We start from the raw sequence: 240,989 nt of genomic DNA, 5'->3' as shown, positions 1-240,989 counted from the left end.
CGGGGGGAGCCATTATGATCAGGGTACGACCAGCTTTCTACTGGTGGATGGTCTGGCAGTCAGGGTTCTTAGCAGCATACTAGAGACCTGGAGCAGTTCGCGTGGAAAAGGAATTTTGGAAAGGACATGGGAGAACTCCCAGAATTGGAGGGAGAGTTGGGGAAATATGGTTGGAGACAGTATGGCCAGGGACAGAACCCCAAGTATACTGCTGGCTCGCCGCTGACTACAGGCATGGTGGGAACATATAGGGCTGGGGACAGGGCTGCTCCTGCCGGGACCCTGCCCCTGGTACCTAACGGCAGGGTTTCTGAAGACCCCACCTGCTTCTCACCACTTACCTCTGAATCTGTTCTGTGCAGTGATACTTAACTGATGGTGTCTTGGTCACATGCCTGGGCCCTTGCTACAAAGGAGGCAGGGAAAGGGAGTTTCCAGTTTCTTTCTTAGGGATGTGTGGGCTTTGAAGGTGAGGAAGTTCTCCAGATATAGGAAGGATATTCACAAAATGCTGGGCAGGCAAATACCAGGACAAATGTCCACTCCAGGCAGCAAGCCTGACTTTTATTGGGAAGTACTGAAACATCAGTGTCTGCAAGTCATTTTCCCCAGCAGAAGTTCCTCTAGTCTCCCATCTGCAGGTAGATGCCTGGCTGCAGGAATTCTGGGAGCTGGATGGGGGAGAGGCTTGGGATACAGATTAGAGACTTCCATGTAGTCCAGTGCCCTGTCCTCGGGCTGCCACCATGAGCATCTCCAAGCAGAAACCTCAGGTCTCCTGAGTAAAGGGCAAGGAGTGGGAGTGGGCACCTGGGAGTTCTGCTATGGAATCACTGAAGCTGGGGGTGGTCCTGGGCACACTACCCATGCAAAGTCCCTTCTAGCTATGGAAGGATGGCTATTATAAAGCTGAGAATTGTCAAAATATACTTTTTCAGGGGCACCTGAGTGGCTCAGATGGTGGAGCACATGACTCGTGATCTCAGGGGTGTGAGTTCAAGCTGCACTTTGGGTGTTGAGCTTACTTAAAATCTTAGCGGCCCCTGGGTGGCTCAGTCGGTTGGGCTTCGACTCTTAATTTTGGCTCGAGTCACAATCTCAGGGTGGTGAGATCTGCGCTCAGCACAGATTCTGCTTGTCCCTCTCCCTCTGCTCCTCCCCCTGCTCGCTCTCTCTTTCTCAAATAAATAAAATCTTTTAAAAAATGTATATACTTAAGATGGCGGAGGAGTAGGAGACCTAGATTTCGTCTGGTCTCAGGAATTCAGCTGAATAGGGATCAAACCATTCTGAACACCTACGAACTCAACAGGAGACCGAAGAGGAGAGTAGCAACAACTATCTGAACAGAGGAGCGACCACTTTCTGGAAGGTAGGACGTGCGGAGAAGTGAATCCAAGGCGATATTCGGGAGGATAGACGGCGGGGGAGGGGCCTCCGCCGGCCGCTTCTGGCAAGTGCTAGAGCCGCGGAGCACAAAATCGGAACTGTTAGAAGTCGGCTCCGCTGAGGGACGTCGCTCCAGTGGCTAAGCAGGGGGTGGAATCCTCCCCGGACAGTGTGGTCTCAGGACCCTCGGGGTCACAGAAAGACTGGGGGAGGCTGAGTGCGGCAGAGCTCCCAGGTATCGGAGCGGGGAAGCCGGCTGCAGAGACAGAGCTGAGGCGCGGGCTCTCAGCTTGGGGTGGCCATAAACTGTGATCCGTGGCCCAGTCGGGCCACTGCTCCTCCAGCAGGGACCCAACAGGCGGCAGATCCGGAGAGACTCCCCTTCCTTCCCTGGGAGGAGTGGTGCGGGAGCGCACCGCAGGGATCTGCTGGGTTTGGAGACTCCACACGGGGTCGTGTGCCAGAGATAGCAACGCTCGGTCACAGGCCGGGGGAGCACGGAGAGCGGCCGGAGACCGGGGACAAGGGAGTGACTGCTTTTCTCTGTGGGCGCACTGAGGAGCGGGGCCCCGAGTTCTCAGCTCCTCCGGGTGGAGATTGGGAGGCCACCATTTTTGCCCTGGTCCTCCAAGGCTGTAGGGAGAGCTTGCAGGGAACAAAAAGCTCCTGAGATCAAACCCGAGCAGCTTGCTTAGCCCCGACCAACAAGGGCGGGGCAATTCAGCCTCCGGCAAAGACATTTGGAAACCACAGCAACAGTCCCCTCCCCCAGAAGATCAGCACGAACAGCCAGCAAGCCAAGACCAAGTTTACCGATCAAGGAGAACGGGAGAACTCCAGCGCTAGGGGAATACTGCACATAGAATTCATGGCTTTTTTTTTTTTTTACCATGATTCATTAGTTCATCAAAGTTAATTTTTGTTAACTGTTTTTTTTTTCTTTTTCCCTTTTTCAACCAACATCTTATCAATCTCTTTTTAAAAAAAAAAACATTTTTTATTTTTCATTTTTAGAGTCATATTTTATCCCTTCATAGTAGTTACCCTTATTTTTGGCATATATATATAAGTTGTTCTCTCTTTAAAATTTTGAGATACAGTTTCTTCTAACAGATCAAAATATACCCTAAATCACTAGTGTATGGCTCTGTTCTAGTCTCCTGCCTGATCACATTCTCTCCCTTTTTCCTTTTTTTTTAATCTTCTTTCTTTTTTCAAACAACTTCTTATCTTATCAAGTCCTTTTATAAAATCTTTTATAATTTTCATCTTTACAGTCATCTTCTATCCCTTCATTGTATCAACCCTTATTTTGTACATATATGTCTTTCTTCCTTTAAAATTTTAGGAGGCACTTTTTTCTAACAGACCAAAATACGCCCAAAATCTAGTGTGTGGCACTGATCTATGCACTAGCCTGATCATATTTGATCACATTCTGCTTTTTTTGTATTGTTCTGTTTTTTCTATCTTTTTTTTTTTTCTCTTTCTTTTTTCTTTCCCTTTCTTTTCCCCTGGTTTCAGGTCTTTTCGGATTTGTATACAGTATATTTGCTGGGGACGTTGTAAACCTGTTAGCATTTTGTTCTCTCATTCATCTATTCTCCTCTGGACAAAATGACAAGATGAAAAAAATCACCTCAGCAAAAAGAACAAGAGGTAGTACCGTCAGCCAGGGACCTACTCAATACGGACATTAGTACGATGTCGGTCATAGAGTTCAGAATCATGACTTTAAAGATACTAGCTGGGCTTGAAAAAAGCGTGGAAGTTATTAGAGAAACGCTTTCTGGAGAAATAAAAGAACTAAAATCTAACCAAGTCGAAATCAAAAAGGCTATTGATGAGGTGCAGTGATATAGAAGACCAAATGATGGAAAATAAAGAGGCTGAGAAAAAGAGGGAGAAACAACTACAGGATCACGAGGGCAGAATTCGAGAGATAAGTGATACGATAAGACGAAACAACATTAGAATAATTGGGATCCCAGAAGAAGAAGAAAGAGAGAGAGGGGCAGAAGGTATATTGGAGCAAATAATAGCAGAGAACTTCCCTAATGTGAGGAAGGAAACAGGCATCAAAATCCAGGAGGCACAGAGAACCCCTCTCAAAATCAATAATAATAGGTCAACACCCCGACATCTAATAGTAAAACTTACGAGTCTCAGAGACAAAGAGAAAATCCTGAAAGCAGCTCGGGAGAAGAGATATGTAACCTACAATGGTAAAAATATTAGATTGGCAACAGACCTATCCACAGAGACCTGGCAGGCCAGAAAGGACTGGCAAGATATCTTCAGAGCACTAAACGAGAAAAATATGCAGCCAAGAATACTATATCCAGCTAAGCTGTCATTGAAAATAGAAGGAGAGATAAAAAGCTTCCAGAACAAACAAAAAATAAAGGAATTTGCAAACTCGAAACCAGCCCTCCAAGAAATATTGAAAGGGGTCCTCTAAGCAAAGAGAGAGCCTAAAAGCAGCAAAGATCAGAAGGAACACAGACAACATACAGTAACAGTCACCTTACAGGCAATACAATGGCACTAAATTCATACCTTTCAATAGTTACCCTGAATGTAAATGGGCTCAATGCCCCAATCAAAAGACACAGGCTATCAGATTGGATTAAAAAACAAGACCCATCAATATGCTGTCTGCAAGAGACTCATTTTAGACCCAAAGACACCCCCAGATTGAAAGTGAGGGGGTGGAAAACCATTTACCATGCTAATGGACACCAAAAGAAAGCTGGGGTGGCAATCCTTATATCAGACAAACTAGATTTTAAAACAAAGACTGTAATAAGAGATGAGGAAGGACACTATATCCTACTTAAAGGGTCTATCCAACAAGAAGATCTAACAATTGTAAATATCTATGCCCCGAACATGGGAGCAGCCAATTATATAAGGCAATTAATAACAAAAGCAAAGAAACACATTGACAACAATACAATAATAGTGGGGGACTTTAACACCCCCCTGACTGAAATGGACAGATCATCTAAGAAAAGATCAACAAGGAAATAAAGACTTTAAATGACACACTGGACCAAATGGACTTCACAGACATATTCAGAACATTCCATCCCAAAGCAATGGAATACACCTTCTTCTCTAGTGCCCATGGAACATTCTCCAGAATTGATCACATCCTAGGTCACAAATCAGGTCTCAACCGGTACCAAAAGATTGGGATCATTCCCTGCATATTTTCAGACCACAGTGCTTTGAAACTACAACTCAATCACAAGAGGAAAGTTGGAAAGAACTCAAGTACATGGAGGCTAAAGAGCATCCTACTAAAGAATGAATGGGTCAACCAGGAAATTAAAGAAGAATTAAAAAAATTCATGGAAACCAATGAAAATGAAAACACAACTGTCCAAAATCTTTGGGATACAGCAAAGGCAGTCCTGAGAGGAAAGTATATAGCAATACCAGCCTTTCTCAAGAAACAAGAAAGGTCTCAAATACACAACCTAACCCTACACCTAAAGGAGCTGGAGAAAGAACAGCAAATAAAGCCTAAACCCAGCAGGAGAAGAGAAATAATAAAGATCAAAGCAGAAATCAATGAAATAGAAACCAAAAGAACAGTAGAACAGATCAACGAAACTAGGAGCTGGTTCTTTGAAAGAATTAACAAGATTGATAAACCCCTGGCCAGACTGATCAAAAAGAAAAGAGAAATGACCCAAATCAACAAAATCATGAATGAAAGAGGAGAGATCACAACGAACACCAAAGAAATACAAACAATTATAAGAACATATTATGAGCAACTCTATGCCAGCAAATTAGATAACCTGGAAGAAATGGGTGCATTCCTAGAGATGTATCAACTACCAAAATTGAACCAGGAAGAAATAGAAAACCTGAACAGACCTATAACCACTAAGGAAATTGAAACAGTCATCAAAAATCTCCCAAGAAACAAAAACCCAGGGCCAGATGGCTTCCCAGGGGAATTCTATCAGACATTTCAAGAAGAATTAATACCTATTCTCCTGAAACTGTTCCAAAAAATAGAAATGGAAGGAAAACTTCCAAATTCATTTTACGAGGCCACCATTACCTTGATCCCAAAACCAGACAAAGACCCCATCAAAAAGGAGAATTACAGACCAATATCTTTGATGAACATGGATGCAAAGATTCTCACCAAAATACTAGCCAATAGGATCCAACAGTACATTAAAAGGATTATTCACCACGACCAAGTGGGATTGATCCCTGGGCTGCAAGGTTGGTTCAACATCCGCAGATCAATCAACGTGATACAATACATTAACAAAAAAAAGAACAAGAATCATATGATCCTCTCAATATATGCAGAAAAAGCATTTGACAAAGTACAGCATCCTTTCTTGATCAAAACTCTTCAGAGTATAGGGATAGAGGGTACATACCTCAACATCATAAAAGCCATCTACAAAAAACCTACAGCGAATATCATTCTCAATGGGGAAAAGCTGAGAGCTTTTCCCCTAAGGTCAGGAACGCGGCAGGGATGTCCACTCTCACCACTGCTATTCAACATAGTATTAGAAGTCCTAGCCACAGCAATCAGACAACAAAAAGAAATCAAAGGCATCCAAATCGGCAAAGAGGAAGTCAAACTCTCACTCTTCGCAGATGATATGATATTTATGTGGAAAACCCAAAAGACTCCACCCCAAAACTGCTAGAACTCATACAGGAATTCAGTCAAGTAGCAGGCTATAAAATCAATGCACAGAAATCAGTGGCATTCCTATACACCAACAACAAGACAGAAGAGAGACAAATCAAGGAGTCGATCCCATTCACAATTGCACCCAAAACCATAAAATACCTAGGAATAAATTTAACCAAAGAGGCAAAGGATCTGTACTCAGAAAACTATAAAATACTCAGGAAAGAATTTGAAGAAGACACAAAGAAATGGAAAAACGTTCCATGCTCATGGATTGGGAGAACCAACATTGTGAATATGTCAGTGCTACCTAGAGCAATCTACACATTCAATGCAATCCCCATCAAAATACCATCCATTTTTTTCAAAGAAATGGAACAAATAATCCCAAAATTTGTATGGAACCAGAAGAGACCCAGAATAGCCAGAGGAATCTTGAAAAAGAAAAGCAAAGCTGGCGGCATCACAATTCCGGACTTCCAGCTCTATTACAAAGCTGTCATCATCAAGACAGTATGGTACTGGCACAAAAACAGACACATAGATCAATGGAACAGAATCGAGAGCCCAGAAATGGACCCTCAACTCTATGGTCAACTTATCTTTGACAAAGCAGGAAAGAATGTCCAATGGAAAAAAGACAGTCTCTTCAACAAATGGTGTTGGGAAAATTGGACAGCCACATGTAGAAGAATGAAACTGGACCATTTCCTTACACCACACACAAAAATAGACTCCAAATGGTTGAAAGACCTAAACGTGAGACAGGAGTCCATCAACATCCTAAAGGAGAACACAGGTAGAACCTCTTCGACCTCAGCCGCAGCAACTTCTTCCTAGAAACATCACCAAAGGCACGGGAAGCCAGGGCAAAAATGAACTATTGGGATTTCATCAAGATAAAAAGCTTTTGCACAGCAAAAGAAACAGTCCACAAAACCAAAAGACAACCAACAGAATGGGAGAAAATATTTGCAAATGACATATAAGATAAAGGGCTAGTATCCAAAATCTATAAAGAACTTATCAAACTCAACACCCAAAGAACAAATAATCCAATCAAGAAATGGGCAGAAAACATGAACAGACATTTTTCCAAAGAAGACATTCAAATGGCCAACAGGCACATGAAAAAGTGCTCAACATCGCTCGGCATCAGGGAAATCCAAATCAAAACCTCAATGAGATACCACCTCACACCCGTCAGAATGGCTAAAATTAACAAGTCAGGGAACGACAGATGTTGGTGGGGATGTGGAGAAAGGGGAACCCTCCTACACTGTTGGTGGGAATGCAAGCTGGTGCAACCCCTCTGGAAAACAGTATGGAGGTTCCTCAAACAGTTGAAATTAGAGCTACTATTCGATCCAGCAATTGCACTACTGGGCATTTACCCCAAAGATACAAATGTAGGGACCCGAAGGGGTACGTGCACCCCAATGTTTATAGCAGCAATGTCCACAATAGCCAAACTGTGGAAAGAGCCAAGATGTCCATCGACAGATGAATGGATAAAGAAGAAGTGGTATATATACACAATGGAATATTATGCAGCCATCAAAAGGAATGAGATCTTGCCATTTGCAATGACGTGGATGGAACTGTAGGGTGTTATGCTTAGTGAAATAAGTCAATCAGAGAAAGACACGTATCATATGACCTCACAGATATGAGGAATTCTTAATCTCAGGAACAAACTGAGGGTTGCTGGAGTGGTCGGGGGTGGGAGGGATGGGGTGGCTGGGTGATAGACATTGGGGAGTGTATGTGCTATGGTGAGCGCTGTGAATTGTGCAAGATTGTTGAATCACACATCTGTACTTCTGAAACAAATAACGCAACATATTTTAAGAAAAAAGAAAAAGAAGAAGATAGCAGGAGGGGAAGAATGAAGGGGAGTAAGTCAGAGGGGGAGACGAACCAGGAGAGATGATGGACTCTGAAAAACAAACTGAGGGTTCTAGAGGGGAGGAGGGTAGGGTTAACCTGGTGATGGGTATTAAAGAGGGCACGTTCTGCATGGAGCACTGGGTGTTATGAACAAACAATGAATCATGGAACACTACACCAAAACAAATGATGTAATATATGGTGATTAACATAACAATAAAAAATTAAAAAAAAACAAACAAAGAAATGTATATACTTTTCAAAAAGTTAAAAACATGAATCTAATACAAAATCAGATGAGCCAATATCAAAGACTTGTTCAACTCATCAGTGAAAACACCAGTAGGATGATAAAGCTGGTTCAAGGAAAATGAAGCAACAAGGATAATTTGGGCACCAGAGAAAGAATTGTTAGAATAGGATTTCTGGTTAATGTTTTACAGGAGGTAAATACTTACACTTTGGGGTTTTGTTTATTTGTTTACCAGACAGGAATCACTTTTATCCTTATTGGCCAAAAATCTACAAGTTGATGTGTAACTTCACAAAACCCAGGCTTTTAATCATAGGTAAATTATGGGTCAAACAGAGGTACCTTCCCCCAGATAATTAAGGAATCTTTGAGCGGGCCTGTAAAAAAATTCTTGGACCCAATTCCAATTGTGTGTGTGTGTGTGTGTGTGTGTGTGTGTGTGGTCGGGGGTCCAGACACCAAAGCAATTCTTGGGAACCAACTGGGGGTCCTATGATTCAACTCCATGGTGACACTATTTACCCAGAGATGGTATCAGATCCCACAGGTCAAGGGCTCAGTCCTGCAAGACTGTCACCTCCCCCCAGATGCCAGTCGCAGCCCAGGTCCTCCTCACCTGTGCTTCTGTCTATGGCAATCGGCTTTTCCAACAACACCCTACTTGGACTTCAGACACCAGGCTCAAGCCCAGATTGTTACCTGTTCTTTTGACCCACCAACTATAGATCAGAGGTTCCCATGACCCCCTCCTTGGATTCAGTTAATGAGCTAGAGCGGCTCCTGGAACTCAGAGGAACATTTACTGACTAGATGACAGTATGTAACTCAGGAGCAGACAGATGGAAGAGATGCACAGGGCGACGTGTGGGGGGAAAGGGCGCAGACCTTCCCTGTTCTCTCCCAGCACACCTTTCTCCGATCTCCATGTGTTTACCAACCAGGAAGCTTTCAGAACCCCGTCCTTTTGGGTTTTTAAGGAGGCTTCGTTACACAGGCATGACTGATTAAATCCTGGGCCACTGGCAATGGGACTCAATCTCCACTGCCTCTCCCTTCCCCGGAGGTTGGGGGTGGGATTGAAAGTTCCGACCCTCTAATCACATGTTTGTTTCTCCTGACAACTAGTCCTCATCCTTAAGTGGGGTCCAAAAGTCACCTCATTAATGTGACAAAAGACATATTTATCACTCTCATCACTTAGGTAATTTCAAGAATTTTAGGAACTCTGTACCAGGAATAAAGGAAGACCAAATACGTATTTCTTATTTCAAATCACAATATCACAGCTTGTTAAACACAGTGCTCCAAATGACATTAAAAGCACTTGCTATCTTTCTTTCGCCTGATACTGCAAGTTTTGGATAATTTTCCTTTACAGCATCCTGGCAGAACTCCGTCATTGGCGGTGCCAAGATTCAGTGACTCCGTCGCCAGGCCTGCCCAGTCACGGCTGCCTCACCAAACACCGTAGGTGAGTTGAGGGTCACGTCCAAGGTAAGGAGGTAATTTGAGTGGATTTCGTGGAAGGGATCAGTCATGCTTGGCTTGGGGGCGGGAGGGGTGTCTTTCTGCTGATTTATCAGAGGACTATCTTGCCATGTTTTTCTATTTTTTCCATCACAGATTCAGCATACATTAAAATGAACATGAGATCCTCCTGGACTTAATCTATTTTTTGAGAAGAAAATTATACAATTGTGTACTGATGGAACCGGAAATATGCCCAAGTGGCAGAAGTCAAAGAAGCAACAGAGTTAAGGTTCTCCTAACATTAGCAATCCACCTGTTGGAGCTGAAAAACATGCTTTTTGGGGGGCACTGTGCTCCCACGTGCTCTAGCAGGCAGAGTGTTGGGCTTTAAACATTCAGGGGAGCTCTGCTTTACCTGCCTGAATTAGACTTTTAAGATGAATTATAGGATCTATCATTTCCAAAATGGCAGATATGGCCCAGACAGAAATGATGGATATGTCATTGTAAAGACATGCTTATTTGCAGATTCGCCTCAAGATCAGTTTCTGAGAGCTATATTACTTTTACTCCTTGCCACAATCCGAAGAAGATATTTTCCCCTACTTTACAGATAAAAAGACGGAGGCTAAATGAAGTTAAACCATGTTTCCTAAGGTCACACAGAGAGTGGCAGAGCTGGGACAGAAAGCAAGATTTTTCTGGTGTCAAAGCTTAAGCTGTTGGCATTATGTCAACCTCCTCTCATAAAACAGAGAGGGAGCTATTGATGATAAGCTTTGGAAAGAAACACTAAAAACTTTTTGTTTTCCTAGAATCCAAATGCCAGAAATCTCAAGTTACCAGAATGTTTTATGCTTTTGTGAGAGCCAGATAACAAGTGAAAAACTACCATCAGGGACCTATTAAAAATAAAAGTCCAGTGAATTTAGGAGTCCAGTTGAATTTAGTCCAGTGAATGTAGCAGTTTGGCTACATATTCTATCCATTGGCTGTATCCATTTGCTGTCTAGTAGGATGGTGGTTGATGATTTGAGACACAGCAGCATCCCGTGTCATCATAGAAACGTTGCATATGCAAAAGGAATTTTTAGTATTAAATTTATTTTATTTATTTATTAATTTATGAGTGTGAGCAGGGGGAGGGGCAGAGGGAGAGGGGAGAGAGAATCCCAAACAGACTCCACATGGAACACGATCTTACGACCCTGAGATCAGGACCTGAGCCAAAACCAAGAGTTGGACGTGCAACCAACTGAGCTACCCAGGGGCCCCAGTATTAAATGTATTTCAAGTGCTAAAAGATGTCATATCCAGATATTACTATTACGCAGAATACGTCTCCCATACCACAGCTAACTCAGAAGCAGAAGCTCGCCAGTTCATTTTTCACTCATTCTTCCTTTATTCATCCACCTATTCATGTCACGTCTATAGAGAACCTACTATAGTCACCGTGCTGGAGGGAATGTGAAAGTGATTACTCAATGCACAGCTCACAGGTGCGGAGGTGAGCAGTTATTTCTTTGTCTGAGATTTATGTCAGGTCAATAATATCTTCTATTTAAAATGGCTGGAAATGAACAGTTCATTAATACAATATCTTTGGAAAAGTACTCCTATTTGGAATTTGTGGCAGAGACTGTTGACTTTTTCTTCCACAGGACTATCTGCCAAAGTCTATGGCCTCTTTGAAAGGAAAGTGGGCCACATCTGTCGTGGGGTGTGAGTGAGTGATGAGCCATCTCCTGGGCAGGCGGTCCCCTTCCCAAGGCCCCTCCTACTGGAGGAGCAGTGAGGTGGCCGTGAGACACCTCGACCTTTCCACCATTTGGATGAAGACGACTCCCAAAGAATGGTAGAACAAAAAAAGAAGGGGTGCTTGGCTGGCTTAATCAGTAGGGTGTGCAATTCTCGATCTCAGGGTTGTGAGTTGGAGCTCCATGTTGGGTGTAGAGATTACTTAAAAATAAAATCTTTAAAAAAAACAGCAACAAAAAGAAAGGAATTGACTTCTCTGGGCCTGTGGAGGACCATATCAGTGCAGAGTTTTATGAGAAAAAGAATCAATTTCTGAGACTTTCAAGCCACTGTTACTTGGGTCTCTGTTACAGCTGATGTAACTCTAAGCAAATCCCATCTCCCTATTAATTTATTAAAAAAAAGAATCTAACTTTCCGTGATAGAATAATTTCCTCTACTTTTCTGAGCCTCAGTTCCTTTTGATGAAGAGGCATCATATCTACCCGGTCCGCTGGCAGGGTTATGACTTTCCACTGAGAAAGTGCTCTGTGTCTATGCTACAGTTACCAGGAGTAAAATATGTCTGAGGTAGTCCTGAGAATCAGGTGTGTACACCTTCCTGCTTTAAGTCCAGTCCCCTCCTGTAGTCCTCTGCTGCTTCACTCTTGGTACCCCAGGAAGTCGTTTGTCGCATGGAACTTGCCTGTGCCCTGAAAGAGGTTTTACCCTGGTGTTCATATACTTCTTCAGCAGCGCAGTTTAGCAATGTGTATCAAAATGGAAAATGGCGTATCCTTTGATCCAGCAATCCTGCTTTCAGGAATTTACAGAGATAACTGAAAAGATTCGGGCAGAAGCCTCTTCAATAAAACTTGCTCAACATGCCATTGAGCTGAAAACGACCTTTTGGTAGACACTGCTGATTGCCTTCCAGACATCCACTACTTCTATTCCTGCTTTATTACAGACCAGTGAGTCTACCCCATCCTGTGCTTTAGGGGGACTGGCTCTATCCGTAGGGCAGGTCCTGGTTGGTCCAAGTCAGTGTTTCTCAAAGGGGGCACTCCTGGCACTGTGATGGGTCAATCCCGTTTGTGGGCTGCCCCAGGTGTTGCAAGAGCCTCAACATTTCAAAATCTCTGGTCATTAAATGCCAGTAACAACCTCCAGACACTGTGACAGCTCCAGACCTCCTTCACACACACCTCCTGTAACTCTCTGGAGGGCTGTGTGCCCGGAGGCGAGAACCTTTTGTCTCAGCGAATCATGTGGGTGGGTGGGGGGGGAAATCAAGTCCCATCTCCCTTCCAGTGATTGGGTTAAGCATGGTCATGTGATCTCATTCTGGCTAGCCAAGTGTGAAGGGCTTCCGGCCAAGGTGTCCTAGCTTCAGAGGAAGGATCAGGAAGAGATGGTCTCCTGTACCTCTGGACACTGGGTCTGGATAGAATTCCTAGAACAGCCACAGCCATACTATAAGTCTAGGATACAAGCAAGAAGCCACGTTCACACATTTATTCATTGAACAATGTTATCGGAGCTATGGGTACTGTGTTAGATATTTCAGATACAAGGGTAAGCATGAGAGACATGAATAGAACACAGCCTAGCAGGCACTAGAGTAATTGAAAGTTGCCGGAGGAGGGGGGCACCTGGGTGGCTCAGTCCATTAAGCGTCTGCCTTTGGCTCAGGTCTCCATCCCAGGACTCTGCTTCTCCCTCTGCCCCTCCCCCTGCTCGTGCTCTCTCTATCTCTCAAGTAAATAAATAACGTTAAAAAAAAAAAGTTGCCAGAATATGAGGGAAGAACCATGGGATGGTGACGGGAAATAACGGGGAACAGGGATGCTTTTGTCTGTGTGGTCAGAGAAGGTCTGTCTGAGGAGGAAGCGTTTGAGTTGAAAACTTAAAGGAAGGAGAGGAGCAAGATGTACAAAGAATGAGGGGAGACTATTCCAGATGGAGGACCAGCAGATGCTGAGGTCCTGAGGTAGGAACAAATGGATTTATTTGAGAAATGTGAAGAAGACCAGAGTCTGGAAAGTGAAGAATTTATACTTTAGGAACATCACTTTGATTTCTCCATGGAGAATGGGTTGGAGGGGGACCAATATGGCAGTAGGGAGATAAGTGAGAGAGCCGTGGTAGAAATCCCAGTGAGAGATGATGGGGGAGCATGTGACAGGATGACATGGGGATGGAGAGAAGAGGGCACTTGGGGGTATGTTTTGGAGAGTGAGAAGATTTGTGATGGACTAGATACTTGGGGAGAGGGGAAGGGGGCAACTACAAGTCACTTAGGACTCTGGGAAACATTGGAGCCATTTTTAGATAGTGATGGCCCAGGTGGTGGAGTATGGAGGGATTAGGGAGTTCTTCTAACACCAACCAGTGTATTGCACTTCTGTCCTGGCACTAACCATCCAGACAGCCCTGACCCTGCAAGTTTAAGGGCACATCCCCAACAAGGCTGCTCTTCCTTCAGATGCCAGGTTCATTTCAGGAGTCCAGGCCACTGCATTTCTGACCAATGGGCTACAGATTTGGGAGTTTCTGTGACTCCCTCAGGTTTGTCACAACGACTCACATGATGGGGCTTTCCAGTGACTAGCTCCCCTCTTGAACTGGCTTAATGGCATAAAGTCAGGTGTGATCAAGGGGTGCAAAGAACAAACACACTCCTATCTCTTGGGGGATTCTGAGGATTTTAGAAGCTCTGTGCCAGAAACCCAGAACAAAGAGCAGACAAATTATTACACAACAGGGGTGGATATCCTGAATTCCATTTAAAATCTATTCGCTTTGTGACATCTCTGATTCATGGAAATGGGGATGTGAAGAAGGTATTTGGAAGCACAAACTCACAGGAGATGTCTGGAGCAGAAATGAAAATGTGAGTTGGGGGCATGAAGGCAGAATTTAAAAGAGATGAGAATGGAGAGGAAAGCCAGGGTGCAAGTGGAGTGAGGAAGATGGGAAGGAGGGAACCCCGGGGAGAGTAGTACTTGAGAAGCCAAAGGAGATCTCTTGCAGAGGGGAGGAGGCCCCTGGAAGAGGGACCTGCTTTTGCCTCTGGTGTTGACCTTTTTTAGGTCAATAAATGTAAAAAACGAACTTGGGTGTTTTGGTATCTTTTTAAAACCTTCAATTAATTAACTACGTTTTTTATTTTTAATTAATCCCTACACCCAACGTGGGGCTCGAACTCACAACCCTGAGATCAAGAGTTGCATGCTCCTCTCAATGAGGCAGCCAGGGGCCCTTAAAGCGTTTTATTTTGAAATAATTTCCAACTTACAGAAAAGTAAGCGTCCTTCCCTTCCAAACTGTCAACATTTTACTCCATTTGCTCTATCACTCTCTTTATTTTCTCTGTACGTATTATTTTTCTCCAAAGCACTTGAGAGTAAATTGCAGATATGATGTGCCTTTACTTCTAAATACCTCAGTGTGTATTTTCTATAAACGAGGATGTTCTCTTACATACAAATCAGGAAATTAATATTGATTTAATGCCATTATCAAATCCACCAGTTCTCAAAGTGTCCCTTTAGAGGATGTGTGATTGCCAACTCTTTCTATAATGATATAGAGACAATATTTGCCTTTTCCACTCTTACTCCTTCAGGAGTGTACAATGGGGGTTTCCAGAGGTTCCATGGTGTGTAATGACTTCATTGCTCTAATGTTAACATATAATGAATTTATTATTGTTGTTTTTAAATGCATTATAAATCAATGCTTAATGATTTTTCTTTGTTGTAATTTTTAATACAGTAAATCTCTTTAGATATAACCTAGATAAACCAAAGCTATTTGGGGTGTTAAATAATTTTTGAGAATGTAAAGGGATCTTGACATTGAAATGTTTGAGCTATGCTGATTTAATGTGAAAAATTTTCAAATTTTAAGTTTTTCTCACTCTTCGGGTCTCTGGTTGGGTCTGACAATTAAGCTGACAAAGAAAATAACAGGAAAAAAGTTCACAGATTTATTTAAGTTTTGCAGGACAGGGGAGCCTTCACAAGAAAATGAAAACTCAAAGAAACAGACTTGTATATTCTTATGTTATTTTTTTGTTTAAAGATTTTATTTATTTATTTGACAGAGAGAGGGAACACAAGCAGGGGGAGTGGGAGAGGGAAAAGTGGGCCGCCCACGGAGCAGGGAGCCCGATGGGATGTGGGGCTCGAATCCAGGACCCTGGGATCCCAACCTGAGCCGAAGGCAGACGCTTAACGACTGAGCCACCCAGGCGCCCCTTCTTATGCTATTTTTGATGAAGAGTGGACATCGTGGAGGAACGTAATAGGTCAAGGAGTATGAGGTAAGCATAGTAAACCAGGAGAAACTTAGCAAGGCCTGTTTGTTCTTGCCATCCCTTTGTCTTTGCGGATCAGGGTGGAGGAAGGCACCTCTCACACAAGGATTTTTGACTGGTTTCAGGGGAGAAGGGTGGAGGGAAGTTCAGAGTGACTTTCCTGATCCTGCTGCTTTCTCAAGCTCCGTTAGTTTACAGTATTCAATATGCCAAGGTGCCATATTTTGGAGTAGCCTGTTCTGAATGTCATCACACCGCACCCACTAATACTATTAGAGGGCTTGGAGAAGAAGGCACACTGAAAGGGGCTTCTTTTTTATTTTATTTATTTTTATTCAATTTATTTATTTATTTAAAGATTTATTTGAGACAGAGAGCAAGACAGCAAGAGAGAGCCTGAGCAGAGGCGAGGGGAGGGGGGGGCAGAGGGAGAGGAGTAGCAGACTCCCCACTAGGCAGGGAGCCTGATTTGGGGCTAGATCCCAAGACCTTGAGGTCATGACTGTAGCAGAAGACAGACACTTAACCGACTGAACCACCCAGGCGCTCCTGCAAGAGGCTTATTTTTAATCAGTGGTAATAATTTGTTAGGGTAATACTTGTACAGTCCTTTGCAGCTTTCGAATGATTTTTACAGTCTGTTTTATTTAAATCTCCTAACAACCCTGGGTGAGTGGAGCTGCTAAGTGTTAGTATTAGAGGAATTAGAATTATAGGCTCATAGATCTCTGCACTGCCATGGCATGGCTAAGTCATATGAATATGACTTACGGTATGTAAGAATACTTACATACCGTAGTTAAAGGGCTATTTTAGGCAGCAGATTCTGTTCTGTCTGGTTTATGAGAAGCCACTGAAGCAGGAAAACAAGGGAAAAGGAATTTGGGAGCGTCAGGACAGAGGGGTGGAAGGGTGAAAGTCGGAGCACAAGATTAGGGTTCAGGACAAAGCTGGGATTTAGAGATGATTGGCTTTCAGGTCGGGGATGTGAGAAACATCCGGTGCAGAAACTGCGCAGGGGCAGGGGCCGGGCAGGGCTTTCTGTATCTGGTGGGGGCGAGACCGAGGAAGGGGCGGGACCTATACCAGGTGGGCGTGACCGACGCGGGCGTGGCCGACCAGTGGGTGGGCGTGGCCGACGTGGGCGTGTCGCCGCCAACCGGGGCCGACCGGGCGGTTCGGCGCGCTTCCTGGTGTCACCCGCAGAGGGCGCCGGCCGCCGAGCCGCCCGCAGAGTCGCGAGGCCGGAAGGAGCGCGGCGCCGCCCCACTCGTCCCAGCCGCCGCCATGAAAGCCGTGGTGCAGCGCGTCACCCGGGCCAGCGTCACAGGTCAGTCGGGCGGGGCCGGGGCCGGGCCCGGGAGGAGCCACCCCTGACCCCGCGCCCGGCAGTTACTGGCCGCCCCCGCGAGGGTTCCGCCGGGCCGTCCCCAGGGCCGCTACGGCCGCTGCGGGCCCTGGCCAGCTCTGCCCCCGCAGCCCGGAGTCCCCGGGTTGGCTCCGGGCGCCGCCGCGGCCGCGGAGCAGTCCACGTGCCCCGCGCACTCACGCGCGGCCCCGGCTGCAGGGTTCTGCTTTGGGTTCACGATAAAGGCGCCTTATTATCGTTTTTTTTTTTTTTTTTTGGTCCCAAGTATCGGGTGGCAGAACCTCCGAGCATCCCCATGGCCCGTTCTTCTGTGGAATGTTGCACAAACAACACGTAGGCAGCATTTCCGGAGCAAGGACCCCGATTCCCCTCTTACAACGTTCTGTTTTAAATTTCCCATTCTTGCCCATTGTCTACGTGTCCCAATTTTTATGGAGCTTGACTGCCAATAAAATGCACAGATATGAAGAGTTGTTCACATGGATGAGTTCTGACAGTTGTGCACACCCACGTGACCAGCACCCAGGCTAGATACAGAATGATCCCCGCCCCCCAGGACACCTCTCTTTCTCATTTCTCTAACCCTGTAGGGATGGGGTCAGAATCTAAAGAATTCTGGATGAAATATTTCTCTTTGCCACCAGTTTCTTGTGGACCAAGCCACCCAGCCATTCGTCATTGCTGGATCACTGTAGTCTAGTTCGAACATCAGAGATCCAGATGATTAATGTATATAAGGTAGTCGTTTTAGAAAGTCAAACCAAGATAAAAAGATGTTCAAATTTTTTTAATGACTACTTTTAAGATTGTCTTCTAAGTCTTCTGGTTTTTTTCTTCAGACTTACAGTATTGTTTCAGTCCAGGTAATTCCAGATATCCTTTTCTTTAACCAGTCTACACCAAATGTGTGTTCTTTTGTCCACAAAAACCTAAATTTAAAAACAAAGCAACAAAATCCCCTAAAGAAACAACGCACCCAGCAAAACCATATATTTAGATCTGAGAGTCTACTTTTCAATGCTACCTAATGATGTCTAAGCTGTTCTGTTAACTGATTTTGGATATGGTCCTGGAGTAATAGGGAACACAATAGCTTTGGGATTTACCTGGCTTTTAAAACAAAGGTTTTTTTGGCCTTTCAGTTAATATTTAAATGAACTAAAACTGGGGAAATACATAGATGAAAAGAGGTTTTGCTTTTTTGAGCAAAATCTTGCATTCTGCTCTGTGTGGTCATCACGAACAATGAGTGAACTTTGAGGAATTTAAGTTCTAATTTTCTCTTGCACTCTTCATTCTGCTGATCTGGAATATTGAGAATATGTATTTTGTGAGATTTGCTGAATAGTTTGAGTGATTTTAGTTTACTATTTAAATTGGTGCTTTTGGTTAAAAAACAAAGCTGCATATTAAAAAAGGTAAGGGTATTTAAAAAAAGAGAAGGGTGTTAATTGTGGGAAGTTTTAAATAAAATGGAATTCTCTCTCAGTGCTGGAGGGACCTTCAGGTTAGCCAGGCCTTCTAGTTGAACTGTAATGGAAAGATTTTCTGATTCCTTTAGAATGTGACTGGCTTCACTGAAACGTGGCTGTACACAAATGGCATTTTATCATGGGGGTTCTAAAATGTCACTTCTGATTTTATGGTTGGGACAGAGTACAATATTAGGAGTCATATCTAATTATGTGGCAGGCTCACTTAATGAGGTTGGTCAAGCACATTTTGTTGCCTTAGCATGGTTATTGTGATAATCTAATTTTAAAAGCTTTATTATGGAACATTTCAAACATATTCTTTTGGTTACACAGGTGGCAAAGTGTGGTAACTCCCATGTCCCATCACTTAGCTTCAGCAGCGAAAATCTGAATAGAATCATAGAATGTTGGGAAGAGGATCTAAAATGGGCTTGAATGAGTTAATTTGAGAGGTTGTGAATTCTTCTTGAAGAAGAGGTCAGTGGTGATGCCAGTGTACATGGTAAATTGACCAAATATCTCAGGTCTTTTCTAGCCCTGTGATCTGTTGTCTAAATTAGTGACTCAAGTTTTTTCCCTTGGAAATCCATTTGTCTATAATAAAAGAACGCTTTCGATCTCTTAGTTCTTCTACTTCTCCCTGGAGCGGCGGGGGGAGCAAAACTACTCCAAAATAAGAGAGCAAACTATGTTATATATAGGCTTTGGGGCATAATATGTTTCTTATTAAGGCAGTAATACATTATAAAAATGTTGAAACCCTTCAAAAAAATTTTTTAAAGATTTTATTTATTTAAGAAAGAAAGAGGGAGCATGAAAGAGTGGCAGAGCTCGGAGAGGGAGAAGCAGGCTCCCCACTGAGCAAGGAGCCCCTCTGGGACTATGACCTGAGCTGAAGGGAAACACTTAACTGACTGAGCCACCCAGGAGCCCCCCCCCCCCCTTTTTTAAAGATTTTATTTGACAGAGAGAGAGAGAGCAAGAGCAGGAACACAAGCAGGGGGAGTGGGAGAGGGAGAAGCAGGCTTCCCGCAGAGCCGATCCCAGGACCCTGGGATCATGACCTGAGCCGAAGGCAGACGCTTAATGACTGAGCCACCAAGGTGCCCCAAGGCGCCCCCCCTTTTAAAAAAAAACTTTTTTTTTAAAGATTTTATTTATTTGAGAGAGAGAGAGAGCACGAGAGAGTGGCTGAGGAAGAGGGAGAAGCATGAAACTCTTCAGGTAGTGATTTGAATCACTTTGAATAGTGATTCTACTTTTCAGAATCTGTTCTAAGAAGAGAATACTAATTGTAGGAAAAGATTTAGAGGGATGAATAGGCAGAGCAGGGAGGATTCTTAGAGCAGTGAAACTACTCTGTATGATACTGTAATGGTGGATACATGTTACTGTATATTTGTCCAAACCTATAGAATGTACACCACCAAGAGTGAACCCTAATGTCAACTATGGACTTTGAGTGATAATAATGTGTCAGTGCAGGTTCATCAGTTGTAACAAATGTACCCCTCTGGTGGGGGATGTTGACAATGGGGAAGCTATGCATGTATGGGGACAGTGAGTATAGTACCTTTTTCTTTTATTTTTGAGAGGGGATGTGGGGCAGAGGGAGAAGGAGAGAGAGAATCTTAAGCAGGCTCCATGCCCAGTGCAGAGCCTGATGTAGGGCTCGATCTCACGACCCTGAGATCATGACCTGAGCCCAAATCAAGAGTCGGACACTTAACCGACTGAGCCACCCAGACACCTGAATCTCTGTATCTTTGCTCAGTTTTGCTGTGAATTTAAAACTGCTCTAAAATGTAAAGTCTAAAGTCTAGTATACAAAGATTTTCCCCACAGTGTTATTTATTGAAGTGAGAATTTTGAAACAAACAATATATCCAGCCAAATGGGATGGTTAGTCGGTCCATTGGATGGACTGCAACAATTCCACTTGATGGGATGTAACTATTAAAAGATGTTTAGGAAAAGCTTATAACATGAAAAAGTCCTTCGGCACTGTTAAGAGAAAAGATGGGACACAAAAATTTATATACAATATTATTACAGTAGTTGAAAACAAATATGAAGTAAATCCATGGATAGAGAAAATATCAAAAGGAAATCATTGAAATATTAAAGTGCTTATCTTTGGGTGTTCTTTTTTTCCTTCCTGTTTCTTTTTTTTTTTTTAAAGACTTTATTTATTTATTAGAGAGAGAATGAGAGATAGAGAGCACGAGAGGGAAGAGGGTCAGAGGGAGAAGCAGACTCCCTGCTGAGCAGGGAGCCCGATGTGGGACTCGATCCTGGGACTCCAGGATCATGACCTGAGCCGAAGGCAGTCACTTAACCAACTGAGCCACCCAGGCACCCTTCCTTCCTGTTTCTTATATTTTCCAAATTTTCTATAATGCTTATGCATTAATTTAATAGTGGTTATAACTCAATAACCATTATATTTAAGCTTTTAAAACATACTATGGGGAAAATTTTTTATTGTTATGTTAATCACCATACATTACATCATTAACTATGGGGAAAATTTAAAAAAATACATTGATATTATAAGAAAATAATAGTGACTTCTTTAAAGAACAAATAAAGCCGGAAGCTTTTTCTAAAGCACCACAAACAAGTGAACCACCCCAAACAAGTGAACCACCCCAATTGTTTACTGCTTATTTCAGGATAGATTATTTCTGTTTCAGCTTCTGAGTCATTGGCTCAAAGGACAGTAAATCACTCATAGTCCATTATAAGCAAAGCAACACAGAAGAAAATACTTCTTAGGATAAAAAGAAGAGAAATTAAGCTTTACTGATATTTGGGTTGGAATGTGTTGATGCTGATACTCCCCTGGGGTCTGCATGTCAGGTGGTCCCTTGTCAGCTAGGTGGAGGAAGATGGGGGGTTTCTCATTCTTTCCTTAGCTTGCAGGATATGGCAACACGTTCCAGTCTATGATGCCTTGTCAGGTATATTTATAGATACTATTATCCAGCAGAAGCAAACAGGAAAATGGCAGAGTCTACCCTTCTCCTGATTGGAACATTAGGTTAATAGATGGTAAAATAACAAGACATCAGTAATCTAATGAGATTTGGCAAAAAGTTGGCCAAAAATTTTGAAAGTTACAAAGATTTAACATTTGAAATATGATTTAGATTTTTAAAAAATTTTTTATTGTTATGTTAATCACCATACATTACATCATTAGTTTTTGATGTAGTGTTCCATGATTCATTGTTTGTGCATAACACCCAGTGCTCCACGCAGAACGTGCCCTCTTTAATACCCATCACCAGGCTAACCCATCCCCCCACCCTCCTCCCCTCTAGAACCCTCAGTTTGTTTTTCAGAGTCCATCGTCTCTCATGGTTCGTCTCCCCCTCTGACTTACTCCCTTTCATTCTTCCCCTCCTGCTATCTTCTTCTTTTTCTTTTTTCTTAACATATGTTGCATTATTTGTTTCAGAGGTACAGATCTGTGATTCAACAGTCTTGCACAATTCACAGCGCTCACCATAGCACATACCCTCCCCAATGTCTATAGCCCAGCCACCCCATCCCTCCCACCCCCCACCACTCCAGCAATACTCAGTTTGTTTCCTGAGATTAAGAATTCCTCATATCTGTGAGGTCATATGATACGTGTCTTTCTCTGATTGACTTATGAAATATGATTTAGATTTACCGTAATAATGATGGATCTTGGCCTAAGAACTGTGCCAGCACTGAGATACTGCCTCATGTTAGTAAAGCGTACATTTGATTATAAATACATACACAGATGTTTGGAATATCTACTAAGAGATTTGTTTTTTTGTGGATGAGGTGCATGAATGAAAGGGCTTTGGAGGTCATTGGTTTAGAATACAAAGTTTAGTACCAAACTGGGAAATAATGGAAGTTTGCTGACTTGAAGCTTAACATGTATTTATTTAATTATTTTTTTTTTAAATTTAAAAAGATTTATTTATGTATTTTAGAGAAGGGGGGAGGAGCGGAGGAAGAGGGAGAGAGAGTCTTGAGCTCTGGAGCTCGACGCCGGGTTTGATCCCACGACCCGGAGATCGTGACCTGAGCCGAAACCAAAAGTTGGATGTCAACTGACTGCACCACTTAGGCACCTTGAAGCTTACCTTTTAAACTGTGGTTTTTATATATAATATATTTATCTTTTTGTAGTAAGTAGAAAAATTATTTCTTTATTTTTCTGACATTAATGTCTATTATTTTGTGCTATCTCTATTTTGTGTTACCATATTTGCTGATTCCCAAGAAAAACAGGTGTCTCTTTTCAGAGAATTAATACAGCTGAGGTTTATTCTCTGGAGAGGAAAACTGTTCTGTTTTTACAGGTAGGCAAATTCTGTCATGGAAAGTTTGAGGTGTCTTACCCAAGATAACACAGATGAAAATGTGGCCCTAAAATTTGGCTTAATGGTTATTCATTTAAGAACTCATTCATTCTAGATAAAAAAGAAGTTATAAGAAGTATGTGTGATGTTTAAACATTCCTTTGGTTACTTAAAAGTGCATCATGCCACCTGTTTGGTTCTGAATCTTTTTTCCTTTTTGTTTCCTTTCTAGTTGGAGGAGAGCAAATAAGTGCTATTGGACGGGGTATCTGTGTGTTGCTGGGTATTTCTCTGGAAGATACACAGAAGGACCTGGAGCACATGTAAGAGGCAGATTTCTGAGTCATTGCTGTTTGAATGGGCTATGTAGTGGTTATATCTCTGTCTACCTACCTACCTACCTACCTACCTATCTACCTATCCAAGTTATATATATACATACACTGGGAACTTTGATAGTATTTTGTTCCTATGAAGTGAGCCCCTGTTACTTTTATCTGTGTCCCATTGATGTAATATGGTTATCTCCATGTTGCAGGTGAGGAGACCAAGGAAGAGTAGTTTGTTTGTCAGGTGACACCCACTAAGTCAGGAGCAGAGCTGGAACCCAGTGGCCTCGGTCCCTATTTGCTCCTTTATCCATGAACCATTTTCTTATTAAAAAACTTAACTTCTTTTCTTATGAATGATTTCTCTTTCCAATTTAAGTAGTATGATCTGGGCACCATTTATGCACTTAAAAAATGCTCAGTTGTTCATTGTGTGCATAGGATCTGGAGCTCAGACGGTTAAATTACTTGCCTGAGATCATGAACATGTATGTAGCAAAAAGCCTGAATTCAAGTTAGAATCTAGGCTCGCTGACTTGGAAGCTGGTGCTCTTTTTACTAAGATGGGGGAGTTTGTCATTGCTGTTCCCTGACTGGCTCTCTAAGTACAGGCCGCCTCCCCTGTCCCCATGTTTGCCTTCCTCCCACCCCCAGCACCACATGGCACATTTGTTTCAGGTGTATGTGGATCTGTTTATTCTGCCTGTTGGTGCCCATACCTGGTGTAATTCCACCCAAATGTCCCTTTGTATTAGGTTGAACTCAGACTTGGAACTTAATTCCCGCTAAGGAATAAACGTTCCCTGGTTCTCTTCCTTGCCAAAGTGGCTGCTCTTTCTATTTATTTGACAGAGAGAGATGCAGCGAGAGAGGGAACACAAGCAGGGGGAGTGGGAGAGGGAGAAGCAGGCTTCCTGCGGAGCAGGGAGCCCAATGCGGGGCCCGATGCGGGGCTCGATCCCAGGACCCTGGGATTATGACCTGAGCCGAAGGCAGATGCTTAACAACTGAGCCACCCAGGCTCCCCAAAGTGGCTGCTCTTTATCATCCACATTTATAAGAAAGTTCCTCCTGGGGCTCAAGAGGCATGTGACACAGTTGTCAGGGAGGCTTTCGCCAGGCCTTTTTGTATATTTGCAGTAACCTTGAGTTTTCTCCATGGTGTTTGCCCGGTGGTTCATTTTGAGTAGCTCCAAGAAAGGATGTAGAAAGGGGGTATCATTTATTCCAGTGTAAAGATTGAATTCTTCTATAAAAAAATTAGAATTGGACCCATGTCTTGACATATCCACTAACTTGAAGGAGCAGGTAGTGAGTGGTTGTTCTTAGCTCCAGTTCCTGTGGGTAGCTGCTGGAGGGACTGACCAAAAAAAAAAAAGGAATCCCAAAACAGCCCTGTGACTACCTCATATAACTTGCCCAAGGCCCAACTAACTTGCTTCTTTTGTCCTTATATATATGTAATACATATAATATTACGTCAATATTATGTCCTTATTTGACAGGATGCTGGTGACATTTTGGTGGTATGGAGTGTGTTGGGGGGCTTATGATTCTTTAGGTAGCTCTCACCACTGTTTTTCTCTTAGGGTCAGAAAGATTTTAAACCTGCGCGTGTTTGAGGATGAGAGCGGGAAACACTGGTCGAAGAGTGTGATGGACAAACAGTACGAGGTGCTGTGCATCAGCCAGTTTACCCTCCAGTGTGTCCTCAAGGGCAATAAGCCTGACTTCCACCTGGCAATGCCCACGGAGCAGGCAGAGAGCTTCTACAACAGCTTCCTGGAGCAGCTGCGGAAGACATACAGGCCGGAGCTCATCAAAGGTAGGCAGGGGGGTGAGCCCGCCCAAGAGGAGAGTCTCTGGGACACCTCCAGAAGGGGGAAAAGAGAATCTGCAATTACAGCATCTCCTTTTCCAGGAAGTTTGTTGTTTGAGCTTATCATTTCCTTAAAACAACGTAGTGGCTGCTTCTCTGCCATGGTAAGAGTCCTCTGAAGGCCCCTGATACTGTTTACCCGTCTTCATTCTTTTGTTCACCTGTGAAATGTTTAGCAACTGAGACGTGTGTTTGATACAGTGGTGCTTGCTTATCATGTCCGACAGAGAAAACAATGCAAGCCACAAATCCTTTTCAATTTCTAGTAGCCATGTTAAAAAAAAGTAAAAAGAAACAAGTGAAATTAATTTTAAAAGTATATTTTATTTAACCCAAATATATCCAAAATAGTATGATTTCACTTCACCATCAGTATAAAAAGGTGATTGAGATAATTTTCATTCTTTTTTGGTGCTAAAGTCTTCTAAATCTTCGTGTGTAGTTTATACATATAGCCCATCTCAATTTGGACCAGGCACGCTTCAAATACCCAATACCCATGTGTGCTTAATGGATGTCATATTGGACAGTGAAGGCATAGGTCTTTGCCTAACTGCTTATTGGCGGGAATGCCAACCTAGTTTGACGGAGGTTTAGTCTAGAAAATGCCTTGGAATAGTGGTCCTGGTTTATGGGAGAATTATGAATCTGAAATTATGAGTCTGTTTAAGGGGACATTCATTTATATTCTGTTTTCATGTTTCTGAGGAGGGGGCAGATTGCATTTAAAACCATCATGTTTTGCCTTTTTCTTCAAAGCTATTAGAATGTTTAGCCTCCTTTGGTAATACATCTCAGTGTTAGGCTGTTCTTAGTAGAATGTCTCAGTATCTGGCTGCAATTTCTTTTTTTTTTTAAAGGTTTATTTATTTATTTGGGAGAGCGAGAATGAGAGAGAGAGAGTGTACATGGGGGGGGAAGGTTAGAGGGAGAAGCAGACTCCCCACTGAGCAGAGAGCCCGATGCGGGACTCGATCCTGGGACTCCAGGATCATGACCTGAGCTGAAGGCAGTCGCTTAACCAACTGAGCCACCCAGGTGCCCCTGGCTGCAATTTCTTTTCCTGCCATCATACCCTTTTGTCGACCTCTAAGACTTGTTAATAGTTAACTCTGTAGTATCTCCTATACTTTGACTTTCTCTGGAAGAAACAAAGCTTGATCCCTTATTTATTGGACCTATTTTCAACCTGAAGGGTTAGAAGTTACTGCCTCATTTTGAAGCTCTGTAGCAAAGCCCCACATTGAGGATTGTCAGCTCATCAGATTCACTTACGTTTGGAAGAGTGATATTCCTATCCCTCTTCAGCATTTCTTTCCTCTTACCCATGTGAAGCGTCCCTTTGCCATGATTAGGATACCCCTGCCTTAAATCGAATCCCACTCTCTACTTGGGTCCCGATAGAGTAGAATGTATTTGCCTCTTCTGGAAATAATCCAAGTTTAGAGCTCCATTCATAATTCTGGTCATGGACGTCTCCAGTATTTTTTCTCACCCTGTGTCCATTGGGATCCTTTGGCATGGCTTTGCTGCAAACATGTTTCTTCCCAAAATTAGTAATTAAGTCAGGTCCTCTGAATAATTATTTCTCTTTGCTGAGCTGAGGATTAAATGCTGTCATCATTGTCTTCTGTGCTTGATATTTGAGAATCATCACATTTCTGAGTAATCTCAGACGTATTTTAGAATGTACTGAAGCCCTGTATAAAAGCGTAAATGAAGGCACTTTAAATGGGAGAACACTAGTGGTTGTTAAAGAATGCTCAAGTGAAAACAAAACAGCTTTCATCTGAGTCCTTGAAGAGGAGTGTTTTGTGTATTATTAGGTGTTTTGTATTCCTTTTACTTTTTGAAATGATATGTATTTTATCCAGATAATTCTCTGAAGTGCCTGAAGCAATGTACTATAAACACTATAATTTTATAATGGGCCACAATTTAAGTATGTGGGGATATCATACATCTGATCGTTTTGATAAAAATTGACGTGATTTATGCGAAGAGTTTTAATCAATTTATTTCCAAATCCTTCGGCCTTTCAGAAGCACTTCAGTGAAACAACAGTGCCTCTCTTGCTCTTTCAGCTTTTTATCTCTTTTATGGTCTTTGGTAGAACAGGATGCAGACAGCATGTTTTACACACTTGTAATGTTTTGCTTAATTTTGAGTTTTTGGTTTCCAGCTCCAGTATGAAAAGCCCTCTGAGAGCTAAAAGGATGATGGAACACAAACCAACTGCTAATAAATACATTTTCTTTATTTTAGGATTCTCGGGGCTGCTTTGACAATTTTAAGACTTAAATGAAGTAGTTTAATTTCCTTTTTGAAAAAAATTGAAAATGTTTTTTCTAGTTTTATAATACAATTGACATGTAACACCCTGTTAGCTTTAGTTGTACAACATGATGATTTGATATCTGGGTATATTGTGAAATGATTGCCAGTATTACATTCGGTTAGTTCATCACCTCACGTAGTTACAGTTTTACTTTACTTGTGATGAGAACTTTTAAGATCTACTCTCCTAGCAACTTTCAAATATGTGATACAGTATTGTTAGCTTTGGTCACTACGGCATACCTTATATACCAGAATTTATTTATCTTACAACTGGAGGTTTGAACCTTTTGCCCACTTTTACCCATTTCACCCACCTTCCACCTTCTGCCTCTGGCAACCACCAATCTGTGCTGTGAATCTATGAGATGGGTTTTTAGATTCTACATGTATGTGAGATTGTATAGTATTTGTCATTCTGTGTCTGACTGAAAGCCCTTACGGTCCATCCATGTTCTTGCAAATGGCAGGATTTCCTCCTCCTCCCCCCTCCTCCCCCTCCCCCTCCTCCTCCCCCTCCCCCTACTCCTCCCCCTCCTCCCCTCCTCCTCCTCCTCCTTCCCTCCTCCTCCTCCCCTCCTCCCCCCTCCTCCAACTCCTCCCCTCCTCCTCCAACTCCTCCCCCTCCTCCCCCCTCCTCCCCCTCCTCCCCCCTCCTCCCCCTCCTCCCCTCCTCCTCCCCCTCCTCCCCCCTCCTCCCCCTCCTCCCCCTCCTCCCCCTCCTCCCCCTCCTCCCCCTCCTCCCCCTCCTCCCCCTCCCCCTCCTCCTCCCCCTCCTCCTCCCCCTCCCCCTCCTCCTCCTCCCCTCCTCCTCTTCCTCCCCCTCCCCTCCTCCTCCTCCTCCCCCTCCCCTCCTCCTCTTCCTCCCCCTCCTCCTCCTCCTCCCCCTCCTCCCCTCCCCCTCCTTCTCCTCCCCCTCCCCCTCCCCCTCCTCCCCCCTCCTCCTCCCCCTCCCCCTCCTCCTCCTCCCCTCCCCCTCCTCCTCCTCCCCCCCTCCTCCCACTCCTCCCCCTCCTCCCCCTCCTCCCCCTCCTCCTCCCCGTCCTCCTCCCCCTCCCCCTCCTCCTCCTCCCCCCTCCTCCCACTCCTCCCCCTACTCCCCCTCCTCCCCCTCCTCCCCCCCTCCTCCCCCTCCTCCCCCTCCCCCTCCTCATCCTCCTCCCCCTCTCCCTCCTCGTCCTCCTCCCCCCTCCTCCTCCTCCTCTCTCCCTCCCTCTCCTTCTCCTTCTCCTTCCTGAATAGTATTCTCTTGTGTCTATATACCACCTCTTCTTTATGTATTCATCTATCAGTGGACACTTAGGTTGTTTCCATGTCTTGGCTATTGACTTAATTAGATTTAGTGTTTATTTTTACTCCTTTGCTCTTTAATGACTAGAACTTTATTTTAAATTTACATTTAGTTTATGTCTCTTAACTTGTTGTTAAGGATTGAATAGTGGGAAGATTGTTCCCTTTATTTCCTGTTCTGTTCCCTACCCGCCCCACCTTTCAGACTTTTCCTCACTACCTGCAGCTCTTCCCTTTATGCCCCACCCACCTCAACTGTCTTCATTGAAATAGAGCTTATTGCTTTATGACTGAAGCATGTGGAGGTATGATGAGTTCAGGTTCAGCTTGGGCTAGATGCCCTCTGTCATCACCACTGTGACTGTTCTCTGGGATTGTCTGAGCCCTGCTTTCCCCCCGTGCATGTCAGCCTTGTCCTCAGGCAGGCCTTCTGCAGGATGGTCATGATGGTTGCAGTCTTCACAGTTCACCATCCCAAGAAGGAGAGCAAGTTTTTGTTTCTGCATTTCAAGCAGAAGTCCTGAAGGTCACTTTGATTGGGCCAGCTTAGGTCACATGGCCACCCTTGAACCAATATGGGATGGACTGTGTGACTCAGTTTAGGTCATGTGTTTTGTAGAATATGGAGTTGACCTCCTGGGGGCCACCTGGAGCCACAGTGGAAGTCTGGGGCTGTTGGGAAGGGGGATAGGAGAAATGCTTTCTGGAAGGGCTACCTGAAAGTGCCACTTGTGTGTCCTTGACTTGCTTTGTTGGTGGCTCCTGGGAGGTGGGATTAATAAAAGGGGTGTGGTCAAGGGGAGTAGGTGGTCCTAGCAGAACTGCCTTTCTGGCAGTGGGGATGGAGAGGGGTCTGTCATAGATGTGTGTGCAGTTAATAAGGGGTATCTGGGAGGGAGGAGCAAGTAGCGTAATTCCCCCAAATGGCTCTTTGAGGTGTGTTCTGCCCTGGTTGGTCTTGAGTTGGTACTTGAAACCAAGCTGACCCACCACACCAGCAGGACCAGAATTCTCAACACCCTTGACCTGTTTGGGTGTAATCTGTTTGGAACTCTCAGGCTTTGCTTCTGCCATGGCACCCCTCCCCACTCTGGTCCAGTTAAGGTGGCCCCTTGACCCTTTGGCTTTGTGGGAGCATCTCCTCTTCTCAAGAACTTGCCTACCTTGCCTTATGCTCCTATTCACTATTGCTGCATAACATACTACCCCAAAATGCAGTGGCTTAAAAATAACCCTTCTGTCTTCCTCACAGTTTTTTGGGTCAGGAATCTAAGAGGGGCTTAGCTGGGTGCTTGTCTCTGATCCATATGGTGTTGGCTGGGGCTGGAGGATCTACTTCTAAGATGGCCCGTGTGCATCTTGCTTCCCCCATCTTTCCCACCTCATCTTATTCTCCAGGGTCTCTCCCCATCACTTGGGCTTCTCGCAGCCTGGCGGTCTGTGGGTTGCGTGATTTCATTTATTTATTTATTTATTATTTATTATTTATTATTTTTTATTTATTTGTTTATTCACTGAGAATGAGATAGAGCGAGCATGAGAGGGGGGAGTGTCAGAGGGAGAAGCAGACTCCCTGCTGAGCAGGGAGCCCGATGCGGGACTCGATCCCGGGACTCCAGGATCATGACCTGAGCCGAAGGCAGTCACTTAACGAACTGAGCCACCCAGGCGCCCGGGTAGCTTGATTTCTAACATTGTGGCTGGCTTCTCCCACAGTGAGCACTCCAAGACCAGGCGTTTCAAGAGACAGGAAATGAGAGTGCCAGCCCCTTGAGGCCAGGCCTGGAAAGGGTTACAGCATCACTTCTGCCATATGCTATTAGACAAAGCAATCTCACAGCCCACCCAGCCTCCAGGGGACGGATGTAGACCCACCTTGCAATGGAAGGGATGTCAGAGTTTGTGGCCATCTTTAATCCTGCATAGCTCATAACTCTGGTGCTTTCAAAAGGTTTTTCCTGTTCTCTGGCTCTTCCTCTGATAATTGATTTAGGGGGAAAAACCCAGTGCATACATTCATCAGCTTTTGCCCTCTGCTGCTGAATGAGCCAGAGGTTAAGGGTGCTTTATTGGACACCCAGAGTGACTGAGTGGGCCCAGGAAACTGGGTCCAGATGTGGCCCTCGGCAGCCCTTTGGGAATCTTCATCCTTCAGAAAGAGCACTCAAAGTAGTGTTCAGTGGGAGGCATTACATGCTGTCAAAGTTGAGTATTAAACATGCATTGCTTCTATAGTTAGGAAAAAAAATAAATGTTACACCAAAACAGAGTAGTTGAAAGAGAGCTCTCTGCTCACAAGCTTCTTGTTCCAATACTGAGCCATTTGTAATGGGCCCAGGTAAGCAATCACCTGTTGGCTTTGTTGAGCAAATCAGAAGCTGCCATGGTATTAAAAAGAGCTACCTGTGTATTCTCTGTGGGGTCTGATCTCTCGTGGGTGGCAAAGAGCTAGACCAGCGTGGAAAGACATCTGAGGAGAGTAGCAGCTCTCTGACTGCCTCAGCTCTGTTCACTCCGTGATACGGCCATTACGTCAGTCTCTCCTACAGGTTCGTTCACAAAGAGAAGGCACCAGGAGGCGGAAGCCCACATCTAGTGTTTGCTTCGTGGTTAGTGTTTAATTTTTATGGATTTGTTTAATTTCCTACTCTTTTTACTACAATAAAGCATGTTAGAAGCCTGAGTGAGCTTTCAGTGGAAGCCTTTTATATGCTTCGGCAAGGACTTGGATGCCAGAGGCATTATTATTAATGTAAATTTAGGAAATCACAATGTGAGATCACATCTTCAGTGTTAATAAATGGCAAGGCTGGTGGACTGTGGTACAGGCCGATGGCTCTCGTGAAATCTGATGCAGATGTGTGACTGATGTTGGCCAAATTAGTTAGTTGTCTTTTAAATTTTGTTTATTTATTTGACAGAGGGAGAGAGAATGAGAGAGGGAACGGAAGCATGGAGGAGCTGGAGAGGGAGAAGAAGCAGGCTCCCCGCTGAGCTGGAGCCCGATGTGGGGCTTGATGGATCCTAGGATGCTGGGATCATGATCTGAGCTGAAGGCAGACTCTTAATGGCTGAGCCACCCAGGCGCACCAAGTTTTCTGTCACTCCTTCCTTTTCATTCATTCTCTTCAGTGATTTGCTTACCAGCTTCCTCTATTTATTTCTGCCTCTTTTAGGTCTTAGACTTATACTGTGTCATCTCTGTGACTAGTTTACCTCCCTTTTGCCCAAATGGCAAACTATATCCATTTTTGTTTTTGTTTTTGTTTCTTTTAAAAGATTTTATTTTTAAGTAATCTCTGCACCTAAGGTGGGGCTCGAACCTACATCTCCAAAATCAAGAGTTGCATGCCCCACCGACTGAGCCAGCCAGCCTCCTCAATCCATTTTTGTTTTTAGATCCTAGCTTTTCATGATTCCTTGATTTGCTTAGTTGATTTTCCAAGGTGAACAGCAGCCTCCTTTCCCCACCTGTCTGGGGCCACATTATAAACTGTGTCATAGATGTGGTGGTGGTTCAGTATCCTGTGGTAATGGCAGAGCACTTGCCTTATATATCACACCGTAGGTGTTCAGTTATTTTGTGTGATGAGTGCTCCTGGACCCAGGGAGATGAGGACAGGCTCATTTTGGTGGCTCTACTGTTCCATCCATTTGCTTCCTCCTTGGACTCCTTCTCCCTCGCCCTGTCTTTATTCTCCTTCACCCCTTTTATCTCATTTCCTGAGTCCCTCCATACTTCTGGTTGTGAATTGTGGGGTTAGCCTCTTTTTCTTGCCCAGTAGAGTCTGCTATTGCAGCTCAGTTTGAAGACATAAAGGCCATTTTTAAAAAAGAAGATATAGGCATAGGTGTAAAGAAACTCACTATCGTTGTAATCTGAGGACATGAAATAACCCAGGATGAAAGGAAGAGTCTGAATCTCTCAGCAGAAATAGAACAAATTTAAAACCATATTGTTTTGGGGTCCACAAATCCAGAAATGTTGATAAATTCGTTGGCTCTCTATATTTTCTTCAAACAAAGGGTGTATTAAATGATAGCATACATGGTATCGTGTCTCAATTGCTTTCTCTTTCTTTGCTGTGCCCTGAGGGGATCCTCCAGTTTACTAATTTTTTCTTTGACCATGTCCAGTATGGAGTTTGTTTGTTTGTTTGTTTGTTTATTTATTTATTTATTTTTTATAAGGAAAGTTCTTTTTTTTTTAAAGATTTTATTTATTTATTTGACAGAGAAACAGATAGCAAGAGAGGGAACACAAGCAGCAGGAGTGGGAGAGGGAGAGCAGGCTTGCCGCCGAGCAGGGAGCCCGATGTGGGACTCTATCCCAGGACCCTGGGATCATGACCTGAGCCGAAGGCAGACGCTTAACGACTGACCCACCCAGGTGCCCCAGTCTGGAGTTTAGCCTGTCATTTGAGTTTTAAGTCAGTCACTAAATTTTTATTCTCAGTATTTATTCTTTCTAAAATTAACTTCTTTTTTATTGTGGTAAAATACATGTAACGTAAAATAAACCATTTTAAAGTGTAGAGTTAAGTGATCATGTACTCACAGTGTTGTGTAACCATCACCACTGTCTAGTTTCAAAACATTTTCATTACCCCGTAAAGAAACCCTATGCACATTAAGCAGACACTTCCCATTCTCCCCCACCCCTAGCGCTGGCAACCAGAAATCTGCTTTTGGTCTCTATGGATTTGCCTCATCTGGATATTTCATGTAAATGGAACCATACAATCAATATGCAGCCTTTTGTGTCTGGCTTCTTTGACTTAGCATAATGTATTCAGGGTTCATCTTTTGAACATGCATTGTGCATACATACATACATACATACATACATTGTAGCATATTATCAGTACTTCATTCCATTATATGAAGAATATTCCACTGCATGAATATATCACATTTTGTTTATCCATGCATTCATTGATGGACACTTGGTTTATTCCCAACCTTTTAGCTGTTGTGAATAGGGCTGCTATACACATGTGTGGACAAGTTTTTGTTTGAGCACCTGTTTTCAGTTCTTTTGGTTATATACTCAGGAGTGGAATTGCTGGATCATATGATCATTCTGTTTAACTTATTGAGGCACCACCAAATTCTTTTCCACAGTGACTTTTTACATTCCCACCAATGAGGGTTCTGATTTCTCTGCATCCTTGCCAATACTTATTATTTTCTTTTTTATTTTTACTTAGTTTTTGATTATAGCCATCCTACTGGGTGTGAAGTGGTACAGCATGATGGTTTTAATTTGCATTTTTCTAATGGCTAAGGATATTGAGCATCTTTTCATGTGCTTGTTGGCCATTTGTATATCTTCTTTGGAGAAATGGTTATTCAAATTCTTCACTCATTTTTATTTTTAATTTTTTAAAAAAGATTTTATTTATTTATTTGTCAAAGAGACAGAGAGAGAGTGCACAAGCAGGGGGAGCTGCAGGCAGAAGGAGAAGCAGGCTCCCTGCTGAGCAAAGAGCCCAATGTGGGACTCAATCCCAGGACCCTGGGGTCATGACCTGAGCCAAAGGCAGACACTTAACCGACTGAGCCACCAAAGCGTCCCATCTTCACTCATTTTAAGATTGAATTGTTTGAGGTATGCGTGGGTGGCTCAGTTAAGCACCCAGCTGTTGATCTCAGCTCAGGTCTTGATCTCAGGGTTGTGAGTTCAAACCTCGAGTTGGGGCTCACAATTAAGATTGAATTGTTTGTCTTTTTTTTTTTTTACTGAATTGTAAGTAATTTATAAATTCCAGATACCAGACCCTTATTAGTTACATGATTTGCAAATATTTTCTCCCATTCTGTGGGTTGTCCTTTCACTTTCTTGATAGTGTCCTTTGATGGACAAAAGTTTAAAAATTCTTTTTTTCTTCCTTCCTTCCTTCCTTCCTTCCTTCCTTCCTTCCTTCCTTCCTTCCTTCCTTCCCTCCTTCCCTCCTTCCCTCCTTCCCTCCTTCCCTCCTTCCCTCCCTCCCTCCCTCCCTTTTTTTGGCTCAATGTGGGGCTTGAAATCATGACCTGGAGATCAAGAGTCTCATCTCCACTAACTGAGCTGCCAGGCACCCCTAACATATTTTTTTTTATTGAAGTGTAGTTGACATACAATATTATATTAGTTTCAGGTGTGCAACATAGTGATTTGACATTTATATACATTAAAAATGCTCACCTTGATATGTGTTGTTACCATCTGTCAGCGTACAAAGTTATAACAGTATTATACACTGTAGTCCCTGTGCTTTACTTTATATCCCTGTGACTTATTCATTTTATAACTGACAGTTTGTATCTCCTAATCCCCTTCACCTATCTCACCCATCCCCCACCCCTAACAGTTTTTAATTTTGATGAAGTCCAGTTTTATTTTTTTTTTCTTTTGTGTTTTTGGTTTTATATCTAAGAAACCATTACCAAAGTCCATTGTCATGAAGGATAACCTTATGGTTTCTTCTCAGAGTTTTACAGTTTTAGTCCATACAGGTAGGTCTTTGATCCATTTTGAGTTAATTTTTGTGTATGGTGTGAGGTAAGGATCTAACCTCATTCTTTTGCATGTGAATATCCAGCCTTCCCATCATCATTTGTTGAAAAGACTATTCTTCCCCATTGAATGGTCTTTGTACTCTTGTTGACTATATATGTATGGGTTTATTTATGAACTTTCAGTTCTGTTTCATCGTTATGTATGCCTATTCTTATGCCAGTGCTTACAATGTTCTGATTACTATAGCTTTGTGTAGTAGGTTTTGAAATTGAAAATTGTAAGTCTTCCAATTTTGTTGTAATTGATTTTTGAATAGGTAATATGATCAGATAGTTCCTACATCAAAATGATATGGAAAGGTCTGCCTTGGGAAGCCATGCTCTCACTCATGTGTCATCCACTCTGTTTCCCTTACTCTCTGTAGGCAAGCACTTTTAATTTTTTCTGTCTTTCTAGTGTTTCTTCATGCACATGTGAGCAAATATGAATATATGTCTTTTTATACAAAGGTAGCATCTTTAACAAATTATTTTAAAAAGGATTTCACAGTGTGTTCTAGAGATTCTTTCCTTATTAGTTCATAGAGAACTTCCTCACACCTTTCGTAACAGCTGTGCAGTGTTCTGTAGTGGGAACAGAGCCTAGCTTATTTCAAATCTTATTTAATCTGTATTGTTGGACTCCTTGGGTTGTTTCTGATTTTTGGCTCTTGAAAACAACAGAACAATGGTGATGCAATGAATAAATTTGTACATAGGCCATTTCATGTTCAGGCAGGCATACCTGGGGATAAATTCTCAGAAGTGGGATTGCTAGATAGTGCTCGATGGTCCTCTGTAGGCGTTGACCTTTTTTCAGTGTGTGAGACTGACATCTTCTTCACTGTTTTGTTAACAGAGTGTATTTTATCTAGAATGTTGTCTTTCTTACGGGTGAAAATGGCATCTCCTTTTTGTTTTAATGTGCAGGATATGGTTGAACATTTTTCAGATCTTTGCATGATATGTATTTCCTTTCCTATGAACTGTTCATGTGCTTTGATCAGGTTCTTTATTTCTGTGAGCTTTTAATATGTGCTGTGAGTTACAGATATTTTTCATCCATTTTGTCATTTGTCCTTTGTCCTTGCTTTAAGGGTTGATTGCTGGATAGACCTTTCTTTTTTTTTAATTTAATTTATTTATTTTAAAAGATTTAATTTATTTATTTGAGAGAGAGAAAGAGTGAGAGAGAGCATGAGCAGGGGGAAGGGGAAGGGGGAAAGGGACAAGCAGACTCCCCGCTGAGCAGGGAACCCAATGTGGGGCTTGATCCCAGGACCCTGAGATCATCCTGAGCTGCAGGCAGACACTTAACCGGCTGGACCACCCAGGCGCCTGCCTGCCTGCCTGCCTCCCTCCCTCCTGCCCTCTCTTCCTCTTAAAAATTTTATTTATTTATTTTAGAGAGAGAGAGAGAGAGAGAGAGAATGATCAGGGACGGGGGGGGAGGGGAGAGAGAGAATCCCAAGCAGATTCCATGTGAAGCTCGGAGCCATGACCCTGAGATCATGACCTGAACCAGAACTAAGAGTTGGATGCTCAACCAATGAGTCACCCAGGTGCCCCTGTGTTTTTGTTTTTTTTTTTTAAGTAGGCTCCATGCCTAGTGTGGAGCCCAACATGAGGCTTGAACGCACGACCCTAAGATCAAGACCTGAGCTGAGATCAAGAGTCAGACGCTTAACTGACTGAGCCACTCAGGTGCCCCAAGGACAGACATTTCTGATATTAATTTTTTGAAATGTCTGTTGGATTTTGAATCATAGCTTCTTAGGATTTCTATGACATTTCCTACTCCAAAGTTACAAAGAAATCTGGCTATTTTCCCCCCTAGTGCTTTTATGCTTTCATTTTTTATTTTGAAATCCTAGATCCCTTTGGAGTTTATCTTGTATACAATGTAAAACATAGATCCAAAGTTTATTTTTCTCAGGTGGTTATGAAATGGTTTCCCAAAACATTTATTTGAAAAACCATCTTTACCTCCACTAATCTGAGATTCTGACTTTATCCCATATGAATTCCTGTATGTGTTTATGAGCTATTAAGTTTTGTTTCTAGTCTTTTTTTTTTGGTCTATTTATATGATGAAGACACACTTTCAGTTATTGAGGATTTTGGTGTGCTTTCATATTGGGTAAGGTGAGTCTCACCCACATTGCTCTTTGGAGTTTTCCTGCCTATTCTTAATTGTTTTTCTGTATGAATTTTTAAATCAGCTTGTCTAGCTCCAGAAAATAATCTGTATTATGTTTATTTGGATCACACTCATTGTATAAATTCATGAATCCTGTGGTGCATGATGATAATCACCCTCTAGCATATTCCCTTACCTCCTTTGACTGTTTTGTGGCCATGGGGGCTCCCCGCTCAGGGGAGGGTTAGAGTTTACAGGCTTAGTCCTTCCAGTCTGCCTTTGAGCCTCTCTGAGGCTACTTCTGCCATATATATGTTTTTTCTTCCTAGAGACTCTGAACTGGGTTAGAACCCTGCTGTGAAGCCACTCCAAGGCCATTCTCTTCCAAAAGTGAAGACTTATTCCCTAGCCTGTGTCCCAAACCATGTCCAGTCACATCACCCAACCCAGCACACCAGAGGTTCTACAGTGAGGCTAAGTGATGATATTAATACACTCCTTTAATATAATACATAGGAAACTCATAATAAAATGCCAACAACATGGAGATGCACTGAACTTGAATGTAAACCTTCTTCCATTATTACAGTCCCAGGGAAAACTTTTAGGTCAAGTTTAAATTCTGTATCATATTCAGGTATAAAGGAATTAAAGTCTAAATTCAAACCCCATGGTCTGATGAGCTCAGAAGCCGTTCTTCCTGGTTTCTTATTTTGCTGCTCTCGATGGAAGGGTGTCCTTGCCTGGTGGGGTCCAGGCTCTTCCAGCACATCTGCACCAGCCCTGCACAAGGCTCCATGTAGGTCCTCTGGGACCTCAAACACTGCATGTCCCTACACAGGCTCCCTGGTGCCTCAATGAGGAGACCAGGGAGGCTTCCATGCAGTTATCCCGAGCAGAATGATGCCATGCCTGGGACCCCAGCAAAGACCAGAGATGTCCAAGCAAAGCCTGACGGCCAGAGAAAACCTCGCCTTCAGCCTCCCTGTTAGGCGAGGAGGGCTATGCCAGTTGCCTTGAATCTGTCTTCAGAACTTCAGCTCAGATGAGAATTTAACCCAGAGAGAGGTTAATTTTGGGCTATTTCCCCTGGCAGCTCCTGTTTCCAGCTCTTTGGTTTGGAATTGGGGTGGTCACTTGGTGGCAGATGCCCTCACCTGGGAGTAGGCACTTTCATTTCCATCCTGGGCCACAGGGCCTGTTCCCCAGTTCCTCTGGCCATGGAGTCCCAGGCCTGAGACATCTGCTGCCTGGAGGAGGTGTTTCTCTTGAGTGGATTGAACAATGGCAGAAACAAGCAGAGACCCCTGATAAGGGGGACTTGAGCCTGAGGAGGAGCCATGGGATTCCAGGAATTGCCTTTCCAGTTCCCTCCATGGCCCTGGATGTGGAATGGAACCTGCCAGTGTTTCTAATGCTGCTGACTGAGGTCTAATGTGGCTGACAGGGCCTGTCATGTGCCCCTTTTCCTGCAACTGAATCCTTTCCCCAGCCAAGTCATTTAGGAAATGCCATTGCTGGAGCTGCTGGTCTTTGCTGATAGCTCCCAGAGCCCTGGCCTCTGCTTCATAGGCTCCCTTGAGCCAGATCAGCCCACTGGGGAATCTGTGCCCTCCTGGTGGTGCCCCAAATCAGCTGAGCCCTCTGGGGAGGTGGGGCCGGGGGCACACTACCCTCAGAGGAGCAGTTCCATGCTGGCGGACAGAGCTACCCTAGTGCCTGTGGCCCACCAGGGTCCACTCCCCCAGGCTCCAGGCGTGATGCAAGCTTGTGGGTCTAGACCAAACTCCATTAGCTGCAGTGGCCCTTGCCTGGCCAATGCTTATTTTGAGTCTCCCGGTTCCACACATTTGCTTGATTTCTTGGTTCCCAGCCGGTGCACCTAATGTTGGAGCCTCCATCAGTAACCTTCTTCCCTGCCTGCCCAGGCTCTGAACAGCTTTAAATAGAACGAAGAGGAAGCCTGGGTGGTGAGGACTTTGCCTTAGTGACAGGGGGAGCTGCCTTTGGGGATGTGCTCAGGTGGGCTGGCCCAAGGCTCAGGACCTGTCCCCAGAGGTAGGCCAACTCTCAGCCTGGTCATGGCTGTGCAGGCTGGCTGTGGAAAGTGTATGGGCTTGCTCCCAGCCCGTCCAAGAAACCATCAGGCCCTTTGTTCTCCATTTTTCTTCAGTAGCGTGTTCTTTCAGTGTGGTTTTCTTGTCCCCTGCCCCCACCCCCATTTGCCCATATTCTACCATGGACAGCGGTGGGAGTGACAGCAGTAACAGGGACCCAGATTTCCTGCACCCTGACTGCCAGACTGTGGGCCCAGGGCCATGCCTGTACTAACATGCATCCTCCTTGTGGTGACTGTCCTGCTGTCATCCTTGAACCAGCCAGGGCATGGAGAGGTGGGGCAGGGCTTCTTGGGGAGTGGTGACCATCATCAAGTATTGTTCAAAGGGGTGGGATGTCAGCCTTCGCAGGTGAATGGGGTGCACTGGTGTAGAGCCGGTAGAGGCCTTGGACAGTGGCTGCTGGAAACCAGGTCACAGCAGGTTTGGGGCTCCAGCTGGAAACGCGTGGCACAGACGTGCCTGACGTGCCTCTCTGGCTCTGGACAGAACCCTGGGACTTTGAGTTAAGGACGACTTGATTATATCACCACTGGAGCCCAGCGGTAGTTCTGCAGATATGTTTCTGTTTTTTAAGATTATTTTTAAAAATGTTTTTATTTCCTCTGGCCAGTATAATTTTTCATGGGGCTTTACTGTTTGATTTGAACTGGAAAAAATGTTCCCATTTTAAGACCTCTTAAAACATGTCTTTGGATTTATTGTCTGTACAAATGGAAATTCAGATAATAGTTCTGTTCATAACTGAAGAAAAACTGGAAAAGAAAATAAATTTCTTGCTACTTGGAGTGATAAACATGGTGAAGCGTATGCTGTATATCCTGGCAACAGAAATTCAAGGTCGGAAATAATTCCTTTCCTCCTGAATCTGCCTTCAGCTTCCCTGAGGAGAGCAGCGGCTGAAATTTGCTACTAATTGTAGCCATAATTTTAGCATGCAATTAAACACATGATTTCCTTCCCAGCTGATGTCTTTTTAGCTAGTCTGACATGGATAGAACAAAAGCCCTGTAGATTTAAATGGCCGCTTCAATTTGATAGGAGTTGAAGAAAAGTCACCATTGTTTGAGCACGTTTGGCTGCGCGATAGGACTGTGGTTAATCTTGCCTGTAAAAATGGCAAACAGCTTGGGTGCTTCTAATGTAGTTTCTAATGCTGCTGCCTGAGCATTGAAGAGAACCGGCCGTTGGTATGCCCATTTTGCTAAGACCCTCCATGAGGTAAGGATCAGTGGAGGGAGTGATACTGGGGAGAGGAGTCCGAGATGGAAATTGTGTGCTTGTGGTGGCAGGAGCAGAGGTGCATGGAGGTCACCTCATGCGGTAGTGGTCTGGTGTCTGAGGGAGCCCAGGACCTGAGAGCAGAGCTGCTCTCCAGGGAGGGAGCCAGGGAGGCCCCAGGCTGGCCTGCCCTGGCCTAGTGTGTCTATTTGGTGCTTTTCTTTTCCTTGGTCTCTCTCAGAGGGTCATCTGCTCTGTAAAGGATGTTTTGTGTGAAATTGGGGCTCCTTGCCCAGGGGAGTTTGGGAACTACCAGGGTAAAGAAACTAAATAGGTTTCTCTACTCAAGGACATCTTTTTTTTTTTTTTTAATATTTTATTTATTTGACAGAGAGAGATACAGTGAGAGAGGGAACACAAGCAGGGGGAGTGGGAGAGGGAGAAGCAGGCTTCCCGCCGAGCAGGGAGCCTGACGCGGGGCTCAATCCCAGGGCCCTGGGATCATGGCCTGAGCCGAAGGCAGACACTTAACAACTGAGCCACCCAGGCGCCCCTACCCAAGGACATCTTGAGAGTCTGTTACATGCTGCTGTGCTTTGTGATTCTCTGAAGGAGAGTTCAAACAAATGTGGTTTTCCAAAAGTATGTGACTGTAGCATTCTTTGTTCAAGGAATACGTGGCACGGCACAGTTTGGGAAGCATGGTTATGGTTGTATGGAACCTCTTGAACAGGACTTTTTATAACAATGAACATGAACAAGCCTTGAACATGACTTTTTATAACAATAAGAGCAAATGCTGATTTTACACACACCGTGTGTGAGCCGTCGTCCCAAGCACTTGCATGCACGGTCTCATTAAATTTTCCCCATGTTTTAGGTCCTCTTGTTAGCATCCCTGTGATACAGGCAAGAAACTGAGCCATTGGGAGGTTAAGAAAGTTGTCCAAAGCCTCAGAGTTTGTGAGGGCTGGGCCTGTCCCTCTCTTCCAGCCTGTGTGCTGGTTGTCCTTCAAGTCCTGCACCCTGTGTAGCCTCATCCAAGAAGCCTTTCTGATTCCTTCCCTCCCCAAGGAGGACTCGGACCCTTCTCTGGTCTCCAGAGCCAGAATCCCTCAAGGTCTCTGCCATACTGCATTGTCACCACGATGTGCCCAGCTGTGCCCCATCCTGGACCACAGGGTTCATGAGTGCCAGGGCTGTCTGTGCCTGGGAGCTGAGTCTGTGGTCTCTAGCACCATGCCTGGCACATGGTTGCTGTGAGTGAAAAGCAGTGAGTGGTTTTCACATGTGGACTGGGTCTCATATGCTCTCTTTGTTCCTTAATGGTAGGTGGCAGCAGAAGAGTTCCTGATAGTTCTGTTTCTGAGGACTCATACTATTTTAATTCTGGACCCAACTCTTTTCTTACTTTGGATTTAAATTGATAAATTTAATATGAGTAAACTTAATTGATAAATTGTCAAGACCAGTGTGTCCCCTGGAGTAAGTGTCTGTATGTGTCATCGGCAGTGTTTAAGCCCAAGGCTTACCAGCGGTACTTGGATGGATGGAGTCAACATTCTCGTACTCCACGGCGTCATCTCTAAAGGCGTATTCTTGGCTTTCTTTATAAATGTAATTCAGCATTTGGGGATTGGTCAGACATGATTGAGTGGGTTTGGGTGTTAGCAGGTTTGGACCAGGATGCAGAGAGGAGCTCTTTCCGGGGCAGCCCGTGGCCATTTTGAAAGGAATCCTAGGGAGCCTGGGATGGTTCGCACCGTGAGGGAGCAGGCCCTCCCTCCCTTCCCACCTCACCCTTTTCCTTTTATAGTTAACTTGTTTGAAAATTTTAATTATGAAACATACAGAAAATAGATGCTAGTGTACTCACTACCCAGCTAGTCATGTTGGTCTGAGGTCTGTCTCTCTCAAATCCCACCACCCCCTGCCTTCTCTTCGGTGTGAATGTGGTTCTTGTCCCGTGTTTGGCTTTTCTCTTTCCTGCTCATGTTTTTTTCATTTATATATATATCTCTCCATAAATAATATAACTTGTTTTGGATATTTGAAAGTGTCATATAAATGAATAAATGGTATAAAATGATATGTCCTTGTTGCAAGTTACTTTTTTTTTTAAAGATTATTTTATTTAGAGAGAGCATGCACATGTGCACACATGCAAGTGGGGGGAGGGACAAAGGGGGGGAGAGAGACAGAGATCTGCAGTGGACTCCCTGCTGAGCGTGGACCCCCCCCCCAACATGGGGCGTGATCCCTCGACCCTAAGGTCATGACTTGAGCTGAAATCAAGGGTCAAACCCTTAACCAACTGAGCCACCCAGGCGGCCCAGCAAGTGACTTTTTAAATATCACATCATGTGTTTGAGATTTGCCTTGTTGACCCATGTGGCTGCCACATAGTATTCCACTGAGGAATTAGAGTTTATGCATTCATCCCCCCAGTGAGGGACAGATTCTGTCCATTTTTTCTGTTATAAACACTGCCAGACTGAACACCCTCGAATATCCTTTTTTTTTTTTTATGTTATGTTAGTCACCATATAGTACATCATTAGTTTTTGATGTGGTGATCCATGATTCATTGTTTGCTCCATGCAGTACGTACCCTCCTTAATACCCATCACCGGGCTAACCCATACCCCCACCCCCTCCCCTCTAGAACCCTCAGTTTGTTTCTCCGAGTCCATAGTCTCTCATGGTTCATCTCTCCCTCCGATTCCCCCCCTTCATTTTTCCCTTCCTTCTCCTGATGTCCTCCCTGCTATTTCTTATGTTCCACAAATAAGTGAAACCATATAATAATTGACTTTCTCTGCTTGACTTATTTCACTTAGCAGAATCTCCTCCAGTCCCATCCATGTTCATGCGAAAGTTGGGTATTCACCCTTTCTGATGGCTGAGTAATATTCCATTGTGTATATGGACCACATCTTCTTTATCCATTCATCTGTTGAAGGGCGTCTTGGCTCTTTCCACAGTTTGGCTATTGCGGACATTGCTGCTATGAACATTGGGGTGCATATGGCTCTTCTTTTCACTACATCTGTGTCTTTGGGGTAAATACCCAGGAGTGCAATTGCTGGGTCATAGGGTGGCTCTATTTTTAACTTTTTGAGGCACCTCCACACTGTTTTCCAAAGTGGCTGTACCAACAGTGTAAGAGGGTTCCCCTTTCTCCACAGCCTCTCCAACATTTATTGTTTCTTGCCTTGTCAGTTTTTGCCATTCTAATGGTATCTTGTGTAAGGTGTACCTTACACCTTGTAAGGTGTAAGGTGTAAGGTGGTACCTCAGTGTGGTTTTGATTTTGTGTAAGAATTTCTGAGTAGACTCACCAAGGTGGAATTCCAGAGTTGTAGTTTGTTCAAGCATCACAATGCCCCCCAAAGTGGGGGCATTCTATAGTCCTGTAAGCCCACATTTCTCGACCCTGGTGTTCCCAGATCTTTTCATTCTTGCCAAGTATGTAGGGCTTACAGTGGCACCTCTGCTGTTTAATTTTGCATTTCTCTCCCTACTTACGGTGTTGACCACCTTTTCCTGTGTTTACTGGCTAGTCCTACTCTTCATGTTTCTGATTACATTGATCTAGGTGACTTTTTAGAAAGAGAAACCTCTCATAACTGTTTGTGTTGCTCTTTCAGATGGCAAGTTTGGTGCCTACATGCAAGTCCACATTCAGAATGATGGGCCTGTGACCATAGAATTGGAGTCCCCGGCTCCTGGTGCTGCTACCTCTGACCCAAAGCAGGTAAGCCTGGACTCTGTTGGGGTCTGTCTCCTGGCTTTTAGCTTTGATTGAGTCCCTCAAGCAGTTCTCAGTCTGGGGTGGAGGAAAGACTTCATTGTAGCAAACTAATATCTCTTTTAATACATCCCTTCCCAAGAATGCATCTGTTTACACTGCATCTCCTTGGTGCTGTGGTAGGCTGGACAGCACTTCTCCCTTACCTCTTCCTGACTTTGGATTCCAGAGAAAATGTCCTTTCCAAGAGCCCAGCTCTTCCCCGCTGCGAGGTGCCTTAGTCCCCACATGCCACTGGGTGGCAGCAGAGTAGTGGCACAGCTCCGCTGAGGCCTGACCTGGCCTCTGCACGGGTTTGGAACAGTTACCAAGAGTGGGTTTTGTCCCAGGTGTGGGTACCTGTGCCTCCCGAGGTTCTTTGTAAATCCTTATTTTTCTAAAGTACTGTCTGACCTGGATTTGCTGCCAGCTCTCTAAGCTTGGAGGAAGAATTTTAATTAAAATAGAGAAAGGACATCTGTGATAGTTTTTGCAACCTGTATGGTTCTTATAGATGCTTAACACTTCTTGAGGCTTTAATTAATGTGTCCACTTAATAGCCTTCGAGACACTTGGGAGCAGGCAGAGGAGTGAGAACCGAAGGGACATTTCTGTTCTTCCTTCTCCCCTTACCCTCCCTCCCTTCCTAGGATGCTGTGAAGTGAAATGATGCAGTAAGTGGGGGAAGTATTAGATAAATATAAAGCTGTATGACCTGTTCAAAGTTATAACGTTTCTTTCATTGATATTTATTGAATAAAATACTTTTGAGATACTCTTTTCACAAGAATAGAGTAGGAGAAGATAGCAGCCCATAGTCTGAATCCTTTTGGACAATGTCTGATATCAAAATAGTCCCCTGTCCAGCACGGGTCTGAGGACTGGTTGCCTCATGCATCTGCCACTGCAGAACTTCTTACGAAGATGTTATTGTGACAGCCAGTGGGACAGAGTACTAACTCTGTCAGCCTTACAAAATAGCTGATGTGAATTATTTTGTGCCTACTTGCTTATAAATTCACATTTTAAATATGGAGGTCTGTGTGTATGGCCGAAGTTGATCTAAGACTTGCCATCAGTATAACCTGATACCGTCCAGAGTAGGATAGCAGACTCTCCTCCTCTTTGGGTGCTTACTCTTATCAACCGAGAAAAACCTAATAGATATGCAAAATCAGACTGGTTTAAGTCAATTCACAGCCTGCAGTTGATGGTCCTCTCCAATGCAGAAAGCTAAAAGGAAACTCCTGCCACCCCACCTCCACACATTCCCTCTGTTTTCTTTTTTCCTAAATTCATGGGATTACCATTTACCTTGTCAGCCAGGCCCCAAATCTCGTGTCATCCTAATTTCATCCCTGCCTCTCCCAATACAGTTTCCTATGTGCTGATGCTGCTCTAATGTTTCTTTTTTTTTTAAATGTAGTAAGTAATTTAATCTTTATCATAGGGTATGATGAGGAAATAGGGGCACCATGCTTAAGCAGTAACTTAAGGTCACATAGCTGCTAAGAGGCAGAACCAAGAGGCAAACCCAGTTTTCAAAATCAGGAAGCAAAAAATTATTGCCTAAAATCTGAGGTCACTGACATTGTTTTTTGAAGAGAAATCTAATAGTCTCTGAATGCTTGCCACCTCCCAGCCGTTTTTGGAGAAAAATGCCTGTGGTTCCTGTGCTTTGGGGGCCATGGTTTATTTTTATTTTTAAAATTTTTATTCCATTTATTGAAACTAAAAAAATAAGCAATTTACCCGTGGGTGATTTTTTTGTTTCTTTGTTTGACTGTTTTGTTTTGTTTTTTTCTTAGTTCCAAGTTATTATTTTTAAGGGGAACATAACCTTTCTTACTTGTTGCTGATACTTTGGGTTGATAGAGAAGCAGGAACATGTCTTATATAGTAGTGCTGGACTTCAAAGGTGGTAATTGAAGTTCCTGGAATAACTGTAACATTAAAGAAAATCACAAGTGAAAAATCCACATGAAAATTTAAATGTTTTATTTTTATTTATTTATTTTTTTAAAAGATTTTATTTATTTATTTGACAGAGAGAGACAGTGAGAGCAGGAACACAAGCAGGGGGAGTGGGAGAGGGAGAAGCAGGCTTCCCGCTGAGCAGGGACCCCGATGTGGGACTCGATCCCAGGACACTGGGATCATGATCCTGGGATCATGACCTGAGCCGAAGGCAGACGCTTAACGACTGAGCCACCCAGGCACCCTAAATGTTTTATTTTGAAATAATTGGAGACATGAGGAGAAGTTGGAGTCACAGTTCCGCTGGACGCTTTACCCAGCTCCCACTAACTTTATTGCCTTACATAATCATAGTACACTGATGGAACGCTGAGATTAATACTGATGTAATATCGTTAATTGATGGAGGAATGTTGGGGTTCGGAGCCAATGGCCAAGAAAGAATTCTTGAGACGTCTTCAGTGCAAAAGGGGAGTTTAATTAAAGCATGGGGACAGGACCCGCGGGCAGAAGGAGCTGCACTGGAGTTGTGAAGAGCAACTGATGATATACGTTCAAGTTGGGAGGGCGCTGGTAAATCTCTAAGGAATTTTGGAAGCAAGGATTCCAGGAACCAGAGGGGGCTAGCTATTGTTAGTAAAAGGTCATTTATTACCAGTAAAACCCTAGTCATGAGACCCTGTAGATGGATATCAGTGGGCCATATGCTTGGAGGATGGTTGCTAACATGTATCTTGGGGGTAGAGATAAAGGAAATTTCGAAACGAATTTTTATATGTTAAAGGATCTGGGAGGTTGGGATAAAGTTAAGCTGAGATTGTCTTTTGCCCTTAGCAAAGTATTAACATCGAGGCAGCTGAGTTCCTACAGGAATGTCACTCTGCCTGTTTCAAGGACGTGTCAGGGGGCTGTGAATAGTGAGGAAATTTTAACTTTTCTTTTGCCTTTGTTTCCCACATCATTAACTACACTACAAACCTTACTTAAATTTCACTAGTTTTTTTTTTTTTTCTTCTAATGTCCTTTTTCTATTTCAGGGTAATCAACATTGCATTTAATTGTTATTTCTCTTCTCTAATCTGTGACAGCTCCTCAGTCTTTCCTTGTCTTTCATGACCTTAACGATTTTCAAGAGTACTGGCGTTTTGTTGAAGATTCCTCAGTTTGGGCTCTCTGATTACACTGAGGTTATGTGTTTTGACAGGAATATCAAATAGCACAATAGTGATGTGCCTTTCTCAGTGCATCATAGAGAAGTACATGAGACTGATCTGTCTTATTACAGGTGGTGTTAACCTCGATCCCTTGGTTAAGATGAAGTCGGCCAAATTTCTCCACCCTACGTGGAGTATTATTAACCTTTCCCCCTCATCTGCTCTATTGCTTGTTCATAACAGATGGCTGTCTTTCTGCTTCACAAAGAAGCCATCGGATGCCATTGACCTTGCTTCTCCACCCGCCTCTTCCTGTGTATGTAGCAGAGCTGCCCTTCTTTGTGCTGAGGCCAGTGCCTCCCCTGGGCCAGGATTGCCTCTATAATTTGTGGGGCCCAGTGCCAAATGAAAATGAGGGGCCCCTTGTTAAAAAATTATAATGAATTTCAGGACAGTCACAGCGGATCATGAAGCCAAGGGTGAGCCCTTCTACAAGCAAGGCCCTGTGAGCCTGTATCTGGTGGAGCCAGACCAGCCTGGGGTGTGGCGCCCCTCCCGGCCTCCCCTTTACCTTCTTGGCAGCCTCCATTAAGCCCTTTGTCCTCTTGTCGGGTCAGTCTGTCTCTCTCACTCATCCAGCTAATTCCTGTGGCTTTTAAATATTCCCGAGCATTCCAGTTGAGAAATGCCTCCATTTCCTTTCTGCTTGCCGCCTGCTCAGTGTACTGTAATCTGCAGAGGCTCCTGCCGAGGCCCCCTGAGCTCCATGTTGCCTGATTCTGTGCCTGGTAGGCACTGATCTGGCCGCTCAGCAGCTCCTACCACTGTTGCCGCTTGCATGGTCTTGAATCTTGTTTTCTGGGACACCGGTGGTTCTCTCCCAGGTTTCCTCTTGCCTCTGCTCACTCTCTCTAGTTTGGTGTGATTGCTGTCTTGTAGTTCTGATCTATTAGTCTGCTTTAACTCTATTTGGAGAAAAATTTTAGTCCAATTTGTGTTTTCATTCTAAATCAGTGCCTCCTCTTTATAACATAAAGATATATAAGCATGATTTCTTTTTAACATCTAATGAGGCATGCTAGCTTATTAGAGTAAGAAAGTCTTTTTTTTTTTTTTTTTTACTGTTTTATTTTTAAGTAATCTCTACACATGTGGGGCTTGTACACCTGTGGGGCTTGAACTCACAAACCTGAGATCAAGAGTCACGTGCTCCACTGACTGAGCCAGCCAGGCGCCCCAAGAAAGCCTTTTATTTGTTATTTCTGAGTCTTTCTTTTAGGAACGGTCTCTTCAAATGCATGTATCATGCTGTATTAATTTCATTTGTTTTACTTGTTAACTGGCCCCGGAGTCTCAGACCCTGTGACCGCGCGCAGATCTGTGTCCTCTCGCTCTCCAGTAGGTGGCGACAAGTAGACATGCAAGGGCCCTGGTGATGGTGGGGGCCGGCCTCTTTGCCTGTGGTCTGTCTCTGCCTTTCCATTCTCAGGAAGACTGGGTGTTACATGCAACTAATGAATCGTTGAACCCTACGTCAAAAACTAATGATGTAGTATATGCTGGCTAAGTGAACATAATAAAAAAAATAAGGGGGTTCCTCTTTGGGCAAATAGCTAATTTGCTTGCTTTTGTGTTGGTAGGAAGACTGCAGCCAAATTGTTTTCACTGATAGATAAGCATGCCTTTTTGTCAGTTGAGCTTTTAATTCCAAATGTTTTATTTTCTCAATATAATCCAATTAGTAGTGAAAACTATGTACATTATAGAGAAATAGTTCTTTTGGCAAGTTTTAAAATACAGGTTCTTTAGGGGCTGCCTTCAGCTCAGGTCATGATCCCGGAGTCCTGGGATCGAGCCCCATGTCAGGCTCTCTGCTCAGCAGGGAGTCTGCTTCTCCCTCTTCGCTTCTGCTCCCCCCCCCCGCCAATAAATAACTAATACAAATCTTAAAAAAAATACAGGTTCTTTAAACCATCTGGACAAATGCGTGCTCTGTGTGTGTGTGTGTGTGTGTGTGTGTGTGTATTTATGCATCAAGTGTCTTTTTAGTACATGACAGTATACTGGGCACCTGATGGAGGGAAAGAAGTCCTGCAACCCAGTCCCTGCTCCCAGGGGTAGATCTGGGGCAATGTAAACCTGGAAGGTTAATAACAGCAAGGGGGGTAAAGAGTAGTATATGACAGCGTAGGATGGGTCACAAGACCATCATGTCCTGTTCTTCCTTAAGGCCCTTCAGCGCCTTCCAGATGCTTTTAGATTATCTAAGTTCCCTCCTGTCACTTAGCATGCCTGAGTGCCCAGGCTTCTGTGGCTCCGTCCACCCTGCTCCTCAGCCATCTGCCCCTTGGTCCCTACACCTTACCTGCTCTGAGAACAGACTGAGCTCTTTCCTACCTCTGGCTCCTGTCTCAGTGTCCGTGTTTCCTCCTCAGAAGGGATCCTCTGATCCCATCAGGTCCCGAGCAAGCCCCTGCCAGCTACTCTGTCACCATACCCTGATGATTAATTTCATAGCACTTGGCCTTCTGTTATTATCTGCTTGTTTCCTTGTTCTTCCTCTGTCCATTGCACTCCTAGAACTCAAGCTCCCTTGGTCTTGTTCACTGCCATGTCCCAGGAGGTGAGCCTGGGTTGCGTAGTTTGTTTTGGACTTCTGTGTCATGGGCCGGTGAGCTGTGCTGTCTGTGAATGTCCCAGGTTCCGAGAAGGCCGATGCCACTGCTGGGGCGGTCAAGCCAGGCCGGCCTCCCAGGGGATCAGAGGTTTTCACTGACCTTTAAGGATGCGGAGGGGAGGAGGCATTCTCGGTTGTTGTTCCCAAACTTCCACTTCAGTGAGGGGTAGATTCTTATTTTCACGAGTCCCAGAGCTCTGTTTGGGTGATGCAGTTACTTGTTGTTCGTGAAGCCTGAGCTGGTAAAGGTGACTGGTGGTCTGCCTGCCTTAACCAGGTCTCTGCTTGTTCTTGGAACTGGCAGTGCAGCCTCCGCATGCTTTTCTGTGGCTGCATCGGCAGCATGCCCCATACATTTATAGGCTGCTCTGTGGGTCCCATGATGTATTCTGACAGAAGAAGTTGCAACAAGAGCATAATGTGTTTGCTCTGAAAGATATTTCCAAAGGGAACAGGGCATGGAAGCAGTAGCAGAACCACCAGCTAGAAGCTCTCTTCCCTGTTGCATTCTTGCAGAAGAACACGATTCTGGGAGGAACATGCTGATGATTACCTAGAAAAGATTGCTAGTGCATGAGTTCTTCTGTGGATGGCTAGATATTGGGAGATTTCAACACCCTCCTTAGCCATTCCTGATGGGAGAAGCTTCTTCCTGCTCTTGCTTTAATTTAAATGCCCTTCCTTTTTAAGTAGGGGGTGTTTGCCAGGGTCTCACAAAGAGGGGGTTGCATGTATGTGTGAGCAGATGGGGAGGGGCATTTTGTAATTGAGGGGCTATTCCCTCAGGCCCAGAGTCCACCTAGTCCATAGCATTGCCATTAATTATTTATATTTTCATTTATTTAGTGTGATTGAAACCCTCACTTAATTGAAATGCTGGAAGGAGTTGAAAAAATGAACTTTCAAATACAGATCTTTGAACTAGCTCACGTGTTTAATTGACACATTGCTGGGCTAAGTTGACCAGTGAAAAATGGTGCCAGAGCTTTTAATTTTATGCTTCTCTGAATATCATCATCACTTCACCTATAACTTTCTCCATAGACTTGTCTTATCATCAAGGATCCATCCCTATGCCTGGAAACTTTGGAATGCCTGGATTGAGACATTTATGGCTTCTGTAGGATCAGAAAGAAATATGTAGGGTAGAGAGGTGGGTGGGGAAAGAGCTCCGTTTGGTTTTATTTATTTGTACTTCCAGTGACAGGGTAGCCTTTTTAGTAATCCGTGCTATGGAATCCTGAAGGTGAAATGGAGGATAGGCAGCCTACTGCAGGTGCACCAAGGTGGGCTTTTCATTCCTGCATGTTCCAGTTTGAGGTTCAAATTTAATGAGAATTATTCTCAATATAAGGAAGAATTATGTTGATGCCCGTAAGTTTGCATTTTTTCATAGAACTACATTTATTTAGTGTAGGTCTTTACTTTTTTATTCTTTTTTTTAAGGCTCGAACTCCACGTGTGAGTTCCCTATCTCTATTAGTTTCATCTCGGTTTTTACATGAACTGAGCCAGGCTTGCGTTGTTGACTTGCCACAAGGATGTGCTTCCAAGTCTGGTTGCCAAAATGGTACCCAGATCCTCTCCTTTATTCCAGTCATTAGTTCATTTTGTCACATTGATATATCAAACAAATGTTGACTTAGAGTCCTGTTTTGTTAATACTGAAATGTTACTAAAACAGAAGCAGAAACTTAGTAAGAGCTTCTTCATTATGTTGTTTTTGTCGTTGCTGTTCATCTTTGTCAGGGTATCATGGTGGGAGTGCTGGTGACCCTGCATCCTGGGACTTCGCCTGCCACACAGGCTTTCCAACAGGACAGGGCTGGTACCTGGCCAGACCTCTTGGGCTACAGAAATCACCCTTATTTTTCTTCCAATGTGAACACTCACTTTCCTGAACTAGGAAGGCAGCATAACCCTCTGGAGGGTGGGTTGGGTATGGAGGCTGGGTGGGCTCTTGACCTCCCACAGCCCTGCCCTCTGCTCACCAGCAACCACAATCTCTGCTGAGTCCCATCAATGCGTGTGAGGGGGCACCGAGCCTGGGGCATGCAGACCTGGCTGGTCAGAAAGGTTGGAAACCTTGAAGATGTTTCCAAGCAGGCTGGCTTCTTCCTAGTTGGGGGAGCTGCGAGGGATTGCTTTTGTTTTATCATTTAAATTTCTTTCCATATAGACGATTGTCCTAAGTTGGCATACTGTAGAATTAAAAAAAGGACTTTCCGAGAGGTACATGATTGTATCTCTGCTTGGGGACACATTGATTGATTGATCGACTGACCTTCATCTTACCTTCTTGAATCTGTAACATGTGTTACTGAAATTGCAAAAATTGAAAAGAGTTTGGGTCCCTCCTATTGAAATATGGCTGGTAAATTAAAAACTGATGCTCTCGACCTTTGACACATGAAACATTTGTAATCAACTAGATTAAACAACTCTCTCAGGGCACTAATGGGTTAGTGCATTTAAAGTTTAAGGGCTTTGCTTCTTTGTATGTATTTTGGGCAGATTCTTAGTTATTTTAACCTTCTAATCTTATCTGTGGTTGTGTTAAAAACACAAAATCCTAGGGGTGCCTAGGGTGGCTCAGTTGGTTAAGTGTCTGCATTCGGCTCATGTCATGATCTTGGAGTCCTGGGATCCAGCCCCACATCAGGCTCTCTGCTCTGCAGGGAGTCTGCTTGTCCCTCTCCCTCTGCCCCTCCCCCCTGCACATGTGCACCTGCATGAGCACGTGTGTTTTCTCTCAAATAAATAAAATCTTAAAAAAAAAAACCCATAAACTCCTTACGTTACTATTTGACCTGCCAAGGATTAACCAGCAGCTTTTGGGGGGGGAGGGGCAGAGGAAAAGGGGGAGAGAGAGAATTTTAAGCAGGCTCCACCCTCAGCGTGGAGCCCAGCATGGGGCTTGATCTCAGGACCCTGAGATCATGACCTGAGCCAAAGTCAAAAGTTGGAAGCTTAACCCACTGAGCCACCCAGGCCCCCCTAATCATCTTTTTTTTTTATTCCCAAGGGAGGGAGGTGAATTTTATCCTTCCATGGATTTATATTTTGAGCATAGCGTACTTTAATTATACAGACTTAAGATTTTAATTGGGAATTTTTAGCTTTTTAGCTAATTTATTAGGAGCTTCATAGTTCCAGATAATTGTAGAAAGATGTTTGGCACATCAGTGGTGTTTTATAGAAAGCCTTGTTCAAACATTTGCATTACTAATGGAGAGAAAAGAATGGTGTGGAAGTGATAGAAATAAAAAATGGGCTTTCATCAGATTCTCAGAAGGCCCCAAAGAAATGAAGATACTGGTGGGCTGGGGGCTGTTGTGTGCAGGGATTCCATACTCTCTTTCCCCCAAAGTCACTCTGAGAGCTGAGACCACAGGCTTCAAGCCACGGAGGGTGCATATTAAAATGCAGAGTCTTGGCGCTTTTCCCCCCACCGCTGGTTTTCTGAACCAGAGTTCCTGGCATGTCTAGATGTGGAAGGCAGAGGAGTAGCAGATTTACGTTTTTAACTAGTTCTTTTTGTGTGCTTTGTACACTGACATTTGAGAACTACTGGACCAGAGAAAATTGAACATTGCCATTTTTATCTGCTCCAGGCATTGGTCTCTCTGGACCACCTTCCCCCGCCCCCCCCCCCCCCGGCCCCCACAGATGCGACGTCTACAAATACTTTACAACCTGTGTTACTGCAGCTGCCAGGAAGCAAGATGGCTGGGCTTGTTATTGAGGTCACATATGAGGCTGTTCTTATTCATCAGTGCCCCCTCAGTTCCTCCCCCCTACCCCCATACACTCCACAGTGATGAAAATATTCCCAGAGCATGGTGCCTTCTTGACACAATTACAGATGTGTCAGGGAAAAGCCGATAGAACAACAGCTCAGTACATGAGTGACTGATGATGGGCCCCTCTGCTGAGTGACATTGAGGCATGTGCCAGTGGAGTAACTTGTTTCCCTTTTTTTTTTTTAAGATTTTATTTTTTTAATTTATTTTAGAGAGAGAGAGGGAGAGAGAGCATATGTGTGTTGGGGGAGGGGCAGAGGGAGAGAGAGAATCTTAAGCAGACTCTGCACCGAGTGCGGAGCCTAACTCGGGGCTCGATCTCAGGACCCTGAGATCATGACCTGAGCTGAAATCAAGAGCTGGATGCTCAACTGACTGAGCCACCCAGGTGTTCTGGAAAACTTGTTTCTTAAGAGAGATGAACCCAATGTGTGGATTGCCCAGTGGCTGGGTGAGATTGCAGTGGCATACGCTCTTGAGATTTTTGGTTTGAAAAGCAATGCATAGTTCTCTTGGTTTTTTGGGACCAGACATGCCTTATTCATTGGTTGACTTATTCATGGGACTTGAATAAAAACCCAGGGTGATCATCACCCAAGCCTTGGCTGGGAGAATTGCAATTTAACGGAATGCATGAATGTTGAGGCTTTGTGGGCAGTTGGCTAATCATTTACTTTTAAACACAGGGGACATTGTTAGGGGTTCATATTTTATGATGTATTACTTAAGTTCATGGTAAAAGCTTTTCACATTAAATTGTAGGACTAGTTTCCTGCAGATTGTTTACTGGTTTTTGATTGTTGTTTTTGTTTTTCTCCTTGTTTCCTGGTCATCCACTTGAAATGAACTCCTTCCCTGTCCCCTCTCTCCCCTCCGCCCCCATCTTTTAAGGTCCATTTCAGGTAGTACCTCATTCGTGATGCTTACCTTAGGGCCCATCCGGGTGGGCTCTTCCTGCCTTTGCATCCTCATTGCATGGTGTGGCACTGGTTGCATAGTGGTTGATACTTTTATTAATGGCCCATCCTCATTTTTTGTTCATTTGTTTGCTTGTTCATTTATCCACCTCTACATCCGCCATGTATCCATCCATCCGTCTGCCCATCCAACCATCCACTCACCCACCCACCACCCTCTCATCTCTGTGTGTAACAGATACTGATAGGGTGCCTGTTTTGTGCTGGCTTTGCATGTACTACAGCACTGAGCCAATGTTGCGCCCTTATGGAGCTTGCACTGTAGTGAGACATGTACAAAAACAAGCATAATTTAAAGTTGTGATTGTATAAAGAAATCAAAACAGGGTGAGGTGTAGAGAATGCTGGTGGAGTGGGGACTACCTTAGTTATGAGGGCTAGGGAAGGAGGTGGAGCTGAGAGGGAGCCAGGCCCATGAAGCCTGGGGGAAGAATGTGCTTGAAGGAGGAATCAGTGAGTGCAGAGCCCTGGGTTGATCAGTGGAAGAAAGGCCAGTGTGGCTGGAGCTTAGAGGGTATCAGGGAGAGGGTAGGACAATGAGGGCAGAACTGTGACCCAGGCCTAATGATGTGAGGCCTTGTGGCTAGGGTAGAAAGCCGGATGGTTGTTGGAACTTGAGAGCATTTGTGTGTATTTGCAGAGGTGGCTAAGCTGGACTGTAATGCAGGCTGGGGAGGGGGCAGCAGGGATAGCAGTTAGGAGCTCTTGCAACAGGTAGATGAGAGACATGGAGAGAGTCTGGAGGCCCTCGGCCACTCTGGTGTTCTGCCTCCCACGGTAAGGCTTTTTATAAATGATTCATGTTTGAGTTCTTTTATACCAGGGTTTGAGCAGTGGGATGTACTGTAAAGTCTCACCTCCTACAGTTCACTACTAGGAAGATCCCATTCCTGCCTCCAATTCAGGATAGTGAGGGGATTCCATGGCATGAGTTTCTTTGAGTTTCTAGGATGAGATCAGACATTTAGACATCAAGGGGTGTGATGCTCACCCCTGGTTCTGCGAGGTCCTTGGGCACAGTTTGGACATAAAGCCAGAACCTCTGTTTGATGATGTCAAACAACAAAGAAGCAAGTTTCAGGGATTTAGGTCCCCTTCTTCAAGTCAGCATGAAGCCACGTATTTCATTATCAGCCAGCTTTCCTCCCAATGCAAAAAACTTTATAAAAAGAAATCATAAAGAGCCCAAGAAACATTTATGTTGAATTTGATTTATATATGCCATTTTAACTTGTATCTCTAGGGCAGTTTCTAAATCTAAGTGTTCGGAACTTGTCAGAGGAAGAAAAAGATTTATTTTTGGAAAAGTATGTTTCCTGGTGTTCATTGATCTTGGAAATTGTGGGTGGTAATTGTCAGAAGGGCAGCAGCAGCTCCAGAGGCGTAGTGGAAATCCGGGGCTAGAGGAGGCTGTCATGCCTGACCAAAGCCAGTGGACCGCTTGCTGGTATCAGGTCAAGAGTTTCATAATCGTCACTTTCTACCTGCTTTGTTCCACCATCTTAGTTATTTTTGTCAATACAAAACAAAAAAGAACAGCACTTCTATGAAGATTCTTCACATTAAATGTATTCCTTTGACTACTCTCCATAAAATGTGAAGTCAATTTCTTTTTCTATTTTTAAGCATGAAAGTGGAGCCCGGAAGCCTCAATTTCTGTGTAGTGGAAAGATCTAAGTTTGTGGCCTTGTTTCCATTCTCCACTCCTCCTGCTCAGGCAGGAACACAATGCCCACAGAATCCCCCCAAGCAGTGGCTCTGTTCAGGAATCACAGTGCGGTTTGACTGCAGGGAGGGCAAAGGCTGTTATTAACTGTTGGTGGTGTCATTGTTGGGTCATGAAACCTTCAGGGGATAAGTACAAGTCCTGTAAAATTTCATTTCAAAATCCAGACTAGATCTGGCCTTACGCTTTGTGGATTCTCCCTCCCCCCGCCCCCATCCGGGTTTCATGTTGTCCCTGTGCCCCCTTCATTTTCTCCTGGGAAGAATCTCCCATTATTGTTTTTTAAATTTCATGCAAGCAGTGTATTAACTGGAAAGTACCAGTTTGGAAATGTTATTTTTTTTTTATTAGTGAGTTTTTATAGTATTCCTGGGCAGAAAGGTATTTTTATAGAAGCAGTTCTTTTCCTGTCTTTTATTTTTCTCGTGTGCCCATAATATACCGTTTTTATATCAGTTTTTGTTACATATAATATGTAAAATCAGTATCCTTTTAAAAAATTAAAAGTTTAAGATAGCCTAAGGGTGGTTTTGACTATAATCTCTCATTTCTGGAGGTAACACCATTAGTAAGTTCTATGCCTTTTCTTCCAGACTTAATAAGAATTTATTTACACATTTACCACATACCCATAGAAAGTACGTCGTATCTCTGAGAGTGTGTATATCATAGGACTTTTTAAAAATTGTGCTAAAATATAAAGCATACCATTTTAGCCATTTTACCATTTTTGAGTGTACAATTCAGTGCCATTAAGGACATTCATGTTGGTTGTGCAGCCACTACCACCATCCATCCCCAGAACTCTTTCATCTTCCTAAACTGTTACTCTACCTCTTAAACTCTAATTCCCCATTCCCCTCCATGCGTCCCAGCCCCTGGTAACCAGTATTCTACTCTCTGTCTCTGAATTTGTTTATTCTAAGTCCCTCACACGAATAGAATCATACAGTGTTTGTCCTTCTGTGTCTGGGTTATTTTACTTAATGTCTGGGTTATTTTACTTAATGTCTTCAGAGTTCATCCATGTTGTAGCATGTGTCAGAATTTCATTCTTTTTAAGGCTGAATAACATTCCATTTTAGGTATATACCACATTTTGTTTAGCTGTTCATCAGTTGGTGGATGTTTAGGTTGTTTCCACTTTTTGGCTCTGGAGAGTAATGCTGCTGTGAACATGGGTGGACAGATATCTGGTCAATTTCCTGCTTTCAGTTCTTTTGAGTGTATACATAGAAGTGGAATTGCTGGATCATATTCATAATTCTTTGTTTCATTTTTTTGAAGAAGTGCCCTATCATTCTCCTCAGTGGCCCCACCATTTATATTCCCACTTGCAATGCGCAAGGTTCCAATTTCTTCATATCCTTGCCAGCACTTCTTTTCTGTTTTTTTGATAATAGCCATCTCCGATAGGTGTAAGGTGAGATCTTGTTCTCATTTGCATTTCCCTTTTGCTTTGTGATGTTGAGCATCTGTTTATGTGCTGATTGGCCATTTGTGTAGTCTTCTTTGGGGAAATATCTATTCAAGTGCTTTGTTCATTTTTGAATCATTTCGTTGTTGAGTTGTAGGAGTTCTTTATTCTGGATATTAACCCTTTATCAGATGCATGATTTGCAAATATTTTCTCCCATTCTGTAGATTGCCTTTTCACTCTGTTGATAGTGTCCTTTGATGCATAAAAGTTTTACTTTTTTTTTTTGTTTGTTTTTAAGTAGGCTCAATGCCCAGTGTGGAGTCCAATGCAGGGCTTAGATTCACAACCCTGAGATCAAGACCTGAGCTGAGATTAAGAGACAGACACTTAACTGACTGAGGCACCCAGGTGCCCCTAAAAGTTTTATATTTGATGAATTCCATTTTCTCTGTTTTTTCTTTTGTTGCCTGTCCTGTTGGTGTCATATCCAAAACATAAGAAGGTTTCGAAGGCTTTCCCCTGTGTTTTCTTCTAAGAGTTTTATAATTTTAGCTCTTAATGTTTATTTTGACTTAATTTTTGTATATGATGTGAAGTAAATGTTGTAAGGTTTTACTTGTAGATGAGTTGGAAGAATGGATATTTTTCCTAAACCATTTGGGAATCAGTTGCTGACTTGATGTCCTATCACTCCCGAAAACATGAGTGTATATTTCCTGCAGACAAAGACATCTCTTACAGAACCCCAAAATCGGGCGCCTGGGTGGCTCAGTTGGTTAAGCGACTGCCTTCGGCTCAGGTCATGATCCTGGAGTCCCTGGATCGAGTCCCCGCATTGGGCTCCCTGCTTGGCAGGGAGTCTGCTTCTCCCTCTGACCCTCCCCCCTCTCGTGTGCTCTCTCTCTCATTCTCTCTCTCTCAAATAAATAAATAAAATCTTTAAAAAAAAACCCCAAAATCCATTAAAAGCAGAAAATTGCCACTGCTATTTCAGTACTGTCTAATCCTCAGACTCTGTTCACCTTTGAGCAGTTATCCCAATAACTGGTCTTTTATAGTGGTTCAGAACCATGTGTTGCATTTAATTGTCATATGTCTTTAGTTTCCTTCATTCTGGAGCGGTTGCTCAGTCTTTCCCGACCTTGGCTCTTTGGAAGAGTGCAAGCCAATTATTTTGAAAAATGTCCCTCAGTTTAGGTTTCTTTAGGACTAGATTCAGCGTGTGTGTGTGTATACATGTATGTATGTATGTGCATGCGTGTTTGCACATGCTCTTGACCTAAATGGTACTGTAGTACATACACTGTTCTGAGACATGCTTCTTCTCCTGCCCAGCAGTATCATTTGTTTTGTTACATTTACAACTAGTTCATTCATTTTAACTGCAAGATAGGATTCTGTCATATGAAAATGCTGTATTTTGTTTAGCTGTTCTTTTGATGGACTTACGGGGTTATTGACAATTTTCTGCTGTTACTAACAAGGATGCAAAAGTCATCCTTATTTACATTTCTTTTTGTGGATGTAGATTTCCTAGGCAATAGATTTTTATTATTTTTAAAATTTGAAATATTTCAAACATGCCAAAAGCATGGAGAATAATACAGCAATACCCAACTTTAGTAAATGTTAATACTGGCTCTGAATCTTTACGCTGGTAAAGTTGTCATCCCATTCAGTGTGGGAGTTTTACTGGGATTTGTGCAAAGTTAGCATCTCACTGAGTGAGAATTATTATTAATGACAAATTGCCTCAAAAGTATGTAGCTTTATTCAGGAGAGAGATATTTTGGGAGAGCCTGTCAGATTTAAGAAGCTGAAAATGTAGGCCTTCCACCCAGATGTGAACTGTGAATAAAATCCCAGGTAGGCTCAGCCAACTTTTCTTTTAGGCTTCTTTCATGTCTGTCTTAATAGAATTTAATGAAATGAAACAGGAGGAGGAATCATGAAAGGTTAAGAATAATAGACCAGAAAGACTTGCTCATTTCTCCTTTTGGATCCCTTCCTTGGCTGGCATTGGGTGAGGTGAGAAGCGCGTCCGGGAATTCATTCCAAGCCTATTTCAGTACCCAGGACAGATTGGCGATAAATCAGTTCTATATGCATGCATGACATTAGACCAGTCAAGGGGAGAAGGAAAGGAATTAGGTCAGAGCCCAGCTTACTTTATGAAGTCACAGGATATGGAATTCTCTAAAGATAAGTAAATACATAAATTCAGGACTCTTGGATCTCTTGCAAGCCTTCGACTGACCAGAGTCTAAGGCACATGGCCAGTGTGTCTTCCTAATAGTCCTGGAAAAATGCAGTCCACTTAAACACCAGCTCCTGTGAGCTTTGGCAATGTGGCCTCAATACCTAGAAACGAAGTCTCCATGTTACTGTCAGTGGGTGTTTCAAGGTTTTTTTTTTTTTTTTTTTTAAAGATGTTATTTATTTGACAGAGAGAGACACAGCGAGAGAGGGAACACAAGCAGGGGGAGTGGGAGAGGGAGAAAAGCAGGCTTCCCGCGGGGCAGGGAGCCCAATGCGGGGCTCGATCCCAGGACCCTAGTCAAAGGCAGACGCCCAACGACTGAGCCACCCAGGCGCCCCTCAAGGGTTTTGTTTTTAATGCTAAATAACATCCTTGGGAAAATTCCTCCTGGCTTGTTGATTAACAGTGGAATACGAAGGAACCACAGAGATATCTTAACATCTACACTGCATTGGGATCTCATCCCTGGCTGAAACAGTGTTTGGTGGGAATGTGGCTTTCACTTTTTATGTTGCGATTCCGGGAGAAAAGGCCTGTGGCCTCCAGCCTGAAAGACAACAGTGACAACAGTAACCACAGGCGGGAGCTGGTTTGGAGCTTTTGTGGATTTCTTGTCCACAGTATTTGAAGTATTATATATGTTAAGGCTGTAAAAGTGAAATATCAGTATTTCAGCATTCAGCGGAGTGGGCATAACTTGTTTCAGTCCTTGGTTTAGGATTGTGGTGTAGATGGTAATACTGAGGGTTTTTTTCTGCCTCCTTTCTAGGGATACAGGTTGGGTGTCTTTGTGTTTCAGGTTAGAGGGTTGGACCAGGTGGATCCTTGGGGACCTTTTTAGCCCCAGAATCTGAGATTACTGTAATGTTGATAGTTGGCCATTTATACAACATCCTTCCTCATCTGCCCTCATCGTCTCTCTCTGTTGACATGTTTTTCCTAAGGCCTTTATTCTCCGCAAGAAACCCACAACCCCAAATGGTTTTGCAAACTCCACTGGAGACTGTTAGGCACCATGCAGGCTTTGGTGTCTGTGTACCCTGATGGAGATCAGATGCCGCAGAGGAGGGTGCACGTGTTAGTAAAGCAGTAGGCGCAGATAGCATTTCGGGTTCCTCAGCTCTGACCTGAGAGAACCACTTACATTTGGGTTTAATTTCAGCTCAGCAGAACAAAGTAAAGCCCTGACAGTGGGGGAAAGGATTTCCAGCTTTCTCTGCTCCTCTAATCAACCAATCTGAAAGTCTCAAAGGCCACGTATTGCAGAAATAACAAATGCAAATAACATTTGCATTATGGGTATATATATCTTCCAAAGTGTAGTGGTGTTTCCATTTGCTTTGAGTAGGAGGCTGATTTCTATACCTGATCCATACCTGTATATGTAGAAATTGGGCCAGTTACGTCTTTTTTTTTTTTTCCTTCTCACAAGTATTTGTTGAGTACTCTTCATGTGCCTAATTTCTGGGTTAGTCATGGGTACAAGAAAGAGAAATCAGGCAAGGTTTCTTTCTTTGAGAAGTTTGTCCTTCAGTGAGATGGAAATCACACTGGGACAGTTCTGAGAGGACATAATTTTCCTGGTGCTGAGAGAGGGAGTAGAATGCACAGAGCTCTGGGTTGGGGGTGGGGGTCATCGGAACAGGTGTCTGTGAGCAGATACCCCGTATCTGGGTCAAGTCTCAAAGGGCGGAAGAGGAGCAGCTGGGTCTGGAAGGTGGGGTGGGGGCTGGTACATTGCTGGAAGAGCAACAAGGGGAGGGAGGCTTGAACTGGCCCGACAGGTAACAAGCGGTTTGAGTCTCGTGGCAACAAGGCTGCCCATGGGGAGGAGGGTGATGAGCCTGGAGAGACAGGCAGATGGGATGGAAAGATGACGATGGTATTCAGGGTCCCAGTAAGGAGCTTGGGGCTTGGTCGTTTGGCAGTGCGCAGCTACTGTGGATAGTTCAGCAGGTTGGGAGGGTCACGTTTGCTCTCTGGCTGTGACCCTCTTAGATTGGACTGGGCAAGACAGGAAAGGTGGGGACCTGAGAGGCGAGCACTGCATTGGGCCAGGCTAGACAGGATCCGAGTGCAATTCAGAAGGGCGGGGGGATAATGAGCCAGAAAGGAGGGGACTGCTTGATCATGGAGGATGTGTGGTTTTGGTTTCTGGTGGAATTGACTAAGGGATGGTGGCATCATCAACTTGGAGGGGGCCCACATCAGGAGAATTGTTTTTAAAAGGTCTCCTGTATTCCTTAAATGGCTGTGGCCTCCTGTCCTCGCCATCCTTCTTCATAACAAAGCCTGCTCTCCCTCTCTCTACTCCTGCCCCCCTTACCCTGATCACCTTACTTCAGATTGCAGCCTGTTCCTGCCCCCCCTTCCCCTTCCCCTTCTTGCTGTGTACTCAGTGCCCCCTACCCTCTCCACCTCCTATTTCTTTGCGAGGTTTGTCCCTTCTAAAGTGTTATAACTGTGTCTTTTGGTTATTTATTTTGAAAAGCTTATTGTCTGTTTTCCCTGCTAGAATACAAGTTCCCCAGGGGCAGGGGTCTTAGACCAGGTAAAGGAAGGCAATAGGCAGTTGAAAATTGAATATGCGCTGTTCACTGTGTAAGAATATACTATGTTATTGGGGCGCCTGGGTGGCTCAGTCGTTGGGCGTCTGCCTTCGGCTCAGGTCATGATCCCGGGGTCCTGGGATCGAGCCCCGCATTGGGCTCCCTGCTCAGTGGGGAGCCTGCTTCTCCCTCTCCCACTCGCCTGCTTGTGTTCCCTCTCTCGCTGTGTCTCTCCCTGTCAAATGAATGAATAAAATCTTTAAAAAAAATATACTATGTTATTAAGTAGGCATTATAAATTAATAGATGGAAGGATTTCTCAGTAAGCAGTAATTGGGCAACTAGTTGGCAATAATGGAAAATTAATCATTTTGGATCCTTACTTTACACTATACCTTAAAATAAACTCCGATGGAATTAAAGAGATAAATGTAATTTAAAAAAATCTCACAGAACATTCTGGCCTTCCTAGATATCCGAATGTATTACGACACGACAGTAATGAAAACAGATGGTGCTGGCAGAGCAAGAGAGACACTATTAGCAAACTAGATGAGAGACCTGAAAGAATTATTTAGAAGTTTGGTATATAGTAAAGGCAGCGTTTCAGATCATTGGGCAAGAGGTGGATTTTCAACAAAGGTGTTACAGCTGGCTAGTGAGTTTTAAAAAAATTGAATGCAATAGAGGTATATGGACTTGTGTGGGAAAACATAGTGGCTCTCTTATTGTATGAAATAGGCATTTCTCCAAAGAATACTTGTAGTGTGATTCCGGTTATAGAAAAGCAAAGACTGTTGGTACATAATCCATTTATCTGCCGCCCACGTTCATGGATCCTTTGTCTCCAGTTGTCTTAAACTCTCAGTACTGGGCCCCTTGAGAATGGCCTCACTGTGTCTTTTGGCCCTCTCTGCAGGCTAAGCTGACTACACTCCTGGCCTGTGTTGGAACTCATGGGTCCTGGTATAAGGGTGAGCCCTGGGCAGCCTGCCCCACCCTGAGACAATTCAGTGTTATTTTTCTGGAAAGTGGTCTGAATATCAAGACTTTACAAAGGTCCCCAGGGGATTCCAACATGCAGTTAATGCTAAGAACCACTGTTCTAATTGGATCTGGTAAGAATTCCTTCTTTTGGGGTGTAACACAAGATGTAGGCCAGGAATGCTGCTCCAAAGGATTAGGGCGTAGGGCTCACTAGATTCTTCTAGTTATGTAGGGATGGGGGTGTAACTGCTGTATTTTTAACCAGCCCACGTGTTAAAGCGTGCAGAATGTCTTTCCAGAGGATGGGAGGTGGGGCCTTTAGCTACTGGGTCCTGTCCCACTGGCTGTCCGAACAGGTGAGCAGGATTGCATGGCTCCCAAGAAGGCGCTGAGGCACAAAGACCCTCAGTGCTTGCTTGAGGAGTCCTGCTGTCAGCTGAGCTGGAGCGTGCATGGAAGTGTCTGCAGCAACCAGGGCTGACATCAGAGGTGGGTCGAGGGGACAGCACTCCAAAGGGCCTGCATTTAAGTTTTTGTATATCCTCATGCACCCCATCCTTAAAGTTAAGTGCACTTCTAGGCACTTTGTGGGATTGTCAATAAATATTCCCAGGAACATAATAGTTGTTAGAGTAAAGTATTCTCTAAAGCAGTGAGAGAAAAGTCCCATTTCTGTTTTATATGTTTAGTCTGGTAGAGTAGCTCCTGGGAAGATTAGAAGTCAGTGGGGTCCTTGGCAACGCTTTCCTTTCTGGTTCCTGCTTGGTTTCTTTTTGCGAACTGGCAGGCTGAGCCTGGATGGGCCCATCCAGATTTTGGACCAAGTCAGGTGTAGCCTGGAGGCCTCAGGAGGTGGTGAGGGGTGAGGGGCAGGGGCAAACACCCTTCCAGGGATGTGTGAAGCGACCCTTCTGCTTCCAGTTTTGTGAAGTGTGTCCCTGGTCAGGGTGTCAGGGACGCCCATGACAAGGGCCTTGCCAGGTTCAGTATTTCCAGCCCCTTGGGCACTTGGGTCTCACTTCTGAAAAGAGCACTCCCACCATCGGTGCGGCGTGCCTCAGATGTGAGGGATAAGATGGTGCTGGGGATCGGGGTAGGGGTGTGGGAGGTGCTTGGGAGCAGGCTGGCTGATTTGCCTTAGAAATCTAATTTTTTAAAGAAGTTTTATTTATTTAAGTCATCTCTACACCCAACATGGGGCTTGAACTCATGACTGCGAGATCGAGAGTCCCGTGCTCTTCCAATTGAGCCAGCCAGGTGCCCCAGAAATTTAATTTTTGCCAGTGTGGCTGAAACTTCCTGAAGCAAAAAGGGCTCATTCAGCTGTGGATGTGGCTTGTAATGAGTGTGTTGTGGCCCAATACTGTGTTACCAGATATTAATTAAGAGGAATGGCCAGATTCCATAAATTTTCTTTGTTTGAATTTAAATATTGATCTAAAGTGTACAAATATATGAAAGTAGTAGCTCAGTTTCATTTTTGAGTATGAAATAAAATTATTCAAAAAATTAAAGAAGCTTGTAAAATTGAATAATTTTACTTCTCAGTGGCTTATTATTAATGTGAGAGGCAAATCAGACAAGATAGCCTGCTTGTTTGAAAATTAGATGCTAGTTCATAAACTTCTCATCTGCCTTCTAACTTTGGGTAGTAGCTCTGGTGTTCTTTTTTATTTTATTCTATTTTATTTCATTTTTTAGAAAGATTTATTTTAGAGAGAGAGAGCATGTGAGCGTGGGGTGAAGGGGCAGAGGGAGAGGGAGAGAAGCCTTTTTTTTTTTTTTAAGACTCTACTTACCCATTCATGAGAGACAGGGGGAGAGAGAGAGAGAGAGAGAAAGAGAGAAGCAGAGGGAGAAGCAGGCTCCCAAGGAGCAGGGAGCCCGATGCGGGACTCGATCCCAGGACCCCGGGGTCATGATCTGAGCCAAAGGCAGACGCCTAACCATCTGAGCCACCCAGGCGCCCGGGAGAGAAGTCTTAAACAGACTCCACACTGAGCACGGAGCCTGACATGGGGCTCCATCTCATGACCCTGAGATCACGACCAGAGCCGAAACCAGGAAAGCTTAACCACTTACCACCCAAGCACTCCTATTTTGTTTAAAAAATTTGGGGGTGCCGGGGTGGCTCAGTCATTGGCCTGAGCCTTTGGCTCAGGTCATGATCCCAGGGTCCTGAGATCGAGCCCCGCGTCGGGCTCCCTGCTCAGCGGGAAGCCTGCTTCTCCCTCTCCCACTCTTCCTGCTTGTATTCCCTCTCTCGCTGTGTCTCTCTCTGTCAAATAAATAAATAAAATCTTTAAAAAAATTTTTTTAAAGTAATCTCTACACCTAACGTGGGGCTTGAACTCAAAACCCCGAGATCAAGAGTCACGCCCTATGGAGCACTGGGTGTTATACGCAAACAATGAATCATGGAACATTCCATCAAAAACTAATGATGTAATGTATGGTGATTAACATAACATAATAAAAAAAAAGAGAGAAAAAAAAAGAGTCACGCCCTATATTGACTGAGCCAGCCAGGTGACCCTGGTAGCTCTGGTGTTCTTTCCAAAAGTTTTTCTTTTTTCTTTTTTTCTTTTTCTTTTTCTTTTCTTTTCTTTTTTTAAAGATTTTTTATTTATGTATTTTTGAGAGAGAGAGAATGAGAGAGAGAGAAAGCACATGGTGGGGGGAAGTGTCAAGGGAGAAGCAGACTCCCTGCCAAGCAGGGAGCCCGATGCGGGACTCGATCCAGGGACTCCAGGATCATGACCTGAGCCAAAGGCAGTCGCTTATCAACTGAGCCATCCAGGCGCCCTCTTTTCTTTTTCAAATGAAATATTGTGAAACGTTTTCTTTTTTGAAATATATAACTCTAAAAGTAAACTTTGCTTTCCAAAAATGAAATTGTTATATATGAAGGAGGATTGTAATAAATAGCAGACTATCATTATTAATAAAAACAGATTTGAGAACTGACAGTTTCTAAGTTCCACATCTACTCATGTGGCCCTCACAAGCACCAAGGGAGGGGAGCAGCTCAGTCCTCACCTTAAGTGACTGATTCAAGATCAAGAGACATGGCCGCTAGATGGGAGAGCTGGGTTCCAACAGAAGACAGTTTTTCAGACCGCACTGCTTCCGATTTCTGACTGAATTTCCTTAACTACCGTCTTTCTGATTTATTATGTGGTCTCTTTAAACAAATAAAGCCTCAGGATTTCTCAGACCAGTAGGTGCCGCTTGGTCCTCCAGGAGTCAGCTGTTCTAGAAATGCGTCCACGTCCTTGCCATTTGACCTTGGAAGTGCACCTTCAGTTCACTGTGTAGTTGTCCCAAGGTTTACAGGTCTGTGTGTTCCTTTTCTCCCCAAAGGTTGGATGGTATTGACCAGAGTCCCTCAGCCCCTGCTTGCAAAGCTGTTCTTCAGAACTTCCTCATTCTGTGGTATCTCTCCAGGTCAAAGCTCTGAGAGTCCCTGGCTTGTCTCTAGAACCGGCGTGTCTCACACTCTGAGGCATTGTCTGAGTTTGACAGGATGGAAAAAAATTTTGTTGAGTAAAAGGTTAGCTTAATAAGGGAAGCTTCAGTTTTATTAGTATGCAAATCAAAGTATCTTAGACTGTTAAAAGGACCTCCTTTTTTGCACGTTACTCAGTATTAACAGTGTTCTTTGGTTAAGATTGTATTATTATTATCATCATTTTTATTTTAAAAAATAATCATGGCTGGGAAAATGAATACATGTGTATGGATCATGAGTGTATATTTTATTTTAATCTGTAATTTAAATTATAAAATTATTTCAAAGAGTGTTTGGTTATTAGGATGTTTAGCTATGTTATGATAATCACATTTAAATTTAATTTTGGTAATACCAAGACAAGAACCCTGAATTTTAGGATTTACAATGCAGTGTAGGAAATGAGGGTCCATTGGGGGGTTACTTCCTATTCAGTATCTTTGTTTTCCACACAAGCTCAGGAACTGTCTTAAGTTAATCTAGATACAAATAGCTTCGATTACCACTGAATCTATGTGAATGATTATAGTAGACTAATGAGTTAATCAGCTAACAGCCCATTCTAACCACTGATGTACTAGACTAATTGCTTTATTTGCCTGGGTTAGTTTTTTCTGCCCCTTTAGTGAGCATCATAATTTCTGTTTATTACAAGGGTTAGTCAGTTTTAATTATGGCGATTTTTCTGAAATACACATTTTTAAAACTTTGTATTATAGTAAACTTCAAACTCACATAGAGAGGATAGTGTAACAAATTGCCATGTCCACATCATCCGGTATCAGTGACTATCATCCATCACAGAATGGTGTGTTCCCGTGTGCATGGCAAGGCTGTGGGCCCTGCTAGTTGAGCTCCGCTGGAGGGAAGTGTGGACAGAGCCCAGCACACATCAGGGGACCTGTTGTGGGGGCCATAGAGAATTTTTCACTGAATGACTGTCTTCTTTCCCTATTTGCTGTGTTCTTCCCTATTTGATTTAGTTTGTTTTCATTTTTTTTCTAATACAGGCAGTGTGGCGGTAAACCTGCTTGTGTGTACATCTTGCCTGTGTGAGTATTTCTATAGGATAATGGAAGGAACATCTAGATACAGAGGAGGCTTAGCTATTTCATTTTCCCCTCTGAAGATATTATAACTTGATCAATTTTAGCAGTTGTGCTTTTTTTCTTAGAAGTCCTGGGTTATTTTCTGAATGGAAATATCTTTATTGGGATTATCTTAAATGCTAGCTGCTGCAGCACACAAACTCAGAATCTCTATGGCTTAACACAAAGTTAATCTCACCAAAGTATGATGTGGGTTGGAGCGGATCTAATCCTTTTGCTGACTCGGGGGTCCAGGCTCCCTCCAGCTTATAACACTGGCCTCCCGGGCAGGGGAAGAGAGGGATAGAGTTACCTTATCAACTCTTATGCATCATCTCTGCTCATATTCTCATCTGAATCACTCACTTCATGGGAGGCTGAGAACCTAAGGTGTAATGCATTCCCAAACACTTGAAGTCTGCCCACCAGGGAATAGGAGGTTTGAAATCAAGCTAGACTCCTCTAATCACCATGTTGGAACAGCCTTTCCAAGTACATTCTGGAAAACTGGCACCAGAGCCTTTCCAGGAATGGGTTTGGTGTCATTTACATTTTAGTGGCAATACTCTTTTTTTGTTGTTGCTTTAAATGTATTTTATTTTTAAACTTTTTTATTTTGAAATAGTTTGTAACATCCATGGGTGATGCATTCCAAAAACCCCAGCAGATGCCTGAAACCTATATATACTATGTTTTATAGTATTGAACCCTGTATATACTATGTTTTGTCCTGTACATACATATCTATGAAAGTTTAATTTATAAGCTAGGCACAGTAAGAAATTAACAGCCATAACTAATGATAGAACATTTATAACAATGTACTGTAATAAAAGTTATGTGAATGTGGTCTCTCAAAATACCTTATCATACTATACTCACCCTTCTTGCAAAGTTGGGAGATGATAAAATGCCTACGTGATGAGATGAAACCAAGCTGAACGACGCAGGCATTGTGACGTAGCGTTAGGCTACTACTGACCTTCTGATGATAGGTCAGAAGGAGGATCATTTGCTTCGTGACCACATTTGACCATGGGTAACTGAAACCATGGAAAACAAAACCTCGGATGAGGGGGGACTACTGTATAAAAAGTTGTGAAAATAGCACATAGGGTACTTGTATGCCTTTACCCAGCTTCCCCTAATATTAACATCTTTCATAACCATAGTACAATGGTCGAAACCAGGAGATTAACATGGATATGATACTAATCTGCAGATCTTATTTGAATTTCGTCAAAGGGAGTGGTCTTATAACTAATGCCGGAGTTGTTCTCAGGTTCCTGTTGGCACATCCCCATCGCCCATAGGTGGGCTCTCTTTGCCCACAGGTGTCTCTTACTTTACAAACAAGCACGATGAACTGAGAATCCCCCAAGTACCCCAGGCTAGGCCCCACACTGCTGAGTGTAACCCAGCACTGGTCCTTTTGTAGTTCATGCACTATGCCAGAACAAACCAGGGGAAGGAAAGACTTTCTTATTTATCAGACAGTAGACAAAGAACCTCCAGTAGTCTTGGGGACTCTTAAGATAAATAAGACCTAAAACTGCTTTAATCCTCACTTTTCCATAATCTCCTCTGTGGCCACAGATAGCACCTCTAATCTTAATTAATAGGGTTATCCTAATATGGGCTTAGACACAGAAGGTGAGATTGAGGGAGTCTGGATCAATCAACAGAAAATCATTTTCACTGCTGCCTTAATTCAAGCCTACTGATTGCCTGGAATCTTGTAAAGAGATATGGGTGTATTAGTCCTCTATTGCTGTGGAACAAATTACCCAAAATGTAGTGGCTTAAACTGTCAATACATATGTATTATCTCTTACACTTTTGTGAGTCAGGAATTCAGGAATAGCTTAGCTGGGTGGTTCTGGCTCAGGGTCTCTTGTGGGGTTGTAGTTATCGGCTGGCCCTGCAGTCATCTGAAGGCTTGGCTGGGGCTGGAGGATGGTGTGGGGCTTTCAGGACGGTCCATGGGACTGGCTATTTGGGCTTGGCTACTGGCAGGAGGCCTCCGTTCCTCTCCACATGGGCCTCCTCTAGGCCTATTTGACATGACTTGTAACATGGCAGCTGGCTTCCTCTAGGGTGAGCAGTTCAAGAGGGAGCAAGGTGGATTACCACTCACACACCATCATTTCCACAATATCCTGTTGGTTACACAGGTCAGCCCTATTCACTGTGGGAAGGGAGTACATAAAGCCTGAAAACCAGGAAGTGAGGATCCTTGGGGGCCATGTTGTAGGCTGGCTACCACAGTGGGAGATAAAGTGACAAGGCTCTGTGACACTCATTTTGTCATTTATTGAAAAAATAGTATTAATTACAATTACATAATACTGGAGATTTGGTTCTCATGGCTATTGTGGTGTTTTGGATTTTAATGAAAAACAAATCAAAACCAAGAACCATCAAAAGAAAATGGGCCTCATCAATGTCAAAGTTTGGTGGGCAGAAGTAGAGATTTTGAGTCAGAAGGCTTGAATTCCAGTATTGATCTCTGTTGCCTACAAGGTTGTCTTGGGGAACAAAGAGGATGATGAACCCTGCCCTGTGGAACTCATGGGCTGTTTTGAAGAATGAACTCGAGTGTGAGGGGATGCATGAATTATGCAGTGTGTTATGGGAATATTAGTTATGATAAGGAGGGAGATTTTAAAGATGCAGTGAGATTTGTTCAATACTTAAACCTGGAAACTACGGAGTATATTTTTCAGACGAAATGTTTTAAGATTGAGCTTATTGATTTTATTTTATTTTATTTTTTTGTGCTAAGATAAAAATACCAGTGACTGCGAGTACCTTTATTATGAGGAGCTGTAAGGTCAAAGCCATGGGCTGGGTCGTGGGGGAACCTTCATAGTTCTGTAAGGAAGTTTAAATCCAGGGGACTGGTCCATTTGGAGTTTTCTTCAGAGCCTTTCCATCTAGGATTGGGCATTTGCCCTGTTTGCCATTGCCATTTGGCCTGTCCTGAATGTTTGCCTCTGACTTCTTTTCATAGATTAGTGTTTCAAATCTAGGGATTTTCTTCTGGCTCTTTCATCATGGGGAGGCAAGAATTCACTCAGGCTGGTGGTTTATGAGGTCTGTGACTGAATGTATGGGCTATAATCCCTGAGATATGAGGGACAGATCTTGGAGAAATGGCTAGAAAGTGAACTTAAGGTCAGGCAAAGATTCCTGAAAATCCATGTTATAGGTGGGAAAAGATTGAATTGTCATAAATATTTGGTGCCCAGTGTTTTGCTATAAGGTTTGCTTATTAGTGTTAGCCTATCCACACAAAGTTATTATTTATTCAGCCCCTTTCCATGGATATCTGGGGGAAGAGCATTCCAGGGTGAGAGCCTAAAGGCCTGGGATGTGTGTGTATTAAAGATTTAACTGTAGGTCTAAATATCAAACTGTCACCAGTCTGTCTTCTACTTATACTTAATTTCTAATAATTAAATGCTTGTAATGCTTTATGTCTTTGCAGTAGGTATTAATATATGCAAGTGTTGATGAAATTTAACTTTCTTTTCTGAAATGAAGGAATTGTGCCATCTAGTTTCATTTCTCAATGGCCACTAATGATTTGTAGTTTGGGCTCAACCCCAGATAAACCCACAGATAACCAAATTATCTGGGTAGTAGGAGTGTTAGAAGAGGAGGGTGACTTTGTTTGTTTTTCTTTTTTTCTGCCAGCTTTATTGAGATGTAATTGATATATAACCTTGTGTAACCTTAAGGTGCACAGTGAGATGATTTAATACACGTATATATTGTGAAATGATTATCACATTGAGGTTAACACCTCCATCACCTCATAGAATTACAAGTTTTCTTTTGTGGCAGGAACATTTAAGATTATTCTCTTAGCAACTTTCAAGTCTATAAAACAGGATTTTTTTGTTTTGTTTTGTTTTATTGTTTTTTAGCACAGTGATGGGTATTAAGGAGGGCACATATTGCATGGAGCGCTGGGTGTTATACGCAAACAATGAATCATGGATCACCACATCAAAAACTAATGGTGTACATAGTATTAGAAGTCCTAGCCACAGCAATCAGACAACAAAAAGAAATCAAAGGCATCCAAATCAGCAAAGAGGAAGTCAAACTCTCACTCTTTGCAGATGATATGATACTGTATGTGGAAAACCCAAAAGACTCCACCCCAGAACTGCTAGAACTCATACAGGAATTCAGTAAAGTGGCAGGATATAAAATCAATGCACAGAAATCAGTGGCATTCCTATACACCAACAAGAAGACAGAAGAGAGACAAATCAAGGAGTCGATCCCATTTACAATTGCACCCAAAACCATAAGATACCTAGGAATAAATTTAACCAAAGAGGCAAAGGATCTGTACTCAGAAAACTATAAAATACTCATGAAAGAAATTGAAGAAGACACAAAGAAATGGAAAAATGTTCCATGCTGAACCAACATTGTGAAGATGTCAATGCTACCTAGAGCAATCTACACATTCAGTGCAATCCCCATCAAAATACCATCACTTTTTTCAAAGAAATGGAACAAATAATCCTAAAATTTGTATGGAACCAGAAGAGACCCCGAATAGCCAGAGGAATGTTGAAAAAGAAAAGCAAAGCTGGCGGCATCACAATTCCGGACTTCCAGCTCTATTACAAAGCTGTCATCATCAAGACAGTATGGTACAGGCACAAAAACAGACACATAGATCAATGGAACAGAATCGAGAGCCCAGAAATGGACCCTCAACTCTATGGGCAACTCATCTTTGACAAAGCAGGAAAGAATGTCCAATGGAGAAAAGACAGTCTCTTCAACAAATGGTGTTGGGAAAATTGGACAGCCACATGCAGAAGAATGAAACTGGACCATTTCCTTACACCACACACAAAAATAGACTCCAAATGGTTGAAAGACCTAAACGTGAGACAGGAGTCCATCAACATCCTAAAGGAGAACACAGGTAGCAACCTCTTTGACCTCAGCCGCAGCAACTTCTTCCTAGAAACATCGCCAAAGGCAAGGGAAGCCAGGGCAAAAATGAACTATTGGGATTTCATCAAGATAAAAAGCTTTTGCACAGCAAAAGAAACAGTCCACAAAACCAAAAGACAACTGACAGAATGGGAGAAAAAATATTTGCAAATGACATATCAGATAAAGGGCTAGTATCCAAAATCTATAAAGAACTCATCAAACTCAACACCCAAAGAACAAATAATCCAATGAAGAAATGGGCAGAAAACATGAACAGACATTTTTCCAAAGAAGACATCCAAATGGCCAACAGACACATGAAAAAGTGCTCAACATCGCTCGGCATCAGGGAAATCCAAATCAAAACCTCAATGAGATACCCCCTCACACCAGTCAGAATGGCTAAAATTAACAAGTCAGGAAACGACAGATGTTGGCGGGGATGCGGAGAAAGGGGAACCCTCCTACACTGTTGGTGGGAATGCAAGCTGGTGCAACCCCTCTGGAAAACAGTATGAAGGTTCCTCAAACAATTGAAAATAGAGCTACCATATGATCCAGCAATTGCACTACTAGGTACTTACCCCAAAGATACAAATGTAGGGATCCGAAGGGGTATGTGCACCCCGATGTTTATAGCAGCAATGTCCGCAATAGCCAAACTGTGGAAAGAGCCAAGATGTCCATCGACAGATGAGTGGATAAAGAAGAAGTGGTATATATATACAATGGAATATTATGCAGCCATCAAAAGGAATGAGATCTTGCCATTTGCAACGACGTGGATGGAACTGGAGGGTGTTATGCTGAGTGAAATAAGTCAATCAGAGAAAGACAGGTATCATATGACCTCACTGATATGAGGAATTCTTAATCTCAGAAAACAAACTGAGGGTTGCTGGAGTGGTGGGGGGTGGGAGGGATGGCGTGGCTGGGTGATAGACATTGGGGAGGTGCTATGGTGAGTGCTATGGTGAGTGCTGTGAATTGTGCAAGACTGTTGAATCACAGATCTGTACTTCTGAAACAAATAATGCAATATATGTTAAGAAAAAAGAAGAAGAAGAAGAAGATAGCAGGAGGGGAAGAATGAAGGGGAGTAAGTCGGAGGGGGAGACGAACCATGAGAGACAATGGACTCTGAAAAACAAACTGAGGGTTCTAGAGGGAAGGGGGGTGGGGGGATGGGTTAGCCTGGTGATGGGTATTAAAAAGGGCACATTCTGCGAGGAGCACTGGGTGTTATGCACAAACAGTGAATCATGGAATGCTACATCAAAAACTAATGATGTAATGTATGGTGATTAACATAACAATAAAAATTAAAAAAAACTAATGATGTAATGTATGGTGACTAACATAACATAATAAAATAAAATTAAAAATAAATAAAACAGTATTGTTAATATAGTCATCATGCTGTACATTACATCCTCAGAACTTACTTACCTTATAATGGAGATTTTATACTCTTTGACCAACATCTCCCCATTTCTTCCACTCCCCAGCCCCTGGCAACCACCATTCTACCTTCTTTATATGAGTTTGATTTTTTTAGATTCCGCATATAAGTACGATCATGCAGTATTTATCTTTCTCTAACTTATTTCACTTAGCATTAATGCCCTCAGGGTCCATCCATGTTGTTGCAAATGGCAGGATCTCTTTCCTTTTTATGACTGAATAATATTCCATTATATAGATAGATAGGTAGGTAGTTATCTGTCGATGGACACTTGGGTTATTTCTGTGTTTTGGCTACTATAAATAATGCTGTAATGAACATAGGGGTGCAGATATTTCTCGGAGATAGTGATTTCATTTCTTTTGGATATATATATGGAAGTAGAATTATGGGATCATGTGGTAGTTATATTTTTAACTTTTTGAAAAACCTCCATACTGTTTTTTATCATGGCTGTACCAATTTCCAATGCTACCACCAAGGGTTCCCTTTTCTCCAGATCCTCACCAGCATTTGTTATCTCTTACCTCTTTGATGATAGCCATTCTGACAGATGTGAGGTCATATCTTACTGCAGTTTTCATTTGCATTTCCCTGCTGATTAGTCATGTCGAACATCTTGTCATATACCTCTTGGCCATTTGTATGTCTTCTTTGGAAAAATGTCTGTTCAAGGTCTTCTGCCCATTTAAAAAAATGGGATTATTGGAGGTTTCTTGCTGTTGAGTTGTATGAGTTTCTTATGTATTTTGGATATTAACCCCTTATCTTATATATGGCTTGCAAATATTTTCTCCCATTCCTTTGATTGTCTTTTCATTTTGTTGATATTTTTGTTTTTCTTATCCCACTGGTTAAACATGATTGACTTAAAATACTTATGCTTCTGTTTCTCTGAACACAGCCCATGTTAGCATCAAAGGAAGAATTTTTGGTAGAACCAGCTGCTAACCCGCTTATTTAAGGCTGGGACACTGGTTAGCAGTTGAAGATGTGACTGTGTGGTGCAACATGAGCCTGCACTTTGAGAAGTAGCACTCTGAGACATGGGATCTGGTTCAACACTGGCTTGCTCTGTGGCTTTGGACAGGTTACTCACCTTTCTGTGTAGCAAGTAGGTAAAGTGTCTGGACTGGCATCTCTGGCCCATTTTAGGCACTAAACATAGAACTTTATAATTCTGTTTAAGACGTCTGGGATGTCTGGATGAATACTTTCTTTAAAAAAAGAAAATTGATGGGGCACCTATGTGGCTCAGTGGGTTAAGTGCCTGCCTTTGGCTCAGGTCGTGATCTCATGGTCCTGGGATTGAGCCCTGCTTCAGGCTTCCTGCTCAGTGGGGAATCGGCTTCTTCCTCTCCCTCTGCCCGCCCCCACTTGTGTATGCGTGTGCTCTCTCTCTCTCAAATAAATAAATAAAATCTTAAAAGAAAAAAAGAAAATTGGGGCATCTGGGTGGCTCAGTTGGTTAAGTGTCCGACTCTTGATTGCGGCTCAGGTCATGATCTCAGGGTCATGAGATCGAGCCCGGCATTGGGCTCCACAGTGCACGTGGAGCCTGCTTAAGATTCTCTGCCCCTCTCCCTCTGCTCCTCTCCTCCCCAGCTCTCTCTCTCTCTCTAAAAAAAAAAAAAAAAAAAAAAAAACTCTAGGTACAGATAACTCAAATGTGCATGGCAGCTTTCTTAAGAAGAATTTAAAATTTCAAGGCATGTGTTGTGATGAGCACTGGGTGTTACACACAACTAATGAATCGTTGAACATTGCATCAAAAACTAATGATGTACTATATGTTGGCTAACTGAACATAAAAAAAACAAAAACAGTCAAAAAACAGCAACAAAATAAGGTCTTTTTGTGTATCCCACAAAAAAAAGTGGAACAGACATCTTTCTGGGATATAGTCAAATGTGTCAGATCCTGAGTCAGGTGCTGAATAACTTGACCGAAAGCAGCACCTGGTGTTGGTTTGCACTTTTGGCCCTGTTGCCCCCACTGTGACTGCTTGGGCTGACATGGTCTGGGAGAAAGGTGGGGGTGCTCTAAGATTTACCTGGCTTTATAGAATCTTTCCTCCCTCCTTCAGGAGCAACTACGTATACATGTGCTTTTGCCATTTTATTCATGACGTTTAATTTCTCTGTTCTTGTCATATCAACTAAGCCTGAAATTGAGATCACTTAAACATCATTCTTTAAGGTCATTCCTAGGTTTCTTTAATTTTCTTATGTTCCACAGGGTTTCTTATGACTAAAACAGTACTTTTAAATACTTATTTAGCATAAAATATTTTTTATTTATTTATTTTTTATTTTAAAGGATTTATTTATTTATTTGAAAGAGGCAGGCAGAGAGAGAATGAGTATGTGTGAGTGGGGGGAGGGGCAGAGAGAGAGGGAGAGGGAGAATCTCAAGCAGACTCCCTGCTGAGCACAGAGCCCGATGTAGGGCTCGATCTCATGACCCTGAGATCATAACCTGAGCAGAAGCCAAGAGTTGGACACTCAACCAACTGAGCCACCCAGATAGCCCTAGCATAAAAGACTTTTTAAAATCGATGCTCTTTTAACAACTTCAAGAAAATTGCCAAGCATTAAAAAATTAGATAAATTCAGGAGACATAAAAAGAGAAGTAAATTTGATTAGATAAAAATTAACCCTTCTTCTACCATAAGGAAAGTTAGAAGATAAAAGTTAGACAAGGAGAGTCTTTTGGCTTTCAACTTGGAAGAGCCCGAGGTGCGCCTTTCTTTGGTAGTCCCAAATCCTGGTTCATCTGACATCAGCTGCCTAAGTTCAGCCCCAGTGTGATCAAAGTCATGTACCTGAGGTGCACTGGTTGGGGAGTTAGTGCCACATCTGCCCTGGACCCCAAGATTGGCCCCCTGGATCTGTCTCCAAAAATGGTTGGTGATGACATCACCAAGGCAGCCAGTGATTGGAAGGGTCTGAGGATTACAGTGAAACTGACCATTCAGAACAGACAGGCCCTGACTGAAGTGGTACCTTCTGCCTCTGCCCTGATTATCAAGGCCCTTAAGGAACCGCTGGCAGACGGAAGCAGAAAAACATTAAGCACGGTGGAAATACCACTTTTGATGAGATTGTCAACATTGCCCAGCAGATATGGCACCAATCTGTAGCTAGAGAGTTCTCTGGAACATTAAAGAGATCTTGGGGACTGCCCAGTCTGTGGCCTGCAGTGTGGATGGCCGGCCGCCACCCTCATGACTTCATAGGTGACATCAACAGTGGTGCAGTGGAATGCCCGGCTAGTTAAGAACTACAAAGGAAGAGGAAAATGTTTCAATAAAGGATCATTTGATAACCAAAAAAAAAAAAAAAAAACAAAACAGAAAAAAGTTAGACTAGGAGAAAATATTTTCAACTTTTTTTTTGTCTCACAACATCAACTTTATTTGTACAAATAAGGATATCATGGGAGTAATTTCTAAAGCCATGTCTCCTGTTTTCAGCATTTTTTAAAAAATATATTTATCTTAGCGAGAGCACGCACAAGCAGGGGGAGGGGCAGAGGGAGAAGGGAGGGAAGCAGACTTCCTGCTGAGTGTAGAGACCAATGTGGGGGTTGATCCTACAACCCCAACATCATGACCTGAGTTGAAATAAAAAATTGGACGCTTAACCCCCTATTTTCAACATTTTTTAATTGAATTTTTAATTGAGGTAATTACAGGTTCGCATACAATTGGAAGAAATAATACAGTGAGATATCGCGTACCCTTTACCCAGTTTCCCTTATGGCAGTATCTTGTAAAAGTATAGTATAATATCACAACCCCACATTGATTCAGTCCACCCATCTTTAGGGTGAGTGATTTCTTTTTTTGCGTATTGATCTAGCACCATTTGTTGAAAAGGCTGTCTTTTCCTCCATTTTTATCCTTTTGTCAAAACCAGCTGGACTTGCTTGTGTAGATCCATTGTTGGGTTCTCTTACTTTGTTCCAGTGACCTATGTGCCTGTCTCTCCACCACTACCATACTGTCTTGACTACTGTAGCTATATAGTAAGCCTTAGTATTGGGCATAGTGATTCCTTCCATTTTATTCTCCTTTCCAGACTTGTTTTAGTTATTCTGTGGCCTGTGCTTTCTCCAATAAATTTTAGAATAAGCTTCTCTACAAAAAACTAGGCGGGGATTTTGATAGGAATTGCATTAAACCTGTATATCAATTTGCAGTGAATTAACTTTTTTACCATGTTGAGTCTTCTAATGCAGAAACATGGTTTGTCTCTCCACTTATGAAATACTTTCTTTTTTACAAAGCACTAGTGCTTGGAACCCACAGTGAGCTTCTACAAATCAAAAAAAAAAAAAGCCAAAATCCCATAGGAAACTAGGAAAAGGCTATTTTTAGTCAATTCTCACATGAAATACAAATGGCTTCTAAGATTTGAAAAGATGCTCAATCTTACTTGTGTTCCAGGAAATGCAAATTATAAGATCCCATTGTTGTGTATGATGAGATTGGTAAAAATAAAATGGGATAATATTATTAATTGATAAGAGTATGAGAAAATGGACGTATTTTGATGTAGTCCCAATAGTTAATTTTTGCTTTTGTTTCCATTGCCTTAGACATATCTAGAAAAATGCTGATTTTTCAACAAAAACAACTGATGTCAGAGAAATTACTGCCTGTGCTCTCTTCTAGGATTTTTATGGTTTCAGGTCTCACATTTAGGTCTGTAATCCATTTTGAGCTTATTTTTGTGTATGATATAAGAAGGTGGTCCAGTTTCATTCTTTTGCATGTAGTTGTGCAATTTTGTTCAACATCATTTGTTGAGGAGACTATCTCCCATTGCATATTGTTGCCTCCTTCGTTGAAGATTGACCATATAAGTGTGGGTTTATTTTTGGGCTTTCTGTTCTATTCTTTTGTGTCTGTTTTTGTACCAGTACCCACCCTACTGTTTTTATTACTACACTACTACTTTGTATTCTATCTTGAAGTCTGGAATTGTGATACCTCTAGTTTCATTCTTTTTCAAGATTGCTTTGGCTATTTTGGGTCTTTTGTGGTTCCATACAGATTTTGGGATTATTTGTTCTTGTTCTGGGAAAAATGCTGTTGGTATTTTGATAGGGATTGCATTAAATGTGTAAATTGCTTTGGATAGTATGGACATTTTAACAATATTTGTCCTTTCAGTCCATGAGCATGGAATGTCTTTCCATTTCTTTGTGTCTTCAGTTTCTTTCATCAGTGTTTTACAGTTCTCACAGTATGGGTCTTTCATCTCTTTGGTTAAGTTTATTCCTAGGTATCTTATTATTTTGGGAGCAATTTTTTAAAGTTTATTTATTTATTTTAGAGAGCGAGCATGCATGCATGAGCAAGGGAAACAAAAGCAAAAATTAACTATTGGGACTACATCAACATATGTCCATTTTCTTATACTCTTATCAATTAATAATATTATCCCATTTTATTTTTACCAATCTCATCATACACAACAGTGGGATCTTACCACTGCAGAGCCTGTTGCAGGGCTCAGTCTCACAGCCTTGAACCACAACCTGAGCTGAAATCAAGAATTGGATGCCCAACTGACTATGCCACCCAGGCACCCCTTTTTGGGTGCAATTGTAAATGGGATTGTTTTCTTAATTTCTCTTTCTGTTGCTTCATTATTAGTATATAGAAATGCAACAGATTTCTGTACATTGATTTTGTATCCTGCAAATTTAATGAATTCATTTATCACATCTAGTAGTTTGTTGTTGATAGAGTTGTCCTTAGGGTTTTCTCTATATAGTATCATGTCATCTGCCCATATTGAAAGTTTTACTTACCAATTTGGATGCCTTTTGTTTCTTTTTGCTGTCTGATTGCTGAGGCTAGAACTTCCAGTACTATGGTTGAATAGAAGTGGTGAGAGTGGCTATTCTTCTTGTCTTATTTCTGATCTTAGGGGAAAAGCTTTTAGTATTTTTACCACAGAGTATGATGTTAGCTGTAGGTTTTTTTTTTTTTTAATATATGCCCTTTATTATGTTGAGGTGTATTCCCTCTAAATCTACTTTTCTGAAGGTTTTAATCATGAATGGATGTTGTACTTTGTCAGGTGCTTTTTCGGCATCTGTTGAAGTGATCATATGGTTTTTATCCTTTCTTTAGTTGATGTGATGTATCATGTTGATTGATTTGTGAATATTGAACCACCTCACATCCTAGGAATAAATCCCATTTGATCATTGTGAATGATTTTTTTAAACATGCATTTTCTTTAAATAAACTCTACCCCCATCATGGGACTTGAACTCACAACCCCAAGATCAAGAGTTGCATACTTTACTGACTGCGCTAGCCAGGCGGCCCTGATTTTTAAAAATATATTGTTGGATTTGGTTTGCTAGTATTTTGTTGAGGATTTTTTGCATCTATGTTCGTCATTGAGGTTGGCCTGTAATTCTCTTTTTTTGTGGTGTCTTTATCTGGTTCTGGTATCAGGGTAATGCTAGCCTCATAGAATGAATTTGGAAGTTTTCCTTCCTTTTTGATTTTTTTGGAATAGTTTGAGAAGGATAGATATTAATTCTTCTTTAAATGTTTGGTAGAATTCCTCTGTGATGCTGTCTGGTCCTGGACTTTTGTTTGTTGGGATTGTTTGATTACTGACTGATTCAGTTTCATTGCTGGTAATTGGTCTGTTCAAATTTTTGTTTCTTCTTGGTCCAGTTTTGGGAGCTAATATGTTTCTAGGAACTTACCCATTTCTTCTAGGTTGTCCAATTTGTTGGCATGTAATTTTTCATAATTTCAGATATACTTCAGAATATTTCAGTTTTTTCATAATCCTTTGTATTTCTGTGGAATTGGTTATTTCTCCTCTTTCATTTCTGATATTGTTTGAGTCCTTTCTCTCTTTCTTTTTTCCTTTTTTTAATGAGTCTGGCTATAGGTTTGTCGATTTTGTTGATCTTTGCAAAGAAATAGCTCCTGATTTCATTGATCTGTTGCTTTTTGTTTCTATTTTATTTTTTTCTGCTCTAATCTTTATTTTCCTTCCTTCTACTGGTTTTATGTTTGTTCTTGTTTTTCTAGCTCTTTAGGTGTAAGGTTAGGTTGTTTATTTGAGATTTGTCTTGCTTCTTGAAGTAGGTCTGTTTTGCTATAAAATTCCCTCTTAGAATAGCTTTTGCTGCATCCCATGGATTTTGGACCATTGTGTTTCCATTTTCATTTGTCTCCATGAATTTTTTTATTTCCTCTTTGATTTATTGGTTGATCCATTCATTGTTTAGTCACATTTTATTTAACCTCCACATATTCATGGTCCTTCCAGATTTTTTCTTGTGGTTGATTTCCCATTTCATAGCATTGTCAGAAAAGATGCATGGTATGACTTCAGTCTTTTTTAATTTGTTGAGACTTGTTTTGTGGCCTAATGTGTGATCTCTTCCAGAGAATGTTCCGTGTACACTTGAAAAGAATGTGTATTCTCCTGTTTTAGGATGGAATGTTCTGAATATATTTGTTAGATCCACCTAGTCCAATGTGTCATTCAAAGCCACTGTTTCCTTGTTGATTTTCTGTTTGGGTGATCTATCTACTGATGTAAGGGGGTGTTAAAGTCCCCTACTATTGTTGCATTACTATTGATCAGTTCCTTTATGTTTATTATTAACTGTTTTATGTACTTGGGTGCTCCCATGTTGGGTGCATAAATATTTACAACTGTTATATCTTCTTGGATTGTTCCCTTTATGATTATGTAGTGTCCTTCATCTCTTATTGCAGTCTCTGTGTGTGTGTGTTTTATAGTCTCTTTTAAAGTCTGTTTTGTCTCATATAAGTATTGCTACCCCAGCTTTTTTTTTTCACTTCCATTTGCACGATAAAATGCTTTTCCTTCACTTTCGATCTGCATGTATCTTTAGGTCTGAAATGAGTCTCTTATAGGCAGCGTGTAGATGGGTCTTGCTTTTTAATCCATTCTGTCACCTGGTGAAGACTTTTCAGAAGGCATTTAGCAATGTTGATCAAAATTAGAACCAGACAGGGACACCTGTCCCATACAACAGGGTGGCTCAGCTGGTTAAGCGTCTGCCTTTTGCTCAGGTCATGATCCCAGGGTCCTGGGATTGAGTCCTGCATCGGGCTCCTTGCTCAGTGGGGAGCCTAGTCTTTCTCTGCTGCTCCCCTTGCTTGTGCTCTCGCTCGCTCTCTCTGACAAATAAATTATTAAAATCTTTAAAGAAAAGATAAAAAAACTAGACCCAGACATAAGTGGACTGAGCAATTTCACTTCTTTGAACCTCTCTTTCAGAAGTCTGTGCACATGTGCATGAAGGTATTGGTACAAGAGGGCTCAATACGGCATTATGGAAACAACCAAAATGCTCATCAGTAGAGGAAAGGTTAGATAAATCATATCTCATTTGTAGTGTAGAATACTGTGCACCATTTAAAAAGAATGAGGCTGACCTATTTGTACTGACATTCAAATTAGGTAAGAATAGGAAAGAAGTCAAATTATGCCCCCTTCCATTTTTAGTACTACTTTGCTTTTAAACAGATATAAACTGGCCATCTGCTTAATTCTGACTTCCCTGTCACACTGTTGAACTGATACAGATGCTTCAGATAATTACGCTGTGGCTCAGGGAGTCTAAATTACTGATAAATTAACTTTATTTTTATGGCTCTTATCTTGAAGTCATTTTTATTGCTTTCATTGTGTACCAAAATGGGGAATAAATATCCAGGGCTGCGGGGATGGGGCCATGCCACAGGCAGGAATGATGTGTCTCTGGCTATGTTGAGTGCTCTTGTCCTCTCAGTGCCCTGGCGCTTTGTAATCCTACTCCAGTCAGAAGGGCATTGCTAACCTCTCTGAGGAATGGCCTTTTCTTTGACAAGGTCTTAGTAGGGCTGGCATCTGAAGAAGTCTTGTTTTCATGATGCATTTGGGAGAAAAGTTTCATAAAAGGTATCGATACAACAGTTGAGTAAATGCCTTGATCTATGTGCCTATCAAAATGAATTGATCATTAAATTTAATAAATCACAGTATTTATTTTTTTCAAAAAAACTTCAGGACAGAATTGCTTCTGTGACCAGAGCTCATTTCCTGTATGTTCTTTTCCAATTAAAGATATTTTATCATGAATTTTTAAGACAAGAAGAAATAAGACAGTGAACACAGTGTAGCCACCTTCCAGCCTAAGAAAGTGGGTTCTTGAAGATGTCCCAGTGAGGGGAGGGCTGGCCATTTTATTGCCCATTGTGCTGATTAACACTGGTATCTGGGGCTCAGCTCCATGCTGTTGTGGCCCTTCTAGAGCAGGGCCACATGGAGTGCTTATGTTTAGGGTTGGTGTGGAGCACCTGGTCTGGCTGAAGTGTCCTTTGCAGACCACCTCTGCCCACAAGTTGTTCCCAGTGTCCCAGGAGAGAGAAACAGGTAATTCCTAGCCTATTTTAAGAGTTTCTTTAAGAGAGGAATGTCCAGGGTGCTATGGCAGAGTACACTATTGTATGTGTATTAGTGTGTATATGAGAGAGAGAGGTGAGGGAGGGAGGGAGGATATATGTATGGGTAAGTGAGAAGGACATAGGACAGTTCAAGGTAAGGGACAGGTTTTTGCAAAGACACAGGGAGAGAGAGCATAAGCATATTAGTTATTTACGGTTGGCTAACAAAGTACCTAAAAACTTAGTGGCTTACAGCATTTATTATCTTACATTGTTTCTGAACATCAGGAATTCAGGAACAGTTTAGCTGGGTGGTTCTGGCTCGGAGTCTGTGGTGGGGTTGCAGTCAAGATGTCAGGCCAGGGCCCACCGTCCTCTGCAGGCTCAACTGGGGCTGGAGGGTCTGCTTCCAGAGTAGCTCACTCACATGGCTGGCAAGTTGGTACTGGCTGTTGGCAAGAATCTCAGTTCCTTTCCTGATGCTTCTTCCTAGAACTACTTGACTGTTCTCACAGCAAGCTGCCAGCTTCCACAGAGCAAGTGATCCAAGAGAGCAGGGTTGAAGCTGTAACATCTTCTGTGACCTAGCCTTGCTGGCCATTTCACAGTGTCCTGCTGGCCACACCGGCCAGCTATAACTACTGTGAGGGGGGTGGGCACTCCGTAAGGACATGCATACCAGGAGGCAAGGATTATGGGGGCCCTCTTGGAGGCTGCTGCCATAGCCTGGTCCTGAATCTGCAAGTAGTCCAGGGACGGGGGGCGGGGCAGCTGTGAGTTGGGGGAACTGATTGGGTTGGGAATCCCAGTGCAGACTCTGGACACTGCTTTATGTACTTCCTATTTTATCTTCAAAGCCCTGGGGAGTCCTGGAAGGATTATAAGCAGGCAGATGACATGCTCAGTGTGCTTTTCAGTCTATAGCTCTGGTAGAGGTGTGCAGTGTGTTGGAGTGGGAGGCAGGTGGGTGACCCAAGGGCTGCTGGTGGTGGTCTGTTTAGAGTCTCTGTAGTCCTCTCCCTCCCTGGAGCATCTAGAGCTGGGTGAGAATCCCCAGTTGTGGCAAATCCCACCTCTCCCTACCTACTCCTCTGTATGGGAGACTCGGGCTATAGACTTAATAAGCAAGTGGCCTCCAGAGTGAGCTGTGGGGAAAAAAAAAGTCATTTGGAGTATGGGAAGTAAATATTACACTTTTATTTATCTGTATCTCATTTTTTAAAATGTCTGTTTTTATGATGTCCTTAATGTGTGAGTACCACAGCAAGATGCATATAACTTAGAAGTTAGTGAATGTGTGTCATTGGGGTACGTGCCCCACAACTTTTACCAATAGGGTAGGTGATCACTGAGTTTCAAGACCTCCACTAAGAGGGAGGCTGGTCCTGGGGTGCGGGACAGGGTTGGCAGCTGTGCCCAGTGTCTCCCTCTATGACTGGGTACTTTCACAGAGGCCCTAGCACACCTCAGCACTGTCCTCAGGAGACCTGTGCCGGCACAGTGCCCGCTTAGCCATCTGGTGGTAGCTGTCTTGCCCTGCAAGCCTCTAGCAATCATCCCTTGTGACCCTGGTCACTTTAGGGAAGCCATTCTTAGGCATCCTCTGGCCTCAGAGTCATACCTGCATTTATATCAGGCTCAGAAGTGTTGGTGGTTCTGCCCTGGCAGGTCATTCAGTTTCTCTGAGGACCCCTGTTGGTTTGTAAAACAAGGGTAGTCCTCCTCTTCAGGGTGCTTTGGTGGAAGGGCCTCCTGCAGTGCCTAGCATGTAATATTCTTCTGCCTTCCCACACCCCCCATTATGCACAGTAGGCCAATACGGATGGAAGATTCCTTCTTGGCAATGTCCCAGGTCAGGACTCCAGGGGGTTACTATCACTCCCTCATTTAGGCCCTGCGGCCCCAAAGACACATTGAGTTGCAGGAGGATCCTGGCTTACTCAGCTTGGTTACACATACTCTGTTTGAATGATGTCCTGAGTTAAAAACATGAGAAGTAGCTTTGATAACAAAGTGAAATGTCCTTAGCAATTGGGACCTCTGTTCCTGAGAAGCAGCAGTTTTTAGTGTTTGATGAAGCATACCCATCCTTTGCAGCCTTTGTGTGCCGGACTTACTTTGTAGTCTGAAATTTTAAAAAAATAAAAGTCAATTCTCATAGTCTTTTCAGTAACTTTGAAGTATCTTTACAAAAGAATGCATCTGGTCTACAGTGCATATTTTTGTAATCCCTTGCATGTAATTTGCATAATGTATCTTCTTAATCTTTTATTTTGAAATAACTTTAGATTTACAGAAAAGCTGCAAAACAGTAATGAGTTTCTGTACACTCGTCTGGCTTCCCCTAATGTTAACATCTTACATGAGCCTAGCACAGTTATCAAAAGCAAGAAATGAGCATTAGTACACCACCATTAAGTAATTGTCAACCGTTACTTGAATTTCCCTGATTTTCCCACTAGTGTGTTCCCTTTTGTGTTCCAGGATCCCATCCAGGATCCCATCCAGGATGCCACACTGGGGTTTGTCACGTCTCTTTGGTCTCTTCCATCCTGGGACAGTGCCTCGGTCTCCATGTTTATATTTTTGAAAATGTGTAAATCTGACTTTGTAGAAATCCTTTGAACATAATTTTGTTTTTTTTCTCCAAGTCCCTGTTGCCCCGAGCTATGACCTGGCTTCTTCTGTTGCGTCACAGCCAGTTACATGCCTGACACATAGTACTTGCTCAGTGAATGGTAGCTCCTGTTGTTTTGATAATAAATGAGGCGTGGTCATTGGCCTGCCACCAGTATTACTTTTGGAGCTTATCATTGGACTCCTTATGTGGCACCTGTGGGTAAAATGCTTTCTAGTTTACTCAGATTCAGGTTTCCCAGTGCAGGTGTGAGATGGGAAAGTGCCTCAGACTATGTGCTGTGAGCAACTGTTTTTAGTCTTGGGAGATCTGGTGCAGTAGTGGGGGCCAGAGTGGTGTTCTCTATTACAGATGTGTTGTGCACCTACGAATCCACACCAAGCCTGAGAAAGCCCAGATCTCACTGTTCAGGTTTGTGCATGATAAACTGCACTGTTTCTGGGGAGCCTGATTGCTTCTAAGGTGGCCTTTCCCAAGACTCTTGGGTGCTCTAGAAGTGTATCTGGGGCTGTGGAAGGACATATGCAAAAGTGGTACTCGGTGTTCACAGACAATGACAAAAAATTCCTTTCTTTCTAGGCCTGATATTGGGTATACATATATAGCAGTGGTAGGTAGATGGTGGGGGGCGGGTGTTGTTTTATTCTAGAGTTTTCTGTAAAAGTGAATTAGTTACCTGGATTCTGGAGTTGTGCCCAAATCTTTGGGTATTTAACTCAAGAATCCCAGAGTGTTTGCGTGTGTGCATGCATGCATGCATGTACACATGAGACAGACACACACACATACATACCCCTAGGGAGACAGAGACTGAGAGGTCTAGGTGTTCCCAGGACTGAGGGGGGTCTCTGGGATGTGGGACTTTCAGTGCTAAAACTGGGACAGTCTCAGGCAAACTGGAGTGGTTGGTTGCCCTATAAAGGACCTACTTGGGACAGAGGATGATGGGGATTGGTGATACCTACAAGATTACCAGTGGCAAGTTTCTAGTCCTAGTCTTCTGCCATTTGCTCTGTCCCTTTTTAAAAAAATTCTTATTTAAAAAATTTTCTTATTATGATTACCAACACTTTATTATTCTTGTTTTATTAATTCCCTCTCTGTGTTTTGCTGGAGAGTTTTGAAATATTTCCCTGATATCCTCCCATTTTCTTTACATTTGATTTCATTAAAAATAAACTTTTGTTTTGGGGTAATCTTAGATTTCTAGAAATGTTGCTGAGAGTACAGAGTTCTGAATACCTTGCATCCAGCATATCCCATTGTTATCGTCTTACCTTTCCATGGCACATTTGTGAAAATTAAGAAATTGACATTGCTGGGGCGCCTGGTGTTTCAGTTGGTTAAGCGTCTGCCTTCAGCTCAGGTCATGATCCCAGGGTCCTGGGATTGAACCCTGCATCATCGGGCTCCCTGCTCAGCGAGGAGCCTGCTTCTCCCTCTCCCTGCCACTCCCCCTCCTTGTGTTCTCTCTCTCTCTCTCTCTCTCAAATAAATAAATAAAATCTTAAAAAGAAAAAAAGAAATTGACATTGGTACATTACTATTAACTAAACTCCAGATTTTATTTGGATTTCACCAGTTTTTCCATTTATATCCTCTTTCTGTTTCAGGATCCAGTCCAGGGCACATTACATTTTATTGTCTTTGGCAGTTTCTGACTTTGAGGGGTACTGGTCAGGCACCCCATAGAATAGCCTCAAATCTGGGTTTGTCTCATGTGTTTTGTGATTAGACTGGGGTTATGGGTTTTGGAAAGAGCATCCCAGAGGTGGAGTGCTCTTCTCGTCTCATCCTATCAGGGGATATGTGACACCCATGTAACATCCCCGGTGATGCAAAGCTTGATCACCTGGTTGATGTCGGGTTGGCCAGATGGCTCTACTACGGTGTTACTGTTTTTCCCCTTCTCTCCGCAATTCTGGGAAGTGAATCCTGAAGCACAGGGGCACCTTGAAGGGGTTTGGGAGGATGAAGCCCCACTTCCTGGAGGGGGAAGTATTCCATGTATTATTTGTAGGGTTGCAGGACACCCAGATGACTTTGATTTTCAGATAAATAATGAATAACTTTTTGGTGTAAGTATGCCCCTTGCGATACCTGAACATCAAATTCAACTGGGCGTCCTTTATTTTGTTAAATCTGGCAACCCTAATTATTTGGAATTCTTCTGTAAGAAAAATTAGTCTCTTCCCCCACTACATTTGATTTTCAGTTTGGTTACACCATCTTTTTGGTACGGTTGTCTTCCCACTTTCCGTCTTCCTTCAGCAGAGTTTGATATATTTTAGTGATTGCACTTTGTCTACTTAATTTTCTTTTAAAACAGCATGGCAAATAATTGACTTTTGCTCAAAAATGAATTAGTGTGTGTGTGTTTGACCAAAGGATTTTTCTCCTTACATGAGCCAAAAAGCACATTAGTTTCCAACCCCCTATAAATCAAACCCAGAGGTGAAGGAAACAAGATTTGTACTGAATTTCCAAGTGTGGATCATGGGAGGTGCAGGGAAAAAAGACTCTGCTGTTCCTTTGAGCAGCCCCAGGGGGCGACAGTAGCAAGGAGTGCTTGAATTCTGGCTGAACCTGGCAGTGTGAGGCCCTCGTGATGGCTTCTGATCCCTGACTTCTGGCCGGGGTGGTAGAACGCCAAGTGCATGTGAAATGAAGGTGGACTGGGGTGGTAGCGATGCCGAGGGGATCCGGGTAGTTTTCCTTTCACAAGAAAACCAGACCGCTTGTTTCCTGCATGCAGTGCGCCTAGCCCATCACAGGTGTTGCCTTTCAGCAAAGCGGTAGTGCTGCAGCACGCTTTCTGCCATCCGCTTTCCTCGGGGCTGTGTTCTCAGCAGCTCGCACCCATCACACCGGGACCTGCTTCTCTGCAGCAGCCAGTGTTCCTGGAAGCGGCACAGGGCTGCTCAGCTCCTTCTGGATGAGAGGCTGCAGCTGGCCGGGGGGCCCTGACAAGCCTTCCCGGAGCTGGAGGGCCAGGCAGAGGGGAGGTTTCGGAGCTTGGTGAATGGAATGTGGCTGGGCCCTGCTGACGGTTGCCTTCCTGTCAGTTCATTTGAAACGATGGCACTTGAGAGGATTCATGTCACTTGAACGTGGGATCCTGCCTGGCACACTGTAGGTGTGTTATTACAGGTTTGTCCATCACATGGGTGCCCTCCTTCTTTGCAGCAGTTGTGACATGGATCTGTCTACTTACCTCAACTAAGCCCTGTCTCCCTTGTTAACAACGCCCATCACTTGTCATTGCTTCATCTAAATCCGTTTTCCCGACTATACGGTTTCATTCCTGTCAGGTCTCCACAGAAAGTCGCCAGCACTCCTGGAGGTCTGATGCCCTTTGATCCATGTACCTTCTCTTTTTTCCCCACCAGGATGGGGCTGCCCATGTCTCTGCCTCTCGAGGGGTCTTTTATGCAGTCTTGTCTCTGGCACCTGGCACTGTCCTCGGCCTGCAGAAGGCTCTTGTCTGATATGTGAGGAGTGAATAAATATCTACCTTAGGCTGAAATGATTTGTATGTCCCAAGTAAGAAATGCTTACAGGTGCAAAAGTGCCCAGAGCAACTTATTTTTTTTTAGATTTTATTTATTTGATAGAGAGTGAGAGAGCAAGAGCGAGGCATGAGCAGGGGGAGGGGCAGGGGGACAAGCAGGCTCCCTGCTGAGCAAGGAACCCAATGTGGGGCTTGATCCCAGGACCCTGGGATCATGACCTGAGCCAAAGTCAGATGCTTAACCCACTGAGCCACCCAGGTGCCCCCAGGGCAACTTATTAAAATATCTGCACCTGTATACAGTTAATGACTTTAGTCTGAGGCTGCCAATTCTTTTTCATAAGGAAACAAGAAGCTTCACTTTTAACATAGCTTCCTCAAGGTATTACAAATGTCTGTTTGGTTCTTGTTATCTTCTTGAACAGAACAACATATGTCTGTCCATGTGTTTATATTTTTTAAGATACCAGATGTCTGTAGTACAAGTTTTTATTATCTGTTTCTGAATTTTGTTTTGAAACTTAAAAACACATTTTGGGATATTGCTGTAGAAATGAGCGCAGAGTGCTACCTGATCATAGGGTTATGTTTTGGCAAGCTCTTTTGAGTTTTGAATTTTCTTGAATTCCTGGTTATGGGATGCCAGTAGCAAAATACACGAATTGTAAACAGTGGGGTCAGTTTCTAACAGCTCTAAAAAAGAGCAGGCAGTTATATTTTCAGTGAGGATTTTGGAAGTAAAGGCTAAGCTGAAGAAGGACAGCCGGGTTCTGTGCTGTTTAGAGATGAGGAAGCCAGGAGCAGGGCACTGGGACAGCGGCACCATTTCTGATTCCCCATTGTCGAGTAAAGTTCACCTGACCCACACCTGTCAGCAAAGCCCCATCCTGGGGGTGGCCCAACAGCTCAGCCTCGGCTCCACCTGTCAGTGGCCAGGGGCGTAGGAACAGAGCACTGCAATAATTATTATGAGGTGTGACTCTCTGGGTTGGTGCCCTTCTGGGTCTGGAGCCACAGTGGAATTGCTGAGTGAAATGAGCTACAGCGTCTCGTTTTTACACAGACCACAATCTCTTCTGAACTGCTCCCTGTTCTTTTATGAGGAAACCTAAACAGCTTTACTTGCCCTTTTCCAGATTTTCTGCTGCTCCTTTTTATAGCTGCATATGAGGTCACCGGAAGGTTTTCTTTTCAGCTTTAATGTTATCGAATTGAACATTTTTGCAGCTGTGGCTCCTTGTTTTCAGATACTTGTTTCCCTGAGTTCTGGGTAACGAGCGTCTTGGAGGCACAGAGTGTCTTTGAGAGGTGTAGCTCACCTGGGGTGGCTCAGCTTCATCCTCATTAGCAGTTAGGTGAGGATACTCCATAGAGCACTTGTTTTCAAACTTTATTAGTAGGGGCCCCGTTTGTAGACATATAATTATATGTCGAACAGCAATAAAACACCAAAACGAGCCGCTGTGTGACGTGGGGACTGGGATAACGAGACGACAGAGAGTGTTGAGCTGTTTCTGCAGGAGGCACTGGGGGAGCCCTTGGTCACATAGCCTGGAAGCCACAGCTCTGGAGTCAGGCATTTGTGGGCAGCAGGGTCATCTCACGAGATCGAGGGTCTGTCCTTGGTGCTGTCCGCCTCTCTCTGGACTGCAGCCCTCTGTGCTTTGGACCTGCGTTTCACTGGAGGCCCGATAGTTCTGCTGGGAAGGCAGTCAGTCTTAGCATTTCCTCTGCTGTGTTCCTCTTTTCTCTGTCACATTCATGATCCGTCATTGGCTCGGGCTCTTGGCACCTGCTCCTTTTACCTGGCCCCCCGTTTCTCCTCTGTACCCCGGGCCTGTTCGTCAGTGTCTTGGTCATGATTACAGCAGCATTAGCGGCCAGCATTGATGGAGCAGTCGTGGTGCTAGGCTGCTGTTAGTGCTTCACCGTGTTATCCTACTCACCCCTCGCCCCAGCCTTTTCGTGGGAGGTGTGGATGACCTGTAGCTTCCATTTCTTGTATCACTGCTGAAACCAGAGTTCACTTCTCGCCTCACACTGGAATTTTCTAACAGCCCCTGATGAGTCTGCGTGCCAAGGGTTTCTTTCTGTACATGTCTTGCATAGCAGGGTTTGCTGAATATCTCTCCAGCACTTTGATCTCAGCAGTCCCCTCCAAAGGTCCTTGCTGGCTCCACTTCCTTTAGGTAAAGATCAAACTTGAGCCCAGCACAGGTCTGCGTCTCTAGGTCTGGGTCCCATTGCTTCCCTATAGGGATTGTCAGCAAGAACACACACTTCTTCTCTTGTCCCCAAGACCGCGCTCAAACTCTTTCCCCTTTATGGCTGCAAATGAGTGCACCTTCTTCCTGCTCACCCTTTCTTGCATTGGAATGGCAGGCCTGTCTTGTCTGTGTATGGTGCTGGTGTGCACAGCTATTTGTTAGCACTTTCATTGCCTGGAAATGTGATGAGGTCATTTCCATTTGACTTTTCAAGAGCTCATCCCTTGTTCTGCAATTAAATTAGGAACTCTTTTCTATAAGAGAACCAGAACTTAAAAATCTCCCCAAAGTTCCCATGACTGCACAGAGCAGGCAGTTGATAAATATTTGCTTTCTATTAGAGTCCTAAAGAAAATCATTCCTCAGGATGAAGCTTTGTGTCAGTGCATCGAACATGGTAATCCTGTTTCTCCAGTCTTGTTCTTCATGAATAGGGAGAACAACAAGAAGCCAGTGGTGACATTTCCTAAGGTTTTTGTACATTGGGACAGTGGGAACACTGGCATCATCATCAGTATTATCTATTAATAGGAAAATGTAAGTCTGGAGTTCTGGTGGCATTCATAATTATTTTGCATCATTTCTTCTAATGTTTATGATGTGGACCAATTACACAGATTCTTGGTGTAACTGTGGTTAACAGCCTCATGAAAAGGGGAACTGAGAGTGGCTTTGTCCTTCCTTAGTAGTGTCCCAAAACAGTCTCCACAGTGTAAATGCACTTGAATTTGCAGAGCATACGGGCCTCTGCTGCCTTCTAGAATAAAGAAAGGAGGAAAGGGAGAGGCTGCCCCTTCATATGACATTCTTAGATTGAGGGGCTCCTTCTTATTCTGTATTTATTTTATTTGGAGACCTTGGTCTCATTACAGTTTAAATCTTTTACTTTTGCAGCTTATTTAATTGAGACCATTTCAATGAAAAAAATGTTTAAAACATTGCAGTTGTAAAGAATCTGGGGTCATGCAGAGGCCTTCATTGATCCTTATGATGAACGAATGACTGTAACTCCCTGGCGAAGGGCCTCCTTTTCATTATTTCTCAAGGCCTTTATCCCATCTCGATCAGCGTGGGACAGCTTAATGTTTTTGGCCCATTGCACTCTGAGTTATGCTACTTTTAAAGCTTTGACTACATAACTGAGAGGCCGAAGCCAGAGTAAGCTGGATAGCATACTCCTGTGCTATTTATTGCACCAGGCAGTAAAAACAGCACCAACACAGTCCCTTGTTTTACTTGTTGTAGGCTCTGTCATCACTTTAATTGGTTGTTGTTAGAACAGATGTTTTAAAAGGAATATTTTGGCATGACTGTATTTGCTTATTTAATTTCTGATGACTTGCAGGACATTTATATTTACATTAAAAAAAAAAAAAAGAGCCATGGGCCATGGGAGCAGAGCAACCCCATTAGCCCTTTCCAGACCTGGTCCTGGGGAAAGATAGTGAGGATGCCAGGGAGAGCTTTGCTGGGAAGAGTCTTGAGGGAAGGAACCATAAACTTGAAAACCCAGGGCCAGCATGCTGAAACCTCTCCATGTACAGTCAGTAGAACATTCAATAGCAATCCAAATGTCAAACCACCTTGAAAGATGGCTTTTAAGAAATGCAAAAGTGAAGTTACCAGTGTTTTAAGGTAAGCCAAATTTAAAAAGAAAATTGTCCATCTGTTTAGAGAGAGCTTATGAACCAGTTAAAGCCTTCACAACTCTGATACCTTTGTAAAGCCTCAAACTGACTTCAGACTTGGACATGAGCTTGGTTCCTATGCTGTAGCTAAAGAATCCAGTGATTATTTTTGGTTCTTTTAATTTGGGCATTCAAAAAAGAGAGATTTGTTTCCACATTTGGGTCAAAGTGTACTTTCTAAATTGCTATTTCATAACAAGGTTTGCAAAAATAATTAATAATGTAGCTCATTATTTTGAAGAATTTTAGATTCAGAAAAAGTCTCTAAGGATGAAAGGTTTATTTTAAGGGTTCTTTGCTCTTTATACTGTTTGACTCCTCTTCTCTGCCCTTTTACAAATTTGGATAGATGGGGAAACTCCATTGGTTTATCCTAAAGCAGACACCTAGTAAGTCAACAAAACAGTGGAAATGGTCATGACGACTCCTGTGGTCTAGCAAATTTCCTTCTATAGTTAATTGATACATTAGCTGATTTGGGCCTATACCATTATGATTGTACAGAAAATGTTTGTTATGGTAAGCTAGCCAGACAGATGCTGCTCTCAACTCGTAATCAGAACTTTCTAGATGTAGAAGTCTCTTGATTCCGAGCTAGAAAGTGAGCCTGTTCTTTCATCTAGCTGGGTTCTGCCTTATTCTTTTTCCCATTGCACAGGACTTGTTTGGTGCATAACAAGCATTCGGTAACTGTTTGCCCAATTAATGAATTGCCAAGAGAATTAACAAGTGACCAGATGTCATTTGTACCTGGGGGATGGCTTATTGCTGGGGTGCCACCTGCTTTCCACGGTGTTATCTACCTGTGAGTGTTAACTGATTGTCAGTCTGCTTAATCAGTCCAGTCTGTTTAAGTTCTAAGTTGAAATTCTGAGGTTTTCTTGGTTGGTAGTAGGACTTTTTGTTATTATGGGATATCTTAAACTGTTTGAGATCAATGGATCAGGGATGCCTGGGTGGCTCAGTTGGTTAAGTGTCTGCCTTCCGCTTGGGTCATGATCCCAGGATCCTGGGATCGAGTCCTGCATGGGGCTCCTTGCTCAGCAGGGAGCCTGCTTCTCCCTCTGTCTGCCACTCCCCCTGCTTGTGCTCTCTCTCTCTCTTTCTCTGTCTCTGACAAATAATAAAATCTTAGGAAAAAAAAGAGATCAATGGATCAGTCTTTTTTTTTTTTGGATTTTGTACCTACCTAAGCATTTTAGAGTTAATAAAATGTTAAACTGTTTCTAGGTTGAAAAATGCTACAAATCAAAGCACATGGTAGAGCACATGTATGATCATATTTTCTTTTGTGATTGTTATTAATTTTTACATGTTACTGGGGGAGAGGCTGGGAGGGACTTCATTCTTAGCAGGTTGCTACTTTTACATAACATAACAGGAAAGGTCTAAAGTGATGAAAATTGTTCTTGTCAAGTTTATGATTCTTGACCTTTATAGAATAACATCTGTCTCAATTGATTAGAAAAAAAAAGTACGTTCTTTGAGATACTGTCACTTACTATTTTCAAAAGAGCTTTAACTCTTTAAACTCATGTCACATGTAAATTGGCACTAAAAGTCTCTTACAGAATAAGAGAAGTTTATGCCTGGGGAAGCAAGCACAGAAGTCTTTCTCTCAGTTTGATGGCTGAGTGGGACTAGCATATTTTTCAGCCAAGTGTACTGCCTAGCCCCTCTGACAGCATTTATTCGATTGTTTTCTCCATAAAATATGTGTCCAAAATGAAATAAAACCCTACACTGAGATACTTTCCTGTATAGAATTCACAATTTAAAACTTATTTCATTTATTCTAAATTGATACAAACCATTTCAGAATCACCTTTTTAAAATCATTGGTAATAAAGGGGAGGAAATGCTTAGTTTCCCTTCTAAAATTACCAAATTAAGTGTTTCAGGGTTTACATTTTTTCTTGTATCTGCCTAGACATCATAGAGAAAAGCATCCTTGTTGAGTGCGTGGGTGGGAGTGGTTTCTTCAAATGTTCTTTTAAAATCAGTGATAACACTTAATCTCTTTTTTTAACACTTAATTTCTTTTAACAAAGAACAAGAAATCACCTTACTTCTACCCTCCGCAGTACCCAAATACTTTTAGTTTTTTTCTGTGTAGTCCTTTTTTTCTGTGCTTGTGTAGTGCTTACCCCTCTAGATCGACATATATATTTACAAAATGGGACCACACTGTACTGTTTTATAACCTAATTTTTCTACTTCTAACATCATGGACATTTTTGCATATCTTCAAATAATCTTTTTCAAGCTCACTTTTAATGGGAGCCTACCACTGTGCCATAAGAGGTGGTCTATCACCTAACTCACTATTGTTGGACATTTAAATTTCGTCCTAGCTTTCCATCTTAGGAGAGGTGCTGTGGCAAACTGCATTGTGTCCTAAATCTTGCTGTGTAGCCAGGGTTGTTTCTTGGCATGAATTCCCAGACCTGTAACTGCTGGGGCAGACAACAGAGTCATGCTCAAGCTTTTGACCGGGAGCATGGTGTCTTTATTTTTATTTACTTATTTATTTTAAGCAGACTCCACACCCAACATGGGGTTTGAACTCACAACGCTGAGATTAAAAGTCGCATGCTCTATCAACTGAGCCAGCCAAGCGCCCCCCTACGTGATATCTTTAGAGTTAACCATTAGCTGGCAGAGTTTACAGGTAGCCCTTCCCGAGTATTGGGCTTAGCATATCAATGTGAATCTTTGCCAATTTGATAGATTAAAAAATAGAAAATGATAGAAATTTTATCAGCGTATGCCTCACTTAAAAAAAAGTCCGTTAATTTCTATTTGCCCAAAGAAATTGCATGGAGGTAGTAGCGAGGAGGTGGGGAATAACCAGGCCATGTGGAATGATCTGCCAGGCAGTTGAAGCAGAAACCCAAGCAGCCTCCCCTGCAAGCAGCTGTTTCCTCCACCTGCGCTGAAGCCAATAATTGGAAAATTGACTGTTTTATGTTTCATCCTTAATTTCTCTCTCCCCACTCTAACTGATGATTCTGTTGAGCCGCAGAACAGCCGAGAGCAGAGAGCAAAAGCACAGGGGTGCTCATCCCCAAGGTGATTGGTTTATTTTCAGAGCATCTAAGGTGATGATGTCCTGTGTGCCTTCGCTGACTGTCACTGGTTATTATTAGGATGGCATTTTGGTCATGTCTGTTCTCGGTATCTGCCGCTGGTTAACATAGGGCTCAGTGACGGACAGACCTTGAGCTCCCAGTCTTTGTCTCACGCTTGTGTGTACTGGATGACCTATAACTTTGTTGGCCCTTGGATACTTCTGTCTCAGGCCCCCTAAAAGGGCAGGAATGGGAAGAAGGGAACTACCATTTATTCAACTCCTAGTTCCTCCTTGCCAGGCATTTCTCTTGTTTTTATTTTTACTAACTTCCCTTCCCCCTTCCAGAAAAAGAAAAGAAACAGGCATTTTGTATACATTATTTTATTCAGGTGACAAAGTAGTTAATCATGGTCATAAATAACGTATGACTTAAAATTTTTTCCTGCACATGAACTTTATGAGCAAGTAAATATTTTCTTATTTGGGGCCTTTGTTTTTTCTGCCTGATTCAAGAGTTTTACAACCCTTAACAACCCATGTGCATTTAAATGGTTTGAGGTTTCAGTTTGCTGTTTTTTATAAATGTAAAGAAAACACATGCAACTTCTGCCATTAAGGAGATGACATGCCAAATCTTTTTTTGTGAGCTAGAGCCCTGACTTTTGAAATGCTTGCTTAAGAACCTATGTTGTCTCTGTGCAGCTCTGAGTGACTTAAGGAACATTTCAGTGAAGTTTCATTTCCTATTTTACAGTTGACCCTTGAACAACACGGGGTTTTGGGGTGCCGGCACCCCCCCTGCAGGTGACAGTCTGTGTATAACTTTTGACCCTCCCTAAACTTAACTGTTCATAGTCTTCTGTTGACAGAAGCCTTACCCATAACATAGTCAATTAATACGTATGTTATATGTATTACACTGTGTTCTTACAATGAAGTAAGCTAGAGAAAAGACAGTGTTATTAAGAAAATTGTAAGGAAGAGCAAATATATTTATAGTACTGTGGTTATCCAAAAAAAATCTGTATATAAGTGGACCCATGCAGTTCAAATCCGCATTGAGAGTCAGCTGTATTTTACTGTTTTGTTCTATTTTTCCTCTTGGAGCTGTTTTCTTTTCTTTTTTTTGGAGCTGTTTTCTATAATTTAAGAATACTGGACACAGGGGATTAGTGGAGGGTGGTTGAGACCGGCTAACATGCCTTGAATGTCCACCCAGTGCCGCTCTGATGTCTCTCATGGTGAAAATCTGCCCTTAGGGAATGCTTTCCAGAAGGCTCATGGTTAGCTCTGTGCCTTGTGCCTTAGATGTTTAGCAAATACTGCTTAACGAAGACATTTTACTTTCCCAAAGCATTCAGAACCTTTCACAGATAGTGTTTTGTTAAATTCTCCCAACATCTCAAAGGAGACCTGCTTGGATTTTACTGATCGGGTGGGCAGAGAAACAGGGAGACAGAGGAGAACTAGACCCCAAACTCCCTCTTCTTTTCTCTCTTTCCTTGACTTTATCAAACTTTTATCTAAACACATCTACAAAAAAGGCAAAATTCAGGAGCATCCACTTTACCAAAGTCTTAAACAGTAATTTGAGAAATGTAGTTGCTGCTTTAAAAAAATTAAACCTCAGCTCTCCTTACTGGACACACGAGTGTGCTCTTAAAGTATACTTGGCGAGAGGAAAGTGTAAGGGCTCATTTCTGAAACACTGCACTCCTTGATGGTCCGGTCTCTTGTGGAGTAAATTATAAATGCAGGTTTTCCTGAGGTTTTTGAGATGATATGAGAGCCTTATGAGTGGAAATATAAAAGAAAGGCTTAGAAAAGTATTTGAGACCAAGAGGTGCTGTAAATGGTGGCAGGACAGCAAAAGCGACAAGGAAGTTAAAACCTGCATGTGTGTTGAGGATTCTGATGTGGACAGCCTCGGGTTAAAGGGCTCTCCAGAGGCCCGGAGCCACCTCTGGGCTGGCCATCTGCAGGTACACTGTGCCAGCCACCGGATGGGAGAAAGTAGAGCTGATTTTAAGAGGGTTCTAGGTGGGGGATGGGCTGTTAACACCTCCACTGGTAATTCAACTTTACTGTCTGGGAATGTTCTTTCTTTGGAACTTAAGTCTTTCCGCATTAACCCACTGCCTACTTTCCCCCACCTCTCCCTGGAGACAGTTTGCCTTATGTTCTGACAGTTGCCATTTTTTGGAAGCTCATCATAATCCTTTTTAAGCAGCTGATATTTTGAAACTTGATTACAGGTGAGGCCATATTGTAAACTGATCTTTTCTGAAAGAAGAGATCTGAAAAATATGTCAGAAATAATACACATTTTAAATCCTAAAAGTTTATCTAAATGCTTGATGTTGAGATGAAGTTTTTTAGGTGAACTGTTTACCCTCCAGGAAGATAACGTTTTACTTTTTTGATCCCATAGTTATTTTTTGTCTTGACCTCCCTATTTCTGTCCCTGTCCAGCCCCTTGTCACTACCTCATCTCCTCCACCTGCATCACCCCATCTCTCCCCTGGTCACCGCAGATTCCCATTGAGAATTGATTTCCTTTCTTTTTAGTAAATTTTGGGCTTGGAATCAGTAAACTCTTCCAGACAAAGGTCTCCTCTTGTCCTGTCCCTTAGCTTTCTAGGAGAGCTCTTTTCTCCACGTTTGACCTTACCATCCCTAGGATGGCTTCTGAGGAGTGGAAGGAAAAGCCGGCTAGACCTCAGGCTTCATGTCATGGGTTTTCTTTGAATACTAAAGAAGTGTCAAATTTGCCAGCAGAGCAATGAGCCCCGTCTTTCTCCAAGTCCCTGAGTGAGCCAGGACCTTCTTTCTGGTTTTCCTGAGACCATACTTTTGAGTTGTGAAAGCGTTTCTTAATTTACATTTTCTTTGATTGCATCTGAAAAGGCCTGTTGGCCTGACAACAGTTGCTATGGGGATGATACTTGTGGTTAGTGCTGTTAGGGCAGTCACCATTATTGAGAGCACCAGGTGCCTATTTATTCACGGTGTGGAATGAGGTTCTGTTCTAAAGCACATGAAAGTGACTCACCCTAACCTTGTTCTCTATCTGATTATAGTCTGGGAGCCTACATCCATCCATCCCAACTGTGGTGGTTGTAATTTGCCACTGCTGGCCTTAATTTTCTAAGGAGTCTGGAATTTGGGATACTTTTTTTGAAGAATAGATATTAAAAGTGAGATTTTAAGTAATTACTGTCCCCGGTATGCTTTATATGTAATACTGACCTGTCTGATTGACAAGGAGGAAGAATGGATAAACCGCCTTTGAAAACTGACCTCATCAACCTGGCCATGCCAACTCTTAGATTCTTTTTTGGTAGGTAATAATTACCACCAGAATGTGTGAGGTAGGTGAGGATTAGTTATTCCTTCCACCATTCTCCCTGCCAGCTGTGTGATGGAAGCAAATATCAGACCAAATACTGCTCTGTAGGATTTATTAAAGAAACATGCATTAATAAGCTGGCACAAGACAGTTCCTACAGCCTGTTCTGTTAGCTTGCTAGAGCGTCAGTGCTCAAGAGGATGCTCTGTCTTCTAGATGTAACGGCAGGAACTATTACCTGTATGGTCTGCATTAGGCCCCTGGATCTGCTTTAGGATCCTGATCCAAGATCAGTGTACATAGCACTGCTCAGGAATTAAGTCTAGGGCCCCTTTCTCAGGCATAGAGGCTACACACCTGGGTAGATACTCATACCCTGTTTGTGCAGGATCCAGGGAGTTTGCCTCAAATATTGTAGCCATTCCACATTTCATGAATACTGTTAACTTTCACTGGTGAGAACCCATTTCTGATACCTGTTATGCAGATTAACCAGTCATTAATTTGCTACTGAGCTCCCACTTCTGACATTCATTTTCTCATAGTACAGCCTATTGCCAATATGTGGATAATGAAGCCCCTGGCTTCATGGTCTCTGGAATGTGGGTCCTGATTAGAACACAGGCTGCCCACTCCTGCCATGTCAATTCCTGGCAGGCCATGTGGCCAAGGCCTCAGTGTCTCTGCTGAAGGGAGAGAGCAAAGGAACAATGCTCCTACTTTTTATGGCACTTGGAGGCAGCTGCCTTTCATAAGGTAACCTTGAGCAAGTGGGAGAGCTCATACTTTTCAGGAGGCCAAAGTAAAAATGAATCCAGTTTGGAGTTAATGATGGGTTCATCTTTAGTAATGTTATCGTAAGGTGGTTCCCTGAATTAGCAAGTTTATCTCTATCACAGCACAGTTTTCTACACTTACAAAAGTCTTCCAGTTGGTCCCTTATTCCTAAAGCCAGCATAGGTAGTCCCATAAAGAAGATGTGGTATATATACACAATGGAATATTATGCAGCCATCAAAAGGAATGAGATCTTGCCATTTGCAACAACGTGGATGGAACTGGAGGGTGTTATGCTGAGTGAAATAAGTCAATCAGAGAAAGACATGTATCATATGACCTCACTGATATGAGGAATTCTTAATCTCAAGAAACAAACTGAGGGTTGCTGGAGTGGTGGGGGGGCGGGAGGGATTGGGTGGCTGGGTGATAGACATTGGGGAGGGTATGTGCTACGGTGAGCACTGTGAATTGTACAAGACTGATGAATCACGGATCTGTACTTCTGAAACAAATAATGCAATATATGTTAAAAAAAAAAGAAGAAGATAGGAGGGGAAGAATGAAGGGGAGTAAGTCGGAGGGGGAGACGAACCATTAGAGACGATGGACCCTCAAACTGAGGGTTCTAGAGGGGAGGAGGGTGGGGGGATGGGTTAGCCTGGTGGTGGGTATTAAAGAGGGCACATTCTGCGTGGAGCACTGGGTGTTATGCACAAACAATGAATCATGGAACACTACATCAAAAACTAATGATGTAATGTATGGTGATTAACATAACAATAAAAAATTATAAAAAAAGACATTCTGTTTTAAATGCCTATCAGTAGTTTACTTGGCTCATAATAGTTTTCAGCTGGTCTTTCAATAAAGTTGACAGGTAACCAGCTGCATGAAGTAAGCATTATCTATTCTTTATCTTAGTGATTTTTTTAGGCCTGGCAAGTGACTAGTAGTTATTTATTTAAGTGGTCCTGAGTACTTATGCGTGCCTCGGTGGTTCATTTGGTTAAGCGTCTGCCTTTGGCTCAGGTCATGATCCCAGGGTCCTGGGATGGAGCAGAGTCGGGCTCTCTGCTTCTCCCTCTGCCTCTACTCTCCTCCCCACCCCCCACCCCCCACCCCCTGCTCGCTGTCTCATGCCACACACTCTCTCTCAAATAAATAAATAAATAAATAAATAAATATTTTTAAGTGGTCTTGAGTACTGAGCCACCCACCCTTGTACCAACCAGAGCCTCCTGATGGGGTTGGGAGTCTGTTCTCTCTGGGTCACACAACAGCTGGGCTTGCTAAGCTGTCTGTCAATTTGGGACATTTTAAACAGATTTGTTTACAGGCTGGTTTGCTTGCAAGGTGTGGAATTATTTTAAGCATTACGATGTGAAAATTAGGTGAAGCCCTTCACAGACACCTCATGACCAGATATCTTCTACTTGAACCGCATTAATTTGCTTGGATTGCACATGGTGTTCAGGTTTACCTCATTGGGAATTTTATGGGATCGATAAAGAGTGTTTCTGTTTTTGGAGGAAGGTGTTTTACTGGAAGGTTTTCAATATGGAAATGAAGCATCATTACCTACAGAGGAACGGGGATAGGGATTAGAGCAGGCTTCTTGTCAGAAACTGTGCAAGCCAGAAAAGGGTAGAGGAAAATATTTCAAATGTTGAAAGAAAAACCCACCAATCTAGAATTCTGCATTCTGTGAAGTTACCCTTCAAAAGTGAAGGAGAAATAAAAACTTTCTCACATAAAAACTGAGAGAACTCATTGTCAGCAGACCTATCTTATAAGAAATGGTAAAAGAAGTTCTTTAGGCAGAAGGAAAATGATGTAGGTCAGATACTTGGGTCTCCATAAAGAAAGGAAGAGTATCAGGCAAGGAATAAATTATGGTGAAATAAAGTTTTTATTTATTTATTTATTTATTTATTTATTTTTAAAGATTTATTTATTTATTTGAGAGAGAGAGAATGAGAGCGATAGAGAGCACGAGAGGGAAGAGGGTCAGAGGGAGAGGCAGACTCCCTGCCGAGCAGGGAGCCCGATGTGGGACTCGATCCCGGGACTCCAGGATCATGACCTGAGCCGAAGGCAGTCGCTTAACCAACTGAGCCACCCAGGCGCCCAATAAAGTTTTTATTTAACTTATTCTCAATGGATCCAAAAGTTAACCATCTGTTCAAACCAATACCAGAATGATATATTATGGACAAGTGAAATGAATGACAGCTGTGTCATAAGGGATGGGAGAGAGGAATTATGAATTCTGTTCTATGGGACCTGCACTAGATGGGTTACCACTATAGTGGTAATTTGAAGGTGACTTAGATTAGTTAAAAATGCATATTGTAAGCTCTTGGGCAATCACTAAAAGTTTTAAAGAGACATATAATTAATTGATCCCTTGAGAGAGTGAGCACACATTTGTGAAGACATGTGTTTATCTCTTCCTATTTTAGACAACAAATACTGCAATTCCCTGGTCCAGTTCTTGGTCAGACTACAACCATGAAGGTAATAGGTGACATGCTGTGTGTCACATTTGATAAGTGATAGTTCTTGCCCATTGTTGGACACTATGTATTGTAAAGTATGTTTCTTGGTTTGAAGAAATGTAACCTGGTGGTCCAAATGGGTTGAGTATCTTTTGTTTCAATCCTTCAGTAGTGTTTTGAGCCATAGCATCTGCCACCCAGCCTACAAAGCCCAGTTGCGAAGGTGTCTATGTATATCAGGACCTATTTAAAACCTCCTGGATCTCAGGCAGCAATCACTGATCATCATGTTGTCCATTTGCCAGCTGCATGCCACCTTCCTTTCAGGAATCTGCCCAAGAGCTGCCCGAGTTTCTTTCTTTCTTTTTTTTTTTTTTTAAGATTTATTTATTTATTTTAGAGAGCAAGAGAGAGTGCAAGCGCGAGTGGGAGAGCGGGCAGAGGGAGAGAATATCCAAGTAGACTCCTGCTGAGTGTGGAGCCCAACGTGGGGCTCAGTCTCACAACCCATGAGATCAGGACCTGAGCTGAAACCAAGAGTCAGATGCTCAACCAACTGAGCCACCCAGGTACCCCATCTTTCTTGTTGATAGGACAATCTTTGTTGGCATGTTGTACCTCAGAGGATGCAAGAAGAATATTTTGACAGCCCATCTCTGTATGGCTGTAGCTCCCCTGTATCCATTTATTTCATGGAGCTAGGTGGCTATCCCAAGTGAGAACTCTAGGATATCCACTTGTTGGTTTCAATCACCTTCTGATCCTGGAAGAGGGTTCTTCTTACAAATTTTCATTGTGGCTTTAGTAGCCTGTGCTCCATATGAACATCACTTTAATAGCCCGGTTTCCATGCCTGTCTGACCATGTGGCAAGCCATTGACTACTGCCCGTGAGTCTGTATGCACCCAAACTTCAGTGCTCTTATTGTTGTCTAATTCTTCCATTACTGGAAGGAAGACAGTATGCAATTAGGCCACTGAGCTGATTTATCATTAACCTTCTTTAATCAGACTTTTTCCATGAATTAGTTATAGTGTGACAGCTTTCTAAACAGAATACTCTCCATCCATCTTGGAATACCAGCTGTAAAACAAGCAGCTCTTGGTCAGTTGGGAGTTTTTACAGGGCACTGCCCATGTACTGATAGGCTCTGTCAGCTCTTTAGTTGGTTCCAAAGTTGTTGCTAGGGAAAAACGGGCCACCTGCTCATGAAGGCAATAACTCATTTCTCCTGTAGCCTATTCCTGTATAAACCATTTCCATTTAGTATGGCATTTTTCTGGTAACTCGTTTCCTTATTAGAGTGTTTCTTTGACTTTACCTAAGACATTCTGGGTATCTCAGATTTCAAGATTATTTTATGTCCTTCAGTCACAGGGACAATTTTCATTAATATCCAGTAGCAAGCCAGTAATTATCTCTCAGATGGCATATACCATACCACCATGTCTAGAAATTTTCTGCTCCTAAATTCCAGTGGTCACTGCTTAGTGGCACTCATGGGTCTTTGCCACAAGCTCTAATCTGTCTAAGTGCAAAATCTGAATGTGGATCCTGGGGCCCAAAGGCATTGATAGCCACCACTCTTTGCAGTTCCTACATAGCCTGATATTGTTTAGGCTTCAAATAAAATATGACCTTCTTTTGGGTGGTTTTGTTTAGGAGCCAGCAATATTCCCAGATGTGGGATACTTGTCCTCCAGATCCGAGCAGCCTGACCAGGACTATGTTTCTTGCTTAGTTCCAAGCATAGACAAGGACAGCATTTTACTTTTTTTTTTTTTTTTTAAAGTAGGCTCCATGCCCAGTGTGTAGCTCAAGGTACGTCTTAAACTTACAACTCTGAGATCCAGATCTGAGCTGATATCAAGAGTCTGACACTTAACCAACTGAGCCACCCAGGTGCCATGACAGTACTTTTAGCTACTTGTGGAATATCACAGGTGGCTCCTGCCCAAGTTATTTCTAAGAATTTTATTGTGTGGTTGGGCCCTTGAATGTCTGCTGGGCTTATCAGCCAGCCTTTGTTAGTGTGGGTCATCACTACATTTAATTCAGTTCTAGCTTGTTCTTCAGTTTCTACTGTGATATCACTGTGGAGTACCATCACCCTCAGGACCTGCAGTGAAGACAAATCCTTCCTAACCAGATCATAACAGTAGGCTGGTGAATTCAAATAACTTTGTGACAACACAGTAGATATAAACTGGGATCTATTTTGTGTGAAGGCAGATTGCAGTTGACTCTTTGAGGTAGGTATTGCAGGATCGATCACTGCATACCAGTCTCCTCTAGTTTGTAGTTTTTGTACCATCAGAACCATCTCAGGAGCTGCTGATGCTATAGGTGGTACTGCTTTGTTCAGGCTTCAGTAACCTACTGCTCGTGTCCATGAGCTGTCTGCCTTTTTCACAGGCCACTCAGAACTATCATGCAGAACATTTGCTGGTACTTCTAGAATATCATTAAATAAGGCGAGAATTTCTTTTCATCTACCAGGTATTTTGTGTTGTTTCAAATTAACAATTCTAGGTAGGGAACATGTTCTTCAGTCAGACATAATGTCCATCCCAACAGTACATTCATGTAGGGTAGACACAGCCAGTTCACATCAAGTCTGTCCAAACACTCCAGTTCTCACCTAAACTTTTATCTTAATCGCACCAACCCTTGCATTCCCATTTCCTCCCAGTCTAACGGTAGCCTCTTTCAAGACCTCACCAGCAGGTTTTTGAATCACAGAGAATTTGACTTCTGTGTCAGGGAGCCTCTGAAAAGTTTCTTCTTCACTCCCCGGTCATTTTACCCCCACATGTGCATATGGCCTTGGGTCCCCAGCCTGGAGTCAGGCCAAGAGACTGTGGCTCCTTCATCACTTCTGATCCCGATTAATCAGTCATAATGTCACCCCCAGTGATTGGGAGGTCAGGCTTCTCATTGTCGTCTTTGCCTTCTGGCTTTTAACATTTCTCCAAATGGTGGTAAATAGAGCAGATCTATTTAGGTCCCTTTAATGTTGGAGGACCAGCAGGGGCTTCCATCAGTTGGCCCAGCCTTCAATAATGTTATATTGAGACCTTTGTGTTGACCCCATCAGTGTCCAGTTTACTCAGTTTATTCATTCCTTCATAACAGTTTAAAGGTTCCACTCTGTTGGGAGAATCTGTTGGCTGTCTTCTTTGTCTTTTCCCATTCCCTTGTGAATCACTCTAATATATATATTTAGCATTCTTAATACCCATAGGAGAAGCTGAGATAATAAGTCTCATATGGTTTCTCAAAGTGTTCCCTGATTCTGCATTAGTGAGGTTACATGGGACCTGTGTAAAGGGGCTCCTTAATCCCAGCATTTTTAATGACATTGGGAAGGGGTACATTAAGTGGGTGAACATCCCAGCCATAGAACCAATCCAGAATGGCTTGCTATTTGGCATTTAAAGGAGGGGCAGTGAGCCAACTCCTTACAATTTAGAGCCATCATTTCTAAATTCCATGGGAAGCCTACCCCCAGCAATGATCAGAGTGTGTTTGCTCTCTAGACTGTGGATGACGCATTGGCCATCAGACGTCAAAGGTTTGTCCTCCCTGCCTCTTCATCCTTTTCCCAAGCAGTACTTTTGCCATAACCCGGTGAGTCAGAGTCTTTTACTGAATCTCACTTCCGACACCTCTCACTCCTCTGTTGGGTCTTCGGGTCCTCCCTCAGGTTTGATTTTCAAGAAGGACTCACAGGATTGAGAGGTGGTTGCACTCGTGGTTGTGGTTTATTACAGTGAACAGATACAGAGTTAAATCAGGAAAGGGAAAAAGTGCATGAGTTGAAGTCTGGAGGAAACCAGGTACAAGCTTCCAAGTGTCCCCCAAATATCTCATTCCCCCAGCAGCAATGTGTGACAATATGTGCAAAGTGCTGCCAGCCAGAGATGTTGCCCCACTGAGTGTCCAGGCTTTTTCCTGGAGGTCAGTTATGGAGGCATCCAGAACCTTTGTAGCTGACCTCAGGGATTGAAGCTCCATGCCCCCAGAGGGAAAGCAGCTGCCCCCACAAATGACATTGTCAGTATAAACTATCCAGACAAGCTTACAGTGTGATGCAAGGCCTCAGGCAAGCAAAAACAGTCTTATGATACAAAAGATTCCAAGGGCTCAGTTCCCAGGAGCTACCCAGGGCTGGTCAGGAAAATGGGCCTTTCTTGGTCATGTGCTGAGTTTGAGCACCCCAGGCCTGTGGAATTAACCCTTTGTTGACAATCACATATGTTGGTTAGGGTTTAGGAGCTGAGGTAAATAGATCTTTAATGGGAGGATTTATGTTAGTGTGATTGGAGTTGGCTTTCTTTAGCAGTTGTTCCAGCAAGAGATGCCAGAGGCTTCAAATTTCCCTACTGTCCTTATTTTTCTCTTCGTCACTTTGGGCTTCTCTAAGTACTTCTCTCAGAGAAGGTCTGTGTCTTCTAGTTCTTTGAGCTATAAACCACTGTTCCTACACTGGAGCCCTGTTGGTATGGCGGTAAGGAATAGGGGAGGAGCATTCTGTAATCTTCCCATTAAATTTTAGTCCTGTAGGGAGCCTGTGTCTTGGGGCTGTGGGATGGTTTTCTCTATCCCTTGCTCCCTTCCTTGCATGCAGCATTCCTTATCTGTTTCCTTGAAGCCCTCATCCTTTGACTAGTTTACCCCCACTTAGACAGGGAACCTGGAGGGGGCTAGAGTGGGAGAAACTTTCCTTTCAGAGCTGAGGGTCTGAAAAGGTCTGCAAAGGGTAATTATAAATTCTTATTTATTTATTTATTTACTTACTTACTTTCCTGGAGAGTAAGCCTCGGTTCTGGAGACATCCTTCACTGTGAGACTCTGATTCAATTCCTGGTGGTGAGGCACACAAATGTGGGAACCCCCCTAATACTGTGGACCCTGGAGTTTCTCCCCCACACTAGTGCACATTCAGTCTCCAGCAGTTCACCAACATTACCATTTAAATGTTCCTACCAGTTTATGGCTCCAGGGGCTTCTGTTCCAGGTAAGCAGACCTTGGCCATCTCTATTGAAGTGTCTGTCTCTCCATGTTTCAAGGTGTAGTTTTCCCCACATCTCTGTTTGAAACTAAAGTTACATCCTAGTACAAGAACATATTTCCCTGATTCTCAAAAGATATTTGTTCATTCACTAATCCATTTGTTCATCTTTTAAACATTTATTGGTTATCTGCTATACCATGCATAGTACTGGCCATTGGGGATGAAATGATGAACAGAACTAACACAGTGCCACTCCTTATTGATTGTTCAGACATGTGGGGGGTGAGGTAGACATTCTCTATATAATAATTATATTATTGTCTAAATAATCCTGTAGATAAATATGTAATTATAAAAACTGTGATGAATGCCATGAAGTATAAATACAAGGTATCGAGAGTGGGGAACCTGTATTCATCTGGGATGTCAGGAAAGCTTCCTTGGGGAAGTGAAGTTGAGCTAAAGACAGGGGCAATAAGTGAGGAGAAGTGGGATGGGAGCAGCATTCCAGGCAGCAGGGGTGGCATGTGCAAAGGCCCTGAGAAAAGACCGCAGGGTAACTCTGGGGTATTCTTATATAATAGCAGGGAAATATGTCATAGTCTTTAGACCTAGCTAAATACACTTTGGGGCATAAAAATTTCCCCTTTGAGCATCTGGAAGGTTCCTTATCCAGAACAGTTTGCTTTACTATAATAGATAGCTGAATGTTATTTTTGTCATCATTTTATTCTCTAGTGTTTTATATTTTAGCTATGATGCATTCCCAGAAATTACCTGAACGAAGACGTTCTTCTTAAGGAAATGGTGTTTAATTGGGTAACACATGCACTTGGGGGAAACGCCAGCAGAGCTTTGTGTAGGAGAGGTTGGAAGTCTTGGCCCCATTTGCCATTAATGGGGGGGGGGTTGGGAGGGAGACAGAACATGTAACAGTTGGAGCCAGCAGTGACCAGGAGGGATGACCGAAAGAGAAATAAAAAATTCAGAACCCTCTGAAAGCATTACATACCATTATGGGAATTGAAATTAGAAACATTGTGTGCATTTTTAATATTCTGCTAGGAAAAAGACCTTAGCCATATTAATGTTTAATGCACAGCCCGTAATAGAGAGCTGAACAGCTCTCCATGGCCCCATTTGTTCCAGACTTGTCCAGAAAAAAGAAGTTGGGTTCTATTTTAGGCCTGTATTTGAGAACTGGATCCTGCCATGGAATGAGAGCCCTGAGGTCTGGGTTGCTTTTTCTCTCCTACACAACTAGGTATATTGTTAGAAGAAAAATGGTTTGCTTTGGGTTATCTGCCTCTCGCCCCCTTTGAATATATGTTATGTGCAGTTATCAGGGGCTGTACACATTTGGTAATTATAAATTATTTATTTGTTTACTTATTTATTATTTTAGAGAGGGAGAGAGAGTAGGTTGGGAGGGGTAGAGGGAGAAGGAGAGAGAGAGAAGCTTAAGTAGGCTCCACTTTGAGCAAGGAGCCTGACGTGGGGCTTGATCTCACATCCCTGAGATCATGACCTGAGTCGAAATCGAGTCAGACACTTAACTGACTGAGCCACCCAGGTGCTCCTATAAATTCTTCTACCACTTTTTCTCTCCAGACTTTCATAAAATCAGCTGTCGACTTTCTTTAGGGTAGCTCTGTTAGGGATAGAGAAAGGGAGTGGAATACACATTAGTCTTTTTTTTTTTCTCTTCACTTTTACATTCATTTGAGCAGTGATGCAGCTGAGATTTTAGTCTCTAGGCAGATTTATTTGGACAGTAGCATATGGGGAAGGTCAAGGGGCCAGAGAGGAGTATTTTATCACTAATTTTATTTAGAATTGCCAGTGCATGTTAACAGTACAAACCAGAATGACTTTCAGTCACTTTTATTATTGTTTCAAAACTATCTAGACCAGTGCTGTCCAATAGAATTTTCTGTGATGTTTTGAGGTATTCTGTGTTTGCATTGTTCAGTACGTTAGCCATCAGCTGCTTGTGATTGATGAGCACTATGAGCGTGGCTAGTGTGATTGTGGAACTTTAGTTTTATTAAATTTAAATAGCCGCATATGGCCATTGGTTACCATATTGGTTGGTGCAGGGCTAGGCAGTACCCCACCTGTTGCCTGCACATGGGCTGGATTACTCCCATCCTGCCCTTGGTCCCCGCTGTTTGGAGAATCTCACACCTGGTAAAGCATCAAGCCAGCCACTGCCATCTACCCACCACTGCCACGGTGTCAGTGTCATGAGTAGAGGCAGAAGACAGAAGAGGTTGTGCCCTTATAACAATTACCACGTTGCTTGCAACTTAAGGTGCAGTGATGAATGTATAAAAGAGCATACTTTTATTGAGTATATACTGTATACAGCAAAGATGTGTGAGCCATACCCAAACTGTCTTCTCTTCCATAGTTTATTCTTCAGGTAGTGTCCACATTGCAGTGCAAGGACTGAATGGAGATTTCCCTTTTGTGTGTAATGAAGTATTAACATGATACCTAAGACAAGGAGATTGATGTTTGCAGATTGGATGCTTTGTCAGTGATGGAGATAATGAAATGGTCTCTGACTTAGAGGAGAGTCTTTGGTGTGCGGATGTTGATATTTTTATCAGCTGTAAACTCTCTGTATCTTTGCTTCCTTTGTCCATTTCCCAGTAGGGGTGCCTTTCAAACAGGGCATTTGTGGCAGGCTAGTGGAAGAAGAAGAGAAGTCATCTCCTCTGCCTTTATCACAAAGTCACCTGGCTTCATCAGGGCTAGAACAGGGCACCACTGGTGGATAGGATTGTGTAGGGGAGAGTACAGTTGCTCAGCCAGCCAAGATTTGGTCATCTCTGAGGTCAGTAGCTCAAAGTGCTGGAGGCGGGGTCAGTCAGGTTGGAGTCAGGAGGAGCTCTGCCAACATGCCTGGAAGGGACGGGTGTGGCTCTGAGCCTGGGCTCTTGGCAGGTGGCACCATGGGCCTAGAAGTTATGTTTACTTTTATAAAATCACCCCTGACTACCACGCAGGATAGAGCTGCACATGATTAATCAGTACTATTCCTTCTTGAAATATCTCATACCTTGAATTCTTTTGATTTGATATATGCTCCTTGTACATTTGAACATTTTCTGGAAACATGACATGGATATTGATTCATCTTTTCTGCGTTTAACTGGCACTCGAGTAACCATGACTCAAATTTCTTCATAACTGGTATGTTTGGTAACAAAATTGTTTGCTTTCCTTTTTGACCTTTTCTTACTTTTTCTTGTGGTGGTTAGTGATAGGTAGGAAGGGAGGTGACATTTGTTCTCATGACTCACTGATATCAGTGAAGAGAAAGTGATCAGTGAATAACATTGTTGTTTGCCACCAGCTTTTGTTGTAATCCCAAAATCGTGTCTTCAGCATGAATCATGCTTATTTGATTCATTTAGTTTTTCCTGTTGTTCCTTCACTAAGGACCTTGAAATTAGCAGCTTTAACACCCAACATGGATGCAGCGCCAGTGTGGTGTTCACACAGATGCGGGCTTGAGCAGGAGTAAAGCTTAGAGCAGAGATGGGAAACATCATCAGTGAATGTTGGTGTTTTGTTAGAAATCAGGAGAGGTTAGACCTGCGTCCACCAATGGGGTAGTCACCAGCCTCATGTCGCCATGGAAATTAAAAGTCGTGAAAATTAAAAAAAAAAAAAGAAAATCCTTTTTAGTCCCACTAGCCACATTTCAAGCACTCAGTAGCCACGAGTGGCTACCAGACAGCTCAGACGTAGGACATTTCCATCACAGAGAAATTTCTATTGGATAGTGCTGTGGTAGCCATTTTTTGGAATGGGCTTTATTTATCCAGTCAACAGGTAGTGCTGAGTATCTTATCCTTGTCAAGGCCTGTTCTGAGCACGGGGACACTGTGAGGAACAGGAAAGACAAGGCTTGGCGCTTGTGGACTCACTGTCTTGGTGAGGAGCAAGGTGTATTAAGCACAGTCAGAAAATCCCAGGTAATAAATGTCAGTACCTCTGTGGCCACCACTGCCTGGGGACGCACGGATTACGCTGGGGAAACTATCCCTATCTCCTCGGCAGGGAAGAAAGATAACTAAGCAGAATTTTTACAAAAGAGGAGAATGATTAGTGCAAAGAAATCCAGCCCAGTGCATGCCTTGTCGTCAGTCCCTTACCCTCTCTGTTTCATTTTCTTTCATTTCAATAGTGGGATTTTTAGTAGTGTCTTATGGAGCAGTGGTGAAGGTTAAAAGAAAAAAGATATTTGTAAAACCTAGTGCTCAGCACTCAGCGTTAAATAAATTGAGGCTATTATTACTCTAGCCTTTTCTACCATAAAAATGGTTTAAGGAGCTTAAAAAGCAAGTTCAGCAGAGGCAGAGAGAAGGCAGGCCTTTTCCTGAAGCAGGAGCAGTGGGGTCAGATGGAGCCAGCCTTGAACTGTCTGTGAGAAATGACTGCACAGCCCAGCGAGAGGACACTCCCTAGTGAAATCCCTGTTGGAAGTGGGACACTTTGCAGACTCCTGTTCTCACCATGTTTTTATGGATGTTGTTTTGATATTTATATCCAGGCTCCATTGTGCTCCATGTAAAGAGCACCTCTCTCATGAATCTTTCTAAGAGTTCTCCAGAAATGAGAAAAATGTGGGCAGTACTTCTGGCCCCAGTACATTTTCCTGCCGTCAGAACTGCATGCCTTTGAGCGAGTCGGGTCACTTGTCTAGGACAGTCTCATTGTGAGTGAAAGCAAGGATGAGAGGGGCTTGTCAAGATGAGGAAAGATGACACCTATGGTTTCCATGTCTTTCACCTCAGGTTTTATTTGGTCTCCCCCTGCTCCTTTAGGTCATGCTGACCCCAGGTGTCCACCTTAGTTTGGGGGTCCAGTGGGGGTAATTGAAATATGCATTAATTAGTGAGGAAATTTATGGGAGTGAATAACACATTCCAGCAGTCTAGAAAAGTTACTGTACTCTTAGGTGAACTATACTTTTTTGTTGCTTTTTTGTTTTTTTTTGTTTTAAATTAGGTTATGTTAATCACCATACATTACAGCATTAGTTTTTGAGGTCGTGTTCCATGATTCACTGTTTGCATATAACACCCAATGCTCCATTCAGTACGTGCCCTCTTTAATACCCATCACCAGGCTAACCCATCCCCCCACCCCCTCCCCTGTAGAACCCTCAGTTTGTTTCTCAGAGTACATAGTCTCTCATGGTTCATCTCCCCCTCCAATTTCCCCCCTTCATTTTTCCCTTCCTGCTATCTTCTTCTTCTTCTTTTTTATTAACATATAATGTATCATTTGTTTCAGACGTACAGGTCTGTGATTCAACAGTCTTACACAATTCACAGCACTCACCATAGCACATACCCTCCCCAATGTCTATCACCCAGCCACCCCATCCCTCCCACACCCCACCAATCCAGCAACCCTCATTTTGTTTCCTGAGATTAAGAATTCCTCATATCAGTGAGGTCATATGATACATGTCTTTCTCTGATTGACTTCTTTCGCTCAGCATAATACCCTGCAGTTCCATCCACGTCGTTGCAAATGGCAAGATCTCATTCCTTTTGATGGCTGCATAATATTCCATTGTATATATATACCACTTCTTCTTTATCCATTCATCTGTCGATGGACATCTTGGCTCTTTCCACAATTTGGCTATTGTGGACATTGCTGCTATAAACATCGGGGTGCATATACCCCTTCGGATCCCTACATTTGTATCTTTGGGGTAAGTACCTAGTAGTGCAATTGCTGGATCGTATGGTAGCTCTATTTTCAATTGTTTGAGGAACCTCCATACTGTATTCCAGAGGGGTTGCACCAGCTTGCATTCCCACCAACAGTGTAGGAGGGTTCCCCTTTCTCCGCATCCCCGCCAACATCTGTCGTTTCCTGACTTGTTAATTTTAGCCATTCTGACTGGTGTGGGGTGGTATCTCATTGAGGTTTTAATTTGGATTTCCCTGACGCCGAGCGATGTTGAGCACTTTTTCATGTGTCTGTTGGCGATTTGGATATCTTCTTTGGAAAAATGTCTGTTCATGTCTTCTGCCCATTTCTTCATTGGATTATTTGTTCTTTGGGTGTTGAGTTTGTTAAGTTCTTTATAGATTTTAGATACCAGCCCTTTATCTGATATGTCATTTGCAAATATCTTCTCTCATTCTGTCGGCTGTCTTTTGGTTTTGTGGACTGTTTCTTTTGGTGTGCAAAAGCTTTTTATCTTGATGAAATCCCAATAGTTCATTCTTGCCCTTGCTTCCCTTGCCTTTGGCGATGTTTCTAGGAAGAAGTTGCTGCAGCTGAGGTCGAAGAGGTTACTGCCTGTGTTCTCCTTTAGGATATTGATGGACTCCTGCCTCACGTTTAGGTCTTTCAACCATTTGGAGTCTATTTTTGTGTGTGGTGTAAGGAAACGGTCCAGTTTCATTCTTCTGCATGTGGCTGTCCAATTTTCCCAACAGCATTTGTTGAAGAGACTGTCTTTTCTCCATTGGACATTCTTTCCTGCTTTGTCAAAGATGAGTTGAACATAGAGTTGAGGGTCCATTTCTGGGCTCTCTATTCTGTTCCATTGATCTATGTGTCTGTTTTTGTGCCAGTACCATACTGTCTGGATGATGACAGCTTTGTAATAGAGCTGGAAGTCCGGAATTGTGATGCCGCCAGCTTTGCTTTTCTTTTTCAACATTCCTCTGGCTATTCGGGGTCTCTTCTGGTTCCATACAAGTTTTAGGATTATTTGTTCCATTTCTTTGAAAAAAGTGGATGGTATTTTTGATGGGGATTGCATTGAATGTGTAGATTGCTCTAGGTAGCATTGACATCTTCACGATGTTTGTTCTTCCAATCCATGAGCATGGAACGTTTTTCCATTTCTTTGTGTCTTCCTCAATTTCTTTCATGAGTATTTTATAGTTTTCTGAGTACAGATCCTTTGCCTCTTTGGTTAGATTGATTCCTAGGTATCTTATGGTTTCGGGTGCAATTGTAAATGGAATCGATTCCTTGATTTGTCTCTCTTCTGTCTTGTTGTTGGTGTATAGGAGTGCCACAGATTTCTGTGCATTGATTTTATATCCTGCCACTTTACTGAATTCCTGTATGAGTTCTAGCAGTTGTGGGGTGGAGTCTTTTGGGTTTTCCACATAAAGTATCATATCATCTGCAAAGAGCGAGAGTTTGACTTCCTCTTTGCCGATTTGGATGCCCCTGATTTCTTTCTGTTGTCTGATTGCTGTGGCTAGGACTTCTAATATTATGTTGAAGAGCAGTGGTGATAGTGGACATCCCTGCCGCATTCCTGACCTTAGGGGGAAAGCTCTCAGTTTTTCCCCATTGAGAATGATATCTGCTGTAGGGTTTTCATAGATGGCTTTTATGATATTGAGGTAGGTACCCTCTATCTACTCTGAAGAGTTTTGATCAAGAAAGGATGCTGTACTTTGTCAAATGCTTTTCTGCATCTATTGAGAGGATCATATGGTTCTTGTTCTTTCTTTTGTTAATATATTGTATCACGTTGATTGATTTGCGGATGTTGAACCAACCTTGCAGCCCAGGGATACATCCCACTTGGTCATGGTGAATAATCCTTTTAATGTACTGTTGGATCCTATTGGCTAGTATTTTGGTGAGAATCTTTGCATCCATGTTCATCAAGGATATTGGTCTGTAATTCTCCTTTTTGATGGGGTCTTTGTCTGGTTTTGGGATCAAGGTAATGGTGGCCTCATAAAATGAGTTTGGAAGATTTCCTTCCAGTTCTATTTTTTGGAACAGTTTCAGGAGAATAGGTATTAATTCTTCTTTAAATGTTTGGTAGAATTCCCCTGGGAAGCCATCTGGCCCTGGGCTTTTCATTGTTGGGAGATTTTTGATGACTGTTTCAATTTCCTTAGTGGTTATAGGTCTGTTGAGGTTTTCTATTTCTTCCTGGTTCAATTTTGGTAGTTGATACATCTCTAGGAATGCATCCATTTCTTCCAGGTTATCTAATTTGCTGGCATAGAGTTGCTCATACTGTGTTCTTATAATTGTTTGTATTTCTTTGGTGTTGGTTGTGATCTCTCCTCTTTCATTCATGATTTTGTTGATTTGGGTCCTTTCTCTTTTCTTTTTGATAAGTCTGGCCAGGGGTTTATCAATCTTGTTCATTCTTTCAAAGAACCAGCTCCTAGTTTCGTTGATCTGTTCTACCGTTCTTTTGGTTTCTAGTTCATTGATTTCTGCTCTGATCTTTATTATTTCTCTTCTCCTGCTGGGTTTAGGCTTTATTTGCTGTTCTCTCTCCAGCTCCTTTAGGTGTAGGGTTAGGTTGTGTATTTGAGACCTTTCTTGTTTCTTGAGAAAGGCTTGTATTGCTATATACTTTCCTCTTAGGACTGCCTTTGCTGCATCCCAAAGATTTTGAACCGTTGTGTTTTCATTTTCATTGGTTTCCATGAACTTTTTAAATTCTTCTTTAATTTCCTGGTTGACCCAGTCATTCTTTAGTAGGATGCTCTTTAGCCTCCATGTATTTGAGTTCTTTCTGACTTTCCTCTTGTGATTGAGTTCTAGTTTCAAAGCATTTGTGGTCTGAAAATATGCCGGGAATAATCCCAATCTTTCGGTACCGGTTGAGACCTGCTTTGTGACCTAGGATGTGATCTGTTCTGGAGAATGTTCCATGGGCACTAGGGAAGAATGTGTATTCTGTTGGTTTGGGATGGAATGTTCTGAATATGTCTGTGAAGTCCATTTGGTCCAGTGTTTCATTTAAAGTCTTTATTTCCTTGTTGATCTTTTGTTTAGATGATCTGTCCATTTCAGTCGGGGGGTGTTAAAGTCCCCCAGTATTATGGTATTGTTGTCAATGTGTTTCTTCGCTTTTGTTATTAATTGCCTTATATAATTGGCTGCTCCCATGTTAGGGGCATAGATATTTACAATTGTTAGATCTTCTTGTTGGATAGACCCTTTAAGTAGGATATAGTGCCCTTCATCATCTCTTATTACAGTCTTTGGTTTAAAATCTAATTTGTCTGATATAAGGATTGCCACCCCAGCTTTCTTTTGGTGTCCATTAGCATGGTAAATGGTTTTCCACCCCTTCACTTTCAATGTGTGGGTGTCTTTGGGTCTAAAATGAGTCTCTTGCAGACAGCATATTGATGGGTCTTGTTTTTTAATCCAGTCAGATAGCCTGTGTCTTTCGATTGGGGCGTTTAGCTCATTTACCCTCAGGGTAACTATTGAAAGATATGAATTTAGTGCCATTGTATTGCCTGTAAAGTGACTGTTACTGTACATTGTCTGTATTCCTTTCTGGTCCATGCTGCTTTTAGGCTCTCTCTTTGCTTAGAGGACCCCTTTCAATATTTCTTGTAGGGCTGGTTTCATGTTTGCAAATTCTTTTAGTTTTTGTTTGTCCTGGAGGATTTTTATCTCTCCTTCTATTTTCAGTGACAGCCTAGCTGGATATAGTATTCTTGGCTGCATATTTTTCTCGTTTAGTGCTCTGAAGATATCATGCCAGTCCTTTCTGGCCTGCCAGGTCTCTGTGGATGGGTCTGTTGCCAATCTAATATTTCTACCATTATAGGTTACATATCTCTTCTCCCGAGCTGCTTTCAGGATTTTCTCTTTGTCTCTGAGACTCGTAAGTTTTACTCTTAGATGTCGGGGTGTTGACCTATTTTTATTGATTTTGAGAGGGATTCTCTGTGCCTCCTGGATTTTGATGCCTGTTTCCTTCCCCACATTAGGGAAGTTCTCTGCTATAATTTGCTCCAATATACCTTCTGCCCCTCTCTCTCTTTCTTCTTCTGGGATCCCACTTATTCTAATGTTGTTTCGTCTTATCGTATTGCTTATCTTTCGAATTCTGCCCTCGTGATCCAGTATTTGTTTATCTCTTTTTCTCAGCTTCTTTATTTTCCATCATTTGGTCTTCTATATCGCTGATTCTCTCTTCTGCGTCATTTATCCTAGCAGTTAGTGCCCCCATTTTTGATTGCACCTCATTAATAGCCTTTTTGATTTCGACTTGGTTAGATTTTAGTTCTTTTATTTCTCCAGAAAGGGTTTCTCTAATAACTTCCACGCTTTTTTCAAGCCCAGCTAGTATCTTTAAACTCATGATTCTGAACTCTAGGTCCGACATTGCACTAATGTCCGTATTGAGTGGGTCCCTGGCAGACGGTACTACCTCTTGTTCTTTTTGCTGAGGTGATTTTTTTCATCTTGTCATTTTGTCCAGAGGAGAATAGATGAATGAGAGAACAAAATGCTAACAGGTTAACAACGTCTCCAGAAAATATAGTCTAATCAAATCAAAAAAGACCTGAAACCAGGGGAAAAGAAAGGGAAAGAAACAAAAAAGAAAGAGAAGAAAAAATGAAAGAAAAAAATAAAAACAGACAAAAACAGAACATGATCACATATGATCAGGCTGGTGCATAGATCAGTGCCACACGCTAGATTTTGGGTGTATTTTAGTCTTTTAGAAGAAAGTGCCTCCTAAAATTTTAAAGAAAGACTTATATATGTAGACAATAAGGGTTATATGATTAAGGGATGGAATATGACCCTAAAGAGGAAAATTATAAAAAAATTTTAAAAAGGAATTGATAAGAAGATGTTTGAGAAAAGAAAGAAGAGGATTAAAAAAAGGAAGGAGAGAAAAAAAGGGGGGGGAGAGAATGTGATCAGGCAGGAGATTATAACAAAGCCATACACTAGAGATTTAGGGTATATTTTGATATGCTAGAAGAAAGTGTATCTGAAAATTTTAAAGAGAGAACAACTTATATATATATATCAGCCAAAAATAAGGATAACTACTATGAAGGGATAGAATATGACTCCAGAAATGAAAAATAAAAATGTTTTTTTAAAAAAAGGGATTGATAAGATGTTGGTTGAAAAAGGGAAAAAGAATAATTCAAAAAAAAAAAAAGAACAGTTAAAAAAAATTAACTTTGAAAGACTAATGAATCGTGGTAAAAAAGCCATGAATTCTATGTGCAGTATTCCCCTAGCGCTGGAGTTCTGCCATTCTCATTGATTGGTAAACTTGGTCTTGGCTGGCTGTTCGTGCTGATCTTCTGGGGGAGGGGCCTGTTGCCGTGGTTTCCAGATGTCTTTGCCGGAGGCGGCATTGCCCCGCCCTTGCTGGTCTGGGTTAAGTAATCTGCTTGGGTTTGCTCTCGGGAGCTTTTGTTCCCTCCAAGCTTTCCGTACAGCGTTGGAGGACGACAGTGAACATGGCGGTCTCCCATTCACCCTGCTGGAGGAGCCGAGAACTTGGGGCCCCGCTCCTCAGTGCGCCCCCAGAGAAAAGCAGTCACTCCCGTGTCTCCGGTTTCCGGCCACACTCCGTGCTCACCCGGCCTGTGACCCGAGTGTTTCTGTCTCTGGCACCTGACCCCGTGTGGAGTCTCCAAACCCAGCAGATCCCTGCGGTGCGCTCCCACGCTGCTCCTTCCGGGGGAGGAAGGGGAGTCTCCCCGGATCTGCCGCTTGTTGGGTCCCTGCTGGAGGGGCAGTGGCCCGACTTTTGCCGATCACAGTTTATGGTAATCCTGAGCTGAGAGCCCGCGCCTTGGCTCTGTCTCTGCAGCCGGCTTCCCCACTCCGATACCTGGGAGCTCTGCCGCACTCAGGCACCCCCGGTCTTTCTGTGACTCCGAGCGTCCTGAGACCACACTGTCCCAGCTTAGCCACTGGAGCGACGTCCCTCAGCGGAGCCGACTTCTAAAAGTTCCAAATTTTGTGCTCTGCTGCTCTATCACTTGCCAGAAGCGGCCGATGGAGGCCCCCTCCCCCGCCGTCTATCCTCCCGAATATCACCTCGGATTCACTTCTCCGCGCGTCCTCCCTTCCAGAAAGTGGTCGCTTTTCTGTTCAGAGAGTTGTTGCTATTCTTTTCTTCAATCTCTTGTTGAGTTCGTAGGTGTTCAGAATGGTTTGATCCCTATTCAGCTGAATTCCTGAGACCAGTTGAAATCCAGGTCTCCTACTCCGCCATCTTGCTCCACCCCTTACATTAGTTTTTTTTTTTTTTAAAGATTTTATTTATTTATTCATGAGAGACAGAGAGAGAGAGAGAGGCAGAGGGAGAAGCAGGCTCCCAAGGAGCAGGGAGCCCGATGCGGGACTCAATCCCAGGACCCTGGGATCATGACCTGAGCTGAAGGCAGACGCTTAACCATCTGAGCCACCCAGGCGCCCCTTACATTAGTTTTTGATGTAGTGTTCCGTGATTCATTGTTTGCGTATAACACCCAGTTGCTCCATGCAGAATGTGCCCTCCTTAATACCCATCACCAGGCTAATCCATCCTCCCACCCCCCTCCCCTCTAGAACCCTCAGTTTGTTTTTCAGAGTCCATCGTCTCTCATGGTTCGTCTCCCCCTCTGATTCCCTCCTTTGTTTTTCCCCTCCTGCTATCTTCTGCTTCCTCTTCTTTTTTTTTTTTTTTAACGTATATTGTATTATTTGTTTCAGAGGTACAGATCTGCGACTCAACAGACCTGCACAATTCATAGCGCTCACATAGCACATACCCTCCCCAGTGTCTGTCATCCAGCCACCCCATCCCTTCCACTCCCCACCACTCCAGCAACACTCAGTTTGTTTCCTGAGATTAAGAATTCCTCAATCAGTGAGGTCATATGATACACGTCTTTCTCTGATTGACTTATTTCGCTCAGCATAACACTCTCCAGTTCCATCCACGTCTTTGCAAATGGCAAGATTTCATTCCTTTGATGGCTGCATAATATTCCATTGTGTATATATATACATACCACATCTTCTTTATCCATTCGTCTGTTGATGAACATCTTGAAAGCCATGAATTCTATATGCAGTATTACCCTAGTGCTGGAGTTCTGCCGTTCTCATTGATCGGTAAACTTGGTCTTGCTTGGCTGTTCTTGCTGGTCTTCTGGGGGAGGGGCCTGTGGCCATGGTTCTCAAATGTCTTTGCTGGAGTTGGAATTGCTCTGTCCTTGCTGGGGCGGGGCTGAGTAACCTGTCCGGTTTTGTTCTCGGGAGCTTTTGTTCCCTGCAAGCTTTCAGTACAGCATGACACTCTTTTTTCTGGTTCTGGAAGCCTCAGGAAGAAGTTGACTGAGAGACATGTATGATGGTGGCCTCTCTCATGTTGATGCAGACTCTTGAGTAAATTTATCTTTTTTTTTTAAGAGAGAAAGAGCGAGAGGGGAGAGGGACAGAGAGAGAAGGCGGCAAAGGGAAAGGGAGAGATAATCTTTTTTTAAATTTATTTATTTATTTATTTATTTATTTATTTATTTATTTATTTATTTAAGGTAGCTAACATGCAGTGCAATATTGATTTCTGGAGTAGAATCAGTGATTCATCACTTAAGTAAATTGCCCAGTGCTCATCATAAGTGCCTTCCTTAATACCCACCACCATCTAGCCCATCCCCCACTCACCTTCCTCCATCAACCCTCAGTTTGTTCTCTATTGTTAAGAGTCTCTTATGGTTTCTTTCTGTCTCTCCTTTTTTTCTTTTCCCCCTTCCCATATGTTCTTCTGGTTTCTTTCTTAAATTCCACATATGAGTGAGATCATATGTTATTTGTCTTTTTCTGACTTAATTCACTTAGCCTGATATACCCTCGCTCCATCCACATTATTGCAAATGGCAAGATTTCATTCTTTTTGATGGCTGAGTAATATTCCATTATATATATACACATATACATACCACATCTTCTTTATCCATTCATCAGTCAGTGGATGTTTGGGCTCTCTCTTTTTTTTTTTTTTTTTTTAAAGATTTTATTTATTTATTTGAGAGAGAGAGTATGAGAGGGAAGAGGGTCAGAGGGAGAAGCAGACTCCCCGCTGAACAGGGAGCCCGACGCGGGACTCGATCCCGGGACTCCAGGATCATGACCTGAGCCGGAGGCAGTTGCCCAACCAACTGAGCCACCCAGGCACCCTGGGCTCTCTTTGTAGTTGGGCTATTGTTGATAATGCTGCTGTAAACATTGGGGTGCATTTAGCCCTTTGAATCTGTATTTTTGTATCCTTTGGGTAAATACCTAGTAGTGCAATTGCTAGATTGTAGGGTAGTTCTATTTTTAACTTTTTGAGGAAACTCCATACTGTTTTCCAGAGTGGCTGCACTAGTTTGCATTTTCGCCAACAGGGCAAGAAGCTTTCCCTTTCTCCACATCCTTCCCAAGGGAGAGAGAGAATCTTAAGCAGGCTCCATGCCCGGTGTGAAGCCCGACATGGGGCTCAATCTCACAACCCTGAGATCATGACTTGAGCCAAAATCAAGAGTCTGATGCTTAACTGGCTGAGCCTCCCAGGTGCCCCTGTTTTGAGTAAATTTTTGATAACTTGAAACAGTTTTGGGTGGCAGAGCAAAAGGCATTGTCTGAGGTTGGATGGGAGGGTGATCTGGGTGAACAACCTGCCATACACGGATGACCAAGACAGGAGGCTTGATTTGTTACTGAAGGCCCATATCATCATTCCAGCCCTTCTCCCCCATCAGCTTTGTTGAGATATAGTTTACATATTATTACATATATTATTGAGATAAAGTTTACATATAACACTGTAGTAATTTAAGATGTAGAACATAATGATTTCACATATGTATAGCATATTGTGAGATGACTTTATATTTGAATAATTTCAGACTGAAAGTTGAACAAATAGAACAAGTTCTGATAATGCCCTTTGCTCAGTTTCCCCAAATGTTAACATTCTCACTTCTCTGTAGTAGTGATCAAAACCAGCAAGTTACCTAATACCATTAACTAATCTACAAACCTTTATCAGTTGCCTGTTGTCCTTTGTAAGTCCTTGTTCTGGTTTAGGATCTACTACAGAATCCCACATTGCATTCAGGGATTGTGTCTTTTTAGTCTTCTCTGATCTAGGACAGTTCCTCAGTCCTTGTCTTTCATGTTCTTAACACTTCTGAAGAGCATGGGCCAGTTACTGTATGAATGTCCCTCAATTTAGGGCTTATTTGGTATTTGTCATGATTCAGCTTATGTGTTTTGGCAGGAACACCACAGAATTGATGTGTCCTTTTCGTGCATCACATCAAGGGGCACTGGGGTGGGGGGCAGTCAGTGTATCTTATTACTGGTGATACTGACTCCGATCAGTCACTTGGTCAAGGTGGTATCTTCTAGGTTTCTCTACCGTAGAGTCACTATTCCTTTATTTTTGAAAAGTATATTTCTTATTTTTTTAAACACAGATGCTTTTAAAAATGACTCATCTTTTGATCATCTTATTTATGTATGTATGTATGTATGTATATATGTATGTATATATGTATGTATTTATTTTAAGGTAGGCTCCATGCCCAGCGTGGAGCCCAATGCAGGGCTTGAGCTCATAACCCTGAGATCAAGACCTAAGCTGAGATCAAGAATTGGACACTTAACTGACTGAGCCACCGGGTGCCCATCTGCTGATACATATATATGTATGTGTGTGTATATATATATATATATATATTTTTTTTTTTAAAGTTAACATGCTCTTGGTTAGAAAAGTCAAACAGTAAGAACTATAAAAAAAGAAAATTCTCCTCATTGTGTATTTCTCCAGAAAAAATTTCCTGTATGCACGGTGCTGACCTGTTTTTGACCCAGTTTCAACGGAATGATGGGGGTAGGAGTCAGGGCTGGAGGGGCCTGGGATGTGAATGGAGGCTCTGGGAAGGCTGATGGAGAAGAGGAGACTTGGAGCAAAGAGGGACCTGGGGAGGAAGGGAGGCTTTCATAGGACAGATCTTGTGGAGACTGGCTGTAAAATTACTTCTCGTACAAAAAGCACTGTACAGAGGAAAGGTGGCACTACAGTAATGCCTAATGTTAGAAGGTAAAGAAGCTACTTCTGTTTTCCTATAGTGTTTTCTGGAACATTCCTAACAAAGGTCAGTACTTCAGTAAAGCACAAGTTGATTGGTTTTTTTATTCATTACAAAATGACTCATGGGGTGCTGGGTTTTCTCATCAGGGATTATGAGCCCCAGAAAGTTGCTGTTGTGGGGAGTGCTGGCGGGGTTTCTGTCCCCTGCCTGGTGACTTGCACAAGAACACAGCCTTTTCTACATGTGGGCACCCTGGGCCAGAGAGAGAATGTGTCCCCTAACAAACTTGGCTGGATGAATTCCTGATAAATGAGATGTACCAACAGGTACCCTGATAAAGGGGGCATAGAGCAAATGTCTTTAAAAACATTACAAATTGTCTTCTTTAAATAGGTTAGTTCCTAATAATTCATTATGTCATTTGCTAGACCCTGGCAGTATTTTTTGAACTTTTTAGGCCTTTTCAATAATAGAGTTTTTGCCCTTAAGACTTTATACCTTTCCTTCATCATGTACAATCTGCAGACAGGTTGGAACAATAGATCAGGGAAACATCTCCAGGGCCCTTGGTTCCGCTGCCCTGCATGAGCTGAATGCACTCAAGAAATCCCTCTGGTCTTGGAGTGTCCAGGAGCACAGTTAGGAATGAACCACATGGGTCACTGAGGAAATAGCGTTTGCCTTGCCCCAGGGCTTGAGATGTAGTAGGTTGGCTTTCAGTAAATATTTACTGAGAGGGCGATGTTCTATGTGCTTGCTTTGGCTTCTGCTTTCAAAGAATAATTTGTTAAGTCTTTCTGACTGCTGATTTGTACATCTATCAGATAAAATGCAGAAAGTAAATTGATGATTCTGAATAGGAACAGAACTAATTTCTGGTTGATTTAAAGTATCATTTAGAGTTGCTTATTTTGCATAGAGCTAATGTAGTGCAGTGCCCGAGGTCCATTTTAAGGTCCTGTTATGTAATCTTATCATTGTTGATAAGAAATTTATCTGTAGTCACTTTAATCTGTTGCATAATAAATGTTTAGGGAGTTTCTTACTTTCCTTTCGGTGGTTTTTAGGTAAGCATCTATTTGTATGCCTTTTTTTTTTTAAAGGACCAGACCAAAGGTGAAGCAGAAGTGGTAAAAGGAGAGACTCTTCATTGGTCCCTTGAGCTAAGAAAGAGGGAAGGGCTGATAATCTTTTCAAAGAAAGGTTTTGGTTTCCCTCCCAAACCCTCTAAGACTCCCCACCTGTGTATGACACCATCTCCCTCCTCCTTCCCTCCCTCTCTGTAACAGGCTCTCCTTCCTTAATTTTCATTTCCTTGGCTATTGAACCCTTCGTTTGGGTGCCATTAGCTACCTCCCTGTTTTAAATTCCCCTTTTCCCACTTCCCAGCCTGGGCAGATGTTGAATCCAGCATGAACTGGGGAAGTTGGTGGATTTAGCAAGTGGTGTAGAATAAAGATCCGAGTCTGAGGCAGACCAGAGGAGCCATGCTGGGATAAGCGCTAGTGGTCCCAGAGGGTGATCAGCTGCAGGGGTCTGCAGTGGTGACCAAGAGTGGACGGCCTCAGATGTCTCTGTGTCAGTACTTGAGGTGGGGTACCCCAGGGAGCGGGGCTGTCATGAAGGATGGAGATCGGAGAACAAAACTATCACCGCTTCTGTTGCAGGACAAATCATGTCTGGAGTAGGCAAGAAAGGGAATTGTTTATACACATTTTTTTGGTAAAAAATTGTCAAACTAATGTCCTTTTTAGCACACACCTCTGCCACATTCCTTCCTGTCAGCCTCAGTTCCTATCCCATGTGACAAGTTTTCCTCCCCGAGCACCATGACCGGTCCCTGGCCCGAGTGGCCTCTGGGCTCCCTGCTGTGCAGAGTCAGTCCCAGTTCCCTGTCCCTGCACCCTGGGTCCCCTCCCTTCTTTACTATTCTTGAATTGCTTTTTTGTTTGTGCTGAAGTCCTTCTTCAAGAAATTTTTTCTAGGAAGAATGTTTGGAAAGTGAACTTTCTGACTTAGAAATCTGAAAGATCTATGTTGTTCCTTACACTTGTTAGTTTGGATGGATATAGGTTCAAAATCCTTTTCTTCAGAATACCCAAGCGTTTGGTTCTCCCTCTGGTGTTTCTGTGATGATGTTTGTGGACCACCACGTTCTCCTTGCTTGGTTGGTAGCCTTTTTTTTTTTTTTTTTCTTTCTGGGATCCTGTTTTTGTTCTTTGGTGTCCTGAAATTTTATGAAGATTGTTAAGTTTTCATCCTGTATAAATCTGAATATTCTTGCCTTTCTTTAGCTCTGGGAAGTTGTTTCTTCCTCCTCCTCCTCCTTGTTCTTCTTCCTCCTGTTATTATCATCACTATTACTGTTGTATCCCCTTTATTTACTTTTCTATTCTCTTTCTCTGGAAAGCCTGGAGATCAGTTAATTGTATTCCTAGATTGGCCCACTGTCTTAAATTTTCTCACTATTTTCTGTGTCTTCTTCTGTTTCTTTTTTCTCCCTGGGACAATTATTGAACTTTATCTTCCAGTTCTTCTACTGAATTTTTATTTTTATTTATTTATTTTTTAAGTTAATTTATTTATTTTTTAAATAATCTCTACACCCAACGTGGGGTTTGAACTCATGACCCTGAGATCAAGAGTTGCCCTCTCTTCTGACTGAGCCAGCCAGGCACCCCTGAATTTTTAATTTGGCACTCATATTTCAAATATCCAGGAACTTTTTTTTTGTTGTTCTAATGGCTGCTTTTTCATAGCAGCCAGTTTTTGTTTTTGTTTTGTTTGCTTATTTTGTTTCCAGGGATATTAGATCTTCCTGATACTCTCTGAAGATGATTTTCCTTGGTGACTGAACCCTTCAATTGGAAGGGTTTAAATTGGAAATTTAAAATATTCATTTCTGTTTCCTGAATTATATCTGTTTCCTTGGAGCCAGTTGTTCTGTTTACTTTCTTCTCTTTTGAGGAATGGGTGCTCCCTCAAATATCTGGATGTTTTGGTTGTGTGTCCGTGCTTAAGAATGCTGACTGGAGTGGATTAATAGAGGTAGTCGGTGAGTAGTTAGTTTCACAGGTAGGTCAGTTTGGTCTTTAGCAGACTTCTTCCCTGAACAGGAGGATAGCTGGGTGTTCAGCCTGTGTGCATATGTGGGCAGAAACCTCAGAAAAACAATGCAGGCGCTCTCATTGCCTCAGGTGTTGAAGGGGGGATGTGGAAAGGGTAAAAAAGGGTGCCTAATCAAGGGTAAATGTGAGACAGTAGCCTAGTCTGAAAAAATAAATGGAGACTTACAGGAATTCTAAGAACAATGTTGTTTGTTTATGTTTATTTTTTAAAGTTATTTCTCCTGTGGTGGTTCATAGTCATTTTGTACCCCAAAGACATTGGGCTTTGTCTGGAGACATTTTTGGCTGTCACAGCTGGGGAAAGGGGATGGGCTACTGGCTTCCAGTGAGTGGAGGCCGGGGATGCTACCAAACAACCCAGAATCCACAGGACAGTGCTCACAACAAAGAATTATCTGGCTCCAAATGTCTGTAGTGCTGAGGTTGAGAAATGCTGCCGCAGAGCAAGAGGATCAAGGAGAGTGTAGGGCAGTCAGGGCAGATTGAAGGATGTCAGGAAGCATGTCTTGTAGGATGTCAGTTTCTATTTTGCTTGTCCACTCTGCCAAGGGGAGAGACTTGCATGAGTTAATGTTTCCGTCCCAGAGAATTTGTAAGAAAGATTGTCTAGACACTGTCCAGTGCAGTGTTACTAGCCACAAGTGGCTATTTAGAATGAACTAAAATAAAAAATAATTGAGTTGCATTAACCACATTTCTAGTGCTCTACAGCCACTAGTGGCTATGCATTAGACAGTGCAGAGATAGAACATTCTCATCATCACAGATAATTCTCTCTTTGACAGAGCTGGTCTAGACAGTATTGGTGATGTTTTGAGGAATTTGAAGACTAGAAGGGGTGCTGTTTGTTAAAAAATCTAGTTTTGTATTTCAAGGTATCGGGCTAAGGGGAGTTTGGAAGAGGTCACTGAGAGGCACAAATTCAAATTCTAACAGACTGATTAATCAGGGTTTATCAGTGTCCTCACACGTAGATACACATCCATAGTGCATTTGCTGCACCAACCAGACACCCACTCACATACCCACAGTAGCCCCTGCCCCCAGCCCATATCCTTTCTGCACAGTTGGTTCATAGCTACTGTGGGAAGAGGAATGGAACTCCAGTAGATGGAAAGTGAGAGCAGCTTTAGATGTTGTTCATGAAGTTCTCCAGGAAGATTCAGGCCAAAGATGTTCTGTGCCGAGTCCAAGGACACTGTTGAGACTATAATCCCAGCCTCATTTGATGAGTCCGAGATGTCTTGTTGGATCGGATGTTCTTCTGGAGGGTCTTATGTTACATTCAGGCGTCTTTTACTAAGTAGGTGTGATCTCAGCTAGAGGGTGCTGACCCTCTAGCACAGGTCCCAAGATGCATTCAGTAGAATGTCAGATTTGGAGTTAGAGTGAGCCCCAGACAAAGGAAGTGATGCAAGGCCTCCTCAAACTGCCAGTGACTAATCAGTGATAGTGGGGGAAATTAACATTCACTGAAAATAATACATTTATTTTGCAAGTGCTACTTCACTGGGGGAGATACACACGAGGAGTGAGTCAGGACCATGATAGGTTATAGTGGAGGGAGAGAGTTCCAATATCTTTTCAAAAGGATACTGAAGAATCTGAGCACTTTCATAACATGATAATGAGCTCAAACACAGATGTCTCAGTGGAAGGGAGGAGGTGGATGGAAGTGATTTAGCTCAGTCATGACAGTCACCGTGAGTTAGGAGATTTGCTTTGTGTGAGAATGACCAAATTGAAGACAAGGGGACTCAATGAGCCCCTGCTTCCCTTCACCTGTGTAATCTGCCAGAGGGTGTACTTTCTCTCCTGGGAGAAGGCGGTGACACTGTGCTCCCTTACAGACTTCGAAAGAACTGAAAAGAATTGAGTGTGGAGATGTTAGAGATAAATGCCAAAGGACAGAAGCAATATTGGAATCTTAAATATGTTCTAAAATGGAAGAGTTTGCTCTTGTAGCCCAGTGTATTCTCAGCGTGTTTGCTGGCTTTTGAGCCAGTGTCCTTCTGGAGGCACAGCCATTAGAATCCTTCTTATAAACCATGTTTTCTACTTGGCTGTCTTTGCTGGTGGGAGCCATGACTGATCAAACATGGAGCTAAGACTGTACTTGGAAAGGGGCCTGGCTTAATGCACGTGGGTTTCTTTAGTTTTCTCTTTTTTCTTAGATTTGGATAAAGAGGATAAAGGTTAAGTGAGCTGTTATTAGCAGTTGTGGTTTGATGCTAGAGATCTGACAGTTGTTGACCAGCCAGAGAGTTCTGAACTCTTTCCCTTTGTCAGGGGCAAGGCCAAGGCAATTGTGCTTGTAGCATCAGCTTTGCTGGCCATACCCTGTGTTCATGGGAGGAGATTTGCCTTCCTGCAGAGAGATTTATTTGGGGGCATTGCTTTTCTTTAGTACCTGGAAAGGTCTCTTCATGAAGAGCACCACTGCAATTGCAAGTGAAGAAAAATTAAAAGATAAAATCTCTTTGCTACTGCTTTAGATTTTCTCCTTGTGGTGATGTTTTCTGGAATAGAATCTTCTTCCTTTGATTTCCAAACAGGTAACTTGTCAAGTGGGTGGGATTGTTCTTGGGTTTGGGCAGTTCAGGGTGTCATGGTTGACTTTAGAAAAGGAAAAGGAACATTGAGACTTCTTTACTGGTGGAGGATCCACTACCTTTAAAAAATGAGACTTGATGCTTTGACAATGATGTGGGAGGTTGCCTCCAAGGAGCTAGATTAATAGCTAATCTTTTGAAAAAATAACACAGAAAATGACCTTTCAGTTCTGTTCTCTGAGGCAGATCAAGTGGAGTGCATTTGTAGGCAGAAAAACATTTTGTGTGAATTACACCCAAGGAAGCAGTGTGACTCAGTGCTCTGTAATTAGCCCTGTCCTGGTGTTTAAGCTTCTGAAAGGAAGCACTGCCTTTGTAATCAGTTCTTTTTAATCTCTTTAGTGGTACATTTACATATTTTAATTGAATGTTTCAGCATTCCTCAGGTGAAGCATTTTTGAGCATTGCCATCTACCCATCAGGGGTGGCCCACAGAGAGCAGCGTGCCCAAGGGGGCTGAACAGCAGTGGGAGCCCAGGCCCGAGAAAGTGCCTGCTCTTAGATGGCCTCCTTCACATTTTGTTTTTCTTGTGTGGTTTGCCATTTTTCACCCGGTCTTCATCTCCTTTACGCAGTTAGTATCTTCATGAGAGAGTCGCAGAATCCTGATAACTCCAATCTTCTTGGCTCCCTTGGATATTGTCAGGATTTCAGTTATGTTCAGAAAGAGCTTTCTTGGGTAAAGCACATGGTGATTGATTATGGGAAGCCAGAGACCTGCTTGGTCTCAGCTCAGGTTCTTCAGTTTAAACAACCTTCTTTAGTGTTCAAAATCATACATAGTTGTTGTCTAAGTAAAATGCCTCAAAATGCATTGGAATAGATTATTTTTTGAGTACTCCATGTCTAGGACTACTTTTGCTTGCTCTCTCATATATGCATCTGGTCTTACCAAATACAAGCTGAAGTGGTCGATGTGTGGGGACATGCCAGCTCTTTAGGCCGAAGACTACAGTGTATTATAATGGCCCCAGGACTCAAAATGGAGCCCTGGTTGCCTGAAAGGGGGAATGGCTCCCTTCAAGGTGAACTGGTGGCCGTCTCAAGGCATCATGTGTTAGTCCTGTTGGAGACTGATCCACTGCTGAGGGTGGATCTTAGAGCTGATTCTTTTCTCTCTGGACAAGTAGACTTTGCCACAGAAAATCTTTATTTTTTTTTTTAAGATTTATTTATTTGAGAGAGAGCAAGAGAGCACATGCATGCATGTTGGGGGAGAGGGAGAGGGAGAGAGAGTTTTTTCTTTTTTTAAAGATTTTATTTATTTATTTCAAAGAGAGAGAACACAGGGGAGCGGGAGAGGGAGGGAGGGAGAAGCAGGGAGGGGAGAGAGAGTTTTAGGCAGATTCCGTGCTGAGTGCGGAGCCCAACATGGGGCTTGATTTCACAACCCTGAGCTGAAACCAAGAGTTGGACACTTAACCAAATAAGCCACCAGGCACCCCGGCACAGGAAATCTTAAAATGCATGATAACACGCATGTGTGTGCACGTATCTTTGTGCTGCCTCCTTTCTAGCCAGAAGAGCACTGAAGGTCTCCCGCTTTTCAGAGCTCCTTCCCTTGGCCCTCCTGGTGACCTGCTGGTCCTCAGGAACCTGGCATCCAGCCCAGCCAGAGGCAGGATGGAACTTTCCTGTAGGACCTAGGCACCAGCCCGCAACACCTGGCACTGGCCCACAGGCATCCTAGGACAGGTGTCTTGTGAGTGTGTCTGTGTGAGGATTGTGGTGCAAGGGACACCTTTACAGACCTAGCTGTGTAGCTAGCTCTTCCTGTGAGTGGGCAGGGCTTGGGGGATTGAGGGCCATGCGCATAGAGGGTGGTCAGGAGCTTGGAGAAGATGGGGCATTCTTTCTGTCTCTTGAAATGTGGCTAGTCCCAACTGAAATGTGCTGTAGTTGTAAAGTACACACTGGATTTCAAGGAGTTAGTAAAAAGAGAAGGTATAATATCTCATTAGTAATTTTTATGTTGATTATACAATATAATGTATTAAAATGATTTCACCTTTTTCTTTTACTTTCTTAATGTGCCTACTAAAAAATTTAAAATTATATTGGTGCCTCTTATTTGTGGCTTGTGTTCTGTTTCTATTGGACAGGAACCGAAGGATAGTCTGGTGAACATCTTGACACAACAGTGATATATATGCTGGCCTCTGGTCTTTAACGAAAGGGGGTTTTCTTTAGGACTCTTAATGAGAAATTTGCAATAAAAGCAAGGAATGTGTGTGTATGTGTGCCTGCATGTCGATGCATTCATATATGGATGCATGTAAATTGCCTAGGACTTGGAGAATAAAATAACTAAAATCTTAAATATAAACTGTGAACTTCTTCTCTCCACAACTCTTTCTCCACATTTCATTAGTGTATATTATGGGAAAACTGTATGACGATTGTGTAGTAAAAAGTTTTGATCTTAAGAGAGCAAGAAAGTGCATTTACTGTTGAAGTAAAGTTTGTATGAATAAAAATGTTTTTATATACAGGGAGGTGATTTTACTGATCACTGGCTTATTGGTTATTCATTTTAAAGAGAGGAATGCAATTTAAGATTTTTTTCTCAAATGAAATTATTTGTTCATTTGAAATGATTCTTTGTGTCTCCCCCCCCTTTGTTCCACGTGATAATTTTATGCTGTTATTCAGGTAAATAGGATGTATCCATTGCTACCTAGAGGGAGAGAGGCCAGAGGGAAAAACAGTTTTTCATAGTAATGGTTGAATTATAATCTTTAAAAAGTTAAAACCTAATTCTCCTACAAATGTATAGTGAGTAGGCATCAAGAATTATTTAACTCATAAATGAGGGAGCCAGCTGGATGGCAGTGGGATCAGGGAGGCAACAGGAGACAGGTGGGAATGAACAATCAGGTACGGAATGTTAGAGTAAGGGCACTAAGGTAAATACAGATTGATTAATGGACATCTAGCCATAATCTTGGGAATATCTCTTTGCTTCTACAGAAGTCATTTGCAGGTTCTCAGTCTTCTGATTCTGAGCTTCACAGGGTCTGGGCTCTAATCAGTAGTGAAGAGTAAGTCACACAAAGCCACACGCCCCGAGAGTGAGTTTGGTGTTGCTAAACCATGCTCCACAACAGTGTTGAAGGAGAGCCCAGTTATCTTTTGGTTTCATTTCCAAATTCTGCCTAATTTTTTTTTCTAAAGATTTTATTTATTTAATTGACAGAGAGAGAGAGAGAGACAGAGAGAGAGGGAACACAAGCGGGGGGAGTGGGAGAGGGAGAAGCAGGCTTCCCGCTGAGCAGGGAGCCCGATGCGGGGCTCGATCCCAGGACCCTGGGATCATGACCTGAGCCGAAGGCAGTCGCTTAACCAACTGAGCCACCCAGGCGCCCCTAATTTTTTTTTTTCTATTTCCCAGTAGAATGGGCTTATTTGATCTTTTCCAGTGTTCACGATTCCCTGGGGCCTTTCCTACTCTTGTAAACCCCAAGGGGACTTAACGATATTTGAGGATCACATGAGGCCATAGTTAGGCTTTCCCATGCTCCCTGTCCTCTTCCCCGTCCATGTCCCCATTCATGCCACACCAGCTTAGAGTCTGAATCTTACCACCTGAGCCTGATGACTGAGGAGAGTTAAGTGGAGGGATGGCTTGCTTAGTTAGAGTGGTACTTTTGTTAGTTTTTTGTTTGTTTGTTTTTAATGTTTGATATTGGGGACCAATATGGTAAAAATGCACAGCAGCATCAAATTGCTGCAGAGATTTCTGAACACTCTTGCCGTCTATACTTGTCCTTACAGATCTGCACAAACAGTTTGGGGCAGGCAGTGGTCTGTTGGCCTCCCTTTGAGTAGCGTTGTCCTAGAGGGCGGTCTTTTCTAGCACTATGGTCAGGATAGAGAGGTAGTTCCCTGTCGCCTGCAACAGTGGTGGGCCTATGAGTGGCTAGGGATCTGTAGTCCTCCGCCTCTTAGGTCTCCAGCAGTCCTGCCTGCTGATCAAAGTACATGTGTGACTTCAGTCCGAGTGAAGGGTTTGCGGTGCACAGATAGCTTCAAGACAAGCCCCCTCGCCTTCCTTCCACTGAATTGGCACGGCCAAGCCCCTTCTAAATAGAAATTCTGGAGCCATTCCTAGTTGCTGCCTCTAGGAAAAATGTGCTTTCTGTTAGGCCACTGGCTCAGACTCTTGAGTCTTCACAGGCTTTGCAAGAAAGACTGAGGAATGTAGAGAGCATGTTATTTCCTAGACTCCATTCCACAGAACAAGACACTTGGGAAAGACATGTACACCATAAATAAAACCCCATTTGCTCAAGGATATTTTTGGTCTTTTGGAAGAGGCTAACTTTCCTTTCAAAGGGCATCATCAAACTTTCTTCATTCATTATATACAAATGGACTTCTATTTAAAAGTTACTTTAGAAAGCACATCAGAGAAACTCCCTGCTATCCTGTAAGTTTGGAAAGACATTTTCCTTCCTTGCCAATCTCCATTTCTTTAGCCTCGTGTTCCAGGGAGCTTCTGTAAGTGATTCTTCACATTTGATGCCTGCTCAGGTCTGTGGGGCGGGCAGGTTGTTCTCCTGGATAGTGGGCCTGTTCCCATGCAGAGTTGATGGAACCAGGAAGTATTGTCATGGAGATCACGATGCCTCCACGGATTCTCTCTGCCCAATTTAGAACAACTGTCCACCAAACGGGTCTCTGTATCTACATTCTTTGATAACACTGGTTATTCTTGATGGTGGAGCATGGTCTTCCCGTTGCCCTTTGGCTGTTGTTTCTCCAATAAGGGAAGAGCACATGTCTCCTTGGAAATGGACTGGTGTACATTGTGACTCCATTGGGTCTGTGGAGATCTGGGCATAGCTTTTATTTTTACCCCCACAGCTCTCTCCAGTTTGAGCAGTGCCCATTGCCCACCTAGCTTTCGCTTACCAGAGGTCTGCTATGCCTAGATGTGATCCTGTTTGAAGGCAGTATTTTGAAGACTGGTTGTAGTTTTATTTTGGGTGATTTGATGAGACAAGGTGAATGCCCAGGCTGTGTACTTATGGACCATGGGCAGTATAAACATATTTAATAGAATAAGCGCAGTGACCTGAATATTAGAGACTCATGCTTGCAAACTGGGAGCCCACACGTGTGTTTGGCCAGTTCAGTATTTATACTTCTAAAGAAAACTGGTTGCCATTGTTATAAAAAGTTGAGATTTTCAGCTCTTCTCCCCCCAGTCAGACATGGATATCCTGATGGCAGTGGGTGCTTGCCCTGAGTCACTGCTGCCTCTTCTGCAGGAGGCCTTTGCTCTTCTCACACTTGCCCTCTACGTGTGCAGCTGTACCTTCCTCATTTCCCTGAGGCATTAGTTTTGGTTCCCCTGATTTCACATGCCTTTGCTGCTAAGTTTGGGGTTGCAAATTGGTAGTGAACTCTCATCTGAGCATGGGTCAGTTTTCAGAGTCTTCCTATAAGGTGGAAATTGGATATGGTCTCAGTGACCCTGGAAAATCCCTTGCATAGCCCATGGTTTTATATAGACGGCCCTCCACCGTACAGTGCATATTTATATAAATCTGTTTGGTATGCACTGGTGGGCATGATGATGTCCATAAGGGTGTCACTGATGGCAACTCCACTGGGCTGCCATTCCTCTTCGCCATCGTCATCATTTGGGTAAATATGGTTACTCATTTCCTCACTCTCCCATGGTCATTGCTTCTCTGTGACTTTCCATTCCTTCTCGTTTCTTCCTGAAAGGTGTTAAGGAGCCTTACCACTCACCTGCCTGGCCCCTAAAGGTCGTATCTCTCTGCCTGAGACCTGCAAGTTCTATCCACGGGTCTTCCCATTGGTTCGGCAGCCCCTTATTCCCATTGCTGTGGGCAGATTCTCACCAAAGGTGATGGTGGGCAGAATGCCCTAGCCTATGGGGATCTTCCTTTCTTTTTTTCTGAGTGCCAGATGGTTGAATTCTTATAAATTAAATGTACCTGTGATGTAATTGATAATACTGGTATAGACTTGGCATAAAGATTTTAAAAGTTTCCCTGGGAAATCTTACAGTCGAGCAAAGGGAATGAAAGCAGCTTGGTAAGGACTTAATAAGCCACCTTACACCCAGAAGTTAGGGGCTAGGGTGGGGTGGGGTATTTTCATTTGTGAGTGTTCGTCCCCTCCCCCCTTTTTTAAAATTGCCTAGAAAACCATGTAGAAAATAGAAACTTTGGGCCTGCATTCTAATTTCATTTTTGAGTCTAGGATACATTAGTCTAAATCACTTCTTGTGGTTGTATTTGAGGATTAGGTCACTGGAAAGTACAGTGAGCTCCCTTCCATTATGAATGGGCTACCTATAATGTATTGTCTAAACTTGGGACACTTCTGAGACTGAAGAGGACGGTAGGTGTGATTGTTCTGGGAAAACCACAATGTGTGGTCACCCTGATTATGAAGATCAGTTTGAGTTAGTTATCTTAAAATGAACATTTTTTTAAAATTGAAAACAGTTTTGATAGAACTCAGATTAGGTACCATGTCTTATATTCTCTCTATAATAGCAACTAATAATATAATAGAAATAATAATAATTATAGAATGTGTATTATAGAAATAATACAACAGAGAAATTTTTATTAAAATAAGTATATTGTCTTATGAAACATCTATACCAAGGTAATTTCACATAAAATAGAATTTTTGACAAAAAATACATTATACTTTCAGAATCTTATTAAAATATTTTGAGAAATTTTTTTATGGACAGTGTTTGAAGGTAAGTAGGGACAGTGTTCATCTTGTCAAGAATTCACATATAAAACAAGCTGCTTGTTTAAAGTTATCTTGAAGATTCATAGATGTCACTAACATCTTTAATAATAATCAGTTTATTTTTGCAAGATGGTCATTTCTAATAAAATTGTATCTCATGACATAGAATTTTGTGCATTAGATAAGCTTTACAAAATGTAAAAGATGTGGTCCATATATACAATGGAATATTAGCCATCAGAAAGGATGAATATCCAAGTTTTGCATCAACATGGATGGGACTGGAGGAGATTATGCTAAGTGAAATAAGTCAAGCAGAGAAAGTCAATTATCATATGGTTTCACTTATTTGTGGAACATAAGAAATAGCATGGAGGACATTAGGAGAAGGAAGGGAAAAATGAAGGGGGGGAGATTGGAGGGGGAGATGAACCATGAGAGACTATGGACTCTGAGAAACAAACTGAGGGTTCTAGAGGGGAGGGGGGTGGGGGGATGGGTTAGCCTGGTGATGGGTATTAAAGAGGGCACGTTCTGCATGGAGCACTGGTGTTATACACAAACAATGAATCATGGATCACTACATCAAAAACTAATGATGTAATGTATGGTGACTAACATAACATAATAAAAAAACCCCAACAAAATGTAAAAGAAAGAATTAGCACCTCAGTTATTTTAAATTGTTTCAGCCTTGGAAACAACTGAATAAGACTTATCTTAGCTTAGAAAGCTGTAGGAAAAGGTTCACTGCACTACTTCTCAAACAACAGCCCTTAAATGAAGGTGGCCGACAGTGACAAATGTCACTGATGGGATTGCACATTGATGTGCTTTCTGAACCCAGACGACAGTACTGCTGAAGCCATGTTGCCTCCCTGTGCAGAGTCAGGAAGGGGCTCTGTGCATTGAGAGTAATGGCTTATGTGTTCTCTGCATTCCCTCCTTTGGCCGTTTGTAGTTGGGGTAGATTTCAGATAGTTTTTTTTTTATTGAGATGGATACTGGATATTTTTGTATTCCTATAAATATTCTTGAGCTTTTAGTGAAGCTACTTGGAATCAGTTTGATTCTTTTGGGTCTTGCTTTTATGATTGATTGAGTCCAGAGCATTGCTCATCCTGGGGCCGGTTGTTCCCCACTACTGAGGCAAGACCTTGCCGAGCACCCTACCCACTGCCTCATGGATTAGGAGCTTCTTCCGTCTGGTGGGTAGGAACAGGCACTGTTCCCAGCCCTATGTGAGCACCAGGTACTGTAACCTGTAATGCTTTTGAGTGGTTCTTTCCTGGCCTCGAGTAGTCTCCTTACCCACAGGTGCTGCCTGGTACGCTGTTGAATGTTTAGTCTCTGCCTATGGACCCCCAAGGCTCGCCGTGTAGCTTGCTCCTCTCCAGTGCTCTGTCCCAAAGCACTTAGCTGCTTTGGCCTCCAAGACTCTTAATTCCATTTACTCTATTTAGAAAGTCATCAGGCTCTGCCTCGGTTCCCTTCTCTGTACTGCAGCCTGGAAAGTCTCAAGGTGGTCGGCTGGCCCTGCTGCAGGACTCACCTTGTTTGTTTCCTGTGTCAGGGGTCACTGGCCTTTGGTTCCTTAGGTCCAGTGTCTTGGAAACAGTTGTTTCCTATGTTTGTCTGTTCTTTCTTCTCTTTCCCTTTTTTTTTGGGTTCAGGTGAAAGGGTAAGTCTGGTTCCTCCTATTGCTCTGTCTTTGAAAGAAGCAGAAGTCTCAGGATGGTTTTTTTAAAAAATCTTGATTCCCCCCCCCCCCTTTTTTCCCTTATGAGATGTTCTGGCTCACAGTTCAAGGGTGGTGTCTGGGTTGCCTTGAAGCCCTTCCTTCTCTGTTTTTTATCTAGGTCCAGACCTTGTGTAAGGACAAGCCCAAGTCCCACAAATCTTTCTTCACTGGTTCCAGTTTGCTTGGTTTCCCTTTCTTAGAGCACTTAGAGATTTTAGTAGCCAGTGGTGTGCCATCTCCATCTTTGTCTTACAGTGATTAAATCTTACCTTTCCAGACTTTTTGAGCCAGGGGTCCTTGTTTTATACTTTCTCATGCTCCTTGTATTGATCAGCACAGCAATAAACCCAGAAAGCATCAGCAGGTACTTGTTCATAGGAATACTCATCTTTGTGGCCAAAGGATGCACAGGAGATGTTCATTTTGGGAAATACTCTGTGCGTGCGGGTTTGGGATGGAGTAAGGGTGAAGCAGTGGCTCTCACCACACGGTCAGATGTCAACACGGCTGTACCAGTCTCCCTCGGTCTGGGTCTCAGGTGGCCTTTTATTTACCATGAGATTGTTAGATCGCAGGTCAGCATGGAACTTGACCTGAGTGACCATATGAAAACCAAATCTTAACAATTGAGACAAACTCGGTAAAATTAGGTCTCTCCCCTCTCACAGATCTTTTAATAAAGCAGCAGTGGGCTCCCTGCATCTATGTAGGTCCCCAGTGGAAATAAAGCCCCCAAATGTACACATGTGAGATCTGGAAGCATCCTGGGTATTTGTCTACTGTGGCTCTATCTCAGCTTGAAGTGGTCATGATCTTTTTTTTTTTTTTTTAAGATTTTATTTATTTATTGACAGAGAGTACAAGTAGGCAGAGTGGCAGGCAGAGGGAGAGGGAGAAGCAGGCTCCCTGCTGAGCAGAGAGCCTGATGTGGGGCTCAATCCCAGGACCCTGGGATCATGACCTGAGCTGAAGGCAGACACTTAACTGGCTGAGCCACCTAGGCGCCCCAAAGCGGTCACGATCTTAAACTGACTCACATGGAACCTATTTTACCAATAGTTGTGCTGCCACTGGAGTCTTCTTTCTTAGTCCACACAAAGCCTTTTGTGTGCAGACCTCCCTCCTTGCCACCCCACAGAAGGTACCAATTCCAGCAGAGGGATCTGGCACAGCTCTCAAGGTTTGACTGTCACTGGATCTCCTTGTAATGGGATTACCATTTTAATGTGTTCTCTTTCCCTCCCCTGCCTGGGCATTTCCATTTCCCCAGTGTTCCCTCTGGTCCTTGGCCTTGGCCGGAGGGAGCTGCTGGCAGCTGCTCTCAGGGCTTGCTGCAGCCTCTGCTGCCCCTTGGTGGCCTCCTGCTGAGGCTGGCCCATGGGGCATCCTTTGCAGAGGTCACTCTTTGAAAAATGCCTCTTTGTGCTCCTCTTCCAACTGCTCTATCTTCCTGGTGCGTGTCCCCTTGGCATTTTAGGAGCTGCTTCATGCAGTGGCTGGCTTTATAAGTGTGTACCTAAAGACAATAGAAAAAGTTTTAATTTTAAACACCTATTTTCTTCCCTAAACCTTTTTGCTCTTTCAGAAATGTCCTCTTGTTAAAATCTTCCCAGGTCCGGGGGCGGTTCAGGACTTGACTCTCCAGTTGGCTTGGATGAGCTAGCCTGCAGGAGCAGGCCAGGCTTCTTCTAGGGATATCGAGTTCTGCTTATGAGCTGGGGCAAGGAGCTGACAGGATCACAGTGGGATGAGTGTGACTGGTTGAGATTCCCAGTGTGTCTGAATTGGTCCTCGGTGCAGGACTAAGGATTTGGCGGATCCTTGGCCTGGGTTCCTGTCCCCATCTTTATCTGACCACATTGCTCATAACTCCTTAGTTGGAACCTGAGGCTGAGTCTTCTTCACTGGTCATTCCTGGCCATTCTTTCGTGTTTACTTCTCTCTGCTCCTTCATGCTTTGCCTCTGGGCTGAGAATTCTCCTGCTCATCTGGGCTCTACCCATTCTTGAGCAACTCCCCCCTCCCCTCGCCCCTCCCGGCATGAGACCATGGAGTCCTTGTCTTCAGCAGCACACAGTGTTCTCTTCCCAAGGGTAAGGTCTGTTTTCCTGGCTTTGCATCCCTTTCTGGACCTGGCACGACTGTGGGTAGAGTGGATCATTATTAGATATTTTCATTGTCTTGATGCAGGTGAGCCCTGGTTCAGAGTAGGGAAGCCTAACCTCAGGCTTCTGCTCTCTCGTTCCCTAGAAATGTGAACCTGGGAAGGCCCCGAGCTCTCTGACCTTCAGTTCACCCGTCTATCAAATGGGGGTGACTATGAGGCCTCCTCAGCCCCTAGATCATTGTGAGGCTCAAAAGAAAGGATGAGAAAGGGAGGGCTCTCAGGGGAGCATAGAGGGTTCTTGTGTCAAGTCACTTAATCTCTTAGCCCCCACTTTTCTGACCTTTGAAATCAGAAGGCTGTCCTGGATACATATTTTTGAACCGAATTACCTTTGTGATTTTACCATTTCATAACCACCTGTAGGTTTGTTTATGTGTTTACTTTGACCCGAGCACCATGTCATTAGACTTCATGGGCTGCCACATCACCACATGTATTGAAGCTGGTTTTACCTACATGAATCCCCCTATTCTGTGTGGATGACTTCTTGCTATAGGGATAATTATTTTCACCTTGAGTTCTTTTCTGCTTGGAATTAGCTTTAGAACTTCTCCTTGCCCAAGCTGTTCGCAGGTAGACTAATTAGGATAAGCAGGGTTTTCCCCCTTGGTTCAATTCAGTGATTCTTTTTTTTTCCTATAAATTTTTTATTGTTATGTTAATCACCATACATTACATCATTAGTTTTTGATGTAGTGTTCCATGATTCATTGTTTGTGCATAACACCCAGTGCTCCACGCAGAACGTGCCCTCTTTAATACCCATCACCAGGCTAACCCATCCCCCCACCCCCCTCCCCTCTAGAACCCTCAGTTTGTTTTTCAGAGTCCATTGTCTCTCATGGTTCATCTCCCCCTCTGATTTACTCCCCTTCATTCTTCCCCTCCTGCTGTCTTCTTCTTTTTTTTTCTCCTTAACATATACTGCATTATTTGTTTCAGAGGTACAGATTTGTGATTCAACAGTCTTGCACAATTCACAGTGCTCACCATAGCACATACCCTCCCCAATGTCTATCACCCAGCCACCCCATCTCTCCCACCCCCCGACCACTCCAGCAACCCTCAGTTTGTTTCCTGAGATTAAGAATTCCTCATATCAGTGAGGTCGTATGATACATGTCTTTCTCTGAGTGACTTATTTCACTCAGCATAACACCCTCCAGTTCCATCCACGTCATTGCAAATGGCAAGATCTCATTCCTTTTGATGGCTGGATAATATTCCATTGTGTATATATACCACTTCTTTATCCATTCATCTGTCGATGGACATCTTGACTCTTTCCACAGCTTGGCTATTGTGGACATTGCTGCTATAAACTGGGATGCACGTACCCCTTTGGATCCCTACGTTTGTATCTTTGGGGTAAATACCCAGTAGTGCAATTGCTGGATCGTATGGTAGCTCTAATTTCAACTGTTTGAGGAACCTTCATACTGTTTTCCAGAGGGGTTGCACCAGCTTGCATTCCCACCAACAGTGTAGGAGGGTTCCCCTTTCTCCGCATCCCAACCAACATCTGTCATATCCTGACTTGTTAATTTTAGCCATTCTGACGGGTGTGGGGTGGTATCTCACTGAGGTTTTAATTTGGATTTCCCTGACGCCGAGCGATGTTGAGCACTTTTTCATGTGTCTGTTGGCGATTTGGATATCTTCTTTGGAAAAATGTCTGTTCATGTCTTCTGCCCATTTCTTCATTGGATTATTTGTTCTTTGGGTGTTGAGTTTGTTAAGTTCTTTATAGATTTTAGATACCAGCCCTTTATCTGATATGTCATTTGCAAATATCTTCTCTCATTCTGTCGGCTGTCTTTTGGTTTTGTGGACTGTTTCTTTTGGTGTGCAAAAGCTTTTTATCTTGATGAAATCCCAATAGTTCATTCTTGCCCTTGCTTCCCTTGCCTTTGGCGATGTTTCTAGGAAGAAGTTGCTGCAGCTGAGGTCGAAGAGGTTACTGCCTGTGTTCTCCTTTAGGATATTGATGGACTCCTGCCTCACGTTTAGGTCTTTCAACCATTTGGAGTCTATTTTTGTGTGTGGTGTAAGGAAACGGTCCAGTTTCATTCTTCTGCATGTGGCTGTCCAATTTTCCCAACAGCATTTGTTGAAGAGACTGTCTTTTCTCCATTGGACATTCTTTCCTGCTTTGTCAAAGATGAGTTGAACATAGAGTTGAGGGTCCATTTCTGGGCTCTCTATTCTGTTCCATTGATCTATGTGTCTGTTTTTGTGCCAGTACCATACTGTCTGGATGATGACAGCTTTGTAATAGAGCTGGAAGTCCGGAATTGTGATGCCGCCAGCTTTGCTTTTCTTTTTCAACATTCCTCTGGCTATTCGGGGTCTCTTCTGGTTCCATACAAGTTTTAGGATTATTTGTTCCATTTCTTTGAAAAAAGTGGATGGTATTTTTGATGGGGATTGCATTGAATGTGTAGATTGCTCTAGGTAGCATTGACATCTTCACGATGTTTGTTCTTCCAATCCATGAGCATGGAACGTTTTTCCATTTCTTTGTGTCTTCCTCAATTTCTTTCATGAGTATTTTATAGTTTTCTGAGTACAGATCCTTTGCCTCTTTGGTTAGATTGATTCCTAGGTATCTTATGGTTTCGGGTGCAATTGTAAATGGAATCGATTCCTTGATTTGTCTCTCTTCTGTCTTGTTGTTGGTGTATAGGAGTGCCACAGATTTCTGTGCATTGATTTTATATCCTGCCACTTTACTGAATTCCTGTATGAGTTCTAGCAGTTGTGGGGTGGAGTCTTTTGGGTTTTCCACATAAAGTATCATATCATCTGCAAAGAGCGAGAGTTTGACTTCCTCTTTGCCGATTTGGATGCCCCTGATTTCTTTCTGTTGTCTGATTGCTGTGGCTAGGACTTCTAATATTATGTTGAAGAGCAGTGGTGATAGTGGACATCCCTGCCGCATTCCTGACCTTAGGGGGAAAGCTCTCAGTTTTTCCCCATTGAGAATGATATCTGCTGTAGGGTTTTCATAGATGGCTTTTATGATATTGAGGTAGGTACCCTCTATCTACTCTGAAGAGTTTTGATCAAGAAAGGATGCTGTACTTTGTCAAATGCTTTTCTGCATCTATTGAGAGGATCATATGGTTCTTGTTCTTTCTTTTGTTAATATATTGTATCACGTTGATTGATTTGCGGATGTTGAACCAACCTTGCAGCCCAGGGATACATCCCACTTGGTCATGGTGAATAATCCTTTTAATGTACTGTTGGATCCTATTGGCTAGTATTTTGGTGAGAATCTTTGCATCCATGTTCATCAAGGATATTGGTCTGTAATTCTCCTTTTTGATGGGGTCTTTGTCTGGTTTTGGGATCAAGGTAATGGTGGCCTCATAAAATGAGTTTGGAAGATTTCCTTCCAGTTCTATTTTTTGGAACAGTTTCAGGAGAATAGGTATTAATTCTTCTTTAAATGTTTGGTAGAATTCCCCTGGGAAGCCATCTGGCCCTGGGCTTTTCATTGTTGGGAGATTTTTGATGACTGTTTCAATTTCCTTAGTGGTTATAGGTCTGTTGAGGTTATCTGTTTCTTCCTGGTTCAGTTTTGGTAGTTGATACATCTCTAGGAATGCACCCATTTCTTCCAGGTTATCTAATTTGCTGGCATAGAGTTGCTCATACTATGTTCTTATAATTGTTTGTATTTCTTTGGTGTTGGTTGTGATCTCTCCTCTTTCATTCATGATTTTGTTGATTTGGGTCCTTTCTCTTTTCTTTTTGATAAGTCTGGCCAGGGGTTTATCAATCTTGTTCAATCTTTCAAAGAACCAGCTCCTAGTTTCGTTGATCTGTTCTACTGTTCTTTTGGTTTCTAGTTCATTGATTTCTGCTCTGATCTTTATTATTTCTCTTCTCCTGCTGGGTTTAGGCTTTATTTGCTGTTCTTTCTCCAGCTCCTTTAGGTGTAGGGTTAGGTTGTGTATTTGAGACCTTTCTTGTTTCTTGAGAAAGGCTTGTATTGCTATATACTTTCCTCTCAGGACTGCCTTTGCTGTATCCCAAAGATTTTGAACCGTTGTGTTTTCATTTTCATTGGTTTCCATGAACTTTTTAAATTCTTCTTTAATTTCCTGGTTGACCTATTCATTCTTTAGTAGGATGCTCTATGGCCTCCATGTATTTGAGTTCTTTCTGACTTTCCTCTTGTGATTGAGTTCTAGTTTCAAAGCATTGTGGTCTGAAAATATGCAGGGAATGATTCCAATCTTTTGGTACTGGTTGAGACCTGCTTTGTGACCTAGGATGTGATCTGTTCTGGAGAATGTTCCATGGGCACTAGAGAAGAATGTGTATTCTGTTGCTTTGGGAAGAAATGTTCTGAATATTTCTGTGAAGTCCATTTGGTCCAGTGTGTCATTTAAAGTCTTTATTTCCTTGTTGATCTCCTGCTTAGATGATCTGTCCATTTCAGTCAGGGGAGTGTTAAAGTCCCCCAGTATTATTGTATTGTTGTCAATGTGTTTCTTTGCTTTTGTTTTTAATTGCCTTATATAATTGGCTGCTCCCTCGTTAGGGGCATAGATATTTACAATTGTTAGATCTTCTTGTTGGATAGACCCTTTAAGTAGGATATAGTGTCCTTCCTCATCTCTTATTACAGTCTTTGGTTTAAAATCTAATTTGTCTGATATAAGGATTGCCACCCCAGCTTTCTTTTGGTGTCCATTAGCATGGTAAATGGTTTTCCACCCCCTCACTTTCAATCTGGGGGTGTCTTTGCATCTAAAATGAGTCTGTTGTAGACAGCATATCGATGGGCCTTGTTTTTTAATCCAATCTGACAGCCTGTGTCTTTTGATTGGGGCATTTAGCCCATTTACATTCAGGGTAACTATTGAAAGCAATCAATTTAGTGCCATTGTATTTCCTGTAAGGTGACTGTTACTGTATATTGTCTGTGTTCCTTTCTGGTCTATGCTGCTTTTAGGCTCTCTTTGCTTAGAGGACCCCTTTCAATATATTTTGAGGGCTGGTTTCATGTTTGCAAATTCCTTCAGTTTTTGTTTGTCCTGGAAGCTTTTGATCTCTCCTTCTATTTTCAATGACAGCCTAGCTGGATATAGTATTCTTGGCTGCATATTTTTCTCGTTTCATGCTCTGAAGATATCATGCCAGTCCTTTTTGGCCTGCCAGGTCTCTGTGGATAGGTCTGTTGCCAATCTAACGTTTCTACCATTATAGGTTAGATATCTCTTCTTCCGAGCTGCTTTCAAGATTTTCTCTTTGTCTCTGAGACTTGTAAATTTTACTATTAGATGTCAGGGTGATGACCTATTTTTATTGATTTTGAGAGGGATTCTCTGTGCCTCCTGGATTTTGATGCCTGTTTCCTTCCCCACATTAGGGAAGTTCTCTGCTATAATTTGCTCCAATATACCTTCTGCCCCTCTCTTTCTTCTTCTTCTGGGATCCCAATTATTCTAATGTTGTTTCGTCTTATCGTATAGCTTATCTCTCGAATTCTGCCCTCGTGATCCAGTAGTTGTTTATCTCTTTTTCTCAGCTTCTTTATTTCCATCATTTGGTCTTCTATATCACTGATTCTCTCTTCTGCGTCATTTATCCTAGCAGTTGGTGCCGCCATTTTTGATTGCACCTCATTAATAGCCTTTTTGATTTCGACTTGGGTAGATTATAGTTCTTTTATTTCTCCAGGAAGTGTTTCTCTAATAACTTCCATGCTTTTTTCAAGCCCAGCTAATATCTTCAAAATCATGATTCTGAACTCTAGGTCCAACATCGTACTAATGTCCATATTGAGTAGGTCCCTGGCAGACGGTACTACCTCCTGTTCTTTTTGTTGAGGTAATTTTTTCCATCTTGTCATTTTGTCCAGAGGAGAATAGATGAATGAGAGAACAAAATGCTAACAGGTTAACAACATCCCCAGAAAATATACTCTAATCAAATCAGAAAAGACCTGAAACCAGGGGAAAAGAAAGGGAAAGAGAGAGAAAAAAAAAAAAGAAAAAGAAAAAGATAAAAACAAACAAAAACAGAACAAAACAAAAAAAACCAGAATATGATCAAATATGATCAGGCTGGTGCATAGATCAGTGCCACACACTAGATTTTGGGTGTATTTTAGTCTGTTAGAAGGAAGTGCCTCCTAAAATTGTAAAGAAAGAAAGACTTATATATGTACAAAATAAGGGTTGATACAATGAAGCGATGGAATATGACTATAAAGATGAAAATTATAAAAAATTTTAAAAGAGGAATTGATAAGGTGCTTGAAGAAAGAAAGAAGAGGATTAAAAAAAAAGAAAAAAAAGGGAGAGAATGTGATCAGGCAGGAGACTAGAACAAAGCCATACACTAGAGATTTAGGGTATATTTTGATATGTTAGAAGAAAGTGTATCTCAAAATTTTAAAGAGAGAACAACTTAATATACATATGCCAAAAATAAGGGTGACTACTATGAAGGGATAGAATATGACTCTAAAAATGAAAAATAAAAAAAAATTTTTTTAAAAAAGGGATTGATAAGATGTTGGTTGAAAAAGGGAAAAAGAAATATTCAAAAAAAAGTTAAAAAAATTAACTTTGAAAGACTAATGAATCATTGTAAAAAAACCATGAATTCTATGTGCAGTATTTCCCTAGTGCTGGAGTTCTGCCGTTCTCATTGATTGGTAAACTTGGTCTTGGTTGGCTGTTTTTGCTGATCTTCTGGGGGAGGGGCCTGTTGCCGTGGTTCCCAAATATCTTTGCCGGAGGCGGAATTGCCTCGCCCTTGCCCATCCCGGCTAAGGAATCTGCTTGGGTTTGCTCTCCGGAGCTTTTGTTCCCTGCAGGCTTTCGGTGCAGCTTTGGAGGACGAGAGTGAAAATGGCGGCCTCCCAATCTCTGTCCGGAGGAGCCGAGAACTCGGGGCCCTGCTCCTCGGTGCGCCCCCAGAGAAAAGCAGTCAGTCACTCCCGTCTCCCCGGTCTCCGGCCGCACTCCGTGTTCACCCGGCCTGTGACCGAGCATTTCTACGTCTGGCACCCGACCCCGTATGGAGTCTCCAAACCCAGCAGATCCCTGTGGTGCGCTCCTGCGCCGCTCCTCCCGGGGGGAGGAAGGGGAGTCTCCCCGGCTCTGCTGCTTTTTGGGTCCCTGCTGGAGGAGCAGTGGCCCGACTGTCACTGATCACGGTTTATGGCAACCCCCAGCTGAGAGCCCATGCCTCCGCTCTGTCTCTGCAGCCGGCTTCCCCACTCCAATACCCGGGAGCTCTGCCGCACTCAGGCACCCCCAGTCTTCCTGTGACCCCGAGGGTCCTCGGTTCCACCCCCTGCTTAGCCACTGGAGCGACATCCGTCAGCGGAGCCGACTTCAAAACGTTCCGATTTTGTGCTCCACGGCTCTATCATTTGCCCGAAGCAGCGGATAACGGCCCCCTCTCCCGCCGTCTGTCCTCCCGAATATCGCCTCGGATTCACTTCTCCACACGTCCTACCTTCCAGAAAGTGGTCACTTTTCTGTTCAGAGAGTTGTTGCTATTCTTTTCTTCGATCTCCTGTTGAGTTCGTAGGTGTTCAGAATGGTTTGATCCCTATGCAGCTGAATTCCTGAGACCAGACAAAATCCAGGTGTCCTACTCCTCCGCATCTTGCTCCGCCCCAATTCAGTGATTCTTTGCATACACAGGCTGATTAAGCACAGATCCTGGGTGATAGGTTTGTTTGGTTCTGCTTCCTTCAGTGCTGCCCCTGACCAAGGTAGAGGCCAGCCTGGTCACTGGTCGTCCTCTAGGTTGGGCCCAGTGTGGCTGTCCTGTAGGAGGACTCAGGCCCCTTTGCTTGGTGTCCTGTTCAGCTAGGAGCACTTAAGAGTATTAGGTGTAATTTATCCTCTGAGTCCTGGAGAAGTTTTAAAATATTTCCCTCAGAGCAAAACTTATTTCTTATTTCAACTAGAAGATTTGTCAGAATAGGCCATACGTTCAGCACCTGAAAGGGAGACTGGTCTGCTGACATTCCTGCCTCTTCAGCCAAACCCCTGTGCATGATACAAACCAATGTCTATTGCCATTTGTGTGTCTAGGCTTTTAAGTCTCTGGTTCTGGTGCCCAGGTGCATCCTGGATCCCAGGCTCCGAGGATCTTCCTGTCCCCAGTTGTATACTTTAGCCACAGTCCGAAGACCAGTCCTGATCCCAGGCCGCAGGGGTGCATGAGCTGGGACTCTATCTTCACCACATCTGCCTTTGGTCCAGCTCTGATAGTGGGTGTTGGCCCTGTGCCCTGGGTACTTATGTGAGTCCTGACACTTTTCTTTCCCCTGCCCCATTCTCTCTGGAGCCTGAAGATAGTAAACCTTGTTCCTGAGGTCAAACCCCAGGGGACCTCCTTGTGGAAGAATGCCTGTCCTGCTAGACCACTCCCTTTACCTGGGCCCTGCTTCTCCACAGTGTGCAGCATGCCAAGCTGGTCTTCTCACCTGTCCCAGAAGTTGGGGAGCTCATCTGCACATCTGCTTCATCTAAGGGTGTGGCTCTTTCCACTTGTTCCCAGTATTCCTACGTCTGTGCCTGGCCCTGGGCTGGGCTACAGCATCAGTAGGCAGAGAACACCAAACTAAACCAAGTCACCAAGTCAAACAGACATCTTGGAACTCTGTTGGGGTGGGGGAATGGGTTGAAACGTTGTTTAAAAGGAGACTCTGGGATATTCTGTGGATATATCTATAAAATGAAAACTAATCAAGAGTTGGCAAAGCTCTTTTTGCTTTCTGCCCTCGTTACAAATTCTTTGGACTCTGAAAATTTCCCCAAATTTCTAAAGGTTAGTGTATCCAGTTCTAATTCACAGGCTTTATGTTCTCTGCAGACAGCAGGGGTTTATTTTCCTCACTGCTTTTTCCTTGGGAGGATTTTGGTGTTGAATCTCTGGTGTATGGATATTCCAGGTATATGTGGAGTCTGTCATTGGTGCTGACTCTTGTCTGACCTAGTTTATGTCATGTTTGAAATGCAAATCGAGTCATTTGAAGTTGGACCTACTAATATACTTTAAGTGATTCTGCTAAGGAAAAGCCAACCCTGCCATGCTCTTGGTTTACTGGATGTTTCAAACTATTTTTCAGGCATTTGGCATTTAGTAAAACCTAGCACATTTCAATGGTACCTTCTCCATCCATTTTCAAAGCTTTGTGTTTTTTCCAGCAAATATATTCCATGTGATTCTTTTTACTCAGTTCATCTAAATCTTGGTTCAGGATCTTAAACCCTTTGATAATCCCAGAAGCATTTGGATTCCTCTCTTTAAAAAAAAAAAAAAAAAAAAAAAAAAAAAAAAAAAAGGCTATAAGGTTTCCTCACTTTCCAGAAAAGAGAAACAATGTTTTAAGACTGAGAGGGAACCTGAGCTCTAAAATGTTTCCAGATTCTGGTTTGTGGCATGTGAGGTCCGACTGGTTGGGCAGCAGTGTCACGTTGTCCTGGCTGCCCCACACAGAGGCCAGATTTTCACTGTGACACACATACTTCTCACACATCTGCCTGGCCAACCCCGAGTCTCAGGAGGAGGCCCACAGACTCACCCAGGATCTGCTTTCTGACTTGTAGAAGGAGTAGACCTAACCTGTCTGAGACATTTGGGGCTTGCTTTATTCTGAAAGGAGATTTTGCAGGCTTTTAAAAAATAAGATAAAAGGCCAACCTATGATTTTATAAATTTTGATTTAGGTGAAAGAGCAGTTCATTTTTTGTAATGAAACCAGTTTATCTCCTTTTGGGTTTATGATTGCAAGAGTTCCTGTTACTTTAATCTTTCTGACTATCCCCTTAGAAAATTTAGAGCTTAAGCTGAATGTAATCAGCTAGGCCTTTTACTTAACTAGCTACTTTGTGTTTATTCAAAACTTCCTCTACAGAGGGGTGCCAGTGGAAGGGGAAAAATTAGTGTGCCATTCTCCTTTAAACTGGAAAAAAATATGGCGCTTTATAGGCCAGGATTAAAGATTTAGAAGACAAAAAGACCTAGGAGAACATGGAAGAAAGAAAGGATCTGTTTGTGTTTCTAGGAAACTTGTTCATAAGCCAAAGAAAACCAAATGGAAAGAATGCAACAAGGGGTTCAGTTTAAGATTAGAGTTAGGTTTTCTTAGCTAGTCTTTATCAGTTTCTCCGACTGGATCTTTAGTTTATTTCTTTAAAAATACTCAATGAGTTTTGAAGGTTCAGGTAACATTAGTTTAATAAAGAGATTTATTTTGGATGAAAAGTTGGAAATCCATGCTTATTAGTGGCATGAAGCTTACATTTTTCAAAATTAGAAATATGAAATAAAGAGCTCTCTTTAGGACACCAATAATTGATGCAGAATTATATTTATATTATCTCTAATAGAAAATTTTGATAATGTGTAATATATAATATATGCTACATAGATTATATTAGGTTGAACCGTATGAACTTGTTGCTCTTTGACCATATTTTATTACCAATATTGCAATTTTACATGGCTCAATCTAAAATAACGTCGTATGTAAATTCAGAAAATTTTCAGAAAGGGGTTAAAGAGGAATGATGCCAGCTTGTTAACTGGAGCTCTCCAAGTTAAGGAAAACTTCTTGCATGTTCCCTTTGGCCCATATAGGAACCCAGAGTTAGGCAGGATGGCGGTGGAAGCTCTGTCTTCCTCACCTTGGCTGGAGGCCAGACCACATGCATGACTTGCCTCCCTCTCTTCCATGAGCAGAGAGCTACAGGCCTTTGTCCTTCCTTGGAGAGCATGTCTCCTGTTTGGTATTTTTGTGAATCTTTCTGCATATATGGATATTTTCAATGTCTGTGTATTTCTCTATGTCTCGCCCTAACCTGGTTTCTAATAGCGTCCCAGGCAGAGTGCCTCTTATTTATGCACATCTAAAGATATATCCTAGACCAGTTTCGCAGATGATTCCTTAAAACGTGGCTTCTGAGGGATTTGCTGCTAAAAATCTCCTGTCAGCTACAGTGGCTGGAACTCTTACATGAAGTGGATGCCATAGAATGTCATGTTATGACGTATCTAATAATTATTGGGATGGGAGTTGTGGAAACAGGTGTTGTTTTGTGTTTACCAGAACATCGCATCTTATGGATTGAGTTGTTTTTCTAAAACAAGCTGCCAGAGACTGAGAGGTGTACCAGGACTCATGCCTCCAAGGGGCACATGTGAGGGACAGGGAAAACTGCCATTTCCCTGCCAAAAGAGGTGCCGGCATTCCAAACCCTGGCCCTCGCTTTGACTTAAGACATTTATTTTTATGTAAAAGTGTAGCAAAGCATAAAATCATTTTGTCAGAATAATTTGTTTTGTCAGAGAGTGGGACATTTTATGAAGTCGCAATCTGTTGATGTTCCAGAATTCTGATTCTTGAGGAGTCTGATCAGAATAGAGCCACACTTACTCGATTCAAAGGCTGAGATGGCATGGAGTGCAGCTTTTTAAAGATTTCATGTGGAGCAAACAGGCAATGATTTTCTCTTAGAGATTGGACCTCAAAGTGTAATAATAACATCAAAGTGTAAATAACATTATAGTCTTCTCTGATTTGTGTGGAGACCCTGTCTGGTTTTTAAGTGTTAGATCTAGTAGATCATGTGTGAAACTCAGGTTGAGTACTCATTTCTCTCTGGCTTAGCAGGGAGAAAAATGACCAGTAGGTTTTTTGCCATTGACTGTTAAAGAACATTTCTTAACAACACACATGCAGATCAGACATAAAACATTCTTAAACCAGGTCACCTCATCTGCACCTACCTGCAGAAAATCTTTTAAGCAAGTAGGCCTCTTTCCTTTAAGAAGTAAGATAAACTTGGCGCTTTCCCCCTGAATTACCTTTCTAAGATTTTCAGGAAATACGTGTTTAATTTATTCTGTTTTAATCTTTTCTCTTCATCCTTGTTGGATTTCTAGTGTTTTATCAGCAGATCCTCATTTTTACTCCTAACTAGTTATTTTTAAAAAGTTTATTTACATGTTAAGTGTGATTTAACTATTTCCTGGGCTCGATTTTGTTTCTAAGGACACATATATTAATTTAGATATTATATCCAACAACCTTGTTAAACAAATTTTCTAATAGTTTATAATCTCTAGGCTGTAGATTCTTTTGGGTTTTCCATGTAGGTAGTCATACCAGCTGAGAATAATGACAGTTTTTACTTCTGGCATTATAATCTCTCTGCCTGTTATTTTCTTTTCTTATCTTACTGCACTACTTAGTATTTCTGTAGGATGCTGAACAGAAATGATGAGAGCAGACTCCTTTGTCTTTTCCTAATTTTGAAGGGGATGTTTCTCTTGTTTCACCATTGAGGTGGTGATTACTATAGGGTTGGGTTGTTGTGTTTTAATAAATACTCTTTATCAAGTTTAAGGAAGTTCTTTTCTCTTTCCACTTTCTTAACATGTGTGAATGTTGAAATTTATCAAACAGTGTTCTTCAATCTGAGGCAGCCACATGGGTCCTCCCCCACTGAACCTGTTAATATAATGAAGTAGACTAATTTTCTAGTGTTAAACTATCCTTGCATTTCTCGACAAAAGCCAGCTTTGGTCATGATATGTCATTATTTTGCTAGATTTGGTTTGTTAATCTTTTGCTTAGGGCTTTTCTTTCTTTTATTTTTGTCTGGTTTTATTTATTTATTTTTTTAAGTAGGCGCCATGTCCAGCATGGAGTAAACAAACACGCATGCAAGTAATGTCCTCCAAGTCTAGGTTCCTTATATTTTCCACTTATGTATCTAAGTGCATCGCCTTTATTCCTCCTACTAAGTGTATTTCCAGGAGTTGCATGCAGACAGATGGCAGTGCCCAGAGGCAGAAGGACTGTCTCTATCTCGTATCCCTTTTTAAGACCTTCCCCAAAGCCTGTAGCAAACTTCCCTCACATTTGTTGGCCAGAATTCTATTGCGTACTTTTGTCTCAGTCAATACCTGGCAAGATATATGGGGTGCGTAGACCATGATGGCTTAAAGTGTGGCCCCTGAGGGGTCTGGCTGGTCAAGGATGCACTCAGTAGGAGTTCTGTCAGTGGGGAAGAATGGGGGCAGAGTGGGTGGGCAGAAAAGGAGGGTGCCTCCTGCTGGGATATGTCAAGAGTGGTGCCTCTGAGCGTCATGTCCTAGTTCAAGAAATATAGCTAGGTGTGTGGGGTTCCTGTTCTACAGAAGAGTAATGTTCTTTTTTGCCTTAATAAACAGAGTTTTCTTTTTTTCTGTTTTTGTATGAGCTCTTGATTACAAACATTAAAGTTACATCAGAGTATAAATGCCAATTTTAGGTGTAGCGTAGAGAATCCCATAAACAGGACAAGATGACAGCAGTGAGTAGCAAAGCAGGGAAGTGATTAAGATAGTGGTTGTAGATGTTCATGGGAAGTTAAGAAATTAGCACAGGTTAGAACAATTACTACCTGAAGGCTGGCATCAGGCTTTGAAGTTCAGAGTCTATACATGTTGACTTAGGTTGATGAGTGGCTTATGTTGTCATGGGGAAGACCAGCCTTAAGTACCCATCCGAACTGTATAGAGAAGGAAGTGGAAAAGAGAGACAGAGGCCCCATGTGTGTGACTTTTTAACACCAGGTGACCCTTCTTGCTAGCAAACTGGACCCCAGCAATAGCCTGGAATTTGGTCCAGAGTCCTTCCTCTTAGGGAAAAGCCAGGGAAAGAGGAGGAGAGAGAGATAGGCAGCTGGGTACATGCTTTCGCTTCTTTCTGGACACTTTTAGCCCAAGCAAGGGGCATGCAGAGGATGGTCCAGCTTCAAGCATGTTGACTTCATCCAGATGGTTCCAGTTTAGAGATGTGGGGAAAAAGTCTCCTTTCTTTTCTCCAAGAGGTCCTCACACTGGAAAATTTGTTGGGGGAATGCCAGGCCAATTTAAAAAATGATCAGTGTTTGGAATGAGATGTTCCTCTTCATTCACCTGACTCTCACTGCCTGTTGCCAGCTTCAGGTCCGCACCTGCCGGGAACATGTGAAAACACTGGTCTGCATTTCGGAAGATAAAATTCAGGCACCGGGTAGCAAGCCGTGTTTCAGTCCAGGAAGGCTCACGGTGTTCAGAAATCTGTAGTAAAAATCACGAACCTAAAAGGAGTGGATATGTCGGCTTTCACATGCTCAGAAAAGAAAAGGCTAGGAGACAGAGGTTGGGGTGGTGGTCCAAGACTTGTATTCCCTGAGCTTTCGTGTTTTGTCTGTGATTTGTCCTCAGCCTTATTTGAGAATTCCATGGCCAGAAACCTCAGTTCTTTTACCATAATGCTGATTGTTTTTAATAAATTGGCTCATACTAAGTGATATTAGATTTCAAAATTCCATTGGTAAATATTTTATTACTATCAAAACAAACAGTAATGTGAATATTGCCCTACCACTCATAGTTTATGTATTATGTTTCTAACCTGGAACGTGATTTAGGATCTGTAATGGGCACTAAATTGTATATACTTTTTCATTTTTCTCCAAATTGTCCTAAAAAGAAGAGCCCTCCCTTTCTCTGGCAAGATTTTAAAGTATTTGCAAATATTATTTTAGTTTCAGATAAATGGGGATCTATTTCATTTTTGTGTAAGACTTCCAAGGAAGGAAATCTGTCAGCTGTCAGCGACCTGTTGTAGGCCCTCCCAGAGCAAGCTAGTCCTTAAATAATAGAAATTGGACTAGCATGCTCCCTCATTTTTTTTTTTTCAGTAGTGGAATGGATGTTAAATGGATTTGTTTAAAAAAATTGTTTTTAAAGATTTTATTTATTTTTAGAGAGGGTATGTGTGAAAGTGCAAGCAGGGGGAGGGGCAGAGGGAGAGGAAGAGAAGCAGACTCCCTGCTGACACAGAGCCCGCCTCGGGGCTCCATCTCCTGACCCTGAGATCACGACCTGAGCTGAAACCACGAGTTGGATGCCTAACTGACTGAGCCACTCAGGCGTCCCTAAATGGATTTATATTTTTATGAGAAAATAGTTATGAAGCTATTCCTTAGCCTCTGTGGTAAAGTTAGAAGTTTGACATAATTTGTTTCTGTCAGGTCTGGTTCTCTTGGGCCCAGTTCTGTTGGATCTAGTTCTCTGATCTGATGAGCGCACTGTGCCTTGGCAGGAGCCACTGTTGCTTTGTGTTTTTTTTAAGATTTATTTATTTATTTTTGAGAGAGAGCACACATGAGGGAGCTCACAAGTGGGGGAAAGGGCAGAGGGAGAGGGAGAGAGAGAATCCCAAGCAGATTCCCCATTGAGTGTGGAGCCCGATATGGGGCTCATTCTTTTTTTTTTAATTTTTTAAATTTTATTATGTTAGTCACCATACATTACATCATTAGTTTTTGATGCAGTGTTCCATGATTCATTGTTTTCGTTTAACACCCCAGTGCTCCATGCAGTGCGTGGCCTCCTTAATACCCATCACCGGGCTAACCCATCCCCCCACCCCCTTCTCCTCTAACACCCTCAGTTTGTTTTTCAGAGTCCATAGTCTCTCATGATTCATCTCTCCCTCCAATTTCCCCCCTTTCATTTTTCCCTTCCTACTATCTTTTTTTTTTTTTAAGATTTTATTTATTTATTTGAGAGAGAGATAGTAAGAGCAGGAACACAAGCAGGAGGAGTGGGAGAGGCAGAAACAGGCTTCCTGCCAAGTAGGGAGCCCGATGTGGGGCTCAATCCCAGGACCCTGGGATCATGACCTGAGCCCAAGGCAGATGCTTAAGGACTGAGCCACCCAGGCACCCCGGGGGCTCATTCTTACGGCCCATGAGATCCTGACCGGAGCCTAAACCAAGATTTGGAATGCTTAACTGAATGAGCCACGCAGGCACCCCCAGGAGCTACTTTTTGATGACATTTTCTGTAAGATGCTGTGGTCATCTTGAATAGGATGCCAGACAGTCTTACTTTTGAACTCTCTGAGGTGCTTCCAGGTTGGCTCACCCTTAGACCTCGACTCCTAGTCACAGTCTGTTTGTTTTCAGTTGACTCACATCTCTTTCTCCGTGACAGCGGTCAGTGTCATCATTGTACTACATTAGCGTTTTCTCAGACTTGGCCTCCCAGTTACAACTGTGCTTCAGTGGATGTCTAGCAAGAAACCTGCAAGGCATGGTCAGCACTTTCTCTCATTACCGCATCTTGGTCTGTGTCTGGTGTGGTGTTTATCCCTTGGAATTCAGACAGGCCTTCCTGGGTGGTCAGAGGCAGATGTTGAAGAGTGGTGGAAGCCTCCCTCCCTCTGTTCTACTCTTGGGCTCTTTCCATGCAGATGGGTGCTGTGGTCGGTTCTAGAGAACTGGAATCTTTGTGTGCTGCTCCCTCCATCTGGATGGTTTTGTCTTAGTGGAGAAGGTTGCTTGGTGCCAAAACATTGGATTGTCCTCAAGTTCACTTTTTTGGGGTCCTCACAGGTTCAGGGATGTTTCTGAATTTATGGGTGTGGCATGGGAAGGCCTCTGGCATAGCTGGTCTGTGAATAACTGATTGAACCTGAAATTTAGACATTTATCTTGCCAGCCTGACCTTCCTAGTGACAGCAGAGGCATTTTCTTTTCCTGCTTCGTCAAACTCATTCTTGATCTGTTTGTCCAGAAATGTTCCTGATCTTGATGTCATAATTGAAAATTGTGCAGTTTATTTGTCCACTTGTGAGGCCATACTTATATTAATTCTCATCATGAAATTGCACTGTATAAGTGATCTCGCACCATAAATACAGCAATGATGGGGGGTGGTGGTCAATCCAGGTTTTTTCTTACAGAGTACTGACATAATTCACCCCAGTTAATCATCAGTGTAAATGTCAGCTGCTGGCACCAAAATTTAGGTACCTTGTGCATGGACATGAAGAGAGGTCTTGGAGATGTTTCTGAGGGTTGCCTTGTTGGGTGAATGGGAATTCTGTTCCTCTTGTCAGGAAGATGGTCTCAGTAGAGAATGTCGCTCCTTTGCCGGCTGAGGAAGATCAGATTTAGTCCCAGGGCTTTGGTATGATTTGCTGGCATTTGTTGCACTTTTGCTCCCAGTCCAGACTGAGGAGATGGGGACACAGTATTTTTTTAAGATGTTAATTGCCAGTGGAGGGGTAGGGAGAAGGGGCTTGGGAGTGACGTCATCTTTCCCAAAGAAAGGAAATGTTGGAGACTAAGTTTGGAGAATTACTATTTTTGTATTCCAGGAGCCCATTGGCTTTGTGAGCTGAGAGCCAGTGAGGACGGTGTGTGGGCTTCTGTGTGCTGGGGTCCGTGGCAGTGGGGAGTGGGTGGAGGGATGGGTGCACTTTCCTAGGCAGGCTGTGGCAAGGTGCTGGTATTGGGCCTGGTGCTTGGCTGCATGCATGTAAGCCTGGTCAGAGCTAACTGTGGGCAGTACGAATCTGGAGGCTGGAGGGGGGCCCTCAGTCCAGGTCTCAGAGAAGACCAGGATGCTGAATCTGCGGCTCTGAAGATGATTAGGAGTGGGGTGACGCAGGAGTCTAGGCATGCACGTAGGCCTGGGCAGGAAACAGGGTGACGGGGTAGGGTCGGGAGAGTTTAGACATCCTAGAGCACGAAAGGCAAGGGGAGGAGAAGTGGGAGATGAAGCACTCTGAGGCCAGTTCACGAACTTTCTGTAACGCATTGAGGAGCGTTGACTTGGTCCTTCAGAAATAGAGCACCGCCCTGGAAGCGTTCTAAATGGGGAGTGACTTTATTTTTTCAACAGTTTTACTGAGATATTATTCACATACAGTTCACCCACTTAAAGTGTACGCTTCAGTTCAGTGACTTTTGCCACGTTCAGAGTTGTGCAGCCATCCCCACAACGGATTTTAGAATGTTCCCATCGCCACAGAAAAGCCCAGTGCTCTTTAGCTCTCGCTTCCCGTCTCCCCCCCAACTCCAGTGTCAGGCAGCAGTGTGTTTATTTCCTGCGTGTCCAGATTTGCCTGCCCTGGACGGTTCAAATAAATGGAATCATGCACTATATGGCCTTTGGTGCCTGGCTTTTTTTTTTTCACTTAGCATGTTTTCAGTGTTCCTCACATTGTAAGATATAACACCAGTTCAGTGCTTTTATTTCCAGATGGTACTCCATTGCGTGGCTCTACCACATTTTCTTTACCCATCCATCAGGTGACAGACATTTGTGTTGCCTCACTTGTTGGGTATTATGAATAATGCTTCTAGGGAGTGCTATTTACAGGCCATCGACTTGGCATTTTGACTGCATCTCTGGCTGGGTACAGGATAGATTTGAAGGGGACAAGATGAGGCAGGGATCATTGTTAGGAAGTTGTGGAAGTCTCTGTGCGTCCTTTTTGTACTTCTTTAGGTGTGGAATCTTGGGTTTAGCTAAAATTCCATGCAGAACTGGAGTGTATAAAACAGATTAAATGAAGCTACCCTTGACAGTGGTGTGGAGGCCTAGAATCTCTTGCCCTCGGTATCTTCCTTCCATGAAGCTAATGGGGTGGGGGTGGGGAGTTGCTTTTTGAGAAGTTACAAAAGTTGGTTATATTGGTCAAAGAGGGGTTTCCCATGGGCAATGTGGCTGGCTGGAAGAGGAATAGGCTAGGAGTTGAGAGAGTGTGTGTTCATGTGTGTAGAGGGGGTGGAGGGAGAGAGACCTGGAGGGGTTTGGATTTGGACCCTCCCATTGAGTCAGAGTCTGATGAGCCCCTCTTGGGCCCCTCCCCCCCGCCTCCCGTCTGGCATAGACCACTTGTTGGACAGTAGCAACCCCTTAGCTACAAGGCTGGAGGGATAAGCTGGCTGAAAGGTTCCCCTGGGGTGTGGGAAGATGGAAGGCAGTCACGGTGGGGTGGCTTTTGGTCAGAGGCAGCAGCAAGGCATGGCTGGGGGCTGGGCATTACTTCTCCCCACAGCCTCCACTAGCCCCTCTCCAAAGCAGCTCACTGCAGGCAGAGGGAGACAGTGCACCCTCTGCATCCTCAGTTTAAGTAAGTCCTGTAGCCCAGTGTGTGTCAAAGTTAGGGTGCATGTGAACCCCCTGGGGGTCTGGTCCAACACAGACTGATCTGCAGTTCTGGGTGGGACCAGAGAGTCTGTCTTTCCAACTAGTTTGCAGGAAATGCTTGGAGCGGGCGGGGGGCAGCCCCAGTTCCACACAGGTTGCTGCTGCTCAGCCTCTCTCTTTTGGTGTCTGGTTGTGGGAATTAGGAAAGTAGAGCAAAGTAGAGTAACCAAAGGTTGTCGAGTCTTTTTAGGACCTCATTGGCACAAGACACTTGACAATAACACACACTTAGGATAGGCCCTCCTCATAGCACAGAGTGGGGCTGATGGGTTAGGAGAAGCACCTGTACTATTTCCTGGGTCTGGTGAGTAATATGTGTATTTTGAGTCAGGAGAATCCAAACAGTAGGATGGCTGTGTGAGTGATGCTTCTATTCTCTCATTTCATTGTTAGCAAACTTCCTGAGGTGATACTCCTGATAGCATCCTGAAAAATGAGTTGCGCCTAATTACAAATTTATCTTGGAGTGGGGTGGAGCAGCTTTTGTTTGTACTGAAACTATAGCCGATGCCTTTTTAAAAAATTTTTTTGTTATGTTAATCACCATACATTACATCATTAGTTTTGGATGTAGTGTTCCATGATTCATTGTTTGTGCATAACACCCAGTGCTCCACGCAGAACATGCCCTCTTTAATACCCATCACCAGGCTAACCCATCCCCCCACCCCCCTCCCCTCTAGAACCCTCAGTTTGTTTTTCAGAGTCCATTGTCTCTCATGGTTGGTCTCCCCCTCCGATTTCCCCCCTTCATTCTTCCCCGCCTGCTATCTTTTTCTTCTTTTTTAACAACATATATTGCATTATTTGTTGCAGAGGTACAGATCTGTGATTCAACAGTCTTGCACAATTCACAGCACTTGCCATAGCACATACCCTCCCCAATGTCTATCACCCAGCCACCCCATCCCTCCCACCCCCCACCACTCCAGCAACCCTCAGTTTGTTTCCTGAGATTAAGAATTCCTCATATCAGTGAGGTCATATGATACATGTCTTTCTCTGACTGACTTATTTCACTCAGCATAACACCCTCCAGTTCCGTCCATGTCGTTGCAAATGGCAAGATCTCATTCCTTTTGATGGCTGCATAATATTCCATTGTGTATATATACCACATCTTCTTTATCCATTCATCTGTCAATGGACATCTTTAGCCAATGCTTTTACAAATACGTTTTCTCCCACATAAATTGCATTCATGAGAGTTTTGTGGGGGTTGGCTAACATTTTTTTTTTAGAAGTAAATGGTAATGATAGCAAACATCAGATTTCAAAGAAAGTTTGAGTGCTATAATTTTGGCCCCTAGTGGGGTATCTGCATGTGGACCCTGAGACTAAGCAGGCTCAGCCACGTTGCAGGGGCATTCAGAGCCGAGGTTTCAGTCAAATCCTTGGGAATGTTGAAATAATACTACTGAAGAGCACTTTCTTTTCTCTGACAGGCTGCACACTTGAGAATTGTAAGTTTGTGATCAAGAGTTTTTACCTCTTTAGATATTCTCTTTGGAAGCAAGTCAGATTGTTGGAGCTGTTTGGACAAAGCAATGACTAAAGATGAAGTGTTGTCACTCTTGAGCTTAAAAAAATTTATGACAGTATTTGATAGCTGGGAGAGAACGTATGTAACACACATGCATGTAAAGAGCATAACCTTGAGGTGAACACCCAAGGATCTCCCTCCTAAGCTTAAGAGTAGAGCATGTGCCATACCCAGAGGCCTTCCTGTCTCTCCTCCCACCGCACCTGCTCAGCGAAGACTACTATGCTGTGTCCTGTGTCGGTCAGCCTGGTTCCAGTCTCTTAAAATGGCTTCAAGCACATGCATGTCCCTAAGCAGCAGTGTCTGGCTTTCTTTTCTTTTCTTTTTTTTACTTTTAAGTAGGCTCTACACCCAGCGCCCAGCATGGAGCCCAACATGGGTCTTGAACTCACGACCCTGAGATCAAGGTCTGAGCTGAGATCAAGAGTTGGACACTTAACCAACTGAGCCACCCATGTGTCCCTGGCTTTCTTGTTTAATGAGGGAGATAGGAGTTCTAGTTTTTTTTTAAATTTTTTTATTGTTATGTTAATCACCATACATTACATCATTAGTTTTTGATGTAGTGTTCCGTGATTCATTGTTTAGGAGTTCTAGTTTTCGATTACTGCAGTCACATGCTTTTCATAGCAATACTTCAAATCAGGTGAAATCAATTTGTACAGAATGTCCCCTAATTTATTTAAAGAATCCCTTTTCTTGGGGATTCTTAGGTTCCTCCACAGTTTTTACTGTTGTAAAAATGAGTGCAGTGAACATCCTTTCGCATGTATCTCTGTGTACTAAGCCACTTGGTTTCCACAAGATAAATCCAGAGAGATGGATTTGCTGGGTCATACGGTGCTTAGTGCTTTGAAATGAACTTTGCCAGGTTGTGCCCCTAAGGCCCAAGTTTACATTCTCCACCAATAATATAATGTTCCTTTCCTCAGACCCTTGCAGAGGCTGATTATTATCAGCCTGGCAACTTGGTGAATAATTATATTTATCTTACTGTTTTTATTTGCATCGATTTAATTACTAGTGAAGTTGACTCTTTTCCTAAGCTTAGTAGGTATTTGCATTTCTTCATTTCTTTAAAAAAATTTTTTTTTGAGAGAGAGAGAGAGAGAGAGAGAGAGCAAGCTGGGGGAGGGGAGAGAGAGGGATAGGGAGAATCCCAAGCAGACTTCATGCTGAGTGCAGAGCCCAGTGCTGGGCTATCTCACGACCCTAAGATCATGATGTGAGTGAAAATCAAGACTCAGACGCTTAACTGACTGAGCCACCCAGGCGCCCCTGCATTTCTTCAAATTTTAAAATATTACTTGTGAATCTGGATTTTTGGATCCCAATAAGTTTGATTAATTTCTCATTTGCATTTTCTTTTTTCTGTCCACCAGCTAGTTTTGGAACTTGTATAACTCATTTTATTGGTCATATTACTTAACACAATTTCCTTTATTACTTTCTAAAGAGGCTCTAGTTCTATGAGTAATTTATTTATTCATTTATTTTTTTTAAGGATGGGAATGACTGTAATACCTTCTGAATACTTGCATATTTGCAAGTGTCCTGTCGATATTGAATATTTGGGTCACCATCTTTTACTCTTAGACTCTGCAGGTATTGTCCTGATGCTTGGTTGGCTTTCTTCCTTCCCTTTGTCCACCCATCTGTCGTCACACAGTCATTCTTTTATTCCTCCAACACACGGTTTGTCATTGTTTCCTGTGTCCCGGCTCTCTGGTGTGGCATTTAGTGGCATGGAAGAGAAGACCGGTGCCCTCTGTGGGTTTCTTTTAAATTTCCCTGATGGTTGGTCCTTCTAGGACATACTCGAGCCTTTCCGTAGTCCAGGGGTTGTTCTCCGGTCATGTCTTTGCTTATTGCTTTTTCTGTATTTGCTCTGATCTCTTCTTTTGCAATTTCTGTCCTGTAGCTGACTTCTAAGTTTCTGCTCCTTTTGCTTATAGTCTTGTCCTCTCGATATTGGAAGGATTACATGAATTGATTTTTCTGAATCATTAACTTTTTTTATGGTATTGGATCTGTTGCTAACTATATCCGCTGTATGAGTTTTCTTTCTTAAACATATTTTAAATTTATTAAAGTAACTTTGTGCATAATTAAAAAGCAGGTAATACCTAAAGGCTTATAATGAAAAATAAACCCCTTTGCCTGTTTTTCCTTGTCCTTGTCCCAGACCTGTTCCACGCAATTGAGCACCTTTAACATGTTTTTTTTTTTAAGATTTTACTTATTTATTTGAGAGAACGAGTGAGTGCGAGAGAGACCATGAACGGGGGTAGGGACAGAGGGAGAGGGAGAAGCAGACTCCCCTGCTGAGCAGGGAGCCCAATGCGGGACTCGATCTCAGGACCCTGGGATCATGACCTGAGCTGAAGGCAGACGTTTAACCTGAGCCACCCAGGCGCCCCTGTTGTTTATGTTTGTAAACATAAACAAATATGTTTAACATAACATATTTGAAGCTATTTTTGGGGGTACTTTCTTCTCTATCCCTAAATAATAAACTTTTATTGTTTCTTAATATATTAAATTCTGGCATTATTTCATGCTACTTAGCACTGTTCATCTCCTACTCCCTCCATCTTTTCTAGTATTATGATATCATTAATTATTTTTTTGATATCATCATTTTTATTGAATTAGTAATGTTTACATTGTCATGGTTCTGAACTGTTACCACAGAGTCAGACTGTATCTTAGTTTTTTTTTTTTTTTTTGGTCTTATTCAGCCTTTTTCTTTTCCAGGTTTATGTACTTGTCTTTCTCTTCTTGAAATTTTACTGACAGTACTGTATTTACTCCTGCTGCTCCAAATAGCTCTTTGCCATACATCCCCTCTAGAGGCCTCTTCTGTGAGAACCTAGTTCTGGAGCCCTCACCCTGCTCCCCCTGGATGGGTTGCTCCCTGGGCTGCCAAGCCCTCATCTTGCCTAAGCCTGGCCATGATTTCTCTCCCAGAGAATGTCCACTGTTTCTCTGGGTCCCATGTCTTCCTCTTTTCTGGACTATTGCTATTTTGTACAATAATTCTTCATTGTTCCAAATCTGCTCCATTGGCATTTGTACAACATATAGACCAAGTGGGGCAGAGGAAACATCTCACTCCCCCTTTTTTAAAGACTTGCAAATTGAAGAAACATTTTGAATCATTTAAAGAACACTATTAGTTTGAAATGCTCATGAACAGTTTTCTGTTACCAATTATGCACTGGAATAGCAAAACTGAAATTGCTTTAGTGTCTCCTTAAACTTTGCTACAGTTCATGATTATGAACCAGACATGTGCCAACAGCTTGGTAGATATTGACTTCAGTCTAAAGTAGATGTTGACCAAAGAGTTGCCTATTATTTCTGCCTTCAAATAGCTTATGGCCTAAAAAGCAATAAATGCACACAGGCACGGAGGAGGAGAGACGAATCCATTCACTTGGTGTGTGGATTGGAAGAAGGCCAGCCTCTGGCCTCCCAAATGCTGTGGGTCGTTGCTTCTCTTTCAGTGGAGGGGAAATGGTTACTCCTTTCCTATAACTCTTGAAATTTTAAAATTAGCCACCATCGAAGCAAAAGCCCAGGCCACTGATAGAATGAAGAGTTGAGAAGTGTTAGAAGGGCAGTGATACCTTGTTCTCCAATAGAGTTAGGGAGTGGAGGGCAACATCATAAAAATCCTGCCTACTAGAATATATAGTGTGCCCTGGGGATGGGTGATCAGTGTTCAGAGCATCAGCATATGTAATAAAATGTTGTGGGATTATACTCCAGACTCGCTCAGTCTTCCCTTCACATTGCTGCATCCTTTAGGGCTGTGACTGGGGATGTGATCCCAAACATTGCCACTGCCCTCCAGTGTCCAGGTATGTAAACCAGTGTAGGATGCTGGTTAATGGAGGGCCAGGTAACAGGTTACACAGAGTGAATTATCACATTAAAACATGGCTTAAATGTTTCTGGTTTGGGTCTTCCCAGAGTAAGAGGATTTAGATATAGAGAGGTCTTCCAGGAAGCACGTGAGACAGGGCAGAGAAGAGCCTACTAAGGCCGCAATGATGAGCCCTGGGGACCCTCTGGGGGACTGTATAGAACTTTTTCAGAGTTGGCACAATGATGGGTGAGGAAGCTGGGTTTTGAACCCCTCAACTCTCATTTCTTGGTGACTGAACTCTCTCCTAAAGGTGTTGACTTCCTGATACGCCTGGCCTGCCCTGCACTCGGGGCTAGCCCCTGCCCCTGGCCAGGTGGTGTGCTCAGGCAGAGAGGTACAGGTCGAAAGTTGGCTTGCAGGCGGTTGTCTGCTGACACTGCGGTGACCTCTGGGCTAGGGGACACGGTGGGTGCTCGTAGTCTCTGCTATAGTGGGCCAACTTGGAGATCTGAGGGGGCTGCATTGATAGAGAAACACATGCCTGGGCTGACCTTGAACCCCTTGGCGCATCCCACAGTGGCCTAAAACAAGCCCCACTGTGTGTGTCTGCGCGGTGAGGGAGTACATTGATGGGACTTAGCGAAGTAAGAATAATAGGAAAGACAACTGAACACCCCCATCCTCAACCCCCCATCATTTCTGCATGCCTAAGAGGGTTTTTGTAAACAATCGGGAATTAGAAAATAAAATTAGCTTGCACGACTTCAGATGGGAACAGATGCCTGCCTGCTTGCTTTTTTTTTTTTTAATTCCCACAAAAACCTCAAGCAGAGTTAATATATGAAAATTAGGTACCATGTGTGCACTTTGCTTTGTAATGTTTTTATTAAGCAGCCCGTTGATTTAAAAATAACACAACAAAAAAAATAAAAATAACACGACAGTTGACATAATGGCAGACGCTGCGGTGTATATGGAAACATCCTCTTTGAATGTTCTGTCAGGTTTTCCATTACACAAGGAATAGGTTTTCCATTACACAAGGAATTTTTTTAAAAAAGCTTTCAGAATTGGGGCACCTGGGTGGCTCAGTTGGTCAAGCGACTGCCTTCAGCTCAGGTCATGATCCTGCAGTCCCGGGATCAAGTCCTGCATCGGGCTCCCTGCTCAGCGGGGAGTCTGCTTCTCCCTCTGACCCTCTTCCCTCTCGTGCTGTCTATCTCTCATTCTCTCTCTCTCAAATAAATAAAATCTTAAAAAAAAAAAGCTTTCAGAATTACCACATAAAATGAAATTACATCAAATTATAATTTGATAAAACAAATTGCCCAAATACAAATTCCAGTTGCTTTTAAAAAAATGGCCTGGTCATTTAGAGATAATCTATAGAAGTAGGTGTTTAAAATTATGCAGTAGATTCACATTTCTGTCTTCTCAAATTTTTGCTCATATCATTTGCTGGTTGGAATTAGCCTTCTTTTCTTTCCCCTTCCCACCCTCTGCCACTTTGGCCTGTAACTAGCAGGAAGAAACAGGGAGAAGCAAAAGGTCATAGACCCAGGGGTTTCCAATAGCTCAAGAGACCTGGTTCTGAAGGCAAAGCCAGTCTGTGCCAAGTTGATATGCGTTGGACCAGCAGGTGGAAGTATCCTCCGCCCAGAGTTTGAGTGTGGGTCTCTGCCATTCTTTGAAGAATCCACTTCTGAAGGTGTGTCGGTCCATTATGGAAGGGCAGCGAGCTGCTCCAGTCACTGCGCTGGTCCCCTTAGGCTCTACTGCATCTCCATGGTAGTAATGCAAGGTTGCCTCTTGGTTTATGTGGTCTAGGAGAGCACACTGAGGCACAGGCAAGTCCAGTAATTCAGCCTAACCCTCAGGAGGTTTGTTGCTGATTGAATATTTCTGTATTCTACAGTGCTTCACTCATACATTACCTTGAAATTATTAGCTATTCAACCAAGCATATATCTAGTGTCAGCTTGTTTTGTTTATCTGCAGGGTGAGTGAAGGACCACACAGGGCAATTTAAACAACTTGACAGAATCAGGACATTTTTTACTGGTGGTGGTAGTTGCTGGACACTAAGGAAAGACAGTGAGCATTGTGGAAAGTTCTAAAGCTATTGAAATGAGTTAACGGGGCTGATCAGTTTGGGGCATTTTGTCCTTTAACTCATGTCCTTCTAAGGGAGCCTGGCTGGGCATGTCTGTCCTTTGCAACCTCCTGTGATTGCCCAGTTGTGTCTCCTGACAGCAGCAGGGCCACAAGTGTGGGCCAGCACCCTCGGAGTAATAATACCTTATGGTATTTTTAAAAAGTAATTGCAGAGGAGACATTTGATCTTTATGACTTGCACCATAAGATTTTCTTGGAATCTTTGCAAGGGGTTAGTTGGAACAGAACTTTTCCATCTCTACTATGGTCTATAAAAATCATAGTAACTGACTTCGTGGAGCTTGAGTTTTTCTTTTGTTATTTTCTTCACTCTCTAATTAGATTTTGTTCATATGCGGGACAGAACAGGCTGGCAGGAAATAATCAGCACTAAAATAACTCAAAGATGGGGTCGTGGGGGTGGGCCCAACATTGCCCTAGCAGGAATAGAGGCCAGGTTTGCTGCCCTGGACCTGTGGCTCACCCCAGGAGCTCCTGTCCCAGTGAGCATTTGCTCCAAAAGGAGGCAGGTCGACTGGAGTCTTGGCTAGGAGTCCGGGAGACCTGGTGCTTTTCCCTGCCTGGCTGGTGCCTGGATGTGGTCTTGGGTGTGCTCCCTTTCAACTGACTTCACCTCCGTAGTTCTCAAAAGCAATCTGGGAATCATAATGTCTGCCCTTGACTTCTTGGAATGCTAAAGGTGTCAAACTTACCATAATCTAAGAGGTTATTTATTTCCCGAGTGTGAAAAAAAACTTTAAAGAGCTGAAATTAAAATTTCAGGTTATGTCTGTGGTTCCTTTGAGGAAGGAGGTACTCCTTCTGTCAACTGTAGGCTCAAAAAGGAGAAAGAAGGGGGCACCTGGGTGGCTCAGTTGGTTAAGCGTCTGCCTTTGGCTCAGGTCATGATCTCTGATTCCTGGGATCAAGTCCTGTGTCTGTCTCCCATCTCAGTGGGGAGTCTGCTTCTCCCTCTTCTTCTGTTCCTCCCCCTTGCTTGTGCTCTCTTTCTCTCTCTCTTAAATAAATAAGTAAATAATCTTAAAAAAATGAAAAAAAAAAGGAGAAAGAGGAAGACCTTGACATGGTTTTCATGAGACGTATGGGAACTTATGAGGACATCGACAAGAAGCTGTAGTTTTTTGCCATCATTCCCCCAGACCACGTTGGAAGCAAGTTTAAGACATCATCTCACTCTAAGACTGATCCTTTCATCAGGAATTCCTGGGCACCTGTTTTGCTCTGAAATGACTGGCAAAGAAGTCGGTTTTCTAGGGCCCCTTCAAACCTGCACCCAGCACCTAGCGGCCCGGCAGGCTCCAGGGTTCCCCAGAGAGGCAGGCAGAAGGGACAGCAGCGGCAGACACGGGTCAGCTTTGCCAGCTCTGCTTACACCCTTCCACCCTGCCCGAGCTTTTCCTGGAGTGGGCAGAGTCCAGGGGAGCCTGGAGTCTGACCGTACACACAGCGCCCCATGCTCAAGCTCTCTTGTCAGGGTGCTCCTGGCAGCTCATTAGCGTCCACCAAAGGCTGAAGTGACTCACGGGGTGTTTTATGTCATTGTCACACTGGAGCATTGCACAGGGTGCAGTGATTAGCTTTCGAGGAGCCCTGTGAAGTGCTGTTTTGTGGGTGAAAGGACAGGGCAGGTAAGAACGATTCCCTCTTTGTTTGGTGCTCTCCCCGCGCCACACTCTGTCCCCGCTCGGGCCCTGGGCCGGCAGACCGGGTGGGGGATGGAGTAGCATTTACAGAAGGGCAGACGGAGGCGTGGAGGATTGAATGGCCTGCCCAGGAGCTGCTGTCTGCCTATGAGACAGTTGGGCCCACCCTGGAAACCAGGACTCACCCGTAGGGCTGACACTTGGCGTCACTCGGCTGGGTGGATCCCATGTGGTTGTCTCCCCTGAGAGCTGGTAAAGAGCTGTGCGGGCACACAGCTGACGTGACAACAGTTCAAGTCTCCCTTCCCTCTGAGGCTGTCCCTCTTCAAACAGAACAGGGCCCGCTCGCTCATCAGTGCACTCACTCATGCAGCGTTCAGTGTGTGCCATCCTGTACCAGTTACGATAATCGTGGTTGTCTGAATTAATGGTGAGCTCGGGGAAAATGTGTTCCCGGGGCTCCCCCACACCACCAGCACCCCTGCCTGCTGTGCTGCTTTGCCCCATCTGGTCTGTCCCCCAAGTCTCTGGCCGTAGTTAGCACCAGCAGTGCGTCGACTCACCTGCCATTCCCAAATGGTGACACTTCAGTTGCTGCTGATGGTGCACCCGCCTTCACCTTGGCCTCTTGCTCTGCAGCCTCTCCTTGTCTTCTGTCATCTGCCCGGCCTTTTCTGCTCAAGCGGTCCGCACTGCCTGTGCTCTCCGCCTCCATGTGTCTGGCCGTGAAGAATGAATACACAGGATGATGCTGGTCTCTGCAATTCGCATACCTTCTCGGCCCTCCTACAGGACATTGACTCCCACCCCACCCTCAGCCCTGGCTTCCATTGGCCCCTCCCTGACCTACCTCTGCCAGTTCCTTCCCGACCTCCCACCACACCCTGGCCACTCTGTTCCTTACTGTGATGCTCTGGTGCTGACTGCTTGCTTTGGTCCCCCTGCTCTGTGGCTGGGCCTTGAGTGTCCCTGTCCTGCCTGCATTCTCTTGATGCTGGCAGCTGAACTGTTCCCCGCTCTATGTTAGCCTTGTGCCAGTGGATGGGCCTAGGGCCAGACTCCTCTCTCACCCCGGTCTGCCTATCCAACTGCTGTTGACAGGCCACACAGGGTCTTTCCCTGAGGACAAGTGCTGGGGATATTAGAATGCTAACTCTAGGCCCTTGTTGCTTTGGGGAGTTTTGGAATGGTGGCTCTCAGAATGAGGAGGGGATGTCTGGAGGTACACAGAGGCCTCTGGGGAGCTGTGGCAGGGCTGAGCTGGAGGAATCCATTGTCCTGGAGGGGAGGTCCTCCAGCTCCTTCCTGTTTAAGCCATACTCAGGTAGGTTTATAGCTCTTGCAGCTAAAAGCAAAATATCTCATAAAATACCCGCTGAACTAAATGAGAACATGGATGTTCAGTAGGTCATGTAACTTGCATACAGTTTCACAGCGTGCAAGTGGCTGGCATGGGACCAAACTCTAGACCTGTAGACACCAAACTCCACATTGTTTTCAGGGAGCCACACACTCTCTTTTGCTTAATTGATGAACTTCATTTAAGATGTATATTGAGCCCCAGCTATAAGTCATGCCCTGTTCTAGGTGCCAGGGATACAGAGGCAAGCCCAGCCAACCCCTTGCTGACTGTCTACCAGGTATATAATTGGTGATCTCCACTTACTACGAGCCAGGCCCTGTTCTAAGCACTTGGCATGTATGAAGGGTAATATTATAATTCTCCCCCCCCCCTTTTTTTGAGAGAGGGAGAGAGAGGAGTGTGAATGGTGGCGGGAGAGGGAGAGAGAGAGAGACCATCTTAATCAGGCTTCATGCTCAGTGCAGATCCCGATGTGGGGCTCAGTCTCACGACCCTGAGATCGTGACCTGAGCCAAGATTAAGATTTGGACACTTAACCAACTGAGCCACCCAGACGCCCCTGTAATCCCCATTTTTAAAGCAGTGGAAGCTGGGTACTGGCTACCCCTGCCACTCTGCCTGTAGTATACAGCACTTCTTTGCCCTCGTCTTCATTGCTAGAAGATACGTAGGGACCTTGAGGCCATCTCTGTTTGCCAAATTAAAGAGAAACTGGTCCTGACACGGGTCCAGCTCCTTGGTGGTTTAGCAGCAAGTTGCCTGTACATTTCTACCTCGATGGTTGAGGAAGTTGGAAGGCTCCAACACAACACTAACTCAGCCTTAATTAGCTGGGAACAAGGCTGGCTGATAAAGGGGGTGGGAAACTTTGCTCTGTAGCCCCCTGAATCCCCTCAGGTCCTGTCGGCTGTGATTTCCATCGCACGCGCATGTGATAGCAGGGCCAGACAGGGCCACTTCGGAAGTAGCAAGTGGCTCGGGTCAGCAGAGAGGGAGGGAGAAGCTGGGAAGATGTCTGTACCTGTGGTGCCGGCAGCTGGCAGTGGTTTCTGTGTGGGATGCTGATGATAATACAGCTGTCACTGGCTTGTTCAGAGCCAACGGGATCACACAGGGGTGGGGGGGAGTGCAAAGTGGAAGGCCCCAACAGGGGGCCCATATCTGTCCCATTGACATGACATCTGTCAGATGCTGAAGAAGAAACGTGACTGTCCTTAGGTGGGACTTGACCTCTCCAGTGTGGTTGCGGTCCCTGTTGTCTGGTACTTTGTTACTTCCCTCAGTTTGCTACCCGTCTAGCCCTTTAAGGCATTTCGGTTTGCAAGCTGTGCAGTAGTACGCATGTGCAACTGGTTTAGTCTTACATTATGCTGTTCAAGCATGGACCTCTTTATGACAAGGAAAATCCTTTATTTGCTCTGGATTTAATCATGAGTTGGGGAGTTTGGGGGTCTAGATATCTGCAGCATCCCCCCTGCCTTAGCCCCCTCAGAACTTTCCAGGATCCACCACAAAAAGTACAGGCTGGCCACAGAACGGTTACCGGCCCCTGGCAGCGTCTATATGCCCAGAGCTGCCTTTGGAAGGTTGGATTTCTTCCTGTGGTACTAGAGCCTGTACGGCTTGGACAGTGTTTCCTTTGCATTATGGACATCCTCATCAGTTAATTAAAAAACAAACAAAGAACAAACCAAAAGTACTCCATTTCAGTGTTTGTAGATCATGTGTTCACAGGACTGTAGTTGTTTACATTCTCCTTGACATGCATCTCCCTGTTAATTTGAAAGCTGTTGACATCCTACATGATTCCATATGCATTACCAATTTATTTTCTTCTTTTTCTTTCTTTCTCATTTGTTTCCTTTTAAAAAAAAATCCAACTGCTTTCTTGCTTTGAGATGTAAATTCCAAGTTTTGGCTGCCTTGGATTCCAAGTTTTCTGAGAAAAGGCTTAAATTTATTAGGTTAGTTCACAATGTTCTCACAGAGAACTTAGAGGCATGGAACCATATGTGGTTGGGGTTGTATTAAGATAAATAACATAAGAGAATCAGCATTACATCGTTCACAGAAACTCGGGCTATGCCTGTCACTTCAATAATTATCACACGTGATTTACAAGTGTCCATGGTGGGAGGGGACAGGGTTGGGGTGAAAGTTCAAATCGATGTTTGCACAGTTTCACACTCTGTTGGTGGCACCTCCGAGTTAGTGCAGAATCAAATGGGCACTGTGGGCACCGGAGAAACCTCTGAGAAGTCTGCTTTAATTGGGAATTATTCCCTGTCACCCTCCCAGGGTCTGGCTTCTCACCAGCATTTAAGAGTAGAAAGTAAAGAACAGGTCGGTTGACAAACAGGCCTTTGCATGGGATTGAATCTTAGCAGTGGGGGGGAGGCTTGGTTTGGCTAAGTCAGTGGTGATACTCAACATTTTCTATATTTACCTCTAAAGAGGGGACACAAAACGGAGAGGGTTTCTTTTTAAAATAAAGATCATGCTTTCTTAGTGCCTAACTTGGAACATGTTCATGATTTTATGTGTGTGTGTGTGATTTGTCTGTAGATACACACGTAAACACAGACACAGACACTGATGTAAACGTAAGCTGCTGGCAGCCGAAGGCGGCTTATACAGTTCACTGCAGAACATTGATTTCCAGATGTTTGGATTTCATGAACTAGGAATATAAAAAATAAAAAAGAAATGGGGAGGTGTCCAGGATGGAGTGCCAACTCTGTGTTTTCTAAGATCATTAACAAATTTCTTTAGTGATGGCTGTTAGCTAGACTTACGGTGATCAGTTTGCAATATATACAAATATCAAATCATTATGTGTACACCTGAAACTCCTATATGATGATTATATATAGCTCAATAAAAAGTTTTTTTAAATTGTAGTAAAATACACATGAAATTTACCAATCCTAGCTATTTTTAAATGTGCAGTTCAGTAATGTTAAGTACATTCACATTGTGCAATCCAAGATTATTTTTGGAAAAAAAAAAAAAAGAACAAGACAGAAGGACCCCCATCTACTGTCCTCCTCATTTCATAAAGTAAAGGAGCATTTTAACACCAAAAGAGGAATGAGGATGGAAGTCTGTCCTCTTAGATGCAAGAAATTCCTCTCTTATCTGTGGCAGAATAGTACAGAGAAAAATGCCACCAAGCACACAGTTCAGTAGTTGCTATTTTCACAAGAGTTTGTTGATGAAGGAAGCTATGTGTTGGTTTACATCCTGGGCATCTTATTGTTAGTGGTCCAAGCGCCAGTAGCAAGCAGTTCACATACTTGCACTGGTCAGCAGCCCTGTTCTGTATCTGGTTGTGTTTTTATAAAAGTAAAAGTTGACAGTATGGTGGAAGCCCGTATATATTCATTCCACTATGATCCCATTCTCTTCTGTGTCTCCTCAAACTTAACTACTGTGCTGAAGTTGGTTTGTATTCTCCTAGTCATACTGTATCAGCATAAGCCTGTTATCAGTGTATAGTGTTGTTTTGTGTAAATGGAATCCTGCATATAGCCTTGTGAAACTTAATTTGGTTCACATAACATGATCTATTTTGATATATGTAGATCTGCTTTACAGTATTGCTTTATTTGACTATATACCACATTTACATTTATCTATCCTTCTGTCAGTGGACATTTGGTTTCTGGGTTTTTTGCTGATACAAACAATAGTGCAGTGCTCATTCCTGTGAGCCTTTCCTATGCACATGAATGGGAATTTGTCCAGGGGAGTTATTTGGGAGGAGAGTTGATGGGTCAAAGGTGAAGCGATGTCTTCATTCACAAAGTCTAATTAGCATATTAACTAGCCTCATTGTTTACTATAGCTTTTCAGGTAAATGGGGAGTGGGAAAGATAAGTCAACCATTAATACATTTGGTTTTCTGGACCAAATTGAGAGCTGCTGATTGTTGATCTATCTTAAGATTCAATTCAAAGTCTGTCTATAATCAAGAGATGACATGGCAGGTTAGTTAATAAGTGTTTTCTTTGTGTGCTTGGATGTGGGACAGTGACTGGGAGAATCCAGCTCTTCATTAAGTTTCCCTCTTTCCATGTGAACTATAAAGTGTTTGCAGTCCTGATCTGGGAGGCAGATGAAACTGGGTGTTGCTGTCTCTCGTTAACAGATGGCTTTTTTGGTCTAAGAAAATCCTGCGGGCCCAGACTTGGCCAGTGTGCTCTGACAAGTTTCTCAGCAGGCCTTTCTGGAGTGTCCTTGCTGTTGCTCAGAGTGTCAGATGATGTTTCTTTCGACTGTCTAGTCTGTGGTTTCCTTGAACAAGTTGGGGAGACTATCCAGGGGAGAAGTGGACCCAGGTGCCTCTGGAGTCGGGTGCCAGAGGCATGTCCCCCACCTGGCCCGGAGGAGGTCTGAGAGGGCTCCCGGGGCCAGCGTCCCTGTGTAGCCACCATGCGGCCTACTAGGAGCACTTAGGGTTTTGGCTGTGGGTACGTTCAGTCTCAACAAACAGAGCTGAGACGATGTCTAAAATTGCTTAATGTCCTTTCTTCAGAGCCTTCTCTCTTACCTTCAGCAAATAGAGGAGTGTATTGATCACTCTTTAGAAAACAGTAAGTGGGAAGACAACTTGGTTAAAAAAGGCTTTAGAGACGTCAGAGGAAAAAAAAAAACAGAATAAAAGCTTTCTCACTTTTGGGCTCTTCTCAGCCGTCAGTGAAGCCTGTTGACCATTTTCAGAGAGCACATGGCAAGATGAGTTATGGGTGGGGAAAGTCCAGAGAGGTCCCACGTGTGACTAATGTGTGTTAACAATTCGGGTGCCTGACTGACAGACATTTCGCAGCCCGTTTGGCACAACTGAAACCCTGAGGCACACCGGGTTATCAGACAGAAGTGTGTTCAGTGGTTGCGTGTGAAGTAATCAGTGTTTTGGATATACAGGCACATGTTTACGTTTGTAAAACAAGTCTTTTTACTTTTTATAATCAGCTGTCAAAGCTTGAAAAACAGCAGCAGAGGAAAGAAAAGACCAGAGCCAAGGGGCCTTCTGAGTCAAGCAAAGAGAGAAATGCCCCCCGAAAAGAAGACCGCAGCGCCAGCAGTGGGGCAGAAGGTGACGTGTCTTCCGAGCGGGAGCCGTAGACTTAGGGATGGAACTCAGGTAGGAGCCTCCCCTCCCTGCATAGCTCCGTCTTCTCACATTTTGGGCAAATGGTAACAGATGGAGAACAGAATGGCTTTTGAGGCAGAATTCATCTTGTGGGCATTCCACCCATGGCTTCCTGGGATCTGCCGCCTTCCCGGGTGGAGAGAAAAGTGGAGGTGCAGGCAGGGAATCCGTGGGCCTGGGGTGTTCTCCTTCCTCACTTGCCTGTGTTGGCCGACAACTGCTGCTACTGGGAGCGTTTCCAGAATGTTCGCAGATGTGCGATCCAGACCAGGAGCCTTACCACTGCTCCCACCTCTCCACTCCTGCTCTCAGCAGCTCCAGCAGGACCGTGGTCACCTACAGCCCGCTCCACTCAGAGCTGCCCGCCTCCTGTTCTTCCATCCTTCACTTCGTCCTGCCTCGCACCGACTGCACTCCCAGTGTCCCTTTCCTAAAATCGGGCTTCATTCTTGTCACTTCCACACCCAGGAATGCGTCTTAAGTCCACCTCCTTGCCTTTGCTCAAGTTCATTCCCCCAGCAAGCACATTTTGGAGAGCCTCTTAACTTGTCAGAGTTCACAAGTTCAGGGAGAAGCATAGAACTAATTAGACATCAGTGTGGTTTGTTGTGGAGGTGGTGGAAATGTGAGGTGGTGGAGAGGGAAGTTGGGGAGGCTCCATAGAGGGCAGGACCCCAGAACCAGACCTCAGAGGACCTATGGAAATGGGCAGATGAGGGGCGAGGGTGGGAGCTGCCTAAGCCAGGAGAAGAGTAGATGCAAACACTGTTGGGTGTGGGACAAGGACAGAGAGTTTTGGAACAGAGGTGGAGAAGAATGGCTGAACCGCTAGGTACAATTTGGGGTGGGATTGTCTGGGGAGCTTCTGTAAAATTAAAGAAGTAGGAGAGTTCTGGGTCATAAGGGTCTGGCATGCAACTGGGGAATTTGGATTTCATTCTGGGATGGCGGGAAACCTCTGAAATGGTTCGAATGTACAAGTGACATAAGCAGGTCCAGAGTTTAAGGGGATCACGCTAGCAGCTGAGGGGAGTGAGGCTAGAACCAATAGGCCAGTTGGGAGGGGTTAGCAGAAATCAAGAGAGGAGCGAGGTCTGGCCATCCGTCTCGGAGCCTTCAGCTTATATATAGTCTGTGGTTTCAAACCAAGTCAGCGTATAGGTGTTGAGTGGCAAGAGAGGAGAACATTCATAAGATGGTTTTCTGCCTTCTCTTTCCCTTCTGAAAGGGAAGTCCATCTGTGAAGTGACCTTTAGGATGCACACTGCCAGACACTGAGCTATGTTACAGAGTCCGCAGTGATACTTGGGTGCAGTGGAGCTGGTTTACAAACACAGCCAGACCAAAGAACTCAGAAAGATTGCGTTGTGGACTCACTAATAGTTTTAAGGGGAAGGAAGCACTGGATAATAAATCCTGTCATGTCCCCTTGACTTATCCCCTAATCACTCCGTTTCCTTCCCTCTAACTATGGGGGATGACAGAGCCGTGGTCACTGGTCTTGGCTGATTTTTCTCACACTCACATGAAAGTGAAGCAGGAATCAGAGGGAGGTCTTTTCACACTCAGCCTCATTCGTCACACTCACAAGCCTCTCCCCCACCCCCTTTTCTTGGTCTGGACTTCAAGACATGGGTTTTTATTCATGAACTGGAACAGTTGGTGTCAGGGAGAGTCTTCTGAAAAGTGCTGTGTGGTGTCTAAATAATGTTAAATATTCACAAATACACAGTAACATTTACATGTGTAATTTGTGGCCTTTACATCACATAAAACTTCCATTCCCACCCCTTCAGAACTTTGTGATGATTTGCTCATATCAGTGGTCAGTTTTGTCATCACAAATACTGCTGGTGCTTCTGACTTACAGTCTGAACAGAAACTTTCAGTCTGAGGGGTGAAGCACAGAGAGGCTCTTGAAGTTTGTTTTACAAGTATGCTCGTTAAGTGGGTCCAGCAATAACTCAAACTCACTGAGTTTTTATTTTCATCCTGCCAATTTCTGTGTGACTGTAAGTTGTGTCATTTTTGCTTCCTTGGTTTTTCTTCATTAACTAAAAGAGTAAATCTCCTCCCTTCACCAGTGCTGTTGTGAAAGGTAGGCAGGTAAAGCCATAATGCTGGGTGACCATCCTAGCAGGCTGGGGCAGGAGGGGCAAGTCTCCCCATGTGTTTGTGGTGCTTCTTCTTAAGCCTCCCCTGCCCGCTGGGGATCCTGTTAGAGAGACCGCCCTGGCACTCACTCCTGCCGCCTGGACCAAGGATGAAGGACTGGTCAATCTGATGGCCAGGGAGTGACAATCATTATAGTGGGTGGTTCCTTGGTTCAGAAGCAAAATCCAGACCCAACATTTTCTATTTCTCCTCCTTGGACCAAGGGCAGCTGCCCAGCCTGCACGGTGTTTTGCTGTCTTGGCCCTACTCTGACATGGCACCATATGTTTTCCCTTTAGTTTTAAGATTATATAAATCATAGCTTCTTCCCCAGTGAGTCTTGGGACTTTACAATAAATTTAAAAAAATTGGATTTTCAGACTCCCATGATGAACTCAATGAATAGATAAGGAATAAATATATAATCACTCATCTCCCAGTAACCAAACCCAGCTTAACAATGTAAACATACACACACGCACAAATTCAAATGTGTCTTGGACCTTGTATTTTCAAAATGGCTTTAAAAAAATTCCTATGCCACCTAGTTGATTTCTTTCTTGACTATGTTATCTACTTGCTAATGTATTTTAGAAATTTAATGTTTTGATTTTTGATGTAACTGTTTCTGTTACATTACTTTGAATCTTTGTTTTATTTATTGAGGGGTACTGAATTCTACTCTTTATGTCAGTGTAAAACATAACTTTCTACTTGTGTTAAATTTTGGCCTCAGAATAATTCCAGTAAATTAGTTAGTCTAGTTAGTTAGATTAGAATAATTCCAGTAGAAAGGCGTCCTGGACATTAGCATCCTGTGGCCAGTGGGCAGCTTGGGAATGATTTTGCCATTTCTGTGGGCAAGAAAAACACCCGAAAGCCCCATGCATAGAGGAAGAGACACTAACTATGTATCACAGAACATCCTGGAAGACATGTTCACAATAGAAAACAGCACACAGTAAAACGGGGAAGAGGTGAAAGTGGGCATTTCTTTCCAACATCTCCCAAAGTTTAAGAGGCAAAATTTCTCATAGACTTGTAGGTATTTATTTTTTGCTTTTCTAAAATTGGTGGAAAAATTAAAAACCTATAATCATGTTTATTCTCAAGGTATTACAGATTGGATAGTATAGAACTTGGGGTAAATCATGCTACAGTTGACCCTTGAACAACATGGGTTTGAATTCTATGGATTCTCTTATCATGGATTTTTTCAGTATATGTATTGAAAAATTTTTTGGAGATTTGCAACAATTTGAAAAAGTCCACAGACAAACCCTGTAGCCTAGAAATAAAAAAAAAAAAAAATTAAGAAAACGTTAAGCATGTCACGAATGCATAAAATATATGTAGGTACCAGTCTGTTGTATCAGTTACAACCATAAAATACACATAAATCTATTATAAAAAGTTAAAATTTACCAAAACTTACACGCACAAATACTTAACAGACTATATGTGGCACCATTTACAGTGGAGAGAAATGTAAACAAGTGTGAAGATGCAGTATTAAATGGTAACTGCATAAAATTAACTATAGCACATGCTATATACTACCATAATAATTTCCTAGCCACCTCCTAGTGCAGTGAGCTCAGGTGTTGTGAGCACCCGCTTCAAATGTGTGACACTTATCATCTCCCCGTGAGCAGTTTGTCTCTGCAGTAAATTGCAGATCGTAGTAAAAAGTGATCTCTCGCAGTTCTTGCATATTTTTCGTCATGTTTAGTGCAGTATCCTAACCCTTGAGTAACACTGTGGGACCCATCGAAGTGCCACTAGTGATGCTGGGATTGCTCCCAGGAAGCAGAGAAAAATCATGACACCACAAGAAAAAGCTGAATTGCTTGATGTGTACCATAGATTAAGGTCTGAAGCTGCAGTGCACACCATCTCAGGATAAATGAATCCAGCGTAAGGAACATTGTAAAAAAAAAAAAAAGAAAAGGAAATTCACAAAGCCATTGCTGCAGCTATGCCAGCAGGCACAGAAACCTTGCACTTTTTGCAAAATACCCTTTTATCTCATATTGGAAATGCAGCTTTTATGTGGGTGCAGGATTGCTGTAAGAAAGGCATACCTGTAGACTCAAAGATGATTTGAGAAAAGAAAAGGTGAAATCATTATGCGACGACTTAAAGTAAAAGGAAGGTGAAGGATCTAAAACTAGAGAATTGAATGCCAGCAAAGGATGGTTTGATAATTTTAGAAAGAGGTTTGGCTTTACAAATAGCAAGGTAACAGGAGAAGCAGCTTTTGCTGACCAAGAGGCAGCAGACGAGTTCTCAAACACCATTGAGAAAATCACTGAGGAGAAAGGATATCTGTCTGAGCAGGTTTTTAATGCAAAGTACCCTATTCTGGAAGAAAATGTCCCAGAGGACATTTATTAGTAAGGAAGAGAAGTAGGTATCAGGATTTAAGGCAGGGAGGGAGAGGCTAACTGCTGTTTTGTGCAAATGCAGTTGGGTTTATGATCAGGATTGCCCTTATCTATAAAGCTGCTAACCCCCAGCCTTGAAGGGAAAAGATGAACACCAGCTGCTATCTTTTTGGTTACATAACAAGAAGGCCTGGACAATGAGAACCCTTTTGCTGGATTGGTTCCATTGATGCTTTGTTCCTGAAGTCAGGGAGTACCTTGCCAGGAAGGGACTGCCTTTTTAAAGTCTTTTTGATGTTGGTCAATGCCCCTGGCTACAGAACCCCATGAGTTCAACACTGAAGGTGTCAAAGTGGCCTGTGGTCTCCAAACACCTGGTTTCTAATTCAGGCTCTAGATCAGGGATCTAGATGTGTGTCAAGGTCCTACCTGAGGACCTTGAAGGCTTGTCGCACACGGGACTGTATGGAAAGCATTGTCTGTGCTCTGGAAGAGAACCCCGATAGAACATCAAGAAGGTCTGGAAGGATTACTCCATTGAAGATGCCACTGTTATTACAGAAAATTCTGTGAAAGCCATCAAGCCTGAAACAATAAATCCCTGCTGGAGAAAACTGTGTCCGGATGTTGTGCATGACTTCACAGCATGTACAACAGAGCCAGTCACGGGAATCATGAAAGAGATTGTGGATATGGTTTAAAAAAAAAAAAGTGAGTGGAGGGGGTGAAGGGTTTCATGATATGGATCTTGGAGAAATTCAAGAGCTAACGGGCACCACAGAGGAATTACCAGAAGATGCCTTGAGGGAGAGGAGTGTCAGGCGATGGGGAGGAAGACCTAGAAGCAGCAGTGGCAGAAAACAAACTGTGTTAGTCTGGCAGAAGGGTTCCAGGCATTCCTGACTGCTTTCGGCTTCTTTTATGAGATGGACACTGAAACTAAAGCAAAGGTAGAGGAAGGATTGGTGCCATATAGAAACATTTTAGAGAAAAGAAGAAGCAAAAATGTCAGAAATGATGAGATTTGGTGTTTCCATGGTTACACTGAGTGTGTGTGCCTCTCCTGCCTCCCCTTCCACCTCCTGCACCTGCTGTGCTCCGCCACCCCGGGACAGCAAGACCAGCCTCACTTCTTCCTCCACCATCTGCTCTTCGTGAGGACAGCAAGGATGGAGACCTTAGGGATGATCCACTTCTACTTACTGAATAGTAAATAATCATCATGCTGTACAGTTAGTAAACTGATGGGTTGTGTATGTGTGTGTCCTCGTGTGAAAACCTGGCAGCTGTGCAGCAAGGACTGATGTGTGTCATTGTCATCATCGCCCATGTATTCATCATGTGCAAGACGCATGTGGAAGCAGAGAGCGGAAGGTGAGCGATACTAATGTGAAATTGATGACACGTTTGTTCTCTTGCTGTCTTATAACCTTGCCTTCAAAGAATTACCATACAGTGTGCCTCTCTGTCTCATAACTGGACAAAGTGCACACTGGCCTATCATCACAGGTAAGTGGTTCTTAAAACAACATTAACAGTGTTTACAGTACTGTATTATGAATACGACTGTGATACTGTATGCCAGAAATATTGTATAATGATTCATTCATTAGCCTATAGGCTAGGCTCCCGTAAAGCAATCCTACTGCTACCTCTTCGTTCTCAATGCATTTAGTATTACACCTGTAAACAAATATGAATTTCTTTTTCACCCTCTCTTTTCATTTTTGGTGTCTGCAGTTAGTGATATGGATAACGTGTACAGTGACAGGGTGTTGTGTCCTGTAGGACGATGACATAGGTACTGACAGACAATTCATCTTGTGAACAGATGAAAGCTTCTGGTGCCGAGGGATACAGTACAGGACTGTGAATGTATTTTCTCCCCATGATTTTCTTAATGACATTGTCTTTTCTCTCGCTTACTTTATTGTAAGAACACAGTGCATAATATGTATGGCATACAGAAAATGTGTTGTTTATGTCAGCAATAAGGCTTTGGTCAGCAGTAAGCTATTAGTAGTTAAGTTTTTGGGGAGTCAGAAGTTCTGTGGATTTTTCAACTGTGTAGGGATTGGTGTCCCTAACTTCCATGTTGTTCAGGAGTCAAAAAAACAAACAAAAACTAGCCAGAGAAGGGACACAGTAGTGGAGGAAGCAAACTCAAGGGCACAGTGTTTTGAAAACAGTAGATGTGTTTTCCTTTTCCCTGTAAATCAAGGGCACTGTGGCCCTGTCATCATTATGGCCCTGGCGGGGGAGATGAGGAGAAGGTGAATGAGCAGGAATGATGTAGAGGGGATCCCCTGTCCACCAGGAGGGAAGGTGAAGGAAAGCTTCAGGTTAGGAGAGGCAGTGGGAGAGAGAAGAGGGACAGACGGTGGAGAAGCCTAAGGCCACACATCGTGTTGTGGCTCCAGGCTAGAGTCCTTGGGCTGCTGGTTAGGTTGATAGGAAAGCTGGAGGCCTGGGGTCCTGTGCTCTGGTCCCTGGTGGGAGTCCTGGCAGGAGACTGCTGTGTAGGATGGCTGTAGGTCTCTGCAAGGCTGTTGCAGCTGAGTAGAAGGGGCAGTAAGACATGGTTAGGCAACAAGATGCAGCAGGAGTCAGTAGAGGGTCTCACCTGCCCCATGAGGGGTGTCGAAGAGAGGTGTGTTAGGGGTCCGTTGGGCTGACCGTGGGTCCCGGTGGAAGGAGTGAGGTGAGCCTGGCTCAGAGGCTAAGAGAGCCAGGACAGTTCCGCTCTCGATAGCACTGCTGCTCTCCGACCCTGCAGGTCTCAACCACCATCTCCATGTGGCTCCCAGGGTGGGGCGTGAGGGGTCTGTAGTGCTAGTGAGGGCAGAAATGAGGTCACGTCAGGCAGGGGCAGGGTCTCTGGCCCCTGAGCTATCAAGTGCTGCTCAGTGGTGTCCCCGGGGCTTAGCACCAGGTGTGGAACCACACCAGCCACCCAGACCATTTGAGGACTCAGACGTTCTGACACCCAGGCGAGCAGAATTACTAGGGGTTCAGGGTTGCCCCTGCTGCTACTCAGCGGGATGGAGGCCTGTGAGGACGTTTGGATGGGCCCATGAAAATGCAGAAGCCACATTTTCTTTGCATATTTATGGAGCACTGTCTAGCTTTTTGACTGAGTGCGTGAGGCAAACCGTTTACTTATTGGCAGTTGAAGGTGGGTATCCAGTTGGAATTCTAACCAGAGATGGCAGCGGAGGCCCGGTGGTTGGTGCTGACATCCCGGCATGGACAGACGTGAGGGGACCTCGGAGAGCCCACTGCCGCAGCCAGCCAAGGGCCAGGAAGGAGCTGGGTTCCCCCCGACATCTGGAATTATAGACATGTTCTCAGATTTGAAGACCCTAAAGGAGGCCAGGAGTAAATGACAGCTAGTTCTCCAATTATGTATTTGGGTTTTTCGTTGCCCATGGGCTTTTGTTGTCCCATCAGCTGAAATTTGTCATCCCAGTAGACCCATGGAATCATCACCAAATATTCAGATATCTCTAAGAGCTGAATTCAGTAGTGACAGAAGGTGACCTTGGCATTGACTGTGCTGCGCAGAAAAACAGCAGCCCCACCCCTGCCTCAGTGAGGGGAGCTGCAGTTTTCATTTGCTTTTCTTTACCAACAGAAAGAGCCCTAGGGAGCCTCACAGGACCTAAGGGAGCAGCTTTGAGTTTCCAACGCATGAGAGAGAAAGAAAAGGCAAAAGAAAATGGAGTGAGAGACTGCATGAGCTCGGGCATAGTTTTCTTTGAAAGTGAGTCAGAAACCTTCAGAGGACACTCCCAGGGTGCTGACATTTCTCTATCACAACTGGACATGGAAGTGCTAAAATGCACTTCTGTTTTTGTACTTGGTCTCATTCCTTCAGGCTCACTCACCTTGCTGGGAGGGTTCAAGGTTTCCTATGAGGCTGCAACTCCCTTTTCCTCCCTTTCTGGCCATAGCCAAAGGCGCATGGCAGCCTCTCACGAGGACTGTATGCTCTCTGCCTTTGATTGCAAGGTCAAGTATGGTCTCATTTGAGTATTTACTTTGCTGCCATCATTAGGGTGTGGGAGGAATATGCTCCTGAGCAGCACCCCACATTTCTGTCCTCAAATGTCAACACACTTGAAACCAAGCAAGGAAAGTATTTTGGAAGCTGCCATCTGTTTGCTTTTTCAACTTGACCTTTGTCTGAATAATAAGATGTATCTGGCTGAGCACATTGCTTCCTAATGAGCTAGAGCAGTTGTGTGTGTGTATTCAAGGATAGTCATGTTTTCACTGTTTTTTGTTTTTTTCCCCTGTAGAAAGTAGAATCTCTTTCATTTACACAGCTTTCATTTTGCTTCCCTATGTCAACGTTCATTCCCAGTTCAGGTGCTGGTGCTTCATGTATAAAACTGTGCCTCTGAGGTGCTGTTTTTATTTTTTTAAACTTAAAATTTTTTTCGTGGTTGCCCTAGATGTTGCAATGCACATTTTAAAAAAAGATTTATTTATTTTTTTGAGAGAGAGAGCTTGTGAGCAAGTGGGAGGAGGGGCAGAGGGAGAGAGAGAATTCTCAAGCAGACTCCCTGCTGAGCACAGAGCCCAGCGTGGGGTTTGAACTCACGACCCTGAGATCAAGACCTGAGCTGAGATCAAGAGTTGGACGCTTAACAGACTGAGCCACCCAGGCACCCCGCAAATCCAAGTTTCTGACCTATATCATGTTTCTGCTGCCTGAAAAACTCTTAATATTTCTTGAAATGCAGATCTAAGGAAGTCTATTTCCCTCACTTTTGGAGGATAATTTCAGTGGCACAGAATTTTAGGTTGATGGTTTTTTTCTTTCAGTAGTTTAAATATTCTATTGCATGCTCTTCTTGCTTGCATAGTTTCTTCTGAGAAGCCCTTTGCAGTTTTCATCCTTGTTCCGCTGTGGGTAAGGTGGGTTCACAGCTGTCCCCCATTCTTACCCCTTCCTCCTGTCCTCCCCTCCCCTTCGGCTTCTTTCAAGATTTTCTCTTTGTTTTTTTGCAGTTTGGGACATTCTTGGCCATTATTACTACTTCAAATACTTCTGCTCTGTTCTCTCTCTCTTCCTGGTATTTCAGTTATGTGTATGTTATATCTTTTGCAATTGCCCCACATCCCTTTTCCCCCCATTCTTTTCTCTCTTTGCATTTCAGTTTGGAAGTTTGCAATAACCAGTTTTCAAGCCCACTGATTCTTTGGCTGTGCTCAGTCTACTGATGAGTCCATCAAAGGCATTCTTTCTGTTATGGTGTTTTTTATTTCTAGCATTTCCTTTTGATTCTTTCTTGGAGTTTCCATCTCTCTGCTGTATTACCCATCTGTTCTTACATATTGTCTGCTTTACCCATTAGAGCCCTTAACATATTAATCGCATTTATTTTCCCTTGTCTGATAATTCCAACATCTGTATCACATCTTGAGTTTCACTCTGATGACTGCTTTGGGTCTTCTGAGCTTCTTGAACCTGTAAATGTTTGTCTTTTGATACATTTGGGAAATTTTAAGCAGTATTTCTTCAAAAATTATTTTCTGCCCCATTCTCTCTTCTAACCTGGAGGTGGTTACTATTCCCAAACCTTAATGTTGTTCTGGGTTTTGTTATTATACAGGAGGCTGATACAGAGTAGGTACATTATGTTACTTTGCCAGCAGTAGGGTTGGATTTCCAAGTGCCTAGGCTTCTACCTCAGTTTCATTTATTAGAAAATAAATAGCCAAGAAGCTGGCCATAGTTAGTGATTCTCTTTATTGCTAAAGCATTGAGCTAAGCTTACAGATAACCTAGAAGTATGCCATTTAATACAGTAGGTGCTACCTGTATGTGGATATTTAAGCATAAATTAATTAAAATTAAACAAAATTTAAAATTCATTTCCTTAGTCACAGTAGCCACATTTGGCTAGTGGTTGCCATATTGGATGGTGCTGACACAGAACAAGCCTGTCATTGCAGAAATTTCATTTGGACAAAAACAGTTCAGTGCTGTAAGACTGGCTTGATTAAATACATACAAATATACGTGAGCAATGGGATAGCGTAGAAGTTAAGCCAAAAATAAAAACTAATTGCTGTTGAAGTTTTTTCCTTTAGCACACCACACCAAGCTTTCCTGTCTCTCTCCTCCCTCCCTCCCTTCGTTCCTCCCTTCGTTCCTTCCTTCGTTCCTTCCTTCCTTCATTCCTTCCCTCCCTCCCTCCCTCCCTCCCTCTTTTTTCTTCTCTCATTCTCTTCTCTTTTTAAGTAGGCTCCATGCTGGGGCTTGAACTCACACTCCTGAGATCAAGACCTGAGCTGAAATCAAGATTCAGATGCTTAACCGACTGAGACACCCAGGTGCCTAAAATTTTCTGTCTTAATCAGGAAATTGAATCACTGTCCCCATGTTCTCATCACCAAGTCAGGCCCATTTGCCCTTGTGTAAAGGCAGAGATTCTTCACTTGACAGTTCAGTTCACTGGAATCTCTACAAATGCTAAGTCAGAGCGAATCCTTCTCTTATAACATGGACTTCTCAGACACTCATGTTTTCTCATAGAACAGCCTTTCTTTTCGAATTCAGTAAGTGAATTCGAATTAGATTCCTAGCTGTGGCCTGAAATAAATACATAAAAGCTGGATTCTTTTGACAGTGGTTTGGAGAGCAGGTCTGTGGTCTGTGTATCTTAACTCAGGCACTTACATCTTGTGGTTGTTTGAATGGCCTGAAGTCAGAAGCAGATCAGCTGGAAATCAGCATCTTTGAGAGACTCAAACAGGCTGTTGAGTTATTCCTTTCTTCTGGTGCTGGACTATTCCCTCCTGCTCCTGATATTTGCAGGCAATAAAAGGGAACCACTCCAGAAACTTCTTTCCATAAGGCTGTGAAATTGTGGTGCTATGTTATCTCAGGCACTTACTGCTGCCTATCAGGTGTGTCTGGGCTGCAGGTCATGTCCACCCTCAGATGGCTCACCTGACTTGCAGGGACATCAGAAAAAGACACTTGGAAGTAGATGCCATCCTCTCAATAGCCCTCACTGGGAGGCACATTGCCCTTCCTCCAGGGCTTCTAAATTTTGACACCCTTTTGTGCAGTATCCTCTGTTTGTCCGCTTCACATGACTTCTGCTCAGTGCTTGTGACCTGGCAGGTGGACCTCACAGATAGCTCCTCTCGCCTTTCCTGCTTTAGACCTTGTGAGTGTTATGATCTCCAGCCACACCCACCTGACAGCCAGCATCCTGACCCCTAGGTTTTTCCACGGTTATGTTTAAGAAAATGAGAAGGAACATTTGTTACCATGAGATTGGAAATGAAAAGCAGCATCTCTTTGACCAATCCATGTATCATGGTGAGGCAGTGGCTTTCAGGTGGAACAGTGTCTCCTGTTGGCCACAAGGCTCTTGCATGTAGTTTGGGAGCTCATCACTCATGTTATTTTTCTTTTTCTTTTTTTTATTATTATGTTAATCACCTACATTACATCATAAGTTTTTGATGTAGTGTTCCATGATTCATTGTTTGCATATACTCATGTTATTACTGTTGATATTATGATGAGCTGTGCCTTTGCATATCCCAATATTAGAATGGTTAATTCTGAAGGAATTCTTAGTTTAAACCCTTCAGGTTAAGTGCATTATGAAGTCCCTGGGCCTGAGTGGTTTACTGTAAACTCTGAGAACTCCTGGGATGAAAACTCTCAGAATCCCTTCTAGTTCTGTGATTCTCTGGTAGGGAATTGGAATTTCTAAATTGTCTTTCTCATAAAATTTCTTTTGACAGCTATTTTGTATTACAGAATTAATGCTCATTCATCACAGAAATTTGTTTAAAATGCCAAAATGCTCAAAAAAAAAATAAAAGTCACCTGCGATTTCATAGAGGATAATCATTATTAACATAATGCTTTTATAACATTTTCTCTAATCAGATAATTCTATATCTCTTTTTCTAATTTTACATAGTTAAAGACAGACTGTGTATATAATGTCACTGCTTTTATCATCTAATGGAATATTGTGAACATTTTCCAGGTCATTTATTCTTCTTCAGCAAACCTTATCATTTCCATCTGCACATCAAACATTGGAAGCATAAATTTATTATCTCAAAGCTTTGAAACATGTAGAATATTTATTTGAAGTAAATGTAAAAGAATAATATATTACAGCAGGATCCCAAAGCTCATTTTAAGTTCAAAACAAAGGTTTTAATCTGCACCAAGAAAATGAAGTTCCCCAAAGGTCAATGTGAGATCCAGTTTCAGGATTTTAGTTATTAATATTGCAGATGAGGAAAGAGGCATTAATACAGCCCAGGTGTCTAGATTTGGGTTAACATCATGATTAAAATATAGGAATATATGGATTGTTTTTCCTGACTTAAAAATGGAAGCAATATGGTTCCCAGGAATTATGTTACGGAATCCCTATCCCCTTGTGGTCTTTGAGATCTCTCTTAAGAAGTAGTATAGGACTGTGACTGGTGGGTTTTAGAGCATGAGGATAGGCCTTGGGGAAATTTTCAGTCCCTTGTGTGGGTCTGTATAGGACTGGAGAACATAGCTGCAGTTATAATTAGCCTTTCTAGCGTGGGCCCATGGACCTCTGTATCAAGCTGGGTGCAGGAATGGAAGGCTGTTAATTCTGTGAGGCATCTGCTCACAGTACAACCCTTTTCTAAGAATGCAGCCCATGCTGGGTGCATCCAGAAGTATATTCACAGATGTGGTATCACTTTGCAACCTACTATTATCAGAATCTTGTGCTTTTACTGAAGTTCACCCAATTAGAATTTAGATCTCAGGGAATAGAAACTGCTGTATTAAGTTTGGGGTTTAGTTAAATTCTTGGATGTCAATTGCCTGCCTCACAAATCTTGGCAAGACCAGTTATTTTTCTTGTAGCCTCAGAATTACAGAGGGAAACTTGAGACACTTGGAGATTTTATACTGAAGAACCTACCATCCTTTGAACAGTATTAAAAATACCTCAAAAGCAAGTGTTTAGTTTATTCCCTGTTCCTATGCTTTATTTAAGTTCCCCTCTGCCTCCCTCTTGGTTGAAAGGATTTGGAAATGAGAGTTTTGTATCTTTTTTTCAAGAAATTTGTCTATTTCATCTGTGTTGTCTAATTTGTGGGAATGAAGTTGTTTGTGACATATCCTTTTTTATCCTTTTAATGTCTATAAAACATACTGATGTTGCCTCTTTGATTCCTGATATTCATAACTTATGTCTTCTTTTCTCTTGGTAAGTCCGGCAAGAGGTTTATCAACTGTATTGGTCTTTCCGTTTATTTTTTGTTTTTGTTTGAAATGTCATTAGTTTCTGCTCTAGTCTTTTTTTTCTTCTTCTCCTTGCTTTGGGTTTTATTCTGCTTTTATTCTTTCAGTTTCTTAACGTGGAAACTCAGATTATTGATGTGATAGCTTTTTTTCCCCCTAATAATAAGCTTTGAATGCTATGAATTTCCCTCTACGTACTGCCTTAGGTGCATATCACAGAGGGTGATATGTTGCCTTTTCATTTACATTCACTTTAAAATATTTTCTCATTTCTCTTTGATCCAAAGGCCATTAAGAAGTGAGTTAATTCCCAGATATCTAGTGTCCCTTTGAGCTCTAAGAATGAGGTTCTGATAAATTGGAGACTTGGGTGAGAAGGTGTTTGGATTTGTACATGACAACATGGCACATTGTTCATAGTAAAGTGAAATACTGTCATGCTGTTGTCATTGTCTGAACTGAAAGGATATCTTTAGCTGTTTCTTTAGGCTTGGTTATATTTTTTAAATAAGATTTGAGGGCATATTTTGGGACCTTCTCCTGTAATGTGTCTTATCTTTGTTCTTTGTAGTGCATTATCATTGGGCAGAACTGGATCCTGAAAAATTCATGAAAGATGCTGAGTACCTACACTGCTTTAAGAATCTGGAACTGAATCATGAAAAGACAGAAATAAGAAATTGGGACCCCGAGTAGCCCTGCAGAAACAAAGCAGAACAAAACAACAACACCAAAGGAACGACACCGTTTTCTGTTGTTGCTGTGGTCTAATAGCAGAAGTGGGTGCTGGCAGTGCAGGGCTTGCACCCCATGCACATGGCAGCAGGGCATACACCTATGCTTCCCCCATGCAAAGACTGCTGGTTCCTGTGATTTCTTGGCTTGCTTTTGAAACAGGCTGGCCCAACATCATTTGTCACCGAGTCCTCCCTTCACATGTGTCCATGATGGGTCTCAACTGCATTCACGCTGTCCATGTTCTTCCCAACACTAGCTAAGCCAGGGCCCGGGTTAGGGTGTAAAGAGAACAAATATCGGTGATAATGTATTGTGTAAGACCTTTGCATCTTGTAAATTTTCTCATTTTTCTAAAAAGAAATAATAAAATCCTAAACCCCAACAAACCACTTTATTATTAAACAAATCCTGCTGTGTTTCTGCTTAATGATTTTGTCTATAGAAATACAATGTGTCTGACCCCACTCTGGGTATAATCTGTACTTCTTTTCAAATAACCCTCTTGCAAGAGGTCTTCCCTCAGTGGCCTACACAGATCTCTGATTCCATGGTCAGAGCCTATCACTGGTAATTTATAGTTGATGACATTTTACTTGGACATGAGATGGCAGGAAAGGGGAGTATACATGGAAAGGTAATCCAGTTTTGGAATGGCCCAATGACCGAGACCGAGTGTGGCTGCCATCCCTGATTTATTTACCTTTGGGAGGTTCAAAAAAGGTCTCAGAATGTTGGACTGTACAGATGCCCCTTTTCCAGGAGATAAATGGTTGTCCATAAATCCAATATCTTCACAGTTATGTGAAGAAGGAACCACATTCTGCCAAAGAGTTTCTCAGTTAATTTTAATCTATTAGTGGCACAACCATAGTGGTCATTTTTAGACATTATATGATGTTAGTAGTTACATATGTGTTACCATATATAATATAGACATATAACATCCATAATATTTTAATGCTTATACAAACAGAATTATCCTCTCTTGAAATACTTCTTGCCTAACTATAAAGGAGACATCTTTATTTGGCATTTTTGTATGCTGAAACTCTATCTGTGACCTTTATAATAACTTCTGGGTCTGTCTCATCTGACCCAGTTGTCTACTTCAAGTAAAAACATAGAAAATACGAGAAAAAGAAAAAAAGCTCAAATTATACCTCCAATGTACATTCAAGTACTTGGAATATGGAATTGGAAAGGGTTTTGCCAGACGGCCTTTCTCTGAACCAATACAGATGGTTTGGGATAATCCATGATAGCATGAGCCTCTGGATTTGAAATCATTACATTCCAGATGCAAATCCCCAGTCAGCTTCTCCAGCTGTATGGGCAGTGAGGTCCAAGAGGCTCTCCTGTTTGAATTATCTGTGTAGGCTTTTATAGGATGAATTGAAATTCACTGTAAAGTTACTCCATACTACAGTTTTGTAAACTTGGCTGTAGGGTCATGGACTTGCTGAACACATTTGTCAGACATTTCTCTGCCACAACATTTTATCACCACCAATTAATGCTTACTGAACAGCTGCAGCCTGCCCTTGTGCTAATTGGTCATGAGAATGGCATAGAAAGAAGAGCTAATGTGTTTGATGTCTGCATAGTGGTAAAATGATAAAGACTCTCATAGCCCACAATCCAGTTCCTGGATCCCATTTTAAAGGGACATAGACAAATTGGGGCATGAGCGGAGTCATGTGGGCAGTTGGCTGAAGGATCTGAAAACCATGAAGGACTGAAGGGGAGAAACAAAACTGAATATTTGAAAGATATGGACAAGACACTTGGGTCAGGAACAAAAGAGGAGCCATGGGTATAAGTTGCATGAACACAGATGCTGGCTTGATACAAGGTAAAGCTTTCCAATGTGATTCAAAAGGGGATGGCAATGTTAGGAGCATTTAGCGTTTGGGCAGAAGTTCTGAGCATGCTTATGTGTGTGGAGAATTTTATTTAATTTAAAAATCCTTCCTCACGGTTTGCAGTAAACCTGGTAAATGTCAGAATATGGTTGCTACTTTTGTAGCATTGGATTGAAGAAAGCTTTTCCATCATATTGAAGGCCTAGAAACTCCTAGAAACAGAAGCAGCAGCATGTACACTAAAGACTGGCTCAACAGGGTCAGATCTAACCACGGGGCAAGGTTGTGAAATAATAATGAAAGCTCAAGAAGAAACCCCATGACATCCACAGCTGCATCCAAGAGGCAGTTAATTCTGCCTTCTCCTACCCCTTCGCTCTTATGGAAGATCATTTCTACCCTTACTGGGGGACTCATGGCTAAAAGATTTGGGGTGCAGTTCTACTTGCAGAGTATAAAACTCAGTCTTTACACCCTCCTAACATCTCCAGCTGCTGCTTGCTGTTTATTTTTAAGCTTGCTCTTTATTGTCCATTAAAACATCGTTTGAATGGGAATGGGAGAGGAGAATCGTCCCATGTATGGCTTCTCTGAGAAGGTTTGGCAGACTGCAGGCCTGTACTTTAAACAGAGCATTGTCCAATAACACTGTGCAGCAGGGTCTGTTTTCATTTGTCTTTCATGGTTTACTTCATAGGAGACCAAGCTCTTGGGAGATACAAAACATAGACCAAAGAAAGGCACCTTCTGGGGCTGGACATAGCATCACTTCATGGTTGGTGGTCCTCAGGAAGGCATTTTCTCTACCAAGCTGCATCCTGAAGAGCTGGGTGCATGCCTCCAGATAAAGTGGTAGTTTGATTGTAGGGAACAAACGGTTCCACAAACACACCCTTTCCTCTGACATGTTGTCATTTTAGTCACTCCAAAGCCAGAGAGGTGATCTTTTCTGTCAAACTGGTTTGTCAGATTCCCTTCCCTTTTTCAGCCAGGCACTGTCAGAATTGTTAATTTGCAATTCATTAACTGATTCAGATCTTTTAGGAGTAGAGTTAACCTCATTTCAGAAGACATGGAATAGTATCAAAGGTAGAGCCTCCCATTGATTATACCTGAGAAGAAGGTGGAAAATCCAGGTTTTGAGGCGAGATTGCCTCTCTCCGTTGCTGCTGATGTCTTTATTCTCTTCTGGGGGACAGACAATTGTGCATTAACTTTGTAGAGGTCTGGAAACCAAAACCTAATAAATTCCTATCACAAAAGTATTAGTGATGGTATTTTAGATTTGTTAAATTAATTTTTGATAAGATAATTCATATTTGTAGGGGCCCTTAAAATAACTTTGCTTGTTTTTTAATCTTCCCCAAGGGTTAGTGCATGAGAGGCTCTGTCATCAAGCAGGAGATGTACTGGGGTGTCTATTGAAGGACATTCAGCAGATGGTCACCCTGCAGCAGTGGGTGGGCTCGGCCCAGGCCCCAGTCCAATGCAGCAGTCTCTGGAGGGAGCTGAGGTCTGAAGGACGGACGAGGCAGAGTTGGCCAATTGAAAGTGGCGTGCCATGGAGGGGGGCAGGCCTTCAGGTGCAGTGTCTCAAGGTGTGAGTGAAGCGGGGGCTCAGGCACCTGCCAGCAGGCTGGTGGGGCCGGATTCAGGCAGACGGGGCACATGGAGGGACGTGGACCGAGGCAAGTGGGGAGTGAGGAGCAGGAACATGCCCTGCAGAGGTCTGGTAAGGCGTGATCATGCATTTAGTCTTCATCACGTCTTTCTCCTTCTTCTTCAGCCTGATTTGCTCTAGTTCTGCAGTTTCTCATGTGACCTGGCCTTGAGAGTGACCTGGGGGACTGGGTGCAGCTCTGCTGGTGAGGGGTGACCGAGGCCACTGGACAGTGGTGTGGACGTCTCAACAGGCCAAGGGGTGGCCCAGACTTGGGGTTGCATCCTGGCTATGCGGCGGAGGTGTCCCATGGTCTTGGCACAGTGTGTCTGTTCTTTCAGCTCTCTGAACTTCATCCTCCATCTGTACACCTGGGTTGTAAGGGTTAAGCAAGAGATGTACACAAGGCACTGGACACGATGGCTCATGGTGGCATCTGCTCGGGGTGTCAGGCCACATCCCTGTGCTGATGCGGCTCAGTGTGGCCAAAGCTGCTTTCTTTCAGGAGCTGCATCCCACCTCTGGCCTGGGGCTCCCCAGGCCTCTAGGCAACTGAAATCCCAGGTTTACTTCCCTTAGCCACTGTCTGGCTTGCAAAGAACCCCAGCGAAGAACTGAATTCTGTTTCTGTTGGGCTAGGCTGTGCTTCCGGACTGTGGAAATATTTCAAATGGCATGCTTGCTCTTCCAGGTTTATGCCATCTCCAGACGTGTTTTCTGTACCTTTGCCCAAGTCTAGGCTAACCCCAATGCACAGGATAGAGTTGGCACTCCATTAGAAATCTTTCAGGTCAGTAGCTGCCTTCTTTATATTCTCATTCGAAGCCTATTCCTCCATCCCACATTGCCCATTCTTGCGGAAATCATGCTATACTATTTTCACGGTATTTTGGTGGTTAACCTGATAATCCTCTCAGAAAAAATATTAGTACAGCACAGCATGTTACTTGTGGGCTCATGCAGGCTTCCAGTGTTCACTGTGTTTTTTACCACAGGCTTACAGACCATCTGTTTCATCATCAATTCTAGAATGTTTTCAGGAATCTGCATCTCACTGGCCTGTCTGCTGTGTCCAGAATCCATTTCTTAAAACTGGGATTTTTGGCATTTTTTGTTTTCTCTCCCCTGTTTTCTTTTCAGAAGATTATTTTTCGGAGTTATGAGTAGTCTTCTATAATCGCATCTGTAAATTATTTCAGGACTTTTGAAGCTTCAGTTCATTCAGAGACCCTAGTAAGTCTGTCTCTTCATCCACCGTGGGCTTGTCCCCTTTTATGTTTCTTTTGCTTTTTTGAGGTTTGAAACATTTGGCCTACAGGAGTAGATAAAATAACTTTTTTTAAAAAAAGATTTTATTTACTTATTTGACAGAGACAGCAAGAGAGAGTGAGAGAGCACAAACAGGGGGAGCAGCAGGGAGAGGGAGAAGCAGACTTCCCACTGAGCAAGGAGCCTGATGCAGGGTTTGATCCCAGGACCCCGGGATCATGACCTGAACTGAAGGCAGCTGCTTCACTGACTGAGCCACCCAGGCGCCCCTAAAATAACTATCTTAATTTAAGCATGTATCCAGGGCTGAAAGCTATTCTAAGCCCTTTATGTATCAATGCTTGTCATTCCCACAGCCTTTCTGTTGTTCCCATTTTACAGTTGAGGAAATTGAGACTCAGAAAAGTGAGCTGTCAAGGGCTGTGAAGAATTTCAGACCTTGCCCTATTTCCAGAGTAACTGAGCTAGCCCGCCACACGAAGTCTCCTGGGGGCTGGCAGCACGCATGAGACCCCAGTCTGTGACAGGGCTGAGCTTTCTTGCTCACAGCACTAGTAGGAGCTGGTGTCAGCATTTGTGCCAGTCCCTGCGCTCCAGCTTCCACAGATGACACAGAGGGCCAGGTGACACCTCCCACACAGCGGGTCATGCTACAAAAGGATCCAGAAAACTCTAATCTTTTATAATGCCTCGGGAGAGAGACATACTCTGTCTCTTCCAAAGCTCTTTGCTACTTAAACATGCTCAGAAGCATAGTCCCCAAGCAGAGACAGCCAACACCTGTGCTCACAGGATGTACAGAAACACCAGAGACCATGAGAATTGTTGCCCATCAGGAACTTAACCGAAATCAGTCTGTCAGCAGGTAGTGGAGTCCAGGTTCAGAGCCAGGATGGCAGGCCCCACTGGACTGCTGCTGCTGTGACATCGTAAAGGTGCCCTCCTCATACCCTGTGTCTCTCACGTCGTTGTCACCCCCCTTTCCTTGCCACTCATTCCATCTCTGATGCATTACTTCCTGTTAGCTTGTCCAGACCCCTCCTCTGCCCTTCTCTGCTCTTCCTTGAGGCTGACCCTTGTGCGCTTGCTTCTGGCTTCTTGTCAGGTTTGGAGCAGGGACTGCATCTGCAGGTGCTCTGGGGACTGAGACAATGAGGGCTGGATGTGGGTTCCCTAGCTCCTTCCCTCTAGGAGGTCTTCTCCCACAGCTGTTTCTAAGTCTTCCAGCCTCCCCCCCCAACCCCCCTCCCAGGCCCCGCTGCCGTGGCCCAGCCGCCCGTGTCAGGGTTTCCTTCCTAGTGAAATGTGCAGCCCCCTCAACTGCCCCTGTGTGCTGAGATCGAAGTCATGGGGGCTGTTGCCAGCTCGGAGTGAATTTCTTTGGAAAATTATGGGGACTTTTCTCTCCTAGTCCTTCCTATGTCATGTATGTTATTTAACAGTTTAACCTGAGCACCCTTCTCCCCTTTTACTTTGAAGTTCCCAGTGAGGTCCTGCGTTTCAAGTGCTCACTGTCCTGGTGTTGCAGGCCAGAGAAGGACTGGACCTTCTTCCTCTTCTAAAGCTCACTTTAGAGGAAGTGATGATGGCATCCATGTGTCCTCAAGTCTCTTGGTTTCTATCCAGGATATCAGAACTTTTAGACTTAACAATGTCCAATACAGTAGCCACCTAGTCACATGTGACAAATAAATTTCAAATACTACATTTTATTTATCCATTTGTCAATCAGTAGACATCTAGGTAGTTTCCATATCTTGGCTATTGTGAATTATGCTGCTGTGAATATGGGAGTGCTGGTATCTCTTTAAGATACTGATTTTGTTTCCTTCGTTTATATATCCAGAAGTACGATTGGTGGATCACGTGGTAGTTCTATTTTTAAATTTTTTGAGGAACCTTCATACTCTTTTCTATAATGGCTGATCCAATTTATATCCCTGCCAATAGTGCACAAAGGTTCCCTTTCCTCCACATCCTCACCAACACTTGCTATATCTTGTATTTTTGGTAACAGCGACACTAACAGGTATGAGGTGATACCGCATTGTGGTTTGATTTGCATTTCCTTGATGTCTAGTGATGTTGAGCACCTTTCTTTCTTTTAAAGATTTATTTATTTGAGAGAGAGAGAGAGCATGTGAGCATGGTGGGGAGGGGCAGTGGGAGAGGGAGAGAGAGAATCTCTAGCAGACACCTTGCTGAGTGCAGAGCCCAATGAGGGGCTCAATCCCACAACCCTGAGATTATGACCTGAACTGAAATCAAGAGCCGGACACCAAACCGACTAAGCCACCCAGGGGCCCCTATATTCATCAGGGACATTGGCCTGTAATTTTCTTTTCTTGTAGTGTCCTTGTCTGGCTTTGTTATCAGGGTAATGCTGGCCTCATAATCTGACTCCCTCCTCTTCAATTTTTGGAAGAGTATGAGAAGGAGTGTTATGAATTCTTATTTAAATGTTTGGTAGAATTCACCAGCAAAGCCATCAGGTCCTGAGCCTTTTTTGGGGGGAGGTCTTTGATTACTGATTAAATCTCCTTACTAGTAATTGGTCTCTTCAGATTTTTTTATTTCTTCATGATTCAGTCTTGGTAGAAAAAGAACAAACTAAGCCTAAAGTTAGCAGAAACAAAGGAAATAGCAAAGATCAGAACAGAAATAAATGAAACAGAGACCAGAAAAACAATGGAAAAGATCAATGAAACTCAGAGCTGGTTTTTTGAAAGATAAACAATATTGACAAATCTTTAAACTTAAAAAAAACAAGAGGACTCAAATAAATAAAATCAGAAATGAAAGAGGGGACCTCGCAACTAATAGCACAGAAATACAAAGGATGATAAAAGACATCTATGAACAGTTGTATCCCAACAAACCAGATAACCAGACCAGGTGCTGAGAGCCTCCCATCTGCTTTCTGAGGGTAGTGCTGAACACTGAGTTTGGGTGATTTCTCCTGATCCCACAGAATTGGCCAGCCTTCTGTGCATGATCACTGGCTGTCTGCAGAGGCTTGTACTTGTTGCTCTTGGTAACACACACAGGGAGCTGGTCACAGGGGAAGGGTCTGCAAATGAGGTGTGTAGAGCATTAGGGCACCCCTGGACCAGTTGGGGGGATCTGCAGGTGAGGTATCTTTAGTGGCCCGGGTGAAACAGTTAGTAGGATCCACATCTCTTTGATGTTTCTGCAGATATGACCCCTGTGCTGGAACAATTCTGTGCTATAACCAGGGAAGAATCACCATTGTGTAGATGAGTTCACCGAGAGGAAACTGACTTGCTTGAGAGCAAAGAAATAGTGACAGGGCCACAGCCTAAACCTATGGCTCCTGACTCTTGGGCCTTATAAATTAGTTTGTTCATTTGCTTGTTCATTTGTTCATTCATTAATTTCATTCATTCATTCACTCAGCAATCTATGTCAACTACTGTGCTAGTTGCTGAGCACACACAGACAAATGTAACCGCTGAGAAGACAGACAGGCAGATGGAGACAGAGCACAGTGGTGAGTGCTTCAGTACAGGGCACAACAAGGGCCTTACAGGATAGCTGAGCTAGTATTCCAGAGCATCCCAAGAAATGACTTTGGAGGTGGACTTCCAGGGCAGGTTAGTCAGTGGTCTGGGACATGTAGGGGATTCTAAGGCAACAGTAGACAGCTTATAGAGCAGTGTATCTAGAGAACAAACAGGGAATATGGAGTATTTCTGGGAACCTCAAGGAAGATTTAATATCTGTATATGATGCCCATTCAAGACCTCACAAGTCTTTTCCATCTGAGTCTTCTTGTTGTCCATTAGCAGGTTATTCAGTAAAACTCGGGTGGTATCCTGAGGGCAACACCAATACTCCCAAGTTCTGGACCATTTAGAATGGTGTTCAGAGGAAATGGGCTTCGGTCTCAAGGGTCTTGTCTCTCATCTGAGCCAGGCACAGAGGCAGGCTCTGCCTTCTTTGTGGTATAATGAATGGGTGCTCCCTCCACCTCCTGAGGCTCTATATGGGAGATGGGAAAAGCCAGTGGTGGCTCAAGGCTTGGCATTTGAAGTGAACAGAACAGAAAGAGCTATATGCATCTGGCCAGAAGCCCCAGGTCTGGCTTATCATCCTGTGCAAGTTCTTAGAAGCCCAGCTTGACCTCTGAGTCTCTTTCTTGTCTGAACATTGGCTGTGCCTCCTGCATGTGAGACTCAAGGCTGTTATACCTGAAGACAGGTACGGCAAGATGGCAGCTGCTCAGCCGATGCTGGGTTGGGAGCAGAGGGGAAGGACGGGGTTGGGAGTCGGGGACTGATCCTTATGCCTGCTTTCCCTGAAAATTCTGGGCCCCAGACTTGGGTTCTAAAAGTTGTGGGCTGGGATCAGATCAGGGAGCAAGAGGGCATAAGAGAGGCCTGCTGGGTCTCCATGGGCATCCTGCTAACTTCAGTTTTTGGGTTACTTTTTGGCACACGTTGATGTAAGTGTTGCTGCTCAACAAGAAAACAGAAATTCCACATGGATAACTGACGGCAAAGAATGTTCTCTCCGTATTTCTCACTACTTTCTGAAGAAGGGATGCTTCCAAATAAGGACAGGGAAAGAGGAGGCCCTCCCTGCCCAGTGGGGGAGTCCCAGAGAGAGCCAAACCAAGCTGTACTTTGCTTGAGAGCAAGGCCTCAGGCATAATTGTGATCCTTCAATTCCAGCAACTGTTTGCCTCTGAATAGAGTGGGGTTGGTCCCCTTGACACAGCATATTCCAGATGCTCTTCCTTCCCCAAGATGGCAATAACCCATTTTAGTAAGTTCACCCCTCTGAAAAGCAGTCTATAGTAACAAAAAATAAACAATATTTTGGCATTTTGGGGGCCAGTTATATGAAGACACTAGAAATATGGAAGAAAAAAAAGTCCTTAGATTGCCAGGAATGTAGAATTACAACCTATTATGGGGTTTAGAGGATTACTTTTTAAGCCTTTTATTTGGAAATAATTTCAAACTTATAGAAAAGTTGCAAGAATAGTGCAAAAAACACCCTTATACCCTTTATCCAGATGTGCCTGCTGCTAACATTTTGCCCCATTTGCTTTATCATCCCCCGTCCGTATATGTGTGTGTGTGTGTGTGTGTGTGTGTGTGTGTGTGTATCTCAGTTTAATGCTATTTGCTCTAATTTATTGTCCTTATTCTAATTTTGTTGAATGGCCCAATGTCCTTTGTTGCTACATTTTATCTTTTAGTACTAGATTCAGTCTAAGATCAGGCTGCCTTTCTGTAGCTTCTTTTTCCTCCGGAGTAGCTCACAAGCAGAGCACTTCCCCACTGTGGGCCATAGTGTCCTCATCTGTAAGATATGGGGGCCAGAGAGGTGGACATCTGCATTCTGTGATTATTTGATGGCCTGGGGTGCCCCGCACAGTGCTTTACATGGTAGGTGTCTTTAGATGTTTAATGGAAGTCCTGCTTTCCAGAAGGACTGGGACTACCTTTCTATTTGAGGAAGCTTTTGTCTCTCATCCCTTTCTAAAACAAGACTAGAAACAAATCTAAAGGCTCTGTCCTGGTCTCTGAAAGATTACAAAAGTAACTATTGAAAACAATAATGGTAACAACGTATTTGGTGATTGTAGCATATGGATAAGTGAAATGAAAAACAGCAGTGTCATGAGGCATGGGAGGGAGAATACTCTGTTACAATGTACCTGAACTACATGTGAAGTGGAATAGTATTTTTTGAAGGTGGACTTAGATTCATTAAAATGTATATTTTATTACTTATTTGCTTACTTGTTTACTTAACTAGATTGCTGGTTTGTTATAAAAGGATATAACCTAGGAACAGCCAAATGGCAGAGATGCATAGGGCAGGTATGGAGAAAGGACACAGAGCTTCCATGCCCCCCCCTCCATCCCCCACACTGCCACAAATTCACCAACCAGGAAGCTCTAAAATGTATATTTTAAACTCTAGGGCAGCTACTATGTTTTCTACAAGAAACTTATTTTTTTTCTTTTGAGAGAGAGAGAGAAAGAGAACAGACATGAGTGGGGGAGGGGCAGAGGGAGAGAATCCCAAGCAGGCTTCATGCCCAGTGCAGGGCCCAATGCAGGGCTTGATCTCATGACCCCGAGATCATGACCTGAGGTGAAATCAAGAGTCAGACACTTAACTGACTGAGCCACCCACCTGCCCCTACAAGAAACCCGTTTTAAAAATAAAGGTTGATAGGTTAGAAGTAAAGGGATAGAGAAAGATGTACCATTCTAAGAGTAATCAAGAGAAAGCTAGGGCAGCTATATTAATTTCAGAAAGAGAAGACGTCAGAACAAGGAAAATTACTAACAAGGATAAGGAGGGGCACTACATCATAATAAATGGGTCAGTTTTCCAGGAAGATATAACAATGTATGTGCCTAACAACAGATTGTCAAAATTTGTCAGGCAAAAATTGATAGAGCTAAAAAGAGAAATAGACAAATCCACTATTGTAGTTGGGCACTTCAGTATCCGCCTGTTAGTAATTGATAGATCAAACAGGCAGAAAATCAATAAAGATAGAGTTGACTTGAACAGCACTATCAATCAACTTGATCTAATTGACATTTATAGAACACTCCATCTACCAGCAACAGAGGACATATATTTCTCAAGCTCATATGAACACACATCTCGGTCATGGAACACACTCTAACAATTTTAAAGGATTAGCAATCACACACAACCATTTGTCAGACCACAATGGCATTAAACTAGAACCCAGTAACAAAAATATTTAGGAAATCCCTAAATATCTGGAGATTAAACAACACACTTCTAAAAAATTCACTGGTCAAAAAGAGTCTTAACAGAAACTTTAAAATATTTGTAATTAAATGAAAATGAATATACAGCTTATTAAAATTAGTGGGATGAAGCAAAAGCAGTGCTTAGAGGGAAATTTATAGCATTAAATGCATATAGTAGAACAGAAGAAAGAGCTAAAATGAATGACCTAAGCTTCCATCTTAGGAAAGTAAAGAAGGAAGAGTAATTAAAACCTAAGGCAAGGAGTAGAAAAGAAATTAAAACATATTCAGTATCCCACCTCCCCACATGACAGAGGTAGCTCCACTGCTTGTGGGAATAATTGTTGTATTAATAGTAATAATGACATCAACAATGGTGATGGGTAAGACAGCATAGTGCCCTTTATGTACCAGCTTTTCTTCTAAGCAGTTCTCATGTACTCACACATTTATTATTTATGGTAACCCTAGGAGGAAATTACTATTAGAATCCCCATTTCACAGATGAGAAACTGAGGCACAGAGCCAGTAGGTAACTTGCGCAAGGACACACAGCTACCGAGGGGAGGAAGCAGGATTTGAATGAGGCAGCCTGGCTCCAGAAAAGGCAGAACCACTCAGTTCCTGTTCCGTGTCCATCTTCTCCATAGGAACAATGACTAGTCTTCTAGAACAATTTGTGTAGACTGGGAATATGTAAAGTACAGAAGGGGAGGCCTGAGATGCTATCATGGGGGTGTACAAGAACTACAGATGCACTTATGACCCTGGCAAAGCTTATTAATGTTTGAGGACTCACAGAGGATAGGAATGCTGCTGGGGGGTTTGTGGCAGATAAATTCTCCACAGGAATTTGTCTGGGTAATGCCACAGGGCTGTGCTCCAAACAGCACATTTATCGATGTCTTGGATGAAGTCAAACTCATCAAGTGGCAGATTCCAGAGTTGAAAAGAGAGCCTTAAGTGATGCAGTGATGCCAGCATCTAGAGTCCGCTTTGAATTCAGTACAATTACATGATATTTGGGTAAAACAAAACTTGCAGAATATAGACAAGGCAGGACCTAGGTGAAGCGGAGTTTCCGTGAAAATGAATTTGGGGTTTAGCAAACTACAGCTACAAATGAGTTGGAAGTGTGACGTAGCTGCCCAAGCGTCTGGTTCTGTCTCTAGCTGCACTGAAAGGGATGTGGTGTTTGTGCTTGGGACTCTTAAGCTGGACAGTGTATCGGAATCATCTAAAAATTTTAGGTGCTTGGGCCCTACTCTCAGAGATGCTGACTCGATAGGTCTGTGCTGAGAATGTTCAAGAGCTTTCAAGGTGTTTGGAATGGCAGTGGGATTGAGACTCCTGGTCTCACAGGTCTAATAATTGTTAACTGCCTAATAGTTGTTTCAGAAACGAAGTCAAGGTGGTTCTGAGCATCAGAGTGGGGGAAGTATGAGGAGCCTGGCCTAACCAGCATCGGCCTGGTTCATGGTAGAGGCTGGAGGCCACACAGGCGTTAGCAGTGTCCAAAGATGCCTCTCAAAGCTGTTACTTCACTTCAGTCTTGGGCCTTCAAAGCACTCTTAACCTTAGTCAATTCCACAAGCTAGAGGGTCCTGTCTTAGTTCTGGGTTTTCCTAGCTTTCATCAGAGATGTCATGAAACTGTAGGCTTGGGGCACAAGTGCGATTAGAAACTATCTTAGGGGGAGCCTTGCACACAGAAGATCCTCCCCTTGGAGCCCTGTCTGCCTTTCCTTTCATTTGCTGTCCAGGTGTGAGGCATGCACTGTAGCGATGCAGCCTTTTCAAGTGGGGTGAGAGTGAACTTCAGTGATGGCCCTTCAGTAGCATCACCTCCCAGTATTGAGCCTCTTGTGCAGTCCCCTCTTTCATTGAATCAGGGTTGACCTATGTGAGCAGTAGAACACAGCAAAATTAATGATGTGAGACTGCAGGAGTAGGTCAGAAAAGGCATTGCAGCTCCAACCTTGTTTTCTTAGATTGCTTGCTCTGAGGGGAAGCCAGGACCACACTGTGTTAGGAGGACACGCAAGCAGCCCCATGGAGATCCCCACAAGGACAGGAATTGACTATAGCACTAACTTGCCAGGTATGTGAATGAACCTTGGACATAAATCCTTCCACTCCCAGTTGAGCCTTCAGATGACTGCTGCATCAGCGAGTAACTTGCTGAACGGTCACCAGAACCACACACCTCAGGCCTTATTACATGAAAAAAATAAAGAAACTACTAATCTGTCTAAGCCAGGGATTGGCAAACTACACCCCATGGGCTGATTGCCTGATTTTGTAAATAAAGTTTTATTGGAATACAGCCACATGCATTTTTTTTTAATGTATTGTCTATGGCTGCTTGCACATTACAGTGACAGAGATGAGTAGTTGTGACAGAGACTGTGTGTCCCATAGCCTGAAATATTTACTATTTTTTGGCCCTTTGAGAAAAAGTTTGTCAACTCCTTAAGCCATTGTTTTTTATTTTCTTCCTACCAGCAGCTTAACATAATATCTATATTATGTCCAGTCCACAGGACATTTGTTCTTGAATAACCAGGTGACTTTAATGATGTGGAAGCTTATGGAGAATCTTGTCAGAAAGACTATCTGTTTTTCTAAGCTCTACATTGACCAAAGGTTTAGCTCATCAATAGTATCAGTCAGGAATTGGAATCCATCTTAACTGATCTAAACTTTAATGAAAGGACTTATTACAGAGGTGAGGTAGGGTCAAGGGAGAAACACAAGATACCGGGGCACCCAGAAACTGTGACAGTGGGAAGCCATTGCCTCCTGCAGACCTCTAGGGGAAGAGGGAGGAAGTGGTTTTATCAGAGCCCCTTGGGTACCCGTGAATCCCACTGATATGTTACAATCAAGTAATGATTATGGTTCAAACTACTCTAAGAGTTCAGAACCCGTTTGAACCAGCTATGTTGAAACAAAATTGGGTGCTGGAACAATTACCCAGAAGACGCAGCCTTTGGGATCCCTCTTTACTCCAAGTCTACCATCTGAGTAATTGTGCAGAGTAGCTTGTGGCCCCATCAATCTGTACAATTATTGCCTCTTTACTTGATTTTCATTGATAAACTGATTTTTCTGTCTTACCACAAATGCCCAAACCATGTTTTATTTGTCATTTTTTAAAGTTGTCATTTTTTACCAGATTTTTTTTAGCCATGAATATTATCTATAATTAAAGGAGAATTGCATTGCAATGAACACTGGGTGTTATACGCAAACAATGAATCATGGGACACTACATCAAAAACTGATGAAGTACTGTATGGTGACTAACATAACATAATAAAAAATAAAGGGGAATCTGTGAGTTCTTGTGGCATTTTTCACCCCAAAAGAGGCTCAAATGTTCAGATTCTCTCCAAAGTATAAAATAGTCTCTTCTCTAGAGATTTTTGAATTTTATGTTTGATAAGTCAGAATAAAAGAGGCCTTGAAAAACAGAACCAGACAGGGTCTTCTCCCATTGCCTTCCCAAGTGGGTCAGAGCCAAACCCTCAAAGTGATATCACCTTGTGATTTGAAAACATTGCCATGCTGATTCTTATTTTGGGTGTATCAATGGTCTTACCAGGCAGTACATGCTAGGCAGGACAGCCATCTTCCTTTTTAGGTGCTAAATCCCAAGCCCAATCCCCACCACAGTTCAGATGTTTCAAAAGAGGGACCATAGATTCCTTCCCTTAAGGTGCCCCCAAGGACTCTGCCTGTATTACAAGAGGAACTTCAAAATACCACTCTGTTACATACATGCTTGTTTGTACTATAATTGCCATGCCAGTTATGATTGCTGTTTAACAAATAACCCACAAACTTAGCTGCTTAAAACAGCCATTTTATTATACTTTATGGATTCAGTTGATCAAGGATTCAGGCAGAGCATGCCAAGGATGACTTCTCCCTGCTCTGGGATTTCTAGGGTCTTACCTGGGAGGATTTCGGTGCTGGTGGTGACTCAACATTTGGAGGTTGGAATCATCCAAAGGCTCCCTTGCTCTCATGTTTATTGCCTGAGATGAAAGGCTCGAAGTCCAGGACTAGCACCTTCACCCACAGCTTCTCCATGTGACTGGGCTTCCTCACAACATGGCAGCTTGACATGGTTGAGCTTCTTACATGGCAGCTCAGGCTCCAAGTGCTGGTATTCCAGTGAACAAGGTGGAAGCTGCATGGCTTTTTTGGGATCCAGTCTTGGAAGTCACACAGCATCATTTCTGCTTTTGTTTATTGCTCTAAGCAGTCACAAGCCCACCTAGATTCAAAGAAAGGAGAAATACTCTCCCATCCACTCTCCATGAAGGAATATCAAAGAATTTTAGAGCCATGTTTTAAAACCTCCACATTTGCAAATGGAGGAGCAGCTTCATTTGCTTGGTAGAAAGTGACATCAAGTTAAATGTAACATTTTCTCATCTGGAGTTTGGAGAAACCCCACCCCATGCACAGGCCAGGCTGAGTGAAATTTTTAACTGGACTGCAGAGGCCAGAACTTTATTTTATTTTATTTTTAAATCTTTTTTTTAAGATTTTATTTATTTATTTGACAGAGAGAGAGACAGCGAGAGAGGGAACATAAGCAAGGGGAGTGTGAGAGGGAAAGCAGGCTTCCCGCTGAGCAGGGAGCCTGATGTGGGGCTCGATCCCAGGACCCTGGGATCATGACCTGAGCCGAAGGCAGACGCTTAACGACTGAGCCACCCAGGTGCCCCAGAGGCCAGAACTTTAAATTCCCAATAATGGATGCATGGCAGTGATGGTGGTGGTGTGGTGGAGTGTTATTAAAGAACTGTGGGTTGTATTAATAAAAGAAAGGGTAAGAACTATATGATCCTCTCAATAGATGCAGAAAAAGCACTTGACAAAATATAGCATCCTTTCTTGACAGAAACCCTCAACAAAGGAGGGATAGAGGGAACATACCTCCACATCATAAAGGCCATGTATGACAGACCCACAGCTAATATTCTCAATGGGAAAAAAACTGAGAAGTTTTCCCCTTAGGTCAAGAGCACGGCAGGGATGTCCACTCTTACCACTGTTATTTGACATAGTAGTGGAAGTTCTAGCCTCAGCAATCTGACAACAACAAATAAAAGGCATCCAAATCAGCAAAGAAGTTAACCTTCCACTCTTTGCAGATGACATGATACTCTATGTAGAAAACCTGAAAGACTCCACCAAAAAAATTACTAGAATTGATACAGGAATTCAGCAAAGTTGCAGGATATAAAATCGATGCCCAGAAGTCTGTTTCATTTCTATACACCAACAATGAAGCAGCAGAAAGAGAAATCAAATAGTTGATCCCATTTACAATTGCACCAAAAACCATAAGAATACCTAGGAATAAACCTAACCAAATAGGTAAAAGATCTGTACTCTGCAAACTGAAGAACACTTATGAAAGAAATTGAGGAAGACACAAAGAAATGGAAAAACATTCCATGCTCATGGGTTGGAAGAAGAGATTTGTTAAGATGTCTATGCAACCCTGACAGGAGAAATTTAGGAGATCATATAATGGCATCCTGTCAAGGGTAGGGTAGATGGAAGAGCTGAGGAAGAAGGATAAGGTTCTGAATAAGGTGTGGCCATTTGCTGGTTTCTAAAGGAGATGGGGCTGCCATCAGGCTGAGCAAACCTTGAAGCCAGGAGCAGGAAAAGACAATGTTCAAAGGAGACTGAAGAGAACTTAGAATGGATTGAAAGAGAAAATCCGATCTATCAATAGCTAACAAGAGGTCATAAAGGGAAACTATGGATTTGGGGACAGGAAGGGAGAGGAATTAATTTAATGGAGGCCATGGCTAACAGTTAAATAAGGAAAAGATTTAGAGACACTCAGTACAGTCCCATGAACAATGGGGCTAGAGTGTTGCTCTTGGTTTTTGAGAAGCAAAATAGAAGAAATTTCAAGGGTGACCAGCATGGACATTAGACATTTTCAGGTACTCTAAGGGAGGAAGCTGGTTATAAATATATATCAACAATGTCATACTTTTGCCACAGAACATCCCCAAGAGATAGAGTTGGCCTCCCACCTGCTGGCAGAATCCCTGGTAATGGTGTGGTTGGCAATTGTTTGCATGTCTGCTAATATTCTGAGAATAAATTAGGATCCAGTGATTTCTGTATGTTGCATGACTAGCTGGCCATAGCAAGTTGGCTCTTAAGTTTATTTAGGGCTTTTACATTCATTATCTCATTTACTCTTATAAGCTTGTGAAGTAGGCAGGGAAAGTATTATCATGCCTATTTGGAGGATGAAGAAACTGGAAGGTTAAGTGGCTTCTCCAAGCCAGGCAGCAGCAGGACCAGGACTAGAATCCAAGTCTCGTGCCTCCTGGTATTGCCAGGGCCTCTGGCTTCTGTCCTGCCACCCCCCATGCTGGGCCAGGAGGTCAGTTGTGCTCTCAGCTGGCCTCTTCCAGGGGCAGATGCGAGCAGTAATGTTTGACTGCTTCTTGTAGCTGGAGTCCATTTCAACTTCAGCCTTCCTTCCGTATGTGCATATACACCCACACATGATGTTGCTTTTACAGGTGCCAGAGTGTTTCAAAGGCTTCAGAGTCCTATGCTCCCTTTCTTTCCCCATCGATCAGTTGTCTAGTGCTGTGTTATAAACCACTCCAAACCCTAGTGGCTTAAAACAGTACCATTTATTATTTCTCATATTTCTGTGGGTCATTAGTCTGGGCAGTTTTTCTGCTGGTCTCACTTGGGCTCACGTATGTAGCAGAGATCATCTGATGACTAAGGCCAGGCCTGAAGAGCCCAAGATGCCCTCATTCTCTGGATGTTGGCAAGACTCCTTGGTTCTCCTCCAAGTGGCCTGTAATCTTTCAATAGGCCAGTCTGGGCTTCCTCACAGCATGGTGGTTTCAGGGTTCCAAGAAGGTGAGGGTGGAAGCTTCAAGGCCCCCATAAGGCCTAGACTCATGAAACCATACAACTTCACATCCGTCATATTCTCTTGGTCAAAATAAGTCATAAAGCCAGCCTCGATTCAAGAGGGATAGAGAAATAGACTCCAAGGATGGAGTCATGATGGAAGGGATAGCAGTGTCCCATTGCAAAGGGGCACGGACTAACTGGGGGCCATTATTATAATGACCTACCATACTCCATGATCTGCTGAATGGGGATTAACCAAAACATGCCCCAGCAGGAAAAAATCAAGCTTCTCTCTACTATAGCATTTGCATATCAGCAACTAGGGTTCTTTGGTAGCAAACAGAAACAGACTAGTTAATTTAAAAAGAACAGACATATAGTAGGAGGGCATCAGGAAGCTCTGAAGCTCAGGGGGTCTCTGAAGCAGGGATTGATGGACAGCCTCTTTGTCGGGAACCACCACTGGAATAACTTAATGCCAGCTGATTTTATTTTTCTGGTCTCTGTGCCATTTGGAGGAACTGTGTGAAAAGTGGGAGAGGACCTAGGCAGGCAGAAGTGTCAGCCGTCTGCTGCTTCCTGACCATTCCCTGTGGGTGCTTATTTGGATCTGTTGGGCCTGACAGTGACTTCTGTATGAACGACATCATTCTGTGTCAGTGCCTCTGCTTCCCCCTCCCCATCCTGCCCCCAAGAAGGAAAAAACCTTTTTTCCTCCTTCATACAAAATGTAATCTTAGGTTAACTTTTGTCCCACTGCACCTAACTTCTTAAATGCAAGTGTTCCCTAAGGTTCTATCATTCACTCCCCTTTGTTCTCAGCATCCTCTCTGAACCATTTTAGTCTCCATCTCCCTGCAAGTGACTCCTTGATCTAAGCCTTCGCTATTGCCCGTTTTCAATTTCCTGTGGGAATCCTCCACCCAAATCCACTGGCCTCAGCCTGCTCTTCCTCCCAAAACATGCTGTGGCAGCTACCACATCGTGGCTCGCTCAGCATCCCCTTCAATCCCCTTATGCATGTCTCCCTTGTAGAGTCTGGAAAGTTATAAATGACATTTCTCAAACTCCTGTGCAGCTGGGGAGCCATGCTTGATTGACTTCCACCACGCAGGCCCTTCCTTGTGAGACATGGGAGGCAGAAGGGGTGATGTGAGTGATGGGGCTCTATGGAAGCTGCATGGATGGCCACGTGGTGCCCCATTTTGTGTCAGAGGCATTTGGTTCTTCAAGGGCAACACAGGAGCTTCTTCTGTTCAGTCCTCTAGAGTCACAGGCTGTGTGTGGTGGCAGCAGTGGGGTTTCTGCTGGAACATTCCTCCGAGGAAGTTTGTACATATCTCCTGGCCACGTAGCACCCAAGCTTGGTTCTTGGAATTGGAAATTTTGTGCAATACCTAATGGAATAAACACTTTCCTGCTTGTTAAAGTGGATTCTGTCATCCGCAACTAAGAACCCTGCCTGATATAAACACTCCCTATCTCCACCAGCGCTGTAGTATAGATATTGAACAACAGGCTCTTTGGGGGAAAAGCCCTGAACAGGGGTGCCTGGGGGGCTCCGTCAGTTGAGTGTCCAACTCTTGGTTTCAGTTCAAGTCATGATCTCAGGGTCATGAGACTGAGCCTTGGCGCGTGTCGGGCTCTACACTCAGCACAGAGTCTGCATGAAATTCTCTGCCTCTCCCTCTGCCTCTGTCTCCCCTCCCCCAGCTTATACTCTCTTTCTGTCTCTAAAGTAAATAAATAAAATCCTTAAAAAGAAAAAAGAGCCCTGCACCATTTTGTACTTCCGCCAGCAGTGCGTGTGAGGGTCTCAACTGCTTGCTCTTCTTGCCAGTGCCTGCTTTCACCAGCACTTGATTGATATTGGTAAAAGAAACAGTGTAATTCTTAAAAAATGTTCCAGTATCATCACGTGACTTTGGAGAGGAGGTCAGATCACACATACACACACACACACACACACACACACTCCTTCCATTGCAGTTAGGAAACCGTGTTTCTTTCTTCCTTTCTTTTTTTTTAAAAGATTTTATTTACTTTTTTGACAGAGAGAGACATACAGTGAGAGAGGGGACACAAGCAGGGGGAGTGGGAGAGGGAGAAGCAGGCTTCCTGCGGAGCAGGATCGTGCTCGATCCCAGGACCCTGGGATCATGACCTGAGCTGAAGGCAGATGCTTAACCGACTGAGCCACCCAGGCGCCCCAGCGTGTTTCTTATTAACACTGGCTAGGTCTTTAGAGTATGGCTTCTTTCCTTCATTGACTTACATTGTCGCAGATCAAGAATTAAGGCAAGTCTTCAAGGTATTGTTTGATTTAAACCAGAAACACCTCTCCAGATTTGGAAACACAGATTCCCTAATTGTTCCTGTCTGACGGCTGTCATCCCAGGTGGGTGGATGGACTGGGGACCAAGCTGTCTCCTCATCAGCCCAGGACAGGTTTCTTCACACCCTGAATTGTCTTTTGAATGGGTGTGTGTGGGGGGGGGGCGGGGAGACGATGAATAGAATGGCTCAGGTTCAGTCTCAGGACCAGTCTGTAATTTAGTCGTTACCTTCATGTTGAATTAGGAGGCACATTCAAAGACAAGAGGCCTTATAGTTAGCAGCTAATTAACGGCCTTGAGGGAATTCTTATCAATTCAGGAAGCTGTGCTAATTTGAAACCGTTGCCGGCTTCCTCTGTTCATAAGCTGTACCCTGTTTCCCCCACCCCTTCTCCAGGCATCCTCCCTGACTCCTCAAGTTGGTCGCAGAGCTGGGTGAGGATTTTCACTTGCATGCCAGCCACGATCCAAGTCTTGCTGAGGTCAGAATCTTTGACCTCAGGACCCCAACTTCAGTTTTGCATCTGCAGGAAATTTTCACCTTCTAAGGCAAATTTCATGACACGTGATCCCTGACATCCACAGAAATACTTGGTTATCAGCGTCAGGGTCTTTTATAGAGAGACTAGGGCCCAATGCTGTGTTGTGTTCGTGGGTGTGTGTGTTGGGGGGGAAGATAGAGAGCAAGGTGGATAGGAAGAGAGGTGGCAGAGGGGTGGTGAGTTCACTCATTCCAGAGAACCAAATAAATTGTTTCTACATAGTCCATCATTTCAAAATTTCCTGTTGCCTTTTCTTTCCTCCTTGGTGCTGATGACTGGACTCTCTGGGATCCAGTGACTGGAGAAGGACAGGCATGTGCTGAACTGCTCAGGTTGAAGCATCTCATACTCTTTGCCTCTTGGGAAGTAGATACAGGAATTGCGTTCATTATCTTGTGATCCAGTTTTGAGCCTTCTAGAAATAGGAATTTTGCTGTCAGGCCTCAGGGCAGGGAATCCCTTCCCTTAACAATAAGGAAGAAACTAAAACAGCACACAGTGGGGCCTGTAAAGTGTATTGTTCTTGTGAAATATCAGACCCAGCCTGTTGTCTGGTTTTAACTAATGTGCCATACTATAGGTTTAACTGTAGGTATAACTCTGTAACTCACTCCTGAATTTTATGACTGCTGTATTATTGTTTTTTCATTTTTGTATGTGATTCTGAGGTGACAGATTTGATTTCCCTCTGATTCCCCTCCCCACCTGAGATTTGACCCAGTGTATCCATTAGCTTTTGCTATGTAACGAGCCACCCCCAAAACCCAGTGGCATCAAATGACACATATTTTTAATAGGCTTTATTTTTTAGAGCAGTTTTAGGTTCACAGAAAAATTACATGGAAGGTAAAAAGATTTCCCATGTACTCCTAACCCACTCCCTCATGCACAGCCTTCCCCACTATCAGTATCGCCCCCAAATTAGTACATTTGTTGCAATTGATAAACCTACATTGAGACATCATTACCATCCAAAGTCCATAGTTTACCTTAGGGTTTATTCTTGGTGTTGTACATTCTTAGAGGCTGGAAAAATGTATAATGACATGTGTCTGCCATGCCATTATAGTATCATACAGAGTAGTTTTGCTGCCCTAAAATTCCATGTTCACTTATTCATCCCTCCCTCCCACCCCTAACCCCTGACAACCACCGGTCTTTTCACTGTGTCCAAAGTTTTACCTTTCCCAGAATGTCATATAGTTGGTATCATCGTACAGTATTTCACCTTTTCAGGTTGGCTTCTTTCACTTAGTAATATGTATTTAAGTTTCCTCAATATCTTTTCATGGCTTGGAAGCTCATTTCTTTTTATCCCCGAGTAGTGTTTTACTGCCTAGTACCACAGTTTATTTGTCCACTCACCCACATCTTGGTTGCTTCCAAGTTATGACAATTATGAATAAAGCTGCTATAAACATCCATATGTAGGTTTTTGTGTGGACATGTTTTCAACTCATTTGAGTAAATACCAAGGAGCACGATTGCTGGATCATATGGTAAGAATATGTTTAGTTTTAAAAGAAACTGCCAAACTGTCATCCAAAGTAGCTATACTATTTTGCATTTCCACCATTAATGAATGAGAGTTCCTGTTGCTCCACATCATTGCCAGCATTTGGTGTTGTCAGTGTTTGGGATTTTGGTCATTTTATTAGGTGTGTGTGGTGATGACACATATTTTTAATTTCTCGAGATACTGTGGGTTGTCTAGGTGGCTCTTCTCACATGGGCAACCCAGCTGGGGCTGGATAGTCTAGGGTGTTCTCACTTTTATTTCTGGGGCCTTGGCTGGAATGATAGGAGACCTCGCTCCATGTGGTCTCTCATCCCCCAGTGGGCTAGCCCAGGCTTCCACACATGGTGGTGGAAGGTTCTGGTAGCAAGAGAGGGCATGTCCGGTTGTGCAGCACTTTTGAAGCCTCTGCTTTCTTATGTTTGGTACATCCCATTGTCTAAAGCAGGTCACGTGGCCAGGCCCAGATTGTAGGGATGCAGAAATGACCCCCACCTTCTTGCTGGGAGGAGCTGGGAGGAGGAAACTTATGGTGACCACATTTTCCCATCCACAGCAGTTGGTGACTGTGATGTCTAACTCAGCAAAGGAATCATTTCTTTAAATCACTCTAAATCCCCACCCCAGGTGGCACCTAGAAAATCAGTTTCTTCAGTTATGCAGGGTAACATTATGGAAAGGAGATTAGATACTCTCATTCTTCTTTTCCAATTACCCAGGTGGTGTTGTTCCAAAGGGGCAATCATCGTTTCCTGAGACCCCAGCATTAGGCAGGAGCTCACAGCCTCTGGCCCTAGTGTCCCGTACAAGAAAAGCAACACATTTATTCTTGGCTTCATTTCTTAACTGCTGGGAAGAGGTTGTTGAGGTTTAAGGGCTGATAATTAATCATACCTCTTCCCCTTCTATCTTTGGAATCAGTTGAGAAATAGATGCAAGCATGGGAATTGGAGGTCAGAAGAGCACCTCTTCGCTGGCAGCACTGGACCAGAGAATGTGGTTTGGACTATATGGCCAGACAAGGGCTTCCTGCTTCTTCCCTTCAGGACAGACTTGGGTTGCCCATGGGTCTGCAGAGTGGTTGACTGGCCTGGCCAGGCAAAAGGAGAATTGTTGCCTCTTACTTTCAGGTCACGGCAGTCAAGACAGAGGGATCAGAGCAGGGCTCGGAAACAGGGGATGAAGGGCTGCCCAGACTGTGGGTAGCTATGGCTCCTCCCTCCTCACCAGCAGTCAGTGAGGAGTGAGGAGGGAGTGGAGAGAAGATTAGGTGGGAGCTTTCCCCAATACTTTCTATTCTGACTTTTTTGCAATTTTCCTTTAGGCATATATTTCTTAAAATTTGTTTTGAAGCATAAGGTACATATAGAGAAGAGCACACATCATAAGTGTATGGCTCAATACATTTTCACAAATTGAAAACATTCATGTAATCAGCATGTGGATCAAGAATTAGAAAATTACCAGCTCCCTAGAAGCTCTATGGAATCTTTTTTGGTCTGGCTTCTTTTGCTCAGAATTATGACTGTAAGGTTCACTGTGTTGTGTATAGATTTATATTGTTAATTTTCATTGCTGACCTACTCTGTGAATATCGTGTAATTTATTTCCATTCTGTGCCCATGATGGGCATATGTGGAGGTGCCAGATTTAGGTGATTTGAAACATTGTAATATGTGCCTTTTGTGAAAATATGCAGTTATTTCTGGTTGATGTATCCCTAGAAATATCCCCTGGGGCCCAGTGATTCCACTTCTAGAGTTATATCCAACAAAAATGCCTAGCAATTTTAGATACTGAAACTGTTTCCCGAAGAGGAACTATTTGGCACCCCTGCTAGCAGCATTATGAGAGTTCCAGTTGCCCACCTCCTTGCCTCCTAATACTTTGGAAGATGCACAAGTTCCTGTTCTACAGGTGAGGGTGAAATACCAGGAGAGGGAGAAAATGAGTCCCTCAATAAAATAAGAATGAAAGGGGAAGCATTTTACAAAGGATTTTTTAGGGCGCCTGGGTGGCTCAGATGGGTAAGCGTCTGCCTTCGGCTCAGGTCATGATCCCAGGGTCCTGGGATCGAGTCCCGCATCAGGCTCCCTGCTCCTTGGGAGCCTGCTTCTCCCTCTGCCTCTCTCTCTCTCTCTCTGTCTCTCATGAATAAATAAATAAAAAGTTTTATAAAAAAAAAAAAAAACAAAGGATTTTTTAAAAAGAATTTTTAAAAACATGTCAATCCATCTTATTTTTTGATGCATTTCAAACCAAGTTGCAGACAATTAACAGATGGGTGCAAAGCACTACCCTACAAGCAGGAGAGTGATTTACGATCTAACTTTAGAAACTCGAGATGCTCTCAAAGTCTCACCCAGCTCTGTGGAGGAAGGGTTTGCAGACAAAATGTTCCCTCCACAGAAATTGTGATGAAACACCAATTAGTGACTGCAGCAACGAAGTGGGAGTGTTTAACCTTTCAGGCGTGCCAACAATGTGCTCCTTAATTTGAAAATAGGGTACAAAGTGTTAGCAAGTGAAGAATAGTAATCGTTCATCACTCAACTTGACATATCTCCTTTGCAACAGAGGCAAGAGAAGGAATCCTCTCTGCTCCACTTATTCTGGCTTTCGTCTAACTTCTCTGAGAAAGGACCAGATGTTCTAATGAGGGGTACCAGACACTGAAAATATCCAGAGATCAGGAGAAACAGGCTGACAGCTTTCCCCTCGAGAAGCCTACCTTCCCTCTGAGCTCCTCAGCGCACTTTATATGCATTACCCAGCAGCAAGTCTTATTATCCCTTTTTGCAAACTATTGAAAAGTGGTTCAGGGAGGCTAAAAAGGCTCACTCGAGTCTACAAGGGAAGCCAAATGTTCAGCTCAAAATAGAAACTGAGAGCTCTGGGAAATTCAGACAACCTGAGAGAGTCCTTTAATCTCTGGACCCTTCCGTGTCTTTTTAGACAATAAGCCTTTCCTTGAAAGAGTTTTTATTCCCCTAATGACAGGGCTGCCAACTCCCCCTCCAGGATGTTGTAAAAAGGTGACATTTAACAGTGGAAATTGAAACTCTAATTGACTTCTCTTAAAACAGAAAAACAAGTGCCCTGTATTCCTTCTCTTGGCCAGATGTTTATAATTGTTCCCTTGGGATCTACCTTGAGGGAAGCTGAAGAGGCAAAATAGAACAGTTCATGGGAATTAGTATCGTTACAGACTCAAGATTTGTTTTTGCTGGGTGGATGGAAGATGTGGAGACTTCACCCAAGTAAAGAGAGGTTTCAGTAAGAGGGTTGTAGCTCATGTCACTAGACCCTAGGACCAAAGAAGCCCCGGAATCTCTTGCAGTGATAAGAGCTCGAGGTGAACCTTTCATTTCCAGATCTGGGTGTATGGGGGCCTATGATTATTTAGATTAATTGTGTTACTTGCCTTAGCCTAATGGAATTTTAACAGAGATCGTGTGAACAAAGTCTTAAAATGTACTCGCGCAGGAGGTCTTGCCTTCTTGTATTTCAGTCATCATCATGAGAAGAACATACCTCAGGGAGCCTGCTGGTCAAGGAGGCTGAGACACGTGGATGAGAACCTGGAGCCTAGCCCAACTGAGCCCAGCCTAGACCAGTCAATGTCTGACCTCTTGGCAAACATGTAAGCAAGAGACAATTGCTTATTATTGTGAGCCACTGAGTTTTGTGGTGGTTTGCTATGTAGCACATTATGTTATAGCTGACTGATACAGGCCCATCGAAAGGAGGATAGGTAGAGAGAGATTCTTAGTGACAAAATTTGCAGAAGTGCTCAGCTTGGGGTAGTCGTATAGCAAGCACCTTGTAACTGTGAGAGGAGCTGAATTCAGTGGGGTGATTGTATTTTATATATCTGAAAAAGAAGAGTGAACCACACTATTTGTCCTGAATGTCTGGCCTGCCTGTTGATATCTGCCCCTTAATTGTAACTTTTATGGATCCTTTTCTACTGGCTTCATTCCCATCTCTTCCCTAGTCACTATGTTGACATCTCTTTATGACTCAATCCTGGGCTGAACCATGAATACCCATATAACCACTGCCTAGAGTGTACAATTAACATTTTGCTGTATTTGTTTTGTTGCATGTCTGTCTATCTATCCTTTTTTCCATCCATCAGTCCATCTTATTTTTTGGATGCATTTTGAAATAAGTTGCAGACCTCAGTACACATCACCCTGATGGTGAATTTTGACAAAAGCACGTACCCATCACCCATGAAAGTTTCTTCATGTCCCTTCCCAGTTAATCCCACCCTCACACCCCAGGATAAAGACTATTTTGTGTTTTTTTTTTTTCCCTACTATAGATTAGTTTTGTCTGGGTTAGTGTAGAAATGGAATTATGCACTATGTAATCTTCTGTGTCCAGCTTCTATTTGGCATAATATTTTTGATATTTACACATGTTGTATCTATCAGTAATGGTCATCATTTTAAAATGAATAATTAGACAAGATATTTGGAGACTCTCTTTACCTTAAGGTTTGGGGCTTCTGTGACATGTATACAGTTATAGTAACCACTGTTAAGTAATACAGTTGAACCAAACATCCTTCTGAAATAGGCATCTCTCCTGCTGTCTGTTAGAGATCTGGCCCTTTGGTATTCACCTCCTCCCCTTTAAGGTTGATAAATCTTTCAAAACTGCTGAGGGAATTTATTGAGATTTGTCCCATGGGCACAGTGCTTTTGATTTACTGACTTGAATAAAATGTAGGGGTTGACTGAGCTCTTAGGATTAATTGGCATCTGACTTTTCCCCAAAGGGGTCATCAGCAGTTTATCCTTCCCAGGACTCACAACAGTACGTCCAAACTGTGGGTTAGTGGGAATGATTGAAATACTTGGAGAGCTGTCTTTCTTACTTTGCCATACTCTGTTTCCATAGCAGTGAGTGGGGAAAAAAATGAAAGAAAATGAGAATAAAATGACAATTTTCCTCCACAGTAGCTAAAAGCCTGTGCTCAGCCCATTCGACCACTTTATCCCTTAGACTTAGTGTGAAGATTTAACTGATTTAACTAAGAATTAAAACCTCACTTAGTGTGGCCTGGCTCCTGACTTTGTTCCGTGCCAATTTAGCTAAGCTGGAACTACACTTCCCAGAATTCCCTTCCTTGCAGTCTTCCGGGGTTAGCGGGGACAACTGACCTTGCGCGCCTGGGAAGACGGAAGTGACGCAACACTTAGTCTTTCCACCCTTGAAAGGTGGGTTTGGGGGCTTGCTTGCAGTCGCAGGCCTTGGGATTGGCGCTGACACTTGGCTCACCGGTGGGCGGGGGACAGCGGGCGGTCCTAGCACTCCTGCAGCCCTTATGACAACTGAGCAGGGGGCGGGCCTGCAGCAATGTCAGCTCCCTGGGACCGCCGTCGACTTCCCTGACTTCTGGGCCAGGCTGCCAGCTGCGCTGCCCACACTCTGGGCACCAGACGCAGAAGCAACAGCTGTGCAACCAGCTCCTACCCACAGTCGTATCACACATCCCGTATTCCATGTTATTCTTGACGCTCCTGCCTCACTGGTCGAATCCTGAGTGGATTTCCCACCACAGAGGATGTGCAGCATTCACTGCTGGTTCGTCTCTCTTTTTCCCCTTAACACCTGGGTTTGGTTCCAAGATTCACAGTCCTCCCCACAGCTAAGAGATTCAGGGAGAGCTGGCTGAGTCCAGCCTCAGAGGTGACTTGATGAACCTAAGGCAGTTTTGCTAAGGGTAAAGGACCCAGTCCTAGCCCGTGAGATGGGGGAGAAGTCACTGAAGGACTTCTAAAGAATAGGCCCTTTGGATAAAGAGGTAAGTATGGAAGGAAATGGCTTTTTGTTGTTATTCTACTAGATGTTGCCCAAAACTAAGGCTTCCACGAGGGACACTGGCCTTAGGAGAACATGTTGCAGGAAGATGGAAGGAAGGACCTTGGCCTCTGAAAGCTCACTGAGCTGCTCAAGAAACCAACCCTTATCCCCGGTTGCCTGGTCCCAGTTTCAGCACTGAATGAAGGTCCAGTGTCCTGGGAAGCCCCTCAGTCCTGAGCATGCCCAATGGGTGGTCCCTCTTGCCCTGCCTCAGGACTTCAATGTGAGATGATAATTCCCTTTACTGTTTAAGCCTTGTGAGTTGTGGCTGTTTTGGGTGCATGTAGCTGAAAGGATTCTGAATGGTATGGGGCAGTACAAGAATGTGCCTCTTGTTTCTGACAGCAGTTGTGAAAGAGGTACTCTAAAAAATATTTTGTGTAATGTCAACGTCAGTGGAAAAGTGCTTCGCTTATCTCAGAAACTGTGTGTCATTTTGTTTGTTCAAATCAGTTTCACTAATCTATGGGCAGGTATAACTTAGTACCTTTTACCTAATTAAAAAAAAAGTTACCACTTGGGCATGCATATGATATATTAAAAGATAAATATAACATTCTATTTTAGTCTTTGCATGTCTTTGGGCCTTTATTTAGCTTCCTCTTAAAATAGGAGTGCCCTTAAAGTGATGGCTATGGAGGGAGGGGATATGGAGGGAGGGGGTGATCTCTGTTCTTTATGTTTAAAAGTCTTAAATACGTTACTGGGACTTTAAGAAAATATTTTTAGATGAGTTTGGTGTTATTCAGTTGACTTTTTCCCAGAAAGAAAGGCTTCCAGGGCTTTACACTGTCCTCCTGTGTGGTGTGGTAAATTAATTGTATTACTGATCTTTACCCTTTCCTGTGTCTACACCTGTCCTAGCTTGGGCTGCTGTCACAAAAATACCATCCTGGATGGCTTATACATAACAAATAAACGAATTTATTTTTCACTGTTCTGGAGGCCAGACATCGCAAGGCCAGGATGGCAGCAAGGTGCCAGCTCTGGTAATAGCCCTTTTCTGGGTTGCAGACTGCCAGGTTGTCCTTTCAGCTTCATACGGTGGAGAGCAGAGAGGGGAAGCAAGCTGTCTTGTGACTCTAATTATAAGGGCACTAATCCCATTTATGAGGGCTCCACCCTCATGACCAAATCCAATCCTCATTAGTACCCAAAGGCACCACTTCTTAATACTATCATATTATGGGGGGAAAGTTTCACCATATGGATTCTGGGGGTACACAAACATTGCGTCCATAATAACACCCTTTGCCACATAGCGTGTGCCCTCCCACTATGACTCTGGGTTTGCTCATGTGTTCTTTGGCCAACAGGTGCAAGCAGAGGCTGGAAAAGTAGTCACATAGTTAGGACTTTTCATGCTCTGCCTCGCCTATGACTGTGTGCCAAGGTCAGCCCGTTGGAGAGTGAGGGTCACATGGCACAAGCACACCAGTTGATAGACAGACTGCCAGATGGGAGTGAGCCCAGAGGCGACAGAAGAATCACTCAACTGAACACAGCCCAAATTGCTGGTCCATTAACTCACAAGCTACATAAATGCTTACTGCTTTAAGCCAGGGAGTTTGGGGTTGGTTTGTTACACAGCATTTTTGCAGCAATGGATAACTAAGATATCTTTTTATCCATCAGGGACAATTTGGATGGGTTGTAAGAAGAGGCTAAATGTGTTGGCTTTACAGACAGTCATACCTGATAGAATTTAACTCAGAAGTTGCCCAGCAATCACCCACTTGGACATGCTTATGTCCTATTCAAAGGTAAATATAACAGTACCATTTTAAGTATATATATATGTGTGTGTCTTCAGGCCTTTAGCTTTGCCCAAAAAATGGGGTGCCTTCAGGTGGACCAGATCCCATCAATGGGCGCTGGTCTCTATTTCACATGTATGATAGCCTCGAGTGAGTTATTGGGGATTTTTATGAGTTTGGTGTAATTCAGCAATTAAAATCAGGGGCAGCAACCACTAGATGCCCATGTAACTTCCTTACACTGGTTAGGACAATATTGAGGTGGTTTTCCAGGGTGCTGATGCGAAATCATACGTGATCATTTAAATTTAAATTCATTGTAGGGGCACCTGGGTGGCTCGGGCAGTTAAGCATCTGACTCTTGGTTTTGGCTCAGGGTGGTGAGATCGAGTCTCTAGTGGGGCTCTGCAAGATCAGCATGGAGTCGGCTTGAGATTCTCTCTTCCTCTCCCTCTGCCCCTTCTCTCTCTTTCTCTCTCAAATAAATAAATAAAATCTTAAAAAATATTTAAATTCACTGTAACTAAATAAAATTAATCCAGTTCTTGTCATACCGGCCATAAGTCAATAGCTCCACAACCACAGAGGGCTAGTGGCTACTGCTTTGGATGGCATAGAGAGAACATTTTCATTATCTCAGAAAATTTTTTATGTTCACATTTCTTATTTACAACTTCTTTTCTGTCTACACCTCTCGTTTCTGCTGACCACTTGATTCTGACAGCCCCTCAGTCTGTACCCTTTGGGAAAAATGAATTATTGTTTTCTAGATTATTTAATAAAACTCAAGCTAGCCTGTTTTGACATTTACAACGTCCAACATTCTCTTCGTTTACAGGTCACAAAGCTAACTGACAGAGAGAGTATCCATCCTGCCAGAGCAGGGAGGCTTGGGGAGGAGTGAGGGCAGCTGGGAGAATCCCCCAGTTTGAGTTGTAAACTTGAGTTGTCCAACAAAACTTGAGGGGGACAGAGAGAAAATGAGGCATGAAGAGAGACTATTGGATAAAATTGTGCTCCACTGGTCAGGCGCTTCTGAACTTGCCCTCTCCATGCCCACCCCAGCTGAGCTAGCATTTGCTAGAGGACAGAGCTCAGAGCTTGTCTCCATTCTCTGCTTTCAAGGAGAGATTTTCCCCCAAAGCAACTTCTCCCCAGATCACTCCTGGCCTCTCTTCACCTCATTATTCACTGGATGGGATGACTTTTTTTTTGTTTTACTTGTTTTGATTTTATTTTTATTTTAAACAATCTCAGTTACAGAAAATTTGCAAGTACCCTAATTTCCTGAATAATCTTTAAAAATGTTTTTATTTTAATTCCAGTATAGTTATCATACAGTGTTATATTAGTTTCAGGTGTACAATATGGTGATTCAGCAGTTCCATACGTCACCTGGTGCTCATTAGGATAAGTGTACTCTTCATCTCCTTCACTTATTTCACCCATCTCCCCACCATGTCCCCAATGTTAACTATCTGTTTTTCTCTATAGTTAAAGAGTCTGTTTCTTGGTTTCTCTTTCTCTCTTTCTGTCTGTTTTGCTTTCCTTTGCTCATCTGTTTTCTTCCTTAAATTCCATGTATGGATGAAACCATATGGTATTTGTCTATCTCTGACTGATTTATTTCACTTAGCATTGTATTCTCTAGCTCCATCCATATTGTTGCAAATGGCAAGATTTCATTTTTTATGGGTGAATAATATTCCATTGTATATGTATACCACTTCTTTATTCATTCATCTATTGATGGACATGAGCTGCTTCCATAATTTAGTTATTGTATATAATGCTGCTGTAAACATAGGGGTGCATGTATCCCTTTGAATTAGTATTTTTATATTTTTTGAGTAAATACCAAGTAGAGTGATTACTGGGTCATAGGGTAGTTTTATTTTATTTAATTAATTAATTTATTTATTGTTATGTTAATCACCATACATTACATCATTAGTTTTTGATATAGTGTTCCATGATTCGTTGTTCGTGCATAACACCCAGTGCTCCACGCAGAATGTGCCCTCTTTAATACCCATCACCAGGCTAACCCATCCCCCCACCCTCCTCCCCTCTAGAACCCTCAGTTTGTTTTTCAGAATCCAAGGTCTCTCATGGTTCGTCTCCCCCTCCGACGTACTCCCCTTCATTCTTCTCCTCCTGCTATCTTCTTTTTCTTTTTTCTTAACATACGTTGCGTTATTTAAATGTTTCAGAAGTACAGACCTGTGATTCAACAATCTTGACCTATTCACAGCGCTCACCATAGCACATACCCTCCCCAATGTCTATCACCCAGCCACCCCATCCCTCCCGCCCTCCACCACCCCAGCAACCCTCAGTTTGTTTTCTGAGATTAGGAATTCCTCATATCAGTGAGGTCATATGATACATGTCTTTCTCTGATTGACTTATTTCACTCAGCATAACACCCTCCAGTTCCATCCACGTCGTTGCAAATGGCAAGATCTCAAGCCTTTTGTTGGCTGTATAATATTCCATTGTATATATATACCACTTCTTCTTTATCCATTCATCTGTCGATGGACATCTTGACTCTTTCCACAGTTTGGCTATTGTGGACATTGCTGCTATAAACATTGGGGTGCACGTACCCCTTCGGATCCCTACATTTGTATCTTTGGGGTAAATACCCAGTAGTGCAATTGCTAGATCGTATGGTAGCTCTATTTTCAACTGTTTGAGAAACCTCCATACTGTTTTCCAGAGGGATTGCACCAGCTTGCATTCCCACCAACAGTGTAGGAGGGTTCCCCTTTCTCCGCATCCCCGCCAACATCTGTCGTTTCCTGACTTGTTAATTTTAGCCATTCTGACTGGTGTGAGGGGGTTTCTCGTTGAGGTTTGGATTTGGTTTTCCCTGATGCCGGGCAATGTTTTGCACTTTTTCATGTGTCTGTTGGCCATTTGGATGTCTTCTTTGGAAAAATGTCTGTTCATGTCTTCTGCCCATTTCTTCATTGGATTATTTGTTCTTTGGGTGTTGAGTTTGATAAGTTCTTTATAGATATTGAATACTAGCCCTTTATCTGATATGTCATTTGCAAATATTTTCTCCCATTCTGTCGGTTGTCTTTTGGTTTTGTGGACTATTTCTTTGGCTGTGCAAAAGCTTTTTATCTTGATGAAATCCCAATAGTTCATTTTTGCCCTTGCTTCCCTTGCCTTTGGAGATGTTTCTAGGAAGAAATTGCTGCAGCTGAGGTCGAAGAAGTTGCTATTTGTGATCTCCTTTAGGATTTTGATGGACTCCTGTCTCACGTTTAGGTCTTTCAACCATTTGGAGTCTATTTTTGTGTGTGGTGTAAGGAAATGGTCCAGTTTCATTCTTCTGAATGTGGCTGTCCAATTTTCCCAACAGCATTTGTTGAAGAGACTGTCTTTTCTCCATTGGACAATTCTTTCCTGCTTTGTCAAAGATGAGTTGCCCATAGAGTTGAGGGTCCATTTCTGGGCTCTCTATTCTGTTCCATTGACCTATGTGTCTGTTTTTGTGCCAGTACCATACTGTCTTGATGATGACAGCTTTGTAATAGAGCTGGAAGTCCGGAATTGTGGTGCCACCAGCTTTGTTTTCTTTTTCAAGATTCCTCTGGCTATTCGGGGTCTCTTCTGGTTCCATACAAATTTTTGGATTATTTGTTCCATTTCTTTGAAAAAGGTGGATGGTATTTTGATGGGGATTGCATTGAATGTGTAGATTGCTCTAGGTAGCACTGACATATTCACAATGTCTGTTCTTCCAATCCATGAGCATGGAACGTTTTTCCATTTCTTTGTGTCTTCTTCAATTTCTTTCATGAGCATTTTGTAGTTTTCTGAGTACAGATCCTTTGCCTCTTTGGTTAAATTTATTCCTAGGTATCTTATGGTTTTGGGTGCAATTGTAAATGGGATCGACTCCTTGATTTGTCTCTCTTCTGTCTTGTTGTTGGTGTATAGGAATGCCACTGATTTCTGTGCATTGATTTTCTATCCTGCTACTTTACTGAATTCCTGTATGAGTTCTAGCAGCTTTGGGGTGGAGTCTTTTGGGTTTTCCACATCAGTATCATTTCATCTGCAAAGAGTGAGAGTTTGACTTCCTCTTTGCCGATTTGGATGCCTTTGATTTCTTTTTGTTGTCTGATTGCTGTGGCTAGGACTTCTAATACTATGTTGAATAGCAGTGGTGAGAGTGGACATCCCTGCCGCGTTCCTGACCTTAGGGGAAAAGCTCTCAGCTTTTCCCCATTGAGAATGATAGTCGCTGTAGGTTTTTCATAGATGGCTTTTATGATATTGAGGTATGTACCCTCTATCCCTATACTCTGAAGAGTTTTGATCAAGAAAGGATGCTGTACTTTGTCAAATGCTTTTTCTGCATCTATTGAGAGGATCATATGATTCTTGTTCTTTCTTTTGTTAATGTATTGTATCACGTTGATTGATTTGCAGATGTTGAACCAGCCTTATAGCCCAGGGATAAATCCCACTTGGTCATGGTGAATAATCCTTTTAATGTACTGTTGGATCTTATTGGCTAGGATTTTGGTGAGAATTTTTGCATCCATGTTCAAGGATATTGGTCTGTAATTCTCCTTTTTGATGGGATCTTTGTCTGGTTTTGGGATCAAGGTAATGGTGGCCTCATAAAACAAGTTTGGAAGTTTTCCTTCCATTTCTATTTTTTGGAACAGTTTCAGGAGAATAGGTATTAATTCTTCTTTAAATGTCTGATCGAATTCCACTGGGAAGCCATCTGGCCCTGGGCTTTTGTTTCTTGGGAGATTTTTGATGACTGCTTCAATTTCCTTTGTGGTTATAGGTCTGTTCAGGTTTTCTATTTCTTCCTGCTTCAATTTTGGTAGTTGATACATCTCTAGGAATGCACCCATTTCTTCCAGGTTATCTAATTTGCTGGTATATAGTTGCTCATACTATGTTCTTATAATTGTTTGTATTTCTTTGGTGTTGGTTGTGATCTCTCCTCTTTCATTCATGATTTTGTTGATTTGGGTCCTTTCTCTTTTCTTTTTGATAAGTCTGGCCAGGAGTTTATCAATCTTGTTCATTCTTTCAAAGAACCAGCTCCTAGTTTTGTTGATCTGTTCTACTGTTCTTTTGGTTTCTAGTTCATTGATTTCTGCTCTGATCTTTATTATTTCTCTTCTCCTGCTGGGTTTAGGCTTTATTTGCTGTTCTTTCTCCAGCTCCTTTAGGTGTAGGGTTAGGTTGTGTATTTGAGACCTTTCTTGTTTCTTGAGAAAGGCTTGTATTGCTATATACTTTCCTCTCAGGACTGCCTTTGCTGCATCCCAAAGATTTTGAACAGTTGTGTTTTCATTTTCATTGGTTTCCATGAATTTTTTAAATTCTTCTTTAATTTCCTGGTTGACCCATTCATTCTTTAGTAGGATGCTCTATGGCCTCCATGTATTTGAGTTCTTTCTGACTTTCCTCTTGTGATTGAGTTCTAGTTTCAAAGCATTGTGGTCTGACAATATGCAGGGAATGATCCCAATTTTTTGTACTGGTTGAGACCTGATTTGTGATCTAGGATGTGATCAATTCTGGAGAGTGTTCCATGGGCACTAGAGAAGAATGTGTATTCTGTTGCTTTGGGATGCAATGTTCTGAATATGTCTGTGAAGTCCATTTGGTCCAGTGTGTCATTTAAAATCTTTATTTCCTTGTTGATCTTTCGCTTAGATGATCTGTCCATTTCAGTGAGGGGGGTGCTAAAGTCCCCCACTATTATTGTATTGTTGTCAGTGTGTTTCTTTGCTTTTGTTATTAATTGGCTTATATAATTGGCTTATATAATTGGCTGCTCCCACGTTAGGGGCATAGATATTTACAATTGTTAGATCTTCTTGTTGGATAGACCCTTTAAGTAGGATATAGTGTCCTTCTTCATCTCTTATTACAGTCTTTGTTTTAAAATCTAATTTGTCTGATACAAGGATTGCCACCCCAGCTTTCCTTTGGTGTCCATTAGCATGGTAAATGGTTTTCCACCCCCTCACTTTCAATCTGGGGGTGTCTTTGGGTCTAAAATGAGTCTCTTGCAGACAGCATATTGATGGGTCTTGTTTTTTAATCCAATCTGATAGCCTGTGTCTTTTGATTGGGGCATTGAGCCCATTTACATTCAGGGTAACTATTGAAAGGTATGAATTTAGTGCCATTGTATTGCCTGTAAGGTGACTGTTACTGTATATTGTCTGTGTTCCTTTCTGATCTATGCTGCTTTTAGGCTCTCTTTTTGCTTAGAGGACCTCTTTCAATATTTCTTTTAGGGCTGGTTTCGTGTTTGCAAATTCCTTTAGTTTTTGTTTGTCCTGGAAGCTTTTTGTCTCTCCTTCTATTTTCGATGATAGCCTAGCTGGTTATAGTATTCTTGGCTGCCTATTTTTCTCATTTAGTGCTCTGAAGATATCATGCCAGTCCTTTCTGGCCTGCCAGGTCTCTGTGGGTAGGTCTGTTGCCAATCTAATGTTTCTACCATTGTAGGTTACATATCTCTTCTCCCGAGCTGCTTTCAGGATTTTCTCTTTGTCTCTGAGACTCATAAGTTTTACTATTAGATGTCGGGGTGTTGACCTATTTTTATTGATTTTGAGAGGGGTTCTCTGTGCCTCCTGGATTTTGATGCCTGTTTCCTTCCCCACATTAGGGATGTTCTCTGCTATTATTTGCTCCAATATACCTTCTGCCCCTCTCTCTCTTTCTTCTTCTTCTGGGATCCCAATTATTCTAATGTTGTTTCATCTTATCGTATCGCTTATCTCTCGAATTCTGCCCTCGTGATCCTGTAGTTGTTTCTCTCTCTTTTTCTCAGCCTCTTTATTTTCCATCATTTGGTCTTCTATATCGCTGATTCTTTCTTCTCCCTCATTTATCCTAGCAGTTAGTACCCCCATTTTTGATTGCACCTCATTAATAGCCTTTTTGATTTTGACTTGGTTAGATTTTAGTTCTTTTAGTTCTCCAGAAAGCGTTTCTCTAATAACTTCCACACTTTTTTCAAGCTCAGCTAGTATCTTTAAAGTCATGATTCTGAACTCTAGGTCCTACATCGTACTAATGTCAGTATTGAGTAGGTCCCTGGCAGACGGTACTACCTCCTGTTCTTTTTGCTGAGGTGATTTTTTTCGTCTTGTCATTTTGTCCAGAGGAGAACAGATGAATGAGAGAACAGAATGCTAACGGGTTAACAACGTCTCCAGCAAATATACTGTATACAAATCAGAAAAGACCTGAAACCAGGGGACAAGAAAGGGAAAGGAAGAAGAGAAAAAAAAAAGGGAAAAGAAAAAGATAAAAAGAAACAAAAACAGAACAAAACAAACTAAAACAGAATATGATCAAATATGATCAGGCTAGTGCATAGATCAGTGCCACACACTAGATTTTGGGCATATTTTGGTCTGTTAGAAGAAAGTGCCTGCTAAAATTTTAAAGGAAGAAATACTTATATATGTACAAAATAAGGGTTGATACAATGAAGGGATGGCAGATAACTGTAAAGATGAAAAATATAAAAGATTTTATAAAAGGAATTGATAAGATAAGAAGTTGTTTTTAAAAAGAAAGAAGAAGATTTAAAAAGAAAAAAAAAGAAAAAAAGAAAAAGAAAGGGAGAGAATGTGATCAGGCAGGAGAATAGAACAAAGCCATACACTAGTGATTTAGGGTATATTTTGATCTGTTAGAAGAAATTGTATTTCAAAATTTTAAAGAGAGAACAACTTATATATATATGCCAAAAATAAGGGTAACTACTATGAAGGGATAAAAATATGACTCTAAAAATGAAAAATAAAAAATGTTTTTTTAAAAAAAGGGATTGATAAGATGTTGTTTGGAAAAGGGAAAAAGAAAAATTCAAAATAAACAGTTAAAAAATTAACTTTGAAAAACTAATGAATTATGGTAAAAAAGCCATGAATTCTATGTGCAGTATTCCCCTAGCGGTGGAGTTCTCCCTTTCTCCTTGATTGGTAAACTTGGTCTTGGCTTGCTGGCTGTTTGTGCTGATCTTCTCAGGGAGGGGCCTGTTGCCGTGGTTCCCAAATGTGTTTGCCAGAGGCGGAATTGCCCTGCCCTTGTGAGTCCAGGATAAGCAAGGTGCTCCGGTTTGCTCTCAGGAGCTTTTGTTTCCTGCAAGCTCTTGGTACAGCTTTGGAGGACCAGGGTGAAAATGGTGGCCTCCCAATCTCCGCCTGGAGGAGCTGAGAACTCGGGGCCATGCTGCTCAGTGCGCCCACAGAGAAAAGCAGTCACTCCCGTCTCCCCGGTCTCCGGCCGCACTCCGTACTCACCTGGCCTGTGATCGAGCATTTCTATGTCTGGCACCCGACCCCGTGTGGTCTCCAAACCCAGCAGATCCCTGTGGTGCGCTCCCGCGCCACTCCTCCCAGGGGAGGAAGGGGAGTCTCCCTGGCTCTGCCACTTTTTGGGTCCCTGCTGGAGGAGCAGTAGCTCGACTGGGCCGCGGATCACAGTTTATGGCAACCCCGAGCTGAGAGCCCGCGCCTCAGCTCCGTCTCTGCAGCCGGCTTCCCTGCTCCGATACCTGGGAGCTCTGCCGCAGTCAGGCACCCCCGTGACCCCGAGGGTCCTGAGATCACACTGTCCCGCGAGGGTTCCATCCCCCGCTTAGCCACTGGAGCGACGTCCTTCAGCGGAGCCGACTTCTAAAAGTTCCAATTTTGTGCTCCGCGGCTGTATCACTTGCCAGAAGCGGCCAACGGAGGCCCCCTCCCCCGCCGTCTATCGTCCCGAATATCGCCTCGGATTCACTTCTCTGCACGTCCTACCTTACAGTAAGTGGTCGCTTTTCTGTTCAGAGTGTTGTTACTCTTCTTATCTTCGATCTCCTGTTGAGTTCGTAGGTGTTCAGAATGGTTTGATCCCTATTCAGCTGAATTCCTGAGACCAGATGAAATCCAGGTCTCCTACTCCTCCGCCATCTTGCTCCGCCCCCCCGTAAATTCGGGATCCCAATTATTCTAATGTTGTTTCGTCTTATCATATTGCTTATCTCTCGAATTCTGCCCTCGTGATCCTGTAGTTGTTTCTCTTTTTCTCAGCCTCTTTATTTTCCATCATTTGGTCTTCTATATCGCTGTTTCTCTCTTCTGCCTCATTTATCCTAGCAGTTAGTGCCCCCATTTTTGATTGCACCTCATTAATAGCCTTTTTGATTTCGACTTGGTTAGATTTTAGTTCTTTTAGTTCTCCAGAAAGGGTTTCTCTAATAACTTCCACGCTTTTTTCAAGCCCAGCTAGTATCTTTAAAGCCATGATTCTGAACTCTAGGTCCGACATCGTACTAATGTCCGTATTGAGTAGGTCCCTGGCTGACGGTACTACCTCTTGTTCTTTTTGCTGAGGTGATTTTTTTCCTCTTGTCATTTTGTCAGAGGAGAATAGATGAATGAGAGAACAAAATGCTAACAGGTTAATAACGTCTCCAGCAAATATACTGTATACAAATCAGAAAAGACCTGAAACCAGGGGAAAAGAAAGGGAAAGAAAGAAAAATGAAAAAAAAAGAAAAAGATAAAAACAAAAACAGAACAATACAAAAAAAGAGAATATTAATAAATATGATCAGACTAGTGCACAGATCAGTGCCACACACTAGATTTTGGGCGTATTTTGGTCTGTTAGAAAAAAGTGACCCCTAAAATTTTAAAGAAAGAAAGACTTATATATATGTACAAAATATGGGTTGATTCAATGAAGGGATAGAAGATGACTGTAAAGATGAAAATTATAAAAGATTTTATAAAAGGAATTTATAAGATAAGAAGTTGTTTGAAAAAGAAAGCAGAATATTTAAAAAAAAAGGGAGAAAATGTGATCAGGTAGGAGAATAGAACAAAGCCATACACTAGTGATTTAGGGTATATTTTGATCTGTTAGAAGAAATTGTATCTCAAAATTTTAAAGAGAGAACAGCTTATATATATATGCCAAAAATAAGGGTAACTAGTATGAAGGGATAAAATATGAGTCTAAAAATGAAAAATAAAAAATGTTTTTTTAAAAAAGGGATTGATAAGATGTTGGTTGAAAAAGGGAAAAAGAAAAAATTCAAAAAACAAACCAGTTAAAAAAAATTAACTTTGAAAGACTAATGAATCATGTTAAAAAAAAGCCGTGAATTCTATGTGCAGTATTCCCCTAGCGCCGGAGTTCTCCCGTTCTCCTTGATTGGTAAACTTGGTCTTGGCTTGCTGGCTGTTCGTGCTGATCTTCTGGGGGAGGGGCCTGTTCCCGTGGTTCCCAAATGTCTTTGCCAGAGGCGCAATTGTCCCGCCCTTGTCGGTCTGGGCTAAGCAAGCTGCTCGGCTTTGCTCTCGGGAGCTTTTGTTCCCTGCAAGCTCTGGTACAGCTTTGGAGGACCAGGGTGAAAATGGTGGCCTCCCAATCTCTGCCCAGAGGAGCTGAGAACTCGGGGCCCCGCTCCTCAGTGCGCCCCCAGAGAAAAGCAGTCACTCCCGTCTCCCTGGTCTCCGGCTGCACTCCGTGCTCACCCGGCCTGTGACCGAGCGTTTCTATCTCTGGCACCCGACCCCGTGTGGAGTCTCCAAACCCAGCAGATCCCTGCGGCGCGCTCCCCCGCGCCGCTCCTCCCTGGGGAAGAAGGAGAGTCTGTCCGGATCTGCCACTTGTTGGGTCCCTGCTGGAGGAGTAGCAGTCCGACTGGGCCGTGCATCACAGTTTATGGCAACCCCGGGCTGAGAGCCCGCGCCTCGGCTCTGTCTCTGCAGCCAGCTTCCCCGCTCCAATACCTGGGAGCTCTGCCGCACTCAGGCACCCCCGGTATTTCTGTGACCCCAAGGGTCCTGAGACCCGTGAGGGTTCCGCCCCCCGCTTAGCCACTGGAGCGACGTCCCTCAGCGGGGCCGACTTCTAAAAGTGCTGATTTTGTGCTCCACGGCTGTATCACTTGCCAGAAGCGGCCGACGGAGGCCCCCCTCCCCCGCCATCTATCCTCCCGAATATCGCCTCGGATTCACTTCTCTTCACGTCCTACCTTCCAGAAAGTGGTCGCTTTTTTGTTCAGAGAGTTGTTGCTATTCTTCTCTTCGATCTCCTGTTGAGTTCATAGGTGTTTAGTACGGTTTGATCCCTATTCACCTGAATTCCCGAGACCAGATGAAATCCAGGTCTCCTAGTCCTCCGCCATCTTGCTCTGCCTCCTATTTTTAACTTTTTGAGGAACGTCCATATTGTTTTCCACAGTGGCTCTACTGGTTTGCGTTCCCACCAACAGTTCACAAGGGTTCCTTTTTCTCCACATCCTCACCAATCCCATTGTTTTTTGTGTTTTTGACTTTAGCCTTTTTCACCGGTGAAAGGTAGTATCTCATTGTGGTTTTGATTTGTATTTTTTTGATGATGAGTGATGTGGAGCATCTTTTCATGTGTCTGTTGGCCATCTGGATATCTTATTTGGAAAAATGTCTCTCATGTCTTCTGCCCATTTTTTAATTGGATTATTCATTTTTGGGGGTGTTGAGTTGTATCAATTCTTTATATATTTTAGATGCTAACCCTTTTGGATATTTCATTTGCAAATATATTCTCCCTTTGAGTAGGTTGCCTTTTAGTTTTGTTGATTGTATCCTTCACTGTGCAGAAGCTTTTTATTTTGATGAAGTCCCAATAGTTTATTTTTGTTTTTATTTCCCTTGCCTTAGGAGACATATCTAGAAAGATGATGTGATAGCCGATGTTAGAGAAATTACTTCCTGTGTTCTCTTCTAGGATTTTGTAATTTCAGGTCTCACATTTAGGTCTTTAATCCATTTTGAGTTTATTTTTGTGTTTGGTGTAAGAAAGTGGTCTGGTTTTCATTCTTTTGCATGTAGTTGTCCAGTTTTCCCAACACCATTTGTTGAGGAGACTATCTTTTTCCCATTCAATGTTCTTTCCTGCTTTATTGAAGATTAATTGACCATATTAACTGTGGGTTTATTTCTGGGTTTTCTATTCTTTTCTATTGATTTATGTGTCATTTTTTTTTTTTTTTTTTTTTTGCTGGTACCATACTGTTTTGATTACTACAGCTTTGTAATATAATTTGAAGCCTGGAATTGTGATGCCTCCAACAATGCTTTTCTTCTTAAAGACTGCTTTGGCTATTTGAGGTCTTTGCGGTTCTATACAAATTTTAGGATTGTTTGTTCTAGTTCTGTGAAAAATGCTGTTGGTATTTTGATAGGAGTTGCATTAAATGTGTAGTTGCTTTGGGTAGTATAGATATTTTAACAATACTTGTTCTTCCAATTCATGGGCATGAAATGTCTTTCCATTTCTTTACATCATCTTCAATTTCTTTCATTGGTGTTTTATAGTTTTTGGAGTACAGGTCTTTCATCTCTTTGATTAATTTTATTCCTAGGTATTTTATTATTTTTGGTGCAACTGTAAATGGGATTGTTTTCTTAATTTCTTTTTCTGCTGCTTCAGTATTAATGTATAGAAATGCAAAAGATTTCTGTACATTGATTTTGTATCCTGCAACTGCTGAATTCATTTATCAATTCTAGCAGTTTTTTGATGGAGTCTAAGGTTTTTCTCTATATAGTATCATGTCATCTGCAAATAATGAAAGTTTTACTCTTTCCTTACCAATTTGGATGCCTTTTATTTCTTTTTGTTGTTTGACTGCTGTGTTGAATAGAAATGGTGAGAGTCGATATCCTTGTCTTGTTCCTGACCTTAAACAAAGGGGGAAAGCTTTCAGTTTTTTCCCATTGAGTAGGTGTTCACTGTGGGTTTTTCATGTAAGGCCTTTATTATGTTGAAGTATGTTCCCTCTTAAGCTACTTTGTTGGGGGTTTTTATCATGATGTTTGTGATGACTTTTTTGGGTGCTTGATCTGGGAAGTATAAACTGAGCTCCTCCATGTCCAGAACTTTCCCTTGGTGGGCCCCTTAGTACTAACCTCCCAGGCAGAGGCCTCCCAGGATGGGGGCTGATAGGTAGTTGGATGGCTCTGCCTTGCATTGTGGGATGTAGTTGGCAAGTCCACTAGAGCCTCATATTAAGTACTTTCCTTCAACTGTCCTTCCCTCAGTTATCACTTAAGTTTTCTTTATTTAAGTAATCTCTACACCCAACATGGGGCTTGAACTCACAACCCCAAGATCAAGAGTCAGATGCTTTTTCAGCTGAGCCAGCCATGTGCCCCACTCCCTTGGTTATCACTTAAGGGTAAACTTTTGGTTTCCATCTGCCATTCCTTGTCTTAGTTCTCAATTTCTTTAGAATTCAGATGAGGAAGAGAAATGCTGTTTACTGGATGTTCCCACTGACCCCATAGTCTTGGTAAAGTGTTTTCTGCCCTTGCTTGATTTGGGCTACACCTGTGCACCCATCTCCAGTTTAGCATGTGTCTGACCTCCAAAGCCTGAAGTATATCCAGCTAGTTGTTTGTGCAGATTTTACTGCATGGGGGCGGGGGTTGGGGCTTGATAGAGGCCGATGTGGTTTAAACTGAGGTGTGAAGGAAGGACAGAGTTTGGATGGAATTAGAGGGCAGGATGCACAAACCTAGAGGCAGGAAGTTCAAGGACGGTTCAGGAGGGAAATGTAAAACCATTTGGTCTGCTGGGCTTCTGCAGGTACATGATGAGAGATAGTCTGGAGAGATAGGGATCATTGACTGGTGATATTTCTCTTCACCTCAAAGTCATCAGCATCTTTGCTCACCTTCCTTTGCTTGCTCTGTGTTGGACAGGAAGAGGGATCCTCCATGCTCCTTTGAGGCCCACCCTCTTCTTCCCTACCACCTTCTGCAGGATCTTGTTTCCTTTTGTGTCCCATCTTATGAGACGAGCTAACCTTACAGAGCATTTATCTGTGCCAGATACTTTCTGAGGATTATCTCATTTCATCCTTACCACAAAAGTTTGGCACTTGTGTATGCTGTTATCCTCACTTTGTGGTGGAGAAACGGAAACACTACATGGATGGGCAGCTTGCCCAGGGTCCTATTGCTAGGATCGAAACCCAGGCTGGGGTGAAGCTCCTCTAGCACTATAGCTTCCTCCCATTTCCCTTGCATTTTCTGCTCCTTTTCTACTTCCCTTCTGGGTATAAATGTGTTCACATCTCCCTTCTCCTAAGAAACACTTCTCTCCATTGTCCTGTCTCCTCAGCCTTCCCTCCTGCTTCTCTCCCTCCCTTTATAGCCAAACATTTTGAGGGGTCTTCTTAAGGCCAGTGCTTCACCACCATCACTGCCACTTTGCTCCCAGAGGTGTAACACTCATTAATGGCTTTTGTCTCGATTCCCACTTTTGCAGTTGTTTTGAAGCTTCAGACTGTTTCAACCATTCCTCTCCCTTCCATTCCATCTTAGAGTCTGTCTTGAGATTGCAACTGAGATGTTGGCCAAGGTCCAGTCATCTGATGGTTTGAGTGAGTCTGGAGGATCTGCTTACAAGACGCCTCACTCATGTGGTTGTGGGCAGGAGGCCTTAGTCCCTTAGCATGCACACCTGTCCATAGGGCCACTGGGGTGTTCTCACAACGTGGCAGGTGATTTCACCTAGAGTTAGCAGTTCCAGGGAGAACAGATAGGAAGCCACAATGCCTTTAGACTGTGTGAACATATTGTAAGACCACCACATGTATCTTTCTGTGGTACTTGCAATAGTTTGCATTATATATTAGATTAGATAGATATATTAGATATATTAGATAGTTTGCACTATATATTAGATATGTATGTGTATGTTTTTCTCTCCTAAGGTAAACTGCTTTTTCGACATACTTATTTTTCTTTGTGTATTCTTTTGTTCTTGTGGTAAAAAAATACATGACATAAAATTTACCATTTTGGCCATTTTTAAGTGTGCAGTTAGGTGGCATTAAGTACATTCACATTGTTCTGCAACCATCACCACCATTCATCTTTAGAACTTTTTATCTTCTGGGGCACCTGGGTGGCTCAGTTGGTTAAGCATCTGACTCTTGGTTTCAGCTCAGGTTGTGATCTCATGGGTCGCGATCTCATGGGTCCTGGGATCAAGCTCTGCGTTGGGCTCTGTGCTCAATGGGGAGTCTGCTTGAAGATTCTTTCCCTCCGCCCCTCCCGCACACTCCCTCTCTCTCTAAAATAAATAAGTAAATCTTAAAAAAAGAGAGAGAGAAAACTTTTTTATCTTCCTATACTGAAACTATGTGCCCATTAAATGGGAATTCTCCATTTCTTTCCTCTTTTCAGCCCCTGGCAACCACTGTTCTTTTTTCCATTTCTGTGGATTTGACTATTCTAGGTACTTAATATAAGTGGAATCATACACTACTTGTCTTTTGTGTCTAGCTGATTTCACTTAGCATAGTGTCTTCAAGTTTCTTCCAAGTTGTAGCGTGTATAGGAATTTCATTCCTTTCTAAGACTGAATAATATTCTATCATGTGTCTATCACATTTTTGAAAAGATATGTGTTTTTATTATTTTTTCTTATTTTAAAGAATTTAATTCCAAGATAGTTAACATACAGTGTTATATTAGTTTCAGGTGTACAATATAATAATTCAGTAAGTCTATGTATCACTCAGTACTCACAATGACAAGTGCATTCCTTAGTCCCCATCACCTATTTCCCCCATCCCCCCACCCACCTCCCCTCTGGTTACCATCAATTTGTTCTCTATAGTTAAGAGTCTGTTTCTTGATTTGTCTCTTTTTTCCTTTGCTCATTTTATACCATATTTCGTTTATCCATTCATACATCAGCGGACACGAGTTGTTTCCATCTCTTGGCTGTTATGAAGAATGTTGCTATGAACATGAATGCACTAATATCTGTACACATGCCTGCTTTCACTTATGTACCAGAAGTGGAACTCTGGATCATATAGTAATTCTGTGATTAATTCTCTGAGGAGCCACCATACTGTTTCCCACAGTGCTGCACCATTCTCCATCCCCACCAGCAGTACCCAAGGGTTCGGATCTCGTCATATTCTTGCCAGCAGCCGTTTTCCGTCTGTGTGCAGCCCAGGGCTTTCCACAGTCAATGTGCAGCAAATATGTTGAGGGGTTGGGTATAGTGGCAAACCTGAGGATCCCTGAATTCTCACATTGTCCAAATTCTTGTAGAACTTTTGATGAAATTTAGTGAGGAAAAAAATCTGAGGAATTCTGGAACATTTCCTCAGAATACCTAACCTTTAGAAAGGGGTCATCCTGATGACAATGATGACGGTGAGTTGTGGGGAGCCCTTCCTGTCTGCAGTGAGCTGTCTTTCCTTCTTCAGTGCTGGCTAATTATTGCCAGATAAAGATGTGGGTCCAAGGTTATGGATCCTTCCATGAATAAGAAAGCCACAAATCTGGATCTTTTTTTTTTTTTTTAAGATTTTATTTATTTATTTGACAGAGAGAGAGACAGCGAGAGAGGGAACACAAGTAGGGTGGGTGGGAGAGGGAGAAGCAGGCTTCCCACAGAGCAGGGAGCCCGATGCGGGGCTCGATCCCAGGACCCTGGGATCATGACCTGAGCCGAAGGCAGATGCTTAATGACTGAGCCACCCAGGCGCCCCAACACAAATCTGGATCTTAAACTGTGGACTTTCTCCTTTTGTGTGTCCGTAGCTGTGGCAGATTGCATTGTCTGCCCCAGTTTTTCTCTTCTCCCTGCCTCTTGCCCCGTCATGGCCCCTCCGTGGGTAGAGTGTGCTTCCCCAACCTTTGACTTTGCGCCTGGGTCTGAGAGTTGCTTTTGCTGCTGGTCCATGGGCAGGAGTGGCATTGAGCCAGGGTCGAGCCTGGGCCTTTCTACTTGCTGCCCTTGTACTTCTGCTGTTACCACAGGAGGGACACGCCTGGCTGGCCCATTGATTGCAGACAGAAGGTGAGAGACATATGTGTCCAGAAGAGCAGCTGAGCCCATCTCAGCCCAGAGCAGCAGACCCCAGCCACCCAAAAGACATGTGAGAAATAACCATTTAATGTGATATGCTTCTAAAATTTTGAGGCTGTTTGTTTTGCCATATAATATAGCAAGAGTTAACTGATAGAAGAATTAATCAAGTTAAAATTATGCATCATAGTGTAATAATCGCAACTGACAGATATAGGACCTAAAAGAAAAAAAGGCCCCAGTATTCCAGTTTTGGCTTGTGCCCTCTGCTTTAGACAGAACTCATGCCAGTGGCAATGCGGATCTGTTCATGCTTCTTTTTGTTTTTAAAGTCAGGTTTACTGAGGTATAATTTACATACTTAAATGCATCCCTTTTAGTATACAGTTCTGGATTTTGACAAATACATACAATTGTGTAACCACAAGCACAATCAAGAAAAGTTCAATCACTGTCCCCCACCCCGACCAAAAAGAAATTCTTTGTGTCCCTTTGTAGACAAACTCACTTCCCCTAACACACTGGTCATTTCTTTTTTCTTTTTGCAGTTTTGCCATTTTTAGAATGCTGTATGAATAGAGTCATATAATATGTCATCCTCTGAATCTGGCTTCTTCCTTTCAGCATAATGTGTCTGAGGTTCATCTGTGTTGTGGAGTGAATCAAGAGATTATTCCTTTTTGTTGCCAAGTAGTATTCCATTCTATGGTTATGCCAGTTTGCTTATCCGATCTTCTGTTGATGAACAGAAGATGAAGGACATAAGAAAAGATTTGGATTGTCTGCTAGTGTTTTGCTTTAATGGATGATGCTTCTGGGAACACTCATTCTATGTCCTTCTGTAGACATGTTTTCATTTCTCTTGCATAACTACGCAAGAGGAGAACCTATGGGTTGTGTGCCGAGTGTATGTTTGACTTTTACCACCCTACCAAGCAGTCTTCCATATCAGCAGCAGCAGTGTTTTGCACTCCCACCAACCCTGCACAGGAGCCCCAGTTGCTCCACAGCCTTGCCAACGCTTGCCATTGTCAGTCTTTCCAATATTCATGATTTTAGTGGGTGGGAAGAAGTATCTCACTGTAGTTTTAATTTGCGTGTCCTTGGGGACTCATGATGTTGAGCACCTTTCCAGGTGCATCTTGGCCATTCATACTGGAATTCCTTTAATGGTAGAAATACTTAGAAAAGATAGGAACTCATGAAGGGGACAAATATGGGCTTGGAATTGTGTTCCCCTCTGACATGCAGAGGCAGGAGTGGCAGCCTAGTTGGGGACCTGTCTGAATAATTCAGAATGAACAACCCTGCCCTGAGGAAAAGCAGATATGGGTGATGGGTGGTGGTGGGGGCTCAGTTTACTGTTGGTGGCTCACAGCAATCTTACTGAGGATTGCTCACCTGTTCATTTAAAATTCTCTATGCAGATGTCCATACCAGGTGGCCTCAGGGTAAAGTCTTGGTTTTGGAAGCCACTGGGTTTTGTTTAACTGCTCCATGTTGATCATACCAGCTCATCCATCATGTACCAAAGAAAATATGCCAAATCTTTTTTTTTTTTATTTTCCGCATTCCTCCCTGAGAGAACAAAGCTACCAGCAACTCCATTTAATGTAGCTTCACTTGTGTGTAAGAGCAGCATGGTTGGGAAAGGGCATAGGCACTCACTTGATGGAGCTCCCAATGGCCAAACCTGGGACAGTTTGAGCAAGCAAATACCTAATGATAATAATAGATTATGACCCACAGAATAAAATAAATATCCACAAGTCCCTACTGAGATAAAGACATATTTGAACAAATAAAAAAAATGAGGGAGAAGGGGCAGCTCTTCTTACAGCAAAATTCTATCGTTAAATCTAAAGCAAGTGATGGGGATGGAAAATGGACATTTGGTACACATCACATTGATGGACCTCTGATGGATGCAAAGAGAGGGCTGAAGTATGATATGAAACAGAATATTGGCAAAGTCTCAGTATCTCCTTATAAGTTACTAATTACAGAGGGAGAAATAGTAACTATAGTGGAGCAAACTGATAGACAACACTTTGATCAAGGTCAACATCACCAGTAATGGGACATATTGATACCATGTAGCCCCTGATATGATGCACCGAGAAGGGCATAAGATCATCTTTGTGGTATTTTGGACCAAAATGCATAACCTCAACCCAATCATGAAAAAACATCAGACTGACCCCAGTGAGGGACATTTTACAGAGGAACTAGCCAGTATTCAAAAGTGTCAAGGTCATGATAGACAAAGACTGAAGAACTCCCAGACTGGAGGGCACTAGGGAGACATAAAAACTAATTTCAGTGCAGGACTCTGGACCAGAAGGTGGATTCTGGACCAGAAAAGGGACATTAGTGGGACAGTTGGCAAAATTTGAGTATGATCTGTAGATTAGTTAATAGTATTGTACCCATATTTCTTTCCTGGTGTAGATCATTGTACTGTGCCATGTAAAATATTAACATTTGGGGAAGTGGGGTGCAGGTGATACAGGAACTCTACTGTTTTTAT

The 240,989-nt window shown here is 43.1% G+C and overlaps 2 protein-coding genes across 2 annotated transcripts in view; both read left to right on the top strand.

The window, feature by feature from the left end:
* The first annotated feature begins 16,970 nt into the window (after positions 1–16,970).
* DTD1 (D-aminoacyl-tRNA deacylase 1) lies at positions 16,971–191,448 on the top strand. The gene is made up of 6 exons (XM_028112993.2): positions 16,971–17,077; positions 23,173–23,263; positions 24,859–25,094; positions 44,444–44,550; positions 176,303–176,474; positions 190,876–191,448. Exons 1-5 carry the CDS (start codon positions 17,035–17,037, stop codon positions 176,453–176,455), a joined length of 630 nt encoding a protein of 209 aa, XP_027968794.1. The 5' UTR covers positions 16,971–17,034; the 3' UTR covers positions 176,456–176,474; positions 190,876–191,448.
* A 30,040-nt stretch (positions 191,449–221,488) lies between these two features.
* SCP2D1 (SCP2 sterol binding domain containing 1) overlaps positions 221,489–240,989 on the top strand; it is a 21,393-nt gene continuing 1,892 nt past the window's right edge. The window contains exon 1 of the mRNA XM_028112927.2: positions 221,489–221,566. The gene's annotated coding sequence lies outside the window, so the exon portion shown is untranslated. The remainder of the gene's footprint in view (positions 221,567–240,989) is intronic.

This window comes from Eumetopias jubatus, unplaced genomic scaffold (genome assembly GCF_037043125.1).
Source record: "Eumetopias jubatus isolate StellerSeaLion01/CBP00866 unplaced genomic scaffold, mEumJub1_p1.0 scaffold_9, whole genome shotgun sequence".
Classification (NCBI taxonomy): Eukaryota; Metazoa; Chordata; class Mammalia; order Carnivora; family Otariidae; genus Eumetopias; species Eumetopias jubatus.
Note: the sequence above shows the minus strand (reverse complement) of the source record. Positions and strands in the feature narration are given on the sequence as shown.

Excerpts from the sequence above, each read along its gene's own strand:
- DTD1 (XM_028112993.2), top strand. The coding sequence starts at position 17,035 with ATGAAAGCCGTGGTGCAGCGCGTCACCCGGGCCAGCGTCACAG. Across the intron at positions 25,095-44,443 it reads CAGGCCGGAGCTCATCAAAG|ATGGCAAGTTTGGTGCCTAC; the intron begins GTAGGCAGGGGG and ends TTGCTCTTTCAG. Across the intron at positions 44,551-176,302 it reads CTACCTCTGACCCAAAGCAG|CTGTCAAAGCTTGAAAAACA; the intron begins GTAAGCCTGGAC and ends TTTTATAATCAG.